General features: G+C 45.7%; 1 protein-coding gene across 2 annotated transcripts; it reads left to right on the forward strand.

Moving 5' to 3' along the window:
* Positions 1-5319: 5319 nt before the first annotated feature.
* LOC144769196 (snaclec bitiscetin subunit alpha-like) lies at positions 5320-243192 on the forward strand. 2 transcript variants are annotated; one of them, XM_078653217.1, is made up of 8 exons: positions 5320-5575; positions 98740-98787; positions 140745-140902; positions 175391-175531; positions 203962-204076; positions 209517-209592; positions 227842-227919; positions 242892-243192. In XM_078653217.1, the coding sequence occupies exons 2-7, from the start codon at positions 98745-98747 to the stop codon at positions 227888-227890; spliced, it is 582 nt and encodes a 193-aa protein (XP_078509343.1). In that variant the 5' UTR covers positions 5320-5575; positions 98740-98744; the 3' UTR covers positions 227891-227919; positions 242892-243192. The 2 variants fall into 2 exon arrangements, with proteins under 2 accessions (XP_078509343.1, XP_078509351.1); XM_078653225.1 differs by lacking the exon at positions 5320-5575 and adding an exon at positions 70601-70632.
* Positions 243193-288358: the final 45166 nt, after the last annotated feature.

Below are 288358 nucleotides of genomic sequence, written 5' to 3' on the forward strand. Positions count from 1 at the left end.
TGCCTGACTTCATGGAAGTTCAACATTCCTCTCAGCACACATAATAATCTACAATTGACAGTCACAAAGAAATGAAATGACTGCTTGAAGTAAGTAAACCACGCCAAGATAGTAGTAAATAGCAGGTTTATTATAACATGTAAATGACGCACCCTAAGCTGGTGGTGCCTGGGTTCTAAGTGAAGCTGCCAACGTTCCAAGGCAGCCTTCACTCCAACATTCCATGGGAAGTACCAACTGGGCGGGATGGCAGGGGGAAAGGAGGAACACAGAGAGGAAATACCAATAAAATTACAACACCTCTTCCTTTCTGAGGGAGAAAAGGATACATAGTACAGAAATATGAAAATGAGCACCACAGGCGAGGGAAAGAGTAATACCGGGATAGGGAAGGACAAAAGGTCACTCTGTGTGATAATCTCTCTGCCACCGGGGAGGTTGGCGTATCCTAGACCCTCTTTTCAAGGGTGACCCCTCTACTTGCCCCTCCTGGGACTCCTCTCTGTCAACTCTTCTAGTGACCTCTCTACTGTCCTCGGTGGCTCTAGAGGCACCTGAGGTCACTCTGTCCATACTCCACATTTTACCATCCTCCATGATGACAACATTTTTCCCCACCTCCTTGATCCTTCCGGGGGCAAAGAATTTGTCTCCTTTTCTACCTAGACCTACAGGTTTCCTTATGTGAACCATCTGGCCCGGTTTAAATACCTTCTCTTTGGTACCCCACTTTTGATCATACCACTTTTTGTATTTCTCTTGGCGTGTCCTAACCTTTCTCTTAAACACCTCCCCATCAACCACTACAGGCTCTTTTGGACACAACCAGTTGGGAGAGACTTTTGAGCCTGCTTTCCTTCCTCTTAACAGTTCAAAGGGTGAATATCCTGTGCTGAGACAGGGTGTAGTGTGATACGCCCATAACATGTCTCTGATGGCCCATTCCACTCTTCTACCAGATTTAACTGTCAATTGTATACACTCCTTCAACAATCTGTTAGCCCTTTCTACCTTCCCATTAGCCTTGGGGCAGTACAGAGGAGTGCGTATATGGTTTACAGCCATGTCTCTAAGGAATTCTCTCATTTCCTCAGAAACTAGCTGTACCCCATTGTCTGTAACAATGGTAGATGGAATGCCTTCTTTAGAGAAAATGTCACTAAGGAACTCTATTATGGCTTTTGTGTTGATATTATTTACAAATTTGCAGTAGATCCAGTTGGAATAGTAATCTACCATCACCAACAGATACCAATCTAGGGAACCGTTAACATGTATGGGTCCTGTAATGTCAAGTCCTACCTTGTCCCAAGGTGCCTCAGGGACTTGCACTGGACTAAGAGGAGACTTTCTTACAATTCTAGTTTTGTCACTCTGGCTGCATGCATAACAATCCTTAACTTTCTCTTCCATCAACTGATCCATTTTCGGAAACCAATACTCTGATCTCAACCTCGCCTTGCATAGGCTTCTGCCTAAATGTCCTTCGTGGGTGAGATCAATTATTTTTCCTTGTAAAACTTCTGGAGGAACAATTCTCCCAGCTTTGAACAGATTATCCCCCACTATAGATAAATCATCTCTAACATTCCAAAATGGTTGCAAATCACCTGAAAGATCTTTACATTTGCCAGGCCACCCTTCAATTATACATTTTTTAACTTCTTTGATCACACTGTCTTTTTCCAAACTTTCTTTCCACAGTTCTTTGTCAATTGCTGGAGATCTCAGTTCTAAGATTTGTTCCACTACTTTGACCTCATCTGCACCCACTTGGATAGGAGCCCTCGACAAAAAATCAGCTACTCTGTTCTGTTGTCCTGGAACATGTACCATCACAAAGTTGTACCCTTGGAGGCCAATGGACCACCTAGCAATCCTGGGTGTCATATTTTCAACCTCTTTTTTACTAAACATTGACAGGAGAGGTTTATGGTCCGTGTGAATTTCAAAAGGCAGACCCCAAACATAAAAACTGAAGTGTTTCACGGCCCAGAATACAGCTAGGGCCTCTTTCTCAACTGTTGAATAATTCAGTTCAGCCCCCGTGAGTGCTCTAGACGCGAATGCCACTATATTTATCTTCGACCCCTGCCTTTGTGCCAGGGTTGCCCCAATTCCTTTTGCACTCGCGTCTGTTGTTATTATGGTGTCCTTTTCCACATTGAACTTGCCAATATAAGGTGCTGAAATGATGGATTCCTTGATCTTACCAAGAGCCTTCTCTTGGTTCTCTCCCCATGTAAATTCCACGTCTCTCTTTATAAGATCTCTGAGTGGTTGAGAAATCATAGCAAAGTCCTTTATGTACTTTGACATGTATTCTGCCAGACCAAGGAACGCTAGGATTTCCTCTTTGTTATTAGGGACAGGGGCTCTTTTGACTGCTTCCACTAAGTCAATCTTTGGTTTTATTCCCTCTTCAGAGATCGTATGCCCGAGATAATCAACTGAGGATACCCCAAGCTTGCACTTACTTTTTTTGTCGTGAATCCAACCTTTCTTAGTTCCTTCAGGACATTCCTCGCATTTAGGTTGTGTTCATTTTCACTTGATCCGTAAACCAGTATGTCGTCCTGAAAACATAAAGTCTTCTTGCAATCCTTTAAGACATGCTGCATCACCCTCTGAAAAGCTGAGGCTGCTGAGGCGAGGCCAAACGGCATCCTCAAAAATTTGAAGTTTCCAAATGGGGTGGTGAAGGCTGTCAGATGTTGAGAATCTGGATGCAATTTGATCTGATAATAGGCCGAGGATAAATCCAGGACACTGAAAAATTTGGCTCCCTCAATTGTGCTCAACATTTCATTTATCCTCGGGAGAGAATGTCTGTCTACTTGAATGTTTGAGTTAAGAGACCTCAAATCCACACATAGTCTTATGCTCCGCCCACCATCCTTAGTCGTGATGACAATGGGCGCCAACCATGCTGGGCTCTCTATTTCTTGAATTACCCCTTGCTCTCTTAACCTCTCAATTTCCAGTCTTAGGGGCTCTCTCATCATCAAAGGAATAGAACGGGTTTTGTGAACCACAGGTACTGCCCCTTCCTTAAGAACAATTCTATGCATGTAATTCTTCAACAACCCCAGCTTATCATTAAATACATCTGAGAATTCGTCTAGTAAGCTTGCACCAATTACCGGTGGTTCAATCAACATCACTTGCTCCTTGTTGTTAGGATCTAAAATGATGCCTAATTCCCCCTGGTGTCTCCACCCAAGTAAACATGAACCTTGTTTTGTTATATATACTTTTCCTACCGTGTGTCTGTCTTTAAACGCTATTCTCCTTCTTGCCATGCCCACTAACGGTATGCGTTCTTTACTGTACCCTGCAGGATTAATGTCTGTTTTTTCCATTTCTGTGTATCCACTAGGAAACATTTTCTCAATAACCCCTTCATCAACTAACGTGTATGGTGAGCAAGAATCAGCATACATGACAATACTTTGACCATCTAAACTCACGTCACAAGTGGGGTATTGTATAGCTTCTTCAGCCTCTGACTCCTTAATCTGAAAGATGAAACTTTTATCTTCTTCCCTCACTTCCTCTGGACTTTCTACCCAATGTACTTTAGACTCAAAGACATTGCATACTTTAGAGAAATGTCCCCTTCTATTACACTTTCTACACATCATGTTTCTAGCTGGACATTTCCAACTGTTAGCTAAATGATTACCACTGCCGCACCTAAAGCATTGAAAAGATTCACTCTTCTTCTTAGCTTCAACCTTGTTTTTCAATCCCACCTTGCACACTGCTTCCTCATTACTAGACACTTTGGAATCTCCCTTATCCCTAACCGATTCAGATATTCTCATTTCTTTCACACACATGGCTGTGTGCTCCAGACCTTTTGCTATGTTAATAGCTTCCTCCAAGTCAGGATTTCTGGTAAGGAGCTCCTCCTGTACCTTCTGGTCATTAGTACACCTGACTAACTGGTCCCTTATCATAGAATCCGTCAGCGCTCCAAATTCACAAGTTGCTGACATTCCTCTAAGTATAGCTACATAAGATGACACCTTTTCCTCTTTCTTTTGAACTGTTTTGTAAAACCTATGTCTCTCCAATACTACATTAACCTTAATCCTGAAATGTGTTTCCAGCTTCCTTAATGTGTACTCATATACATCACCCCCACCTTCCTCTACAGGCACTTCATCCTCAACTGACCTCCCAGTGATATCCTCAAAAAATTTCCTTCCCTCTATTCCTAAATTGTGCAACAAAATGTGTTGTTTCCTGACACTAGAGAAATTCCCTCCTCCTATTGCTATCAGGTATGATTTAAAAATACCTTCCCACCTCTTCCACGGTATGTCAGGCTCCCCTTGCTCATTTAAAAATGGGGGTGGTTGGTTCATGCCTGCACCTGCCATGTCAGATGGTGTTAGTGCAAATGAGAAAAGAATAGCAACACCAAGGAACAATTACCGGAGGTTATCACAATAAAATTGCAAATACTAAAGAGAATATGAAATGGTTTATCAAGCTGGGAGCAGCTAGAGTGAAAAAAATATTAAACTTCAGCACATTCTTTGTGAAAAACAGATGAAAACTGCTTGGGGATATAAACAGCTGGCAGGCTTATTTTAATAAAAAAGCTGAGCCTGTCAGCGACTTGAGCATTAACAAAAGAACCTCTTGTGAACATTCGTTTTATCTTCCCTAGAACCAGTCTTCACAGCTGAAAGCCAGTTTCAATACAAATGACAGGCTATGAACAATGAAAAGCTGAGCCTGTCAGCGAGTGGGGCGAAAATTCCATGTGTTCCTTCCTCTAAACCAGCATCATTTTCTAATTGACACCTGAAACACCAGAGGATTAATTACCAGACGCTGCCAAGGTTGTGGGACATCAGCATATGAGTGGAATGTGACTGCCCTCTAGTGTTCAGAACGCGCTACCACGCCTGCCCCAGCTGAAGGAATGCAGCTGCCTGAGGTGAGAAAACTTCGAGTCTGTCAGCGCGCTGGTTTGGGATGTCACAGCGCACACGAAATCAAACCTCCCAACACTGCAATTCCGGCAAAAATGAGGAGATATCCTTCCAGCAATCACACTACAAGGCAATAAAACTCTTGTGGGCACATTTTGAAGGATGTACTTCCTCACACCTCTGCCGCTCTCTGTCAGCGCGACAGCTGCAGGACCATAAATACTACTAGTTCCAAACACAGCAGGACGCCTCCCCTCCTTTACTGCCCACTGTCGGAGCCTTTCTGCGCTTCAGGGCCGGCGTGGGTGTGATAACAAGGATACGCCACCGCCTCCGCGCCACGATAGCTTTCAAGCCTTAGATTACCTTGACGGCCTCAAAGCCACTTCACCGTTCACCGCTGCCTCAGGAGGATTGTGATGGCGCCAGGGGGCAGACAGCTCACGCCCTCTTGAACCGAACAGCTGGGAAGTCCACCAAGAGTGCGATGTCTCGGTCCGATGCCTCACCGGGGGCGAGCACCCAGATGACCGTACTGCGCCACAGGCCACCAACCAGCAGAAAAGCCACAGGGAGGAATGCGCCGCTGTCCCTGTCACAGCATCCCGTCCTCGTCGCCAAGTGAAGTAAGTAAACCACGCCAAGATAGTAGTAAATAGCAGGTTTATTATAACATGTAAATGACGCACCCTAAGCTGGTGGTGCCTGGGTTCTAAGTGAAGCTGCCAACGTTCCAAGGCAGCCTTCACTCCAACATTCCATGGGAAGTACCAACTGGGCGGGATGGCAGGGGGAAAGGAGGAACACAGAGAGGAAATACCAATAAGATTACAACACTGCTCCTCTTATTTGGCGCTGGGATGCCTCTGGGTAGCTAGAAATGCTAATTAATAATGATAATAATATTCTCTCTTCCTAGTTATTTTAATTTCTTTCTTCTCATATGTTTTCTTTGTCCACCTTTATCCCTACTCCAGACCTTTCTAAATGTTCTTCCTCGCTCTTTTTACATTTTCACCATCTTGTCACCCTGAATATATGGCTGCAATCTCCTTTCTTCTCTTTAGCCCCTCCTTTTTCCTTTGTTTCTCTTTCTGGAAGATTTCGTTTTTTCTCACATTTCTCTTCTTGTCTCTGCCTTCTACCTTTGTTTTTCTTTCAGTGCACATCCTTGTTAATTATTTTACTCCACGCTACCCCAAGTTAGTATCCTATCCTGTCACGTCAAGGAATATAGCATGTTACTGCCGTGTTTCCCAGACAGTTAAGGACAAGCCCTTGGGTGAGGTGATCACTGGGCAGCGAGGCTAGGAAAGCCGCACCCTACACAGCGCTGGCCTCTGATTGGACGCGATGCACTAAGAAGTCTCGCAGGAATCTGAGGAGAAGCATTAGATGGGAAGTGAGGATTGGCCTTTAGTAAATATATGGAAATTACACTTTTTAATCTAAGCTCTTCAAGTGTCTGAAATCTCTGCTGGCTTTTTCACTGCAAGCGGTGAGCAGAGGACTGACACGGAATTCAACACACTGCTTTGGATAAATAGTGAGCAGTACTGGCTTTTTGTTTTGTTGAGAATCCCACAAACATCAAAGCGGCAAAAAACCTCCCAAGCAAATTTGTCTGGTTCCCCCCGTGCTCACACAGTTCTTTCAGTTAATATGATCTTACAGCCCCCTCCGCTGGCAGAAAGCGGCATTGAAAAGTATTATTTTATTTTTTTAAATATGTGTTTATATGAAACTCCTTTTTATTTCAAAGAGTTTTGTTGAAGATTTTTTTTAATACAGTACAGTGGTAATGCGGGGCACATACAGATGAGATACAGGCATCTTGTGGGTACATTCGGCATTTTGGCATGGCGGCTGACATTGGTAGACGGCGTATCTGTAAGCCCCAAGAGACTGGAGAGAAAGTGAGAAGGGAGGATAGGGGGGGGACAGACCTTTAGCTAGGTGGTTCACCTCTAGCCTGCGGCGGGTTACCACCAACAGGGCTGGGCGGTTATCTGTCTACAGGGGTTTGTGTCTCTTAAATGTTGCCTTGCCGGTGTTCTTCCAGTTCGCTAAAATTGTTTTAACTGCCGCTGTGAGTAGAAGGTCAACCAGGCCCCTGTCTTCCTTAGATTCTAGGTCTGGGGCCATGAATGCGGTGGCTAGTCCATCGAGACCTTGCTGTATAGTTCCCCCCACTACTGTGTTGATGAACTCGCAAATCTTGTTCCAAAAGGACCTGACTTTCGGGCACTTGTATATGAGGTGGGCCAGATCCCCCTTTGCTTTATGGCAGTTCCAGCATGTGTCGCGCTCTGTGACACCGACTGCAGCTAGGCGGGCCGGCGTCCAGAACGGTCTGTGCAGTAGCCAGCACTTTGTTTGCGCTAGTTGGGGGGATATTTTGTTCTTGGAGGCTGAGACCCAGACCCGGGAGGAAAGAGAAGAAACCTAGGATTAGCTTACAAAAACTGAGACTGTGCAAGGAATTAGGAGGGCTAAACGTCACGAACTTCAAGGTATTTCAAACGGCCGGCCTGGCAAAGCAGGGAATATTCTGGCTCATCCCAAACCAGGAATACAAACCAGTATGGCTCGCATTAGAGAGGGACATCCTGGAAGGCGCAGACCCTGTAGCCATACTCACAGCCAACAAGCACCCTGAAGCAAATAACGCTGTCCTCAAGAACACTAGAATAGCACTCTTGAAGGTAGACAGGAATATAGAACAAAGTATCAAGAGATCGAGCTGGGAATCAATCTGGTTTAACTCGAGAATACAATACAGAGGGAGGACACTTGCCAACAAGGCTTGGTACGGGAGAGGGATCACCACACCTGCTCAGATGGGGAAGGATGGCACACCATTTACATTCGACACGCTCAAACTAGCCTACAACCTACCCAACATAGAATTCTATGAATTCCTAAAAATCAAAGCAGCTATCACTAAAGCAAACCTGACCAAGTAACCCCCTCCATCGTACAATACATACAAAACCTGAACAGGCTCGGACATCAAACCGCCCACCTGTATGTGACCCCCCGTCCAGAGTTGCTTATCGGAAGTTTTCCGTTGGCTGGCATTGGCCCAACTTAAGTGTAATGAGGAGAAGACAGAGATCCTCCTCTATGGGTCTTTCCCGGATAATTTCAGGGAGCAAATCTGGCCCTCCGATCTACCCTGTCCAAACTCAATAGGAGGCCCTGTAAAGAACTTGGGTGTCTGGTTCGGGCAGGATCTAAAGTTCGGGGAGCATATTAAGAAATTAACCTGTACTTGCTATGCCACTCTAAAGGCCCTCAGAAGGTTCTTTCCCTTCATCCCTAGTGAGGCTAGAGAGACTGTGCTAAGAGCGCTGATTTTGTCACGTTTGGATTATGCAAATGCACTCTTTAGCGGCCTTCCGGACTATATGGTCCATCGACTCCAGGTGATTCAAAACTCTGCAGTTAGACTGATGTTTCAATTACCTAGGAGATCCAGTGTTCGTGGACATCTGCGTAGTCTTCATTGGCTACCTGTTGCCAACCGAATTCTGTTTAAAATTCTGGTCCTGGCCTATCGTGCTATCCATCAGTTGGGTCCAGTGTATCTGCGGAACAGATTCGCCCTCTATGCTCCTAATCGGGCTCTCCGCTCCGCCAACCTGTGTCAGATGGTTCAGCCCAAGTTCAAGCTTTCAAGAACAGGAGGCAAGTCTATATCTGTCAAGGCAGCCAGAGCATGGAATGCTCTTCCCCTGGCTCTTCGAACTGCCCCCTCCCTCTCTCAGTTCAAGAAGGGACTTAAAACCCATCTGTTTAATATTACTCTGTAATTTCTTTGTATGTTATGTTGGCTCCCCTTTTTCTCTTTTGACTCACCGCGCCAGGATACTCTTGAGTAATAGAGCGCGTAACAAAAGGCTTTATAACATAACATAACATAACATAACAAACTCCTTTTAATGATTCGATTACACGCCTTTTTCGATGTGTTTGAGCTGTATTTAATGTTCTACCATTGGTGCATGATTAACTCGACACCTGATCCTAGATTGGTGTTGAAGCATGCATTTTCTTATAGGTTGAGTTGTTTTGCCTATATATGGGAGACCACGTGGGGATTCGGTGCAATAGATTACATTGCATGTAATGCAGTTAGAAAAATGTTTTCACAGAAAATCGTTAATCATTGATCTGACAGTTCTTTTTCGCTATCTTAGTTGTGCTGCACACTGCACAGCTGTAACTTATATTTACCTACAATTGGTGCCCTTTGGAGTATTTAATGAATACTAGGTGGAGTGGGTTCAACATATGCTCGAACCAACTATTCTCTCTGAGTAGGGCCTCTTTTAAAGGCAAATAAAGGTTTTTCAAGAAAAACGGTATCCCTAGACAAGTAAGTTCCAATCTTTACATACATTTTTTTAAATCTTATTTTTATCTTAATGTGCCAAATGTAGAGACACAGATCAAATATGATTGTTCTGGTCGTTCGCTGATATCCGTAAGCCCTTCTCTGTCGTTATACCATTCTCTTGAGAGACCTTCGTAGGAGTCTGGATGGATAGCCCGGTGTTGGAAAGTGGGTTATTGGTAGGGGCAAATGTAGGTCTGCCACTGGCAATAAGGCCACTAACACATGTCAGGACTCAATATAGGTCTTAGAAAATTATTCCCATGCTCAGCCCTTGGTAACGTGGCTGCGAGCAGACAGGCTTAACTTCAAAGACAGGCATGTAAAGCATTTAAAAACACCAATTCAGTAAATAATTAAGAGACAACACATAATAAAAATCCAACACGAATTTATGAAAATAGGAAATATTTTTATCTTTAAAATGACACCAAAACGACAAAAATACAATGTAGGAAACCGGAGATATGAATTTTCAAAGATGTAATAAAATATAGCACTTAGAAGAGTATAGCACCATATTGTGATACCTGCTCACGATAGACCGGGGCAAAGTCAAAGTTGCAGGCCAGGCGTAATGGAGCCCTGAGCGGCTACAGCTCGCGGCAGGTCCCGGTCTCAATTTCTACCTTCACATTTAGAAACTTTTCTGGAGCTTTTCTCCTCGAGGCCCCTGAAAGCTCCTAGCCAGTCCGGAATTGGTGAGGGTACACCAGATTGACTTGCGACGAGGTCCCGGTCAACTTCCCTGAAGCGGACGTAGAAAATTTTGCATCCCAGGAATCCAGGCCGGCACGCGATGGAAGGCAGGTGGCTTGGCGTTCGTGGTTGCTCCCGGTCACCTTTTCTACGAGCGGACTTAGAAACTTTTCTAGAGCTTTTTCTTGCGGGGTCTCCCGATGCTCCTCACGTAGCCGAATCCGGTGAGGGTTTGCCGGCTTCAGTTTTCTTCTGGTCCCGGTCAATTTCTGGAAGTTGGAGCGATGGAAATTTTAGCGGGATGAACCTGGTTGGCTTGGCCGGCTCGCGGGTGAAGGCAGGCGGCCCGGCTGGCCAGGTTGAGTTGGTCCCTCTATGGAGCTTTTTTTTAAACTTGCTGCAAAGTTCTCCAAACTTCTTGACCTTCTTCCTGAAGTTCCTCAAGGGTGTCCCAAAGTGTCTCAAACTCACTCCAAGAGTCTTGAAGCTCTAAGATGGTCCTTGAAAACTGAGGATGTCAGTTCCCACAATCCACTGGTACAAAACCCTGATGGTTCTCCAAGGTGTAGATTTTTTTTTGTGATTTCCAGGTGAGCTCTTGTAACCTGTAGCTTTCAGGGAGTCCACTCTTTAGTTCTTTTACAGCAAGTTAATCCACAGGGCTGTAGTAGGCCTTAGAAATCTTTGCACAGCAAAACTACTCAGCTTGTCAATGTCTTGCTTTAGTACGTTTCAAGCAGCAGACCTGGAGGTCTCTGCCCCTCTCAGATACTTATTCCAAGTTCTCTGGATCAAGCAGGAGGTCACTGCTGACCAATGGAAGCAGGGTAACTCCTCCAAGATATGACCACATCCTGTAGAGTGTGGCATTACTTTGTCCCAGAGTGCATCAAATCTTCCAAATACAAATCCATCATGGCTGATTTTCCAGCAAGGAGGTAAGAGCTGGCTAAACACACCCCTAAGATGGCTAATTTACTTAGACTTTCCCCCCTGCATCTGCTCATATCCTCCTTAATCCTGCCATCTGCCTAAGGTGGGAAGTTCAGAGTTGTAAATGACACTGTTCTCTGCTCTCCTCTTTGAAGAACATAGTTTACAACTCCTCCCCCTGGCCTGGCATTCCTATGGAACAGCAAACTGACCTCCCAGCAGAGCTGGTCAACCTCAGGGGTTCTTTATCACCACAACAAGGCAGCCTGGCTAATCCACTTAACTCTGACCCATCAGGGCAGACCACTGGAAGGCTGAATTTGGACTTACAAAGAAAGTCTTATAACTTCTTGTATGTACACTTTAGGAGAAATTCAACAATATGATACTCCTAAAAACACCTGAACCGTCAGGATCGGTCGACCCCTCAGACAACCAATGTGACAAATTGGCTACTTTTTTCGACCATAAAATTCAAAACATCCTAAAACTACTTCCACCCCTCATTAATATGGATCATCCCTCGGTAGCCGCGGTGCAGACCAACACCCTTAACACGGGTCTTGACTCATTCACCCCTATAGACCCTGACACTCTGTCGCCCATTTTACAATCACTCAAAAGTGGCTCTCCATCAGATCCCGCCCCAGTTAAAATCTTAAAGTTGGTTACTCCAACCATTCTCAAACCACTGGTAAATGTAATCAATGCCTCGCTGAGCAACGGAACGGTTCCCCCCAGCTGGAAGAAGGCGAAGGTCAGGGCTCTACTAAAAAAAACAAATCTAGACCCACTCAACCTCTCCAACTTTAGGCCTATCTCCCTCCTGCCGTGTACTAGCAAGGTAACAGAAACATTCATCAACTCCCAGTTGTCCATCTATCTGGAGACTAACGAACTACTCAAATCCTCACAGACAGGCTTCCGCCTGGGTCAGGGCCTGAAACCACGATGCTGATGGTGGTCAAGGAGGCCAGGAAGATCATGGATACAGGAGGATCAGTGGCAGTGATCCTCCGGGACCTCAGTGCGGCCTTCGATACGGTCAACCATCAGATCCTGGTCCAGCGACTAAGAGATCTTGGGATTTCAGGCCTTGCCCTATCCTGGCTGAAATCGTTTCTGCAAGACCGCTCATTCCAGGTCATAGAGGGCAACTATACATCAAAAGAGACCCCTGTACATTGCGGAGTGCCACAGGGCTCCTCCTTGAGCCCTACACTCTTCAACGTTTATATATGTCCCCCCTGGAAAAGATAGTTGCCCCTTATGGGATAAAACTCCTGACATACGCAGACGATACGCAGCTGGTGGTTTCCCTCACTCAGCAGAAGAATCCCAATATCAATCTCCATTCTTGCCTGACTGACATTGTCAGCTGGATGGACAGATCCCACTTAAAGCTTAACAGCGACAAGACGGAGATCATGGTGATTGGGAATCAAGCCCACCTCCTCACGGACTCTCTCTGGCCCCCTTGCATGGGTAAACTCCCTACCCCTAAACCCGAGATTAAAAGCCTCGGTTTATGGTTGGACAAAAACCTTACCATGCAAACCCAAGCTAGAAAAACGGCAGGAGTCTGTTTTGGGCTCCTGCGCTCCATCCGGAAAATCCTACCACTTATCCCTTTCCAATCAAGGAAACTTTTGATACAGGGTCTCATCCTGGGAAGGTTGGACTACGGTAATGCACTCTACCTGGGCGCCCCACGAAAAGTCACTACCAAACTACAGGTAGTTCAAAATGCCGCCGTCAGGATTCTGACCAACACCAAGAATCGCTGCTCAGCCAAACCAGCCATACAAGCGCTGCATTGGCTACCCGTCATGGAAAGAGTGCAGTTTAAGTCGCTCTGTCTCACGCACAAAATTCTCAATGGGAAAGCTCCCCCCATACTCAGAGATCTGGTTACCCCCTATACCACCACCAGACCTCTCCGGTCCACCAATGCCCACCTTACTAAAATACCCAAGATTTACAGAGCACGCTCAGGAGGTCGACGCTTTTCATACAATGCGTCCAAGTTATGGAACTCTCTCCCCTCTGACCTTCGTGCTCAACCCAACCTTCTGACATTTCGAAAATCTCTGAAGACATGGCTGTTCCCGTGAGCTTCTCTCCCTCTTCTTATATCGGTACCTGTTCAGTGCTGGGACGCTCACGGCCAGCTATGCGCTTTAGAAATCCAGTAACATTTAACATTTAACATTGAAGTGATTAATACCATTCTTTAAAGTCTGTGAATGGCATTTCTAGCCTTTCCCTATCAAGAGTTATTAATTAATAACTGTCTACCATGTTAACCTATGTATCAGGTGATTCACAATGGGAACAATGACTTGGGCCATTTTTCCAGCACCAGGACTTACAGAAACATATTTTATAAGTACTTGTTTTATTTCTACAGGACCCCCAACCCATGTGCAACTAGAGGAGACTTTAGGGTTCTAAATCTGTAGAAATATTGCAGATCCTCCCTCCATAGTGCTCCTAGCATCAAAGTTGAATTTGAGCAGCACTTTACCACAATGTGGGGAGTCAAATGTGAAATTTCACTTTACCCAGACATATAAAAACGAATTTTATAAGGGGTACCTTCTAAATACCTGACCCCCCCACCCCTGGGATACCTAGGGGAGACCCTTGGGCTGCCTAATATGCCACAACTTTGTAGGATATGCATTTTAAGTGCCCCAAACACCAAAGTCGAGTTTGGACACAATGTACCTTTTAAAAGCAGTCCTGGCACCCAGGGCTGCTTTTAAACTGACCTCAGGCTTCAGCAGTGCACACATGCTAGTGCAAAAAGAGCTGCTGGCCTCTAACGGTCATAACCTAGGGTACTAAGGACTTCTAGGTAGTTTCAATCCCCCTGCCCTATTATATACTAGGGACCTATAGGGTATGTCATGCCAATCACTCTATCAGATTCTCCCAGTGCCAGTCCACAATCACCCGCCCACCGTACCGTTGTGTAGCCTAGTGTATGTAGGTGTTTTAACTGTATTCTAATATGTCTCTTTCAGCATAGCACTGGCCCAGGGCCTGGTTACACAGAGTCAGTTACCACCAGTACCATTCAGCAAAAAGTTGAGGGGTGCCCAGGGCACAGGATGACTTTGCAACACCCGGGCTTTCAGTTTTTCTTGCAGCTTATTGGCCTCAATAAAATAGTTATCTTTTTTAAACAATTTCGTCTTAAACAGAGAAATTGCCCAAAGGGTACGTTGTCTTTAAATGCCTGTGGATGGTGGCTATTGAATTTTACTTATGTGTATCTTGCTGTTGGCTTGGTATATAGAGAAGTGTCCAACTTGATTTCTTCTGCATAATAGAGAAATCTAGGAAATTAATGCTCAGGGCATTGTAGTCAAAAGTAACTTTCAAGTTAGGATTAAGCTCCCTTTACAAATTAGAAAAATATCATCAATATATCTCATTAATTTTCCATGCATGCATGCAAGGAGTGAGAACCTTCAAGATATGATTACAATATGTCACAGGATGTCATAAAGGAACCATTATGACACCTGTACAAAAATGTCTATTACAGGTTGGACCATAACGGAATAAAAGTATACTCACTGAACTAGCATACACAAGGCAGCATGCATGATGTTTACATAGAAAAATAGCGTAATACGCTTAACGAACTGGAGAGGTATACCGTATCACCCTGATAAAACACCCAGACCTATCTAGGCCGTAGAGTAGGGCTGAAACATGTTGGTAAGACATAGGGTCATAGGACCATCAAATTGTAATAACCCTAATAAAATATATTGTTATTTTAACATCCACGACTACTCCACTAAGAAAGGGATACGTTGGAGCAGTTGAGGGAATTTTAATCTCTAGCTAAGCTCCCTTGTCTTTTTCTCAAAAGAGCTTTGAAAGACAGTTGAACCCACCCTGATTTTTAGGAGTCAGGGTGAACCCGATGATGAAGCATGACACTACTAGACAATCTGAGGGTTATTTCAAGAAAAGTAAGTCTTTCCTTCCTGCATTAATAAGTGCGGTGTCATTGTGACGACTAGACCCCCCATCCCCTAAACAGATCACACCTTACATTCAAGGTGGGATACCTATAGGTTGGATGTTTAATTAAATAGGGAGAACTATTACCCCCCAAGTTCCTTCAAAGTGTGAAAGGATCACTCTACCCTCCAGATCTGAGAGGGAATCCAAACCTCAGATCTAAATTTATAAAAAAAAAAAAACTGTTGGTGGTCCCCTGGCCAGATTATGACACCAATACAATGGGGAAAATATGTAAATGAGCTGGTAAAGGGCATTATGGGGTGCTCCGTGCCAGAAAAAGTGAATAATAAATGAGCAACTCCTATTGATTATTTACATTTTTAAAATTAAAAAATATATTTTTTGGGGGTTTCCCTGTCCCACCAGAGACTTCCACAGTTTATGTATAGTTGGGGTTGTGTGGTGGGTCTCTATGGCCCCGCAGCCCCTGCTAGCTCCACAGCCAGTACTCCTATGTGCCGGCGGTAGCCAGCCATTTATTATTTCTGCTTGGGTGCCTATTCCCCTCCGAGGCATCCACAACTTTCTTAAATGTTGGGGCTCACAGCAAGTGCCATCCTGGTTCACCATCTAGCATCTATCCTGGGTGCCAGTGGGAGTCAGCAACAACAAAAAGCGCACTCACCCCGCGGGAACAGTTTCAACTTCTGCTCTCACAGGGAAGTAAAGTAAATGTTTGTTCCTGGCTAAACTGAGCATTTTTGCTGCAGCCCGAGGAGAGAGCTATAATTACTCTGGGCCCTGGGAATATGGTCCCTGGGGCCAATAATTGGCTTGGGAAGGGTGGCACTCATAGACCCTAATAAATAAAATATTTTCCTGCTCCAATGATAGGGGTCTCAGGGGCCCTACTGACTCGGGGATGGAAGTCCCAGGCATGACCCCTCCCAATATATATTTGTTTTAAAGCACTGACCAAACAGCCCATGGTCTGTCATGGGAGTAATATTTAAAAGAATGTTGGAGGCCCACATTTAAAAAAAAAATTTGTTGGCTGGTCCTGTGGGACTCCGACCTCAGGACACATTTTTTTGAAAATTATTTTTTAAGCCATAAGGGGTCCGGTTATCTGTACTCTGCCTGACTAGCTCCTAAGTGTTATTTCCAGTTTTTAAAGGACTTTGGGGACTCATTACACTATCTTAAAAAGGCTGCCAAACATCAGTGTTGATGTTGTGGCAGCCAATCCAGTGTTAACTATCTATCTATTGCTCCCACGGGTGGGTCGCAGCAACAAATATATATATAAATGCGTTAACCTTAATTTTTTTTAAATGGCTGAACAGAGTTATGCCTAATCAGAAAAAACATGCTTTCTCAGTAAAGTTCTAGCTTTCTTCCAAATTTGGTTAATTCTGTTCAGCCATTTTAGCTGTAGCCTTGTCGAAAATTTCCCATGGAAATTTCATAGAGAAAAGCTTGCTGGGACCCCCCTTTTGTCTCGACGCCTGCTTGACAAATCATCCCAAAACATTCAAGGTAGGATCTGAGGTGAATAAAGTTTTATTTTGGAAAGTTTTGTGGATATTCGTCAAAGTTAAAAACACAAAAAAAACACTCTTCCTAGGGAAAGTCTGATCTAACTATAACTACACAGTGGGGAATTTGCAATATACAAGAATATGTACATATATGGATAGCCATATATAAGTATGGGATGTTGCATCAATTGACAGAACTGCCAATATTATTAAAGAAAAGCTCTCCTAACGGAAAGACATGCACTCAGGCTGCTCTTGCTGAGAGATGTATTGCGAAAACAGCTCACAATGCATTTTGACCATAAAACGGTCTTCTTTACATAAAGACAATGTGTTCAAAGTATGTTTATTTACAATACGAAACATAGAAGAAGCCCTTATACACGGAGAGACCCACATAGAAAAAGTGTTGCCATCTTGGAATGGCCCATCATGTGAAACTAATTATCCAGCCATAGACTTTGTAATTGTAATTGAGTTTTATAGAGCGCTAATCACCAACAGGTCTCTGAGCGCTGCGGGGAGGGTTAACCAGAGGTCGTGTGCAGATATAAAGCCCCACAGTATGGTGAATTTAGACAGTATTCAGTGCCCTCCTAAACAGGAGCATTTTAAGTTGTTTCCTGAAAAGGAGAAGGGCTGGTTCTTTTTGACCAGGTGGTCGGGCAGCTGGTTCCAGAGTTGTGGAAGTAGTACCGAAAATGCTCTACCCCCTTTAAATGCAGTCTTGCATCTAGGGATGGCCAGGAGGCAGGCCTCAGAAGATCGCATTGTGCGTCCCGGGACATAGTTCTTCAGGCGTTCCTTAATGTAGGCCGGCGCTTTGCCATAGATTTCTTTATGGGCAATGCACAAGCCTTTAAACTTAACTCTCTCCTTGATGGAGAGCCAGTGGAGTTTATGCAGCAGCGGGGAGGCCTGGGCCCATCTAGGTAACCTGAAGATAAGCCTAGCTGCATCATTAAGCAAGTATATTAATGAGTTTTAGGGGGAGGCCTAGAAACAATACATTTCCGTAGTCAAACCTGGAGACAATTGTGGCAGACACAATCATTTGCAGTGATGCGGTTGAGAGGAGCGGGACAAGTTTCCGTATCTGTCTTAGAAGCCCTATACATGTGCCTACCACAGTAGTGACTTGATTAGCCATGTAGAGCTCTTAGTCCAGTTTGACGCCTAAGCTTTTTAGGGTAGTGGCTGGGGTAAATGTAACACCCAGCTCCTGAGGCCAAAAATGCTCACTCCACGGATTGCCTTTTGTGGGGATGACAAGGACTTCGGTTTTATCAGGGTTAATTTTTATTGTATTTGTAGTCATCTAGTTTACAGTGAATCTGAGAATATTTTGTGCCTTTTCCTGGGCATTGATGGAGTTGTCAGTCCGGAAAATGAGCTGAGTGTCATCCGCATTATTGAAGACATGACAGCCCATGTGGGCAAGGGCTTCCACCAGGGGCTGTAGGTATATATTGAAGAGGAGCGGGGAAAGTGCAGAGCCCTGGGCAATGCCACAGGTGAGGGCGCCCTTGTCTGATACTCGTTCCCCCAACTGAATCCTCGGAGACCGCCCTGTTAGAAAGCATTCAAACCACTGGTATGCCGACCCCTAGTTACCTAAGGCTGTTAGATGATCCAATAGCTGGCTACAGTTGACCGTATTGAACGCCGCTGAAAGATCTAGTAAAATCAGGGAGCTTGGTTGTTTTTTGTCCGCCATGGTTCTGAGATCTTTTAACACAGAGAGCATCACCTATTCAGTGCTATGATGCGCTCTAAAGCCGGCTTGTTGTGTTTGGAGTAGTTGGTGCTCCTCCAAAAAAAGTGAGAGAGTTTTAAGAACATGTTGCTCTAACACTTTTGCTAAGAAGGGGATCTGGGAAATAGGCCTACAGTTCTTAAGGTTGGCCACATCAGCTCCCGGTTTCTCTAGGAGGGAGGTTACTCTGGCTTCCTTCAGGTTAGGGGGTAGGTGGCCGGTCAAAAGGGAATTGCTCAGAAGAGAGAGAAACTGATTATCAGGCTGGGGATGGCCATTCGAAAGATCCTCGACGGCAAGGGTCAGCCGGGGAACCTGGTTTAGTGCAGTTCATTACTTGAGTGATGTGGGATCCAATAGAGGGAAAACAGTGAGTTGGCTGTCAGAGAGTTGGTGTTGAGCTATACCGTTCAGGTTGGTAGGAGTGTTGTCGATCTCGAGGATGATATCTCTAACTTTTTGCAGGAAGTAGGTCTGAAAGGTATTGCAGTCTATTGAGGCATCTGTAGTTTTCACTTTGGATTTTTGACTAAGCTCTTTCAATATTTTGAAGATCTCTTAGTGTTTATTGGGAGCTGTGGAGATTCTTGCCTCATTGTGTTCGGCCTTCCTTTCAGTGATGAATTTTTTATATAGTTTAAGTTGGGATTTATATGTTGCCAGCTTTTCTGGTTCATAGACTTAGAATATCAAGGTTGTCCATTATCACATCATACTGGTTATTTGTTAGATAGTTCATAAGTGTCTGTACAATTAAATGAAAATTATGCAATTAAAAATTAAAATAAATGAGGTTCGTTTATTATTTGTCATAGTTCTATCTCTATCTTGGATTGGGTTGTAGCCAAATACTTCTAATTCTTCAAATGTGCAATTCCCACAGTCAAATATTAAATATAACAATTCTTATATTGTATCATACCCCACATGTTTGATGGAGAAAATACCACTCATATACTATTTTTCCTCTGATAGCATTAGCATTTTGTTTTGAATATTATGCTGGGAAATGCACAGCATTTTGTTGACTCTATATTTGACAACAACACATATAAGTTGTATAAAGCTCAAGTGGACATACCTAGTTTATATACCTATAAGAGTTTGTGAATAGCCATGTTCTTACTCTTTTGTGGGTGAGAGTTTGTATTATTTCGCCCCTCCCTAAACTCTATTTTACCCTCTCCCTATACCCCTCCTTTGCCGTCCATAAGCCCCTCCCATTTAGTAGTTGATATTCCCCATTTTCCCATCACGGGCCCAATCCCTCCCGCATTTACTACTAAGCAGTAAACTTATAGATGCCAAGATTTCCCCAATAAAAGATACCGGAGAGTTGTAGGTCGAGATTTCCACCCATTGGTTTGGGAATTACATTCGGTATTACGTAAGTAAAATGCAGTTTCTGAATTGGGCCCATGGACATTAATGCATGGACACGATGACTAGTGTTGGAATGGGTGAAAACAATGTCAATGAATACCATGGTATGTGCAGGCCCGACAAAAGCAATACCAATAAATGCAACGGCATTGCATGCCTTAACCTATGCCCGAATAACAATATCAATATCCATAAATGCAATGTGACTGTATGCCATAATCTATGCCCAAACAACAATGGCAATATCGGCAGTAACAAAATCAATGTATGCCATAATCCAAGCATAACAATGTTGTAACCAGTAGAAATGATGTTGATGTATGCCATGATCTAGGCATGCATACCTATGTCAATATCAGTAAAGAAAATGTCAATATACGCAGTGATAACTATATGTGCAATGTTGAAAATGTCGATACAAATTATATCAATGACTGCTATAATATTTTCAGAAATTCTAATGAACTCATATCATTCACCCAAGGTGACCTCTCCATCAACCATGAGTCACAGATATGTGGTCAGACAGGTCCTGCGACCCCACCCACGCTGTCGAGTGACAGGTCACAGGAGGGGTCCCACTTACCTCAAAGATAAACGCACACACAGGAAAAACCCTGATCGATACGACAGATATATGGTTGCACCACAAACAGGTCTGAGGAAATTGGCCCCAATAAAACACGTTTGGCCAAAGGCACAAAGATAGATGCCACATGTAGATAGGAACACTCAGCCAATTAGTACACAACATGCACACCACACTTAGTGATCATTCTCTTCCCACACCAGACATGTGGACACATACACGCTGGCCCACACTAGCTCTCCCCGAGGTTGAAAGCGATCTGTGTGCTTATCAAATGCCCAAATTTGGTAATTTATGACTGAGATACTTTTTCAAGAATGCCGAAATAGTTTTATTGTACCTCTCAAGATGGATTTAATGTCAGCTGAAACTTTATACAACAAGAGACTTTCCTCGGAATCATTCTGTCGAGACTCTCCCGACCACTACATTTAATTAAACCAACATGTTCGTGTTTTGTCAAACACCTCTTGTCTTTTCATGTCTTTAAGGTAAATTTGTATCTGAGCAACATATTGGTGACCCAGATAGGAGAGATTGGTTTATTGAGCCTGACTGTTGCAGAAGGAGAAGGACCCCTGCCCGAACAGATTCACATCTGCGCAAACAAGACCGGTGAGCGATGCCATAATTGATTAGAAGTTCTATTGAATCCATGGGGTGGAGATCTGTCTGAAGGCAGCCGTCACAAGGGTAAGTGACTACATCTGATCCTTAGCCCTAGCATGTGGCAGATGGCAAACTAGGACAAGCACGCAGATCATATTTTTCCTAGTCAGCACGCTAGAGAAAGGTGCGGGAAGCTACAGTTTTTTAGCTTGAACAGTTTGGCATAGCACAACAGTTCACCTCTAATCCTTGCTGTGTTATACAGGGTTTCTCTTTTTAAAATGGACTGTTGGTGTGAGACAACAGTACACCCTTAACCCTTGGTGTGTTATATAGGGTCAACACCTGATCTTATTTTTAAGTCCAATCGGTTTTCTTTAGGAACGTCAGGTTTCTTAACACTGGGATGATCTAAAAGAAGTGAGAAGGTTGATATTTTGAGCTTGGAGTGCTCAGCGTCAGGTAGTCGATACGCACTAGACTTGGGTATGATATAGAGTACAATTCGGAACGTTGGGGGAAACATTTGGACTTTGGTGAATAAAGTGTAGCTTGTGTTAGGCCACAGAGGGCCGATAGTTCTTAGATTATTCCTTTTTCTCCGCCCTAAGCATTGCTATCTTCATCCACCGAGCCGATAGTGACAGACTATCTGACTCATGTAGCTCTGCGTATTTCAGGGAGCATCCCCTCTCCACGGGCTGTAGCGGCAAGGAGGGGGGAAGGTTTTTTGGGCAAAGAATTACTTTTTTCTGTCAACCCTTTTTTCTCTAAGTTTCTTTTAGATTTTCCATTTTATGCATTTATTGATGTTATGGTGCTGTTAAATTTTATAATATACTGCATGTTTAAATTTTATGTCATGTTACTTAGGCTATGCTTTATGAAATAATCATTTATTCCAGATCAGAATTTTACATTTGCTAGTCCACTGCTACAAATCAACTCGTACTACCCTGAACTAACAGCAATTTCTCCACCTGCACCTTTTCTACCCAATCCAGCTTCTCCAGAAATAGATTGGGAAAAATGGAAAGAAGGATTTGAAGCGTATCTCGAAGCTCTTGATGGAGAGTCTTTTACTTGTAAAAAGAAATATCATGTTCTCAGACATTGCTTAGGTACAGAAGGCCACAACAAATTAACACATATTCCTAAAGATATTGTCATCATTGGCGATTGTGAAGGTGACAATGTAGTAGACGAATATGCTACTGCCATCAAGGTATTAAAAAATCATTTCAAAGCTTGTAACATTGGACAGACACAAATTTTATAAGAGAATTCAATTACAATGTGAATCAGCTTCAACTTACGTAGGCTCTTTGCCCATTCGTGCTTCTTCCTGCAAATACAAAGCCTCTGAAGAGGAAATGATTACAGACCAATTAGTTGAAAAGACCAACAACAAAAAGGTTCAAGAGGCACTTCTATCTAAGCCTGACCTGACTTTACAGAAAGCGTTAGATATTTTTACAATGATTGAAAGCACTTGTTCGTACATGGAGCAAATGTCTTTAACTGACACCAATAGTCAAAATGTGTGTGCAATCAAATCTAAATATAAGAGATCTAATGACTTAAAGGCAAAAATAGAAAGAAAAAAATACTAACACCGCATCAGGGAAAGTACTGGTGTGTTACAGATGCGGCAGTACCAATCATCTTGCCAATGCTTTGTCGTGCCCTGCCATTGACAAAATATGTGTCAAGTGCTCCAAGAAAGGTAATTTTGCTGCCATTTGCGAGTCTAAAAGATATGGACCATTCAAGAAAGTACACAATGTTGAGTCTTTAACGGAGGAAAACTTTTCATCCAGCAAAAAAGAGGAAATCCTCACTATTGTGGACATGGATTGTTTCAATGGTATTTGGGGTGTCAATCCTCAAGGACTGAATAGACCTCTGTGTACAAGTATTGTGAATGGTGCTAATGTACAAATGTTGCCTATTTCTAGGTCTCCTTTCACCTTGATAGGTGAATTGCTCTGGAGACAATCCTTTCAAAAGCAAACTTTGAATCAGTCTTGTGTACATCCCATTGGTTATGGTGGAAAAATCATTGATGTTGTTGGTGAATTTAATGCTGATTTCAAATTCAGGGAGCGTAAATCCAAGGGCATCAGATACGTAGCAAGGGGTGAGGCATGTCTTCTCGGGTGGGGAGACCAAGGTAATCTTGGCATCATCCTTGATCCCAATAGCATTCAACAAGTGATGTTGAAGAAAGATTTCTTCCAGGTACAAGCTGTCCAACCAAGCTCTTGGGAATTGTTATAACCAGAAGTGTTTAAAAAGAGTTGGGTTCTTTCAAGGGTTTCAAGCACATGATTAAATTAACAAATGGTGCTCAACCTGTGATCACAAGGTCAGGAGGGTGCCACTAGCTTTGCAATCTGATTTAAAGAAAGAATTAGATAGATTGTGTTCAAGTGATGTAATCAAACGTATTTAATCTTCTGATTGGGTGTCTCCTGTGGTTCTGGCCAAAAAGGCTAATGGCAATCTGCGCATGTGTGTAGATTTAAATGATTTGAACATGAACATATGGATTGATCAGTATCTTCATCGCAATATTACGCAGATGACAACCACTCTCAAAGGTGCCAGGTTCTTCAGTTTGTTAGATATGTCAGCTGGTGTAATCAAATTGAATTACACACTGAATCAAGGCATCTAACTGCTTTCATCATTCCTGAGGTCCTTTTACAATTTTAAGTGCATGCCCTTTGGTCTGGCCTCTGTGTGTGCCGTCTTTCAGAGAGTGGTTGAAAGTATGTGTTAGACTTGGCACCATTGGCTTGGGTCTCCCTTTCATTTTTGTTGCTGTTGCCTCATGTGTTTTGCTGGTGTTAGCTGCTCAGAGCACTGTGCCACTGCCAACCAGTGGCACAGTGCAAGTGCTCCCTAGGTAAAGTGTATATGTTGATTGGTTTCCATGATTGGCTTATTTGGTTTACTGTCAGACCCGAGTAAAGTGCACCAGGAGTGCCCAGGGCTTGTAAATCCAAATGCTGCTAGTGGGCCTGCAGCACTGGTTGTGCCACCCACAGAAGCAGCCCTGTAAAATGTGTCTAAGGTCTGCCATTGCAGAACCTGCATGCAGTCTGGTACTGTCCGGCTGACCGGGAAAGTGCCTCCACTTGTCAGTCCAGTCCCTAAACCTTCCCTTAACTTCATATAGTCACCCCTCTGATAGGTCCAAGGGCAGGGTGCACTGTAAGCATAAGGTAGGACACACCCTGATGTATGTGGCATGTCCTAATAGTGAATTACAGCCATTTTCCATTTTCCATTTTTCACTATTGTAAGGCTACCTGTTCTCATAGGCCAGAATGGGCTGTTAGAATTGCTACATTCTACATTCCGAACAGACTCAGGGAACATGGTAGAAATTCGAGTTTAGTATGCCTGAACTCAGAATAATAAAATACATCTTTTAGTGAAGTTTATTTTAATGTTCTGTGTTTGCAAATACCACTTTTAGAAAGTTGGTATTTGCTTGCCTAACCTTTTCAGCCCGCCTCTGCTAGGATGTGTATCTGCTGTCGGTTTCTGTGTGTGACAGGGCTGGGGAATTACAGGAGACAGGTTGGACAGCCAGGTGGTGAATAGAAAGATTACACCAGGATAGATGGGAGGAGTGCCCCTTGACTCTGAATAGGGCTGTGCTCTGCCACCACAATGCTGGCTCCACCTCCTGTGGAGTGTGTGATGTCTCTGCCCGGCACACTTTCAGAAGCCTGCATCATGTCAACGAAGTGCTCAAGAACTGGACCGAACAAGGCAAAGACCCCCTGGCCTGAAAGAACAAAAGAAATGCAGTATAATTATAGGAGCCCTGCTCCTAAGAAATCAGATCCTGCTTGAACCACGAAGAACCTCTGCCCGACGAGAAGGATATGGAAGAAGCTGTAAAGAGGAGTACTGTCCCTGACCTGGGGGGTTGGCCTGCAGTGGGTGCCTTGCTGTGAAAGGAGAGAAAAAGGACTGAAAGAGACTTGCAATTTGTGCTTCAAATAATCTCCAAGGGCTTGTGGGTGAGCTTGCCCCCTGAACGGAGTCCCAGGATTATTGGACTCCTCCTGCCTTCACTGACAGATCTGCTGAACTTTGCCCTTCCTTATCGCTGGAGCCGCGATCCCAGTGCGCCTAGTCCCCCTTCTTTGCCGTGACGCTTGTGCCTGGCCGCCCTGCCTCGTGTGAGCTGCTCCGCGATGAGCCGAACCTTGCACCGTCCCGCCAAGGCCGCCTGCACTCCGCCTCACTCTTCCCCTCTGTTCGAGCCGCACTGCTCGTCTCGCCGGCCCCCACCGCTGGAACCCTGACCAGAGTGCCTCACAAAGCCAAGTACGGCCTGTACGCACGTAGCGTACCAGCCGCCTCGCATCGCGCTCTTGGTCACCGAGGCGGTGCCGCACTGAGAGAGCCTGGCCCGTTCGCCTCGTACTGGCTGCCTCGTGCCACGCTGCCCGCATTTACTCAACAGCTCCGAACTGAAGGTTCGGCTCGAACGCCGTGAACGCCGTAACGAGCAACATCGCCCGCCCCACTCTTCGAGGCGCCCCTGTTCAACGCCTCTCACGGAGACGCCTACCACAGACAGGGCCCGCCTCGCAGAGGAGCCGCCAGCATCTTTTTGTTGTCTACAAGTTCCGGACGCCTCATTCAAGCCGGACTCATCATCCCAAAAAATACTGTCACTCCACTCGTACCCCTGTGTGTACGCCACGGACCAAGGAACGCAACGCAACACTTGCATAGTATCTTTTGACAGTTTTGTTACACTGTGAGAGTAGGACAATAGTGCGCAACTCGCACCGGAACCAAGAAGTATGTTTTTTTAACAGAATTCTTATGTTTGCTGAATAGTATTGTGGCCTCATTTTACAACCGTTAATTGGGTCTTGTGCTAAACCTTATATAAAGAAAACCTATTTTTGATATAAAACTAGACTGGTGTCCATTTGTGGTGTATCATTGAATTACTGTATGTGGTCATAGATGCTTAACCCATAAGGCTCTGAAGTTTAGCCTTGTCTGCTCGCACCACACTGCCTAGAAGGTGAGCAGGGGTTATTTTTAAGAGTGAGTCCCTTGCCCTGACTAGAGGAGAGGGTCCCTGCTTGTCACAAGTACTTACCTGTGCGAACCATAGACCCCCAAATCTAACATTGGAGGCAGCAGTGAGGATTTTGAATTTGCATTTGTGATTAATATACATTAATTGGTGGACGCCACGTAGTGAGTTCAGACCAATAACGCAGCCACATACTCGTTGATTTTTGTTTTTGCTGAGAGATCTCCATTTGTAAAGAAGTCATGCCTGGCCCAAACTCTGTAGAAAAGGCAGCATCTGTAGTCTCTGACATTGAAGGAATAGAATGGGAAGAGAAGAGACTAGAGAGCTACTCCTTAGCCCAGCTGAAGGGCTTCTGCAGAAAGTTTAGAGTTTCACAGTCTGGATGTAAAAACACGGCTCACTTCCAAAAGGCGCTGAGGGCCTGGATTGAGTCAAGGGCGTATGAGAATAGAGTGGAAATTGAACCAGCAGAAAGCATCCATGATTTTGGCAGAGTCCTGTCGCCAGAGGAGTTGGCAGACAGGATGGAAACCCGAGCACATGAAATGGAGATGGCAAAACTTAATGGACAGCTGGCAGGCTGGCTATGGAAGAGAGAAGAAGCCAAATGAAGCATGAGATGAAATTGTGGGAGTTGCAGCTGAAAGCTAAAAGTATGGAACATACTCCCTCTGGTGGCAGCGCATCGCCAATGCAGGTAGAATCAAGGGTGTACATACCTAAAGAAGTAGTAAAAAAATAGTTTTTTAAGAATGATGACATGGGCAGTGGGTTAAGGCTATGAGGTAGCCATGTCTTCCCACTGGGTCCCTGAGAGAGATTGGGGAGCGGGGTTGTGGGGGCGGTTCCTTAGCGAGAGGCGGACACACTGCTAGATTTACCTTCTGAAGTTCATAACTCTTACCCCCACATGAAGGATGCTTTGATGACCAGGTATGGGTTAACTCCTAAATTGTTCAGACAGAGGTTCAGGGGTTGTGCAAAGATTCCTAATAGTACATATGTGGAATATGTAACTTTTTTCTGCAGAGCACTGGATGGTTGGGTGAAGGGTAGCAAAGTGAATGATTTTCAAGTTTTTTTTGATTTAATTGCATGGGAGCACTTGTCTAGTAATTGTTTTCCTGAGCTACGCCAGCACCTGATTGATTGCAAGCTGACTAACCCTAGGAAGCTTGCTGAGGAGGCGGACCGCTGGGTCAGCACCAGGGTCCACAAAGGTCAAGTGGGAGACTCCGCTAAGGGTTGGCAGGGTCCCCAGCAGAAGAGTGTGGGGGTCAAGGGCAAACAGAGGGAGTTTCAGAAGAGGCTCCAAAGTAATCCCCAAGGGAACCCAGGGAAAGGTTTTCAGCCTCCCCCAACGCAGAAACCGTCCGGGGCCCTGACAGGTACCCCTGTTCAAAGAGGGCCCCCAAAGTGTTACAAGTGTGGTGAGCTGGGTCATTTTGCCGATGATCCAAAGTTTCACCAGTTTGGTAAACCAGCACACACTGGTGCTCTCCCCCGGCAAATGACTAGTGTAGCTTTTGGGGAAGAGGTAGAAGCCCAAAGTGGGTGGGGTACAGTAGAACTGTCCCTTGTCTCTTTAGGAGACTGTAAGGTGGTCCCTGAAAACCAACTGCCCAATAACACTAAGAATTATAGACATTGGATGACCATCAATGGTAAGAAGGTGGGGGCTCTTAGAGATACGGGAGCCAGTGCGACAGCTGTCAAGCATCACCTGGTATCTCAAGAGCAAGTGGTCCCACAAGCATTCTGCCTAGTTGTGAATGCCGACAACACTGAGAGTCAGTGTCCAATGGCTCAGGTTCCCTTTGAGTGGGGGGGATCTCTGGTACTCTTCAAGTAGCTGTGAGAACTGCCATGCCTGTAGACTGTTTGTTGGGGAATGACCTGGAAAGTTCACCTTGGGAGAAGGTGGAGAAGAGTACTCACCTGAGGATGGTTGGGCTGCCTGACTGGGCGTGCGTGACCACGCGGTCAATGGCAGCCAGTAGGGGTGCTCAAGAGGTCCTGGAGCCTGAGGGAGAGGCCCAGGAACCGGCCTTAGAGAGAAGGCACAGGAGGCGTGGGAAACCGGCCCCTGAAGTTCCCACGGCCCAGGAGGAAGCAGACCTTGAGGGGGATGCCCTGGAGCCTACAGGGGAACAGATAGCTGACCTGGGGGACCTGTCTGAGCTGACCCATTGGCAGCAAGAAGGAGGCCCCTCCAGAGAGGAATTCTACGGGGCGCAGAAAGAGTGCCCTTCTCTCAAAGGTCTGCAGCAGCAGGCTGCAGACCAGGCTGACGGGGATCAGTCCGGAATACATTTTATTTATTGGGAGAATGACCTCCCATATTCAGAGCCTAAGGTTGCTGAGCCTGGGTCAGCCCGTGTGCTGGTGGTACCTCAGAGATTCCCAGAGGCTTCCTACTGGGGCTGGCTCACGATGTGCCATTGGCAGGGCATTTGGGGCAGGACAAGATCTATGAAAGGCTTGTCACCCACTTTTATTGGCCTCAAATGCACAGGAACTCAGATGCTCACTGTAGGACCTGGCAGATTTGCCAGGCAAGTGGAAAGAGTGGGAGGAAGCAGAAGGTTCCCCTCCAGCCATTCCCTGTAGTCAGTACCCCATTCCAGCGAGGAGGAATTGATATTGTGGGGCCACTGGACCCCAGGACAGCCACGGGCAACAGGTTCATCCTGGTCCTGGTAGACCATGCCACCCGGTACCCGGAAGCCATCCCTCTGAGGACAGTGACGGCCCTCGTGGTGGGACGTGCACTGATGGGACTTTTCTCCAGAGTGGGATTCCCTCTAGAGGTGGTGTCTGACCGGGGTACCAAATTTCATATCCAAGTATATGAAATCCCTTTGGCAAGAGTGTGGTGTTACCTACAAGTTCACCACGCCTCACCACCCACAAGGAAATGGGTTGTTTGAGAGATTCAACCAAACTCTGAAGAGCATGATTATGGGTCTTGAGGAACCCATGAGGCGTAAGTGGGACGTCCTCTTACCGTGCCATCTCTTTGCTTACTGTGAGGTGCCACAGAAGTCTTTAGGGTTCAGCCCCTTTGAGCACCAGTATGGCCACCCAGTGAGAGGACCTCTAAGTCTGGTCAAGGAAGGCTGGGAGCAATCTCCCAGGAATCCTCCCCAGAATGTATACAGTTAGAGGCTGGCCTTCAGAAACCAGACTAGGCATTTCAGAGCACTTGCTGAGGCAAATCTGGAGGCCAGCCAGGAGGAAATGAAGCGGTGGTATGACCAGAATGCCACTCTGGTCGAGCTTCAACCTGGACAGAAGGTGTGGGTCTTGGACCCCGTGGAGCCTTGTGCGCTCCAGGATAAGTGGACAGGCCCCTTTGAGGTTATGGAGCGCAAGAGTCCTGTTACCTATTTGGTGGATTTGCAGTCTCCCAGGAACCCCTTGAGGGTCCTGCATGTCAACCGGCTTAAGCCCCACTTGGAGAGGTCCGAAGTCGGCATGCTCTTGGCAACAAATGATGGAATGGAGGAGGAGACTGAGCCTCTTCCTGACCTCCTGGTAGCCAGAGAGCAAGATGGGTCAGTGGATGGAGTTAACCTCTCTCCCGCCCTGGCCCCTGACCAACAGAATGACTGCCGCCAGTTGCTGGAGCAGTTCTCTGACCTGTTCTCCCTGGTTCCTAGTATCACTGATTGGTGCATCCATGATGTGGATACAGGAGACAGTTTACCTATGAAGCACAAGGCTTACGGGGTGACTGACAGGGTCAGGGCTTGCATCAAAGAGGAGGTCTCAAAGATGCTTGCTCTTGGGGTGATTGAGTCCTCCAGCAGTCCTTGGGCCAGCCCAGTGTCTTTGTCCCGAAGGCTGCGGTGCCGGGTGCCACACCCGAACTCCGGTTCTGTGTGGACTACAGAGGACTCAATTCAGTCACCAAGACTGACGTGCACCCCATCCCCAGAGCTGATGAGCTCATTGATCGGTTAGGGGCTGCACGGTACCTCAGCACGTTTGACTTGACGTCTGGGTACTGGCAGATCACCTTGACTGATGGGGCCAAAGAGATGTCAGCATTCTCCACACCAGATGGGCATTTCCAGTTCCGGGGTATGCCATTTGGGATGAAGAATGCCCCTGCTGAGGGGAGGAGCTTCGCGCGCAACCAAGATGGTCGCGTGAGCACAGGGCTCCCGGACCCTCGCCACCTCCACCGACTATCCTGACTTCTATCCTGATTTGGACGACGGGTTGTTACTGGCACAGCCCCGCTGATCAATTATCCATTTACAGACTTTGATTTGGACTTTGGGAGCCGAAGATTTGGATCTCTGACTCTTTCAGGCCTGCTCCATGGCACTGCCCCGGGCTCTGTTTCCCTGCCAGCCGGACGGAAATTGAACAACAACGGACCACCCGAGTCACCTCGGCTCGGTCGTCTACTTTCGGTTTCGTTTCTCACCCAGGGGCCTCATTGACTCTGCCCGAGTGGCCTGTTCCGACTGCCTCCCACTTTATTACTTCTCGGAACGGTGCCTCTGGTTCAATTGGCTCACTGCCTGGTGAGGGGCCCGTATTTCCTCCTTCTCATTGCTGCGGGCGACTTGGTTGTAGCCATTTTTACCCGGTATCAGGCTTCCCTCCGGGGCTCCAGATCTAAAATGGCCACCGAGCATGAGGGTGAAACACGCAAGACCAAGCCGGGTGTCCGGGGGAATTCCGTGCAATCGAATATCATGGATAGATACACCCTCACTAAGGGCTCTCCTGGAGGACCGACTAAATCCCCGACTATTGCTGCAGACGACTCCTCGATTGGTGAGGACCTGTCGCTACGAGACGTCACGGGCGCCATTTCTGCGATGAAGGCCACAGTGGGACAACAATATGAGGCCCTGTCCCACAAACTGGACAATGTCGCTATTGATGTTAACTTGATCAGGGCTGACCTTGCAAAGACCAATGAAAGGGTCAAGTCCCTTGATCTTAAGACATCTAGCCTCACGACCGACGTCTCCGATCTACAGGCTGAGGTCGGTAACCTACGGACTGCCCAGGCCTACTTTTCTCGACACCTGGAGGATTTCGAGAGCAGGGCCCGGCGGAACAACGTCCGCCTGATTGGTGTCCCGGAAACGTTGGGGGCCTCTCCGGTGGACTTACTGGTGGAAGACGTTGTATTGAACCATCTAGCACCCAAGGGCCTTAGTAAGTTCTTTGCTGTGGAACGTGCGCATAGGATCCCTGGAGGCGCGCCTAAGTCGGGTGCCGCTCCGCGTCCCATCATCGCTCGGATTTTTAATTTTCGGGACAGGGACGCGATCCTGCAAGCGTCAAGCCAGTTGGGTCCGACTGCTTTCGAGAATACTACAGTCAGTTTCTACCCGGACTTTACCCAGCAGGTCCAGAAACAGCGACTTGGTTTCCAAGGAGTGAAGAAGAGGCTGAGGGACAGAGATATGAAATATGCTATGCTTTTCCCGGCCCGTCTACGTGTGGTGTATAAAGAGCGGACATTTTTCTTCGACCATCCTGAGGCCGCAAGTGACTGGCTGGACTCCCTGCCTACGGGGCAGGAACATTCTGAGAACTTTGGACATTCCGGTGGTGCAGAAGGCGGCCCCGTGGAACAAGAATAGAGATCGAGATCGGCCCCCTTTCCATGGACTTGACTTTCAGCTGTGGTTTGATGCCACGGTATTATTGCTTGCAAACGTTTCTTCCTTTTGGGGTGGGGGGGGTGGGTGACCCTTCCTCCTCTGGGGTTCTTTTCGTAGATTAGTTGGGTACTTGGGCGACAGGCACACTGCAAGTTGGGGTGGCTTTTTAGTCTCACGCAGGGGTGCGGGGAGGGGGGTGAGATGTATGGGTTTTTTTTGGGGGAAGGGGGGTTGAAGTTTAGGTTTCATGTTTATTCACAAGGCACAGTAATGTCGAGCTTTTCTTGTACAGCGTTGCGCTGGGTGTGGGATGTGGGCGGGGCTGCACACTGGGATGGGGGGTAGGGGACTTCGATTGTTGTGTTGGAACGTCAACGGGTTGGGGGATAGGCTTAAACGGGGAGTGGTGTTGCAACTGTTGAGACGTCTATCCCCTGATGTTGTTCTGCTCCAGGAGACGCACTTGCTTGGTAATACGTGCCATGCGCTGAATAGGCGTGGCTATCTTCTCCTGGCGCACTCGGGTTTTACTTCTGGATCCAGGGGGGCGGGCATTCTGGTCCGGAACTCCCTCCCTCTTGCTGTTGATGAGACCATCGTTGACGATAGGGGACGATATGCCGCCATTGTTGGGCATTGGAAGGGGAAGGTGATAACCCCGCTCTCTGTCTACATACCACCTGGCCTCCAGACTACTACCTATGCTGACCTGGGAAGGGTTATCCTGGGAGTCCCAGGGGGTTTGTTGGTGGTGGGCGGGGACTTTAATTCTATAGTTTCTGGGATGTGTGATCGCTATCCTCCCCGGGAACTTACGAAGGCTCAATCATGGTTAAGCGACTTCCTCGAGACTCTGGGGCTCACCGATTGTTGGCGATTGCTTCACCCGGGGACTTCGCAGAACACCTTTCATTCTGGGGCACACGGTAGTCTCTCGAGACTCGACTATGTTCTGATGCCCTCTGCCCAGGCCTCTGCAATACGGGAGGTAAAGCATCTTGCTAGAGGTATATCAGATCACTCCCCGATCTGGTTGGTGGTAGACGCACAGCTGGGGACGGAGGGCCGTTTGGCCCCGATTAACCCCTGGTACCTCCGTGATCCCAAAGTTAGAGAAGAATTGATCAAGACGCTCTGCCATTATTTTGTGGAGAATGTCGGATCTGTATCCTCCTCGGTTTCATTATGGGAGGCGTATAAAGCTGTTATCCGGGGCCAGGCCCTCTCCCTGATTAGTAACGTTAAGAGGAGTAGTCGAGAGGATATTGTCCGTATTGAGGGTGAAATTACTGCTCTGAAGGGAGAACTGGAGTCCGAGGTCACCCCAGATGGATTACACCTATTGGGTCTTAAGCAATTTGAATATAGAGCGATGGTCACGGATGCTGCGAAAGTGATGAGCAGGGAACAGCGGGGACGCCTGTATGATGTTGGTGATAAAGCAGGGACGGTGCTTGCCTGGCTGGATAAAAGGGAGAGTGCGAGTCGAGTGGTTCCTGTTATTGTGGATGTGAATGGTGTGAGTCACACTGAGCCGGTTGCAATAGTTGAATGTTTTGCTGATTATTTCCGGGAAGTGTATTCCCCTGTGTCCGATAGACCTGAACAGGATTCCCGCTTGCTTTTGCGCGATATTGCGCTGCCCTGTCTGTCTGATCCCGAAAGGGAACTTCTTGATGCGCCGCCTACGGTGGAGGAGGTTGCGACTGCTATCCGCTCTGTTAGTTCCGGGAAAGCCGCAGGCCCCAACGGGTTTCCTATTGAGCTCTACAAACTCCGCCCAGATACGATAGCCCCACATTTACGCTCCATGTTTCTAGAATCACTAGAGACAGGTTCCCTCCCTCCTGACCAGAGACTGGCATCTATAGTGGTGATTCCTAAGGAGGGTAAGCCTCGTGATCGCTGCGCCTCCTTCCGACCTATATCTTTGATCAACGCTGAACCGAAGATCCTGGCTAAATTGCTTGCTAATAGATTGGTCACTGTTATAAGCGACCTGGGTCATCCGGACCAATCCGGCTTTATACCGCGTCGCAACACTGCGCTTAACCTCCGGCGATTGCATGGCGTTCTCGCGCGAGCGGGAACGTTGCGTGAACCGGCTATTTTGGCGTCTTTAGATGCCACTATGGCGTTTGATACGCTGGAATGGCCATACTTATGGGCGGTCCTTGCTAAATTTGGTTTCGGTTCGCCCTTCATTGACTGGGTGAAACTGCTTTACACCGACCCCTTGGCTCAAGTGGTTGTGAACGGTCGAGTCTCTGCTTCTTTTGCGCTTGGTAGGGGCACGCGCCAGGGCTGTCCTTTGTCTCCTCTTTTGTTTGCCCTTGCCTTGGAGCCACTGGCGGCCTGGTTGAGGTGGGAGCCGTCCTTGAAGGGCATTAGATGGACTCCAGAATTTGAAGATCGCATATCCCTATATGCGGATGATATTCTGCTATATCTTACTTCCCCGCGAAAATCACTGTTAGTCCTCTTTGACGTTTTGACATCGTTCCGCAAGAACTCTGGCCTTGTCATTAACTGGTCGAAGTCTTGTGTCTATGTCCTTTCGGGAGACGCTCCTACTTTGCCCCGCGGCTGTCCCATTACAATAGTGCGGGAGGGATTTCAATATCTGGGAATCTTCATTACCCTGGACCCAGGACTTCGATATGAACGCAATTTGCTACCTCCTCTCCAGCGCCTCCGTGCTGATGTCCTTGCTTGGGGTAGACTCCCTCTCTCTCCCCTCGGAAGGGCGGCGTTGTTCAAGATGATGTCGCTACCCCGTTTCCTCTACGCGTTGCAGAATACATTAGACGCCGTGCCTGCTAGTTATTTCCGAGAGATTGAAAGTTTACAGAGACAATTGGTATGGGGGGGCCGCTCTCGTATTGCTATTGTGAAATTGACGCTTCCGTGGTACGATGGCGGTGTCGCACTCCCTGATATTCGCCGATACTACTGGGCGTCTCAGTTAGGGGCTATTAATCACTGTACCTATGCTCCTTCGCCGAATCCGGCCTTTGAGATGGATAAGTGGCTACTGCCTGGCGGAGATTACAATAGGGCTCTCTATTCTAGATCTGCCGGTAGGACTCTCACGGGCCCGACTAGGACGGCAGTCCAGGTCTGGCATCGCGCTACGGTGGCTCTAGGTTGGGCTGATAGGTTGACCCGTGCGACTCCGTTGTACGCATCGGATAAACTTGGGTCCCTTTGGCGGTCGAAGGGTTTTGACAGGTGGGATGTGATCGGTATTAGCAAGGTGAATGACGTGTGGACCAAGGAGAGAGTTAAGACGTTTAATGAGTTGAGAACTGAATATGATTTGAATGATAGGGAATTTTTTCGGTACTTGCAAATTCGACACGCGGTAATCTCAGTGTTTCCCTCGGGTACGGAAGTACCGGAGGCGTCCCCGCTTGAAGATAGGATACTGGATGGGTTCGTTCCTGATAGCACGATCTCGCTTATATATAAAAAATGTATCAACTCCAGGGCTGATCTCTTATGCCACCTTCGAGAGGTGTGGACTAGCGATGGGCTGGAACTTGATGACGAAGACTGACAGGCTGCGATCTCCTCCCCTAAGGAAGTGGCGATCCCGGCGCGTCTCCGGTTCGTCCAGCTTAAGATTCTACACAGGGTGTATGTGACCGGTCCTCGTCTAGTACGCATGGGCTTTTCTGTTGATGGACTGTGCAGGCGTGGCTGTGGTCTCGTGGGAACGTTTCTCCATATCATTTGGGAGTGTCCTGTAGTGATGCAATATTGGTCTCGTGTGCATGAAGTTATGAGTGAGGTTACGGGTGTGCGGTCTATGCCTGAGGCGAGGCGATGTTTGCTGAATGTTTGGGAACCGAATGATTATAGTGTGGCGCAAATTCGTTGGGTGACCTTAGGAAATATGATTGCCAAGAGAGACATTGCCCAAATATGGGGTGCCCAGAGATCGCCGACAGTTCAGCTCTGGAAACAGAACTTGGACTGGTGTATGTTCAGGGAAAAAACTGTGTTTATCTCCCGGGGCACGCCCCGGAAATGGGGGAAGGTATGGACTCAATGGAAAGTGTATCGTGGTGAGATATGTACTCCCCCCCTTCCAGAGCTTGATATTGACCCGCCGTCTCCCCAACCCGATGTTTCCTCCACGCAGACTTAGACATATTTGATTGCTTCTGGTCCCTCTGCCCCCTGCACTTAAGAACTGTCTCTACCTCCTCTTTGACATGTGCTTTCCCACCCCCCCGCACGCTGTAACTCTGTGATGATAGTACTGCCTTGTGTTTGTTTTTTGTTTCTGTTTCTGTTTTTTGTAACTTTATATTTAATAAAAAGTTAAAAAAATAAAAAAAAATGCCCCTGCTACCTTTCAGAGGTTGGTCAACCAGGTGTTGGTTGGGCTGGATGAGTTCAGTACCGCCTACCTGGATGACATCGCAGTGTTAAGTGTCACATGGGAAGAACATCTGCACCACCTCTGGGAAGTGTTGATGGCACTGCAGAAGGCAGGCCTCACGATCAAGGCGAGCAAGTGCCAGATCGGGCAGGGTTCTGTGGTGGACTTGGGACAACAAGTTGGGAGCGGCCAGGTGGCGCCCCTTCAGCCCAAGATTGAAACCATCCTGGCTTGGGAACCCCTCAAAACCCAGACAGTGGTGAGAGCCTTCCTAGGTCTCACAGGGTATTACAGGAGGTATGTCAAGGGATATGGCAACATTGTTGCACCCTTGACAGAGCTGACTTCCAAGAAGCAGCCAAATAAAATGATCTGGACTGACATCTGTCAGAATGCTTTTGAGACCCTGAAAACTGCCATGTGCACGGCACCCGTACTCCTGGCCCCCGACTTCTCCAAAGAGTTCCTTGTGCAGATAGATGCTTCAGAGCATGGTGTAGGGGCTGTTCTCTCACAGATGACTGAGGAAGGCTGGGACCAACCTGTAGCCTTCATCAGTAGGAGGTTACTTCCACGGGAACAGAGGTGGAGTGCAATTGAGCGTGAGGCATTTGCTGTGGTCTGGGCATTGAAGAAGCTAAGACCCTACTTGTTTTGGTCTCACTTCCGGGTTCAGACAGACCACAGGCCCATCAGATGGTTGATGCAAATGAGGGGTGAGAATTCAAAGCTGTTGAGGTGGTCCATTTCCCTTCAGGGTATGGATTTCACAGTGGAGCACCGCCCTGGTACAGATCACGCCAATGCTGACGGTCTGTCCAGATTTTTCCGTCTTAGTGATGAGAACTCCCTGGGGTAGGGTAGTGGAGGGGACACGTGTTAGACCTGGCACCATTGGCCTGGGTCTCCCTTCCATTTTTGTTGCTGTTGCCTCATGTGTTTTGCTGGTGTTAGCTGCTCAGAGCACTGTGCCACTGCCAACCAGTGTCACAGTGCAAGTGCTCCCTAGGTAAAGTGTATATGTTGATTGGTTTCCATGATTGGCTTATTTGGTTTACTGTCAGACGCCAGTAAAGTGCACCAGGAGTGCTCAGGGCTTGTAAATCCAAATGCTGCTAGTGGGCCTGCAGCACTGGTTGTGCCACCCACAGAAGCAGCCCTGTAAAATGTGTCTAAGGCCTGCCATTGCAGAACCTGCGTGGAGTCTGGTATTGTCCGGCTGACTGGGCAAGTGCCCCCACTTGCCAGTCCCTAAACCTTCCCTTAACTTCATATTAATCACCCCTCTGGTAGGCCATGGGGCAGGGTGCATTGTAAGCATAAGGTAGGACAAGCCCTGATGTGTGTGGCATGTCCTAATAGTGAATTACAGCCATTTTTGTTTTTCACTATTGTAAGGCTACCTGTTCTCATAGGCCAGAATGGGCTGTTGGAAGTGTTACATTCTACATTCCTAACAGACTCAGGGAACATTGTAGAAATTTGAGTTTAGGATGCCTGAACTCAGAATAATAAAATACATCTTTTAGTACAGTTTATTTTAGTGTTCTGTGTTTGCAAATACCACTTTTAGAAAGTTGGTATTTGCTTGTCTAACGTTTTCAGCCCGCCTCTGCTAGGATGTGTATCTGCTGTCTGGTTTCTGTGTGTGACAGGGCTGGGGAATTCCAGGAGACAGGCTGGGCAGCCAGCTGGTGAATAGAAAGATTACACCAGGATGGGTGGGAGGAGTGCCCCTTGACTCTGAATAGAGCTGTGCTCTGCCACCTCAATGCTGGCTCCACCTCCTGTGGAGCGTCTGATGTCTCTGCCCTACACACTGAAAGCAGAAGCCTGCATCATGTCAACAAAGTGCTCAAGAACTGGACTGAACAAGGCAAAGGCCCCCTGGCCTGAAAGAACATAAGAAATGCTCCTTTCTTAGGAGCCGTGCTCCTAAGAAATCAGATCCTGCTTGAACCACAAAGAACCTCTGCCCGACGAGAAGGACCTGGAAGAAGCTGTAAGGAGGAGTATTGTCCCTGACCAGGGAGATTGGCCGGCAGTGGGTGCCTTGCTATGAAAGGAGAGAAAAAAACTGAATGAGACTTTTGCAACTTGTCCTTCAAACAATCTCCAAGGGCTTGTGGGTAAGCTTGCCCCCTGAACGGAGTCCCAGGATTATTGAACTCCTCCTGCCTTCGCTGACAGATCTGCTGAACTTTGCCCTTCCTTATCGCTGGAGCCGCGATTCCAGTGCGCCTCGTCCCCCTTCTTTGCCGTGACGCTTGTCCCTGGCCGCCCCCGCCCCGTGTGAGCCGCTCCGCGATGAGCCGACCCTCGCACCGTCCCGCCAGGGCCGGCCACACTCCGCCTCACTCTTCCCCCCTGTTCGAGCCGCACTGCTTGTCTCGCCGCCCCCCACCGCTGGAAGCTCGACCGGAGTCCCTCACAAAGCCAAGGACGGCCCATACGCACGAAGTGTACCAGCCGCCTCGCATCGCACTCTTGATCACCGGGGCCCCGCCGCACTGAGAGAGCCCGGCCCGTACGCCTCGTACTGGCTGCCTCGTGCCGCACTGCCCGCATTTACTCAGCAGCTCCAAACCGAAGGTTCGGCTCGTCGCCGTGAACGCCGAAGATGACCGACATCCCCGCCCCGCTCCTCAAGGCCCCCCTGCTCTATGCCTCTCACCGAGACGCCTACCACATCCGGCATCTACATGTCCCGGACGCCTCATTCAAGACGGACTCATCATCCCAAAAGGTACTGTCACTCAACTCGTACCCCTGTGTGTACGCCACGGACCAAGGAGTCCGCAACGCTTGCATAGTATCTTTTGACAGTTTTGTCACACTGTGAGAGTCGGACAATAGTGTGCAACGTGCACAGGAACCAAGCAGTACGTTTTCTTAACAGAACTCTTATGTTTGCTGAATAGTATTGTGGCCTCATTTTAGAACCATTAATTGGGTCTTCTTCTAAGCCTTATATAAAGAAAACCTATTTTTGATATAAAACTAGACTGGTGTCCATTTGTGGTGTATCATTAAATAACTGTATGTGGTCATAGATGCTTAACCCATAACGCTCTGAAGTTTAGCCTTGTCTGCTCGCGCCACACTGCCTAGAGGGTGAGCAGGGGTTATTTTTAAGAGTGAGTCCCTTGCCCTGACTAGAAGAGAGGGTCCCTGCTTGCCACAAGTACTTACCAGTGCCAATCTAACAGTATGTTTAAAGGTATACTTGGGGTTATGGCCTTTCAAGATGATATTTTGGTGTATGTGAGGATCAAAGTCAATAACAGATTGTGCCAGTTGTTGTCTTTGGTAAAACAAAAAGGTGTTACCCTTGTAAACTTAATAGCACTACTGTGGACTACTTGAGATATATGTTATCTTCTGATGGTGTGCAACCCAAACACAGTATGGTGAAAGTTATTGAAGACTTTGGCAATCCAAGCGACAAGGATAAATTAAGGTCTTTTATGGGCCTCATTTAATTATTTGTCCCCGTTTTATTCCCAAATGTGCATCTAAAACCTACAACATCTGTTTTTCTTGAAATGATGCACGCACTAAGGAATTTAATTTAATCAAACAAGTAGCTTGAGATGGACGGTTGGGAGAAGTTATTCTTCAAAGCGGATCGTTTCTGCTGTCTTGTTGACTCTGAAATAATATACTTATTTTCCCCTTACCTGCGTTTGCACTTTCTTACATCCTCCTATACAATCATGAAGAAACAAGTGAATAGGCACCCCAGAACACAACACTCACTGATCTCTCAGGAATCGCGGTAACAAGATACACCTTTTCACATTAAGAACTGACCGAGACATGAATATAGTAAAACATGTTTATTTTAACTATTGTGCTCTAACATGCTATATTGGAGCCAACACAAGCAGAAAAATGCATAATACTAAAATAGTTAGCATTGCAGGTAGGCCATAGATCAAAAAGAGAGATGTCATCATATAAAGACAGTGCAGGAAGGACTGCAGTGCCTAACCCCCCTTCCCATGGCAAGATAAAGTATTATTATATAAATGAAGATCTCTAGGCTTTGTAAGCAGAACCCATACCTTAGTCTATAGATGGCATTTCTACATCGTAGGTGCATGTTGCTCTTCTCCCTAGAAAAGTCCCTCTCCAAGTGTGTCCCACCTAAAAGTGTATTCCCATGATATCCAAGTATGAGTCCCCAACAGCAGCTGCACTAGTATGTTTAGTCTAGGTGCTATGGTCTGAACCGGAAACAGAATAACAAGGGGGCATTGTTTATCGATGAGGGCACTGCACGCTGCACCGCTTCCACTTAACATCGCATCCACGACGGTTGCCCAGATCGACTCATACCAACGAGATTGGCCGCAATAAGAAAGGTACTGTCTGTGACTATGTTGACTCTTTAGCTGGCCTGCACTGACTTGGTAGGCTGAAACCGTTAGACTCTGTCATTTTCACCATTGCAGTAGCCCCGGACTGGGCCACTGACTTGGAAGAACTGTACTTTTTAGCTATTCTTGAAAATTGAGGACCATCTTGCAAAGAAACTATTTTTACCATATTATGTGTTGGATTTTTGTCGTTTTTGGTCTTGTTAATTTAGATAAAGTTTGGCTTATTTTTCTAAACTGGTGTTGTGTCCATTTGCAGTGTTATCACTGTGTTACTGTTTGCATGCACAAATGCTTTACACACTGCCTCTGAGATAAGTCTGTCTGCTCGTGCCAAGCTACCAAGAAGGTGAAAACAGGTTATTTTAGAAGTGTATCCCCCTTACCCTGACTAAGGTAATGCCATTTTATTGTACAGCCAATTAAAACTCACAATTCTTAAAAAAAGAAGCCATTGAGACAATACAAGTTAAAATATGACAAGCATTGGAAATGCAATAGGTCTCGCATTAGAAAAATTTGAGCTATTGGTCTTGTAAATGACACATATTTTATTTATGTGTTGGTTTTTAAAATAGCTAAATTGATAGCTTTGTCATTTACAATGCCAATAGTTATAACTTTTGCAAATGTGACACCTATAGCATTTGTAATGCAATATGTTTTATTTACGTGACTTATATGTATTCATATTACAAATAACAATGGCCTTTATTTTTTTATAATTAATACTTAAATAAAAAGTTATTGTAATTTATAATGGCAATTGATACCGAGGGTTGTGAATAACCTGAAGCGAGTGCGAGTGCGAACCAGAACAAGCCCAGACCGCAACAAGCAGGACCAAGCAACCGGAGAACCTAATAACCAACCTCGCAACTAGACCACTAAGCACAGTCGAAGAATCAGTCCTGAATAAAGGCTTAGGATTTGTACCGACAGCAAATCTGGACAAATTCAGACTCCACTGTGAACTTTCATCTTTCTTTCGGAAACTCAGACTAAAAGCCTTTTTCGAAAAAAGGCCAATTACTGAGGAGAACCCTGATCCAAATGAAACAGGTCTGAGAACCAAAGCCACTTTCACCCCTCCGCCACACTCGATACCTGTGGAAGTTTCCACATTCGAGCAGGCTGTTTTCAATGAAATTGAGAATACAAAACCTAAGAAACAATTTATGAACCTGACTAATCAGGAAAGGGTCGCCCTCGAAACCCTGCGGAACTGTGAAACAATTGTGATAAAACCTGCAGATAAAGGTGGAGGAATTGTTGTGCAAGATCGCACAGCTTACCAAACCGAATGTCTTCGACTTCTAGCAGATGACAACAGTTACCGGAGACTACCAATGGATCCAACAGAAGACTTGAAAAGCGAGATAACATCGCTAGTGGAATATGGAGAAACAGAAGGTTTTATATCCAAACAGGAGGCAAATTTCCTTTGCGACAGCGAAGGGAAAATCCCCTACTTCTATACCCTCCCCAAAATACATAAAAACAGGACACCACCGCCAGGCAGACCAATTGTCTCTGGTTTGGGATCTGTCCTTGAACCACTATCACAATTTTGCGATTTTTTCTTCAAAGCCATGGTGCAAAGAACCAGCACGTACCTAAAGGATACAAAGAGCCTCCTACAGATTCTTGACCAACTCACTGTGGATAACGACACCATCCTGGTGAGTTTTGACATTGAGAGCCTGTACACCAGCATCCCTCAGGATGCAACGCTGGAAGTACTAGAAAGAGCTCTAGAGAAAGAAACATGGACATCAAGAACACCCAAAAACTTCATTCTCGAGTGTGCAAGGCTAGCACTGAAAAGGAATTATTTCGAGTTTGAGGGCCAAATATTCCTACAGACGGGTGGGACATCCATGGGCAGTTCTTTTGCTCCAAGCATAGCGGGTTTATATGTATTTGATTTTGAAGAGAAATACATTCTGAGCGATACAAACCCCTATAGCTCCAACCTCCTGATATGGCGTAGGTACATCGACGATGTGCTAACCATTTGGAAAGGCTCAGAGGAATCACTAACCTCTTTCTTCAACTGGATAAACACTCGAGACAATCATCTAAAGTTCACATATGAAAAAAGCAGTGACACCCTGGTCTTCCTAGACGTAAAAATCACAAAAAAAGATGGGAAATTGACTACTATTACCCACTACAAACCTACTGCCAAAAATAACCTCCTCCGTTTTGAAAGTTTTCACCCCAGACCCCTACGCGAAAACTTACCATACGGGCAATACCTTAGAATCCGTAGGAACTGTAGTGAACTGGATGACTACAAGAGCCAAGCCAAAGATCTTTCTCAGAAACTTCAAAACCGAGGTTACCCAAACAGAATACTGCAGAAAAGCCAGAAGCGCGCTCGTAATCAGCCTCGCGCAGCACTTTTGGAACCAAACGAAAGGGTCCCGGAAGAGATCCCTTTGACATGTGTTACAACATATAACACTATATCCAATGACGTGTCGAGAATAATAAAAAAGCACTGGAACATTCTGAATACAGGCAACCTAAGATGGAACAAACCGTTATTCTCTTTCAAAAGAGCAAGAAGCATAAAAGATGCAGTAGTGAATACCAGACCCCTAGCGATACACCCTAGAAAAGAAACACAAACTAATCTATGGGGTCTACCTAAGGTAACTGGTCACTACAAATGCGGAAGTTGCATTGTCTGCCCCTTTACCACAAATACCAAAACATTACAGTTTGAACCTAACAAAGTGTGGACAATCAGAGGACAGACCAACTGCAATAGCGAGAATGTCATCTACAGATTGACATGCCCATGCAACTTGCATTACGTAGGAATGACCAGTAGAAAAATAAAACTTCGCATAGGAGAGCACAGGAGCACCATCAGATGCAGGAAGACAAATACAAAGCTTACTGAACATTTTCTGTCAGCAGGTCACACTGCTGATGACATAAAGTGGACAATAATTGAACAAATACAACCCGGTACAAACCTAGACAAACGCCTATATGAGAAGGAACAGAGGTGGGTCTATAGACTTTCCACGCACAAAACCGGTTTAAATGATAATATTCCGTGGAACAATGTACTGAGATAAGGATAGAATCTAGAACCCACCAGACGGAGTCATCTTATGGCTGTTCCTTTTCTGTCATACCTTCCAAACGAAAATATTTTCCTATGTCCTGAAAGTAATCTCTGCATACTATACACCTTGTAAATATTGCCCATTCACTCCCATGTATGTGCTTAGAAAAACGATAAAAAATACCCCAGAACTACGGCTCAGCAACATGAGCGCTGTCCGCCCGAGATCACTGCACCTGTTACCATGGCAATGTACACATTGCTTTACTCGGGCTAGTCCTACAATAGTGTTCACCGATGATTGTGATTGGCCACAACCGGATCACGTGCTCACCACACGTGACCCGGCCACGCCCAACAAGGAAGTGTTCACATTACCGGCAAACAGGCACCGGAGACACTCCACGGGGCACGCCGAGCAAGAACCAAGTAGGTTAATCGGTCTGATGAACAGAAGCGACAAGTAAGTACTCTTGAAAGACCGCAAAGCGGGAACGATCGCCTGCGTTATTTACTATTTCTTCTAGGGGCAACACTCGATTGTCATTGCGCTTTGATCACAGCGCTGACACTGGAAACTTGTTTTTTCACCTACAGGAGACGGAATCCTGTCCACTTGGTAACGCTGGTGCCTATGAAGCGAGAGTTTCGCTTTCAAGCGTAAGCACCTAATAACCAGCCGCTTCAATATTCATTGAGACGGTCTTTTTTCACGACTGCTCACATTTATTTGGCAGCCGTTCACAGCGCAGCACGCTAACAGGTCACTCTCCCATTTATCGACCCCTGATTTTCACGTATCCCAGACGCCAAACCATATCGACACCCCCCATTTGGCGCCTGCCCTTTGATTGAAAGGCACCTCCCGGCATTTTTCACTATATTTCTGTTGCCACCCACGCAATAGATATGTTCAAACCACGATAGTGATATGCTGGTATGATTCCACACGTGGATATTATGATTGTCCTAATAATCATGAATATATATGTTATATGTGGTACAATCCATTTTGTCTACCCCTGTGTGTGACCCCTTCCTGTTTTTTGTTTCCCTGTCTTTTCACAGGTTTTTTCAAAAGTGAAAAACGCACCTTTTTGCACGAGATCCCTATTTACGATCTCTAAATTGAACTAGGGCAGGACGCTCCTTAGCGTGGGCGGACCACCCAGTTCAAATCACCCACGGTCCTGACGAAAACCCTTGAATCCATGTTTGGGTTGAAACATGTAGACCTTTTAAAACAATAGTTTTGTATATTCACATTCACATAGCACACTTTCGCTATTTTTATATATTTTAACACGACTTTTTTGACACCAAAGCCTTCCTAATTAGGCAAAGGTGCCACACTTTATTTTTACTAAGGGTTCAAGCGCTCAAGAATAAATACTTGAAGTGAGTAGTGTTGGCCCTTTTTAATACACAATTTTGATAGTCTTGTACACATAAAAAACGAAACCAGCTCCACTGTAATCAGGTGTCGCAGCACACCCTGTAGGCACTCGGCCTATGGGGTGGGACCCCGATGATGAAGCATGTCACCAACTAGGTTGGTGAGTGAGGGGTCTTCTATAAGGATATGCTTTATCCAGTAACAGGTTGGGGCAAAATGTGCTAACCAGAGCACTAGTGCTCATTGTCAGAGAGTTATTATTCTCCCTACCCACGAGGGGTTACTCCTCTATTGTTTTTTCAGATTTATTGGGGGACCAGGAGTTCCCACCTCACATAGTGCCTAGCATTATTATTTTCCCTCTCTCTCTCTATTGTTGTGAAAAAAAAAATAAATAACCTGACGCGATCACTGAATTTAGAGAAGATACCACAGAGGGTTAATTTGTTTATAGCAGGAGTTCTTGTTGTAATTGCAGGTAAGAAGTTCCAGTCCTTGCAAAATAACGCAGTGGGCTATGTCTTTGGAGCAAACATCTCCATGCAAATGGCGAGATTTACGTTTGAATATGTGCAAGGTATTTTCTAAAATGAGAGCGTTTGGTAGTAATTAATACCATTATTTAGTTACCAAAAAAACAAAAACAGTAAGACGAACAAGACGGAGGGCATTGCTGTGTGGAGGGGGAGGAGAAATGCGAAACGGCCGCAGCAGGGGGCGGAGCGGGGAGAGCGGCGATGGGGGAGAGACACGGGCCGTAGTGTGAAGCAGCAGGGGCCTTTGTGCCACAGACCTCAGACACAGCTTACAGTTAACTTGCCTGATTGATACCGAAGTTTGTGAATAAGGTAACAAGTTCCAGTCCTTGCAAAATAACGCAGTGGGCTATGTCTTTGGAGCAAACATTTCCATGCAAATGGCGAGAGTTACGTTTGAATATGTGCGAGGTATTTGCTAAAATGAGAGCGTTTGGTAGTAATTAATACCATTATTTAGTTACCAAAAAAACACAAGATCACAGCGAAATAAGAAAGTATAACTTGAGTCCTAAAACAAAGGTGAATGAACACAGGCGTGCTGGCCACAGAATATGCAAATCGGTTTAATGCAGCTGCACGCAAGACCACAGTATTGACATTTGACAGGAGTATACACTTATGAATTCTGTGAAACGTACATGTGCCCTTCGGTGTACTTCTCTCTGCTAGAAAAATAAATACGTAAAGTACACTCTGAGAGCACCAGATATAGAAAAAGCTTCAAGCAGCTATGGCATTTCTTCAACAGGAAAGTGGATTTGGCTGGGGGGGTGAGGGGGGAGGCGGTTTGTTTTAGAAACAGAGGAAAGCAGGAGGAGGGGGCAGTCAGTTTTAAAAGACATTGTGATGGTATGCGTTGTGAATGTATGCGTAATGTCATACATTCCATCACCACAGAACCTACGGAAGGTAAAGGTCGATCTGGAAGTCTTTTTAGCTGTTCTAAAGTTATCAATTGTTCCTCTATTATGACTGGATGATGTGAGTAAATACCGAGCTCTATGTTCAGACACCCATCACTTTTTTGTAGGTAATGTTTTATTGAATTATAAAATGAACTTTTCATGACAATCGGCAAATCAGTGAATTCAGGCAGTCACTGGATTCTCAAAAACAGAGTGTCCCACAGTTGCATGGCATTCACTTGGGAGGCGAGGGAGGGAGGAAAAATACGAGACGGCCTTGCGGCCGTGAGACGTGTGAAGCAGGGGGCGGGGGTAGCGGATGCCTTTGAAGTGAAGCTAAGCTTCCCTTCAAAGGTGTGGGAGGAGTGCGGCTGAGGGAACAGATGGCGATTTGATGATGTGCACGCGCATTTTAGGTCAATGCGCTTGCGCATTGACCTAAAAGCCAAGGGCACAGCACCAAATCGCCCAGTTAGGTAAAGTCTGTTTAAGACGCTATAGTCTCGCAAGCTCAATGCGCATGCGCATTGACAGGCGAGACCTAAAAAAGGAAGTTAAAACCATTATTACAGTATACACTATAACCATTAAAATCCAGTCTTTCAACTATTGTGCTTTAGGTAGAGGTCGAATTGAGTCTCAATATTTTTGTATGTTCAGCCCTTTTGTAATGTATGAAAATATGAACAAAATGCCAATGCTTCACACTTTCTGATCAAGCCTTATAACGTATATAAAAATTGTGAATAAAGTGCTTGTGCTTCAAAAGTGTAATTATTATTGACTATTAAAATGCTCAATCAGGGTTAGCCAGCAGTCTTCTGTTCTGCTGTCACTTGTAACAAGAGCCTGACTAGGAAGAGGAATCCTTACTTGAATAAAGGTGCAAACCATTGACCACTAGAGACCCCCATTTCTAACGTGCACTTTTTTAAGAACATTGGATCTGGTTTGGTAACTGGATTTAAAGCTCTGTTCATACTGATACCATAATTTATCTTTTCTTTATTCTCCAACCTTTTTTCCCACCATCCTTCTGCTTGTTTGCTGTGGTCTTACCATATTTCTCCTGATCCAACAAGGAAATCGACAACATGGAGTAGATGTATCCAGCTGAGCAAAGATATAGAGAAACGCTTGCATGCTATTTGGAACATGCTTGGCTTTCCAAACTCATTGAAAACTAGATGGTGCCGTATCATAAAACAGATGCTTTCAAAGTGAGAATCGTCTTCTGGTGCATGAACTTTCCAGCTGTAATCATCATGGATCTACATACTGAGCTGCCACCAGTGGCTTTCCTAAGCGTGGAAGCTTTCCAGCAACCATCACAATCCCAACAGAGACAATGTCGGGCAATGCTTTTGTCACTACATCAAGATGCTCGTTATGATGAATCAGTATCACCAGTGTCACTTTTTGTCAAGCTTCCTGAGACCTGGCTCACCTCACTGTTGTCATTTGAGCTTCTGAATGAAGAACTTTCACCATTATTAAGTGATTTGGAACTGCAACTGCTTCCTTGTCCATCTACTTCAAAGCCAAGAGCCACATGCATGCATTGACTACATTTCTTCATAATCATACATATAGGGGCCGATTTGATTCGGGAAACTAATCCGTATGACTATTCGTATTCGTAGCCGTTTCCGTACGATTCGTAGTAACCTGTCCGAATCGCGTAGTACGATCCGTAGTTCAAAAATCCGTCCTAATCCTTGCGAACCGTACAAAAAACAAGGGAAAATCCATACGACATGCACCCTTACAGTGAACCGTACGATTTGTAAACATATACGACCGGCCAAGTACGATCCGGACCGGGGACTGTGTATGCGATGCGTACGGTAAACGTCGCGTATAGGCAATTTGTACGGAGAGCTACACAGTAACATACTCATCATACCGCTAAATTCGAGAGGTGTACGCACGAGGTGTTCGCACCGTACACCTACGTCCTTGGGGGGTACGGACCTTACCCCCTAGGCACCGTACAACGAAATTCATGGGGTGTACTCACGGGAACATACGCACCGTACCCCTGAAAATTCAGGGATGTACGCACCGTACACCGATGCACCGTACCCCTGCAATCATGGGGTGTACGCAACGTACCCGGGGGGTCCGTTCCGTATGCATTACGAGGGGAAATCAGCTTTTCCGGACGTTTTCAGCTCCCATAAAAAAAGATTCGTACGGAGTGGTGTCCACATGAATCGTACTTGCTGGGTCATAAGAAGCTGCTGCCATCCGTACGAACATCGCGCACTGCGTGTTCCGAGTGCGATCCGTACAGATTATTGAATCGTACTGTCTTTTGTACGATTCGTAGGTAGAACTGCATTGTGTGCGCATCATACTACATCGTACGTACGGGGACGGTTCGGGATACGATTCGTATGGGAAAAACGCTCCGTACGGCGATTCGTACTGGATTTTACCGAATCGGATTCGGCCCCATAGTGTGTGAACCTTATGTCACAGAAATATCCTTGGCTGACGACTAAAAGAGTAACTCATGATTCAACACGAAATGTGAACATATGTGCAGGATAAAGGTTATGTAGTAAAGAAGCAAAGTTTCAAGTAACTCTTTTTTTTAATTTATCATATTTAGTATCGTTCCTGGCCTGTTTAATCGACAAAACACATCGCTCTTAATAGTAATGCTTGTTATACTCTTTTTACAGTCTCTAATACAATGTAAGGTTTAAAATTGTTCTTCTTAAATGCTTGAAATATAAAAGTTTGATAAAACGTATTTACTAGAAGCTCGCTGTGTTATTATGTATTGCTATTTTATGTTATCATATCTCCTATGTAGCCTTCCATATATTCATGTTTACTTTTATGAAGCTTTCCATATATTCCTCTTTTTTGACATTATCTTAGCTATAGAATATCATATATTTATTTTCTGAGAGCATAGGTTTCTCTGCAAAATAAAATACAATCCTTAGCCATTTATATGTCAGATTCATAAATAAAGTCAGGAATGATGTAAAGATCCTACGGTCAGGCTCCATTCGGAGCAGGCTGAGACTCCATTTTCCTGTTTTCTGCTTGGTCATCAGTCTATTTACCTTTGCTGCCTGTTCTTATATTTTGAAGAACCGGGCAAGGTGCTAAACGAGCAAGAAAGTGACATTGATAAGACACCTAAAACATCACCTAATACAACATCAGTCTGGGGCAAACGTCGTATTATCTGTGCTTCAAGGTGAATAATAGCAATAACATAAACAATGTAATCTGAAATGATGTGTATTTAGCATATTTCTTTATACAAATGCGTCTAAGACTACTATATTGATGAATATTGATTATGTCAGAAATTCATTAGGAGATCCTCACATCTGATATTAGAGATTCGTCACCCAAAATGATCACACAAGATACTGCCAGAGGATCCTGACAGAGACTGTAGCAGCATCCTTTCTCAAGTAGAGAGCTGATACCGATTCAAGTCTGAGAGAAGAGGAGATACGCTGTTTTTTGTTTTACTTTCTAGGGAACACCGACTCCCAGCTACATATAACTACGCTTACTTGCTGTACACAGGTATGCAGTGCACTGGTCCCTTCTATAACACTCTAGATGCAAGTCAAAGTACTCTACACTCTCATAGAATAGCCCATAGATGTAGGATCAGGATGTTAGGTTGTCGAAATATATTTTCAATATGGTAGAAGTGTTCATCTTATTTTCACTTGTACCAACATGTACTAGTTCTGTTTTAATAATATTCGTTGTGGTTGCTTCACATGTGCTAAACAACAGGATGAGGCTGTTGGATTAAAACCCTTTCATGTGTAAAGTTTATTTCTCTTAGTGCAGTGCTTGTGTGTGATATTGTAAAGTAATACATTTTGTTTGAATTACTACTGCATCCCTGAAACCTTTGTAAGGGGCTGTTAGTAACTCCGAAAGCACTGACACGACATCAACTATGTACTGAGTGCGTTTATGTGGGACTGCAATAACTTGCTTTTTTACATTTAAGTGCTGATGGACCGAACTTAGGGGTCGATTAGGATGGCGGACGGACTTGCGTCCGTCCGCCATCCCAGAGGTGGAGGGACCGCATGGGCTGCGGCGGTTCCTCCGTGCAAATTAGGATGTGACCGCCACCCTGGCGGTCACATCCTGGATATTTAACATTGCGGCGGGTGCTGCTTCAAGCAGCACCCGCCGCAATGTTAAAAGTGCATGTTTAACATTTACATGCACAAAGCGGCAGGCACCGCGCGGTGCCTGCCGCTTTGTGCATGTAAATACTGGGGGGTACCATAGGTACCCCCATGTGCACCCCCCAACCGCCTACACCCTGGGGGCCCGCAACAGGCCCCCAAATTCAAAAGTACACATGCTTTTCCACGGCGGAAAAACCGCCGCGGAAAAGCATGTTTACAAATGCATCCTAATTTGGCTGGCGGTGTCTGATAGACACTGCCAGCCAAATGAGAGCTTTTCCGCCGCGGTTGTAATCCGACCGCGGCGGAAAAGCAGCGGACAGAAACCAAGACCCACCAGCCATCGTAATGCGGCGGTGGGTCTTTGGTGACTCCGCAGAGGATTTTCCGCCTCCTCCGGGCCGGAGGTGGCTTCCGCCGGCCCGGAGGAGGCGGAAAATCCTCCATCCTAATCGGCCCCTAACTTCAGGCATCTGGGGGTGTAAAAACAAAGCTTTCAGAGCTAAGCCAGAGTTTTAGTTTACACAACATCACTTGCTGGTAAAGTTTTACTAGCCAGTAAAATGGGTTTAGAAATGGTTACCATTTCACAGTTTGCAAGTCGTGGGTTTTGGGTGTTTCTTCCACATTGCAAATCTGTACTGTATCTATCAATGGTTTATGACCGTAATTGCAATGGCAGAGGTAATGCCTGCTATGTTGGAGTGCTAACTGATTCACAAAGGGAAACGGGTAATCAGGGTTGAAACTTTGGGGCGAAGGTATGAACAATAGTACAGGGGACCACTGGCAACTTTCAAAGAAATCTTTTAAAATGTTAAACTTTTCATTTATTTAACACAAAAGCAGCTCTCCTTCCTGATGGCCACAATCCCTGTGATTGTAGTCAATAATAGAGGGCTGAAACTTGTGACCTGCCCAATTAACACTCTTACACAGGTCCTCAACTATCCCTTATTATTCCCTACTGTGCCAACCAACCTACCTATTAGCACATATTAGATATTGGTTACAAATAGTCTGTCCGGAATATATGACCACATTCTGTGAGCAGTATCTTAGTGCATTTGGGGCCATGTATTTTAAAATATCTCCTGTAAACTAGGTTAACTTGCCACATTATCCCGAAGAGTGAAGGTGACCTTGGAGGTGAATATTTACATTGTATTGCGACTTATATAGCGCACGTATCACCCGAAGGTATCAAGGCGCTTGCTTAGGGAACCCGTCCTGGTATTCCCCTGTGAGATACCCCGGCAGGGTATCCACAAGGTGAAAGCCAGGCATCCCGCCGCGAGGGGCCGTAGTGGAGATTAAGCAAGCTATTGCCCAGAGTCGCAGAGTGTGACCCTGTGAGTCGAGTAGGCACCGGAGCGAGAATTGTCAAGTCCGTGGAATTTTTGAGCCTGAGACCGGCCGAGGCAGGGAAATTACATTACAAGCTAACGATCCAGCATCCTGGTCTGAAGGAACCAAATTAAGTCGTGCTTTTGATACAGACTGATCATTCTTACTACTTTAAGAACAGAGGAAAAACCTGACAGTGAGAGGCATGTCTCAACCATTGCACATTGCATGAATTGATGTGGCCAGTGTTCATCCCATTCACAGGCTTTTCTGCCTCAGCTATTTAGAACTGGGCTCCCACTCAATAAACAACACATATTTTCTGGGGAACACTTTCGTTCAGGTTTCAGCATGAACAGGAAGCCTTGCTACACTACTTCAGTTACCTCATTTTCTGACCACATCATTGGTCAACCATGCTTGTTCCATTTCTTGAATTCATACAGCTAGTATCCAACAGGGAAATATGAATATATACTCGTATAAAGGTCAGATCTCAAACATCATGTCCTGTGGTCCACTAGAGGTGTGTGCATGTGTCCCAAGTCAAGAAAACTGATGTCATGTTACACCTGGATTTCTTATCTACTTGTACAAATGCTGTAAAAGATTAAAACTAGATAACATTTGTAATCTTACTTATGGAAGCCTTAAGGCCAAGGCGTCAAAAGCGTTGAGCATTTTACTAAGGTTCTGATGACAAAGTGCTCCACTCCCCAGAATGAAACTCTTTGCCTACAAAGGTAAACGTACCAGACAAAACCAAATACCAGAGAGAAAGGGTAAGGGGATTGAGAGAGAGAGTGGCATACAGAATGGTCTGGTCTTCTGTAGCATTGCTATCTCAAGTGTTACATTTTTCGGTACAGCACGGTTATGAACTGAGGCTCTCTTGTAGCTTTAAGCTGGAATCGCAGCAGAGGGAGAATAAACATGGTGTGGATGTGAAACAGTGAATGAACTATACAGCAAACGGAATACCAATGCAATACTGAACATTGCCTGGCAGCTTCCTTAAGCTAACAGGCTGTGTAAATAGTGCCGCTACCTGTCATGAGTCGGCCGACCCACGCTTGACCTTGCTTAGCCTGATACTCATAGCACCCCCGCCACCAAAAGTGAGTGCACCCAAGTCTTAAAGGAGCTCTTCAAAGGCCTTCCTGTAACAGTCCCCAAATCATTAATTCCTTTCTGATTCCCAATATTAGGCATGTATCATGAGTTTATGTGGGTGCATGTTGTGAATCTTGTCCTCAACCAATTATAGGATTGTAGGGAGTAATAGATGTATAGATGAAAACACTATTCTCTGTAACTAACACATTTTGGCTGGGTGATGCAATTATTTTTTTCCAAGGATAGTTTTCTCAGGTTTTATATGTTCAAACTATTTATGCCTCTTTAAACAGTTGTGTCAATGTTTGCTCTAAACATTTTGATAATGCCTCTTTGCACAGTTGTGTCAATGTTTGCTCTAAGCACTTTGATAATGTTGCACCGTAACTCTGGCAGGTTGATATGCCCTCAATACCTGCATGTTACACTGTCTGGATGATTCTCTGTGAGCTCAGGATTACATATTCTATTTATTTATTTTATAAGGTACTCTCTGCGTGATCTCCCCTTGCCCAGGAACATGATATAGCAACCCCCATGATTTTAAAATTGTCAAAACTCTCACATGGTTACCCCATTGTTCGAACAATGTATTCACCTAGTATGATTCACTGGGTTATAGCCAGTGGTGAGGCGGAGACTCATTGATTCTTAGCCTCTCCGTCCTTGTATGGCATGTTTTTAGATTTGGTACTGCGCACCTTTGTATGACACATTGGTGCTTAAAAATCCTGCAACACAGATTTACTGATTTTAAATGTATTTTATTGATGACTACGTTGGGGAGTTTTTTCATGTTTATGGTTTGTATTGACTAATAAACGAAATTTGAATTGAAAAAACAATTGGTAGCCCGTGAGATAGCTACAGAGGTATATGTTCAAGCATACGGGCTTGATGGCTACTCATGAAGGTCAGATAGGAAAACAACATTTTAATACTTTTAATAGAATAGCCATAAAACCTAATCACTTAAAATCTTCAATTTAGTCCATGGGGCCTTCATCGGGCTGTGGGTGCTGTTGGTCTAATAAAGTGGTGAAAACCATGGTTCATTGGTGGTAGGGGGGGCAAAAGCTGAGTTGAGTGTGTGTTTAGGCACTGCACTGTGCCCTTGTTCATCTTGGGATCAGAGGGAGCCCACAGTGGTGAAATTGCTATCTTTGTCCTGAGGAACCAAGGCAGAAAATAATGATGCTCCATGGCAATTGTATTAATATTGCCCCAATTATTACAAGAAGTACTTAAAAAACAACTTTTTGCAGCAATGTTTGTGGCGTTTTGTTTTTATTTATTTATTTATTGGTACTTGTAAAGCGCAGCATATACCCTCAGGTGTCTTGGCGCTGAATAATCTTGCCGGCTTGGTGAAACTGCCTTGCTCTAATGATAATTCTAAACCTGGAGTCTCTTAGCAGTTTATTTATTAAACAGCCAAGTCTTCAATTTCTTGCGAAATTGAAGTAGCGTGGGACAAGCCCTGATATCTTGGGGTAGGGTATTCCAAAGCTTGGAAGCCGCCACTACAAATCGTCGGTCTCCCCACATCACAGTTTTGGTTCTAGGTACCGTCAGTTGGTTGCTGTTAGTAGAGCGCAGTTGGCGTGTGGGTTGGTATGGTCGTAGATGGTCTTTAAGGAACTGTGGGCCCTGTTTGTTTAGGACTTTATATACAATACACTGGGATTTGAATCTGGCTCTGTTCTGAATCGTCAACCAGTGTAGGTTAGGAATGGCATTAGATAAAGGAGCAAATTTTGGAATTCCCAGAATGAGACGTGCTGCTGCATTTTGTATAGTCTGCAGTTTTTTTAGGACTCTTGCTTGGGCATTGATAAATAGCCCATTGCAATAGTCTAAAGATGTCAGGACTAGTGAGCTGACCAGAGTTTTGATGGCGGTAGTTGGAAGATAGGGACTTATCTTTCGGATCATGCGCAGTTTATGGTGTGCAATTGATGCCACTTTGCTGGCATGATCCATAAAATTAAGATGATTGTCAAAAATTATCCCTAAATTCCTTACTTTGGTCACTGGATTAGGGGGAACGCCAAAAGTTTGTGGCCACCACGAGTTAGGCCATTCTGGTGAGAGTTGCCCGAAAATCATAACTTCGGTTTTTTCCGAGTTTAGTTTTAGGCAATTTGCTGTCATCCAATCCCCCAGTTCTGTCAGTCCTCTCTGGAATGTTTTAGCTACCTCCTCACCGTCTCCCCTTATAGCCAACACCAATTGTGTGTCATCCGCGTAGGAGGTAAGGCTCATCCCGTGTGACTTGATGATATTGGCCAGGTCCGACACATATATATTAAAGAGTGTCGGACTCAGGGATGAGCCTTGGGCTGGTTGATGTGGTGCTCTGTTTTTAAAGTCAGATTTGCTTTGGGGCCTGATAGGATATATTCTAAGGATATTGTGTTTTTATCTAGGACCCTAATCTGATATTCCTAATTTATGCCCTTATATGGCTATAATACATAATATCCTTATAAAGGCATAAGAATCATATCCATATTTAGTCGTAGCCCGTGCAGTCACATTAAGCAAGGCTAGTTCCCCGAACTCCTAGAAAGCACAACGAGTTCTCTAAACAAACCAAACCTCCAGCTACCTGGGAAATCCCCATTGCTTTTGTTTTGATTTCGTCCTAGAACTCCTGTGAGCACTGTAAGAACGGCCAGTTCTTAGTGACATCTTTATTGACGTCTTATGTCCAACCTTACGTCAAACACGGCACCTTTCAGGTATAAATATACCAACGTTGCCTTAAGCAAACACACGGTGGTGGTTTTGGAGCAGAGCGGCTATCTACTTGCCCGAGAGCCCAGCTGATGCGAGAGCCCACGGACGCCGCCCCTCCTCTTTGACGCACTGAGAGAGACGCTGTCTTTTTTCCTGCCGAGAAATCCAGCTCCGGTGTTTCCAGATACCCTCGCGGGTTACTGGGATATCGAGTCCTGAAAGAGAGATACAAGACCTCATGCTTTCTATTACCCAGGTACGGAGCTGACTAAACCCTTAAAGAGAATTCTTGAATCAGATTCTTGGCAAAAACAAACTTAACTTAAACTGCTACTTACTTACTCCTTCCCACGTATTAGGCTTAGGTCAGGTACACCGGGGTAGGCGTATTTAGAAGCACCAGTTGAGTACGTTAGTCAATGTATATATGTATGTATATATTTTATCTATTTTAAAGTATCATATGGCTAAGAAACCATATCAATGCTTTTACAGTATTATTTTATAAACCTCCTTTTACTGTACGCACTTTACTTTACTATGAGTATTGCAATTGTGGCAATTCATTTCTCTTGCATGAGAAAGAAGACTGCTCAATAAATTACACCTTTTATTGAAAACGCCCATCTCTCTTTTCTCTGCACTCTGGTGAAACTAAATATGCACAATTGACTGAGTGAAATAACTGTCTATTGTTTTGACACGACTCTAGAGATACACTCTTATTCTGAGGGAGCAAAGTTGTCATGTTTTATGGTTGTTAGAAGCTAATCCCTTCTTGTCTATCCAGGGAGGTTAAACTCCTCCTCGTTTATTCGAGAAAGTTTCTAGTGACCTCTGAGCTAGCTGGCAAACCTTAAGTCTAATATAGTCAGTAGAGAACTAGTCGACCTCAGTCCTACGTCTACACTGCTGTTTATATTATTCCAATGAGCAGAGCCTATTGGGAATATAGGAACTACACTACATGCCTCCCAACGATTGGTAAGGCGATAAATCTAACGCAAGACGTTAGAGTAACTCAGTCGTGCTTTTTCACACAGACCCCTTTTCCCGTAAATACTCCAAATGACGTCTTGAGTGGGTAAAAGGTTCAAATCCGCCAGAACTTAGTAGGAAGAGATTCCTGTGTATAGTTTTTGGTTTAGTCAACGTTGAAGGATACAGTGTTCCAAAATATTGTGCACCTAATCTTTCTTTCCCTGAAACTTAATCTGCAACAAAAAACCTTTCTGTCAGTAAAATGGTGGAAAGTGACGATGAAACAGAGAGAGCTAGAATAGCGGCTCAGCTCTTAGCGGATGACACAAGTCTCCAAGAAAATGACCCGAATGCTATACTCATTCCGGTCAACATAAGAAGAACTATAGCTCTTAAACTTATAGAAAATGGACTGACATCACGAGGTGGTACAGTCATATTCGTGGTAGAGGCCCATGAATATCGGCAGACAGAGGTATTCTATTCATGGATAAACTTTCCAACAGCAAACGCTGTAACACACGACTTCCACTATTACAAAATAGAGGAACCTCCGGATGTATACACTCCTTTCGAGGAGGTTGAAATCCCATTAAATTACCAAGAGCACCTGCTCTGGTTTAAAGGCGCCCTAAAACATAATAATCACATCACCAGGCTTGGTCCACTAGGCAGACCAGGAGCTACGTGGCCGGTTTTAGCCAGCTACACACCACATCCAGACATTGAAAAAATGTCAATTGAAGAACTTCTAGTTAAAATAAAAGAAATAACAAAGGCACTTGCCAGAATCATAGAAAAATCCTATGAAGAACTAGGAAGAGATAGTTTGAGTGGGAAACCAGTAACACCCCAACTAACTGAAAATCCGGAAAAGATATTTATTAAAAATAATCTAAACACTCCAAAAAAGAGCTGGGATGGAAATAAACAATCCACTCCCAAAGAAAAAAGATTCCAGTCCAGAGGAAGGTCTCCTCGGCGGAGAGAAAGGTCTCCTGGCCAAGGACACAAGTCTCCCCAGAGGGAACCCTCTGAGAAAAGATACAACCTTAGAAATAGGGATAATCTGAAAAAACCTGATAGATATCAAGATATTGATACACGTCCCTCTCGATCTTTTCAGACTTCCTCGCAGAAATCAGAAAGAAGAGGACGGTCAGAACACAGGGAAGAACACGTCAAGTCCACAGACAAGGAACCTGCTCATCAAAGTAAAAAATTACAATTTCCAAGAAAGAAGGAAGCCAGTATTAAAATAATTAAACATGCCGAGGATACTGAGGACACAACTGAAAAACGGAGAGTGGGCCCAGACAATGCTAGACAGCGCAGCAGAAATGACCATAGCTCGCAAGATCCTGATGAATCTTCTGGAGACAGTGGATACGAATGAATACATTCAGGTGGAAACTGCAGATACCAGAATTAGCAAACCTCATAAAATATACGAAATAACATTACGTATAGAAGGAGATAAGACCAGGAAAGTAAGGGGTCTCTTTTGGGATAATCTTTCGAAAGGCTATGACATCCTTTTAGCTGAGAAATACTGGCCACCAGAGTTTGTCAGGGAGTGCCCTCATGGCGAAGAAATGATTATGCCTGCCTTCTCAGATCATATTTCAATTCATAAAAAATATACATATGCAAGAAAATTGGCAGTAGCCCAAGCTCCTGCATTATACAAAAATCATGTAGGATGGGATGAGGACTCTCCTCCTCACAAAATCCAGTTAAAATGTCATCCAACTGCACAAAGGCAGTACCCAATTAAGCAAGAAGCTAAAAAGCAAGTCAGGGAGATCTTAGATCAACTTGAATACCAGGGGGTGATTAAAACATGCACCTCACAAATGAACAATCCTTTGTTTCCTGTCTCCAAACCAGACGATTCATATCGTCTAGTATTGGACTACAGACACTTTAACTGATGTTGCAAAACATTTGCAGTACAAAACTCACACAGTGCAGCACTAATGAATAACATCATGCGCAAAAAATACAAAACGACATTAGACATCTCTAATGGATTCTTTTGTCAAAACATTGCACCTGAAAGCAGGTATTTGACCGCTTTCTCAATAATGGGGTCACAGGAATTTCTGTCGACTCCCACAGGGATTCAAGAATAGCCCAGGATTATTCTCAGCAAGGGTAACAGAGTTACTACAAATGTATGATGATGAGGCATTATCTTATGTCGATGACATCTATCTAACAGATGATGACTTGGATACTCACTTGAAAAGGGTAAACACCATAATACTTGGGTTTGCAGCTGAGGGTTACAAATTCAACTTTAAAAAGTCACGAATTGCCCATCTAACTGTCCTGTTTTTAGGATATGAATTATCAAGTGAAGGCAAAAGCCTAGCAGACAATTTCTTAGAGAAATGCGCTGTACTCCAAGCACCTAAAACACTGAAGAACTTACAATCAATACTAGGCTTCCTGAATTTCGGAAGAACATATATTCTAAATTATGCAGAGAGGGTTAAACCTCTCTATGAATTAATAAAACCTGATTTTAAACCAATCAATTGGACTCAAAAACACACATAAATTTTGAGATCATTGCAAACAGACATGTAAGCTAAAACAAAATTGCAAACACGCGAAAACACACGCAACCTTGTAATCCGAGTCATCCCAGGAAGATGCGGATTCACGTACCTGACCTCTAATGAGGGAGAAACTGTACCATTAGCTTACAAATCACATTAATACACAAAAGCTGAAAAAACATTCAGTCTTACGGAAAACATTGTAAATGCAGTTCAAACAGCTATAGCAAGAGAAAGATCCCAAGCCCAAGGCAGACAGATAACTGTTCTAACAGCAGAATCAGCCTTTGAGGCATTAACAAGCCCACGCAACTTGGCTACCGTGGCATTAGATCCAAAATGGATACAATGGGAAAATTCTCTTGCTACAGAAAAGGTAAAATACTATTTTGACCCGAACATGAAAAAACTGAAAGATCTAAAATATGAAGAAGAATATCCTCTGCCAATCGAAATTCTGCCTCTGAAATGTTACGCCTGTATAATATATACAGACGGATCAGCACAACCCGCAGTTGTGGGGTAAGCAAGCTTTCAGTGCTGCGTGCGCGGTTTTTAAAAGCCGATGGCACGAAGGAAAATTGAGACCACTTGCCACAATAACTCAATCTGTAAAAGATAGTTCGGCTCAACGAACTGAACTACTAGCTTTAAAGATGGCGCTCGATATTGCGGATCGTGAAATCCCGACACTAATTGTGTGCGATTCGCATTACTCGTCAAATCTTACAATAATGACTTGCAGAACTGGGTTCAAAACGATTACAAAGATGACACAGGTGCTACAATAAAGCATAAAAGGCTTTGGGAACAGGTAGTTCTTGTACAGAAAGAACTACAAAAGACTCATGTGATACGTACACTGAGTCATCTGCGTGATGGCGTTCACGTTGCAGGGAATTCATTGGCTGACACAGCCACAGCGGAAGCAACTAATCCGGCTTCCATAGCCACAAAAAAAGCGTTCAGAAAAATACATATACGGGGAAATCATGCTGGCGGTAAAAACGTCTTCAAAAGGCGACTGTGCAGCACAACCCGTGAACTATCCACTCAATTATACATACATAATTGATGCAAACTCCGTTCCTTTTGCTCGAATCCCTGGAGTGAGGGATAGAGTAATTCCAAACACGAACAGGAGAATCTTCTTGATTCAAGAAGCACATATGGGATTAGGTTTAAGGCACCAGGAGATCATGAAATCTCTGAAAGAATTACTATCAGAATACTGGTGGCCGGGGATGAGCCTGCATAATCACAAATTTGCCATAAACTGTCAAAACTGCAACAGAGATCGCAGTTGCGAACGGGTCAAAGTATTGCCATGGCTCTTCGTATAGATAGCATAAGGCTATCTATACGCAAAATACAACAGGAGAAATGCATCCCATTTATGTTTAAGACTAGATTCACTTAAAATGTAGACACCAGCGATCGGCTGACGCCAGAACTGTTATAAAAGATTTGCGAGTCTTTATCAGCACATACTCAATAGGCTTGCTACATTCTGACCAGGGTCCTGCTTTTAGCTCTCGAGCTTATAAGGAGGACATGACCAGCATGGGCATTGCATTGCGGTACTCTTGTCCCTTCCATCCTGAGGGAAATGGGATTGTGGAAAGAAAAAAACGGGACATAAAGCAATCTATAACAGCGAGGGTATTAGGTTCGGGTAATGGGTGGGTCCAACATTTAACACGTGTCCAATGTAGTCTTAATAATCTGCCAAGAAATTCTCTAAAAGGTTTCAGTCCATACGAACTATTGTTCGGGACTAGAATGCATATTCAGGACCTTGATAGTCAGACTTCAGTGGTAGAAGAAAAATGCTTTGATATCAAAGATCGTTTGGCTATTTTACAGGACTTAAATGAAACAAGAAAAGGCCTGAGCAACGTAAGGTTAAAACAGCAACCAACAGCCACTGAAGATAAACCACCTGTCCCTGCAAGGCCTGTGTGGATTCCAAAGATTGGGGATCTGGTCAGAGAGAAGATCGCGGTGAAGAAGGAATTTGGGCCTTCTTACAGAAAAGCAGTACCTGTCTTAGCTGTCAGCGGAACAAGATCAGTTGTACTACCGCCCCTTGCTGGTAAAAAGGAGAACCGAGTTGTATCCATCGACCTGGTAAAACCACAATCATGTGGCCAATAATAAGTAGTAGGCCAAGTGGACTCCCAAGAAATAGCAGAGTACCAAAATTTGCTACAATACAAGAGGTTCAAACTGAGAGACTAACCACATTCGATAAACCTGCAGTAAATTAAAAAGGACTATGCAACAATGCCATGGAACTTGTGCTTCTTGAAACCCAAATTGCAACAGTTCGTCAAGAAACACCAGTCTACAACGATGTAGCCTCAGCATATGCTAATGAAACAAAAAATACAAAAGCAAATGAAAATCCGGAAGCGATTCCAACAATTGACAGAACTGCATCTGGCTACTTCATCAATTTCGATAACTTTTCCGAAGATCCAAGCGAACCTGACGAAACGCCAGCAACAAAATCTTTTAAAGACAAAGTAACTGAACTCTTTCATCAACTCAATGAAACCTATCTGATTTCTCTATGGATTGAATTTTGGATTGTGTTAGGTGTACTTTTCCTCCTGCTTTGGCTCATCATGGTTCTTTGTTTGGGAAAATTCATTGAGGGAAAATACAGTACAATGGACACAGCAAGTCAGAACATCAACTTGGTCCTAAAGCCACACAAGTCATCTCACATCGAGAAAAGAGAACTATCATCAGTGAATGTCACAGCCAATCCAATACCCGGTGGGGTAGCATGGGACAAAACTGATTATGAAATCTATGGCCCGGTTGAGCCCTTGAGATATCCACATCAATTCAAGGTTTCATTAAGTGACTTTGTAAAACCAAGTACATTCTCTGATGATTTGGACTTTGAAAGTATTAATGATATGATGTCAGATTTAGTAATGTCAGCAAAATTTACAGAACATGATTATTTTCATGGTTCATCAAATTATGAGGAAATATACTGCTACAACCACTTTGCACATCACTATTTGCATAAATCTGCTCAACCTAGAAATGTTTTTAGTTATAATCAATGGGAACATTGTGCAACTCCACCTAAAAGCAGTTCGAAAACATTCTGTGAGAAATTCCCAGGGTTTAACACAAGTGATGCAGAAACGTTTTATTTCAAAATGTTAAATAAGACAGGCATGAAAACAATGCTGACAAATACTAAATTGATCTATTCAGAAACATTTTATGAAAAAATGATTACATCTGGTTTTGATTTATGGAAAAACAACATTGAGACAAAAACCATCTGGGGAACCAAAGATTGGCAGGTCCAAGGTCTAGAAGCATTATTTAGAGCCTGCATGATCCCAGAACAAATAATATTCTTGAATGACACCATTCAACAGACTAATTGTCTTGGCCTAGCTAAGATAAAATACTTAACCAAACCGTCTATTCCAAAACCCATACCTGATAGTAATAGCACTACAGACATGGAGATGGACGTATCCCATATTATAAACCAAAACAGAACACATCCTGATTGGAAAAAATGGTTGATCTGGCCCACAGACACAAATAACTGTCAAGATAGATTCCTGAACAAAAAACAGGGGTTCAAAATGACCAGGCCAGACCCAAGATACTCCCAGAGACAACATCCAGGGATAGTTACAACATACAGTGTAGGGAAACTCCGCCTCGAATGGCTACAGAAATCCACACAGGCAGAAATTAAGCAACACTTGACTTTACTTAAAGACGGTGCTGACTTGCGTGATTTCATAATGGGACCACGCAAACAGCGTCAAAAACGTTTCATAGCGGCCGGTATATACGCTGCGTACAACGAAGCTTGGAAAGTAATGCCAATTGAAACAGCAGAGAAAATACGAGAAATTGATCGTATTAATTTGGAAAAATCCCTTTCTGTTGTGGACAATGGGTTAACGACTCTGTCCTCCAGAATATATTCACTGGACAGTATTGTATCATCTGCTATTGATATAATAGAGCAGGACTTAATAATGTTACAACATGGTCAGTCCCAATTACGTTCTATTGTACAGCTTGGCTGGACGTTGCAAAATCTGCGTTCAGGCTAAGTGCCATGGCGTTTAATCAACGTAACGTCATTATTTTCTATCTTTAACCTTACTGATAAACAAATCAGTTTGGCACAAAAAGGAGCAGACTATACGATTCTGAGCATTGAAAAACGTGAGAGATTACCATTGACAATGTCAGAAAGACCTGTCATTGAATGGATAATACACGGAATAATCACAATTCCGATAACAACTTTCCAATTTAAATACTGCCAAGAGTATATACCAGCGGACCAGCATGAAGGGTTGGGTAAAGGGTACATCAAGTCAACGTGGAAACTACCTTATACACACACATGTTATAGCAAAAAGAAACAGAATGTATTTCTTAGTGGTAAAAAATGTAAAAAATCACTAAGTGGTATACTTCTGTGTCAAGGTATTAACTTGCATGGGGCCTGTGAAGGGACTTCAAATAACCTTTCCTGTCACCAGCACGGCACACCTGCAACACAGATAGAGCAATTTTTTAGACGGCTTTCTAACGAGAGCTATATTCTAATAGTGGATCACAGCTGTTGTGGCTTGGTGCCAGGGAAAGCCTATCTCGTAAGCGTTAGTTCCATGGTCACTTGCTGTATGCAAGTATTGTATCCAAACAGCACTCCAGATACGGAGGCAACAATTTGGCCTTCTTTGAATATCTCTTCTATTCGAATTGATACTTTTAGCAGAATGAAGTCTGTTCTTTTACAGACAACTGTGCCCTTAACGTCATCAAAAGAAACGTATGATCTGCAAGTTGCAATGACGACGGCAGAGATACATACCCTTTTATCAACAAATTGCCCCGTGCATTTCGCAGAAATGCTAAGCCAAATCCTAAATATGTCAGATACCAGTGATATCCCACATGTATTTAAAACAATTTTTTCGGGACTGTTAACACCCTTCAAAACAGTTCTGGGCATTTTTCCTAATTTTGTCCATTCTATCTTTGGCGGCCTACCACTTCTTTTGGGACTCGTAGCAGGAATTTTATTTTTGATCCTTCTGCTCCGATATGGCAAGCCAAGTCGCAGACAAGACTCCAGCAACGATGGAAGAAACGATCCTAGCTATACGCTATCGGGACCGCATAACTAAAGTCCTTGGATTAGCCCGGCTAAGAGATCTGAATATGACCTGGTTTCTTTCATTCAGACCAATCTGGCAGAATTGTATCTTACCTGTGCTTCGATGTATGCTATGCGGAGAAGAATGCGTGTTGGACGTCTGTCTTACACTACCATCAGCAGTACCATTGGATACAGATACTTTGCTAAGTCCTGTAACGGCTCATGCATCGTGTTGTCCCCAGCGGCTACGGATTCTGATGACGGCATTCGTTGAGACTTCATCACTACGATTATGTGGCAATGAAGTACGAGATGAAAGCAGCATCACCCAGGTACGACCTTCTGTGAGCATTGCTGATCCTGACATCGATGATAGCAATCATTCTCACGACTGTACTGTTGCAGCATTTTCAAACTTGGTCGAACTTTCATCTGAAGCCGTAGACCAATTTTTTGCGAGTCTGTCTGAAATGATGTTTTCCCCTGAACAGAAAGAATAACTTTTTAGGCAACAAGCACACAGCGTTCCCTGAACTCGGAATTCGGCCTTCAGCTTTGATAAACAAAAGCTACTGAAAACATTTGGAACTGTTTTTACCTTGAAAGCGAAATTATTTTTTTCCCCCTTCCAAAATATTTACCTTTTTCTGGCACAGAGTACTCTGCTTGAAGTAGAACTATTCTTAGAGAACAGAGCTTCTATTATTAGGAACTCTAGAGACAATATATTACCTCAGCCTCTAGCACATTTACAGCATCTGTATTATTATGTGATGGAATGGTCTCAACCTTCTTTTCTGTATCAAGAGCCATTTCATGTGTAAATTTCGCAAATCATTCATGCTGATATATATATATGCATCCTTTTTACTGAATGATAACACTGCTTGAATAGCGTACAGTACCATTAATCATATTCGTGTATTTCGCATATACCATTTCAAATGCAAATATGTATTTTGGGGTGGGTTGGATTACACATGCACCTTTATATGTTTTCTATTGCTTAGTTTTAGTAATGATGGACATTATATCCTGGAGTGGGTATTGTGTTTTTATCTAGGACCCTAATCTGATATTCCTAATGTATGCCCTTATATGGCTATAATACATAATATCCTTATAAAGGCATAAGAATCATATCCATATTTAGTCATAGCCCGTGCAGTCACATTAAGCAAGGCTACTTCCCCGGACTCCTAGAAAGCACAACGAGTTCTCTAAACAAACCAAACCTCCAGCAACCTGGGAAATCCCCATTGCTTTTGTTTTGATTTCATCCTAGAACTCCTGAGAGCACTGTAAGAACGGCCAGTTCTTAGTGACATCTTTATTGACGTCTTATGTCCAACCTTACGTCAAACCCGGCACCTTTCAGGTATAAATATACCAACGTTGCCTTAAGCAAACACACGGTGGTGATTTTGGAGCAGAGCGGCTATCTACTTGCCTGAGAACCCAGCTGATGCGAGAGCCCACGGACGCCGCCCCTCCTCTTTGACGCACTGAGAGAGACGCTGTATTTTCTCCTGCCGAGAAATTCAGCTCCGGTGTTTCCAGATACCCTCGCGGGTTACTGGGATATCGAGTCCTGAAAGAGAGATACAAGACCTCCTGCTTTCTATTACCCAGGTACGGAGCTGACTAAACCCTTAAAGAGAATTCTTGAGTCAGATTCTTGGCAAAACAAACTTAACTTAAACTGCTACTTACTTACTCCTTCCCACGTATTAGGCTTAGGTCAGGTACACCGGGGTAGGCGTATTTAGAAGCACCAGTTGAGTACCTTAGTCAATGTATATATGTATGTATATATTTTATCTATTCTAAAGTATCATATGGCTAAGAAACCATATCAATGCTTTTACAGTATTATTTTATAATCCTCCTTTTACTGTACGCACTTTACTTTACTATGAGTATTGCAATTGTGGCAATTGATTTCTCTTGCATGAGAAAGAAGACTGCTCAATAAATTACACCTTTTATTGAAAACACCCGTCTCTCTTTTCTCTGCACTCTGGTGAAACTAAGTATGCACAATTGACTGAGCGAAATAACTGTCTATTGTTTTCACACGACTCTAGAGATACACTCTTATTCTGAGGGAGCAAAGTTGTCATGTTTTATGGTTGTCAGAAGCTAATCCCTTCTTGTCTATCCAGGGAGGTTAAACTCCTCCTCGTTTATTCGAGAAAGTTTCTAGTGACCTCTGAGCTAGCTGGCAAACCTTAAGTCTAATATAGTCAGTAGAGACCTAGTCGACCTCAGTCCTACGTCTACACTGCTGTTTATTTTATTCCAATGCGCAGAGCCTATTGGGAATATAGGAACTACACTACAAGGAATTCTCTTGGATTTTTTCGGGCATGGGGCCTCATTAACCAGCCCATTGCGCTGCCGGGGCACCAGCAGCGCAATGGGCCCGCCCATAGTTACAATGCCATGTAAAGTCACCCTGCGTGACTTTACATGGCCTTGTAAATATGAGTCCCTTTCACGTATTACTCTGTGTGTAAGGGACTTTCCATGGGTATTGCTGTGCTTGTTCCCAAGTAACATCAATGGAACCTGACCAACTCCCAAATATAAAACGTTCTGTAAAGCTGGGAATGTGTCCAAATCCTGTGCCTCCACATTGGAGGCTTAGGAGAGGCACAACCACATAAACAGTATCTTTATTTCTCCTTATTTGTTCCTCTGTCTATGCGTGCTGCATTCTACAGCATGCATAAAAAGAGGAAAATGCCATCAATGATTGTTTTTGTGCAGGAAGTTGTCATCCCAACATTGCAGGCACCCATGCCACATGACTAAAAGGTTGTCTGCGTTAGCGCATGGCTGATGTTTGTGCACGGGTGCAGGAGTGAATGACAGGAATACGCCTTATATTGTAGATAAGTTGCATTCCAGCCCTTTTATTTTGATGCACAGCAGCACAACAGGAAGTCTTGCTGCACTTTCGAGCGTCAAACTATTGTAATGAGGCCCTTGGTTAGTAACTATTTGGGTCCAAGGGCCTAAGATATTTGTCTAATTCTGGTATCAGGCTTGTTTTGATATTTAGCACCTGCTGTTTTGTAATGAAGAAAGAGGTAGATATTTCTCTGCTTACTAATACTCATTTTTACCAAACTTGCAAAAATGTAAAGATTGTAGTAACTTGTTCCGATTCAAACTCGTGACCTTTCAATGATGCAAAAAGGTAGATCTTTGTTAGTGCACTCATAGCTTGTCTTCTTAGTCCCTTTGGTGAAGTCCTAAATACCACTCTCTTCTGTTGCTTTTTCAAGAAATTCTTCTTGGACCCACATGTTCAATGCTTAGCTGTGATGTTTCGTACTGGGGGTTCATCAGTAGTCTTAAACCTCATTCTTTCAAGGCAATTATTTATCAGTCTGATAGCTGGTCACATCACAGATCTAGTAGATTTTAGGGGAAGTTTCTGTGGCATCCTTGTGACAGGACTGAAATGTTGAGACTTATGACTGATGGATGGGAATATATATGCAAGGGTGCTGTGGAATTATTTGAGGAATAGGAGAGATGGTGGCCCCCCCAAAATGCTAAACCTCTTGGTGACTGTATGAAGGCAATGATCTCAGATTCAGCAGTACACCGATTAATACAATGATCCGTATACTGTGATCCATGTCCAAATGTAGGTGCAGTGGTCTAAGTAGGCAATGACTTGCAACCATGAACTTTGGTATCCATTGTTTTACCCGCTATAGGAAAACCAAGCGCCGAGGTTAAGCAGAGATAAACTGCAGCAGTGTTTGACATAAGGAAATGACACCAGTTAAATTGAAGCAGTTTAGCTGAAGGATGTGTCAGAGCTTGGGCAAGAGTGTGACCTTTTAAACTGTGCATAGTGGTACAGGGCACTAGTACTCGAATTCCAGGAAATTTGACATACAAAAAAAATAACAATTAATGACGATTGTCTGAGAAAACTTTTCTCTGTGTGTCTGTGCAGGAAACTGGCTCTGTATATACTATACCAAGTTAAGGTACAGTGTGGACAGAGTCAAGTGGATCCCCAAAGGTAGGCAGAGGTTAAAGTAGATATTACCTTACTCTCTATTTGTGGTAGTGTTGGCGAGCACTAAGGCCTTATCAGAGGGCAGAGCTAAACATCTATTGTACACACTCCAACCCAGGCCTGGTACAGGCGAGTATGAAAATACTTTGCACACATATACAATTTAAATACAGTTCAGAAGCAATGATTTTGTGTACAGTAGAATTACTTGGTATTTTCAGATAATCAGTCTTACTGTACAATTTACTTTTCATACACAGCCAGGTATCTCTAGATGTCAGGCTGGTGCATGCCCTGAGGGAAGGATAGAGGAGTCAATGCATTTGGCGAACTCAACACAGGCTTACAGTTTACTCATGAGCCACATTTTGTTCTGAGAAGGCAGAACCTTGTTTACGGGTTGTGGGTGAGATTGGGTCAAAGGAGCACTTAAGTCGCACCAGCAGCGGCACAGAGGTGGCCGGGTGCAGAGTGCAGGGACCACACGTTAGCCAACGGGCTAAGCATGGCCATGGGCATGTAGGACTGTGGCAGGCAGGCCACCAGATTAGGCAAACAAGAACTCCTTGGGTCGGGGTCAGCACTGAGGCCAAATGGCCAACACAAGAACTACACCGCCAGGGGCAACGAGGAGGCCAGATGAAGGGTGCAGTCTTGGCTGAAGCTACACACTCGGTCGGGGGTCCCTTGGAGTCAGTCATCGGCTGATGAGGTGAATGGGGTCTTTGGGAGTAGTCTTCTTGTGACTCTAATGATCAGAGATGGAGTCAGTCGGACAGTTGCGGTCAGTCTTTCTGGACCGCTTCGGTTACAAAGCCGGTCAAGGGGTCGTCTTCAGTCGCGGTTGAGGGAGATCTGCCAGTTCTTGGCTGCAGGATGGGTTTAGGAGCTTGCTGGGGTTCAGGGGTCACTGGGATCCAGGATAGGATCACTAGCTGGACCTCCTTAAGGTGTTGGTACACTCTGCCTCGGAGCGCTCAGCCAGGACACTAGATTTAGGTCGTTTTTCAGGGGGCATCAATAAGATGCCCTCTGAGTGCATTTTTTATTAAATCCCATACTGGCATCAGTGTGGGTTTAATGTGCTGAGAAGTTCAGTATACATCTTTCCAGTTTTTAGTAAGGCCATGGTGCTGTGGAGTTCGTAAAAAACTCCCTTAGCATATACTTGTTATGTCATTACTGCACTTACACTATGTAAGAATTGACTTAGACACTGTATGGGTACATGGACCTTGCACCTGCACCCTCACCACTGGTATAGTGCATTTAGCTAGGGGGGTGACTTACCTATGCTACGGCAGTGGATTTTATTCATGGCACACAGGGATGTGGGCCATGTTGACTCCTCACTTTTGTTCTACACTAAAAAACATGCAGCCTGCAATGTTAGTGTGTGTGAGTAAAGGTATAGAGTCTCTAAGGGTGGCACAACAAGGGCTGCAGCCCTGAGTGGCCTTCCCTTGTCATAAGTGCCCTTTGTACCTAGGGTACCTTTTACAAGTGACTTACATGTAGCCAGAGAGTTGACTATTCGGTTTTGCAACAGTACAGTTTTTAGGGAAGGAACATAGGCCCTGGGTACCTGGTTGGCAGGAACCCAGGGCACACTTAGTCAAAGCACATCAACATCAGGCAAAAAGTGGGGGCGGCCATGCAAAAAGGGGCACTTTTCTACAGTGTGGTTCTCACATTCATTCTCACCCTGCAAGACAATGCTTCTTTTTGTACATACACCAATGCCTATATAACAGATTTATTGTGAGACATCAAGGAAATGTCAGTTTGGGATTTAGGAAAATCCTCTTCATCACGGAGAAAGCTTACAGTCTTCTGAAGAGGAAGTAATGGCAAGAAGGGGTCATTGTACGGTTACGGCTTAAGTACTTAGGAATATAAGGCATTTTGTATTCCAGGAAGTGCAAATAAATGGTCACTTGAACTTCTATTCGCAGGTCATAAACTCTGGAACTGGCCTTACCTCACCTGACTGATTTATGTATCACAGCTGTCATTGCCTATACAAAATGAACAGTGATTGAATGTATGTTCTGGTTAAGGAGCAGGGGATTGAGCAAAGAAGGAGGAAGTAGTTACAGGTAGTGCTCAGGACTGTAAATACAAGAGGGCATAAATACCTGAAGATCAAATGAGCTCTGAGACTAAGGGTTGCTGAGCTCTTCTGAAGTCAACACTACTTAGGCAACTCGGTAAGTCTGTCGTCTTTGTGGGAGTGTGGCCATCAGGCTATCTGTATGCATGTCTGACTTTTAAACGGACCCAAAACCCATTGTCTTTTTTACTCAGAGTACCACAAGACTGCTTGGTATGCCTTGTTAAGCCTCATGGTGGGATGAATTTTGGTCCAGGTCTTGCTGGTCTGCTCCAGTAGGAAAATTCCATCCTTAAAAAGAACTTGGCTTAGAAATTGTCATGTATTTACGCAAACCTTAGCAAATGTTTACCAGTGTTTCAGGGATGGTCTCCATTCGTAAGACAAAAAAGATTGTAATGTTTTATTGCAAAAAGGATTTTTTGGGGGCTGTGAAATTGATGTGAACTGAAGGGATAAGGAGTGACACATGAGGAAATGGTCCTGAAGGATGACTAATGAGGAGTAAGTACTCAACAACGAAGAGTGATTGATGGGTAGTTATAAGTGAGGAATCGGTGCTGAGGGATGAGGTATGAGGCATAAGGACTCAGGGATGAGAAATGATGGATAAGCATTAAGGAATGTGGGGTGAGGAGTGACAACTGAGAAATGAGGGATAAGGAATGAGGGTTAAGGAAAGAGGAGTGAATGATGATGGATGAGGATGACTTAATACTGATGCTGTGCCAGACTCTACAACAGCAAATTGTATATGTATATCACTCGCTCCAAGCTTACCACTATTGGCTCTCCTCATCAGAGGTTTTATAAGCATCATTAACATGCATTTTAACTCTGACTAGATTTTATTCTGGAAAGGTATTTGGAAAAACACTGTTCCCAATGCGACAGAGAACCGTCCCCACCAAAACCATCAACCTCATTTACAGGTGGGCAGACCTCATGTATTCCATCAACAAACCCCCTGCTGGCTCCATCAATGAAATACTTTTTCCAATGGCCTGATGGAGTAGAGGCAATATGATAGGGCTGATGTGATTACATCAACCAGCTCCTGTGGCCAGACAGTCACCAGCGTTCACTGAGGCTTTTTATGGGTGCTAGGTGAGTTTTGGGTATGCTGGGCAAAATAGCTCTCTGGCAGTCAAATCTACCAAGGGCCAACAATTAAATGACATCATTTGATGCCTTGCTCAGGAAGGATGGGTTAGAGCTCATGGATAACGTGTCAGTGGTAGTTTGGATTTTTCACAGCACGGTTAATTTGGTCATTAACGTTCATCCTCCTACTCAGAGTGAAACGAAAGGATTTGACATTCTTATCGATTGAAGCCACCAATCAAGGAGATCTTTGGAATGGACTCCCTCTTGAGTAGGCATGACACTTGAATTTAGAGCTAGGTGTTCAGCTTAATGGTGGTATGACATGTCATAGTATTGTATGAGAGCACCAAAAGGTTCACTGTAGAAATATGAACAAGGTGGGGGCTTGCAATAAACTTTGAGGGACCCCTTGAGGGACAGCTACAAGTTTTGATTGAGCACAGTTCATCTGAATCCTTGGCAATATTTTGGTGTGAGAACGAGGATGTTCTGTATTGTAGGATATACATTGAAAGTCATAAACATTGAATAATTCCCACACAACCCACGTGGACCCCGAAAAACCTTCATTAATATATATATCTAACTTTAGGAAAAATGAATTTTAAGATGTGCATCGCTGAAAATTCTTTATCATAAAGTCTCAGTGTAGTTTGTTAGGGCCATATGTATCAATATACAGTTTTGCGATTCCTAAATAGCGATTTTTAAGGAATCGCTATTTAGAAATCGCAAAATGGTATCTATGTAGGAAATCGCTTCTTTTTAGCGATTCCTTAACATTCCTAAATTGCGATTAGCAAACTGCTAATCGCAATTTTCCCATTCATTTCTATGGGCCAGGAGGCCCATAGGAATGAAGGGGAAATTTGCGATTAGCAATTTGCTAATCGCAAATTGCGAATATTTTCAAGGGTGCAGGGGTGTCACAAGAACACCCTGCTGCACCCCTGAAAATGACATGTTTGGGTATATGGCGCACATAGATGCCCTAAGGGCATGTATGAGCGTCATATGGCACCTTTGGATTTTAAAAAAATTGCTTTTTGAAAAGAATTCGCAACTTACCACCAACTAGAAGTTGGTGGTAAGTTGTGAATCCTTATGGGCATTTTTGCATTGATTTTTCTTTGATACATTGCATTTAAGGAATCGCAAAATTTGCGATTCCTTAAGTGCAATCGCAAAATAAGGAATGGCAAATTTTGCGATTCCTTATTTTGATGCAAAAATGTTTCATACATACCATTTATCAAATTAGCATTCACAAAGGCCAAAATTCAGCGAATTTCGGCCTTTGCGAATGCTAATTTGCTTGACACATATGGCCCTTAGTGATGTATTTTGCTTCTGAATGCTGTAGAATAATTGTTGAATAAACTGTAACATAGTCTTTAAATGCTCAACCCGTTGTCATGGAAGAAAGGTAGTCTGTGTACAAAAAAATGCAGCCTGATAAGTGCATCATCACTTATTTCCAAAATGGGCAGAGATACCACCAAATAAGTCAGATAAAGGTTTTAAAGTTCAAATATACTTTAGTGAAGTAGTTTCCCCCATTGTACACTTGCAACATTTATAAAGTTAAATATTATTTTTTCAAAGTAGTAAATTGGAATTTGGAAAGATGATCAAGGAAATTGTTAATAGTCACAGCTTTATCCCTTACTCTTTTAACGGGGTTGCCAGACTCCTGCATACACGGTGGCAGCCCTGGAGAATCCCACACCGGGGCAAAGTTTGAGTAGTAGTGTAACCCGACTTTCTTTTTGATCTGCACCCAGTTTGTTATAACGGACTGTAAAGTCTTTAATCTGACTTTCTTGAAGTATTTCGTTTCTCCAAATTTAAATAGAAATCCATCCAATGGGATATCCACCCCTCCTAACCTAGCCCTAAACATAGCCCCCATAGATGATGTTGCTGGAGTTTTAAGAAGCATCCTGGAATAGGTCAACTGAAAGGCCCATGCGTAGTATAGCAAGTCTGGCAATGCTAGCCCTCCCTTTTCCCTCCTCCTTCTCAACTTCTTCCAAGTCAACCTAACTGTTTTATAGTTCCAAATAAATGAATTTATCTCTCGTTGGCATTTTTCCAATTTTTTTCGGTCAAACGTCAAAGGAATAGAATTAAATATAAAAGTAAACTTTGTAAGGATGGACATTTTAACTAGGTTTGTTCTGCCAAAGATGGAGAGTGGCAGAAACGACCAAGATTTTAAAAGTTTCCTACACTCCGAGGCAACCCGATCTAAATTTGTCTGTGCCAAATTACCTATTTCTTCAGTGATACGTATTCCCAGGTATCTCTTAGATGTTGCAACTGATAGTTGTACATTAGGGACGTTCCAACACATAATCTCTGTTTTACTGGCATTGATGTCATAGCCAGAGATTTGCCCAAACTCCTCTGCCTTTTTAATTACAATTGGGAAAGCTCTCTGCGGGTCTGATGTATAAACCAAAATATCATCCGCATAAAGAGCTATCCGTTTCTCCCACTCACCAAATGCGAAAGGGGAAATATCTACTTCCTCTCTCAAAACTTGGGCAAACGTCTCAATGTAAAGGTTAAATAAGAGGGGTGAGAGCGGGCACCCCTGTCTGGTGCCTCTAGTCATTTTTATCGGACCTGTTAAAGCGCCATTAACCAGCAATCTACCCGTAGGAGCCCTATACAATTTCTTGATGGTCCGACAAAAGGCCTCCCCCAACCCAAACCTTTTCATCACCTCCACCAGATAGGGCCAGTTGACCCTATCAAAGGCTTTGGTGGCGTCTAAAATCAGAGTGGCCAGTGGAAGAGAAAATGTAGTTGCGATATCGTTCGCCCCCACCAAATCTCGAGTGTGATTAGCCAGCTGGTGCCCCCTTATGAAGCCCCTTTGATCTGAGTGGATTATTGAACCAATTACCTCCCCCAATCTAGTTGCCAAGATAGATGTAAAAATCTTGTAATCATTGCTTATGAGGGAAATTGGCCTATAGGATCCACACTCCAAAAGATTTTTACCTGGCTTTGGGATGAGAACGATTGTGGCTTCATTCCAGGAATCAGGTGGATTTTCCCTCTCATAAGAATGCCATTAAAAAGTGTTGTCAATGCTGGAACTATGGCAGAGCCTAACCCCCAATATAGTTCCCCGGGTAGCCCAACAGGACCCGCCGCTTTCCCCTCCAGGTGACTGATCGCTTTTCCTACCTCTTCCTCTGAGATCTCTCTCTCTAAATAGACCCTTTGTGGTGTTTGCAGGGACGGCATGGCAATGTTGTCTAGCCACCTACCCCTGGCCTCCGGGTCGTCCCTGACCTCTTCCTTGTAAATATCTTGAAAACATTCTTGAAAAGCGGACCCTATCTCTCGATCCGAGCTTCTAATAGTGGTCTCTCCTTCGCGTTTTATCTCTTTATTGTACTTTCTTGCCTGTTCTGCTTTAACTTTCCATGCAAGGACCTTTCCCGCTGCTTCCCCAAATTCAAAATGCGAGATTTTGCTGGCCTCCCATCTCTTAGTTAAACGTACTTGTAATATGGTTTCTAGCTGACCTCTTAGGTTGGCCTGTTTTTCTGCCACACCCAGGGATGCCATAACGGAACCCAACTGCTGGTCTATTTTGGCCAGTTCCTGCTCAATGTTTTGGATTTTCTCCCGATACAATTTCCTACTATGAGTGGCTCTGTTGGTTATACAACCCCTCATATAAGCCTTCATGGCATCCCAGACTATGTTAATGTCTGCCGAGTACAAATTTAGTTCCAGAAAGAACTTTGCCTCCGATAACAAAACATTTGTTTCCTCCTCTTCTAGTAGGATCGTGCGGTCGAAAGACCAGGATGATTCTTTCTTATAATTAACCCTTTGGAGGTCGAATGTAATAGCCATATGATCTGACATGTGTGAGGGGAGGTAATCCAACCTCGTAAGGGAGTCTTTTAAGTTATAGCTAAAAAAAGCATAATCAATTCTTGATTTATGTTTATACTTCAAGCTTTGAAAGGAAACCCCCAATTTATTTCCTGCCCTTTCCCTCCATACGTCAGCTAGACCCAGGTTTTTCATTATATCCAACAGAGCCACCCTTGATTTAGATGAAACAACAGCTCTTGAATTAGAGGACTTATCTAATAGAGGGTTAAGCACAATATTGAAATCGCCGGCCCAGATAACTGGATCCTGAGAGAGTATAAGATGGTTCTGGATTAGTTTCAAATGGGAGGGGTCATCTTGATTCGGCCCATAGTATCCCACCAGCGTCAAAGGTGTACTCTCCACTATTATTCTCGAAATTAGCCATCTCCCGCTATGATCTTCCTTACAATCCAGAATTTGGACTTTTAATCAGTTTTTTGAAAATTATTAGTATCCCTCTAATATTAGCTGTTTGGTCCGTGCATAGAAATGTTTCTACCCATCTTTGTTGCCTTAAAATCTCACCAACCTCTACTTTAAGTAAATGTGTCTCCTGAATGACAATGACCTGCACAGGGTAGTCTCTCAAATATTGTAGGATTTTATGCCTTCGGCTCCTTACACGCAGGCCATTGACATTCCAGGATAAAAAATTAATGGAGATCATCTTTTTTCTTCCCTTCCTTCCTTCTCCCTTTTGGCCATCTCCCTACATTTTTTTCCCTGTCATAGGAACAGCATTGCCAAGAACTTGGATGTACCAATTATCTAATGATAGAGGACTTATAGGACAGACTAACTTTCTAGCCTTTATGAGGTCTGGCTCCTGAGGAATTTTATTGCTTTACCCCATCCCCCCTGTGCCCCCCTACTTCCCCCCCACCCCTGGAAAACCCCTCCTTCCTTACTCTTGCCGAATGTATGGCAAGGTTTACGTGTCACCCCCATCCCGCTCCCTCATACCCTACTGTACCCTCTTTTCCTCACGGTTTAAAGTGTTTAGTAGTAGTAAATTATGGTCAATAATATATGCCGGTTCAAAATCTTCTCCCTTGGACCCCCTTACTGCTACATGTACTACCTCGAGAAAAAAAAGAGAGAAGAAGCAGGAAACAGGGAGAGCTACTCCTGTGGAAAAAAGAAAAGAAAAGAAAAGCGTCGAGCTGATACCGTATAGATAGATACAGTTTATCTTACTGTCTCATCTCTCTCTATTATGTGTTATGTCTTATAAATATAAACTTTGTTTAGAGCTCAAACTAAAATTACCAATTATCTATAGAAAGGGAAAGATGCAAAAACATCCAACTAGCCCAGGCTGTTAGCTCCCCCCTTGAACTCTCCCCCATTTTCCCTAGAAATTTGTCCGCTTCAAGGGGGGATCGGATATTGTGCATCTTATTATTGTACATTACCCGCAGAAAAGCGGGAAACCGCATCTGGACCGTGGCCCCAGCTGCCCTGAGCTTTTCCATCCTCAGACCCAGCTCCCATTGCCGGTCTAATATGACTTTGGAGAGATTTGACCTGATTTCGCACAGAAAGTCGGGTCCCTTAAGTGTCTTTGCCTTTAGAGCAAGATTCAAGATTTTTTCTTTCAAAGTATAAGTTTGAAAATTTACCAAAATCTTTTGTGGTTTAGTTCTCCCAGGATTGAGGCGAAAAGGATCTCGGTGGATCCGTTGGATATCTCTTTCCAATAGTTCGACTGTCTAATCTAATTTTAAAGAGTCCTTCAGTAGCGAGATCACAAAAGCTTTTAAGTCACCCCCCTCTCTTTCTTCGGGGATTTTCAATATCCGCAAATTGTTCCTTCTAGAGAGGTTCTCAAGCGACTCGACCCTCTACTTCATAGCTTCTCCTTCCCTCCGCAGTGTTTGGATCTTACACTGAGCCGCCTCCAAATTCGCTTTTATGGACCCAACCTCTCCCTCCAAACTCTCTGTTCTCTCGAACAGTCCATCCACTTTTCTTTCCAATATTTCGCAGGCAGCTCCTATTTCGGTTTGGTTTGCCTTAGATATTGCAAAATCACTCCTAATCTCCTCCCTCATGGCAGACATAGCAATCAGGATAGTTTCAATAGAATTGTTTGACTCCCCCCCCCCCGCCCTGTCCCCCATTCGGTTATCTGGGATAGAGTTTATTCCCCCCTTATCCTGGACATGGTTTACTTCGATATTATCGTTAATGGTACTGGGAGGGGCAGAAGTAGAGGTATAATTGGAGGCTGGGATAGAATTAGGGGTAGAAATAAGAGAAGCAGAGTGAGAGGGGAGAGCAGGGGGGAGCTGGGGAACCGGTGCCCCTAGAGCAAGAGCCTGTGAAGGCGAGGGCAGTACTGGGGTAAGGGACTTTGATCCTGCAGAAAGATCAGGCTGACTGAGTTCAGCCATACCTGCCCGATTAATTGGGTTACCGGACTTCTCGGAGTTGATAGCCAAGACCTGGGGTAGCACTTTGAAAAAGGAGCGAAGTGATGGGGTAACTCGCTCTGCACTATTTAATGTACTCTTATCCTTGCCCTTTCTCCTTTTTCCAATCTCCTTATTCACATGACCTCCTTTACCCTTATCTCTGGAATTATCTAAATCACAACCACCATCAGCCTTATCTTTAGCTAAACTAGAAATCTTAGGGGGATTCAACACCTCGATATCACTTTGACCGTTTTTTGCGCCTGTTTTTGCGCCACGTGCACCCTTTCCTCTTCCCTGTCTTTTCCCTTTATTTTTTACGGGTATGTCCCCGAAAAGTTGCTTTTTTATGGATCTAGCGCCTACTCTCCCTTCCTCTGGCTCTCCCTCAACCTCCCTGTTCCCCTCTGTATTGCTCAGCCCTTTGTTAGTAGCAGGTACCGTGGGGCTTACTGTGGGGTCTATTTTACCTTGGAGGTTCACTGTTGCAGTCTTTGCCCCCCCTCCCGCATCCCCCGTCAAACCTTTCTGCAGGAGCCCGCGAGCCGCCACCCTGCGACCTCTCCTTAGCTCCACGGCTGCTTGTCTCCACTTCGGAGAAGTGTGGCTCAATGGTTAGAGCGGCAGACCCTGATGCAGAGGTCTAGCCCGGGACCAGGGTTCAATTCCCCGCCTCGGCGGGTCTTGGGCTCAAAATTCCACTGACCTGATAATTCTCGCCTCAGTGCCTATTCCAATCATGGAGTCCCACTCTGCAACTCTGGGCAATAGCTTGCTTAATCTCCACAACGGCCCCCACAATGCTAAGGATGCCTGGCCTCCACCTTGGGGGGTGCCCAGGAGTGGACACCTCACAGGGAAAGCCAGGATGGGTTCCACAGCGGTATTCGTACAAGCGCCTTGAGACCCTTGCGGGTGAGTAGTGCGCTATACAAGTATCAATTTACATTTCATTTACATTTCGGCAGGCAGGCGGGGGGTGGAGTCTCTCCGTCGAAGCCCAGCACATCGGTTCTCTCCCTGAGACCAGCTGGTGAAGGAACCGCCACACGGCCGGGGTCTGAGTCAGCCGAAATCCGAGTCCCAATGTCGGGCTGCTGAACGCTGTTGCACCGCTCTTACACGGTATCACCGTCCAGTAAAAGCGTAAAAGTTTAAAACGCGGATCTTACTAATTATTTAATTTTTTTTAATTCGTTGGGATTTTCAGAGCGCCGGGGGTCCGAAGTCTTAGCTCATACGGTCATGCTCAGCCGCGTTCAGAACGAGTTTTCACCGGCCCATCACACCTGCAGGAGCAGTAGAGCAGTGGAGCAGGAGCTCCGGGTGAGACGTGCGTACCGCGCTAGCCTGCAATGGGGCGAGCTACTAGTGGAAGGGAGGATACAAGACTGGGAGTCGTTGAGGGATAAGGTAGGCTTAGCCCTTTCTAGGTTTAAATATATACAGTTAGACAGTTGGGCTCGAGCAGTAAATAGGAGGGGCCCCCAACTGGGGAAACCCAGCCAGCTCGAACAACAACTGGTAGAAAAGCGAGAAGGGGGTAAAGAGGTGGCAATCTGGTATTGGAACATGGTGGAGCAGGCTGATGGGGACTTCACTTTGCCGGATAAGATATGGGGAAATGAGATGGACCTCCAGTGTGAGGATTTATGGATGAGATCGTTTTCTTTTCTCTATAAAATAGTGAAGCCAGCCTGGTTAAGACGTAATCATTTGTTCACTCTGCAACGTGCTTATTTCTCACCCTTAAGGTTATCAACATTTCTGCCAGGGAAGAAATGTAATAAATGTAATCTGGCGGCAGCCTCAGACATACATATGTTTATGGAGTGTCCCGACATTAAACTGTTTTGGGAAGAAGTAAAGGTCACAATGGATTCAATTTTATGTATATCTTTGAATATTACGCTTCCACTAAAAAATTTAGGTTTGGAGGAAAATGTCACCGGGCATGCAAAGTGCCTTCTTTTTTACTCTATTATCCTGGCCAGGCAACAAATATGTAAATTTTGGGCCGAGGCCAAAGCCCCATCGTACGCAGCCTGGTTAACATAGCTGTATGAAACCTCAAAGACTGACCTGGCTAGATCGTGTAGCAATAGAAATCTGTCCTTTTGGGATTCGTTAATCAACTGGAGATAGGATTACCGGGGTTTTTTTTTTTCGTTTTTTTTTCCTGGGTCCTATGATTATGTTGACAAGTCTCCAGAGGCCTTGGGAATTGGCTCCTTTCGAAATGCAAATCCCGGGTCTGTCAGGTGGGAACAACACTGTTGACTGGAGTCTCTCCGTTTTCCACTCTAGAGGCTAGTCTCCCGCCCACTAGTAAATCGTGCCTGGGAAAGGTAATGAAGGTGAAAAGATCTTTCAAAGTACCTTAAGGCAGACACGCGTGGTGGTTGGTGCGTCTTTGTGGATGGAGGTTATGGCAAATGAGGACAAAAAAAAAAAATAGTCACAGCTTTACATGAGCATTCTTGAATTTTTTTTTTCTGGATTCAAGCTAGCCTGACTGATGACGGGTGTTACCCTGAAACCGGTCCCAGGATGCTTGCTTCTAGTTGAGGGAGACCCCGGCTTGGCAGTTCGTGCTGGGCTGTTCCCGTGAGGCACGAGGTCCCGTGCTCTCCATGCCACTGGAGTCAAGCTATCCTGGCTGATGAGGGGTGAATCCCGAAACCGTTCCTAGGATGCTTGTTTCCAGTCCAGGGAGGACCTGGCCTGGCAGTTCGGGCTGGACTGTTCCAATTAAGTGCAAGGCCAAGACTGATTTGCATAAGGCTGGGTTCAACTGGAATGGCATGGGGAGCAAAAAACAATGGCTTTAGGCCCAGCTCTCTGTACAGGGGTGAATGTATGACATTGTTCTGCATTCTGTCCATCATTTGTTCTTTTTAATCTTCTTCAATTCAGAGCATCAATCACATGTGGTGTCAAAGGCATATCTCTGAGTGTGCATACACTGTAATAATCCTAGTCTTCTGGGACTAGTATTCATGCTCCTAACATTACAATCCAACCTACCCACCATCTCCATAGGTCCAACCAACTAAACCCTAACCAACACCAAGGGGCAAATGCATTATTGTTTAGTGCAAAGCAGCACAGTAACTAAAGTTGGAAGAGGGTGGAGCAGTGCAGTTTTATAAGGTCACGGCGGAGATGCTGTCTGACGCCCTTCAGCGTCATCCCTGTCCGCTCTTTGGCAACTTGGAGGAAAATCTAGATTCTGTCCAGAAGTGGCTGGCAGTTAGATTTGAGGAGCTCGCCCCGGGGAAACCAGTCAAATCTGCGGCCAGACATGTCTCGGCCCCCTGGTTTACCCCGGCGCTTGGGTCAATGTGCCAAGATTGCAAGAAAGCCGAGAGATTGTGGCGACGTAAGTATGACCCTGATGACAAAACTAAATATCGGGATTCGATCAGGAGTTACCACAAGCATGTATCTGAGGGAAAAAAAGTGTATTTGGAGCGCAGAATCGATGAGGCGGAAAATAGGAGTAAAGAACTCTTTCGGATTGTAAAGGAGTTCGTTTCCCCCTCCTCGAGCTCGCCCGTCCACTCGCACTCCGCAGTTTGGATTAGCCAGCTTGGGGACTTTTTTATAAATAAAATCAAGTCCATTCAGGACACTTTCCCCGGTACAGACGCTGGGTCACCCACAGGTCTGCAGGTCACTCTCCCTCTGCCATCGGACGAGAAGAGTCCAGTCCTCTCGGACTTTCCTTCGTTATCCGTCACCTCCTCTCTTGATCTTCTCTCCCGGCTTCAGTCAGGTTCACCGTTGGACCCGTGCCCAGCAAAATGCCTAGGAAAAATAGCGCCTGCAATTAACAGCTTGCTTAACCCGCTGCTTAATCTCTCCTTGACTTTGGGCGAAGTTCCATCGGCCTGGAAGCATGCTCTGATCCTGCCGCTACTCAAAAAGCCTACGCTGGATCCTCTTGTCCACGCTAACTACAGGCCGATCTCCCTCCTCCCTGCTTTGGCTAAGGTGATTGAGAAACATGTACAGCTCACTATCTCCAGCTTTATAGAGAGCAATCACATCTTACATGATTCTCAGTCGGGCTTCCGTGCGAATTATAGCACGGAGACAGCTTTGCTCGAGATCACCGACGCCATCAGGGAGACCTTAGATCTGGGAGGGAAGGCGATCCTGGTTATGCTGGACTTGTCGGCGGCGTTTGACACCGTTCCCCATATCGGTCTCCTTGCTAGACTCTGGGAGATCGGTTTCCGTGGGACGGTGTGGAACTGGTTTCAATCCTTTCTGACCGGCCGTCGACAAGTGGTCTGGGCACCACTGTTTTCCGCAGAAATGCCGCCGCTAGAGGTGGGGTTTCCTCAGGGTTCTATCCTGAGCCCCACCCTCTTCAATATCTATGTGGCCCCTTTGGCGGCGGTTGCGGAATCTTTTGGTGCCTGGATCATATCCTCTGCTGATGACACCCAGCTCCTTTTTACTTGTAAGAAGGGAGAGGCTTTTGATGGTGGTCGAATCAGGGACTGTTTGGGTGCGGTCTTTGACTGGTTTCGGCGGAACAGTCTGAAGTGCAATTCCGACAAGTCGGAGTTGCTCTTCTTCGGATGTCCGCCGGATCCTAGTTGGAAGACCTGGTGGCCGCAGGACATGTTTCCTCCTGATGTGCCCTCGGTGAAAGCGAAAAACCTTGGTGTGCAGTGTGATGACGGCCTTTCTTTCAGATCGCAAATCGTTGGTCTGACGGGGAAATGCTTTGGCATTTTAAAAATGCTTCGGAAGTTTCTCCCTTTGCTGTCCTTGCAACACAAAAAAATCAAAGGCTCGCGACTTGACTACGCGAATGCCCTGTATCTCGGGCTGCCTAAATATCTGCTAGCCCGCTTGCAGATTGTACAGAACTCGTCTGCAAGAGCCATTTTTGGTCTTCCACGCAGGGCAAGAGAGTCGGAACTTCTAAAGAGACTGCATTGGTTGCCCATTGCTCAAAGAATCACCTTCAAGGTTTTGACCCTGGCTTTCAAGGCCCTTCATTTGATCGGCCCTAAGTATCTGGGGAAGCGATTGGCTTTTTATATTCCGAGGAGGACTCTGCGTTCCGCCTTATTGGCTAAAGCCGAGGTTCCCCCTTTTAAACTTGCCCGGATCGGAGGGCGTTCCAGCCGCTACTTGGTCCCGCGCTGCTGGAATGAGCTACCGGTCTCTTTAAGAAAGTCAACCAGTCTCCTTTCTTTTAGAAAGGAGCTGAAAACCTGGCTCTTTTCAGTATGATTTCTTTTCCTGACCTTCGCGAGCAGCTGTGTTGTGTTCTCCGCCGCAGTTCTCTTTGCCAAAGCGCCGGGACACCCCGCCGGGTAGCCGTGCGCTATAGAAGAGATCTAAACATAACATAACATAACATAACATATTTATTAAACACGTGATCTGCTGCTCAAGTCATATCCTGTGATGGTTCACTATAAATGCTGTCATGTGCCATGAACACCCTTTGAATCAAGGTGCAGAGGTGTATGCTTGCTCTCCAGCATAGGATCTGTTCAAGAAGTTTACCCTTCCAGTACAAAATCCTCTGCATAAACACATTCGGAAACATTCCACACATTGTATGTGTGCTGTACAGTGCAACACAACTGCAATGTGTGGAATGTTTCACACAATGAAAACATTTCTCCTGGTTAGCTAGTGACTCGAGGAGGCATTCGTTTATGACAAGAAAACCCGATCCTCCTTCTTTCTGCTTTGTGTGTTTTCTCTGTCTTGTTCTCACTAAATGGCTGATGCAGTAGCATAAGTGCCTGTACTAAAAAATAAGTGCCCATGGCTCCCACTGGCTCAAATTAAGCACTGTTTGTGTCACTTTGCAAGACTTTGGGCCAGTGCAAATCTTTTTAAATGTTGGATCTAGAGTTCTAGGATTTAAAACTTTCTCCAAAGCATTCCCCTAGATACCCACATCTAGAATTAGCGAACTTCATGCTTCATGCACATCACGTGGGAAAAATGTAAAGTGACTCTGGGTGTAAAACTCCGCTCCGCTCATGGAGTTTGTGGAGTTTTGGCAACTCCACCTTCCACGTGGGACCGGCCATCTTGAACGAGACTGCACTTCGCTTCCAGCACAACTCCTGAGGTAAATTCGACCAAGTGCTTTGGGGACTGAGAAGCCCCAGCCCCGAGCAGCCCCTGCACCAAAGATCAGCCCTCCAGCATCCACGAGATCTGCGTGGGGCCCTTCTGCTTGTTTGCTGCTCGACGTGTTGTCTGGTCACTTGCCGGCTGGCTAGTGGCCTCCTAGACGACAAACCTTTGAATCTTTGCTGCTGGTCTGGTGGCTCCAGACTGGCCCTTGCTCCCTTCCAAAAGAGGGGCACCCCGTACTCTCCTAGTCCGCACCAGACGCTTTCTCTACTCACCACGTGGGTTGCCTTTGCCAAGGCCTGTTGACGCCGATCCCGGATCCAACACCGCCGACAGCGAGAGCCTGCGTGGGACAGCTCGTGCCTCCATCCTCGTTGTCGAAGACACCTCCTGGTCACCGTGGCTGCAGAGTCAAGTGTCCACTCTTCACCTGATCGCGACGACGACATCTGGTTCCTTCCTGGTTCCACTCCAGTCACTGACTAGTGACTGTGAACATTGTCCCCTCTGTCTTTCAGGTCTTCTACTTCTCCGATCCACCCGTGGATCGCCCGGACATCTTCCTCCTGGTCGCCTGCAGCATCTTTTCTTCCAGGCTCCATAGACTTCAACGCGAGAACCCAACGCACTTTGACACCTCTGCACCCGCAGCCCGTGGGTGAGGTAACGAGAGCATTTCGGTGCTCAAGGGTAGTTTAACTGTCCTAGTGTCCAGTTCCACAGTCGTTTTAGTCCTACCTAGTCAGGATTGTCCGTACTTACCTTTAACTTGAACTGTACTGTCCATAGACGTTGTTACGCATCTCGCGTGTGAGTTCACACTCTGCACACGCGTCCCGTGGGCCTCCTATTACTTACCTAAGGTGAAGATACCGTAGTCCTAGCGAACCTCCAGCCTCTGGACAGCTCCATTTTCTCTATTGACTTTCACATTCCACTTACTTAGTATATGGTTTGTCGTGCCCCTAGGGCACCATTGTAATTCGTGCAACTTAAACGTATTTTTCCTAAGAGCTTGTCATGTGCTTAGCCCTCTGACCTCATAAAGATTTCAGAGGTGTTTGTTATTGATAAATATACTGTTTATTTTCATAACAACCTGTGTGGTGTCCTTTCATCTGGTATTCAAGTGGTTATATTGTGGTAAAACAGCTGGCTTCACATGCCAAAAGAGTTTAGCCTAAGACTGCTTTGTCCATGCTACCACTAGTATAGCTGGTCTATAAGGTTGACTTACAACCAATCACCATAAGGGTTGTTTGGACTGATACAAGGTGATCACTAGAACTAGTGAGCATCATATATCAGGCCAACTTCTCACATTGTTGTGCAGCGGTTGGGATTTGAGCTTGCTGTTGTTTTTACCAAATATAATCTTGAAATATCATTTGAAAGATCACATAGGGTACTCTAGGTACTTATAACAAGCTTAGAAATACTCTGAGTTTTACTGAACCAGCTATTGTAGTAGAAAGGGCCTAGCACACCCTAAGTACAACTCTTAGCAAGGGATCAGTAGGAAAACCCATAGTGTAGGTAGGTGCATCACTTACACCTCACTTGAAAGCATGTCTACCCATGGAGGGACTTCAGAGACTCCCCTAGTGGTTAGTGACCCTCCACAGGTCCTTTCCAGATATGCAGCATTCAGTTTCCAGGAGATGAGACAATTGTGTACCTCCAGGAAATTGAAACAGGGTTCTAACCCTACCACCCCTTTTCTGTTAGGTCTCTTAGAGACATATGATGCAAGAAGGGCTGCTAACACAGACCCCTCTAATCCAGATAGGCGCATGCCCCCCTTAGAAGGTACTCGTGGTGACCCAGACTCCAACCTCCCTGAAACAGAAGATGTAGATGAGGAGGAGGAAGAAGAGGAAACCTCTGGGGATGAGGCAGACAAAGGTCCTGTGGTAGTCAGCAAACTAACCAGGGCTAACTTGGACCTGCAAAGGGAAGGGACTGGGGGACCCCCAGTGCTAACCCTAATCAGGCCTAACTTTGGGGTTAGGAGAGATAGATCTCATTCTAGGGACTCCAATAGATCTATGCACTCTCATGCATCTGCTCAGAGGAGAATGACTTCCCCTCAGAGGAGAGAGCATGAAGCAAAGATGAAGGAAGTTAATCTGAGGATCCAAAGGGAAGAACTTGCCCTTGCCAAAGAGAAGCTTGCCTTTGCTAGAGAGCAACAGTTGAGTGGGGTAGTCCCCACTGGTGGCAGCACTATCCCTAGGGATAGAGACAGGAGTTTTGATAATAGACACCTGAGTAAAATAGTGCCCTTCTTTAAGATAGGAGATGACATCCACAAATGGATGACTGCTTTGGAGTGGGCCTGCAAAGTACAGCAGGTACCCCAGAGTCAGTGGGCAGCTATATTGTGGCTCTCCTTTGAAGGTAAAGGTAGAGACAAGCTCCTCACTGTTAGAGATGAGGATGCTAATGATTACCAAGTCTTGAAAACTGCACTGATTGATGGGTTTGGCTTAACAACTGAACAGTACAGGTTGATGTTCAGAGACACCCAGAAAACTCAGGCTCAAGATTGGACTGACTTTGTTGACTGTGCCACTAAGGCTTTGGAAGGCTGGTTACTGGGTAGTAAAGTTACTGATTACACAGGATTGTATAATCTAATTATGAGAGAGCAAATCCTAAATAATTGTCAGAACCAGTTGTTGCATCAGCACTTGATTGACTTAGATCTGACCTCTCCCCAAGAATTGGGAAAGAAGGCAGACAAATGGGTCAGGACAAGGGTCAAGCAGCAGAACCAGAACCAGGGTGGTGTCCAGAAGAAATCAGACCAGAAGGGTAATGAGAATAAGCAAAATGACCAGAAGTCTTCAACAGGGCCCCAACAACCTAAGGAAGGTGGGTCCCAAAATTCCCAAAAGAAGAAGAATGATGGTCCTAAGAAACCATGGTGCCAATACTGTAAAAGTAAAACTCACTGGTTTAGTGAGTGCACCAAGAAAGGCCAAACTCCTACCACTACTGTCCCTAAGACACCTGCACCCCCTAGTACAGTTAGTAGTGGTTGTGTACATCCCAATGCTATAGTTGGGTTAACCCTGGGAACTGAGGTGGGTTCTGACCTAGTTAGAATACCTACTCAGGTAGTTCTTGTTTGTACTGGGGACATGGATATGACCCCTACTGTAAACCCTAGTACTCTGGGCAAATACAGGCAAACGCCTTTAATCAATGGAAAGATGGCTCAGGCCTACAGGGACACATGTGCCAATGTCACTATGGTGACACCAACATTTGTGGACCCTGACCAGATCATGCTAGGTTCAGATTACCTAGTGACCAATGCTAGCAATGTCACTACCAATCACAGTATAGCAGTTGATAATTTCTCCTGGGGAGGGGTAACTGGCCTCAAAAGGGTTGTAGTTAGTTCAGACCTCCCAGTAGATTGTCTTTTGGGCAATGATTTGGAATCCTCACTGTGGTCAGATGTGGAGTACAGGACTCATGTAGAAATGCTAGGTCTCTCCTCACATGTCCTTGCTGTGACTAGGTCACAGGCCAAGAAATGCCCAGCTGAACAAGTGCTGGATCCTGGAAGAATGGAGCAGACACTAACCAAGAGAAAGAGCAGCAAGGGTAAGGCTGAGCCTTCCCCCCTGCCTCAGGTTGAGGATCAGCCCTCTCAGGAGGCTGACCCCAAGACCCCAGAAGGAACTGTCCTAGAATAGCTTGAACCTGAACAGGTTGAGTTTCTTGGGACAGGGGGACCTTCCAGGGCAGACTTGAGACAGGCCCATTTAGACTGTTCATCTCTTGAACCCCTCAGACAGCAGGCTGCTGCTGAGGCTGCAGGGAATGCTGCAGGTGCCCATAAGGTGTATTTGGATGATGGACTCCTATACTCTGAGGCAAGAGACCCCAAGCCTGGTGCTACCAGGAGGCTGGTCATCCCCTTGTCTCTTAGAGGTTTCCTTCTCACCTTAGCCCATGAGATTCCCCTTGCAGGTCACTTAGGCCAGAACAAGACTTGGGACAGGCTTGCCCCACACTTTCACTGGCCTCATATGTCTGAAGACACTAAAGAGTTTTGTCGCTCATGTGTCACCTGTCAAGCCAGTGGCAAATCAGGTGGCACAACAAAGGCCCCCCTTATACCACTACCTGTGGTGGGGGTTCCCTTTGAAAGAGTGGGGATTGACATTGTTGGACCAATGGACCCCCCAATAGCATCTGGGCACAGATTTATACTGGTGGTAGTGGATCATGCCACCAGGTATCCAGAAGCTATTCCCCTTAGGACCACTACAGCTCCTGTTGTGGCCAGGGCCCTGCTTGGAGTTTTCTCCAGAGTGGGGTTTCCTAAGGAGGTTGTCTCTGACAGAGGTGCAAACTTCATGTCAGGATACTTGACTGCAATGTGGAAGGAGTGTGGTGTAAATTATACATTTACCACACCCTTTCACCCACAGTGCAATGGGCTTGTTGAGAGATTCAACAAGACCCTCAAAGGGATGATAAAAGGGTTACCTGAAAAGCTTAGGTGAAGATGGGACATCCTTTTACCCTGCCTCCTGTTTGCTTACAGAGAGGTCCCAGAGAAGGGGGTTGGATACAGCCCTTTTGAGCTTCTGTTTGGGCATCCTGTAAGAGGACCCCTATGTCTTGTGAAGGAAGGATGGGAGTTACCTCTCAAAAAGCCTAAAGTTGACATAGTGGACTATGTACTTGGTCCCCGCTCCAGGATGGCAGAGTACATGGAGAAGGCAAGAAAAAACCTTGAGGCCAGCCAAGAACTTCAAAAAGCTTGGCATGAACAAAAGGCTGTCCTAACTGTGTATCATGCAGGACAGAAGGTGTGGGTGTTGGAGCCAGTGGTCCCAGCAGCTCTCCAAGACAAATGGTCTGGACCCCATACCATCATTGAGCAAAAGGGAGAGGTTACCTACTTGGTGAACATGGGAACTCCCAGGAGCCCCCACAGGGTGCTTCATGTAAACAGGCTCAAGGCATTTGTCAACAGGGAGGACATGGGCTTGCTCATGGCCACAGATGAGGGGCAGGAGGAAGAGAGTGACCCTCTCCCAGACCTGCTCACTCAGAACCCTGATGATGGGTCAGTAGATGGTGTAGTCTTTTCTGACAGCCTCTCTGAGCATCAACAAAAGGATTGTAAACAGGTTCTTCAATCCTTTAGACAAATGTTCTCACTGACCCCCAGTCAGACAAACTGGTGCACCCATGAGGTAGACACTGGTGACAGTCTGCCTGTCAAGAGTAAAATCTACAGGCAACCTGACCACGTCAGGGACTGCATTAAGAAAGAAGTTCAAAAGATGTTGGCGTTGGGAGTCATTGAACCCTCAGAGAGCCCTTGGGCTAGTCCTATAGTTCTAGTGCCAAAACCTCACACCCAGGATGGTAAGAGAGAGATGAGGTTCTGTGTAGACTACAGGGGTCTCAATGCTGTCACTAAGACAGATGCCCACCCAATACCTAGGGCAGATGAACTTATAGACAAGTTGGCTTCTGCCACTTTCTTGAGTACATTTGACCTAACAGCTGGTTATTGGCAGATCAGGTTAGCTGAGGATAAAATGGCAAACCCTATGCACACACTTGACGAGTAGAAGGCGGATACAATGTCCTAATGTAAGAATTTCAAAATGCAGAGAAACAACAGTGATATGCAACTTAAAAATATAAGTAATTCAATGTCAATAAAGAAGTCTTGGTCTCCTTGTTTATTCCAACACAGCATGTGAACAACCAGCCGACACGTGTTTCATCGCATCTTGCGAATCTTCAGGGCTCCATTGGTTGTGTATTAGACCATAAGGCCGCTCTTCCGGTGATACTTCCGACCCGGAAGGGCCCAAGACCATCCAAACGTGATTGAAAATTGTGGTATAGTTGCTTATAAGCGAAGTGCGCTTGTTCTGGGTTGCCCGGGGGAAGGTGTATTACTCGATCGCTTTGGGTCTGAAAAGACGGGGTGCCTTGATTATTGCGAGTGATTTTGAAGCCTGTTCCGGACTTAGTGTCTGTAGCTGAGGATGCCAAGGCCAAAACAGCATTTTCTACCCCAGGAGGTCATTACCAATTTGTGGTGATGCCCTTTGGTTTGAAAAATGCCCCTGCCACTTTTCAAAGGTTGGTGAACCAAGTTCTCACTGGGTTGGATGCCTTTTGTGCAGCATATCTAGATGATATTGCTGTCTTTAGCTCCACCTGGGAGGATCACCTGATCCACCTGAGGAAAGTTTTGGAGGCCCTGCAAAAGGCAGGCCTCACTATCCAGGCTACTAAGTGCCAGATAGGGCAGAGTCAGGTTGTGTACCTGGGCTACCTTGTAGGTGGAGGCCAGGTTCAACCCTTGGAGAGCAAGATACAGGCCATAAAGGACTGGGCTCCTCCAACCACCCAGACACAGGTCAGAGCTTTCTTGGGCCTGTCTGGTTACTATAGGAAATTTGTCAAAAATGATGGGTCCATTGTGACACCACTTAATGACTTGACAAGCAAGAAAATGCCAAAGAAAGTTCAGTGGACAGTTAGCTGTCAGAAGGCATTCGATGACCTAAAGCAGGCCATGTGTACTGCACCTATTCTAAAGAGTCCTGACTACTCCAAAACCTTCATTGTCCAAACAGATGCATCTGAGTTGGGTGTGGGAGCTGTTCTAGCTCAAATGAATATTGATGGTCATGACCAGCCCATTGCTTTTATAAGCAGAAGGCTGACCCCTAGAGAGAAACGCTGGTCAGCTATTGAGAGGGAGGCCTTTGCTGTGGTTTGGGCCCTGAAGAAGTTGAGGCCATACTTGTTTGGAACTCACTTCAAAATTCAGACCGACCATAAGCCCCTCTTATGGCTAAATCAGATGAAGGGTGAAAACCCCAAACTTCTTAGGTGGTCCATTTCCCTACAGGGGATGGTCTTTACATTGGAGCACAGACCAGGGACTGACCATGGCAATGCAGATGGTCTCTCCAGGTATTTCCACTTAGAACAGGAAGACTCACCTGGTCAAGGTTAGTTTAATGTCCCTAAGTTTGGGGGGGGTTATGTAGGAGAGTGGGGTCTGCAATCCTATGGTCACCCCAGATTTTTGCTTTTTGCTTCACTGGTTTGTGACTTTCCCTGGCTGTGGGCCTGCTAATTAGACCCACAGCCTAGCTGTTCTCTCTCTAAATTGACAACCATGTACTTTAGGTGCATTTACCAATTGGTACTGGGCCACCTTATCAGTCCCTGTACAGTGTACCTTAGGTGCCAAGGGCATAGGTGTACCCAGGGCCTACCAGGGGCTGAAGCATGTATTATGCCACCCCTGGCTGGCCATCTAAAACTGACACAACTGGCTGCACGACAGCTGGGGCAAGGTGGTGTAATAACCCTTTGCTGTAGATATAGTATACCTATATCTAACCCTAAAATGGACACATATATTCCTATCAGTCACTCCTATAGCAGAAGGCAGAGTGCTTGGAATTATGTGAGATGGGGCTCTAGCATGAGCTGAGTCCGTCTGCAGCTTGCGGAACCAAGTCCTAATAGCTGTTCCATGATAACGCTATACCATATACTCTTAAGTGCATTATCAACCTCGCGGTTAAATGCTAACTCTGGTATAACATTATCAAAACATGTCGAGTAAGGTGTCATACGAATTGGAATACTACCCCCAATTCTGGCGACGGGGGTAGCATTCCACCCTTCTAGAGGGACACGACATGTATGTAACTTAGAACCCCGGTTAAAGTTAACTCGAGCCTTGGCATCACAAAATGGGTGCTGCCCCAGACAGGATTTTGTGTATTGGGTAGGATAGGCTTGAAAGGAATGAGACATGCCTGGGGCACACAAGGTGCCCTGTGCATACACCGGTTCAAACCAGTTGCTGGGCCACTCCAGCCCTAGCTCTGGCGGGAAACCGGACAAAGGATAGGGGGTGTAACCACCCCCCTTCCTGGTCACACCCAGGGGAGGGACCTAGTCAGTAGTGCAGCCCCCTTTAGCAGGATAAAGGTAGGAGCTGGTCCCATTCCAAATCAGATTAATACTGAACTACTCTACAAGATGAAACTCTGGACTTCGACGTTCTGCTCCACAGAAGACTGAAGAAATCTCCCTTGTGGGCAAGGAGTGTCCACCCTGCACAAGCAGGCACCACCAAGCGTCCAGCGGCTTCACTTTGTCGTCTTCCCTCGAGGATCTAGACTTCAGAGCCCGACGAGACCCGGATTCCCAGACTTCTCCGACCTCAACTCACATCTGCAACAAAGCTGAGACCCGTGGGTGCGACGAGACACGTGGGACCGGCCATCTTGAACGAGACTGCACTTCGCTTCCAGCACGACTCCCGAGGTAAACTCGACAAGTGCTTTGGGGACTGAGAAGCCCCAGCCACGAACAGCCCCTGCACCGAAGATCAGCCCTCCAGCATCCACGAGATCTGCGTGGGGCCCTTCTGCTTGTTTGCTGCTCGACGCGTTGTCTGGTCAGTTGCCGGCTGGCTAGTGGCCTCCTGGACGACGAACCTTCGAATCTTTGCTGCTGGTCTGGTGGCTCCAGATAGGCCCTTGTTTCCTTCCAAAAGAGGGGCACCCCGGACACTCCTAGTCCGCACCAGACGCTTTCTCCACTCACCGCGTGGGTTGCCTTTGCCAAGGCCTGTTGACGCCGATCCCGGATCCAACACCGCCGACAGCGAGAGCCTGCGTGGGACAGCTCGTGCCTCCATCCTGGTCATCGAAGACACCTCCTGGTCCACGTGGCTGCAGAGTCAAGCGTCCACTCTTCACCTGATCGTGACGACGACATCTGGTTCCTTCCTGGTTCCACTCCAGTCACTGGCTAGTGACTGTGAACATTGTCCCCTCTGCTTTCAGGTCTTCTACTTCTCCGATCCACCCGTGGATCGCACCAGACATCTTCCTCCTGGTCGCCTGCAGCATCTTTTCTTCCAGGCTCCATAGACTTCAACGCGAGAACCCGACGCACTTTGACACCTCTGCACCCGCAGCCCGTGGGTGAGGTAACGAGAGCATTTTGGTGCTCAAGGGTAGTTTAACTGTCCTAGTGTCCAGTTCCACAGTCGTTTTAGTCCTACCTAGTCAGGATTGTCCGTACTTACCTTTAACTTGAACTGTACTGTCCATAGACGTTGTTACGCATCTCGCGTGTGAGTTCACACTCTGCACACACGTCCCGTGGGCCTCCTATTACTTACCTAAGGTGAAGATAGCGTAGTCCTAGCGAACCTCCAGCCTCTGGACAGCTCCATTTTCTCTATTGACTTTCACATTCCACTTACTTAGTAAATGGTTTGTCGTGCCCCTAGGGCACCATTGTAATTCGTGCAACTTAAACGTATTTTTCCTAAGAGCTTGTCATGTGCTTAGCCCTCTGACCTCATAAAGAGTTCAGAGGTGTTTGTTACTGATAAATATACTGTTTATTTTCATAACAACCTGTGTGGTGTCCTTTCATCTGGTATTCAAGGGGTTATATTGTGGTAAAACAGCTGGCTTCACATGCCAAAAGAGTTTAGCCTAAGACTGCTTTGTCCATGCTACCACTAGGATAGCTGGTCTATAAGGTTGCCTTACAACGAATCACCATAAGGGTTGTTTGGACTGATACAAGGTGATCACTAGAACTATTGAGTATCATATATCAGGCCAACTTCTCACACCCTTGCACCATGGCACAAAGATACCCAAAAGGGCACCAATGCAGGGGAAAAGGCAGGAATGCGCTGTACCGCCTTAAATTTGGAGCATTTCTGCCCTTTCCCTATAACACCGGGCAGCACAGCAAGATTACTCTGTGCGCTGCCTGGCTTGGCCACAAATATGGACCTATGTTTTTTGTGTAAAAGATGAAAAAAAGTTTTGAAACAATTTAAGTCCTAAGAATCATGCTAGAAATAAGATATTTTCAGACCCTCCGCTTGTATGTGCAGTAATTGTAGCAGAAAGATAGAACGACTTCTTAACTACATGAAGTGTTAAGGTGCACCCCGAAGCATAAGATTAAAATATGTTGCTCAGGTTCTTTATATATCAATGGACAAAGATCAGATCTATCAGTTACTAACCACCCTGGACTTCAATATCTTTATCTGGTGTGTGCCTTTACTGGATGCTTAAAGGGATTGCCACCTCCTGTTATTCTAGGTTTGTAATGGCACCCTCCCATATTTGGAACCAGAGGGTGGATGTGTGATATTACACCTTGTAGAGATCTACACAACAGATGATGGCACTTGTTGCATCACAGCTGCTGGAAGCTCAATGGTTCGAAGACAGAAATCACTCTATGGGACCCAGTTAATTCATACATCTTTTTTTTTAATGGTCAATTGTAATCTGACCTACTGCTAAATCTACAAAACAGATGTGCACTGATTGTGTCTCTTTTATACCCTAAATAAAGTAAAATATATCTATGTTATTTTGCCTAGTCTCAGAACATTGCTGGGATCCTTGAAGCAGTAACATGAATAGCTTATTACTGCAAAACCATATACAATTAGCTTCTAAGATACTCCATATTCTAGAATGTCCCAAATGAGCTATTCTGGCTCATATCCCCTTTTCCCTGATGACCTAATCATGTCTGGATGACAGATCCTCTACTGGACAACAATGAATGAGGGAACACTGTTGACACCGCTACGCCTAGTTCATATTTCCTTGCATAGCCCCTCTAAGTGATAATTTACTTGTCCCCTACAGACGGTCTCATTCTGAATCTTTTTTTATAGCTGTAACCACTTTATCTGAAAGTCAGTGCCTTCCAAATGTTTGGAACCATCTCTTACAAAAGCGAGGATCCGAAGGCCTGTAGCAGACCACCTTACTGCAGCCGCTACAGGATGGAACAACTAGCACTACTGGCCCTCTGTGCTTTCTCACTAGCCAGACACATCTGCAGACTGGATGTACCTCCATATTTCTGGACTGCCAATGGGACCCCTTATACACAAGCAACACTCCCGGATGTCTGAGCAGTAAGACTTCCAAGACGCCACAATGGCCCCCTGCAGTGGCTGTATCATGGCGGTCAGCTGCTCGTCAACCCACACTCTTTTTAACTACACAGAATGCTTTCATGTGGAAATAAAAGGGATGTGAGGCAAAACAAGACTAGCCATATCAAGAGGGTTGTAGGGGATATGTGTGCTGTACTGCAGTACATTGACATGTTCACTTTTCAACCTCTAACCAATATATGAGAAATGACATTTCAGTCAGATGGGCATGATGCATATAGCACTATATTCTAATAAGCAATAATGCCTTTAGCCAATACAATATGAACCCATTCCCTTTAAAAATGATCCTGATGGGTGAAATAAAGTGTCCAAACGGTTGCAACAGATATAATTTGTTTAGTTTTACTGACGACTTCTCTGTTGCTTTATCAGCAGGGGAACCAAACAAAACGCCTTTCCCTCTGGACTGGAGCTAAATCCAACAGCTTCACTTCCTGAAAGGTGTGCCCTTTCTTCAAACACTCAAAGTGTGTTGAAATACTGTACTGTTCAAGTGGTGTGATTGGCAAATCGTCCGTGTTTACCATGATGACTCAAACAAGGCGTTCTGTGCCCTAAAAACTTTTCTATTTGAAACAACTTTTAAAGTAGTATTATAAAGTGCATAATATGAGAAGTTCTTGCATTCCAAGAGGTGGTGGACACTGTGAGAGCCTGATGGCTGGTGCGCATTCCATGTGGAAGGGTCGCAGGGATTGCCACCGTGGTGGGTTGATTTGCAGCTATTTCAAGGGCTGTCTCGGTTGTGTATATGCACAGATTGTAAATGCTTCTGGGAGCCCTTTACGAAGATGCCACATTAGTATTCGCACTCACTGAGTGCCCCATCACCCATAGGTACAGTTTCAAATGCACTGCCGTTATATGGTCATTCAATTCCCACACCGTACCCCCCTAACTCCCACCCCTCAAGCCTTGTTTCATTGTTGGGTCTGGCCTTTTGTTATGCTGTGGATTTAAGGAAAAACTATCATATATTATACATACACATGTGGGCTTTTTGTCAGCTCTCTCCAGCCATTGGCCTCTTCAATGGTCATTCTCTTTTAGCTCCCACAGCACACAACATGATGTACAGGCTGAGCACAGTTGGGGCCCTCGAGCTGCTCTCTGGTATTGCCTGTGCATATTACTCATTCGCCTAGAAAGAAGTGCATTTCAGTGTGACTTTGCCAATGTTTACTTTTTTGCTGGAGGCTAATCTAATGCAGGCGCAAGCTGCTCGCCTCTGGCTGCTCCACTGGCTAGCTTGTTCATTAGGGATGCAAATGCACCCAAGCTGGTTTCTGCTGTTTTGCAAAGTGCACTCTTGCCCCCAGGAAATAAGAGCGTTTTACAAGGCAATCCGACTAGGTACAGAGGGCCCGATTCACAGAATGAATTTAAGACTCAATCCTAAACTTACTACTATTTTGGTATTCACAGAATGCATTTACTACTTTTGGCATTCACAGAATGAACTTACTACTTTTGGTATTCACAGAAGTTAGGATTTTGTCTTAAGTCTGTCTTAAGTCTGTCTTAAGTCTGTCTTAAGTGTGTCTTAAGACAAACTTAAGACAAAATCCTAACTTCTGTGAATACCAAAAGTAGTAAGTTCATTCTGTGAACGCCAAAAGTAGTAAGTGCATTCTGTCAATACTAAAATAGTGGTAAGTTTAGGATTGAGTCTTAAGTTCATTCTGTGAATCGGGCCAAGACTTTTTAGGGAATGGGGCAACTGGGAGATTTTCCAAAAACCAGAGGATGTTGTTCCGACGGCTGGATTCAGCCCTGGCTCTCCAGGTCCAAAGTCAGCTCCTCTATCTGATAGACCACGTCTTTCAGGGCGCCTCTATATTCTTACTCATGTCGCGTTAATGTTGGTCGTCATAGTACAAGAACCCAATGGTGTTTATCATATCTTCATTCTGGTGCATGACCATTATAGATTAGTATTGATTACTCGCTCTTTTCTTATTTTGAAGGCTCAGCAACCTTTCCTCAGACAGTCTGAGTCTGAGAGTCTGGGTCTACATGGTAAGAAGACCGCGAGATTATCCTCACTTAATATATATTGAGCATGATCCATATTCCTAATATGTCACTTCAAAGTGGCACCAGCACAGCCTGCCCTGTAATGTCTTTATATTGGGTTAGCCCTCTTCAGCCACTGTCTCCCCTCACAGTGAACGATGACAGTTTGTCAGTGCACTTCCTTCTAACAACCGTCCCCTTCAGCGCCAGAGCTGGTGGGCAAATGCTTTAAAAAAAAATATATATATGTCTCCCCCCCCCCAAATTACACAGTAATGCGCAAGGAGGACCAAGGATATTAAAGGGGTTGAGGTGTTTCTAATCCCTCAACTGACAGACAGCACCCACAAACCAAGGACTCAGATGCCCTTCGGCAGATACAATCTCATCAGAAATCAAATCACTCTTTCAAATACCACTTGCCAGACTGGCACCTAAGATACCATTCTCATACTCTCCAGCCATGCCTGCCATGTACAAACATCATTGTCTTGTAACTATTCTATCCCTACAAATCCCGAACTTCAAGCCAGCACTCCTCCTCTTCTACCACCACTTCAAGAACCAGATCTCCTCTCCTGCCATCACTGTCAGCTAACTTACTTCTTCTACCACCACTTCGAGCTACCACACTTCCTCTCCTACCACCACTTCAAGTTATCTTATCTCACCTTCAACCACTTCTTCAAGCTACCACATCTCCTCTCCTACCATCATGCCAAGCTACCTTACCTCTTCTACCACTACTTTAACCTGCCACATTCCTCATCTATCAACACTTCATGCTACCTTACCTCCACTTCGACCACCACTTCAAGTTACAACACCTGTGCCCCTAACACCACTTCGTGCTACAATACTTACTCTTCTCCCCCCTCTGACAATTGCTCTTTCGAACCATATGTTCGTTCAGCGCATAGCTGCAGTCACTCTCCTAACCTCTCATGTCTTGATTTTTTTGTCTGCCATCTTTCTTATAGTTTTCTTCAGACAGATCCAAGCCTAAAATGGGCTGTTTCTTTTATCAACCATTTGCTGCAAGCTGGTTAAAAGGAGCCTTTCCTATAGAATCACATATTTGTCTTCAGCCCTAAAAGTCATCTGAACCTTTCCTCCTCCAAATATCACAGGTTAAAGCCTTTTCCTCCCTAAGGGCTGATTCTGCTGATCAGGTAAACAATGACCATGCACAAACGTTTGCTGAGGCAGGGCAGACATTTAAAATATGTTTTTTATTTTCTAAACGCCCAGAGAAACATGGTCGTCATTTTGAGCCCAGGGTGGCACATGGTAGCCCTACCTTGACCTTAGCTATCCATGACACTGCATTAGCTACTCCTGCTCTCGGGGTCATGAAAGAAAAGGCACAAAGAGACAGTGAACAGGGCTCTAAAAGGCCTCACTCTAGTTTCCTGTCCTTGTCTTTGCCCTTCCCAAAACTACTTTATAATGCAAACCAATTTAAAACGGGGCGCCTTTCTGAATGGTTCAGAATATGACATTGCCTTGGAAGCGTAAAGTTTTTATTGTGCTGCACAGAAAAATCATAACAAATAACTAATTTCTTTCCTATATTTTTCCTTTTCAGAAACCATGATGGCATTTTTCCTACTACTTCTTTTGTTGGCTGTGGGAGGTTTGTTACACCTTTTAAAATGCAGTTTATTTTCTGTCAAGTGATTTGTTAAAATAAATATTCGGGTCTTTCAGGTACAAGAGTATTTATGCAGTTAATATCTGTAATAAGGGTATCAGACTGTGAGGCGCTAATGGAAGGGAGTGCATCCCATTTCGTCACCCTTGGGTTGAGTATCTCTTCTATTGATCTATGGAGTCTGATGTTGCTAGTGTCTCCACTGTGTCATTGTGGGTGGGGGTGTGGGGATTGAATGATGTAGCATATTGTAGGGCCCTGCGGTGCATGGGGACCCCTGTAATTCAGAGGGGGCCCTTGCAGCCTAAAACCTATGGATATCTGTGAGGTATGGAAACCAGAGGGGCCGCAGATCACATTCTGTAGAGGGCTCTATATTTTCTCTTTATGCAACTGATCAGTGGGACCTGAGGGGTAAGTGTGACGGGTGTAAGCTCATGGTGGGGCTTGTGTAGACATCTGCTTGTCTTATCTGTAACAGGAGTATATTGCACTTGGACCTGAAGTATTCAATGATACAAAGTGCAATGGCATTTAGGTATTAAGTACTATGGGCCCTTTTTATGAAGAAGTCATGCAGTGCAGAGCTGCAAGTCACCTTTCTGCTCTGCGCTCCTTTGCGTGACTGGGAAAGGACAGGAATGAGACGTATTTAAGGGAATGCAGTGCCTTCCTGTTCTTTCACTTGTGTTGGTGCCCTTTTGGCAGCCTAGTCCCAAGACAGGCACCCTTGCACCATGGCGCATGGGTGCCTGTGTTGCATGCAGGATAGTCTTTGTGCAGGAAACAGTACCTCCTTGCACAAAAACAATCCTGGGAGACATATTCCTTGGAAGAAAGAAGGAGAAATAGAGATATTACGCATCTCCTGCGAAGGTGTACAATTTGTGCGCATCCCCATGTTTGCAAGTTCTTTTCAATCAATCAATCAATAAATTGAGTCTATATAGCGTGGCTACTCACCCGTAAGGGTCTCAAGGTGCCGGGGCTGCTGATCCTTCTGGGCGCAGGCATTCAGTCGAAGAGCCAAGTCTTCAGATCCTTCCTAAATTGAGTCAGCGACGGGCATTGCCTGAGGTGAAAGGCAGGATGTTGCAAGTCTTGGTGGTGAGGTGGGAGAAGGATCTTTCTCTGGTTCTTGTCTGGTTGACCTGGAGGATGGTTGCCAGGGCCAGCTGGGCAGAGTGAAGGTGTCTGGCAGGAACATGGAAAGAGAGGCGGTGGTTCAGATATGCTGGTCATGCGATGCAGAGAGCTTTGTAGGCATGTGTGAGGATCAGGGGATGCACCGAAATCCATGGGAGTAGCATTGGAACAGAAATTAAACAACAAGTAGGGGAAAAAAAATGGATCAAGTTATGATCCAGTAGGGCTAAGATTACCATTCAAGGAAAGGAGAATGGAAGGTCCTGCCACAGTCAGAGCCCCAAAGTACGTGAACAACAAATTGACTGAGCTGTTCCTAAAGAAAAGAAGAAGGAAAAGGAAACGGTCACTAAGGTAGGAGGGATAGTGCTCAATGGAGAACCACCCTTGGGTATCAAATTAGTTGGATATAAAGGCCTCACACACCCTTGCGAGTGTCATGCTTAATCATTGGCAATGCTCCTCGTTGGGCAGGTGATGCAATGCCCAACGGGCTCACCTCAAAGAGGGGCTCTTTATCGGAGATCTTTAATCCAACTGCCTATGGGTGAAGTGTGGGTGAGGGGCCAGGACAGGGTAGATAGTGTGGGTGAGGATAAAATGTGGCACAAGGGACCGGAAAACAATTTTATTCTGGTGGTCCTCTGCCGCAAGTAAAATCAAGAATAGTCTGTGGTCGCTGGAACTAAGGTTTCCAGGGAACGGAACAGAACTAACGTGCAAATGGTGTGGTCAACATGTTTCTCGCTTTTAGTGCATTGACTGCGATTCTTCAGGACCTAATAAAAAACTACTATCAACAAAACATGACCTGTAATAGTATCAGTTTAAATACAGTACATAAGTTGTACTACCTGTTTGACACTGCTCTTGCCTAAAGGGAGACAAAGGAGATCATTACCACAGGTAAGTAACAACAAGTGATCCTGTAGTGACCGTGAGCACACCGTGTTGATGTGATAGTGTGACATACTAGTGAAATTGGTGACTAGTACGTGGTTAAAAGAAGAGGTTAAAAACAACTGTTTACAGCAGCATTCAAATGGAATAAAATACAAACCCATGGCTTTGAGTGTACTGTTACTCACCTAGGGGTTAGGGTATAAGGGTGTCAACAGTACCCGGTAGGTCTGACATCAAGGGGGAAACCATAGTGGTAGGGGCTATGGAAGGAGGGATAAGAATATTTGATGTAACAATTGCCTCGATATAGAGTGGATTAATGATTCGCCAGCAGTGTGGAATGGCGAATGCCCCAGTCTCAATGCTAGATAAGATAAAAGTAAGTTATCATTGGAGCGTGTATTAGGTCTCAATTATTGTTAGGATGTCTAAATGCAGTGAAAATGAAGATGGTCGGTACATGTTAGCCCACAGGTAAGGTGCTGCACAGTCAAGGGTGTGGACATCCTGTGCCCTCAAGTTATTCTACTCACAAAGTGCTCGTGGTCATGTAGTGTGCACATAAGACCGTTCAGTTGGAATAGCACTGCCTGCTACATAAGGCCCAACTCCAGTAATTCTGTTCGTAAAGTACTCGTGCTCATGCTATGGGTAACAAAAACAGTTCAGCTGGAAGTACGTTGACTGCTAAATAAATAAAGAAATACAGCCCACCTCGCGGTTAACTACAGCCTCTTTGCGAGTTGGGGGGTAGGTAGTAAGCCGTCACAGAAAATATTAAGCACTTGCCGCTTGGTCAGAACCTGAAATGGAATGAAACGGGCTGCGTCTCATAATGTCAAATCGACGTGTAGCCCCGATTGTACATGCACCGCGGCGCGGTGTATTGTAAAGACCTTTGCCGCATGGTTGGGAGGCCAGTATGAGGTACTACGGGTTGAGCCTCACGGTCTAAAAGAGATTACAAAAGGGAGCGTGTAACCCTGATTCTTGAAGGACCGCTATGTAGAAACCAGACCTTCAAGTACGGGAACCATGGCGCTGGGGTAGTATTAAAAGGTTCAATTACTTTCTGCTGCCTTACTCAGTGCCCGTTGTGCCTACCCATCACTACCGGGTCCGGATAGTGGTGTGCTCGTGGCGTGTCTCCTAGTTCAGTAACACGGAGGGCGTGGCCTGAACCTCCAGGACAGGAAGCAGCAAGTCCCTGTGGGTCATGTGGTATCGGCGGTAAATGGAGCGGCCATGGTGGAGTGGAGCGGGGGTTACGCTGAGATAATGGGTGAGTACACAATATATGTTCTCTCCATGTTCTAGGTGTGGTTCATTGGCAGAACAATGGAGGTAAACGAGAGGCGGGCCTTATTAAAATGGGTGAATACACAACTTAAGTAATCTCCATATTCTAGGTATTACTCAATAGCAGACCAATGGTGGATAAAAGGGGGGTGGGTCTTATTATAGTGACGGGCCTCTTATCAAATGTACGTTTGTGCGGTCGGTCAGGCCCAGTAGAGCTACCTGGGCAACAGTCTGCCTGTGGGTGTAACTAATATTGCAGGATAGTTTGCCTATGACAGGTAGAGGAAGGGATGAAAGTAACCCGGCTAGTGTTATGATAAAATGGCAGACAGTAAATGGCCAGCTCAAAGCATCAACATCACGGTTACAATCACTGTGGGGTTTGGGCAATAGAATGCTCGCTGGTTATTGGCAAGCTTGGTCTTCCAAGGTCACCGCAGAGAGTGGACGCCCTGAAGTTTGCAGTGACAATGTGGGTTACAGGATGGCATCTGGTCCTAGTAGAGAATACCCAAGTATAGAATGGAAAGGGGCCCAAGGCATAATGGAGGTGATGTGTTCATAAAGCACTCCATGGGATATTCTCATTGAGTCCCCGGCTATCAGTAGATAAACGGTATATCCACCTCTGTTCTTTCAGGAATAGATTGTGTTTTGATTCATCTGGGGGTCTCAAAAATTAGTTAATCAAAAAGGGCCACCTCACATTGGGTGGGTGTATATCCGAATGTCATTGGAATACACCTTCTTTGTTAAAATACCCCTCACACACCAAAAGGGCCCTTGGTGTCATGCTTCATCATCGGGGTCTTCCCGTCCCGCTGCGGGGCGGGGCAGTGCTGCGACAAGCGACTACGCTGGAGCACCTTTAGGTGGAGGTGCTATGTGTTGGGAGTGAGTGTCAGTGGGGTCAGGAGTGATATAAAGTGTGAGTCGTTAAAAAATACCTGGCCTAGTGGAAAAAGGAATTTTTATTAAACACTGGCTGGTATTATTAAAAAGAAAAGTGAAGCGGAGAGATGGAGCAGATTAATGGGCTCTCTCTCCTATGTGGGTCAACATGTTTCGAGGCATGAGGCCTCTTCGTCAGGATCTAGGGGAAGATCCCCCTGTCACTCACTAGTGTTTCTCCACAGAGGTAGAAAAAAGTGTATATACAAGAAAAGTGAAATACGATTAACTATGTGTGTAACTACAATTAATAATTACGACACATTTTTGCTTTCACACTAATAATGTAGTATGCCTGCAAGATAAGAAAAACTTATTATAATTGCGCCGATCCCAAAGTGCGCTTAACTCTAAGTCACCTGTAAGGGAGGAAGAGACACACAAACATATATACCAGTTGGAATGTTGGGATCATGCATAAACAGTGAAGGAGATTTAAGCACATTCTGAGAAAACATACACTCACACACAGAAATGTGGCACATAGGGGATGTTAATAGCCAGGAGTAGAGGTATTCAAATGCATACTTATCATAGGAGGAGTCAATGCCTCATGAGCCAGCTTAAGACAGAAGGGTAAAATGGGGTCCCAACTACAGAGGGAAGAGAGAGGGAATGCATTGAGTTTCTGTCCTATCAGATGTTTGCCAAGTATCAGATGGCAAGGGTCTAACTGAGACATAAGGTTCGTCCTGTTCAAACGGCTATGCCGTACTTACTGAGCCCCTCGCACACTCGTGCTTCCTCCTTCGTCTGCGGCTTCCATGGATGTGAGGGAGGCAAAGAGCGGCGCGTTTATATAGAGTAGAGTAATTGATTGATTGTCCAATTAAGTCAGGAAAGCGCGCCGAAGTAGCAGGAGCCCAAAGACTAGTAATGCAGGCGGCCATGTTAGAGTGGTAGGTGGCCACACACCGCTCCTTTTGATACAGTCTCGGTCCTCGATCGTGGGTTATTAGATCGAGTGCCTGGATCCTGAAAGGCTTAGAACGATATCTACTATCAGCATAAATCCGTAGTAACTCACTACTCGTGAAACTATCAGTAGATTTAAATTCACCCGCTTGCGCGCTAAGGAACAGTGCATTCTACTCGTACACGGCGCATGCGCCGGATTGCTCGTTCTACACGCAAGTGCGTAGGACTAACACTGTAACCCGCGCGCATGCGCAAATCTTCCCTGGTTACAGTATTAAGGAAGGCAAGCGTATGTAGGGCTAGGGGACCATAAATGTCTCTAAATACAGTCTTATTATGGCTAGAAAAATGGTATTAGTGCAGTTGAGATATTAAGATGGTAAATGTAGATTGCTGAGCCCAATCTATAATGCTGTTTTTTTATATATATTTAAGGCTCAAATTAGTTAAGGGCTCGGAGAAGAAGAACCATGAAAGAATTTATACTGTAAAAAGGAACCAGTTGCTTTAAGTGTATATTCACCAAATGCCCCTAGGTATTCAGTTGGGCCCACGGAATGTCGTCATTAAGGCCTGTGCGGTGTGTTCCCAGACGGTACACCCAGCGTTGTTCTTTAGATAGAAGGTCTTTGTCATTGGAAAAAGCCTCGATGACTGTCCATTTCAGGTCATGGACATTGTGTCCTATGGTGGCAAAGTGTGCAGACATTTTTGTTGTTGTCCTATTGCAGCGTACATTGCTGCGGTGTTCACTCATTCGAATCTTCACGGGTCTGCTGGTCATGCCCACATATTCCTTGTTGCAGGGACATGTGATCAGGTACACCACATTACGGCTATTACAATTAGTAAAGGCTTGTTGTTCCCATGTGGATTGGTTGGAAAATGTGATACTTTTGCTCTTCTGTGTGTATTGGCAAGATACACATGCACCACATGGGTAGTGTCCACTGACCCCTTTGACTCTGGAGGGTTCAATTATTCCAGTTCCTTTTGGTCTGGTATGGACCAGAAGATCCTTCAAGTTCTTTCCTCTTCTATGTGAAAACATAGGTTTAGGAAAATTCAGTTTGCCACAGGATAACAATCTCCAATGTTTGTTCACGATCTTTGTGATCTGGTTGGAGTTTGTATTGTAAGTTGTTACGCAGATGGGGCGTAGATCAGGTTCTTTTGCCTCTGTGTCTTCCAACAGGGCTTCCCTGTTGTTGTTACGGGCACGTTTGAGGCCTTTACGAACAATTCAGCTGCTTGTGTCTTAAAGTCATTAATGTTGCTACAATTACGCCGTAGGCGGAGGAACTGTCCATACGGAAGATTCTCACGTAGATGGTGTGGGTGGAAACTACTGTAAAGGAGCAAACTGTTCTTGGCTGTTGGTTTAAAGTGAGTGCATGTTGCAAGTTTACCATCTTTGGGGTAGATGTTTAGATCTCTCCGCTTCACTTTTCTTTTTAATAATACCAGCCAGTGTTTAATAAAAATTCCTTTTTCCACTAGGCCAGGTATTTTTTAACGACTCACACTTTATATCACTCCTGACCCCACTGACACTCACTCCCAAAACATAGCACCTCCACCTAAAGGTGCTCCAGCGTAGTCGCTTGTCGCAGCACTGCCCCGCCCCGCAGCGGGACGGGAAGACCCCGATGATGAAGCATGACACCAAGGGCCCTTTTGGTGGGTGAGGGGTATTTTAACAAAGAAGGTGTATTCCAATGACATTCGGATATACACCCACCCAATGTGAGGTGGCCCTTTTTGATTAACTAAAATCCCTGATAAGAGGAGGACGTGCCCACCTCGGTGCCCATCGGCACCACCTCTTCACTCCCCCCTTTTTGATTTCCTAGGTCTCAAAAATTAGCCATGTCAGTGAGTCAGCAGTGTGATTCTGCACATCTTCGTGTTAGTTTTTTGCAACGGAAGTTGCTTCTGTGTTCCGAGATACGGATTTTGATGGGGCGGGAGGTCATGCCCACATATTGCAGACCGCATGGGCATCTCAGCAAGTAGATGCAGTTGAAGGTATTGCAATTTGAGTGGCTCCGTAGTTCCCACAGGAAGGTGTCTGTCAGGAGGATAGTTTTGTGTATGTGGGTAAAGGGGCACGCACTGCAAGAGCCACATGGATAGTGTCCCCGTACAGGTGGTAATTGCCAAAGAGTAGTTTGTCTGTGCGATTCAACCTTTTTGGGCCTTGTCTGAACCAGAATATCCTTAAAATTCCTTGACCTCTTGAAAGCAAATCTGGGTGTTGCAAGATTGAGATCACCAGTGTTCAGAATCAGCCAGTGCCGTCTGATAATCTTTTTGATTTCGTTCGAAGCTGGCGAAAAAGTGGTGACACAGGTTATGAGATCTGTCTCCTGTGAAGTAGGAGTATTGTATTCAAGGAGGGCCCCCCTATCGTTGTTTTGTGCCCGTTTACGTGCCCTATAGATCTCCCTGGTGGGGTATCCTCTATCGCTTAAATTACGGGACAGTAAGGAAGACTCGGTCTTGTAGTCTGTCAGGTTGGTACAATTGCGCCTGACCCGTAGGAATAGTCCAAAAGGGAGATTCAGTCTCAGGGCCTTAGGGTGGTGGCTGGTGAAGTGGAGCAAACTGTTGCGATCTGTTGGTTTGCGATACATAGTGGTATCGATTCTCCCGCCCTCTAGCCTGATGGTAAGGTCCAGAAAGGCAATTTTGGATGTAGAAGCCGTGATGGTAAAGGTAAGATAGTTATTCAGCGTGTTGAGCCAACTGAAGAACTCCTTATATAGATCTTCAGTTCCTGACCAGAGTATTAGAATATCATCAATGAACCTCCTCCAAAGTTTGATGTTAAGATGGTAGGGGTTCATTGGTCCATTGATTTGTCTATCCTCGAAGTCGGCCATGTACAGGCAGGCCACCGAGGGGGCAAAAGTGCTGCCCATTGAAGTGCCCTGGGTCTGATGGTAATACTGCCCTTTGAATTCGAAGTAATTCTCCGTAAGGGCAAGGGTAGCACACTCCATAATGAAGGAAGGTGGCGTAGGAGAGGTCCATTCCTCGGTACTGAGCATCCTCTCAATCACTCCTAGTGTGGCCCTCTGAGGGATGTTGGTGTAGAGGGCCTCCACGTCTCGAGTGATGAGAAAATCGACCTGGATATCGTCCTGCAGGTGATCCAGGAGGCGAAGGACATCAGTGGTGTCCTGGACATAGGAGGGGATTCGTTTTACCAGTGGCTGTAGAAAGTGATCACAAAACTGGGATAAAGGCTCTAGTACAGAATCAATGCCTGATACGATATGGCGCCCTGGTACAGGGATGGCCCCCTTGTGGATTTTTGGTAGGGTGTAAAAATAGGGGACCCTAGGTTCTTTTTTCAAAAGGAAATCCGCCTCCTTTTTAGAAATCCACTCCTGACATTCGGCAGACTCAATATTCTGGTGATGGAAATTATCAGGCGCTCAGTGGGGTTGGATGGAATGGGGGTATAGTAACGACTATCCTCAGGGCCCATCTTTTTGGCAATACCCCCAATTTCCGCATCCAATGCCACCATTTTCACCCCAATATCCACCTCAATTTGCCCCCATGGCACCAACCAGCAGCCTTTTTTAGACAGAGGTTGGGGCAGAGGGCGCGGGCGCAAGCGAGGAAACGGACCAGACAAGAGGGTACAGTGGGAGGACACACAATCTCAAGGGATGGATACCAGGAGCAAGACAGCACGAAAATAAGTCTAGTAGTTAATCTTTCTTCACACCAGCTTACAGAAGGTGAAGAAAAGGTGCTACAGAAGGGCCTTGGGTTCATCCCCACACCGAGGATCGACCACTTTCAACAGAAGTGCGAAATCCAAAAATTCTTCCGTAAGATCAGGTTGAGAGCTTTCTTTGACGGGAGACCACAAGAGACTCCTACTGACTCAGGTCTCCACAACCCCTCTAACTTTACCCCACACAGTGGGATGGTTCCCAATGAAATTTTAACACACGAGCAGGCAGTGCTCAAAGACATTGGAGCAATGAGACCGAGTAAGAAACATCACAATCTCTCTAACTCTGAAATGCAGATGCTAGATTCCTTAGCCAACGACCAGACCATCACAATCAAACAGGCTGATAAGGGCGGGGTTACAGTCATAATGGATATCATTGACTATGACACTGAATGTCTTAGACAACTAGAGGATAGGCGTTACTATACCCCCCTTCCATCCAACCCCACTGAGCGCTTGATAATTTCCATCACCGGATTGGTTGAGTCTGCCGAATGTCAGGAGTGGATTTCTAAAAAGGAGGCGGATTTCCTATTGAAAAAAGAACCTAGGGTCCCCTATTTTTACACCCTACCGAAAATCCACAAGGGGACCATCCCTGTACAAGGACGCCCTATCGTATCAGGCATTGATTCTGTACTAGAGCCTTTATCACAGTTTTGTGATCACTTTCTACAGCCACTGGTAAAACAAATCCCCTCCTATGTCCAGGACACCACTGATGTCCTTCGCCTCCTGGATAACCTGCAGGACGATATCCAGGTCGATTTTCTCATCAACCTAGATGTGGAGGCCCTCTACACCAACATCCCTCAGAGGGCCACACTAGGAGTGATTGAGAGGATCCTCAGCACCGAGGAATGGACCTCTCCTACGCCACCTTCCTTCATTATGGAGTGTGCTACCCTTGCCCTTACGGAGAATTACTTCGAATTCAAAGGGCAGTATTACCATCAGACCCAGGGCACTTCAATGGGCAGCACTTTTGCCCCCTCCGTGGCCTGCCTGTACATTGCCGACTTCGAGGAAAGACACATCAATGGACCAATGAACCCCTACCATCTTAACATCAAACTTTGGAGGAGGTTCATTGATGATATTCTAATACTCTGGTCAGGAACTGAAGATCTATATAAGGAGTTCTTCAGCTGGCTCAACACGCTGAATAACTATCTTACCTTTACCATCACGGCTTCTACATCCAAAATTGCCTTTCTGAAACTTACAATCAGGCTAGAGGGCGGGAGAATCGATACCACTATGTATCGCAAACCAACAGATTGCGACAGTTTGCTCCACTTCACCAGCCACCACCCTAAGGCCCTGAGACTGAATCTCCCTTTTGGACAATTCCTACGGGTCAGGCGCAATTGTACCAACCTGACAGACTACAAGACCGAGTCTTCCTTACTGTCCCGTAATTTAAGAGATAGAGGATACCCCACCAGGGAGATCTATTGGGCACGTAAATGGGCACAAAACAACCATAGGGGGGGCCTCCTTGAAAACAATACTCCTACTTCACAGGAGACAGATCTCATAACCTGTGTCACCACTTTTTCGCCAGCTTCGAACGAATTCAAAAAGATTATCAGACGGCACTGGCAGATTCTGAACACTGGTGATCTCAATCTTGCAACACCCAGATTCGCCTTCAAGAGGTCAAGGAATATTAAGGATATTCTGGTTCAGACAAGGCCCAAAACGGTTGAATCGCACAGACAAACTACTCTTTGGCAATTACCACCTGTACGGGGACACAATCCATGTGGCTCCTGCAGTACGTGCCCCTTTACCCACATACACAAAACTATCCTCCTGACAGACACCTTCCTGTGGGAACTACGGAGCCACACAAATTGCAATACCTCCAACTGCATCTACTTGCTGAGATGCCCATGCGGTCTGCAATATGTGGGCATGACCTCCCGCCCCATCAAAATCCATATCTCGGAACACAGAAGCAACTTCCGTTGCAAAAAAACTAACACGAAGATGTGCAGGCATTACTTAGAGCAGAATCACACTGCTGACTCACTGACATGGCTAATTCTTGAGACCCCCCCAGATAAATCAAAACACAATCTATTCCTGAAAGAACAGAGGTGGATACACCATTTATCTACTGATAGCCGGGTACTCAATGAGGATATCCCATGGAGTGCTTTATGAACACATCACCTCCATTATGCCTTGGGCCCCTTTCCATTCCATACTTGGGTATTCTCTACTAGGACCAGATGCCATCCTGTAACCCACATTGTCACTGCCAACTTCAGGGCATCCACTCTCTGCGGTGACCTTGGAAGACCAAGCTTGCCAAAAACCAGCGAGCATTCTATTGGCCAAACCCCACAGTGATTGTAACCGTGATGTTGATGATTTGAACTGGCCATTGACTGTCTGGCATTTTATCATAACACTAGCCGGGTTACTTTCATCCCTTCCTCTACCTGTCATAGGCAGACTATCCTGCAATATTAGTTACACCCACAGGCAGACTGTTGCCCAGGTAGCTCTACTGGGCCTGACCGACCGCACAAACGTACGTTTGATAAGAGGTCCGTCACTATAATAAGACCCACCCCCTTTTTATCCACCATTGGTCTGCTATTGAGTAATACCTAGAATATGGAGATTACATGAGTTGTGTATTCACCCATTTTATTAAGGCCCACCTCTCGTTTACCTCCATTGTTCTGCCAATGATCCACACCTAGAACATGGAGAGAACATAGATTGTGTACTCACCCATTATCTCAGTGTAACCCCCCGCTCCACTCCACCAGGGCCGCTCCATTGACCACCGATACCACATGACCCACAGGGACTTGCTGCTTCCTGTCCTGGAGGTTCAGGCCACGCCCTCCGTGTTACTAAACTAGGAGACCCGCCACGAGCACACCACTATCCGGACCCGGTAGTGATGGGTAGGCACAACGGCACTGACTAAGGCAACAGAAAGTAAGTGAACCTTTTAATACTATCCCAGGGCCATGGTTTCCGTACTTGAAGGTCCGGTTTCTACATAGCGGTCCTTCAAGAATCAGGGTTACACACTCCCTTTTGTAATCTCTTTTAGACCGTGAGGCTCAACCCGTAGTACCTCATACTGGCCTCCCAACCATGCGGCAAAGGTCTTTACAATACACCGCGCCGCGGTGCGTGTATAATCGGGGCTACACGACGATTTGACATTATGAGACGCAGCCCATTTCATTCCATTTCAGGTTCTGACCAAGCGGCAAGTGCTTAATATTTTCTGTGACGGCTTACTACCTACCCCCCAACTCGCAATGAGGCTGTAGTTAACCGCCAGGTGGGCTGTATTTCTTTATTTATTTAGCAGTCAACGCACTTCCAGCTGAACTGTTTTTGTTACCCATAGCATGACCACGAGTACTTTACGAACAGAATTACTGGAGTTGGGCCTTATCTAGCAGGCAACGCTATTCCAACTGAACGGTCTTATGTGTACACTACATGACCACGAGCACTTTGTAAGTAGAATAACTTGAGGGCAGAGGATGTCCGCGCCCTTGACTGTGCAGCACCTTACCTGTGGGCTAACATGTACCGACCATCTTCCTTTTCACTGCATTTAGGCATCCTAACAATACTTGAGACCTAATACACGCTCCAATGATAACTTACTTTTATCTTATCTAGCATTGAGACTGGGGCATTCGCCATTCCACACTGCTGGCGAATCATTAGTCCACTCTATATCGAGGCAATTGTTACAACAAATATTCTTATCCCTCCTTCCATAGCCTCTACCACTATGGTTTCCCCCTTGATGTCCCAACCATGCGGCACAGGTCTTTACAATACACCGCGCCGCGGTGCGTGTACAATCGGGGCTACACGTCGATTTGACATTATGAGACGCAGCCCGTTTCATTCCATTTCAGGTTCTGACCAAGCGGCAAGTGCTTAATATTTTCTGTGACGGCTTACTACCTACCCCTTGTCAGACCTACCGGGTACTGTTGACACCCTTATACTCTAACCCAGTGGTTCCCAAACTGTGCGCCGCGGCTCCCTGGTGCGCCGTTAGGAGTAGCCAGGGGCGCCACCGGCGCACGATGTGGGAAAGAGCTTGTGCCGAGGAAGATTGTAATCAAGTGAGAATGTAAGCAATTAATAAAAAATTATGCATCTTTTGACACCCTAGGCTATCGCCAGCCTGAAGGCAGCAACCAAAGCTTATTTAAATTACACACAGGGGTGTTACAAATGCCACCTGTATGAACATGAATCATGAACTCAAGAGGCACAGCCGCCATACGGGCGGCTAGGCGCTTTCACGTTGCCTCTGCCCATTTTCACAGAAATTAATGTTGAGCGTTACTGCTGCCGGTGTTTAGTCGTTCCTCTGGGGACCCTCTTCTTAAGAGACAAGTTGGTTGGTTTCAAAACGAATACTCCTTGCTTTAAGTTACTTGTTACTTAAATCATTAATGTCAAGAAGGGGAACATGTCAAACTCGTGGCCCTTAAGCAGCCTGTGTATTTCCATGCTGGCTGCTTTTTCAGCACTTCGTTCGTGTGAGGATAAACTCTGCCGAATTTTACAAGTCAGAAATTTAAGTGGGCAAACTCGCTGTGGAAATAGGCAGACAGGATTAGTTTCCCAGCCCCAGTCTGACCCTCAGCAAGTCCTGGCAGGAAGCATGCAATAACCCAGTCACATGTAATAACCCAGTCACTGTCATAACCTTTCCTTCTCAGCCTCACTGAAAGTTTCTCATTCTTCCCTCCGAATGTTTCTCCATGTTAGTGACAAGAAGAGTAAGGCCTCTCAAATTAAATGAGTAAGTAAATCTTTAGCATTAAGACAGTGCATTCTGGGGTTTGTAGTTTGTCTCTTTTTACACTATGATGAGTATAATCTCACAACTCATTGTAAGCAAGAGCTTTGTATTATTTCTCACTTAACCAATTATAGTACTGGAAGTACTCCCAAGGTCGGGCCTACATCCCCCCTTACTGGTAAAAAAAAAAGTGTCATGATGGGGAGCCACGGCCAACTGCCAATTAGGTCAAGGGAGCCACAGACCGAAAAAGTTTGGGAACCACTGCTCTAACCCCTAGGTGAGTAACAGTACACCCAAAGCCATGGGTTTGTATTTTATTCCAATTGAATGCTGCTGTAAACAGTTGTTTTTGACCTGTTCTTTTAACCACGTACTAGTTACCAATTTCACTAGTATGTCACACTATCACATCAACACGGTGTGCTCACGGTCACTACAGGATCACTTGTTGTTACTTACCTGTGGTAATGATCTCCTTTGTCTCCCTTTAGGCAAGAGCAGTGTCAAACAGGTAGTACAACTTATGTACTGTATTTAAACTGATACTATTACAGGTCATGTTTTGTTGATAGTAGTTTTTTATTAGATCCTGAAGAATCGCAGTCAATGCACTAAAAGCGAGATACATGTTGACCACACCATTTGCACGTTAGTTCTGTTCCGTTAAAACCTTAGTTCCAGCGACCACAGACTATTCTTGATTTTACTTGCGGCAGAGGACCACCAGAATAAAATTGTTTTCCGGTCCCTTGTGCCACATTTTATCCTCACCCACACTATCTACCCTGTCCTGGCCCCTCACCCACACTTCACCCGTAGGCAGTTGGATAAAAGATCTCCGATAAAGAGCCCCTCTTTGAGGTGAGCCCGTTGGGCATTGCCACGCCTGCCCAACGAGGAGCATTGCCGAAGATGAAGCATGACACTCGCAAGGGAGTGTGAGGCCTTTATATACAACTAATTGGATACCCAAGGGTGGTTCTCCAATGAGCACTATCCCTCCTACCTTAGTGACCGTTTCCTTTTCCTTCTCCTTTTCTTTAGGAACAGCTCAGTCAATTTGTTGTTCAAGTAGCATTGGAACACCCATGCAGTGCCCATGGAATGCCTCCCTAGGCCAGAGTAAAGCAACACAATGATTTGCTCTCTGATGCTTTACTCTCTGATGCTTTACTGACTTAGAGATTTGCATCGCACGTCTACTACACTACATGGCACAAACATGACACAAGTCTCTCATAAATGAGGCCCCATATGTTCAAAGTAGTTTTGCGCTTCCGAACCAGTAATTTCAAGTTCCGGATCACCATAGAAAAAAATTCGAAGTGGGGTTGTGAGTGGTCAAACATATTTCTCTCACAAAAAGGTTGTGGAAAGTCATCTAGGTTGGACATCTTTAATCTCTCTTTTTAAAGGTCCCAGGATTTAACTGTCCTTAACACCTCCTTATTCCTGTCCATAACACTTGCTTGGAAAGTAAATGAGGCATTATGGGTAATGTAAAACGAAATTAACAAAGAAGGGAGGTAGAGTAAATGAAGTAGGATTCTTACTCCACCAGCTAACATGTATAAACAAAAGGAATCCTACCAGAGGGGATGTGTTTCCCAAGAGATATGGGAGCACTCAGTGTTTGTTAAAATACCCCTCACACACCAAAAGGCCCCTTGGTGTCATGCTTCATCATCGGGGTCTTCTGTTTTAAGTAAGTCCAACGTGTCTTCTTTGTCCATGTAATGATTTGCCAGTTTACCTGTGAAGTCTTGAGTAACATGATGAGTTCCTTCTAGGCAATTTGGTTTGCGAAATTCATTGAGTATTATATAGAATTCTTTATTTGCACATTTAGCGTTTTGAATTCTGTCTGAATAGTACCTTTTCTTAGCTTTTTTGAGAGCCGACTTGTATAATCTGTTAATTTTCTGAAGGTGAAGTTTGCCTTGTTTGGCGTTTGTTTTGAGCCAGGTACGTTGAAGCTTTCTAATTTGTTGTTTTATGTCTTTTATTTCTATGTTTCTCCAAGGCGCTTTTTTTCTTGTGTTCTGTTGTGTGGTTTTGAGTGGTATCAGGATGTCGAAAGCTTCCTGTAGCCATTCATATAGATTTTGAACAGAATTTATTGTTTCCAGATTTGTACTTGATGTTAGTTGTGTCTCTAAGTGTTCCAAGTTGAGTTTGTTCTACTGCCGATGGGTGGATGGATGTAAGGTAGTTTTAGGTGAGTCGCTTAGTGTTGTTTTATGTTGGAAAGCAAGCAAGTGCTAGGTGCTTTCACGTTGCCTCTGCCCATTTTCACAGAAATTAATGTTGAGCGTTACTGCTGCCGGTGTTTAGTCGTTCCTCTGGGGACCCTCTTCTTAAGAGACAAGTTGGTTGGTTTCAAAACGAATACTCCTTGCTTTAAGTTACTTGTTACTTAAATCATTAATGTCAAGAAGGGGAACATGTCAAACTCGTGGCCCTTAAGCAGCCCGTGTATTTCCATGCTGGCTGCTTTTTCAGCACTTCGTTCGTGTGAGGATAAACTGTGCCGAATTTTACAAGTCAGAAATTTAAGTGGGCAAACTCGCTGTGGAAATAGGCAGACAGGATTAGTTTCCCAGCCCCAGTCTGACCCTCAGCAAGTCCTGGCAGGAAGCATGCAATAACCCAGTCACATGTAATAACCCAGTCACTGTCATAACCTTTCCTTCTCAGCCTCACTGAAAGTTTCTCATTCTTCCCTCCGAATGTTTCTCCATGTTAGTGACAAGAAGAGTAAGGCCTCTCAAATTAAATGAGTAAGTAAATCTTTAGCATTAAGACAGTGCATTCTGGGGTTTGTAGTTTGTCTCTTTTTACACTATGATGAGTATAATCTCACAACTCATTGTAAGCAAGAGCTTTGTATTATTTCTCACTTAACCAATTATAGTACTGGAAGTACTCCCAAGGTCGGGCCTACATCCCCCCTTACTGGTAAAAAAAAAGTGTCATGATGGGGAGCCACGGCCAACTGCCAATTAGGTCAAGGGAGCCACAGACCGAAAAAGTTTGGGAACCACTGCTCTAACCCCTAGGTGAGTAACAGTACACCCAAAGCCATGGGTTTGTATTTTATTCCAATTGAATGCTGCTGTAAACAGTTGTTTTTGACCTGTTCTTTTAACCACGTACTAGTTACCAATTTCACTAGTATGTCACACTATCACATCAACACGGTGTGCTCACGGTCACTACAGGATCACTTGTTGTTACTTACCTGTGGTAATGATCTCCTTTGTCTCCCTTTAGGCAAGAGCAGTGTCAAACAGGTAGTACAACTTATGTACTGTATTTAAACTGATACTATTACAGGTCATGTTTTGTTGATAGTAGTTTTTTATTAGGTCCTGAAGAATCGCAGTCAATGCACTAAAAGCGAGATACATGTTGACCACACCATTTGCACGTTAGTTCTGTTCCGTTAAAACCTTAGTTCCAGCGACCACAGACTATTCTTGATTTTACTTGCGGCAGAGGACCACCAGAATAAAATTGTTTTCCGGTCCCTTGTGCCACATTTTATCCTCACCCACACTATCTACCCTGTCCTGGCCCCTCACCCACACTTCACCCGTAGGCAGTTGGATAAAAGATCTCCGATAAAGAGCCCCTCTTTGAGGTGAGCCCGTTGGGCATTGCCACGCCTGCCCAACGAGGAGCATTGCCGATGATGAAGCATGACACTCGCAAGGGAGTGTGAGGCCTTTATATACAACTAATTGGATACCCAAGGGTGGTTCTCCAATGAGCACTATCCCTCCTACCTTAGTGACCGTTTCCTTTTCCTTCTCCTTTTCTTTAGGAACAGCTCAGTCAATTTGTTGTTCAAGTAGCATTGGAACACCCATGCAGTGCCCATGGAATGCCTCCCTAGGCCAGAGTAAAGCAACACAATGATTTGCTCTCTGATGCTTTACTCTCTGATGCTTTACTGACTTAGAGATTTGCATCGCACGTCTACTACACTACATGGCACAAACATGACACAAGTCTCTCATAAATGAGGCCCCATATGTTCAAAGTAGTTTTGCGCTTCCGAACCAGTAATTTCAAGTTCCGGATCACCATAGAAAAAAATCCGAAGTGGGGTTGTGAGTGGTCAAACATATTTCTCTCACAAAAAGGTTGTGGAAAGTCATCTAGGTTGGACATCTTTAATCTCTCTTTTTAAAGGTCCCAGGATTTAACTGTCCTTAACACCTCCTTATTCCTGTCCATAACACTTGCTTGGAAAGTAAATGAGGCATTATGGGTAATGTAAAACGAAATTAACAAAGAAGGGAGGTAGAGTAAATGAAGTAGGATTCTTACTCCACCAGCTAACATGTATAAACAAAAGGAATCCTACCAGAGGGGATGTGTTTCCCAAGAGATATGGGAGCACTCAGTGTTTGTTAAAATACCCCTCACACACCAAAAGGCCCCTTGGTGTCATGCTTCATCATCTGGGTCTTCGCACCCCTCTAACGAGATGCGGCGTGCTACGACCTACGACTACGCGGGAGCACTGATAAATGGCTATGTGTGGTGTGTGTGGTGCACGTGATAAGGAAATAATGTGAGTGGTGGTAGATAGTGACTGGTTAAAAAGTACCTGGCTCGTAGGTAAAAATATTTTTTTTTTATTCAAGACCTCGGGCTGGCACTATTAAAAGAAGTGAAGTGCGAGGTAACCTCTGTCGTGATAATGGACAGTACCTCATGTGTGCGTCGACATGTTTTGGAGCAAACGCTCCTTCTTCAGGACGGGAGCACAACTTCCCCACCTTACTCACGTTTTACTAATTAACAACTCAAGAATTAATGTTAGTTAACAAAAAGTGATCATTTTTAAGTGTCAAAAAGGCTATAATGTGCCTACAGCGGTATTGGCTCAGGATACATGCAATTGCATGACCTGAAAAAATGGTCACCCATGTTGGGGTAGTTCACAGGTGCAATCACCTGGAACAAACCATATAGCACAGTTTGCCCTGTAAAAGAAAAGACTTACAAAACATACACTACATGGAACACATAAGATTGTCTGAATAATGATATCAGGGAAATGTAGGTCATACTTAATAGATATGGTTTGCTTGCTTCATGAGCTCACACGGGCGTCTGGGGGTTAATTGCTATTTTGTGCAATCTAAGTGGAGAGATACAAGGAGTGAATGAGAGATGAACAAAGGAGTTGATAATCAGTTTGTACTCACTTGTATTTGGAAGAGAAGTACCCAAATGCCCTGTCAAATATACTCACAGACCGGGGACGAATATTCACCGTGTTTCCCCACACGCAGCTCCGCTCGAATGGTAGTGCGAGCTTGCTGTGGGTGGTATTTATACCATGTTTACCCAATTAGATTAACCCAAATAACTAATTAAGCGGGTACGATATTTTGACCAAATATGGGTTTTCCGCTGGCTTAATTACCAGTTATATGGTCCCACACACCTGATCCAGATCCTTTCAATCGGGAAGAGAGGTCCCGTTCCTCACCGGGCGCTGCCGCTTAGCATGTCGGCTTCGCGCATGCTCCGTTGGTCATGACGAAGGTGCGCATGCTTAGCTGGGAGATGCTACTTAGCCGCGCATGCGCGGTCGTATGGTTTAGGCGCCTGAGTCTCATATGTTCGATACGGATGGTGGACTTTGCCAAATTGGTACTCCAAGATCTCATTTTATGGTCACTGCGGGTTGGAATTGGAAAAGGGGTTATTTTGAATTAAATAATGAGGGTTTCTACATGAAACTACAGACCGAGAGCCTGTATAATACTTAATTAAAATTACAATCGTTTTGTTGCAGTGACAATGGTTCCCAAAGGGCATCATTATAGGGGAAGGTAGTTTTAATATCCCAAATGATAGATATGGATATAAGGCTCTCACTCTGACTAGGACAGATTCCTTTGAGCTTTTCAGTTTTTTTGTTGTTGTCTTTAGTTAGATAGTTGTGACCACGGAACATTATCATTTAGCCCATGAATATGCGTGCCCAAGCGAAACACCCATCTTTGTTCCTTTTGGAACAAGCCCTTTTCAGATGGTAGTGATTCAATGATTGTCCACCTCAGGTCATTAACACAGTGCTGTTCTTCTAGGTAATGTGTTGCCATCTTGGTAGTGCTTTTCTTGCACCGGACATTGCTTTTGTGCTCACTCAATCTCGTCTTCACTGCTCTGGTGGTCATCCCCACGTATTCCAAACCGCAAGGACAAGTTATTAAATAGACCACGTTTTTGGTGTTGCAATTAGTGAAACGTCGTTGCTCCCAAGTGGTACCGTTACTGAATGTGAGAGTCTTACTCTTTTCTGTCAAGTGACAACTACTACAATTGCCACAAGGAAAATGGCCTTGGATCCCGACTGGGTTTGTCCTTGTATCAGTATTCATTTTGGGTCTGGTATGCACCAGGATATCCTTCAGGTTCCGTCCACGCCGATGGGCGTGCATGGGTTTCTCCAGGTGCAGGGTGCCACAGTTTAGAATAGACCATTGTTTATTTATAATTTTAGACACCTCATTGGACACAGTACTGTATGTAGTGACACAAATCGGTCTTTTATTGTCACTAGTCTCCCGTTCTCTTTCTTCTAAGAGAGCTTCTCTGTGATTGCTTCTTGCCCTCTTCATGGCTTTGTTGATCGTCTTTTCTGGATACTGTCTTTGCAGCAGTTTTTTCTTGAGGTCAACGGCCTGTGCCCTATACTCGGTCAATTCGGTGCAATTACGCCTCAATCGTAGAAATTGGCCATATGGCAAGTTCTGCCCATGTAAATACCGCAATAACAGCTTTTGACATAGCTGAGGTAGAGTCTACTCCCTTAGCAATGATAATGCTTGATGCTGAAAAAGCATTCGATCGGGTGGGATGGGACTATCTATGGCACATAATGGGACATATGGGGTTCAGCGGAAACTTTCTAAATGGAATCCGCTCCCTCTATGACAATCCAACCGCATACATTAGTTATTGCGGTCTTACGTCAAACTATTTTGCAATCAGGAGAGGCACACGTCAAGGGTGCCCCTTATCCCCTTTATTATTCGCCTTATCATTAGAACCGTTTTTAAAGGCATTGGATAATCAATCAGAAATAACTCCCTTTAAAACCAGTGGGCAGAGCCTAAAAATAACTGCATACGCGGATGACATTGCCATTTATGCGACTGAGGCTACCGACTCCCTGAAAGTAATTATCTTAGAGGCATCCAAATTTGGCAATGTATCTGGTTATAAATTAAACACTCACAAAACCCAAATAATAGCTAACTTTGTCCCTCCCCAACCAATGTCTGAAATTTGTAAGACTGCGACTTATTTAGGAGTACAAATCACCTCAAATATTAAAGAGCTCAACAAGATCAACTACAATAAACTTATGAAAACCACCATTGCGAATCTAAAAAAATGGCACCGACTTCCATTAAACTTAATTGGCAGAATAAATTTAATAAAAATGAAAATCATACCCAAATATTTATATTTATTTAGATCAATCCCGTTGGCACAAAATAAGCTTTTTTTCAAACAACTAGATAGCGCTTTCTGTAACTTTGTTTGGGGATATAAGAAAGCCAGGAGATCATTAAAGATGTTAAAAAACCAAATCGGATCAGGCGGTCTCAATTTCCCTGATTTGAAACTCTACTTCTGGGCCTCATTTATAAGGCGTATCAGATCTGTATTAGACTCAGAGAATCTGCTGTTTTACCACCATTTACTCTTAAAAGGAGATTCCAAACAATTCTTACTTCGTATCACCGACCCCAACTTCTATAAAAGAGTTAAATTTAAGACTGCACGGGATTTAGTAAAGATCTGGAAAGAGATACTTATTTACTGTAAAAGTAACATATATCATACCCAATTAACTTTATGGGATAATCCTGGACTACCTAACATATTTAGCGATGGGGAATCCCGAAGGTGGCAATCGAAAGGTATCAAGGTACTAGGCGACTTATATACTTCTCAAGGTATAATGGACTTCCGTACTTTAAAACAAATATATGGACTGTCCGACACACACGAGTTTAAATATAGGCAAATATACGACTTTTTAGTACGGAAGAACGGCATTAAAGTCTTATCGAGCGGGGGCATCTGGGATATCTTAAATTCAAAAAAGGAGAAATCATTAATTAGCTTGACATACAAGATCTTTACAGACTTAAGAACGGACGATAATGAAACAATAGCTAATAAATGGAATGTAAAACTGGGAATCAACGTAACAGGAAAACAAATAAGCAACTCGTACACTAACATTCATTATCATGTAAGATCTTCTAGTTTACGTTTACAGCAATATAGAACCGTATATATGCAATACTACACACCAGAAAGGATCTCTAAATGGGCCCCCAATAACAATCTGGGAGAGAAAACCAAATGCTCAAAATGCGATGCGTATGCAGCAGATCTTATACATATGCTGTTCACATGCCCAAAACTTGGGAAGTTCTGGGAAGAAGTGGGGAAAATATTAGTTATAAAAAAGGTTTCCAGCACTCCAATAACAGCCCCTATGGTAATATTAGGCCTATATACTACTAATCAACCACACTCTGTATTGCTATCTATTTTACTTTCCTGTGCCAAATTGACTCTAGCTAGAGCTTGGGTCAGCCCAAACCCACCCAACGCCTTGGAATGGTGGTATCTGGTTAACGAAATTAAAACTATGGAATGCGCGTTAGCAGAACTCAGAGGGGTCAAATCATTGCAGAAATATGAGAAAATCTGGGGGAAATTAGAATTGAATTGTACTGGCACTTAGTTTCGATTTATGTTGGGTACTGTTATTTTATGAGATGAGAACAAACTATGTATGTATATCATGAATCTGCTTACTTTGAAATAATATCGAATGTTCTTGTAACTTTATACCAGGTGAAAATAAATAAAAATAATAAAAAAAAAAAAAAAAAAAAAAAAAGGAATACGTGGGGATGACCACCAGAGCAGTGAAGACGAGATTGAGTGAGCACAAAAGCAATGTCCGGTGCAAGAAAAGCACTACCAAGATGGCAACACATTACCTAGAAGAACAGCACTGTGTTAATGACCTGAGGTGGACAATCATTGAATCACTACCATCTGAAAAGGGCTTGTTCCAAAAGGAACAAAGATGGGTGTTTCGCTTGGGCACGCATATTCATGGGCTAAATGATGATGTTCCGTGGTCACAACTATCTAACTAAAGACAACAACAAAAAAACTGAAAAGCTCAAAGGAATCTGTCCTAGTCAGAGTGAGAGCCTTATATCCATATCTATCATTTGGGATATTAAAACTACCTTCCCCTATAATGATGCCCTTTGGGAACCATTGTCACTGCAACAAAACGATTGTAATTTTAATTAAGTATTATACAGGCTCTCAGTCTGTAGTTTCATGTAGAAACCCTCATTATTTAATTCAAAATAACTCCTTTTCCAATTCCAACCCGCAGTGACCATAAAATGAGATCTTGGAGTACCAATTTGGCAAAGTCCACCATCCGTATCGAACATATGAGACTCAGGCGCCTAAACCATACGACCGCGCATGCGCGGCTAAGTAGCATCTCCCAGCTAAGCATGCGCACCTTCGTCATGACCAACGGAGCATGCGCGAAGCCGACATGCTAAGCGGCAGCGCCCGGTGAGGAACGGGACCTCTCTTCCCGATTGAAAGGATCTGGATCAGGTGTGTGGGACCATATAACCGGTAATTAAGCCAGCGGAAAACCCATATTTGGTCAAAATATCGTACCCGCTTAACTAGTTATTTGGGTTAATCTAATTGGGTAAACATGGTATAAATACCACCCACAGCAAGCTCGCACTACCATTCGAGCGGAGCTGCGTGTGGGGAAACATGGTGAATAATCGTCCCCGGTTTGTGAGTATATTTGACAGGGCATTTGGGTACTTCTCTTCCAAATACAAGTGAGTACAAACTGATTATCAACTCCTTTGTTCATCTCTCATTCACTCCTTGTATCTCTCCACTTAGATTGCACAAAATAGCAATTAACCCCCAGACGCCCGTGTGAGCTCATGAAGCAAGCAAACCATATCTATTAAGTATGACCTACATTTCCCTGATATCATTATTCAGACAATCTTATGTGTTCCATGTAGTGTATGTTTTGTAAGTCTTTTCTTTTACAGGGCAAACTGTGCTATATGGTTTGTTCCAGGTGATTGCACCTGTGAACTACCCCAACATGGGTGACCATTTTTTGTTTTTCTTTTTCAGGTCATGCAATTGCATGTATCCTGAGCCAATACCGCTGTAGGCACATTATAGCCTTTTTGTCACTTAAAAATTATCACTTTTTGTTAACTAACATTAATTTTTGAGTTGTTAATTAGTAAAACGTGAGTAAGGTGGGGAAGTTGTGCTCCCATCCTGAAGAAGGAGCGTTTGCTCCTAAACATGTCGACGCACACATGAGGTACTGTCCATTATCACGACAGAGGTTACCTCGCACTTCACTTCTTTTAATAGTGCCAGCCCGAGGTCTTGAATTAAAAAAAAATCTTTTTACCTACGAGCCAGGTACTTTTTAACCAGTCACTATCTACCACCACTCACATTATTTCCTTATCACGTGCACCACACACACCACACATAGCCATTTATCAGTGCTCCCGCGTAGTCGTAGGTAGTAGCACGCCGCATCCCGTTAGAGGGGTGCGAAGACCCCGATGATGAAGCATGACACCAAGGGGCCTTTTGGTGTGTGAGGGGTATTTTAACAAACACTGAGTGCTCCCATATCTCTTGGGAAACACATCCCCTCTGGTAGGATTCCTTTTGTTTATACATTATGGGTAATGTGCCCTAACCCTCTATACTGAGTTAGTTCCGGGAAAGGATGCATTCTTATAACCTCACCTCCTCCTCCCTTTTAAATTTAGATTTTTTGGGAGAGCTACTGGTGTGTGCGAGCTCTGCAAGCCTGCCTTTCTTTCAAAGAGAAGCCTGTCAGTCAGGCAAATGCTTGCTCCTGCAGTCAGGTCCGGAATTCAGGCTCTCACATTGGCTAATGACAGACATGCACACATCATGTCGTTGGAGAGAGGCTGAGCAATCACTGTCCTTCCACATGCAGTGTAAATGTTATAGAGAAAGATGGCATCATGACCAGTGAAAGGTGCGCAGTTTTGCTCTCACGCATGCACAGTCAAGTATTCCCCTAGAGGACTCCCTCAACTTCTTAATGCCTGAAACCGGTGGTTAATTTGTAAAAGATTGAGTGCCGGTGCCACAAGCTCTGCCCAGAAGCCCACAATCAGTGCAATTGAGGTAAGATAAAGATAAAATAGGTTTATAAAGTGCTCAATTGCCGCAGCATGTTGGCGCTGGGAAGTGTGAAATGGGGCTGCTCTATTAGATCCTGCAACTTAATTGGGAGGGAACAACCAGGATTTAAGTGATTTCCTAAAAAAACTGCCTATTTGGCTGCAGCCTCATAGCAATTGGCATCTTGTCCACAGTGTAGCTGCACCGTGGGATAGACTCCCAATGGTTTACTGAATATCAAGGCTCAGTGGTCTTCAATCCACCTCTTCCCTTTTTAATGCACTACCAGACACTCCCTGCCCCTTCATTCCACCATTGCAGGTTCCTGCATTCTCCCTTCGTGATATTTTTTTCCATCTTGCTCTACCTCTACTTTCTCGTTTTGTGGGGTTTTCCCTCTCTAGTAATAGTGTGATGTGGGAAAATAAGGGCTGGTCCCCAAAAATAAGTGCAGGTATCATGCACCAGCAACCACCCACTCAAGCTAAGTACTGTCTGAGTCTACATACCAGTCTCAGACATGAACTGAGAAGGTAGGCATCAAGGTCAGATAATCACATTTTGTCAATCATGACACATTTTGATAGTCCATACTGCTGTCTTGTTCCTTTCCAGGGTCTGACCTGGAAGTGATGAGATTTTAGAGCCCCTCTAAGCACTGGGAAAAATTTCCTGTTGAAGCAGAGTGGATTTGACGCTGGCCGTCACTCAGTGGCAGCTAGTGTGCACAGAGGGTGGGGGGGGGTATGAAATAAACAAATAAATGAATGAGCTTATCTTGTTCTATTCTTCCCAGCTCGATGTCCTCCTCCTTCGTTCAGGGCTCCTGAGAGCACTAGAGGTATGTGATTTCTTTAACCCAACTATCTAAGAAAGCTGGGTTACAGAACTTTAAAATGAGCATGTCTGGCAGGCATTTTAAAGCGCACACTTCTCTGCTGCTGCCACTCTGCAGCGTTGGTCACACCCCTTCCTGACAGTTCAAGAAGCGTTGCCTAAAAATACAACTTTATTACCGTTTTATTTTCCAGCTGGAGGGTGACACTCCTCCAATCAAGTCGAGGAGTCACCCTATCCCTCAATTTCTAACACTACAGGGATGTCCTTACCCTCCAAATCTCCAATAGTTAAAAAATACATTTGCCAAAAGTTTCCAACTTCGCCCACCCCTAAATCAAACCAGTCCTGATACCAGCCAGGTACTGTCTTGAACACCTTGCTCCCCCGGATCCCTCTTTTGCTCCTGCAGACTCACCTGTAGATTTTTTTTTGTCTACAGTATAAATCAGCTCCATGACGATCATTCTGAAAGGAATTGTTAGAAAATAAAAACTGCTCGCCCCCACTTGGAACATTTGCCAATTAGTTTATTATGCTTGCTACTTACTTTTCCTCCATTTCTTTTGACTGTTGCATGCGGTTTCCTGCACGTACCACTGCTTGTTCCTCTTGTGTTTCTCTTATCAGTTTCCTGTCGTCGAAGTACTGTTTCCATCCTTGTTTTCTGGAACTATTTTCTTTGCCATCAAGCCACCATTGCCCGTCCTCTATACTGATTCTCCTTTCTACCGTTTGTGTAATTATTCTCTCCCTGGCTACAGCATTTCAAGACTGCATGCCAGCTGTTTTTTTTTTTATTTTTTATTTTAATTTACTATTACACGAGGCTTGGAACGCATCCTCCTCCAAGCCTCGCTTGTAGCCCTCTCAGCAGTCATTTGCCATGTTTGTTTGTTTTGAGTTTTAAATAGCGCAATCTCAACTCCGAACTGAGAAATCAGAGCGCTTTACATGAGCATCAGTTGTTACAGACAGACATATGACACATGACTCTGGGTGATTTTGCCAGGCAAGCTTTGTTTCCCTTCCCCTTCTTTATATCTGCTACACAGAGTATTCACATGATCAGTGTGAACATGTTTCCCTTGTAGTTTATTTGGTGCTATTTTTTTATGTTTTTACAGCACCTGCGTTTTTTTATTTTGGTGACCTGATGACTAGACCAAGATCACACAGTAGGTCTATTGAATTGGAACTTGCCCCTCCTGGTTAGCAACTAACCCCTAATATTTCCTCAAACCTCATTTAAGTTACCATCCATGTCTTCATTTTTTTCTGTATTGTGGGATTCCTAAATTAATTTGCACATATATGTACCATTTAACCCGTTCGCCACGGGGTTAATTCACCCGCGGTGCGGGGGGGAGTGGGGCCGCGGTGCTCGTGACGAGCTCGGCTCGTCACGCAGCACGGTGGCGCTGTGCTCATGAGCTGAGCTCGTCATGACCAAACCCGTTTCTTTAGAACGCTCAGCACAGCAGGGGAATTATCCCCGCATGGGAGCGCCGTGGTGGATATGAAGAGCTCAGCTCTTCATGAGCACAGCGCCACTGTGCATCATGTCGAGCTCAGCTCTTCATGAGCACCAAAGGTGTTAAGTGCCACAAACAGTACTCCACAGGCAGACTGGTTCTTGATAACCCCCGCTGAAGCCACATGATACAACATCTAAGCCAACTCCACTGGCTCCCAGTCTACAGGAGAATCCCCTTCATTCTCCTCACACATGCATACAAGGCCCTCCATGATGCAGGACCAAAATACCTGAACTCCCTCTTGCGTCCCACACACCCGCCAGGCAACTCCGCTCCGCTCAACTTACCCTGGCCTCCTTCCCACAGACCCACAAGACCAGAACCGGAGGAAGATCCTTCTCCTGCCTTGCCGCCAAGACCTGGAACACCCTGCCCCGCCACCTCAGGCAATCCAAGTTGTTGACCCAGTTCAAGAAGGACCTCAAGACCTGGCTCTGTGACTGAACCTCCACACCCAAATGGATCAGCAGCCCCCACCTCAGCACCTTGAGACCCTCATGAGCGAGTATTCCCGCTTTACAAACCCCTGATTGATTGATTGATCTTATGCGTAACAATAAATCTGCGGCTCTCAGAATTGCTGCAAGAGCTAACCACATGCCTGGGGCCCCGCAATTCCATGTAGAGCAGAAATTGCGAGTAGTAAGTCCTGCCTGCCTCTAGCGCTGAGTGAATGACAAGAGGCCAGGACAGGCTTAATTAAGAGGGACACACTCACAGGGCATTGCTTGAAATGGAAGCCAGTCAGACGTCACTTATTCTATCTAAAAACTCTGAGGTGATAATACCATGCCACAGGTGCGTGGATGCTGATGGCTTAGGGCTTCAGCTGAGTTTCTAGTGTACGCAATGAGTAGCTCATAAACTGATGGATCAGATGGCTTGATTGCCCAGTGGCAATGCCCCAGAGACATGGAGAGTAAAGGTTTTCGTATGCTCTCTTTGCACCGTGCATCTGAATAACTGACAGGTGGGAGAAGAAAATTCGGACTGCTTTTCTATAGCTTTCTACTACTGAGAAAAGAAATTGCCACTTGCAAATGAATGTTAAAGGGAGAAAGCATTCGTACGACAAATACAAAAATGTAGTTAAAAAACACAGAATGCAAACAAGGTACAATATTACCTATTTCTCCCTGCCTGCTCCACTTAGATTTGTATTCTACCCTGTTTGCAGTTCTCACTGTATATGTTCGGCAGGAAACAGAGATCCACTTGGAGCGTATTGTGTGCATTATACCCCAGCAGACTTTCACATCAGAAAAATATCATTTTAAAATGAGTGTTGATCATCAGTGTTTCCTGACAAGATCTGTGAGTCCTGGGCGCTTTGAACCATGCTGAGCTGTACGTTTTCTCGCATTTACGAGAGGGTGGATAATTACTTCACATCAAAGGCTTCATCTCATGTAATGTGAATAAAAACAAGGTGTTATATCGTAGAGCTTTTGTCCTAGTTTCATGTTCTACACACATCACCATTCCATCTGTCTCCTTAGTAGGGCATTCTTGTCTTACTTTTGTCTTCAGGTTGGTGTACTTCAGGTTAACACAACGCTCTTGCCTTAACCATTGATTCTTATGGCTATCAGACATTAATTTCCTTTTCTTCTTTCTTCCCCGACCCACAAATTCTCTTCAATGATCTACTGCCAGAGCATGTTTGTCCTCTGACTTGTTCATCTACATCCTAAAGATGGAAATGACAGGCCTGGTGTATCGAAGATAGGCAAGGGGCCTGCTCCTTTGTAGGTTGAGGGCTACCAGACAGTGCAGTTTTGCGGTTTGCTAACGACATCTTGGGACATTCAGAAAAGCTGTGTGTCTTTGTGGTTTGTAACTCAAATTCGCTTACCTTCAATTTTCTGGCTTTATCATATTTGTGCTGTACCGCTTTGGTTCGCCCCTCCCCTTTCCTAAACACTACTGTATTCTTCCACCAGTAATGAATTTGTGAAAACAGGACTTTACATCTGTTTCTTGGCACATTTGCTGTGCATTCAGAGACAGAGGTCACATATCAGGCACTGTCTTATAAGGAGCTTGGGGCCAGATGTAGGAGCCTAAATACCGGTCGGTAATGACCGATTTCGGCCGTTACCGACCGGTATTTAAGAATCGGCATGTAGGGGCCCTATTTTACCGAATCGGTAAATTTACCGATTCGGTAAATTTACCGAATCGGTAAATTTACCGATTCGGTAAATTTACCGAATCGGTAAAATACCGAATCAGTATTTTTACCGAGTCGGTAACTTCCTGATGTAGGTGGGACTCTTCAGAGTCCCAAAGGCCTTACAGATTCGGTATTTTACCGCCCAATCCAATTGGGTGGTAAAATACCGAATCCAGGTGTGCATGCACATGTGTGCATGCACACCTATGCCATGTGACAGACAGACATGCCCTTAGGGCATGTCTGTGTGCCACATGTCACACATGCCTGTATTTGGGGTGCTAGAGGGTGTCAAAGTGACACCCCCTGCACCCTTGCAGGAATCGGTATTTACCGATTCGGTAAATACCGAATCGGTATTTACCATTGATTCCTATGGGCTTCACAGCCCATAGGAATCAATAGGAAATACTGATTTGGTATTTACAGAATCGGTAAATACCGAATTTTAAAGAATCGGTAATTCAATTACCGATTCTTCCTAAATCTCCCTCCTTCATATTTACCGATTCATAAATACCGAATCGGTAACATTCGGTATTTATGAATCGGTAAATACGATTTTCCTACATCTGGCCCTTGGTGTTTACGTTTCTATCTCTTACTTCAAAGTGAAAGAATTTATGTTACAATCATGCTGGCTACTCGAGGTGTGTAGCCATTGGCACATCGGTGCAAATGTATTGGTCATTTCAATTGAAGATGTGTTGTATGTAATAGCAGTGCTCTAGTATGCCAGGTATACTCCACTCTACTCTGCCGCACTTCATGTCACTGTGCTCTACTCTGCACTACTCCACACAACACCACTCCATACTGCGTCACCAGACTGTACTCTCAACCACTCCACTCTACCCCCTTTACTTGATGCCTCTCTACAACAATTCACTCTACCCCACTCTACTCTACTATGCATCACTGCACTCTTTGCAGCTGCACTCTACGCCGCTCCACTCTACTCTGAAACTATCTACACTACGCCACTGCACTCTACACCACTCTATTTCACTCTGTACCATTCCACTCTATGCCACTCCACTCTACACCACTCCACACCACCCGACTGCACTCTACATCACTAATTATGCGCTGCTGCACTCTATGTCAATGCACTCTACTTCAATGCACTTTATGCCAATCTACTCTCCACCACTGTAGTCTACGAAACTCTACGCTGCAAAACTTAAACTCACTGCCACTGAACTCTACCCACTCTACTCTGCACCACTGCATTCTACTCTGCACCACTCTACTCTCCACAACTCCATTGCCATTCTAAGCCAATGGACTCTACTCCACTACACTCTATGCCACTTTATTCTACTGTGCACGACTGCACTCTGACACTGCATGCTACACCACTTCACTCTGTGCCTCTCTACTCTACACCATTCTACTCTGTGCCAGTGGACTCTACCCCACTGTACTATGCACCACTGCAGTTTTGACCACAGCACCACGGTACTCTGCACCACTCTATGTCAATGCACTCTATGCCAGTGCACTCTATGCCACTGCATTCTAGGCACTCACACTCTACGCCACTCTTGTCTACTCTGCATCACTGCACTCTGTCACTGCACACTACACCACTTCTCTCTATACCTCTCTATTTTACTTTGCACCACTCTACTCTAAACCAGTGCACTCTACATCAATCTACTATGCACCACTCTATTTTACACCAGAGTACTCTGTGCCGGTACACTCTGACACTCTACTCGGCAAGACTGCACTCTCTGCGACTGACCTTAATCCCTTGTTTCTCTCTCTTCCCTTTTTCCACCCCTTCTCTTTCTTCCTGCACCCTCCTTCTGCCTTCCGCACTGCCTTTTACACCCCTGCCATTCACCCCAAACTTCCCGTCCTACTTTTCTCCCTTTATTACCCCTTCTTTCTTTGCTGTATTTGTGAAAACAGGCCCCTTCATTAGGCATGAGTCTGGAGACAGATGGTGATGGTGACTGTCCCGTTCACTCTTGCGTTTTATTGGAGACCGACAAGGTGGACCGCGACAACAAAACTATCAGTTAAAAACATGCGGAGATACCTGTTTTGTAAGGGAAGTGAAGCTCCGAGCTTATGAGCGTAGAGGAAACTGCTGGTTCTCCTTGCTAGCAGACGAGAAAGAGTGAGGCTGGGAAGTTTGTACAATGATGTGTGTTTTACATTCTGTGGCGTGCGTGTGTTTCTGTAAAAGTGCTGTACGCACTGCCAGTGTGTGTATTTGTTTTATAGGTGCATGCACTGGGTGTTTGTATTCCGTTGCAGAGTGTACTGGTTTTGTTCTTCTTCATCTGAAAGTCTGGAACTTAGTGATCCTGTACTTTCTAGGCATGTGGCAAACATCCAGAGAATGTGTGCTATCCATAGTGGGTGAGAACTCTGCTTTAGGTAGTTTTCAAAAAATAAAATGAAATGCCATGAAGAATACATTAGGGGAGACACCTCTCACTCACAGATACCATCCCAATCAAGGAGCATTTCTGCAAAAACACTTCCTTTTCTTTAAAAAAAGTTTGGATTTGTTATATGTATTAGGTCGAGCCTAGACGGCACTTGCGCTGTCAGTTGATCTGTTGTGTGTACTTTGTGGAGTCTGACCAATCCCACTGGATTGGCTTATGTCTTGGTCATTCCAAAATCCTAGCCTGCAAATGGCCAATGGTTGGTGCATGCCCAATTTTTCTTACAAGTCAACTCCCATAGAGTATTTCCTTGGGAACGAGCAGCCACGCGCACACTGCTCTCATGCCTTTATCTTTCTAAACTATTCCCGGAGATCGCATTCGTTTGTTGGGGGCATGGCATGCTTGTTATCTCCTTCCTCCTTCCACATTCTAGTCAAATGCAGTAAGACCTGAGTCCTGAAGGCGCCTCGAATCTCTCCTGCAGTCTGTTTTAAACCGGCCATCAACCGGTCCCTGCAGGCAGCTCGGACCTCTGCTTTGAGGCCTGATTCTCGCCCACATGTCTTCTCCAGTTTTCAGAAACTTACAGGCACATGCATCAACGCCTTTTGCGATCGCAAACGGTGGATTTGCAAAAATCAGCAGTTTGCGATCGCAAAATTAGCGTTTGCGATGCATCAAGGTTTAAGGCCCTCGCATTTTGAGAATTCGCAATTAATTGCAAGTTCTCAAATTGCGATTGCATTCAAGGAATCGCATTTTACAATTCCTTAAATGCAATACAAGACACACTTTGAAGTAGCGATTTCGCTACTAGGGGGCGCAAATTACCATGAAGTTGACCTACATGGTAATTTGCAAAAACTTTGAAAAATGCACTAAAGTGCATTTTTCAAAGTTCCATTTTACACACACACATGCCCTTGGGGCTTGTGTGTGTGCACGATGTACTCATATGCAGATTTCAGGGGTGCAACAGGGTGTCCTTTTGACACCCTGGCACCCTTGAAATTGCATTCTCAATTTGCGATTCTCTAATTGAGTATCACAAATTGAGAATATCTTCCCATTCATTCCTATGGGCAGGTATTCCTTAATTGCGACTCGCAATTTGCGACTTGCAATTAAGGAATGTTTAGAAATCGCTATTTTTTAAGCGATTTCTACATGCATAGGCTTTTGAGATTCCTAAATTGCGATTATTTAAAAATTTCTATTAAGAAATCACAAAAGCCAACATTGATGCATGTGCCTGAAAACCTCCAGGCTGATGTTAGAGCCCAACTATTCACATTTTGTGTTGTGTAACCTACACCAGTCTAAAAAGAGAAAGCAGCTTCTTTTCGATCAGCCCCTCCTGCTCGCATCTAGATGATATTGAAAAGTAAATATTCTGTGAACATTTGTTTAGTAAGTATTCTGTACATAGACTTTATACAAAAGATGAGAACTCTGAGTAGGAGCAGGAATTGCCATATTGATGTTTTCACACCAAGCTGTGTTCTCTTTAAAATAAATGCCTGGGTAAAAACATCTTTTTCAGCTGAGAATCAGAGTTCAATTTTAAATTACAAGAATATGTCCTCCCTTGTTCTCAATGTGATGACCATACGATATTCTTTTTTTACGACACAAGGAAGTGATCAGCAAGGCTGGCCTATGTTGCAAAACTGCACTTGAAAACGTGGTTGTGCAACAGTGACAATTTGTACATAAAAGTGACTTTTCGCACTCACCACACTTTCCATAAACTGCTGTATGAGTAAGAGACTAATGAATAAACAAAGAAAAAGGACTACTTGCGAGCTACAATGGTTCAAGTGTTATCATACATATGAGGTGCTATTTCCACCAGACTCTGCGAAAGTTAACTGGTCATACTCAGCTGAGTGCTGTAATTAGACATAACATGGTAATGTTGCCCCGATAGTTTGAAAATCTACACTTTGTGAACTGTCTGTCGTTGGGCTCTGGTCTGAAACAGCAAACAAAACCCTTTTCTACTGAAATATAAATCAAACATAGAGGACCGATTGATTCCTCTCCCATTATTTTTTCCATTGACTGCTAACTCAAATGTATGCTCACATCATGGCATCTGAATTTCTGCGAGGGTAGTCATTTTCCAGCACGTTATTTACAGATGCCAACGCTGATTTTCATTTTTATAGCTCGGTTTGTCAAAGAGAAGCCCCTGCTGTGCAACATGTCCATGCCAAGGCGACAAAACTGTACAGCTACAGCAACATGGGGGTGTTTTTCTTGGAACACGATTCCTGAGGTTGTTCGTCCCTGCCCATACTTGCCAACATTCTGTGACAAAAAACAAGTAGGATTTTTCAGGTTTAAAACCATTAAATAACACATATCCTCCACCTTTGGCTCAAGAATAGCATCACAGAATATCACATAACAAGAAGTGGGATGCAGATTAGAGGGGAATTTTACATGACTTTTGTCTTAGAACACATCATGAGAAACAAGCATTGGCAAAACCAAATAGTTGTAAGATTCGTATGTCATTTGGATTCGGCCGCAGTCATAACAAACGTAATCACTTTGGCAATGCTTGTTTGACTAGCAGCACTAGGGAGTGAGCAAAGACAAAGGCACCTAAAAAAATAGATGCTACAGAAAATACAGCAGAATTGATGCTTCCCCAGTGCTACCAGGCACTTTACCAATCGATTTTACATGTAAAATACTCCATCAAGTATTCTAATGGCAGCGGAAGGACACACCCAAATAGCCAATGAAGAAATTGTGCGAATAAACTATTCCTATGGGCTGATTCAAGAAGAGACTGCCACAGCCTCAAGCCAATTGCTCAAGGTTCCAGAGGAAAAGAAGGAGACTGACCCAATGCCCCTTAATGATGTATGTATGTATGAATGTGATATTTGTATAACTTGGCATGTCAGGTGCAGTGTGCTGGCTGGTCTGCCGCTGCAGCGTGATGCAATATATTTGACGTAAATGGTGCAATCATCAAGCACAAATTCACTTTTAAAGTCTTGAAAGGAAAATTTCCTGTCATCACTGTAACTCTCTGGTTGAGACAAAGTTTACTCAGGATGTAATAACTGATTGTATTAATCTTGATCATCGATCAAATATCCCCTGGCTGAACCATATACACTATTGGTATAAAACATTGTATGGTCTGGATATTTTTAATGATTTTAATGTGGATCCTATATTATCAAAACGGGAGTTGAAGGTCTCCTTTTTGAAATACACAGCAGAGACTAGATTGGAAAAATATAACAAACAAAGTACATTTAATCTCTATCAACAATATAACATCAATGTAGGTTTCCAATTTTATCTTGTAACAGTCAATATTCCCTCCCATCGATTTGTGTTAACCCGTCTCCGCTTAGGAATTGTGCATCACCTTGTGGCTTTCCCTGTGCTTAAACAACCTGGAAAATGTCTGTGTCCATGTGATGGCAAATCAAAACAGAGCATGTGTCACTTTATGCTATTTTGCACTTTTTATACTTCTTTTAGGAAATATTATTTGAAACCCATCTTTTTAAAATATAAAACGCACCATTTACAAACAGCAATGAAATTAGTGTTTAACCTAGAGTCCCCAGATGTATGCTTCTACGTGGCTACTTATATTTTAAAATGTATATTTGCAAGAAAATCAATTATTACATGAACTTTACAAGCTGCTAAATGTATTATGCACTTTATAATTGGATGTTGTGGACATCATGTATTATAATGCTAATTTGCACAGATATGTTTGTTGGAGTAACTGCTGCTATGGTATAATATCCATTGTTGGAATGACCCAGCATTTGCACTTTTCGTTATAGTTATTCTTTGTGAATAGCCAGACCAGGTGCTGCTATATGCATATTGCACTTTAGGAAGGATGTTGCTGAATTCCTTTTAGAAATTGTTAATTTGTACATATATTAATATAGAGATGATACTTAGCACTTTAACAGTATATTTGCACACTATCAAAGGTCGCATAATTACTAATATTACAGTCAAAAGTATTTTTGCAAATGACCTAATGATTTTGTACTATAATGTCGCTAAATGTCTATATTTTAAACGTCATCCTTTACAATGTTCCTTCCTTTTTCTACAGCTTGTTTATGTATTGTGTAAATTTTTATGTCTGTTGCTATATGGTTGTATTATTTTACAAACCGAATAAAGCACCTTTGAATTTGAATTTGAGTCATTGTGCAAATTCTTAGCAGTTTTATGTCTTATTTGTGAAGATCTGTTTCTACCTGGGAGGAGCGCATCCGAGACAGGAACACTGTCAGAGATCTATATTGTGTCATATGGAAATTTTGAAAAATGAAGGTAATAAGGAAAGGAGAGTATGTTCTTCATTCATTTGTAGCTAAGTGTATTTTTTCAATTCCACTTCAGATCAAATTGGCCTACCTACCATTTGCATTCACACCACTGTCAAGATTGGAAGAGTCTATTGTGGTGCAGAGGCTAAAACCGGCGGAAGAGAACATCTAGCAGCACATTTAAGTGTAGAGCGAAAGAAAGAAATAAGGGGCATATTATCAAGCCCCACATCGCCGCGTCATCGGCACTTTTCTGCCGATAATGCGGCGATCTTTGCATCGCCCTATTTTCAAGGCAGCGTTACATCAATTAACGATGCTTAAAGCCACGTTGATTGACTTAACCGCATGCGTGCGGGCGGAATTCCGCTCGCACGCTGAGATATTTAAAAGCGCATGTTACGTGACGAGCTGGGCTCGTCATCAGCGTAGCAGGAGGCTACCTCATGACGAGCCCAGCTCGTCATCAGCGTCGAAGGGGTTAAGGCAGTGTTAAGTCAATTAACGTGGCTTAAAGCCACGTTAATTGACTTAACGCTGCCTTGGTAATAGGGCCCCTTTCACGATAAACTCATCGTGAAAGGGGGCGTGCAGTGGGTGTTGTGGGGTGGGCGTTCCACCGCAACACCCATTCACTTAGACGCTGCCACCTATTATCAAGAGAGGCGATAATAGGTGGCAGCACCGAATTTAAGAACAGGAAAAACCTGTTCTTAAAGTGGCGAAATGAGGAGAAATGTTTGCTTTTTCCATGTGTGCTGCCTTGTGCACCACACATGGAAAAAGCAAAATGCCAAGGTTTGTTTATGTACAGGAAGGTGTTCCTTCCTGTACATAAACAAACCTTTTTTTTAAAATGCCAAATTGTAACTTACATGTGCGCTGCATGAAGCAGCACACATGTAAGTTACACAATGGCATTTAAGCTTTGTTTATGTGCAGGAAGGAACACCTTCCTGTGCATAAACAAACCTTCCCTGTCTGCGCTGGCGTTAAGTTGTAAAACATCGCAGGGGAAATGCTAGGCTGCACCATATCCTTGGTAATATGGTGCAGCCTAGCGTTTCCTAAGTGGCAAAGAGAGGCGTTAATCCAAGGCGGCTAACACCTCTCTTCGCCACTTTGTTGGTAATATGCCCCTTTGTGCGTTGTAGTGCCCATGATAATTTGTGTAATTTCCCCCAACTGAAATGTACACAATTTTGAGAAAATTGTGAGAAATTAGGTTAGATGTGTAAGAGGTTTTGGCTCAGCATCATGCATGAATTTTCTATGAGAGGGCATTTCTTGAATATAAAGGTTACACAAGGCAGTGCGGGAGACTGGTTTGAGCTGAAAATATCTCTCAGCGAGACTTTTTGGGCCCGATTCACAGACCTAACTTAAGACAAATTCCTAAACTTACTACCATTTTGGTATTCACAGAAGGAACTTACTCATTTTGGTATTCACAGATGGCACTTACTCATTTCGGTATTCACAGAAGTTAGGAGTCCTAAATGCCTTCTGTGAATACCGAAAGGCTGGAGATAACTTCACCCTGATGTATCCTTCATCCTGAAAGAAAGCCAAGGTGTTGAAACTTCGACCATTTTGTTCATCAACATCTGCTTAGCACCTCATACCCTTCTCCTATGACAGAGCCGGGCTGTGAGATGGTGTTGATGAAGCCTGGCCAATATACCCCTCTGTGTACAACCCTTTAGTGCTTTAATCAGTTTCCTCATTTGTCCATGAGACCTGCCATAGGATGCTGACTAGCATGTCATTTGGTACCGAATACAGCATGTTATAACACGTGCTTTGACAAAGCGGTAGTTTACAAGGCGGTCGTTACAACAACCGTGTTGTTACTACGTGTGTCATTACATCGCAAGTTGTTTCAAAGACTTGCTCTAGGGGTCGCACTGGACTTAGGAATAGTATTAATTACTATTCCTACTCCAGTTTGCACAACAGCAGGGAAAGTGAAGGATTTAAAATTCAACACATTCCCTGGTGTTGCACGCCCCCTCGAGCAGGTTGTTTTAACGACTTGACACGCGTGGTAACAACACGGTTGTAAACTACAGCGTTGTGTGTGTTGCGTGGTAAATGTTGTCTCCCTTGGTGCCCAACTACCATGATCCAATGACCTTCGCGGTACACTATGAGACCCTTGGGGTCCTGGGCTGTTTAGCCTGTGTATCAGTAACACTAGCTAGGTCAACATACCTCTGGAGTACCTCTACGTTCTTGGCATGAACTTCAAATCATTGCCCTCTTTATGCTTCTGTTGTTTTTTCTCTTATTGGAGAGAGAAAAAAACTGGAGAATATAATAATAATATAATAAGCTATACAAAACATCTATTTTTGGTATGAAAGGTTACAGTCCTCATTTTCAATCACAGTGTCCATGTTTGCAAAGTTTCAAAACCCGACAGAAGGGTATTCATAATGCTTGCTTTGGGTCTGTGCCTTATTAGGTCTTGCGTAGGCAACGCTTGCACTGTCTCTTCGAGACATGCTGTATTCAGGCATGGCCTTGAAGCTTTTTCCCATTTTCCAGCCCATCTTTTCAATTGACTCCTGTTACTGTCTTTTCTAAATGGTTGCTTTTGATTCGTGAATATGCTTAGCAGTCCCTCCTTAGTACCACCTTTTCTACTTTTGTAACCTCCCATGAGGACTGGCCCTTTTACTTGTGCTGTTACTCTGCAGGTTTTATTAACAGTCTGTGGGCACTATTTTCTTTGCCTGCCTGTCATTGCAGGCAGGGCATTCTCTCCAGCAACCTCTTTTTTTTAAACTGTGAGGCACACCTTGTGGCCGCGCGCCTTTCTATATTTAAGCCTGGCTTTATTTACTGTAACAAAGTCTTCTTTTGTGTTTTTGTAAAGCACATAACTTTAATGGCAGCCACACCCCTTTCTTTAGACCCATCACGCCGTATTCACTTTAACAAACAAATGTTTTTTTTTGCAAAACCGATCGTTTGGGGGCCTCTCCTTGCTTCAAACGCCCCCTCCACAAAAACATCTTGTGACCCATACCGCACTTTCACTTTCAGAATGGTCGCAGCCTTTCCCTTAATACGGCAGCAATGTGTCTTCAACCTTTACTGCTCCTCCCTCCCACATTATTCGCTGCTCTGCCCGACCTCCTCCCCCCACTCCCGGGAATCTCCCAGCTCCTCTTTACCATGGTACTAATGTACCCTACTTTTCTGCCAGGAGTTGGGACACATTTCTCTCAGGACTTCAGCGGTTATTTGTTGTGAATAGTACCAGCCTGGTAACAAAGTCACTGAAAAGTATTTTCTATAGTAAACCTATTACAATGATGAACCACTTTCGTTAATGAAGCGGCGGGGTTGGTGATGCTGCCCTCTTGCTGTTATTGTTTCACCACACAATAATGACGGGAGTGAACACAAACACTTCCATGTCTGGATTTGCATTTCATTGTTACTTCACCACAGCCTATCCAAGCATACAACACCTGTTCACTTTCTAGAGCTGGCCCGTCCACTCTGCTGTTGCAGGATGTGACTCCTCAGGGCTTCCCACAAGCCCATGTGTGAGAGACTAGACTGTCTTCAAACTCTACATGTGTCAGTGATGTAAACTGAAATACTTATATATTATACCACTGTTAATTATCTGTATTTTAAGAGGTTCAACAAGTTGCAACGCTATTTGTAATTGAGTTTAGCTGAGTTAGATTCGAAGCTACAGCTAATTCAGGGCACGCAGAGCTCGGTCGATGCATCTCAACCCCTGACAGCAGTGCATTCATTTACTCCAAAAACACCACATACACGCAGCTCTGCTAGTTCATCTATATTATTAGTCAACTGTCAAAGAGCTCTACTGGTGCATCTCAATCATTAACTGGAGTTCCGACAGCTCTTTCGTTACTAGATCGCCCAAACATCTGTGACAGTGCACCTCATCCCGTGCCTGAGCATACCCCGTTGAACCTCTTTAACTGCCAGCCTTGCTTCTTGTAAGCAGGGACTATAAGTACAAAGTGCGTGTTTATGGATCGCTTGCAGGTTTTCAAAATGCATAAATAAAAGGCATTGTCATTTACAATGCCATTAGCTCAAACTCTTGAAAATGTGAGACCTATTGCATTGCAAATGCTTGTTACAAGTGCTGCTAATTTTCAATTTACATATATAAATGGGTACTGCACAGCTCTTCCCCCTCACTTCCTATCCGCCCTCCTGTATGCAACAGCGCATAGTTCAGTAAAGCTATAAATACCATCCCTGGCTGTCCTCCAGCCTACAGTGAAACACAGTCTTTTTTTAACATTTCTCTTCTAAGGGCGACCATACAAATTTGCAGCTCTCATGCCTGACTTTAAAACACACCCCATTTAACAAAAGATACCTCCATCCCAGGCCTTTCAGCTAAAACTATTCAAAGTTTTGGTATTTTCAAAATGATTCTGGCGCTAGCGCTTCTTGTTTTGATTGAGCAAACTTGTATTTTCTTTGCCTTAGACATTAAACTATATACAGTTTGGAGTGCCAAGTGTTTGTCGATTATTACACCGCCACAATCGTGTTTGGGTGGAATCGAGACAGTATGTTTTTTTGCAGTTCTAACACAGTGCGAACTTGAACCAAAGGTATTAGAGCACTTTACATGAGCACCAGTTATGTTACACAAGCACACAAGTACACATTTATTGTTGTTAGTTACATGGGGATTAATTGATTTGCCCAGGGTTGCAAGATGTTGAACTGGTGCTGGGACTTGACCCCAGTTCCCAGCCAACCCTCCCTCCATGAATTCCTTCACTACCACTCTTCAACAGCGCACCTCATCTCTCCATAGACCCTCTCTAACTTACATTTCATTTTTTATAGCGCTATTCATAGTTCAATCACACTCAGCTCTGTCATCTGCATGGTACACGTTCTTTGTAGCAGGCTCATTAACCCTTAGCACTACTTTAGGAAGAGTCAAAACTGCCACTAGACAGAATTCTGATCTCTCACCTGCAGAAACAATAGTTATCTTGATCGTTTTATTATTGCCTGAAAACTGCTGGATGCACAAGGAAGTTCTATGCTTTTTAACCAATAGTGATTTTAAAACAAGGCACCCTGCACCAAAGTAAGCTCCAGGTGCAGCTGCACTGGTCATACCACAATAATGGAATTTCAGTAACTTGTATTGCACAACTGCTCACCAAGCTACAACAAAAACAGATTATTATTAATCACATAGGTTGAAACCTAATTCATTTACCAATGCTTGTTTTTAATGTTCGTAGGAAGACTTTGGAATTAGAAACATGTTGCTTTGGTTTTTAAAAAACTTAAGTAAATGTGAATTGTTTATATTAGGAAGCGTGGATGAGTGCTGATTGTGTGTTTTTAAATGGATATGCTAAAACGTTTATTTGGATGTAAGGAAGATGTTTGGGTGGGTATTTTATATATTCCTATTATTGGATGAAAATATTCATTGTTGAAGAGCGTTGTTCTATAACATAATACCCTCCATCTCTGCCTTGTCTTTTGGATATTATTAGGTTACTGTCAGAACTCGTCTACGTGGACATCAATTTCAGAAATAAATACCATGGAAACCTGCCTTTGTGCTCGAGGCTCGTGTGATCCCGGATGGGTGGAGTATAAGAACGCTTGTTACAAGCGAATCAATGACATATTGTCTTGGCCGGAGGCAGAGGTAAGAGTTCCATGCATGCTCTAATAAATACAAAGCATCTTACTTACTAAGGTTTTAAAAGGGTTCTTGGACAGCACAATATTCACCATGAATTTACTAACCATTTTAAAGGCTCGCAAACACAGTGCTATATTACCTACAGGTGCAACCTTTAGTAAGAAGCATTGACATAGCCAATAGGTCTCGCCTTTGGAATCTTATAAGTGATTAGCCATGCTAGTTGTTGTTGCACCAAGGATATTGTGTTGCATTACTAAATACTGATAAGGTCCCAAAAGCGAGACCTATTGGCTAGGTCAATGCTTGTTTTTATTGCAAACATATTCAACACAAAAAGAGGAATACAAATCAACTTGCTGTTATATTAACCAAATATTAAATGACTGATTTTTTTGTTTAAATCTTTTTATTAAGGTTTTACAGGTCAAAGCCCCCAAGGGGGGTAATACATCAGTCATGTATCCGTTATGTCACACACATTGAAGGGTTACATAAAATTCACAATTAAAAGTCATCTGCACTGTGTAGATGCCACCCCGTCCAGCAAAATTGTAAACAAATATTAAATGACTGATGTGGCCCTTTTACTAAATAAAGTATTTAAATAAAAAGGCTTTGCTATGATAAGCATGTTATTATTTGTGAAGGAGACAGGAATAAGTCACCAAACCCAGCACTCAGTCCGCTGGAATGTTACAAAGCCACTTTATAAAAGCAGCTTTTAAAATACGTGAGAAAACAAATCAACTTGTATTCACAGAATGCACTTACTACTTTTCGCATTCACAGAATGCACTTACTACTTTTGGTATTCACAGAATGAACTTACTACTTTTGGTATTCACAGAAGTTAGGATTGTGTCTTAAGTTTGTCTTGAGACAAACTTAAGACAGACTTAAGACAGACTTAAGTTAGGATTTTGTCTTAAGTCTGTCTTAAGTCTGTTTTAAGTCTGTCTTAAGTTTGTCTTAAGACAAACTTAAGACAAAATCCTAACTTCTGTGAGTACCAAAAGTATTAAGTTCATTCTGTGAATGCCAAAAGTAGTAAGTGCATTCTGTGAATACCAAAATAGTAGTAAGTTTAGGATTGAGTCTTAAATTCATTCTGTGAATCGGGCCCTATGTGTGGAGGCAAAATAAATAGGTGGTATTTAAGTTATTATAAGCACTAAATGATATCAAAAGGACACTTTGAACCATTTTTGTCAGCGAAGAAAAATAAACTCTTTTAAGTGGATATGAGCAATGATCACAAAGTTTATGCAGTTACTTGAAATAAAGACAGCCAATTGGTAAAGTAAGATGACCTTCCCTCACCCAAATTATTGCCGATTAAAACAGACCACTTCAAGGCCATATCTAGTCATTTATTATGTTGACGTGTTTGATTGATTGATTGATTGATTTAAAACTTATATAGCGCTTACTGTCACCTCACGGGTATCCTGGCGCTTCCGACTAAAAACTGAGTCACAATTAAACAGATCACATCAGCCCTAATCTTAGAACGGAATTTCTACTAGGCTTTAGGACAGAGACAAGTTTTCAGGTTCCTACGAAATTCTAGCAAGGCGCTGATCTGTCTAAGGCTTTGGGGGAGTTTGCCCTACCAGCTGATGCAAACTCTGCTTACAGTCACATTGTTGCATCGCGCTTCCGCGACCATTTTAAGGGTATATTCTCTAATTATCATGCTAAAAAAGACTTCTCTTTCTTGCCGCAATGTACAGACGATTTATTTCAACAACAAAAAAAAGTAAAGAACATTTTGGATGGGCTGGGTGGGCATCGCTGCCAGCTCTGTTCCGCGTGCAAGAGCTGTCGCAACAAAGGGCTCTTCTAGAATGGAAAAATACACAGAACAGTACAGAAGCTCATTTGTATCAACTCTCTGACAAGGCCTTGATGTTAGAATGCACTTTTTTGTCGTGCATTGCTACTGCTTGCATAGATGATGAAAGCTGGTGGTGAGTTACACTAGCAAAATATTAAGACTCGCCTTTGCATCGCTTGAAGTATGTATGCCGTCCACTGGCATGAACGCAAGGCCTTCAAAAGGCCGCTAAACAGATTGGTATACAGCAAAGAATATGTGTTCTATTCATCTCCTAAAAGCAACCACTATCTTGTTCTTTTTTTTATAACACAGTTCTCGATATTTAAAATGTAGGTCTTATTTTTGTTCAAAATCACAAATTTTGGTGTGACTTATTCGTCAACCAGATGTTAGGTATTATTTAGGTACCAGATTTAGTCAAAACTACATATTGATGAACCAAAAAGAAAATGTCATAGCTCAACAATTTGCAGCTTGTCAATAGGGTTATACAGCCAGATTCATCAAGCGAAATGCGCTCGCAAAAGGGCCAGATTCTGAGAATCTGGCCCTTTGCGAGTGCAATTTTTGCATTTGGGATTCATCATCCCAAATGCAAAAATCGCTAATAAAGAATTCGCAAATTTGCGAGGATTAGCTTTTAAGGAATCTCTATTAGAGATTCCTTAAATGCTATTCATGAAACATTTAAAAATTGCGAATTCGCAATTTAGGACCACTATTTACCACGAAGTCAAACCTCGTGGTAAATAGCGAAAACTGAGAAAAATGCATTTAAATGCATTTTTCTAAGTTGCATGTTACACACACACATGTCCTTTGGACATGTGTGTGCACAACATCAGTGTGAATTCACATTTCAGGGGTGCTACAGGGTGTCCTTTGGACACCCCTGCACCCTTGAAATCGCATCCTTATTTGCGATTAGCAAATTGCTAATCGCAAATAAGGAATAACTCCCCATTACAGGCCCATAGGAATGCATGGGGAGTTATTCCTTATTTGCGATTAGCAATTTGCTAATCGCAAATAAGGAACATGTAGAAATCGCAATATTTTTTGCAATTCCTACATGAATCCCGTTTTGCAAGTCCTTAATAGCGATTCCTTATGAATCGCTATTAAAGACTCGCAAAACGGGTCTTTGATGAATCTAGCAGGTAGTCTCTCGTTTGACAAATCTAAACCAAATTAAAACAAGACAAGACAGGCCGCGATAATAACAAGAGACAAAGAGGCAGCATAAATAAGGGCCTCTGCGGACAAGGGGAGGCAGAGACAGCACGGACTGAGGAGTTGAAGGATTCTGGACATGACAGGCCACAGAAGAGAGGCAGGGAGAGGGACGCATGCACAGAGAGCAAGAAATGCATGCAAACACAGCAGAAACGAGCACTACAGGATCAGAGGAGTAAGTCTAAGTCAGGATTGTGGTGAGATGAACTGACTGCTGAGAACGAGTTGCAGAGACACACAGAGCAAAGTAAAGGCAAGATGAGAGAGATGGGCAAAGCGTGATATAAACAGGCTGAGGGTTAGAATGCGTGGGGTGTGGAGTGAAAGACTACGGAAGATAATAAATCCTAAAGGGAAAGGCCAGTGTAGAGGGACACGCGAACATTACGTCACCCTAATTTGATAACAGGGTGTAGCACAACTGGCAACAAAGACTGGTTCACAATTACCACTGGGAGGAGGACATAGTCACATTTCTTCGAGCCAGCACAGGCAGTAACAAGTGCACGCGTCTCGGAACTGCCCCGGGTTTACAAAGTGGGAGGCACACAAAGCGCTTCCCTTGCAGGAGAGAGCCAGGGGCACCATGTGTTTGTAAGCTAATTACAAACATATGGTGCCAAGCTCGCTCCCGCAAGGGAATTGCCAAACGTGCACGCATTGTCATTGAAGGCAATGGAACACATGCACGTTTTTGGCTGAAAATCCGAAGCGATAGCTTAAGATATTTTGCCTATGTAGCGCATGCACGCTGCTAGGCAAGACCTAAAAATGGTCCATAAACTGTTGAGGATGATGATCGGTGCTGATCACATCTCCATGTTCTTCACATAATGCCATGTAAGCTATTACATTGCTATACTTATATTTCATTAATCAATATGACAGTGTATCTATGTTCTATCTGTATCCCACGTATGCATATTTGTAATAACCACCACTGCAATTAACATGGTAGGATTTATGACCCCAATTCAACATGTCCAGTGTATAGGTTTCGTTTTTTTACATGTTCTCATGCTACTGTATTACAGAAAGTGCATCCTGAGTCAAGATTAAAATGGGAACGTCCCATCCTTAAGGGCTGAGGGATCACACCCCAAACTGTTAGTGTCTGTCAGGATGGGCAAAGGTTAGCTTGACAAATGTTCTGTTCATGCAGACAAGTGCTAGAAATTCTCTAAATGTGCAAGCACTTGGCTGCCTGAGCTGAATTATACTGGGCTGAAGATGTCATAGCTCTGTGGGTGTGGCCTCTTAAGCCTGGTAAAGTGCTTGGAGGGCCTTCCCGCATGACCAGGGAGAGGTTACTAATAGGCTCGTACTTGGGCATTTAGGTTTTAAACCCTGAAGTGCCCAAGCCGAACATCTATAATTGACACATTGTCACAAAGTAGTGTGGGGTCAGCAAGTCTCACTGAGCCTATCCCACTCTGTGACGAGGTAGGGACTGCGGACTACTCCCATCAGCTGCCTAAGGTAAGTCAATGAGAGGCGGCAGCAGTAGCAATCCTGCAGGAATGCCGAGGTCAAGATTTCTGCTGCAACTAGTAAGTTATTTAAATTTTAATGTTTGATGTGTGCATGCATGGGCATATGTATGAATGTATGTGCATTTGTGAATGTGTGCTGAGTGCATGTGTGCTTGTGAATGGTGGGTGTATGTGTGCATGCTTGTGAATTCATGAGGGTGTGAGCGTGCATGTAGATGGGTGCATGTATGTCCCCCCTCCAGCTTGAAATGCTGGGCACCACTGTATAAGATTACATGCACCCTGTCACTCTTCCGTGCACATGTATATTCATTTACCCACTTACTGACTCATGCTAGCATTCACCAATTTACTAATGTGCAATAAAACATACATACAAACTTCCAAAACCAATGGGAAGGCAAATTAATTTGATAAAAGTCAAAAAAAGAAGATAAAGAAGTCAGAGGCAGTCTTTAAATGGCCAAGGACTTAGAGAAAAACAACAATTGATGTCTCACTAAATACCTCAACAACCAGCAACTCCTCAACATCACTCAATCTGGTTTCAGACCCACCCACAGCATGGAACTCACCATTATCACCACCACAGATGGCACTTCCCCTGAGGAAAATGAAATTTTGCCTGACCAATGTGTCCCCTGCGTATACCCTATGTTACATGTATATGCATGTCATCCATGCATTTCCTTGTAGTGGCCTGAATCACTAGGCCTCTGCAATCACGTCCTGCATTAAGGTGCCTGTCATCAAGTTTCCCAAAAGTTAAGCTAACATGAAGGCCCATGTATTTGCATTGCATTGTGCACTTTTAAATAAGTATCGTAATGAACCCATTTTGTGGTTCACCCCGAGCCACATTCTGGAATAAGGGTTTTTCATGACTCCTGACACACTGAAGGCTGCAGTGACGTCTCCCTGACCTCGCATACTTCTGGCTCAGCTGTAAGAGGCCCGGCAAGAGGCCTGCCAAGACAGTATTATGAATAACAGTTATCTGTCTGCTTTACAGAATCACATTTCAGTCTGGTGAAGAAGGTACACAGAACCCATCTGCATAGATAGGGCCCAGCCATTCTGTCTCTGTTTAAGTGGATTACAGTGCTTGCATCCATAGCCCCCACGTAATGAACAGAGAAATATATGCTTTTTCTTGATTCATAGTGATGAGCAACTTTTGCTTCAGATAATACATTCCCTGACTCTAGATATCAGTTGTACTAGACGTGCTGGTCGCCTTGACACAAGAGATCTCTCTACTAGACTGAAAGTCAGCTCTCCTCCCAGTTACACGTCAATTGCACGTCATGTCCAAGTTGCACACAAGTAGGACAAAGTTCGAGCTGGTCATGCAAACTCCTCCTCTAAGTACCCACCCACCTATGACACCTACCTATCACCTACCTATGACTCATCAAAGTACACACCCTCATGTACGCCCACATGCTCTTATCTCTTTCTTTCTATGCTCTGCCTCGAGCGTTCCTTCTTACGCCCTATGTACAAGATTAAATGTATAAATATGATGTTCAGTAAATAAATGTTAGAAGACCCTTCCTGAACCTCAGTGGTGATGGAACATATTCTCCCATGACTCGAGTTATTGGAATAAAGCCCATTTTAACTCAGATACCACGGACTCTGCCTCTCACTTGATGCATGATAATTGTTAATGCCTAGAAATTATGCCAGGGTAATATTTTATTTACCACATTAATTTGGTGCCCGAACAGGGCCAATCCCTTTCCCCACACGCCGGAGTTGTAGGTCCAGCTTTGCCCCCTTCTACAGCCGTGACGGACTTTAAAGTGTACACGCCATCGGGATTTCCCACTACTCCCTCAGGCCCAGGAGGAGGACGGACTGCGACCAGGCATCCATGCGAGGCGGTGAGGAACGCGGATCGTCTCAACCAGAGCCCAACCCGTGAGAGAGCAAGGTCCGAGGTCTCCAGAGGTCCACCTGTTCCAAGGCGCATGCATAGTAGTCCGAGGCCTTCAAGTTTCAAGTTCTGCTTCCCGGTGAGTACCACTATGGGGAATGCATCAAGTTTCAAGACGGGTCCACTGTAAAAGGTGGAAACGGTCAAGACGGGTCCACTGTAAAAGGTGGGAACGGTCAAGACGTGTCTAATTTCTGAGACCGGTATGGTTGTACTGTATTCCAGTGCACAAAGTTTTTCAAGTACATGTTTAGTTCTCTGTATCAGTTCAGATTTTGTGTCTGTTTTAGTGTTACAATGTTTCTAGTGTGAATGATTGTTACTTGTTTCAGTTTATTTCTGTGTATTGTGTTTCCATTGTGTTGTTTTCAACATGCCACTTTTTTCAAAATTGCGTCAGATAGGGACCAGGAAAGGTATACTAGAAGAGTCAGTTAACATCCCGCCTAGAGACACACCTGGTCATTATATGTATAATAAGCATGGATTAGACGCTGTCTTGTTTTTAGATTTATGGGTAAACTGCACGAAGGATCTAGAGGAGAAATATAGATGGCCTGTCTCAGGAACATGGGATTCAGAATGCATTATGGGAGTTGAGGAAGCGCTATGGAAGAGGAAGTCAGGACCCTCTCAGAAAGATGCCATTGAGTTATGGCGCAAAGAGTCACATAGGAAAACAGAACAGATTGATAGAGAAAGAAATGCTGTCATTACTGGTATTTATCCCGTCCTGTCAGAAGAACTAGCTAAAGTGACCACCTGAGAAAGACCCAGTAGGTCGCGAACGCCACCACCTGTACCCTTTAGAGTATGTAGAATAAAGCCGACAGCATCTGAAGCGTTCATTTCCTTGTATCTAGACAAGTCCCTTCTGGACTGCGCAAGTGCCTTGTGAGTAACTGGTTGAATTAGTTGTGAATTGCGCCTTGTGATTGAGACTTGTGAGTAGTTTGTTGAATTTTCTTAAGTATAGCTCCTTGTAAATATGGTTTATGAAGAGCATGTCATTATTATGACTTGTTGAGTTTCTTGTAAATATGGCTTGTGAATAGCGCCATGTGGTTATGTTTTGTGCAGAGTATGTTATCATTACGTTAGGCAGGAGAGAGCTGGATCTCTTTCAAGTGCTTGGAGAAAACGTTTTGAAGATGTGCGTACGCGTTATGTGATAACATGGAGAGATGAGTTCATGACTTTCCCATGTACTGCAGTCATTGGGGAATGATTGTGCTTCAGCTGCCAAAGGGTTAATATCTCGTATTGAGAAGGCAGTATTTGTTTTAACATGCTGTTTAACAAGGTGTCGAGGGATTTTGGCGTTTTTTGGTGTTTGCGGGGGGCGTGTTTTTGAGCGGAAATTCGTACCCGTTCCAGTGGAGGGATTTGGTTGCTTTTTGGTGAGGATTTAGGGAATCGCTTGGACTACTGTGACGCCAAATTTGAAAGGGATCTGAGCTGTGGAAGTGGTGAAAAAAGCATGTTTTGTGCGGAGGTGCGATTTGCCATGTTATCCAATGGGCGTATTTCTGAAAATTGAGGAATTATTTTGGGGGTGTTCCAGGTGCGCTAGAGGCCCGGGGGTTGGATCAGCGGTAGAGGAGGTAGATGGCCAGATGTGCTGAATTTTGGGGATTTTTGGCTTGGGCGGAAGGGTGTGTTTGGCTAAGTGTATTTGTAAGGGTTTGCCTTGGAGCGCTTGTTTAATGTGTTTGACTCAGAGGTCGGTAGTTGTAAATAATCCAGTCGGATTGAGATAAGGGTTTGCAGTTGAGAAGAAAATATAAATCAGACCCTTCATAGAATGCGTTTTTAATTAGTGTAATAAAACCGTGTGTTTTTTAAATAGGAATGTTTCTGCAAAATATAAATTATTATTTTTCCCAATGCAAGCTGCCCTTTAGAATAGCGTGTGACAGTTATCCCACTCGCTTAGGAAAGTGGCTATTTGTAAATTAATGAACGTGGCCCTTTTTTGATAGCTATAATACACTACCATCTTAATGCATTGCTAAGTGTCCCCTACATTAGTTTAATTTGCATTCATTTAGTTTCAAGGCTCACCTATGTACTTTGACAGGCTGCTGATAGAAAGGTATAATCTTGCACGGTAAAAGCAGTGTTCATTAAACATGCTGCCTGATATATGTCCACCAGCCTTTGAAAATAGGATTTATTATGTCTGATTCAGACGTCAGTTAGGCTGCAATGCTTACACAGATGGTTTCAGATAAACATTTAGTGGGGAAGCTTCAATTGATGTATGCAGAGAACAGTCCCAACCCAACAGTCCATGATAATTCGTTTTTTTCTCTCAACTGCAAAATGCATAGCCTTGTGTGCAGAAGCAAATTGTCCCTTTTTTGTGTGTTAATTTGCATGCTAAACAAATGCCCATGTTTCAAATGTCTTGCCTTCTAGCTGAATTAGTTAGACAAAAGTGTTTTTTAGAAAGTGGAGCTTTTAAGTAGCAGTACAGAATTATTTTATAATGCTAGCATGTCACTTAGTTACAAAAAATATGTCCTTATTAATTACTGATTTTAGAATGCTTTTTACCACATTTTAAATTCGCTTCAGTTAAGTTAGAGAATGTTGGTTAGCTCTCTGTCCTGGGAACAGATATGTTTTGAATTACTCTGAAATGTGTTTTTCGACCTTGAGACAGTCCGTCCGAGATGGCCTGGCTTCCGCGATATTTTGTAAAGGGAGGGCTTTTTCCCTCTTGCCGTGCCTGTCTTGTTGTTATTGGCCATACTCCAATTCTTTTCCGCGGACATTTATTGGCTGTTCTCCAGCTAAGTCAGGCTTCCTTCGCAAGCAGAAAAGAAAAAAAAACTTGATGAGCCACGGAGAAAATGTTTATGTAACTGACTGACACTAGCTTCCTTGGCAGACGCTTGACTCTTTCAATGAGCTCAGCGTTGGCAGCGACCCAATTTTAGAGAAGCAGGGACGAGTGAGAGGCTTGTCTCCTATTTGTTATGTTTGACACTGAGCCAGCTCCTGGCTCTGAGGGGAGGGGTAGGTGAGAAAGGAGTGAGGAGTAGCGAGGCTCCAGCCCATCTGTCTATGCTAGAATAATTTGGATTTTATTCAAATACATTTAGAGAACATATTGTAGGTAGTATGGTCATACTATTCCCAAGATTTAGAGTAGGATTTTTTTTAAACTGCAGAGCTTTTGGAAAGAGGTTTCCCCAAAATAAAAATTGTGCTTTTGAATTGAAAATTCATTTTTATTTATTTATTTATTTTTATATAATTTCATTTTTGCTAGATTGATGACAGTGAGCCCTAGCATTTACAGTGACGCATTAAAGAGACAGCTAGACAGTATTCACATGCCTGCCAACACAGCACTGATTCAGTACGTAGACGACATCCTGATTACAGCACGCTCAGTGAAAGAATGCGAAAATGCATCACTGACAGTTCTACATTTTCTGGCTGACAAGGGGCACAAGGCCCAAATGCAATTCTGTGAAAAGCAAGTGGTGTGCAAGGACACTTGCTTTCCAAGGAGGGTAGACAGATAACACAAGATCACATACAGATCATTACTAACCTTTCACAGCCCAAGACACAAAAGGAAGTACGTGCCTTTATTGGCCTCACTTCATACTGTAGGCAATGGATTCCCCAGTATGCCTTTCTAGCCAAACCACTCATACAGTTAACTACACAGGAGGCAGCCATTTTGACTGTCCTCCCTTGGACACAAGAACACACCTTGGCATTTGAGGAATTAAAAAGAGCATTATGTCATGCGCCAGTTTTAGCGACTCCATGTTACAGTAGACTAAATTTCATGCTTTTTGTAACTGAACAAGATGGAACAGCGTTATCTGTCCTCACACACGTTCAAGCAGGGAAACACAAGCCGTGTGCTTATTTTTCCAGTACACTGGATCCAGTGGCCCAGGCTCTGCCTGCGTGCCTGAAATCAGTTGCAGCAACAGCCCTAGCCATAAGACAAAGTGACTCAATAGTGCTAGGACACCCTCTGACAGTACAGGTTCCACATGCAGTGGAGGTTCTCTTAAACAGGACTCAGACACAACACTTGACTGTAGCGAGACTGACAGGATATGAACTGACATTATTTCAGCCACACATAGAGATCAGACGTTGTAATATTCTGCATCCTGCAACACTTTTGCCCTCAACTACAGTAAATGCACCACCACATGACTGTGTGGAAGTTATGAATATAGTGACGAAACCAAGACAAGACCTGACGGATATTGCACTTCCAGACCCAGACTTAACGCTCTATGTGGATGGATCATGCATGAGAACGAGTGCAGGAGAATTAGTAGCAGCCTATGCTGTGACCACTGCTACAGAGGTCATAGAGACACAGAAAATAGACACATTGTCAGCACAAGCAGCAGAGCTCATCGCTCTGACACAAGCCTGCATAAGAGCTAAGCACTTGAAAGTAAACATTTATACTGACTCACAATACGCTTTTGGCGTTGTTCATGATTTCGGGGTACTGTGGAGGGAGAGAGACTTCTTGACCTCCCATGGGACCAAGATCCAGCACGGCCAGCTTATTCAGGCCCTGTTGGAAGCAATACATTTACCTACAGCCATTTCTATCCTGAAGTGCAAAGCTCACACCAAAGTTACAGACACCATTTCCCGGGGTAATGACCTGGCAGACCGAACAGCTAAACTTACAGCCCTGACAGCCCAGACAGCCCAGACACCAACAGACACGACAAGGACAGAGGTACCATTACTGACAACATGTATGACAGTCAGGGATCCCACACATGATGTACTTGACATACAGACACATGCCACTACAGATGAGATAAAGAAGTGGACTGAACAAGGAGGGGTCCAGACTGACCAAGGTTGGCTGACTAAGGGAAAAAGCACATGGTTTCTTCCTGATTCTATGGTACAAGTAATCATAAACACAGCTCATAGTGAAATGACAGATGTACAGGTTACAAGTATGTCTTAGTAGTAGTGTGTGCACTATCTAGATGGACAGAAGCTTATCCAGTTCCAGATTACACTGCTGTGACAACAGCCAGGCAATTGGTGCGCGAGTTCTTCCCCAGATATTGCCCTGTGTCATCTATTCAGATAACGGGCAGCCATTTTCTTCTGAATTAATGAAACAAGTGTCTCTTCTGTTAGGTTATACCTGGAAGTTCCATTGTGTCCGACACCCAGAAGCAGCAGGCCTTGTAGAAAGACATAATCAGACAATTAAGACAAAAATTGCCAAGATCTGTGCAGAAAAAGGCGTGGATTGGATGGTAGCCTTGCCGGTTGCCCTCTTTTACATGCGTATGGTAGCTCATTCTAGAACAGGCCTATCTCCTTATGAAGTAGTTTTTGGTAGACCGCCAAATATGTGGGGTACGCCTATGCCAAAGAAAATTACTGATGTTGACAGTAACATGCTGACAGATTACCTGGCTTCCTTGATGTCTGCACTACTCTCTTGTTGTTCACAGGTTGCTGCCGCCTTCCCTGACAACACCCAGGTCAAGGAACATGCCATAGCACCAGAAGACTATATTCTTGTGAGGAACTTTGAACGATCAAGCCCCCTTGAGCCACGTTGGAAGACGCTGAAACCACGAGGACCGGAGTGAAAGTGGAAGGACGCAAGGGGACGCGCAGCATTGAAGAAAACATATCTTGGACAATTTGGAACTTTTGCAAAAAAAAACTATAGACAATACAGACTTTGCGCCGCCTTTGCTAGAAAAGACTCCACAGCAGGAGTATAGATCTAAATTAAGATCTAGTAAGTCAGACGTAGTTTAATTGTTAAAGTCCACTAGGTGGTGAATCGGTTAGACTAGATTTCTGACATGTATAAGATCACAGACAAGGATAGCAAGAAAACCCAAATGAAAACAAAATACTGCAAGATATTACGCAGTAGATGTATAGTTACCTTGATCATTCTTTTTATTCTGTGCATTGTTATAATCTGTGTCAGTATATTGCTACATGTTTTCTTTCCTATTTCCCCACATATACACTCTTCCAGTAACAGCACCGCAGAGCATACATTTAGTGAACTGCCACCTCATGAATTGTCATATCGACTTGCACTACGTAACAATACTTTTATTAGAATGTTACACCATTCTCACCAGACCAGCAATGCAACTGATTGCTGGGTATGTGGCCAACTGCCTCCTTATCAAGAAACAAAGGGAGTTCTGCCATTCTATTCTTTACCGTTCTCACACAATGGTTCATGTGGAGCATGGTTTGCTTTAATGACCTCAATTGATAGAAAGTACATAGCTTATCCAGGTGGCTGGATATATGGAAACCTGAATAAAGTAATGAATGAAGCATGTTTTCCAGACAAAGACGGATTCCCCCAAAGGAAGGGAACTGATCTAGAAAATGAAGAGTATGAGCAGGGAAATGCATCCGTTAACTTTATAATGTTAAATGTTCAGCCCAAGCAAAATACAGGTCCACCGTTTATTTCAGTTCTACCAGCAAAAGGTGATTTATGTGTTAGTAAGAAAGGCTCAGTACTTATGGGACACAGCGAGTGTAAAACTGTGATAGAATTTAATGATAAAGGACTTTCTTCTTTCAAAACATCACGCCATACCTATTTCATTTGCGGTCAGACAGCCTATGTACATCTGCCCTTAGACTGGAGTGGGACATGTTATATAGCATTCTTATTGCCACCTGTTTTTCTGGCTCCATCCCACTATCATAGAGATTCACGACTAGAACATGTTAGAGTAAAGAGAGAGACAGATGCTGCAGGTATCGATCAGACTGAAACAGCATGGGAGCAATATACAGATTTCAACAAAGGTTTCTTTTTCTTCATAGGTCCCGTCCAAAACAGTAAACTGATACGCAAATTAACAAGAACCCTGGAAGCAGTAGTGAACGTGACTGCATCTGCCCTGGCGAACTTGACGCAGGAGCAGTCTGCCATTAGACTTGTGGTTCTTCAAAATCGCCTCGTTCTAGACGTCATCTTGGCGGATAGGGGCGGAGCTTGTAGAGTCATCCGATCTAGTTGTTGCATTTTCATCCCAAATAACGCACCATCTGTGTATGCAGCGATAACAAGGCTCCACAAGATTGCTCATGACATACATCAAGACCCAGGCACATGGACTTGGTCCAGTTGGCTCTGGGGTGTGATATCTGCTTGGGGATGGAAAGTGTTGTCCTTCCTAGGAATGATCCTACTTATGATATTTGGTTGCTGTCTCTGTCTGCAGTGTGGCCCGGCCATTTGCGGCCTGTGTGCAACTGCCTGTGTTCCCCATCCAATTATACAAAGGGTTAAGGACGAACAAATGATGCTGTATGATCAACTATACGGTCTCATGAATATAGATGTATCCTAAAGGGTTACGTAGGGGACAAGGAGGGAATGAGGAAAATGAAATTTTGCCTGACCAATGTGTCCCCTGCGTATACCCTATGTTACATGTATGTGCATGTCATCCATGCATTTCCTTGTAGTGGCCTGAATCACTAGGCCTCTGCAATCACGTCCTGCATTAAGGTGCCTGTCATCAAGTTTCCCAAAAGTTAAGCTAACATGAAGGCCCATGTATTTGCATTGCATTGTGCACTTTTAAATAAGTATCGTAATGAACCCATTTTGTGGTTCACCCCGAGCCACATTCTGGAATAAGGGTTTTTCATGACTCCTGACACACTGAAGGCTGCAGTGACGTCTCCCTGACCTCGCATACTTCTGGCTCAGCTGTAAGAGGCCCGGCAAGAGGCCTGCCAAGACAGTATTATGAATAACAGTTATCTGTCTGCTTTACAGAATCACATTTCAGTCTGGTGAAGAAGGTACACAGAACCCATCTGCATAGATAGGGCCCAGCCATTCTGTCTCTGTTTAAGTGGATTACAGTGCTTGCATCCATAGCCCCCACGTAATGAACAGAGAAATATATGCTTTTTCTTGATTCATAGTGATGAGCAACTTTTGCTTCAGATAATACATTCCCTGACTCTAGATATCAGTTGTACTAGACGTGCTGGTCGCCTTGACACAAGAGATCTCTCTACTAGACTGAAAGTCAGCTCTCCTCCCAGTTACACGTCAATTGCACGTCATGTCCAAGTTGCACACAAGTAGGACAAAGTTCGAGCTGGTCATGCAAACTCCTCCTCTAAGTACCCACCCACCTATGACACCTACCTATCACCTACCTATGACTCATCAAAGTACACACCCTCATGTACGCCCACATGCTCTTATCTCTTTCTTTCTCTGCTCTGCCTCGAGCGTTCCTTCTTACGCCCTATGTACAAGATTAAATGTATAAATATGATGTTCAGTAAATAAATGTTAGAAGACCCTTCCTGAACCTCAGTGGTGATGGAACATATTCTCCCATGACTCGAGTTATTGGAATAAAGCCCATTTTAACTCAGATACCACGGACTCTGCCTCTCACTTGATGCATGATAATTGTTAATGCCTAGAAATTATGCCAGGGTAATATTTTATTTACCACACCCCTCTGCCCAATGCCTCCTCACCTCCTTCCCCTTCTCGCCACTAAATTGTGTCTCTAACACCACCTACCCGCGTAGTTGTGTGTCTCTAGTGCCCACTTCCCATGACTCCAGTGCCCCACCACCCACCATTGCCCTGTATTTCCTGTGCCCATGTCTCTAGTGCTCCCACTGCCTCATCCAGCTCTGGCCCCGGGAAGCTCAGAGCCACAGCTGGAAAGCGAGATGCCTGGTGCCAGAGAGATTGTAACCTTTAAACTGAATTCTACCCTTTCCCTGGCAACTAACTGCCCTCCTATTGCAAGGTGTGGTGGTCCTGGAGACTATGTCAGGACATAAACAGACCAAGCTGTATTTTTGTGACAGATACGTTGTTTAGCCTGTTGCAAAAATATTGCAAATGTTGGGGTTTGTGGCCGCTACAAATTTGCAAAGTCAGACTTCAACATCCTGTGAGGTCTGTGTGGTACACATCAGGGAATGGAGCCCATCTCACACTTCAACGACTGTGCCACAATGACAGGACTTTATTCTGCAGGAGACCGATTGAGCCAGATATCTCATATCAGTGCGCATGTAAATTTGGTGGGCCAAATGGCCATTGATTTTTATCCACCAAGAAAGTTTGAAGATAGTACTTCAGGAAATTTCACACCAGAGAAGGGCTTCCTTTTGGCAAAACACATCAGGCAGAGTACTTTGGCGATTACACATCAGAGAGATGTGAACTGAGTGTGCACATCCTAGAGTGCAGTCCATCCTGACACAAAGAAGGGGCTTCAGCCTGGACTGGGTGGTGGCCACCTGCTCTGAAGGCTCGTTGCGGCCGTGGCCGCCTCAATAATTTATTTGGGACACTGTGTTTGTTGAATCGTTCCCCCAAATAAATTATTAAGGCCACTGCGGCCGCAACGGACATCCAGTGCCGTGCGGCCTCGGCCGCCTCAAAAATGGTGCCGCCTGGGGTGGACCGCCACCCTCGCCCCCCCCTAGCTACGCGGCTGCACTCAGTTTGACAAACGCAAAAAGAACAATTGATGGACAGAATGCAGGACAATGTCATACATTCACCCCAGTAAAGAGATCTGGGCATAAATCATAGTTTTTTTGCTCCCCATGCCATTCCAGTTTGAACCTAGCCCTATGCAACTCAGTCTTGACCATGCGCCCAACGGTAACAGTTCATCCTGAACTGCCAGGCCATGTCCTCCCTGGACTGGAAATAAGCATCCGAGGACTGGTTTTGGGGTTTCACCCTCATCAACCAGGATAGCGTGAATCCAGTGGCATGGACAGCAAGAGACCCATGGCTGGGCATAAAAATCCCACATGGGGCGACAAACGCAAAAAGAACAATTAATGGACAGAATGCAGAACAATGTCATACATTCAGCCTAGTGCAGGGATCTGAGCATATACTAGTCTGTTTGTGGAACTCTCTCAAAATGTGTTTTTAACACTTGTCAATTTAATTTGTTGTGTGTTGTATTATTGCTTTTTTATTTCAGACAACTAAGAAGACTGTTAGGCCTACGTACGTGTATGACATTTGTATTATGTGTTAAAAATAAAAATGTGTGCAATTTTTACTTTTTATGAGAACCTTTATAATATATATGGCACAATCTACTGATGTATAGGGTGAGTAAGTTGGTTGAGTGGAATGAAAGTGGAAGTATATGTATGTATAGCTTCTAGCACTGTTTAAGAAGTTTACCCTCTGGGACTCTCTTTACTTTACTGTTTCAGTGCCCTAATCCCACGGGTTTAAGAAGGGGCCCCTCTTATCTTCTTGCGATCTGAGCATAAATCCATAGTTTTTTTGCACACCATGCCATTCCAGTTTGAACCCAGCCATATACAAATCAGTCTTGACCCTGCCCCCAGTGGGAACAGTCCAGCCCGAACTGGCAAGTCAGGTCTTCCCTGGACCAGAAATAAGTATCCCGGAACCTGCTTCGGGGTATTACCCCTCATCAGCCAGGTTAGCTTGAATCCCTTGGCAAAGTGAGCAAGGGACCCACGTCTGGGCATACCCTGCCAACATAGAGCAAGCAGAGCAAACACAAGGAGATGATGGATGGAGTGCTGAAACTTTTCAGACACTCACCCCCAGTCAGCTCACTTTGCCAACTTAGGGCGAGCAAAGCAAAAGCAAGATGATTGATGGAGTGCTGAAACTTTTCAGACACTCAGCCCCAGTCACAGATCTGGGTTGACTCCCTCATCATTCTTTAGCTCACTTCGCTACCCCAGTTCAGACCCAGCCATATTCAAATCAGTTTTAACCCGGTGCCTAATGGGAACAGTCCAGACCAAACTGCCAAGCCAGGTCTTCCCTGGACCGGAAACAAGCATCCTGGAACCGGTTTCTGGGTAACATCCCTCATCAGCCAGGCTAGGTTTGTTTTCCCTAAGTTGGCAGTGTATACCCAGATGTGGGTCTCTTGTTCACTTTGCCGCTGTATTCAAGCTAGCCTGGCTGAAGAGGGGTGTTTTGCCTTTTTGCCTGTTTTTCCTTCCTCCTGTAGTTTTTCTGACCTGTTTTTGATCGCTTAAGGACTCTGGGCAATTTACCACTGTTAATTAGTGCCAAAGTGCATGTGATCTCTCCTTTAAACATGGCCTGTATGGAATATTTAATGTCCCTTGTACAGTGGTGTTCCATATACCCTGGGCCTGTAAACTAAATGCTACAAATGGGCCTGCAGCACTGCGTGTACCTCCCACGGAAGCAACCTTTCAAACATGACTCATGCCTTCCACTGCAGGGCCTGCATGTGCAGTTTACTGCCATATTGACTTGCCATTTAAAGCACCTTGCCAAGCCTTAAACTCCCCTTTTGCAACATATAGCTGACCCCTTAGGTAGACCCTAGGTAGCCATGTGGGCAGGGTGCTGTGTAGGTAAAAGGATGGACATGTGCCTTAAATGTGTGGCATGTCCTGGTAGTGACATACACCCTATTTCGTTTTTCACTACTGTGATTGCTGCTCCTCATGTAGGTTTACATTGGGAGTTCCATGATATGTTTGTCAGTGGTAATTTCTGATCTGAAAGGAGTATCATTGTATGTTTGGTATGTTTGGTATACTGGTGATAAATCCAGCTTATTGGTGTCAGTGGATTTGTCATTACTATTGTAGGAACGCCACTTTTAGAAAGTGAGGATTCCTATGTGCTTATGACTCTTTGAGCTTTGCAGTCTGGCTCCAATCCACATCTAGCATAGAATGACATCTGGGATTTGTGCATACTTTCCTGACAGCCATATCACAAGAAGGGTTGGGTGTAACAGAATTACATCTGAATTCATCTGCATACTAAATGGTCTTCCTTGGCTAGGAGGAAGGGAGGTGGCTTACACGTACATTTGTATAGGCTTGGCTGTACCCTCACACAAAGGGCTTGTTTACCCCCTGCTGATATCTGGAGCCAGAGCTGGGATTGAATGAGGGTGTTGTGCACTTCTAATTTACATAGGAAGTTCCCTCCAGATCAAAGACATTTTGAGTATATGAACAGGGGCTCTGACCCCATGTTGTAGACACTGCGTGGAAATTGAAACCAGTTGCTTCTGGCTCTACATACTGCACTATAGAGAACTACTGTGCTGGAGGAAATAGCCATCTTGGACCGCTTGCTGTGTGCTAGCATGCTAGGTTGCTGAAGTTACTGTCACTCTGCCAAGTGACTGTGTGCAGGCCTGCCTGCCTGTTGCTCCCCGTGTGCCCCCAGTTTCCTCTAGGGGCTGTTGGCTTGCCCCCCCATTTGCTTACAGTCTCAGGGCCCTAAATGACTCTGTCCCATCATCACCTACCTAGAACCAGGGTGTGGGGCACTTGTATTGTCTTAGTGCATTTTGAGCACTTTCAGAAGAGAGGTGCTTCTGGCACTTTGATCTGCAACTGCACTGTGCCCGAGTAGAGAAGTCCCACGCACCCAGGCTCTACACATCCTGCTGACTGTTGGTTGAGGCTGAGCAGGCAGTCAGCCTCGGAAAGGATCCCCTGATGAGTGTTTCCCTGCTTTGGTGCCCGTTGTGGGGAAGAGCATCGTGGGGGGCCAAACAGCGCGTTGCTCCGCAACAGCAGAAGGATCTGTTGGCTGGACGTTGCCATGCTAGAAACGAAGTTGCTGAGGCTACGGCTAGCCCTATCCCCATTGTTGCCATGAGAGAGAGATCCCTGCAAGTACTCAGCTGCACAGCTGTCACCACTTCTCCCTCGTTCTCAGGACACGGGTCCTGCCACCAAGGCACTGTGCTTTCCTGAACGGGCCCAGAGGGGTCCGTGTGGCAATTTTTTACAGCTGCATCGCACATTCGCTGGCAGATGCTACTTGGCCATTTGACAAGCAGGAGTTCGCTCTGAAGAATTGGTCTTCGCACCACCCACCTCTCTGTGTGCCATACCTTTGGGGGCATTTGAACGTTGGCCGGGAAGTAATCCTCGATGCGGGCCCATTCCTGCTGAAGCTGCCGGTCTCTGCATTACCATGAATAGAACCACAGGAGCTTCTGTACCCTTCATAAGTGTTGCTCAAAAGCAACTTACCATAATACACATAGTAGGTGCACAGGTGTTCCTGTGGACTACAGTTTATAACTGCATTATGGCCAAAGTGTTTATGATTCTGTGGTGACATGTGATGATTCATGTGATTTCTACATTGTGCTGCATTGCATGCCCTGATTTGTGACTTGTGTCGTTTTTGCCTTGCGGTGCCAAGATAACCAGTAGTATTTCAGGATTTGCATTTGTATGCGCAGTGATAGTGTTTGCATGGCACTTGCGGTATATAAGTCTTTATCTTATTGCACATTGCCTAGTTGGCAAAGTAAATATTGGTTCATGCTGTTTTGTTCTCTGTTCATTTGCAATACAGAAATGTATTTCCTTTATTGTGTATTTATTGTGTCACTGGTGTGTGTGTATTGTGCAAATGCTTACACATTGACTCAGGGATAAGCCTGACTGCTCAAGCCAAGCTACCAAGGGGGTGAGCAGTGGTTATCTTAGGTGTGTAACTTACTTACCCTGACTAGAGTGGTGGGTTCTGCCTTGCTTAGGTGCACACCCTAGCCGAGCAGAAATCCCATTTCTTTCTTTTGTGTCGGAATTCTTTATTGAGAAATTAAAGGTAGATAAATCCATTAAAGTGTAGTACATCAGAATGGACCCTTAAGGGTTTATTATCAATACATATATTAATGTGCTATAGAGAAGAAAAAACTACACATAAGAGAGAAGGGATGAGGTAAAAAGGAGGGATGAAATAAAAGAGACAAGGAGGCAATAGTGGAAAAGAAGAATATTGTACAAAGTATGCTAAAACCATGACCCCGGATGTTCATAACCACGGAATGAGTTAGACAAGATGGGTCATGTAAAGGGCTGATACTTTTTAGACCTACAAATAAATAAATAAATAAATATACGCATAAATAAATAAGTAGATACATGAGAAAATAGATGGGATGAGCAAATAGGTGGATGAATAATTAGAATGAATAAATAAATATAGGAATGAAGAGAGATGTTACCTCCTTAGCCGGGAAAAGAAAGAACAGGAACATGAGCAGATGGAAGAGGAAAGACGGAAAAGGTAAGAGAAAAAAGGAAAGAGATGGAAAAAGAAACAGGTAGGTGGGGAGAGGGAGACATGAGGGGAAGGCGAAGGAGGAAAGGTGAAATAGAGGGGAGAGGGAGTAGAAAACACAATAAAAGAAAACATTCAGGAGTCTTGGAGAAAAAAAGCCCATACTTGTTGAAATATCTCTTCCTGATCATGTAGTTTATATATAATATGTTCATTAGATGCCTTCTGAATCATTGCTACCATCCAATCCTCCGTTGAGGGAGGGTTAGGTGATTGCCACAGTCTTATGATACAGATTTTGGCTGTAGAAAGTGTAGTATGTAAAAAACGACATTGAGGACGTGCAAAGTCAGGTGAACTACTACCATGATCATGCAATAAAATAATGGGTGAGGTAAGGGGAAGTGAAAGGGGAATTGTTTCTTTTAGTGTATCTCCTACTTGAGTCCAGAAGCACTGTATGGATGGACATTCGCACAGTATATGAAGAAGATAGCAATTAACACCAGCACACCTCCAACACTTAGAGTGTGGTAACAATCCTGCTCGTTGTAATTTCAAAGGTGTCCAATACCAGTCATGTAAAGTTTTATAAAGACAAAATTTCAAACGCGCTTCACTAGTTTACTTAACTAAAGCTTCCAGTATATCCAGCCAGGCATCTTCTTCTATGGTAATGTGTAAGCATTCCTGCCATTTCTCGCAAAGAGCTTTAAGAAGTGGTTGTGAAGTATTGAGCTTTGAACTTCATCCACACAGACTTTGCAGCACTCTCCTGTTGTTGCAGCCCAGTAGATACAAATAATGCTCCCAGTGTCTACAAATGAGCCTCTCGCTCCCAGACTATGCTGCCTCTCGAAAATATATATTTAAAGCTGATATTTTAGTGATAAATGGTTTTGGAGAGACTGCTACTTATATTAGTAACTTGTTACAAAGGGCGTTGCTGCCATGGCTACGCTAATGATGGTAATCATGCCTGGGGCTCTGAGGTGATCACTGCTGGTAATCTATCATAGGGTTGCCACTAATGTAATCTTTCTGATGTTGTTACTATTACATCATGCATAATATTGGTAGCTCAGGAGGATTTGCATTGAACATAAGTAGCTCTTATTACATAAAACATTGGGGACCCCTGAAAAAAGTTATCTGACCAGCCTCAGCATGTTGTGTACCTCAGTCTGTTATTAGATATACGGCCTCCTTTACAACAAAATGATGCAATGCAGCGCCGCAAACTTTTTTTCGGCACCAAACTGCATAGTTTTAAAAGTACAGGGATGCGTTGTATTTACAACAAGATGCATCCCTGTGCTTTCCCCTGCACTTGCACACAATTGTCTGCCATGCACCAGCACAGGCACCCTTGCGTCGTGTTGCAAAGGTGCCAGCGTCACGGGGAAGATTGTTTTTGCGCAGGAAGGGACATGATGGCATTTTCCTCTTTCAATGCGTGCTGAAGAATGCACACGCATAGAAAGAGAAAAAAATGGGTAGACATAAATGTATTTCTCCTTGTTGTGCCACTCATATGCCTCTCCTGGGGAGGTATGGGATTGTGACACATTCTAATCTTACAAAAACATGTAAATCTGGGAATGGGTCGGTTTCCATGGATGTTGCGTGAGAACACCAGCAGCAACACTCATGGAACACTCCTTCACACAGAGTAATGCATGAAAGGGGCCCTTTTTCACAAGGCTAGGACGCAGGGTGACTTCACGTAGCCTGGTAAATATGGGCAGATACACTGTGCTGTCGGTGATGCACCAGAGGCGAAATGGCCTAGGTAATGAGCCCCATAGACCAGTGGTTTATATCTTCTCCACAGTTTATTGAAACGCTTATGGGCTCCACTGGTCTGAATCTGCTGAGGCCTGCACAGAGGTCAAATGGTTGCTAAGTAGCTGCAAACGTTTTTTCTCTCATTTTGTGTTGTGTTTAGAAGAGTTGCAAAATGTATTTGTAAACATCATGCAAACAAAAGTGTGTATAAAACATACGTCAAAAACATTTTGGGACAAGGCTGTAATAAAAATGCCTTCATCCCAAATAAATATATTGCAACAACCTACAGAAAAAGGTTTGTGAAGTTTACAAAACTTTACAACCTTTGCAAACTGCACAGTTTTTGAATATTGTGGTCAAAATAGTTATTTGTCCCATTCATGATCCAAATTTCTTTGCTTGTGAAGGTAAATGCACTCATTCAATACAAAAGAATGTAGAAGAGTAGCCTTCTAACATCTTGCTTAATCTGTACTTTTTGTTATTTAGTTTCAATTTTGTTTACCTTTTGTTTTATTTAAAAAAAATTGTTTAGATTCTTGATGTTGTGATATACAAAACTTTGTTTTTATTTTGTTTTTCTACTTGTGATGAATGAACGACTAATGGCTCATACTTGTTTTGTTGCATTGTCTTTTGAGTAACTGCTGTTTGTAGAGAGCAAGTTTGATTTCTGCAGATTGGATAAGAAGGTACTTTTCCACAAGCTAGGCAACCTGTCTCTCATAAAGTTAATAAGCAACAGGTAGAGTCACATGGCCAAGTCACGAGGGTCACTTCCCCAAACAATATTTTACTTCTTGATATTAGGCTATATTCTCTGACATACAACCTAGTATGACCAGTATCTAACATAAATGCACCCCTAGGGATAAATACTTATGCAGATCTAACATGACTCAAGGGTGTGAGATCATTCAGATCACCAGGACTTATCAGGGATGTATTTCTTCAAGGTGGAGATCTACCTCTGGTCAGTGGAAGGGAGGGGCTGAACATGTGTTAATCAGAGGCATTCACACTTGAAAGAATCTGAGACTGTTCCAGGTCTCTTTTCAAAAAAGATATTGCATTTTCAACAAAACAGTGGCATGTGTTTGAATGCAGGTGGTTTCACACACATTCAGGCCAAGACCTCAAAGTGAAGAAATACCACAGGAGGTATAGACTAAAATCTGCCCCTCCTACTCCAAAACAAACATATTCCTTCATTAACTCAAAAAAGTGTTTTACACCTCACTTTCTATACTTGACCCCAGACTTTTGAAACTTACTTTAATAGATCAAGACAACTGCTGGTCATGAAAATCAAATACAGTGACTTGAAACATGTTTTTCTCATGTGCCTCTTTGTCCCTGTAAGACAGGACCTTTTTGCAGATGTCCCCCCACTTTTGCCTGTAATTGGACTACTATATGCTGGTTTTCTACTCTGACAGTGCACTGAAGCCTGCTAACCAGGCCCCAATGCCAGTGCTCTCTCTCTTAAACTGATATGTATAAATTGGCAATCCCAATTGACAAATACTTTACCCCCCTTATAATTCCCTAGTATAGGGTACCAGTGGTACCCAGGGCATGGGTGGCAAAGGGATCTCCAGGGCTTGCACTACTGTTTGTGCCACCCTGAGTGACCAAAGTAAACTACTGAAAGCTGTACAGATTGCAGGATATGGAATAAACGGCTCCATTTTGAATTTTCGCTCACCATGTGTGACAAAGTCAGTGCACTATTATTATTATATGTCAGTCACCCTTAAGTATGACCTCTTGAGCTCAATTGGTAGGATGCCTTATATTAAAGGAGAAGACATGTCAGTACAAGCTTATATGACCCAATAGTGGTGTTTACCATTAAAGGCTATTATATGTAAGAGGTTGTCCATAGGATAACATGAATCGGCACCCAGGCAAACCCGAGGTTGCTAGCTCCATTATGGTACCGCAGAAATAGGCACTTTTTGGTATCAAACAATGTGCTTTGTCACCCCTGACATGAATTTTGTGTTGAGGGGAATGTGGCATGCATCCAGATGGCTACCTCAGAGGTTGCCCCAGCTTCTCTGTGCTCTGGCTGCTAGTGCATGGCTGCCACCCTGAAGACAGGATTCCGACCCGCTGCAAGAAGTGTGATCATTCCCAGGAGTAAGGAACAAAGGCCTGAGCAGGAATAAAGTTTTATGTCCTCCCGTTCAGGAAGACTGGTGAGTGGCACATCAAGGCTGTGAGCTTCAAAGGCTACACCACTTCTGATATGCATCTGGGCTGCCTTTCAAAGTTGGAAACATTTCTCAACCTGCCCCTGGCACATTTGCACCCGAACAGGCAGGACATTTGGTAAGCAGGAGGTTAACAACCCCAGAAGCTTAGCCATACTTCTAGGGTTGGCAGCCTTGTCTGTACAGCTAAGGAACACTTCTGCCATTTTTGAAAGTGACAGAAATAGTGTGTTCTGGGAGGAAAAGGTGACATACACCCCAGGATGTTGTCACCTTAGGGGTAGTTTGGCCGCTGGGAAAGAAGCCCATTGCCCAGTCCTATATGCCAATCACAACGCTGCTCTCACACTGGTAATCCATGAGAGCAGCTCCATGATTGGCCTGAGCAAGCTGATTTACCACACGGTTAGGGCCTGGAGCCTCAGCTTGTTCTCCACCAGGCTGTGCAGCACAACTCGGGTTGGAGAGATCTAAGTACATATGATGGTTAGGGCGTCCCAAGACGGGCTAACCATAAGATAAAGCAACATACTGGATTTGAAGAATCACTGACCATCGGGCCCTCCAAGGGAATGCCCAAATCCAGATAGTCTAGTGCATTGTGGAGACTGTGGTTCTGCTCTCTACAAAGTTTCAGGCAGCTACCATGTTTCCTGGAACCTTCAGCCGTCGACGTAACCATTTGCTGTGCTTACCGCTGCTAAACCTTGTTGGTCACCCATCCGGCAGCTGACGCCTACATTCAATGATGCATCTAGAGGGAACACCATACAATGTTCGTCTGAAGCACAGCACTGTGTGATCAGTGAAAGCAGCTCTGCTGCAGCTCCAATTTAGCACCAGCGACAGTATGGATAACTCTGCACCCAACTCTACGGGTCAGGTAAAATTGAATGGACCATTGTGGCTTGGTCCTGGGACTCACATCACCTTTACCATCCATGGGTTCCACGCAACTCCACCTGCAGTGACTGATTGTCACTGCCACTTTTTCACATTGACCATAATACAAATGTTCTGCAGTAGTGATTTGCTGTGATTAATGGTTTCCTCTAAAATCCATAACTCAAGTTATATGTTTGCTATTTTGTTAATTTTGTTATCTAAATTGAGATAAAAATGCAATGTTTATAAATTGGTGTTGTATTTCTGTCGAGTTGTGTCAATTACTTATTGTCTATGTCGGTACTCTGAGATGCTTAACACATGTTCCTCTAGTAAAGCCTGACTGCTCTTTACCACTCTCCCAGGACTGAGCAATGCCAGAACGGGGCATTATGAGAGTATTGCATGGTGAAGGTTAGCCGGAATCACCATATCATTCTCCACCTTCCTACAGTCTTCTTACTTGGGCAACATCACCTCTCAACTATGTAAAATATTAAAAACTCCCATCCCACTGAACTTTCCAATGATTATTCTAGGACTGTTTGCATCACTTACCCCAATTAATCTCCAAAAAATGTGACCCATCCCGCCTCCTTTTACTAATCACCTGTGCATCTAAAATAATTCTTCTAGACTGGAAGTCCACTAACAATGTATCCTATCACACATGTTGGGCATGGGTCACCTACCTAAGTGGAACGCACTCAGCCCTATCAAAGTACTCTGGCAACCCCATCACATCACAGAGTGTATGGGAAACATTACACACCTTTATACACACTAGGTAGTAAGCTTGTTGGCCCCTCTGGATGTGTTGTCTGCCCTATACCTCGATATTGAAGTGTTTATGTCAGGTCCCCCTTAATTTAGCATGTCTTCCTTCCATTTTCATTTTTTTGCACTTGCTCTCTCCTTTGCCTCTATTTCTTACCTTCCTCTCCTCATTTTACTTCCTTCTCTCCTCTCACTTCAACTACCCCGTTTATCTCTGGTTATTCCCCAGTATTGCAAATGACGTTATGGGGTGGATGCAATTAGCTCTGACCATCTCTGTATACCCAGGAGTACTACCTCGGACTCAGGTCCCCAGCTTTGGAACAAGCTACCGGAGAATATGAATGGGGAAGACACCTTACTCATGTTTAGGAGGAAATTCAAGACCATCTTGTTTGCTGAGGCGTTTGAATAAGCTCACCTAAACTTGTTGAGCAGCAGGAATACTGGATTCCTGGGTTCATCGCCATTGTCTGTCCTGTAAGCGCGTTGGGTGATTTGGCGCTCTATAAATATAAATTAACATAACATAACAGGTACTTACATCATGCTGGTACATTTGATTTTGCAACCCTGAGTAAGCCCTGCTGGCATCTTTAAAACAGCACTGATTTTATAATTGTTGTTATAATAGCTTCTAAACTTTGTTTCATTTAATACTTTGCTGATACTGATTACTTTAACTATTGCAGGCTGCACACTCGGGGGGCATTTTTTCTAACTTTGTGTTCGCACATGCCTTGCTTTTTTGCACTTGATCATGCCCCGGTCCACAGCAGCTGTGTGCTGATTGCACGGAGGGCAGGGTGATCACTAGGCAGGTTCCGGTGGTCTGAGCCAGAAGGAATACCCATTTCCGGTAGTGAGCGGGCTTGCTATTCCGCCACCACGCAACTTAACCCACATGGAACGGACACGCAGCGGACTGAGTAAGCCCTGCTGGCGTCTTTAAAAAGTCGCTGTTTTTATATTTGTTTCTATAATAGCTTTTAAACTTTGTTTCATTTAATACTTTGCTGCTACTGATTCCTTTAACTATTGTAGGCTGCACATTCGGGGGCATTTTTTCTAACGTTGTGTTTAGGGTGACCAACTGGCATTGGTGCAAATTCAGGACGGTGAGTGTAAAAATTCAGGACAAAGGGTCAAAATTCAGGACACAAATTCAGGACAGGAGGTCAAAATTCTGGACAAAACTTCAGGACAATTGGATAAGTTTTACAGACACATCGGAGGTCGCGCAATTGTATATAAGTAAGCCCAGCCATATCTAGACATATTCAGCCATTTGCAAACCTATCCATCATGTATCCTTCCATCAATCATTTCCCTCATCCATCCCTTCATCCATCCTTGCACTCATCCATCCATTATCCATCCGCCCTTTCACCCTATCCATCTGTACACTCATCCATCCACTCTTCTAACCATCCATCCATTCACTCATCCATCCAGCCATTTACCCTTTCACCCATCCTTTCACTTACTCATCCATCCACCCAGTCACTCATCCTTCCAACCATCCCCCCTTTCATTCATCCATCATCCTCCCTTTCTCTCTCCATCGACTCGTTCACTTAGCAATCCTTCCTTCCATCCACACATCCATCCATCTACTCATCCGCTCATGAATCCATCCATTGACCCTATCACTCATCCATCCGTTCTCTCATCCATTTATCCTTTCACTCCTTCACTCATCTATTCATCATTTTGTCCATCTACCTTCCCTTTCACTCACTCATCCATCCATACATCCACCCTTTCACTCATCCGTCCATCCATTCTCCCTTGCACTTATCAATTCATCAATCCATCCATCATTTCACTCATCCATCCACCCACTCACTCATCATCCACCTTTTCACTCATCCATCCACCCTTTTACCCATCCAGCTACCCTTACACCCATACATCCAGCTATTTCCCTTTCTCTCTTCCATCCTTTCACTCACTCATCAATCCATCCATCATCTCCCATTATCCATCTATTCAATCTTTCATTCATCCAATCACCCTTTCACTAATTCATCCAGCCATCCCTTCACTTACTCACTCGCCCACCTTTTCATATTAATTTTGAGCTGAGCCTTTTTGAGAAGAGGCCCATCAAGAACGTCACCCTCGCTGCAGGAGCCATCCCAGGACTGAGACAGGAGCCACCCGGGGCGGAGACAGGATCCAACACAGGGGGGGACAGGAGCCATCACTGGGAAGGGGAAGGAGCCATCACAGGAGGGGGAACAGGATCCACCAGGGTGGGCACAGGGGTGGGCATGTAGTATTCTAGTATCATCTTGGTCTCTTCCCAGGGTGGGGTAGGGCTCCTCGCCCCCTCCTGGACAAGACAAGGAGAAGACAAGCTCTGTTTCCACATTTTTAGTTTTGCCCCCCTCCCCCCCCACACTGATGTACAGTACTGAAAGGAGATATTCCAAGAGAACTGATTTAACTGATTGTCCTCCATACTTTGTTAATCAGTGTGGGTGTGATTGTGCCATTTCTTAATTTTATTACAATATAGACTGAATGTTTGAAGAATCGAGGTTTGTTTACAATTTAGTGACAGTAATTGAGCTCTGTGAAAAGAACCACGTGCTGCCTCGGTGTAATCAGGGCCGGTTCTAGGATGTTTGGGGCCCTGGGCAGAAAGGGAATGTCTCACACCAATTGCAGATACAAGACGCATTCAGGGCTGTTTGCATCTGAATGGATGCCCCTGCTCCCTGAAGCTGCAGCCCCTCCCTCTGTCACCTTCGAGCACCTCTTAACAGCTCATCAAGGGCTGAAGGTGTGAGGGTTGCTGCCATCACGCTGTGCCTCTCCAATGCTGCTGATCGGCGTCTGTTAGGTAGCTGGATGGGTGCCAGCTGTGCGACCAGTTAAAATTACGGACAAAAGACGTCCGTCAAAGAATCCTTCACGGACAACGGACAGACGGCCGTAATTACGGACTGTCCGTGAAATTTACGGACGGTTGGTCACCCTAGTTGTGTTCGCAAATACCTTGCTTTTTGCACTTGATCATGCCCCGGTCCACGGCAGCTGTGTGCTGATTGTGCGGCGGGCAGGGTGATCACTAGGCAGTTTCCGGTGGGCTGAGCCAGAAGGAAAACCCATTTCCAGTGGTGAGCGGTCTAGCTATTCCGCCAGTACGCTACTTAACCCACATGGAACATAGGCACAGCGGATGCGCGCAGTGGGCGCACCGACGGCGCAACAAAGGCAAGCCCGTCTGCACCCGTCCGCGCCTGGACCGGCCCTAGGGCCACAAACCCTGGCTCAGCTGAACCTGATGTTGTTCGATATATTAGCAAAGAGATTTACAATTTAAACAAGACAAATTCGAACCAAGGCTGTACTATATGTATCCTGGACAAAGGATCTTGGCCCTCTCAGTTTACTTGCGCCTGTCGTTTCGTGCTCCCGAAACAACATCTGATGAAAATAGACTCTGCAGCTAACACTTGGCCCCCCAGCTGTTTTGAAAAACATAGCAGGGGAGGTTAGTCCAATATTAACAAACATATTTAATAATATGTTTCTATCAGGCACCTTCCCAGCGGTTTGAAAGGATGCTGCCATTCTTCCTTCAATAAAAAAAGCTAATCTAGACACATCTATAACAAGCAACTATAGTCCGACTGCTAGGCTGCCCTTCCCCACAAAAATAGTGGAGAAAATAATGAACACCCAACTCACACAGTTCATTCAAGAGAATGAATTACTTGACCCGTCTCAGTTTGGTTTCCGTCTAGGTTATAGCACAGAGACAGCTCTTATCAAGGCCACAGAGGAGATCACAGCAGTGATGGACAACGGTGGTGCCGCTGTACTGATTCTCCTCGATTTGTCAGCGTCCTTTGATACCGAGCACCATAAGACACTGCTTCAACGTCTTGAACACATAGGGGTCAAGGACCCTGCTCGCTCCTTGTCATCATCGTTCTTGAAAAATAGAAAACAGACAGTTTCCCTCAATCATTTTCAGGCAACTCCATACGTATTGCCATGCGGGGTCCCGCAGGGCTCTTCGCTAAGTCCATCTTTGTTTAACGTTTACGTATTAGAATTAGCACCCTTAATACAACAGTTCGGATTCAAACAGACATCTTATGCCGACGACACCCAGATTGTGGTCGCAGCATACAAAAACACACTATCCTGGCAATGCAGTTCCAGAAATGCATGAGGGAAATCAGCTACTGGATGGGAAGACATTCTCTACAGCTGAACTCGGACAAAATCGAAATGGTGATCTTTGGTAATCTTCAACCAAAATGAGATTGACTATGGTGGCCAGCCAAAACTTAACAGCCCCCAAATCCAGGAGAGAAGGCCAAAAATCTCAGAGTGTTGATAGATAGCAAACTCACCTATTCCCATCAAACTAACACTATAGTCTCAGCCTCTCTTTACTCTCTTAGGAAAACTTAAGAAGATACTGCCTTACATTCCCAAGGATCTCAGGAAAACAGTTGTTACAACCTTGGTTCTGTATAAATTGGATTATTGTAATCGCCTATACCTTGGATTACAGACACAACATCTGAAAAAATTTCAGATGGTGCAGAACGCTGCTGCCAGGCTTTTACTGAATATATCTAAGTACCAATCAATTAAAGAGGAGATCCTGAAGCTCCATTGATTGCCTGTGGTGCAACGTATTAAGTTTAAGGTACTCTGCCTTGCCTATAAAGCAGTGAATAGGACAGGACAGGTACCTTTGAAAAACCTCTTCTCATGTTACCACTAAGGCAGACACTTAAGATCTACTAATGCCAGACTAATGTCCGTACTTAGATCCGGACTGTGAGCTGGGGTGGCCGCAGTATTACCTACTGCGTGGCCAAATTATGGAATACACTCCCTGCACATATGAGAGAGGCTAACTCACTCCTCTCCTTCAGAAAAGAATGGAAACATTGGTTATTTATAAATTAACCCCCACACCTTCCACTCTGCCACTTCGCGTCTCAGTTCAGCGCCAAGACACCCCATGGTATTTGCGAGCTTTAGAAATCCCAATAACATTAACATTAACATGTGTTGTTTTTCCACAGAACATGGTGGCTCTCTCAGATTATCTCTATCTCAATGAATATAATAATTCTTTCCACTATACAGTACCATGCAATGCTAATTTGTGTTTGCATGTTTTATTGGGGAAAGAGCCACTACAATGCGTCTGTCTCCATAAATAACCTTAAATAACCACGCAAGCATGGTTACCACACATAGGGGCAGATTTATGATAACTGGCGCATCCCTGGGGATGCGCCAGTTATTTTGCGCCGTTGCTCCGCCACCCATGGTGCGCCGCATTTACAATGCGGAGCACCATGGGGCAAAAACGGCACAGATGCGTGACGCATCTGTGCCGTAAAGGTGGCGCATTGCTGGAGTTGCGTCGCAAGCGCGACGCAGCTCCAGCAAGGCTCGGGGGTGCCCCATCTTTACAATGCTGCGTCAAGACCTACGCCTGCTTCTAGCAGGTGCAGGATTTTGACGCAGCATTGGCCTGAAAGTGACTGAGTGAAATCTTATAGATTTCACTCAGCTACTTTTGCGAGGCGCACCTGCCCCGGAACGCCCACCCTGCGCCGGAACGCCCACAAGTGGCGCAGGGCTTTACAACGTGACGCATCTGCCTAGATGCGTCACGATGTAAATGGGTCATAGGGATGCGCCACGTTTACGCCGCAGTTGCGTGACGCAAACGTGGCGCATTCCCAACATAAATCTGCCCCATAGCCTTTACCACACATATCTTTACAACAGAGTTGTTAAGGTATCTACGGTAAAGGTATGTGTGTGACGGGTAAACACCGTTACCACGCACCGCTTTTCTCACGCATGCCGTTACAACAAGTTACATAGTAAAGGCATGTGTGATAAAGGTGTGTGTGTGGTAAGGGTGTGGTAAGGGTGGTGGAGGCTATCGGCATCCTCTTCCTCTTTTGCTTCCTCTTTACGACGTGCACTGTGCCTCAGAACAACGTGGAGAGGAGACATCATGGAGAGAAAGGGGTATTTTACTGTATTGATAAAAAAATATTTGACAAAATAAAGGGCTGGGGGTGGTTGGGTCGCACAGGGGGCTGTTTTTAGGGTTCAGAGCAGGGGAGGGATGTTTCGGGGCTGGGGGAATCATGCAGGGGTACATTTTTAGAGTTCAAGGGAGGAATGATTGTTAGAAGGGTTGCAGGCCAGATGTGGAGGGCTCCACGGGGGAACGGGGGAAATAAACGATCTGAGGGTTGGAGGTGGGAGGGCTCAAGTGACCAGGTATGAGATTTGGGGCAGGGGTGTGAGATAACCTTTAGCATAAATATGCCCTTCCCATGCCATGCATGGGTTTACAACAAAATCCATCGACGAGATGCCTATCAACAAAGTCCAGCAGCTATATGTATTGATAAACAATGGTAGAGTATGTTGGACTGTGCGGGTTCCGTTGTGTGTCATTCGTAAAGATATTGAAAACCACAGAAGCCAAATAAAATCAGTGGTATTCACTATATGTCTCCTACCTGACTGTCTACTAATTCACATACCAACTCTATGTTTAAGAAGGACCTCCAGGCCTCTTGGATAATTGTGTTATGTTTGTACTTGGTTATATGATTCCATATTCTTTATTGTATTGACTTTGTCCTGAAAGGTGTTTTTGTGTGGACAATTAATATTAACACTTTGTACTCGTGCAAAGTAACCAAACGTGAAGCACAACAGGGCAAATTGTTGATGTGGGATTTTTTTTCCAGTACAAATCTTATTTTGTGCTGGAAATGCCTAAACGTAACATCAAATAGCGTTTTTAATACTTTGCATTACTTTACATAAAGGAGCCACCCTATGGGTGCTATATCAGCGTTCGCACGGAGCCGCTCCTGGTTCTTGATACAAAGTAGTAGAAATGTTTTTTACCCTAAACTTTTCACATTTCTGTGTATGCTGTACTGTATAGCACACATATTCTCCAATACTTTATTCGAAACGAAATTTCATAAAAGTACAAATGTTCAGCAAATGAAATACATTACAATATTACAAACCACAGACATAAAACAGAATAAACTATTCTTGAAAAGATGTCAAACATCGGGTAAAAATTTTGACCTGATATACCATGCATTCGCCACATATTTGGCCACCCCACAAACAATATACATTGAAGTAGCATTAGTTAGAATGACACGCATAGCTGTTCTATGGTCCCTCACCCTAAGTTCCCTACAAACAGGTTTCAACTATTTTGCTCTTGGTTGTTTGTAAGCAGCACATGCGAAAAGGAAGTGGCCCAACGATTCTTTCGGGCAGGAACAGCCGGGACATTTTAGGTCAATTCCTCTACGTCCCTTCCACCCTTCCTTAAATTAATTAAGAGGTAGAATACCATATCTAAATTTCAAAAACAGCGTTCTTTCGCGAGGAACCTGAATAAAATCTAGAAATGGCTCTAGCTTTCTGAGAGGCTTGTGGTCAAGGAAGATGTTAGTTCAGCGACCCAAATTTGGGTTCCTGAATTCTTTTGCCACAATCCAATCCCAATAAAGTTTTTTGACAATTAGTTTTGGTGGTGGCGTTTGTGAAATCCAACTATTCTCCAGACCTATAGATATCACCAGCTTCTTTAAATTGTTGAGCCATTTGATTGTATTAGCTACATTCAAACTAATCAGCTCGTCCAGAACCATGGCATAGTTAAAAGGGTCCTTCTAAGCCGAACCAAAATAACAAGGGGCGAATTTGGACCAAATCAGAAATCGATCACATATAGCATATGTCTAAGCACAGTATTTGTGCTGGAAGGTTACCCTTCCAGCACAAATTCTATGCTAGACATCTAACACACAACTTTGCACTATGATGCAAAGGTGTATATGTGGTGCTTGACTGAGAGCACTATGGGGCAGATTTACAAGCCCCTTGCGCCACATTTGCTTCATTTTTAACATGGAAAAAATGAAGGAAAAGTAGAGCAAGGGGCTTGTAAATCTGCCCCTATATCTTTATCTATATGATGCTGAATCGTCTCTTGCTCTCCCACTCAGCACAGGTCACGTCTTTCAGGCCGAATATTGAAGCCATGGACTAAATTATTATTATAATATAATAAAGACCATGTCGTAGAATCAGGTGTTATTCCTAGTGTCTAATATGATATACATTTTGTTTGTCTTTTCAAGTCCACCTGTGTCTCCCAACATTCTCACTTGGCCTCCATTCACAGTGAAGAAGAGAATGATTTTGTATATGTTCTCATGGGAAAACCGGTGGATGCTTTTCATAGAGGTGCCTACTGGATAGGAGGACATGACACCTTCAAGGTGAGTGACTTTCATTCTTACCTATCATAAATATTAGTCTGGAGCAGGATTCTCCGACGAGTGGCCCTCGAGCTACTGGTAGCTTCCCAGCTACCTGTAAGTAGCTCTTTTGTGTGCAGTCCAGGCTACTAAATTAGAAGCTTCTGCTTTGTTGAATATGTATACCAAAATTGAAAAGTATGTGTTAAAGATAAAAATATGTGCATTTTCAGAACTAATAGTATCCAAAATATATTGAAAGCTGATATTTAAATTATAAATCATGCAGTACTGAACACGTATTACTAACGTAATTATGCTAGTACTTGGGGGCATTGTAGCTGTGGGTGTTATGTACTACCCTTGTAGAGGCCTTCCAAATTAACAACACCTTTTTTACATTACTTTTGGCAATGCTGCACTGAAGTGATTACAGCTAGGAATCATTCATACAGTAGTCATTTATGTAACGTTGTTTGATGTGTAGATCACTAATACTATTAGTAGAGCAGGATGATTTTTATTGACCATAAGTAGCTCTTGTTTATTAAATTGGTTGGAGACCAATGGTCTGGTGTGTGCCCATGTTGCTGCCAATTTCACATGTATTGCATATGTGTTTTCTATTGTATGCTAGATAATTCATCCCTATAGCTAATTTAGTCTCTTGGTCTACACGTTCACTCTCTCTTTAGACTGCTTGTACTGTGTCTATCTCTTAGATTATAAATACTGCCGCAATGTCTAATGGCATCTTTGATCAGTGTTCTCAAGCAAAAAGAGGTGCCCAGTCTTACAGTGAAAGTCATAGCACAGAAGGCCAAATATACTAATCTATTTTGCAGTCACCAGCACTTGAACACCAAAGGGTATTTCATATATACCTTACCCAGTTTAGGACCAGGTTTTACCAATTCCTGTAATGGGTTTGTGACTGGAGAGCAATTCACCATTTGAAAGGGACATGTTAGGCATGTTCTTTCCAATTGTGAATCTGTACCATATTTATCCAATGGTTTGAAACTGCAGTACCATTCACAAACTATTGAAAAATTACTTCCTTCCATATTAAATCAATCAATCAATCAATCAATCAATCAGTGTACTCGTAGAGCGCGCTACTTACCTGTGAGGGTCCCAAAGCGCTGAGGGGAGGTGGGGTGCTGCTACTGCTCGAAGCACCAGGTCTTGAGGAGTCTTCTGAAGGCGAGTAGGTCTTGGGTCTGTGTATGTTGGTAGGGAATGTTTTCCAGGTCTTGGTGGCGAGGTAGGAGAAGGATCTGCCGCCGAAGGTTGTTCGTTGGATGTGGGGGACAGCGACGAGTGCGAGGCTTGCGGAGCGGAGCTGGCGAGTTGGGGCGTAGAAGCTGAGTCTGCTGTTCAGGTAGGCTGGTCCGGCATTGTGGAGTGCTTTGTGTGCGTAGGTGAGGAGCTTGAAGGGGATCCTCTCGTCGATGGGGAGCCAGTGCAGGTCTCTCAGGTGGGGGGTGATGTGGATGCGGCGGGGATGTTGATGATCAGTCGGGCGGAGGCGTTTTGGATGCGCTGTAGTCGTCATAGGTGTTTGGCTGGGATTCCTGCATAGAGTGCATTGCCGTAGTCCAGTCTGCTGCTGACGAGGGCCTGTGTAACCGTTTTTCTTGTTTCGTTCGGGATCCTCTTGCAGATCCTGCGGAGCATGCGGAGGGTGTTGTAGCAGGATGAGGAGACAGCGTTGACCTGCTTAGAGATGGAGAGGGAGGAGTCGAGGATGACTCCTAGGTTGCGTGCATGGTCGGTGGGTGTTGGTGCTGTTCCCATTGTGGTCGGCCACCAGGAGTCGTCTCAGGCTGAGGGGGTGGGTCCGAGGATGAGGACCTCTGTCGTGTCCGAGTTCAGCTTCAGATGACTGCTCCTCATCCAGATGGAGACAGCCTTCATTCCCTCGTGAAGGTTGGTTTTGGCGGTCTGTGGATCCTTGGTGAGGGAGAGGATGCGCTGTGTGTCGTCGGTTTAGGAGATGATGTTGAGGTCGTGATGGCGGGCCACTTGTGCGAGGGGGGCCATGTAGATGTTGAACAGAGTCGGACTGAGGGATAAGCCCAGGGAATGCCGCAGATGATGTCGGTGGTTTCGGATTGGAAGGGTGGGAGGCGGACCCTCGGGGTTCTGCCGGAGAGGAAGGACGTGGTCCAGTCAAGGGCCTTCTCTTGGATTCCGGCTTCTAGGAGGCATGTCTTTAGAGTGCGATGGCAGACTGTGGCGAATGTGGCAGACAGGTCCAGGAGGATGAGGGCTGATGTTTCACCATTGTCTAGTTGGCGCCTGATGTCGTCTGTGGCGGCAATGAGTGCTGTCTCGGTGCTGTGGTTTTGTCTGAATCCGGATTGGAACGGGTCCAGAATGTTGTTGTTTTCCAGGTGGTGGGCCAGTTGCTTGTTGATGATTTTTTCGATGACCTTTGCCGGGAACGGGAGCAGGGAGATGGGCCGGAAGTTCTTGAGGTCCTTGGGGTCCACCTTGGGCTTCTTTAGGAGGGCATTGATTTCGGCGTGCTTCCAGCTTTCCGGGAATGTCGCTGTTTCGAAGGAGATGTTGATGACCTTCCATAGTTGGGGTGCGATGGCTGCATCTGCTTTGTTGAATATGTGGTGTGGGCATGGGTCTGACAGAGACCCTGAGTGTATGGAGTTCATGACCTTGCGTGTCTCGTCGTCCTTGACATTGGACCAGGAGGTCAGGCGGATGGCGCTGGTGGTATTCACAGGTGAGGTGGAGTCTGGCGTAGTCGGGTCGGTCATGGTGTTGAAGCTGTCGTGGATGTCAGCGATCTTGCGATGGAAGAAGATGGCTAGTGAGTCACACAGTTCTTGCAAGGGCGGGATGTCGTTGGTGTTGGCGCTGGGGTTGGAGAGTTCCTTTACGATGCTGAAGAGCTCTTTGCTGTCGTGTGTGTTGTTATCCAGGCGGTCTTTGAAGGAGAATCTCTTGACTAGTCTGATGAGGTGGTGATGTCTGCGGGTGGGGACCTTGTGGGCTGCGTGGTTGTCCGGTGTGCGTTTTTATATTTATATATATATATATATATATTTTCTCCAGTTTACGGCATGCGCGTTTGGAGGTCTGGAGTTCGTCGGTGAACCAGATGGCTCTCTTGCTGGCGTGGCTGTTGTAGGGTTTCTTGAGCCCGGCGAGGGTGTTCGCGCAGTCATTGATCCACTGTCTGAGGTTGCGGGCTGCCGTGTCTGGGTTGGTGGGGTGGGTGGATGGGTTCTTGGCGAGGGTGGTAATCAGCTGGTCTTCTGTGACTTTGCTACAGCAGCGGCAAGGCAGGTTTTGGGTGTGGTGGTGCGTGGTTCCCGTGCTTCCCTTAAATGAATATTGCTGCTTGGGGATCTGTTGACCCTTGCAGGCCACCAATCGGAGTGAGTTGAAATTTGCAATCTACCATATAAATATAATCAGGTAGTTCGGACTGCAGCCAATTCCAATTGTTTATTTTGTAAACATACTTATTAGTACATGGATCTGTTTGCAAAATACATTTTGGGTCAATGGTTGCAAATTGTGACTTCTTTTCTCAACCATAATGTTGTACATCTGGTCCAAACTCATTTTGTTTAAGACAGATGTTCCCCTGAAATAACTGTGTGCCAACCATCTTCTTGCCTACCGTGCCTTTATTGTATGTCATGAATATATGTTTAAAGCATGAGGTGACTCTTTTCTAAGGCGGTTATATAATGTTCTGAAAGGATGGGCTGACACATTAGTATTTCCATACATTTTACTAGATTAACTCACAGACTATGTTTGACACTATGGGACATTCCAGTTCTCCCAGTTACTGTGACTGTCTCTCTTTCTTGACCCGTGTGGTTCGGTTCCCCATTCCCATATCATTGTTTCACTCTCATAATCTTTCTCTCATACAAACATGCACACACATTGTTTCTCTTTCTCAAATGCTGTGCTGCTTTATTGTCATACAGAAAACAAAGCTGTGCACGTCTGTATCCCCTGCCCATTAAACACACAAGTAACAGGCACTAGCAAAGCAAATGGGTATAGCTTTGATGTGCTAACAAAGTCATGTACATGCGCATACATACTATTTGGGCTGTGCTTATTTACGACCTGCCTCTTCCTATGCTATCTATGTCTTCTTATTCATTTATTCGTGAATGCAGCACAGCCAATATGTAGAACAGATGCATAGAGAAATCTTTCTTTCATTTTATATTGTTGCCCTAAAATGTAATCTCATTCATATGTAGTTCTCTAACTTTACTTTGACATGGAATCAAGTGCTTCTGGAATGTGGGCCATCACGAGATTAAGTGCTCTGCCTATGCATGCAGCAATCCGCTTATGACACTTCTGGTGACTAGCCCAGAAATTAAAACATTTACGTATCTCCCTATGGCTCCCAATAACAGTGACTTTTAACTATCAATTTGGCAGAAAACAGGGAATTGTCTGCCCCATTCGCTATAAAAAAAATTATATACCATGCTGACTTACTGTGGGAATGCCATAGACCCACCCACCAGGTCAAACAAAATCCCTCAAAAAGGCCTTAATTACAGAAAAATCATGCAGAAAAATGTTTGTGATAACGCCATCATCGATATGTTATTCTCTAGAAGGGGCCTATATGCAAAACAGTGTTCCATAATCATAAGGACTTTTTATCCCTCGTTCTCTCCTAGGCCTAGATTCGCAGAATTTCGGCCTTTGCGAATCGCAAACGGTCTATTTGCATGTTTTGGCATGCATCAAAAATTCGCAAATTAAGGAATTGCTAAAAATTTGCGATTCCTTATTTTGCCGTAGCGTTTAAGGAATCGCAATTTTGCGATTCCTTGAATGCTATGTATGTAGCATTTTTGAATTGCGAATTTTGGTTAAGAAATCGCAAATTACCACCAACTTGTAGTTGATGGTAATTTGCAAATTCTTTAAAAAATGCACAATTTGGCATTTTTGAAGGTGGCATGTGACGCACACACATGTACATTTCAGGGGTGAAGCAGGGTGTCCGAGACACCCCTGCACCCTTGAAATTATTCTCAATTTGCGATTAGCAAATTGCGAATCGCAAATTGAGATTAATTTCACAATTATTCCAATTGGCCTCCTGGCCCATAGGAATGAATGGGAAATTATTCCTTAATTGCGAATTCGCAAATTGCAAATTCACAAATAAGGAAGATTAAGAAATCGCAAAAAATAGCGATTTCTTACATACATCCCATTTTGCGATTTCTAAATAGCGATTCCTTAAAAATCGCTATTTAGAAATCTCAAAGGGGTATGTTGATACATCTACCCCTTAGTCTGAAAAACCTTTAAATACATCTTTCAGCTTTGAAATAAATACAGTTTGCAGAAATGAAAGTCATCCAAATAAAACTATAATTCACACGTGCAATCATTAAGATTAAACTGGACATATTTTTCATTGTTGTATTCAAATTTTTCAAATTTCAAAGCTTTATTCGACAACAGTCATAAAAGCGATTCTACATCCTTACTTACACAACACAACACATTAAATACTATAACAATGTTAAAAAACATCTTTTAAGAAACTGATTAAACATATTACTGTTGTTACGAAATTAGCTACATTAAAATATAATAATCAACCATATCTATGGTATCTTTAAACTGTGCCTAACTGCTGTAGGGTGCGGGTACGTATAATCCATGACCAGCCTAGGAATTTTGCGATAGCAATCGCCAAATGGGGTGCACAGTCTGATTCCAGTATTCTTAATGCCTCTGTACATCTGCGTGTTCCTAGGTTCAGACACACTGGTTTAATCCATTTGCGTCGTGGGATAGCATACAAGGGGCAAACAAACAGTAAATGGGCTGCATCCTCTATCAAATCTTTACAGTTGGGACATTTATCGTCTGTATTTGTCGACCATTTAGAGGTAAACGCCTTTGTTGGTAACGACCCAATCCTAAATTGGAAATACAGTTTTCTATCAAGTGGTTTTTCGAAAATGTCCCAATAAAGTTCACATGAAGGTACAGATTTGATGTTCAAATAACGCGCTGTTAAATTTGTGCTGGAGCCTGTACATTGGGTAGACAGCCATACCATTTCCCAGTACATATTCTTTAACATGGCCTTTGATGGAAAGTTTTCAATGTCGGGAGAGTTCCATAAGTGATCAAGTTCCAGCTTGCTAAGCAATGCTCTTATTTCTTTTAACCACAGGATCGAGTGAAAACGGTCTGCCCTTATGATATCTTTTAGGGCATTTGCAAAATGCACAAGTTCTGGTGTGGTCATTAGGCGTCTCCAGTATAGCAACGGACGCAGCCTTGCTAGATCCTTGATCCTTTTCCTGCCCAGGTCATAAGACAACGCTACGGTAGGAGTACTTTGGGGGACCCCAATCAAACGACGGAGAAAACTATTTTCCGCCAATGTTAATTGCTTCAGGTTGGAGAAACCCCATAGTTCCGAACCGTATAGGGAGGCACTGACTACCTTCATATTATACATTTCTAGTGCAGGAGTAATAGGCTTGGTCAATGAAGTTTTATGTTTAAGAGCCACTATGCCAGCCAATTGGTGAAACTTTAACACAGCCATGTCAGTATGTTTTTTCCAGCTCAAGTTATTTTGGAGGCATATACCCAAATATGGGAAAGCTTCAACCTGTTCCAATGGGGTACCATTGAAGTTTATAGAACCCCTAAAGGTGTTCCGCTGGTTTAAGCACATGAACTTAGTCTTGGATGTATTTATCTCGAGTCCATGAGCTTTACAAAACTCGCCGAAGGCATTAACTGCCTTCTGGAGCCCACTTGGTGTAGGGAAACTATGAGCGTGTCGTCCGCAAACATGAGAACGGGTACTCAAGCTCCAGCCAGTGTTGGTGCATCAGTGGGGGAACGGCTTAGATGGTCTACAATCCCATTGATGTAAATTGAGAACAATGTCGGTGCCAAAACACACCCCTGCCGTACCCCTCGCTCGACAGGGAATGTGTCTGTCACCTCGCCCTGAGCACCCCACCTGATTCTCGCATACTTGCTCTCATGTAAGCGGACGAGTAGCGTCAATAGTTCCGGAGACAAACCAGCTTCCGCAAGTACCCCCCAAAGTTTGAAACGGGGTATTAAATCAAAAGCTGTTTTTAAGTCTACAAACACAGCGTAGAGGGTACCATTGGTGAGCAACACGTTCCTCTAATACAGGGCTATAAAGAAAAAGACCTGGTCAACTGAGCTTGTGCAGGGACGAAACCCAGCTTGGTATGGAGATCGAATATCGTTTTCATCGATCCAGGTTTGTAATTTATTTTGTATTAACCGACCTATAATTTTTTGGGCAGAGTCTTTAAGACTGATAGGTCTGTAGTTACTGGGTAATGATTTATCTCCTTTTTTGAAAACCGGAATAATTTCAGCGCCCTTCCAAGAGGCAGGTATGGGTGCACCTCTAGCCACAGAGTTTGCTAGCCACACAAAATACTGGCACCAGGAGGGGCGGTCGCTTAAAAACACATCCGCTGGTATGGCATCCATTCCTGGGGCACGGCCCCTGGTCACACAATCCAATGCTATGCTGACCTCTTTTTTAGTAAATAGCTGATGTATATAAAAGATTGTAGGGGGTAAAATGTGTTCCCCATTAATTGACGCAGAAGCGTATTGGGGTCTAAAAAAATCTACCCATTGATTTTGGGCTACGTTGTTTTGTGGGGGTTCGGCCACCCCTCCTCTCTCCCATTTAACCAGAGCCCAGAAATGACTCTGGTTCCTTGTATCACAGGCTGATTTCAGGTCACGCCAATGGGCCTCATCCCACTTTTTCTTGGCCTCTTTTTGTACCTTCCTGTAACTATCCCTTGCTTTTTTCACCCCTAGAATATTCTTTTTCCTGAGTTCTAAGCTGAGGTTCTCACGGGCTTCTCTACAGGTCTTATCATACCATCCTTGTGTGGGCTTTTTATTCTGGGCATGTCCTGTTTTATACTTTCTCTTGAAAAACCCCTGGAGCTTTGTAAAGAAGGACGAATGAGCGTCAAGCATGATTTCAGGGAAATTTTTCTTGTTGACATGTGTATTTATCTCAGCGACCTGTTCCAACACAGCTTTTTTAGGTCCTCTAATCTCTCAGAGCTCTCAATGAGTCTACCCCATTTAATATGGCGTTGGTTGTTCGAAGATACTATGTCTAGGGTGGTTTTACCTTCTCCTGTGTTTAATTTCCTTAACCCTACGTTTGCTTTAAAGGCCATCCAGAGAGGATTATGGTCACTCTCTATTCGAGTTTTGACCGCCATGTCAATCAGGCTATTCCATAGCCTGACATCCACTAAAATATAATCTATTCGACTAGCGGACCTACCATTATTGAATGTTTTGGTCCCCTGTCGATCTGATGGAGTTCTTCCATTTGCCGCTCTAATACCTCTTGCCAGGCATAGGGCCTTCAATTGGATAGCCGCCTCTGTCCATCTATTAACTACAGGAAGTTCTAACTGTGGAATACCCTATTTGCTATCTTCTTCATCTGTTAAAATTTGGTCTTCTTGGCCAAGCGGTTCAAAAGTGGTATTAACATCGCCCCCTTCAATGGAAGGTAAGTATGTTGGAAGAATTTCAAGCTCGTGATCCAGAGCGGTAATTACTTCCGATGTTTTACCACCCACTATTCCCCTGGCGTAGATATTAAATAAGACCATCCCATGACTATTGGTCCAGGTAAGATTAATTGACAGTATATCTACTGATGGGGAACTCCTTTGATGGATACTACAGCATAAATTTTGGCGGACCCAAATTATTAGTCCCCCTAGTGGACGTCCCTTAGGATTTTTTGTCGCTGGGATGTAAAAATTAGGTACCCTTGACGGAGTATTGGGGTCACAGACCATGTTTCTTGGAAGAGTAGAATATCAAATTGTTCTATAAATAAGCACCATTCCGGAGATGTCAGCTTGTTGGTTATTCCAGCAATGTTCCAGGAAAGAAAGGTCAACCCTGTCTGTTCTATACCAGCTATCACTGCCTCAGATGAAATCTGTGGAAGGGGAGATCCTTCAGGATCATTCCCCCGCCCCGTTTCCAAAACTAGATGAATGTTGATGAGTGACCACTGCGCCTTTCACTAGGCCGGGTCACCCCCCTGCCTCCCACGCCTGCCGCTGCCACTGCCTGCCTACTTGCTTCTGCTGACGACCCAGCCGCCGCTGGGCCGCCCGGATCTCCCCCTGCCTCCCACGCTCGCCGCTTGACCCAGAGACAGACCCGCCGCCGCCGGACGGCCAGAGGTTCCCGCCGCTGCCCCCCTGCGGCCCCGCCCACCACCAGCCCATTGGCCGCCCCGCTCCCGCCACCCAGCTGACCCGCCCACCCGGCTCCTTACTTATGACGCCCCCAGAGCGACCGCGCAGCGGACGCGCGCAGCGGGAGCACCGAATGAGCGCCGAAGGTGCGCCAAAGGTAAGCCCGTCTGCGCCCGTCCGCGCCTGGCCCGCGCCCAGCGCCAGGACCCCTGGCCCCCACCGCCGGAAGCCGACCCGACGGACCTACGACGCCACCGAATTCAACGCACTCAACACCGGCCGAACCCCGGGCTGCTACCGAGCCACACCGAGACGCACCCACGGACCCTTCAGCTGCCATTCCTGCAAGTTCACCTGCAACCGGACCCACACCACACCAGCACCCACCAAGCCGACCACCAGCAACACCCACCTGAAGTGCATCCTGCTCAACACCCGCTCCGTTCACAGACACGCCGTCGAGCTCTGGAACCTGCTCGACACCACAGACCCAGACGTCGCCTTCCTCACGGAAACCTGGATGAACGTCTCCTCAGCGCCCGACATCGCCATCGCCATCCCAGAGGGCTACAAGATCATCCGGAGGGACCGCGTCAACCAGACAGGAGGAGGCATCGCCATCATCCACAGGAACACCATCCGCATCACGACCAACACCGACGACACCCTCGCACCCGCCGAACACCTGCACTTCCAGATCCACGTCAACCCCAAGACCACCCTCAGAGGCACCCTCATCTACAGACCCCTGGGACCACGCACACAATTCAGCGAAGACATCGCCGACTTCATCAGCCCGCACGCCCTCCTCTCCGCTGACTACATCCTCCTCGGGGACCTCAACTTCCACCTGGAGAACAACAACGACCGCAACACCACCACCCTGCTGGACAACCTCGCCAACCTCGGACTCAAGCAGCTGGTCAACACCCCCACCCACTACGCCGGACACACACTCGACCCGGTCTTCTCTTCCAGCAAGGACATCACCTTCAGCCACGCCACGGGACTCCACTGGACGGACCACAGCTGCGTACACTTCAGCTTCAGAAGGACCACGCGCCACCATCACCAGCAACAGGCTCCCCGCAGAAGCTGGAACAAGATCTCTGCAGACCAGCTCGCTACTTCCCTGAGCAAGAACCCTCCCACCAGCACAACGAACCCCAGCCAAGCGGCCACCAACCTCACGAAATGGATCAGCGACTGCGCAGACGACCTCGCCCCGCTGAAGACCCCGCCGAACAGACCCGGCAGCAAGAAAGCCCCATGGTTTAACGACGAACTCAAGAGCTCCAAGAAGAACTGCAGAGCACTCGAGAAAACCTGGCGCAGAGACCCAACACCGGACAACATGACTGCCCTCAAGCTCTCCACCCGAAAACACCACCAGCTGATCCACGCCACCAAGAAAACCGCATTCAAGGAACGACTGGACAACAACGCACACAACAGCAAGGAACTCTTCAACATCGTGAAAGAGCTCTCCAACCCCAACGCCGGAAACAACGACATCACCCCTTCGCAGGACCTCTGCAACTCCCTCGCCTCCTACTTCCACAACAAGATCGCGGACATACACAACAGCTTCAGCACTCAACCGACGCACGCCACGTCCGAACCACCGCCCCCCACCACCACCCTACGCGCCTGGACCCCGATCAGCACCGAAGACACCATCCGCACGATGAACTCCATCCACTCCGGATCTCCGACAGACCCCTGCCCTCACCACGTCTTCAACAAGGCCAACGCTGTCATCGCACCCCACCTGCGGGACATCATCAACACCTCCTTTGACACCGCTACCTTCCCGGAGAGCTGGAAGCACGCCGAACTCAGCGCTCTACTAAAGAAGCCATCAGCCGACCCCACCGACCTCAAGAACTACCGCCCCATCTCGCTGCTCCTGTTTCCTGCAAAAGTCATCGAGAAGACCGTCAACAAGCAACTGGCCGCCTTCCTTGAGACGAACGGTTCCCTCGACCTCTCGCAGTCTGGCTTCCGGGTCAACCACAGCACCGAGACCGCCCTGATCGCAGCCACCGATGACATCCGAGCCCTGCTCGACAACGGAGAAACAGCGGCCCTCATCCTCCTGGACCTCTCCGCGGCCTTCGACACTGTCTGCCACCGTACCCTAGTACAGCGCCTCAGCAACGTCGGAATCCAGGAGAAGGCACTGGAGTGGATCACCTCCTTCCTCGCCGGAAGGACACAGAGAGTCCGCCTCCCCCCGTTCAGATCGGAAGCCACCGAAGTCATCTGCGGCGTTCCTCAAGGCTCCTCGCTCAGCCCAACACTGTTCAACGTCTACATGAGCCCCCTCGCAACCATCGCACGCCAGCACAACCTGAACATCATCTCCTACGCCGACGACACCCAGCTGATCCTCTCCCTCACCAAGGACCCCGCCACCGCCAGAGCCAACCTGCACGAAGGGATGACAGACGTAGCCAAATGGATGTCGAACAGCCGCCTGAAACTCAACTCAGACAAGACGGAAGTCCTCATCCTGGGATCCTCACCCTCTGCCTGGGACGACTCCTGGTGGCCCCCGCCCTGGGCAGCGCACCCAAACCAACAGACCACGCACGCAACCTGGGCTTCATCCTGGACTCCTCCCTCTCCATGACCAGACAAGTCAACGCCGTCTCCTCGTCATGCTTCAACATCCTGCGCATGCTACGTAAGATCTTCCGATGGATCCCCACCGAGACCAGGAAGACGGTCACCCAGGCCCTCGTCACCAGCCGTCTGGACTACGGCAACTCCCTCTACGCTGGAACCACCGCCAAACTCCAGAAGAGACTCCAGCGGATCCAGAACACCTCAGCACGACTCATCCTGGACATCCCCCGCCGCAGCCACATCTCCGGACACCTTAGAGACCTGCACTGGCTCCCGGTCAACAAGAGAATCACCTTCCGGCTCCTCACCCACGCACACAAAGCCCTACATAACCAAGGACCAGGTTACCTCAACAGCCGCCTCAACTTCTACGCTCCCAAACGCCAGCTTCGATCGACCAGCCACGCCCTCGCCGCCGTCCCCCGCATCCGAAGAGCCACCACAGGAGGAAGGTCCTTCTCCTACCTGGCTGCCAAGACTTGGAACTCCCTTCCGACCCACCTCCGCCTGACCCAGGACCACCTCGCCTTCAGGAAGCAGCTCAAGACCTGGCTGTTCGAGCAGTAGCGGACCCCTCCCCCCCCCAGCGCCTTGAGACCCTCCGGGTGAGTAGTGCGCTATATAAATGCCCTGATTGATTGATTGATTGATTATTATGGCATAGGGGTTCAAGCATAGGTACAGTTAGGTTGGAAGCCAATTTCACTATCAAAGGATCTGACTGTGATTTCAGAGGTCTATTCAAATTTCCACTGCTTAGAGTATATGCTCCCTCTACCCTTATCCCTGTAACCGAGGAAATGGCATATGTCAAACTACGCTCTTCCTCTACTGGGGTATCCTTGTTGATTAACTCCACTGGCTTATTTTGCTCTATTCTATCAGCCGATTTGAGTCAATCACATTCATTCAAATTGGATAACGCCCCAAATCGGTTTTCTAAATTAATTTCCCATTCACTAGATTGGGGGATCCTGCCCCACTTGTGCGATATCAGGTTCCATTTTGTTTTTAGGATACTCGGGTTCCCTATTTTACTACTGTGGTAAAAAAAGTCCAAAGTTTATGGAACGATGTCTGTACTCCTACGTTGTGGTGGAAGAAGGTTTCTCAAGACCTCGGGAAGTACTTCTGGGTTTAAGAGATGTAACACTACACAGTCACCTTTGAATTTTTTAGCACCATTCCCTATCCAAACCACCCTTCTTGCCATGGTGATTTCTTCTGCTAGTTGTTGTTTACCCCAAGGGGATATCACCATGTTGTTGGATAGCCAATGAAAAGCCTTGCTAATCAGAGAGGCTGTGGGTTCTACTTGGCCAGGTTTTAAGGGAGGTACATTGGCCAGGACCAAAACCAGAGGGGAAGCCTCTACTACAAGTTGGACCGGGCCTTTCTCAGTTTCTGTGCTCATGAGTTCCGAAGGTTGGGTTCTAATGTTAGTTCCCTGGTCATTATTGGGTGCATAATGGGGGGGAATTTGGGGGATTTGAGCAGTTTTTCCCCATTTACTGTCACTGTACCTGGTACATTTATTATTGGATCGACTCTACTAAAGGCTGGGGTTGTTGTATTACCCACCAATTCCACTGACTCTTTTATGATACCCCAAGCCTAGAAACCTCTTCTGTTAAATGATCAATTTTGTCTATCAGGGGTTTAACAATATTTTTAATCTTGGCATCAATCATATTCACAAGTATTTTGATTTGCTCTTCCTCCAAAGACACCTTCTAACCAAACTCCCCAATTGTATCTTTTTCGGGTATAATTTTGGAGGGGGGAATAGTCCTTTTCCAGCTAGACCGCAGCCCACCATGTTTATTCGCACCCTTTCTACAGGTTCTAACTGGTCTAGTTACTGGAACGGACACAGGGGAGGGTGGGGGTAATTTTTCTTGGGTCGTATAGGATTGTTCTAGGGAATCATTTACCAGGTTAATAGCAGTGGAAATGTTTTGGTCAGAGTTGCCTTCCTGAGTAAACACATTGTCAAGGGAGTCACTACAATGTACCTGTATCGGTACTTCAACCTGGTTCGATGCCAATGGGGAGGTCTCGTTGGGGATTATAGGAGTGGAACTCAAACTGAGGGATAATCTTCTAGACTTGTTGATTGTACTAACTACCTGCACCAGATAGTTATCTATGGTGTTGGTGGCGGAGGAAGACTTCTGTTTAGACATTTTGCGTTCAATAAGATGATGTCACAGTTACACAAATAACTCCAATAGTGCCAAGAGCAAATAATAGCAATGTAACACAGCACCACAATGTGCGAAAAACAACAGCAAGGAGTCTTACGGTCAAAGTTCCACGAGGAAGCAGCTAGAGCAACGGGCAGAAGTCCTGGCCCAGTCCAGTCACGGTCAGTCTCGGACTGTCTCAGACTGTCCGCCCTTTGTCCGGGCTTCGTCCCGTGCTCTGTCCCGCGCGCGTCCCGCTAGGGCGTTTGGATTGTTCCTATTAAAAAGGGAAAAGCTGAAGGGGGCGGGAAGAGGACCACCTGCAGCCGATCCGCGTCGCTAGGCAGGCTGGTCCTCGCAGTCCCGCCTCTTTTCCGTGCGTGGGTAGAAGGTGCAGGCAGTAACAAGCAAAGCCTTTGAGACCCCCGCAAACCGTAGACAACAAAGATCCTGTGGCAGCGAGCGGCTCCCGCGAAGCGGGGGCCGCGAGAAGTGGCGAAGTAGCCGGATCCAAGTCAGGCAAATGGAGTTCGTATCTCCAGCAGCAACCTCCAAAACAGCAAGCAGCAAAGGCACCCACCGGATACACTCTCAGCTGGGTCTTTAAGCTGGAGGGGGCGGGAGGAGGACCAGCTGCGGCCGATCCGCGCTGCTAGGCAGGCTGGTCCTCGCAGTCCCGCCTCTTTTCCGTGCGTGGGTAGAAGGTGCAGGCAGTAACAAGCAAAGCCTTTGAGACCCCCGCAAACCGTAGACAACAAAGATCCTGTGGCAGCGAGCGGCTCCCGCGAAGCGGGGGCCGCGAGAAGTGGCGCAGCGGCCGGATCCAAGTCAGGCAAATGGAGTTCGTATCTCCAGCAGCAACCCTCCAAAACAGCAAACAGCAAAGGCACCCCTTTGTTGTATTCATAAGCGAGGGTCTAGAACTCCATAGGTTAAAAAGGTATATTTATATGAAGGTATGCGTAGTTGTCCTATTCTGCTCTAACATATTCTGGCAGTGGCTAGTCTGGCATGTAAATAATAAATCTCAATATTCTGGCAGTAAAGTGTAGGAGACGGCTCTTTGGGGCCCCTTTTCTTGTCAAGCACCATCTCCCTGGCACTTAGTGCTTCCTTTCTCCTTGGTCAGCTGAGAAACGTCTATAATTAGACATGGATTACTTGGTGTTTTATCTTGTAAACCAGCCTGCAACCACCCACCTGTCAATGTTAAAAGCTGTGTCATTGCCCAGAGGCTAAGTTAAATATGTGTTAGACCTGACAGCCTTAGGGTGGTCTGCCCCAAACGTTTCTCCTGCTTGTCTCCTATTTCTGCTGATTTCTTTTGTTGTCCTTAGGACTATGAACACGTTACCACTGCCAACCAGGGCTAAAGTGTATGTGCTTCTGCCCTAAAACATGGTTTGATTGACTTATACACATTTGTTACATATAATTCACCTTCACGTCCCTAGTGCAGTGTACTACATGTACCCAGGCCATGTACATTAAATGCTGCTAATTCAATATTTTATCTCCCCTTTCCTTCCTGTCTCCCCTTTCCTTGCTGTTTGATTGGGTAATTACAGCCTACTTGCCTTTAATTTATTCCACAATTTTATTAATTCTTCTCTGTGGTTCCCTTCATTTAATTGGGCAATTCCATTAGTTTGGAGTTTTATTTATTCCAAGCTGTAAAAGATTAAGTATTGCCAATTAATCCCTGCTCCTACTCTCTATAGCTACCTGCCTAGGTTGGGTATTTCTTCTGCAACTTACTTGGTGGAAGAAGAATCCTGAACCGTGTCCTCCCTTCTGCCTTCTCGCTCTGCAAGTAAATTTGGAGGGAATCAGGGTTCCTATATATTGTGCTCCTAATTGTCAATTATCAATTAATTAACTCTCATTAGGGCGGTCCATGGTTGTTTGCCTCCTTTTTGCCTTTTTTACGGGGGCCATCTTGTAAGGTGTTATCATTATGCCTCTCCCTATTGATTTATACCATTATATGGGGCATATGTGTTTTTTTTCTTGAATTCTCTGATATTAAATAACTATTTGTTAATCAACTGTTTTTACTACCTCCGTTTCATTAGGTATCTGATTGGCATTTATATTATAATTATTTTTGGCTCTGCCCCTTCTGTTTTCATTGAGTTCATTTTTGAAGTGTTTTCACAAATACTTTATACATTGCCTCTTAAGAGAAAGCATACCTGCTCTGTGGCAGGCTACCAGGGGGTGAGCACAGGTTAATTTATGGTGTGTATCTGACTTTCCCTGACTATAATTGTGGTTTATGCTTGGACAGGGTGCATACCTCTGCTAACCAGAAACCCAATTTCTAACATTGGTAATCAGCATTGAGGATAGGACTTGTGTTTGAGCAGTACCATACAGTGACTTGGTGTACACTGCTACTTCATAGCTAGACAAATTCTCCCTAAGTTTACATTTTAGATTTTTCTAAAAGTTCCCCCATTTCTACCTGTCTGTGGAATCTGTGGCCCCCTACAAAAATGGAGTATAAACTGACCAACCAGAGGAGCTACACTGTGGCCCTGATCAAGGACGTTTCTCAGGAGAGGAGGTTACCTACCAATTGGAGCATCAAGTAGGCAGAGCCCCAGAAGACTTTCAGGGCATCGGGAGAGGCCCACAGATGCCCACGGATGATGAGGAGGAAGGATCAGGTGCTGGGGAGGAAATAGAATAGGAAATGCCTGAGAGGATCGACATGCAACCTGCTGAGGAAGGGGCAACCATCCTCACAGGACCGGAAGTCTACTCACCTGCAGGAAGCAGTGTGTCACCCAGAAAACTATCTCCAGACGGGATGGGGAAAAAGAAGGTGGAGAGGAAATTGAGGCAGGAGCTTGCCAAATTGGAGCAAGTACACAAGCTTGAAAAATTGGAGCAAGTGTAACAGCTTGCACATTTAGAGAGAGAGCAAGCTCTAGAGAAGAAGAGAGTAGCCATGGAGGAAAGCAGGATGGCCCATGAGCTAAGTCGATTCAGAGAACGGAACATTAGAGACGTACGGGGGGAGTCCAGCAGTAATAGTGGCAGCATAGCTACAGTGTCCACTGGTGAAGTAATGGTCTGCATACCAAAATACTTGGTGCCCAGATATGTGGTGAGGAATGATATAGATACATGGTTCTCAGCCTATGAAGAGGCTGTAAGGGTGCACAAGGTTCCTGAGGAGTCTTGGGGGTAGCATGTGGAGGTAAATGCCAACAATGGGGAGGGGCACAGTGTTAAAACTCGAGGTAGAGGAGCAAACACACTAAGCTGTGGGCTGACCACTGAGAGGTATATGCTGAGGTTCAGGGGCAGCCACAAACCTTCATCACAATCCTAGCTAGATGTCCGTGACTATGCCATCAAGGCACTGAATGGCTAGGTGAGAGGCAGCAAGGTTGATGAGTCAGGGCTGTACAACTTAATTTGGAAGGAGCACATTCTTGATAATTGTTTTCCAAATCTGAACCAACACTTGGTTTATAGAAAGTTGACTGACTCCAGGAAGCTGGCATAGGAGGCAGACAAGAGTGTCCAGTAAGGTATCTTGTGGGGGCTCTGAAAAGGGTGGTAAGTGTTCCCTATGGAAGAAAGTGGATGGAGATAAGAAGAGGAAGTTATCTCAAGCCCACAAAATAATTTACAGGGCAAAGGGTCAAATTCACAATCTGGCTTCCATAAAAATAGTTCTCCTGACAAGATTCAAACAGAAACTCCCAAATGCTATTCATGTTTTGAGTATGCACACTACAAGGGGGTCACACGTGCCCAAAAAAGAGCACCCCTTCCTCCAGGAGTGGCAAGTATAATGCTTTGGGAGGAGTTTGTCCCAGTAAGTGTCCCTGGATGACATGGAGATGGTTGCAAAAATGTATGTGCCATCTAACAATGCAAAGAGTAGGCAATGGGATAACATCAAAGGGCAAGGTGTTGAGGCTCGGAGGGACACAGGCACCAGTATGACTATCATAAGGGGTTAGCTGGTGGCCCCAGAGCAAGTTAAACCCAATTCATTCAACCATGGTTTGGAGGTGACAACAGGGAGTGTTACCACCTAGTGGCCCTTGTTCCATTCGAATGAGTGGGGGGTCCTCTGGTCGTCTAAAAGTTGCTATCAGCTCTGCCGTGCCTTTGGACAGTTTGTTAGGGAATGACATTGAACATATTACCTGGAAGGATGTAGAGCTTAAGGCACACCTAGAAATGTTAGGGTTGATTAAGTGGATATTTGTTACAACCAAGTCCATGGCTGCCTAGAAGAGGAGTCAACGAGATTTTGAGCATGGATGAATGGCCAGATAGCAGCCAAAAGAAAGAAGGGCAAGGGGTGTTGGAAACCAGCCTCTGATGTCTCTTAGCTGAGGTGGATGGGGTGCTAGAGAAGGCCACTCTGGAGATCACTGAAAAAGGACGTTGCCTCCCTTGGTGACCTGACTTAACTTGCTGAAAAGCACTTAGAAGGGGGTCCCACCAGAGAGGAGTTATGTTATGTTAAATATTGCTTGTAAAGTGGACGTACACCGAATTGGTTTCATAACGCTACTTTAAGTGGTGCTGAGTCCTGGGGTTTTATTCATTTGCCTGTCTAAAAAACCAAGTCTTAAGGAGCCTCCAAAAGTTCATAAGATCTATAGAGGATCTGATTTTGAGAGGCAGGGTGTTCCAGTATCTGGGGCCTAGTATGGCGAACCTCTTTCTATAGAAGCTCTTCAGGAGGAAGTGGATAAAAGATGTTTGTGACCAGATCTCATATTGCGCGTAGGATTGTGCCTTTGAATGAGACTGTCAACAAATGTAGGTCTTCTGCCATGCAGGGATTTAAAGATGATACATCCCACTTTGAAGGCGCATCTCTGAGGTATGGGGAGCTAGTGCAACTTTCTCATGCGAGGCGTGACATGTAGATGCCTGTTTTGCAGAAAAATAAGTCTTGCTGCCTGGTACTGTACCAATAATAGTCCACAGATTAGGTAGGCTGGAATACCAAAGTATAGAGAATTGGCATATCCTATGTGGGATATTACCATAGCTAAAACTACCTGTATTTTACCTTCCTGTGTGAGGAACCTAATGATTTTTCTTATTTTTCTCAAATGGAAGAAGCACGTTTAGATCACAGAGTCAATTTGGGTCTTCATTGTGAGATCACTGTTAATTGTTACCCCCAAAGTTTTGGCAGAGAAGGAAGGGGTGGGAGGCTGTCCTAATTCCTTTGGCCTAAAGAAAGGACTCCAAGGGTTCAATGACCCACCTGTTAGGATCACTCCCATCTTGTCTGGATAAGGTTTTAAGTGATTGCTATTCATCCAGTCGCGGATGAGTAGCATCGTAGTCTGAAATTCGTGGATGGATTCAGGGGAGTTGCTGATGGAAAACATGAGTTGCAAGTCGTCCGCATAGTAAAGGTGCACACTTTCCTTTCTTTCAGGGCACGGATCAGAGGCAGGAGGTATAGGTTGAACAGGTGAGGGGAGAGTGAGGAACCCTGCGGGACACCGCAAGTGGTACTCATCTTGGGGGATGTGAACATGCCTATGCAGAACGCATAAGATTGGTTTCCTAGAAAGGAGCAGATCCATTCAAGAGCTGAGCCTTCGAATCCTGTGCTTCGGACACGATCGACCAGTATGTCATGGTCGACCACGTCGAATGCTTGGCAGTTCGGACTGGAATGTTCCCATGAGGCACAGGGTCAAGGCTGATTTGCATATGGCCATGTCTGAACTGGGGTGGTGTGGTGAGCAAACAAACAATGGATTTAGGCCCAGATCTCTGTACTGGGGTGAATGTATGACATTGTTCTGCATTCTGTCCATCAACTGTTATTTTTACAGAAAGATCCAGCAGCACCAGAGCCTGCGAGAGCCCCTATCGACCTCCTTCCAAAGAGTGTCCAGTACTGTCAGTATGACCGACTCTGTGGAATGTGCTAGACAAAACCCTGCTTGATGGGGGTCCAGAATATTTAGACTATTCCAGAAAGGCAGATAGATATCTGGCCACATGGGCTTCAAGTACCTTGGACAGATAAGGCAACAGGGAGATAGGGCTGTAATTTGTCAGAGTTTTAGGGTCTACCTTTGCTTCTTCAGGAGGGGAATGACAATGACAATGGCCCCCTTGAAGGTGTCGGGGACATAGCCTTGGGACTATGACTCAATCAAGAGGGACATAGCTGGGCCAGGGAGAGCAGAGAAGGCTTCCCTTAGGATCCAGGGGGCAGCAATCCCTGGGTGAGTCCAATTTTACTTTGGTCAACAGGTCCAGAAATACTTCATCATCATGACTTATAACTGGGATCTTTTCAATAGTGCAAGAGTTCATTAGCGTGGTCGGGCATACAGGGGTAGAACATATGGGGATATTAGCCTTAATAGCCTTAATTTTGTTTATGAAAAAGTTGTTTAGAGTGTCACATAAGGTTTGCGAAGGCGTGGGATTTAATGTCATTCTGTCGGGATTGGATAGTTCATTAACTATCGAAAAGATTTCTTTGGACCTATTTGTGGAGGTCACAATTTTGGAGGAGAAATATGCGGCTTTTGTGGTCAGGATAGCTTTTTTGTAGTCTTTTAGTGCAGCTAAGTAGATGCATTTTTCCTCAGGTAGGTATTTACTTCTCCACCTCCTTTTGGATTGTCGAAGGGCTAGTATTAAGGTTTTTATGTTGGAGGAGAACCATCCTTGTGCTTCGTGGCGTCGGGCTGGATGTATTTTCTTAAGGGGTGCATGTTTGTTACTGGCTTCTAGTAACCAAGCTGATAAGTTTTCCTCACTATGATTAATAGAAGATTGGGCAGGTGGGACTGTGTTGGTCAATGTCTCAAGGAATTGACTGTTATTGATACTATTCCAGCTCCAAGCTGCCCCAACATCAGAAGTGGGTTTTTTGGCCCCAGTGAGATTTTTGATAGTAAATTTGATCAGATGATGGTCAGACCATAGGCAAGGAACAACCACCAGGTTAGACATAACAAGGTTGGCTGTCCATATCTGGTCGAGTGTGTGTCCTTTAATATGTGTAGTGTGATGTTCTCTCATTTTACATTAATGTATTACTCTCTCTTTAAGAGTTGTCATTCCACTCAGTGTTCTTGATTCTAAGAATGTACACGCTTCTGGGGTTCTGAGGGAGTCAGTTAATTGTGGATGTTCGTGGATGAGGATTTATTAAACCCACTCAGCTTGGCTTATCTGCATTCTTCATTATTTAATTATTTAAATACAAAATATTATACTGGCGACGATCGGAAACGACCTCAACAGGACAACACGACGAACATTTCAAGCAGATTACTTCCTCCTGACCTGCTTTCTCCTCCGGCGGCTGTCAACGCGGATATCAAAGGAAGCGAAGACTTCCCAGCGGCAGATTAAAGAATGTCATTCTGGTGAGGAGAGCGGGAGGTACTTTGACAGGATTGGGGAGTTATTAAAGATTTTAAATAAGAAAGACAGGCTTGTCTTGGCTCGCGCTCCGTCTCTGCCTCTACTCACGCTCTACGTCAGCGTGCGTTTCAAACGCATGCGTTTCAAAAAAAAAAGAGGACGCACTACGCGCTGACGGTGTTCTGCGCTTCAGGAGAGCTGCGCTGCATTCCAGTGGAACGTACATTGTTCCTGGAGTGTTCTGGCAAAGATAATACAATGACTCAAGAAGACAGCGCTGAAATAGAATAGAACACTATCTATCTACACTGCCGTCACAGCGCTGAGTCATAATAAAGCACAATCTATCTACACTGCCATCTTGTGGAGATCAAGAGAAATTTTAAAACAATTGTGATTCAAGCTACGTTTTAATACAGAATAACACAAAGAAAGAGAGAATACAAACTCTTATTCAACAAGGCATAAATAGGAGAAGGAAAACATTAAGAAGTGATTGATTACAGATTACATATTTAATTAAACTAATAAGGTGTACTTATATATAATATAAGAAATGCAAAATGTTACACAGCCTGCTTTTTTCCTTACAAGTCCTGGAGAGCCAAATATAAAATGGAAAAAATGAAAAAAAATTTTTGCGAACTACGCTAGAGTCTGCGGAACCAATCTGAGTGCTGAAAGGAAACACTCACTTTTATTACATTGTCTTGGGGGCGAAGGACAAGATGTTCTCGAACATTTACCAGACTTAACAGCGGCTGAACAAAGGAATCTTAATGAGTATGAGGTAGCCATAGTTCAACTTGATAGGCATTATTTGCCGAGACTTAGCACCATCATGGAAAGGTACCATTTTGGTCTGTGTGAGCAAAAGAAAGATCAAACAGTAGAAGAATATGTATCTTCCTTGAGAAAACTTGCTTCGTCATGCAATTTTGGACAGACACTGGATGAAAGAATACGTGATCAGTTTGTTTTAAGATGCGCACATGATGATATAAGAAAAGAACTATGGCTAAAAGATGAACCTCCATTAGAAGAAGTTTTAACTATAGCGAAACAAGTGGAACACATGACGAAATGTGTTGGTGAACTTAGAAAAGAGAAAGAAAAGCCAGCTACCCCTGAGTCGAAGGATGAAGTAAAAGTGGATGAGACTGTTTATCAGTTAAAAAAAAAAAAGTAGAACATTTTGAAAGTGATGAAAAGCAGGCTAGGTCTTTTAATTCTTCTTTGCCTTTCTCTACTAGCAAGTTTTCTTGTTTTAGGTGTGGTCAATATAATCATTTGGCTAATTCACCTATATGTCCTGCATTGAAAGTAACATGTAATTTATGTAATAAGAGGGGTCATTTTGCGAAGTTATGCAGAAGTAAAACATATAATAGCGATAACTCAAGAAGAAGATGGCCTCAGCCTCATGTGAGATCGATTTGCTTTGAGGTTAATGATGACAAATCAGACCATCCATCTCATTTAGTTAGTGTAGAAGGTTCTATGATTAATTTAAAATTTGACTCTTGCTCAAAAATAACCATAATTGATGAAAAGTTATATAATGAGTTGTTTAAAGACAAAGTGAAACTATTCAAGTGTGATATTTTTCCTCTAGGTTATAGTGAAAAACCCATTATGATGCTGGGTTATTTCATGGCTGAAATAGAACTTGGTTCGAGGATTACTGTTGGTAAAGTTTATGTGTCAAAGAAAGGTGATGCACTATTAGGTTGGTTACATCAACGCTATTTAGGAGTAACTCTTGATCCAAATGCCACTCCCCAAGTTCAAATTCAAGAAGTGTCTGACTCTGTAAGTAAAAATGTGAGTGATGAAAGTTTGTCTTTATCTTTAGCAAAGCAATTTCCAGATGTTTTTAAAGAGCAACTAGGGTGTTTGCGGGGTTATAAACTTCACATAAAATTAAAAGCCAATGCTCTTCCTATTGCGGCCAAAGTGAGGAGGATTCCCCTTGTAGAACAGGCGAAAGTTCAGGAAGAACTTGACAAACTTGTGAAGAATGATATTATTGTACCTGTGGAGGCGACGGAGTGGCTTGCGCCTGTGGTTATAGCAAAGAAATCTACAGGTGAAATTCGTCTTTGCATTGACCTGAGAGCCCTAAATAAGGAAGTAGTGGTTGATAGGTTTCCCCTTCCCAATATTGATGAAATAGTCAGCACTCTAGAAGGTGCAAAATATTTTAGCACCCTTGATTTAGCTTCCGCGTACCATCAGATAGAGCTAGATACTTATTCTCAAGACCTGACTGCCTTTATTACACCTATGGGTACGTTTAAATTTAAGAGAATGCCCTTTGGCCTCGTTTCGGCTGCCTCGGTCTTCCAACGTATCATGTCAAAGATCTTAAGAGGTTTGTCAGGTGTTAAGTGCTATCAAGATGACCTGTTAATCTATGGAAATGATATTCTTGAACATGATTGTCGTGTGTCTGATGTTTTAAAGCGGTTAGCTAGTGCTGGCATGACCTTAAAGAGATCCAAATGCAAATTTAGAGTTTTGGAAGTTAATTATTTGGGTCATCGTATCACTAGTGATGGTGTCTTTCCGAAGAAGGAACTTGTTGAAACTATAGACAAAGTTAAGGATCCAACCTGTAAAGATGAACTTCTCTCATTCTTGGGCATGGTGGAATTTTATGGTAAATTTATTCCAAATTTCGCAGACAAAACCCATAATTTGAGAAAGTTGACTGCAAAAAGTGTCGTATTTGACTGGTCTTGTGAATGTAAAGTGGAATTTGAGTGTATCAAGAAAGAATTGAAAAAAGCTCCTTCCCTTCATGCGTTTGTTCCTGGACTACCCACTGTCATGTTCACAGATGCAAGTGATAAAGGCCTGGGTGCGGTTTTAGTTCAGAAGAGAAATGGTAAAGACTATCTTATTTGCTGTGCTTCTCGTTGCCTCAGAGGATCGGAGTTTAATTACTCAGTAATAGAGAAGGAATCCCTTGCCATTTTTTGGGCGTTGAGAAAGTTCAAGAATCTCATTTGGGGAACGAAGGTGTGTGTGTTATCTGACCATAAACCTTTGAGAGAGGTCTTTTCAAAGAAAGGTCTAGATGCCATTTCATCAAGAATTAGGAAATGGATTGTTTCTCTACAGGAATTCGAGTTTGAGGTAGAATATATCCCTGGGATAGCTAACAGATCAGCTGATTGTTTATCTAGATTAGTCAACAGTGAGAATACTGATCATGAAGAATTGTGTGAACCTGATGAATGTACTAATGTGTGTGAAATTACAGATGGTGCAATTAATGAAAATGAATGGAGGTTGGAGTTGGGTAAAGATGAAGAAATTTCCAATGTGATTCTTTCTTTAAATGGTGATTTACGCCTGTCTAAACCTTGGTCTTTAGTTTCAGATGAGCTCTCTGTAAGTAATGGTCTATTGACTCGTGGTACTAAACTTGTTCCTCCCTCTTCGCTACGAGGAAAGTTGTTGTCCCTAGCTCATTGTGGTCATCTGGGGATTGTTAAGACCAAAGAGTTCTTACGTATGCAATTTTGGTGGCCGGGTATGGATCTTGAGACTGAAAGAATGGTCAGAGAGTGTCCTGAGTGTTGTTCTAGCGACAAGATTCTTAAAACTAGACAAATGCCCATGGTTAAGAGGAATTTACCTGGTCACCCTTGGGATGAGGTTGCCATTGATATCTTGGGTCCTTTATCTGGTGTTTCTGACACTCCCTACCTCATTGTTTTAATTGATCTTTATTCAAGATGGATTGAAGTTTCTGCTGTCAGGGAGATTACTTCTGATTCCATCATTAACTTTTTAGAGCCTCTATTTTCCAAGGAAGGATTTCCAAATAGTATATTATCTGACAATGGTCCCCAGTTTTGTTCCTCACTTTTTGTTGATTTTTTAAAAAAATGTGGTATTGCTCAAAAAAAATGTTCACTTTATCACCCTGAGACTAATGGTGCTGTTGAGAGGGTCAATAAAACTCTAAAAGAGTCAATTCAACTTGCTCGGGCTTCTGGTTTGAATTGGAAAACCACTCTCCAAGACAGGATAAATACCTATCGCTTTGTCCCTCATTCTTCCACTGGGAGATCACCATTCGAGCTTTTCAAAGGGAGGATTCCTAATACTTTGTTGTGTCCTGGGTGGATGTGCTTAAACAAAGGTTTGGTGAACAATGATATAGGTGAATGGAGGACAAAAGAATTGCTTAAGCAAAGTGCACGTAAGTCATATTTTGACATAAAGAAATGTGTTAAGTTTCATGAGATAAAAGTTGGTGATCTAGTTAAGATAAAGACCCCTGTTGGACGAAAACCGTGGTCAAAATATACTGATGTTAGAGCTGTTGTCAAAATTTTCAAAAATGCTGTTAAGACTGAAGATGGAAGAATTTGGAATAAGAGTCGTGTTGTTATTGTTAACCCTAATGTGAATTGTGGCTCGTCTCATAATGACAATAGTTTGTGCAATAATTCTTTTCTTCCCTCTAACGCTTCTTTTGACAGGGTGTCTTCGTCTTCTACAAGAAGTCAAAGAATTCGTAGTGCGCCGTATTATTTGAAAGATTATGTTTAGTCTGTTTTTTCTTCATTTAGCCTGTTGTTTTTCTTCTAGCTTGTTTATAAGGAAAGGGAGATGTGTGATGTTCTTTTTCATTTTATAAAAGAAGGGAGATGTGTGATGTTCTCTCATTTTACATTAATGTATTACTCTCTCTTTAAGAGTTGTCATTCCACTCAGTGTTCTTGATTCTAAGAATGTACACGCTTCTGGGGTTCTGAGGGAGTCAGTTAATTGTGGATGTTCGTGGATGAGGATTTATTAAACCCACTCAGCTTGGCTTATCTGCATTCTTCATTATTTAATTATTTAAATACAAAATATTATATGTAGCAACAGTCAACTGTGATTAAGATTTAGCCCTGTGAGTAGGTCAGTAAATTTGGCAGAGTGAAGACCACCTGATGTGTCATTGGCCCAATAATTAAAATCACTGATCAATAAACTTTTTGCCTTATATGTTGTGAGGTGGGCAACCTGTTCAACCAGAGATTGCGGGAACAGTGGCATTTTCTGGAGGTGGGGGGTCTGTAGAGTAAAACACAAACCAAGGTGGCAGAGTCAGATTCGAATTTTATAACAAGATTGTCTAATGACGATAGATCAGGAGGAGTTAGTGCAGTGAATTTCAAGTTGTGGCGTATTATGGCCGCTACTCCTCCCCCCACCTTCCCCTGAGGGCGGTTGTCATGACGTATACAGAAGTCACTAGGTAGTGCAGTTCTGCAAGGTACAGTGTTGTAGCGATTCTGCACAAGCACAGAGCTATGCCTAAGATTAGCTAGAGTGTCTCACTTGCTCTCCTACTCACTCACAGAGAGACAAATGATTAGACACCCCAGAACACAACAGTCTCAACTCTCTCAGATATCAAGGTTGCAAGACACATCCTTTTGCTCGCACTCTTGTACTTGTCCACAATAAGATCAGACAGAGACACAAACCAGTTTAAAATATTTATTTTACCTAACGTGCTCTAATATGCACTATATGTGCCACATTAAGCAGGAAAATGTATAACATAAATTTGGTAAGCGTAGCAATGAGTCTGTAAATCATGAAAGGAGCTATCATTATAAAACAACAATATAGCCTAATCTCCCTTCCCTTGTATAGAAGCAGAAGGGTTATCTATCAGAAAATCTCTGGGCATTATCTGTAGACCCCGTACCTGAGTCTATAGATGGTAGATCACATCGCAGGTGCTGTCTGGCTCTTCTCCCTGGAAAAATCCCTCTCCAAGTGTGTGCTACCTATTTGTGTATTCCAAAAGGACTAAAGTGCATATTCCCCAAACAACAGCTGCATCGGTATGTTTTGTCTAGGCTTGACCGGAACAAAATAGTGTTAGGTTCTCATGTGAAAATGGTTAAAGAGTTATTTGCAAAATAAACTTGTGCAGTAATGTTTGCAAAGCAGCAAACTATCTGCTGTGTGCTTCTGCTAACTTAAAGAAGACAACAACCTTTGTCCAGGTTCTGCACATCCAATTAACTCTTTAGGCGCGTACTGCTTCTAAACCCTATTTTTGCATTTAATCTATAAAAATTCTTATCTTGACCCCTACTTATTGGATGTTTGTCTAGTTTTATTATATAATCATCATCTATTTTTCAAAAACTGGTATGGAGTTGTTTGTGTTAGTTTTCACTGTGTTATTGTTTGAAGTGTTGCACAAATATTTCACATTGCCTTTTAAGTTAAGCCTGCCCGCTATGTGCCAGGCTACAGAGGGTGAGTACAGGTTATTATATGGTGTGTATCTGACATACTCTGACTAGGATTGTGGTTGGACAGGGTGCATACATCTTGCAACCTGAACCCCCATTTCTATCGATATGGTTAGCGAATTTAAGAAATAAGCCTAACATAAAATGTAATGCAACTAAAGATAATAAAATATGTATGTCATGAATAAACTCGTATGTATAATTAGAACAGTGGAATGTTGAGAGCTCCATTGAAGACAATGGAGTGGCTGTGAGCATATAATAGCTACTGTAAGCCTGTAGCTCCAACATTCAAATGGTTTTCTTTCTAGTTCTCCCATTATAATTTAGAACATTCCACCCCTAGTGGGTGGACTGTTCTAATAACCTTATAGCCCATCTGCCTTTGGCTTACCTGTTCTTAAAGGCCTTCACCCTAATTATAGGCTATTGCCTGTGATTCAGGCTATAACTCGGGTTCAGGGCCTATAACAACCTGTGTAGCCCTCAGCATCGGGCTATAAGGCTATATTAAAACTTCCCTGTCTGATATAATTATTCAACTCTCTGGGTTTACTGGAATTTAATACCACTAAGCTTGTTCCGACTTTGGGTCAGTATTGTACGTCTTTAGCTACAAAGTTTTTGTTTGATCACTCTGAGTTTTTTGTTACATGAAGGAGGGCGAGTACATGAATACCGACGGATCTAAAATGACAATTCAGCGATTTGGTAAAGGCCAACCTGACAATCTTGGCAATGAAGACTACATCGGTTCCTGGTTTGTTGAGGATGGTAAGCAGGTTCTTATTCTTTTTTTAATTCATAGATAGGCATAGATAGGCATGGACAAGGCTTAACATGTGAAGGCCACAAGATAATTCAATAAACTCTCTAGTTATATAGTGTTATAAGTTCAAATAAAATATGGTTTTGATTTGGGGACATCAGACTGATTTTGCTAAAGAAATGTAGAGCAGTGAATTGTGTTCGCCTGTTGCCTAAGCCTCCTCAAAAATCTGAGAATTTTTTTTAAGTGGAATGTTAATAAGATCAACAAATTATACATGAGAAAATGCTGATCTGATTTGATTTGCAATATTGTTTGCATAATATCAATGCAGCTAATTAGTGTAATGTTCAACTTCAAAACCAGAAAGTTTAAACCGACAGACAATTGCGAAATTCTATTTATGTAACTATTTTGGACCAGGGCCTCTCTGCAGAGTCCCCCCAAACTGTGTGCCTTCACTCCTTTCCTTTGCTGAACGCATTTTCTGTTTGACATTCAGTACTCTGTGCACTTTAACACTGCTAACCAGTGTGAAAGTGCTTGTGGTCTCACATAAAATGGGGTACAAGTAGCAGATATTTAATTGATACATTTAATTTGCTTTAAAGTTCCTTGTATATTGTACTATATGTACCTGAGGCTTATAAATCAAATGCTACTGGTGGTTCTGCCGTACTTATTGTGCCATTAAAGTAGCACTTTAAAAGATGTCTCAGAACTCTCACTGCAGCCTATAGTAAAGTTTGGAAACTGCTATTTCGACCTATCAAAACACACTTTTACCAGGCTTAAACCTTCCCATTCTAATATGTTATGTAATCCCCAAGGTAGGTCCCAAAGGCTCTTACGACAAGGGTCATTGTATTTATAAAGTAGGGCTTGTATACTTATGTTTTACATTTCCTGGCAGTGAAAAACTCCTAACGTTTTTGTATCACTTCTGTAAGCCCTATCTCTCACTTGACTAACACCTGGTTACCTTATATTTAAAAAGTGCTAACTTTAGAATTGGGGTACATATAGATAAATAGTAAACTCTCAAATGGATTTGTCGTTTGTCCAGGCATGTAGTTTGGCTGCTCTGTTAACAATTTTTGTAATGCTTGCTGAGCACTGTAGCCCAGTCATTTTATGTGTGTGCTGGGTCTTCGTTTCTAACCAGCAAAAGGAGTCAGTGATGCAGATCTCATTTTCCAACACAGTTTAATAAGTGCGACCACCCTTACCTGGGCTAGGTTGAATAACCGGGATACCAATCGGACTTGTGTTTAGGAAGTATATTGCAGAAGTCAAAAGATGTGTTTAAACAGGATGAACTGCAGTTGGTTCAGGGTGGATGCATCCCTCCTCTTTAGGCGTCCTGAGCCATATGTACATGAAGGGAGGAACTTAGCTACTATAACTTTTAGCAGGTAGGAGTGAGACAAACAACCAAGCTTTTTATGAAGTATATTGAACGCGAAAAGCATTTTCTTTGCCAAAGCCCGTCATTAAACTATGTATTCCTTGTATATTAATCTGGAATTCAATTACCACTGCTAGGTATTTATAACATCTGACCTTATCTAGTTTGTTCCCTGCTGCTTTGCACTTGAATCTGTTGGTAGAAGGCTGGTATTTGCTGAAAAACAGATTACCCTTATTTTATTATAATTTAATTCCAAGCCCAGCGATTGTGTGTATGAAAGTAATTTCAAATGGATTACAATTTAAAACTCTTCCTAATGATGAAGCCGGATTTTAAGTTACAATTTTGAAAAAGTCACTTGACAATGAAAAAAGTTGGCATTTTCTAGTCCCATCTGTCCTTGAATTCTTCCTCTGTCCTGGGTCATATAGCTCTGAATAGCCCTACTGTGTGGCGTTGTGTATTTCTTCCAGACAAAAAAGAGCATTTCCTACGACACACAAAAAAGAATCTGACACCTGCATGTTGTCACCCCAGATAGTTCGGAGTCTTACAGAGGAGTGAGAACTTTCCATTACCAGATATTGTTATAGGACAGGGAGTCCCCTAAACAAAATCTGGCCCTAGGTATAAATATTGGACCCCCTAAGCCCCTCTTCAGAATGCTCCTGGACTTGTAGAATTAACAGAAGAAGGCTTACCATGTTGGCAGAAGATAACCCTGGTGCTTGAAGTACTGCCTTGCTGCTGAAGAAGGAAGATTGGACCTGCCTGCCTGCCTTAATCCCAGGCTACCCAAAGTGACTCCAAGGGTCAGTTGGATTACCTCTTCTAAAAATTAAATGGACACAGCAAGCTTCAAAGGCCTCCATGCAACTGCCCAGCTGACCTGATGCAACGGGCCTGCCTGGACCTGCAAATGGACCTGCCTGAACCCTATTGCTAACCTCTGCTGGAGTGAGTTTCTGATCCCCAAAATGTGTCCCTCAGGTCACCCTGGCTGGCATGGAAGAGAACTACTCCTTGCCTAGCTGAAGGTTTCAGCTGCAAGCTTCAAAGGAACTGATGTTGCCTTTGTGATGGTGGGAACACTGATATATATTTATATGTCAGGTGGTTAGGTCAGTAATATATACCAAAAGGGCTTATATTTTAATAAAACCCTCAAAGTGGGGTTGTTTATGTGTAGCTTATTAATTGAATTATACTTTTTTTGTACTAATAATTACAATCTTTACAATATAAAAAACTTTGCAGTATTTGACATATCAAGCACTAATACATACAATCAGTAAGGCAACAATTCATTAAAACATAGGTGAACATGTGCCAAAGGGCTCATTAAGACAAATAAAGTACTTCCATGCAAAGTTAAAATCTCTAACCAGAAGAAAAAGAAAACATATAGCAGTATAAAGTTAAGTGCATACAGAACCATAGTCACTGGCAGGGTAGTACAATACTTTTGAGACTGTGCTGGTGTCTTTGGCAGGTATGGTGCATGCACACTGGAGTAGAACACTATGGTTAACGGCATAGAGCCTTCTGCATTGCAGGGAAATCAAGTGCTTGAAGTGCTTGTTCTTAGGCGGGGAACTGGTCCTGGAGAAGGAATGTTCACCTCTAGTGACAGTACTAAAAAAGGTAAATAATAGGCTGGGTACTATGGTACATGCAGTACAATCAATTGCAAAAGGATAATGTGTTTGTCAAATTTCATAGGCTCTGTAAGACGGAACACCTTAGGGGAAATTTACTAAGATTTTATGCTGTGTTTGCGACATAAAAGTGATGCAAATCAGTGCAAATTCTTTTTTTCCAATTTACTTTCCCAGCGCTAAGCATGTTTAGCGCTGGAAATTCCCTAAAAGTAACACGAATCAGCGCATAGTGCTGCCTTGCATTACCTAGCGCCAAGGGAGCTTACCATGCATGGTGCATGGGCATTTACATGCATCACCCAAGGATTCTGTTGCTAAACCCTATTTACTCAATAAAGTAGACAGGGTTAAGCATCAGAAAACTGCGCCCTTTTGACGTTGATGCAATGAAGGACAACTGCTTACATTTTTCCTTCTTTTTTCGACTTTGTACTTGTTCTTCACATTACAACTCATGTGCAAGGTGGAAAAAGAGTTAACGTTAGTCTAGGCATGGTATTATTTACAGGAGGGATATTCTTCCAGTAAAAAACCTATGCCAGACTCAGGAGAGCGCCCTTGCACTATAGCGCAAAGGTGTCTCCGTGGCGCACGGCAGCTGATCTCAGAGTCGAAGCTAGGGAGAGTGGAGGAGAGTGCCATATTTCAGTAAATTTGGTGCTCTCGTGCTCTCTTCTTCTCATGCAGTGCTGCCTTGGTGGCTGCTGCACTGAGTTGTGTGAGAAAGCAATACATTCGGCCCCAAGTTTGTGTCTTGTTGCTCGTCTGTATGCCATAGGTGAGAAAGAGTGGTTTTAGCAGTGTGCGGCGTGGGAAGCGCTGGGCAACAGCATAACAAATTATTAAAAGACTCATACTTTTAAGATCAGAGTCTACAGTTGACTGTTTTAATTAATCACTGACACTTGGGGTTAACTTCTTTGAATTGCAGCCCTATTAGCCATGCAAGCATTATTTATTTAATGCAGGCTTTGTGAATTGCACAACAGAGACAAGGTTAAGGTCTAAAGCAGTCCGGCTGGCTGTTGGCATACGATGGCCCCACAGCTTGTAGTTGTTTTGATTTCATGAGATTATCCATTTACTTTGCTTTTTTGTAGTGTTTTTGCTGCTAGTACTTGTCTCAGTAGGATGGTAGGACAGGCTTTCCCGGGTGCTGTTTTGTTTTCACAGTCTAATTAATATTGATTACGCCTTTGCCACAATGTGCAGCAAGTACTTTTTTTATTCCCCTTTTGCCTTTATCCAAGCATCCAGGTAATTATAAGTATCAGCAGAGTGGATTTATCAAGGAGCCAGTCTTCAGATAAAGTTGATGTTTTTGATTGGATTCCTGAAGACTAGCACTTTAGTCTTCCTTAGTCTTAAGTCATTTGCCACCCTTCTGTTGGCCAAGTTGTAATTATGCAAGGTGTTGAGGGCTCTCTGTAGCCCAGTTCTGCAATGGTCCAGGAGGATGGTGATATCAGCATGTTGTAATATTGTGACCTTAGTGCTTCCAATTTTAGGTGGGATAAGCTTTGCTTGTTTCAGTGCTGTTTCCATATATGCAGTGTAGCAATTGAATATTAGGTACGCACACAGGCAAAATTACTCAAGGTCATATACAATAAAAGCACCAAGATGTACATATTTATGTCATGGCGGTATAAATCAATATGGATTGTATACCATGTTATCTTGAAAAACTGCACTAATAAATGTGCAGTCACTTGTCTTTATTGCAGTGCAAAAACACATTTGAGGTTTATTGCCACAGTAAAGCAAACTAACAGAAAAATATCACTTATTACTTCTTCACAGATTGTAGGTAACAATAACTTTACCTTCGGAAACAGTTCCACTACTATTTACAGGGTCTCTTCAATGTCATTTTACCAGTATAATATGTTATTTTTTTACCATTAATGAGAAAGGGGGTGGGGCAACGTGACTCCCTTGTGTGTCTTTGCCTGTCCAAAAATCAATCAATCATTCTATCTGCCAATCTATCTGTCAATCTATCTATTAATCATCTATGTATCTATCTATCTATCTATCTATCTATCTATCTATCTATCTATCTATCTATCTATCTATCTATCTATCTATCTATCTATCTATCCATCCATCTATCTATCTATATATCTATCTATCTGCATGTCTATCTCAAGTTAGCAAGGTTTTTTTAAACATTGGAGCTATGGTGATAGAAACAAACAAATTAATTTAAAATGACACATGGAAATGTGAAAATATTTCAAACAAACAAGCTTGTATAAACAAAAATATATAGCGTGAGCATAATAATTCAGGAAATTAATGCAAGTGTCAATACAGGACTTTTCATGCTTTTGGTTGAAATTTCAATAATATATTTTTCCCTTTCAATAGGGCATGTTACCTGGAATGATTACCCTCTGACTCCATACGCATTCCCTTTTGCCTGCAAATATTATCTGGAAAATCGGTAAGGCTCTCCTACTATCTAACATTTTCTCACACTCAAATCAAATCATCACTCAAATCACCTGTTGTGGGGTCTGTTTCACTTAAGGTTTATTATTTGATATCAAGTGAGGATTTAATAGGTAATCTGTAATCAAACCAATCATTAGTAGGAAAAAAAATATCCATGAACTAATCGCACAGATAAAATTACAAATGGATCTTAAAATTCTATATAAAATCCATAAAAGTGATCGCAAATCATGGACAGTTAGTTATACTAAAGCAATATGCCGGATACCAATCTGGCATTAACTCAATGGTAATCAGGTTATAAGGCATTATCAAAGCATCAGATGAGGGATAATTAAAGGGCATATCTTAAAATGTTCAGATATAGCAGCTGTTTCCTTTTTTGAATGGCATATGATACTCACTGACATAAATTCACATTATTCAGATTACTAATAAAATTAAAAGCATCTTTGTAATACATCATTTTCTATTTGAAAAACAATGGCCATAACAGTTGTTTCCTAAAATCCCTACATAAACATTACAAAAAAGTAAAACATACAGTGTAGTCTGATTGGACTAAAATGGACATTTGGGTAGCTTTTGGGAACAAAAGATCATCTCGGGAAAAGCCACCAAAAAGTGCAATGTGACCGTTCGCAGTCTTGTTAAATAAAATCTTTGTTGAATATTTGTTACTAAATTGAAGTAGCTCTGAGCATTTGATTGTATATGGCCTGAGTGTTACATTGACACAGTTGGTTTAGCACACTCTATCTTTTCTCAGTCAGTTATCCTTTTCTCCCTTAAAACTGAGTTTAAATCTTTCTTACTGAATTGTAACACTGCCTCCAGCTTATGGATTCTTTAATCATTAGGATCACCACTGATGAGCTTGTTGTGTCACTTAGTGATGATGAAAATAGTGCAGATCTATCAATTGATGATAGAGGCATGTTCGAAAGGTATCCTTTTACCCTGTCACACACATTTTCTGCTTAACCCCTTCGGCGCTAATGACAAGGTCAGCTCGTCATGGGCGTAACCTGCGCTACGCGGATGAAGAGCTGACCTTGTCACGTAACGCGGGATTTTCAAAATCGCAGCGCGCAGCGGGAAAACCGCTAGCGCGCATGCGGTTAATGGTACTGATGCTAACTGCCGACTAGAGGGGTGACAGGCCTATTAGTCTCGCTTCTATCTAACAATGCCCTTTTAGACCGGGTAACCACCTCCCCGCATTCCCTGATGACTGATTCACACCTCTTCGGTGTCGTGACCGTAGCGGGGCCTCCCTGTGCCTGCCCTGACCCGCATGATTGTTCTAGATGTGGGACGCCGCCCTTCTCCTTCTCTTCTACACCTGATTTTATCATACACAGCACCTCCTGTGATAACTCGGATATATGCGTTGGTGATCACGCTACTTGTGAGGCTACAACAGTGGCATTCGAGCTAATTACAATATGGTCACCATGGATCTATGATGTTACAACGCGTTATTTTACAACGCAGACCGTTACATCGCAATTTTTACAACGCAGGATCCATTACAACGCATGGCATTACAACGCATGGCATTACATCGCAGATGCTATTACAACGCATGGCATTACATCGTAAGTATAGGTAAGTATACCTTTTTAAAAAAAATGTAATTATTTTAATTTAATTAAATTATTTTAATTAAAATAATAGTAATTATTTATTTAAATTAATTTTAATAAAAAATGTAATTAATTTTATTTAATTAATATAATTAAATTAATTTAATTTAAATATTTTTTTGATTGTAATTAAAATAAATTATTTAAAATAATGTATTTAATTTAATTATTTTAATTAAGAAATGTAATTAATATAATATAATTAATTTTATTTAACTTAAAAACACCCCTGTACCCCAAAACCCAAACCCTGCCCTGAAACCTAAAAACACCCCTGTACCCCAAAACCCAAACCCTGCCCTGAAACCTAAAAACACCCCTGTACCCCAAAACCCAAACCCTGCCCTGAAACCTAAAAACACCCCTGTACCCCAAAACCCAAACCCTACCCTGAAACCTAAAAACACCCCTGTACCCCAAAACCCAAACCCTGCCCTGAAACCTAAAAACACCCCTGTACCCCAAAACCCAAACCCTGCCCTGAAACCTAAAAACACCCCTGTACCCCAAAACCCAAACCCTGCCCTGAAACCTAAAAACACCCCTGTACCCCAAAACCCAAACCCTACCCTGAAACCTAAAAACACCCCTGTACCCCAAAACCCAAACCCTACCCTGAAACCTAAAAACACCCCTGTACCCCAAAACCCAAACCCTGCCCTGAAACCTAAAAACACCCCTGTACCCCAAAACCCAAACCCTGCCCTGAAACCTAAAAACACCCCTGTACCCCAAAACCCAAACCCTACCCTGAAACCTAAAAACACCCCTGTACCCCAAAACCCAAACCCTACCCTGAAACCTAAAAACACCCCTGTACCCCAAAACCCAAACCTGAAACCTAAAAACACCCCTGTACCCCAAAACCCAAACCCTGCCCTAAAACCTCAGTACACCTATACATATACTCCTATACTCATATTTATTTAAAAAATTACTTAAATTAATAAATTTAATTTATAATATTTAAAAACATAAATAAATATTTTTATTTATTTTTATTTATAATTAATATTAATTAAATCATTTATATAATATTAAATAAAATTAAAATAAATTATATACTTACCAATACTTACGATGTAATGGTATGCGTTGTAATAGCATCTGCGATGTAATGCCATGCGTTGTAATGCCATGCGTTGTAATGGATCCTGCGTTGTAATAGCTGCGTTGTAACAGCATTACGACGTAAAAGTTGCGTTGTAAGTGATACACACCGGTCACCATTTACAGTGTCTTGGGCTACTGGATTGCCAACTTTAGGTGACCTGACCATAGCATTGACGACCTCTTCTGCGATATAATTGAGTCCAATGAGAGTCTTTTCTCAGCCAGCTGGATCTCATGCACTAATAAAGACACTGCCCTCAATAAAAATGCATCTAATGTCCCCTTTGCGCCCCCCCCCACCAGGGAATCCTTCGCCTTCCTCCTGCTCATCCTGCTAAGTGAACAGATGACCAGATGAGCAGACCCAGTACCAACAGTGGAGTCCGTACAGTCCAAAGCCTTAAGAAAAACTGGGAATGTTCTGCCCAAGTCCCCTATGTTTTTCCAAGGAATAAATGTCCAAGCTACACTGCGGTCACCACCCCACAGTAGTAATACTAAATACTGCCAAAAAGCGCTGTAGGTTTGTCCTCACCTCACCTCCTCGTGTTGGTAAAATACAGCTTTTTAGTTCTCCCATCTGATTGGTCAGCCTTAACAGGCACAGCCAAGCTGCTTTGATTAGGTGATAAGTGGCCAGTTCTGAGAAGAAGAAGATGCGAGGGACTGCGGCGAGAGCGAGGCTGGCGGAGCGGAGCTGGCGGGTGGGGGGTGTGAAAGCTGAATCTGCTGTTCAGGTAGGCTGGTCCAGCGTTGTGGAGTACTTTGTGTGTGTCGGTGAGGAGCTTGAAGGTGATCCTCTTGTCGACAGGGAGCCAGTGTGGTCTCTCAGGTGGGGGTGATGTGGCTGCGGCGGGGGACGTTGACGATCAGTCGGGCGGAGGCGTTCTGGATGCCTTGTAGTCGTTGTAGGTGTTTGGCTGGGATTCCTGCATCGAGTGCATTGCTATAGTCCAGTCTGCTGCTGACGAGGGCCTGTGTCTCCGTTCTTCTTGTTTCGGTCAGTATCCACTTGTAGATCCTAAGGAGCATGCAGAGGGTGTTGTAGCAGGAGGATGAGACGGCGTTGACCTGCTTGGACATGGAGAGGGAGGAATCGAGGACAAATCCTAGGTTGCGTGCATGGTCGGTGGGTGTTGGTGCTGTTCCCAGTGTGGTCAGCCACAAGCAGTCGTCTCAGGCTGAGGGGGAGGGTCTGAGGATGAGTACCTCCGTCTTGTCCGAGTTCAGCTTCAGACGGCGGCTCCTCATCCAGTCGGCAACGGCCTTCATTCCCTCGTGGAGGTTGGTTTTGGTGGTGTGTGGGTCCTTGGTGAGGGAGAGGATGAGCTGGGTGTCGTCAACGTAGGAGATTATGTTGAGGTTGTGATGGCGGGCCACTTGTGCGAGGGGGGCCATGTAGATGTTGAACAGTGTCTGGCTGTGGGATGAGCCCTGGGGGACGCCGCAGATGATGTCGGTGGCTTCGGATTGGAAGGGTGGGAGGCGGACGCTCTGGGTTCTGCCGGAGAGGAAGGATGTGGTCCACTCAAGGGCCTTCTCTTGGATTCCGGCTTCTACGAGGCATGTCTTTAGAGTGCGATGGCAGACCGTGTCGAAGGCAGCCGACAGGTCCAGGAGGATGAGGGCTGATGTTTCGCCGTTGTCTAGTTGGCGCCTGATGTCATCTGTGGCGGCAATGAGGGCTGTCTTTTGTGCTGTGGTTTCGTCTGAATCCGGACTGGGATGGGTCCAAGACATTGTTGTCATCCAGGTGGCAGGCCAAATGCTTGTTGATTATTTTTTCTAAAACTTTTCCCGGGAACGGGAGCAGGGAGATGGGCCGGAAGTTTTTGAGGTCCTTGGGTTCAGCCTTAGACTTCTTGAGGAGGGCGTTGATTTCGGCGTGCATCCAGCTTTCGAGGAATGTCACTGTTTCGATGGAGATGTTGGTGACCTTCCTTAATTGGGGTGCGATGGCTGCGTCTGCTTTGTTAAATACGTGGTGTGGGCACGAGTCTGACGGAGACCCTGAGTGGATGGAGTTCATGACCTTCTGTGTCTCGTCGTCGTTGGCGTTGGACCAGGAGGTGAGGCGGATGGCGCTGGTGGTGTTCACAGGGGAGGTGGAGTGTGGCGTAGTCGGGGCGGTCGTGGTGTTGAAGCTGTCGTGGATGTCAGCGATCTTGCGGTGGAAGAAGATGGCTAGTGAGTGGCACAGTTCTTGTGAGGGCAGGATTTCGTTGGTGTTGGCGCTGGGGTTGGAGAGTTCCTTTACGATGTTGAAGAGCTCTTTGCTGTCATGTGCGTTATTATCCAAGCGGTCTTTGAAGGAGGATCTCTTGGCTAATCTGATGAGGTGGTGATGTCTGCGGGTGGCGTCCTTGTGGGCTGCCTGGTTGTCCGGTGTGCGTTTGTGGAGCCATATTTTCTCCAGTTTCCGGCATGCGCGTTTGGAGGTCTGTAGTTTGTCCGTGAACCAGGTGGCTCTCTTGCTGGCATGGCTGTTGGAGGGTTTCTTGAGCGGGCGAGGGTGTTGGTGCAGTCGTCGATCTACTGTCTGAGGTTGTGGGCTGCGGTGTCTGGGTTGGTGGGGTCGGTGGGTGGGTTCTGGGCGAGGGTGGTGATCAGCTGGTCTTCGGTGACTTTGCTCCAGCAGCGGCGAGGCAGCTGTTGGGTGCGGTGGTGCGTGGTAGGTTTCTTGAAGGTGAAATGGATGCAGCAGTGGTTGGTCCAGTGGAGTTCTGTGGTGTGGTCGAAGGCGACGTGGTTGCTTGTGGAGAAGACGGGGTCCAGCGTGTGGCCGGCGGCGTGGGTGGGTGCGGTGACGAGTTGTCTGAGGCCAAGGTTGCCGAGGTTGGTGATCAGGGTGGCAGAGTTGGCGTCGTTGTTGTTCTTGAGGTAGAAGTTCAGGTCCCCGATGAGGATGTAGTCCGTGGAGGTGAGTGCATGGGTGCTGGCGAGGTCGGCGATGGAGTCGCTGAACTGAGCCCGGGGTCCGGGAGGCCTATAGATGAGTGTACTTCTGAGGGTGGTGTTGGGGTCGGTGTGGATCCGGAAGTGCAGGTGTTCGGCGGTGTTGAGGGTGTCGTCTGCGTGGGTGGGGACCTTGAGGGTGGACTTGTGGACGATGGCTATTCCTTCTCCGGGGTCCGTTTGCGCGATCCCTTCAGGTGATCTTGTAGCTGTCCGAGATGGCTGTGGCTATGTTGGGCGCCGAGGAGTCGTTCCACCAGTTCTCGGTCAGGAAGGCCACGTCTGGGGCAGAGGTGTCGAGCAGATTCCAGAGCTCGACGGCGTGTTTGTGTGCAGAGCGGGTGTTGAGGAGTATGCAGCGGAGGTGGTTCTGTCCAGTCCTTGGAGGTTTGGTTGTTCTGTTGCAGATGCGGCAGGAAAAGAGTCCGTGGGTCCGTTTCAGGGTGGCCTGGAAGCAGGTGTGGTTTTAGCCGGAGTGCGTGGAGGCTGCTGGCATCGTAGTGGAGTCTGGTGTCGTGGCGTTCACTGGGTCCAGGTGTTCTGGTGCTGGGTGCGGTCCAGGCACAGACGGGCTTGTCTTAGGCCACGCAGCTGCTGCCATTTTTATGGGAGCTGGGAGGGAGGAGCAGCTGGGAGGTGGGAGGCAGGGTTTAGCGAATGGGCGCGGGGGCGGGGCTGCAGGGGCAGCAGCAGCGTTAACGGCGAGCAGGGGCACTGGGGGAGCAAGACAGCGCCCATGAATGGGCAGCCGAGACCGAGAATGCAAGGGCACAGGCTCTGGTGGAGCTGCAGCGGGAGGGAGCGATCAACCTGGCAACGTCAGGGGTCGCTCTCCTCACCGCGCACTGCTGCCAATTTTAAGGGGAGCTGGGAGGGAGGACCAGCTGGGAGGCGGGAGGCAGGGTTTAGCGATTGGGCGTGGGGGGGCTGGGCCACAGGGGCAGCAGCGGCGGGAACAGCAAGCAGGGGCATGGGGGGGGCGGGGAAGACAGCACCCCGGAATGGGCAGCCAAGACCGAGGGTGCAAGGGCACAGGCTCTGGTGGAGCTGCAGCGGGGGGGAGTGACCTACCTGGCAAGGTCTGAGGTCGCTCCCAGAGACTATCTAGGAGATTCCAGACCTTTGGATTGGTGATTTGGACACTATGAACCTACAAGGAGACCTACAGCAAGCATCTACTGAAGTTTGAAGAACTTTTGTGAAAAAGCTCCATGAGGTGACCTTCAACAGTGACCTGGATTTCAGGTTAATTCCACTGAAAGCTCCAGAGCTCCAGACTTCAAGGATTTGACCGGGGCCTCGCTGAAAGTCAAGCTGGCGAACACTCTTCGGATCTGGCCTGCTGTGGCGGGTCAAGCGACGTCAGAAGGAAAAGCTCCAGAAACGTTTCTACATTTTGACCGGGGCCTCCTACGTAGTGTATTAGACCTAGAATCCATTGCGGTCAACCTCAAACTTTGACTTTGTCGTTGTCAAGTGCAACCAGATGTCCCAGAATGGTGCTCTCTATTTTCGAGCACTATAATATGGTTAATATTTAGAAATGTATATCTCCGGTTTCCTACATTAGATGTTTGCCTTCTTGGTGTTTCGTTCATAAAAATATTTTCTAGTTTCATAAATTAGTATAGTTTTTTTATTATGCACTGTGCCTTACTTATTTGATGTGTTGGTGTTTTTAAATGCTTTACATCTCCTAAGTTAGGCCTGGCTGCTTGTTGTCAGCTCACAAAGGCTGAGCAAGGGGCTAATTTACCTAAAGCTTAAGGATCAACTAGCTTTAAAAGTTTTAGAGCAGAGGAAACAGGAATTGGCTATTGAGCAGATGGAGGAGAAGAAAACAAGAAGAAATGGTGCCAGTGATAAGAGGTGTTTGAGATGTTCAGTGATGGGCTTGACCTCAGGCTCCAATAGACAATAGTGCCCAGGTACACAGAGACGAAGGATATTGACAAATGACTGACTGCATTTGAAAGGCCCCTTGAGATGAGGGAGGTTAACCCCAAGCACTGGGGTTTATTTTTGTGGGAACTTATCCCAGTAGCTGGGATGGTTAGACTCCTGACCCTGCAGGGGGATGAGGAGAAATCTTACTCCAACATGAGGCACTGCTTAGTTAGACATTTGGTCTGACCCCAGAACAATACAGAGTAAGGTCCAGGGAAACCCAGAAGGTAAACACCCAGTTCTGGGTGGACTTTGATGACATCTCAGGGAAGGCACAAAAATGCTGGATTGGTGGTTACCATGTAAACACATATGAGGGAATGTGTATTTTGTTTTTGAAAGAACAAATTTTGATTCTTTGAGTACAAGAAAAGTTGCGCCAGTATCCAATAGACTCTTAAGCTGACTTGTTCTAAAGGGCTGGGGGAGTTAACTGATGAGTGGGTGAGAACCCGGATTTCCAAACAGCACCAGGGAGTAATCAGGAGAAGGAAGGACAGATCTCTACCAGGTCAAAAACAGATGGAGACATCCAGAGACCTACAAAATTCTTAACAAAGGGGGAGGGGGCAAGCCAATCCAAGTTCAATGGGAAGGGGTATCAAGGAAAGAATGGTAGGTTCTTTGATCCCTCGAACGTGGAAAAGTGCTTTGACTGGAATAAGCTTGGGCACAAGAAGCCCCTGACGGGTGGGCAATCCCCAAGGATTGCTAGTGTAAGTGTGGAGATGTAGAGTGCCCTAGAGAAGGGTAGGGAAGTGAAAGAGTCAACCTTAGGGTCTCTGGGTGGGATGGATATTGCAACCCTGACTGCCTTACCTCCAAGTACAGGCAGATGAATACCATCAATAGAACTGAGGTTGAGGCTCCGAGAGACACATGAGCTAGGCTGACTATGGTTATGGACACACTGTTGTCTAAAGAGCAGATTTTACCTGCTGAGTTTCACCAGGTGACATATGCAAACAGTAGGACCAAACTCCATCCAATGGCTATGGCATATTTAGAATGGAGAGGCTTGACAGGCCGTATGAAAGTAGTTGTGTTTCCTGTACTCCCAGTACACTGTTTACTGGGAAATTATCTCAAAGCATCTGAATGTTCAGAGGTTGACAGAGGGCTCCGTATGAAAATATTGGAACTCCCTGAGTTGGTATGTGCTGTAACCCAGTGAAAGTCTAGCCAGAAGTGAAATGATGGACACTTTGATCCAGTGGCGGCTGCAGCTGACATGAAAAGTGTGAGGGCGGAGGTAGGGAAGAGGGGCAGACAGGAAAACGATAAGAAAAAAAAAGTACACCTACCTACCTGCTGCTGTCCATCACCTCTAGAATCCTCTTCTCCCACACCGCGTCTCATGCCCTTTCTGCTCCAGGAACTGCAAACTGCAGTTCCCATGATTAGTGTCCCAGACTCGTCTATGGCCAATCCTAGCACTTCTCGAGAAGTGCTGTGATTGGCATGAGCAGGCTTGCTTTCTGCTCCAAAGGGGACCTGAAGACTGAGCCTGCTGTTCTCACCATCCAGCAATGCAGCTTGGGTTGGAGGGGGGAGGGGGTCAGTGCAGTAGTGCCCACTGCACACCACTTCAGCTGCTGATGGCCCTGCCCCCAGGACTTGGATGATGTCTGTGGTTTTCTAACCAGGTCCTACAGATGAAACAAAATGATAATAAAGCAATTTTAATATTTGCTTTTTTATCATTTTATTTTACGTTTTCACCTGCTGATTCCAGCAGTGGGGCAATGCTCCTGCGCCATAATAGAGGAGCCGCCCCTGCTTGGACCATGGATCCATGGACAAGGGCACAGGGTCTGGTAAGCCAGCCTGTGGAACTCCAGAGGTACAGCAGAAATCTGACCCTGAGGGAAGGGAAATCCTTTAAATAGTCATTTTCCTTCTGGATTTCCCTTCTCTTTCTGAAACTCAGGAGCAGCAACATTGTGGTAGGGTCACCAGGGCTTTAACTGGAAGCTTTTTTCAATATTATATGTAACAAGGCAAGCCATAGTTGCAGCTTATTTATCTTATGCAACTAATAGCCATTGACAAAGCCAATAGTCCTGCCTTATTGTAGGTATGATGTTACTTGTTGTATCAGATATCTGGATGCAATGACAGAAAGAGCAAAATGCAAGTCGGGCTGCACACTATGCTAAACACAGATTTTTTGCGTAAGATTTGTAAAGCCACGCCCCTAATTATACTGACCACGCCACTTTGAGAGACCCCCCAGATTTTTCATCCCACTTATAGCCCTGATCTGGCCTCTGACTATGGGACTCCATTTTTACCTGAGCTGGCAGACTTGGCAGAACCGACGGGAATAGGTGGGCCCTCCCAAGAGGAGTTTTGGCAGGGGCAGAAAGACTGTCCCATGCTTGAGAGCTTGAGGTAGATCACCTTAGAGCACAAATAAGGAGATGACAGTGAGTTCCACAGAATCCACTGGGAAGATGGACCGCTCTACGTTGAGGCAAGAAACCTCAAGAAAGAAGCCACGAGGAGGTTGGTGGTGTCCCAGAAGTACAGAGAGTTCATCCTGACTTTAAGTCATCATATCCCCTTTGCATGACATTTGGGGCAAAACAAAACTTGGAGCCTGTTGGTAAACCAGTTCTGCTGGCCCCATATGTCTGAGCAGGTAAAGGAGTTTTGTAGTTCCTATGTCACCTGTCAGGCCAGTGGCAAAACAGAGGGTATGTCAAAGGCTCCCTTGATACCACTGCCAGTGGTTTGGACTCCCTTTGAGAGGGAGGGGTTAACATTGCTGGTCCCCAGAACCCTCAATGAGTATATTCGGGTGGTAGTGGACCATGCCAACATATACTCTGAGGCAATACCCCCCAGAACAGTCACTGCTCCTACATCAGCTAGGACCCTACTTAGTGTGTTCACCAAAGTGGGCTTACCAAAGAAGGTTGTTGCAGATAGGGGCACAAAATTACTCTCTAGCGATCTGAAAGTGATTTGGAATGAATGTGGTGTTATCTAGAAGTTCACCACCCCATGTCACCCCAGATTAATTGTCTGTGGAAAGGTTCAACAAGGCCCTGAGGGGCATGATCAATGGGGTGTCTGATAAACTCAGGAGGAGATGGGATGTTCTTCTCCCATGCCTACCATTTGCCTAAAGGGAGGTCACACAAACAGGGGTTGTTTAAGTTCCTTTGAGCTGTTGTTTGGGTACGCTTTCAGGGAGCAATTGTGCCTGCTAAGAGAGTCTTTGGAAAAGCCTCTCAAGAAAGTAAAGGACAGTGTGCTTGACTATGTTCTAGGCATAAGATCTCACATGTCAGAATACTGAAACATGGCAGGCAGGAAACTAGAGTCCAACCAGGAGCTCATGAAGCACTGGTATGATCAAAAGGCTGCACTGACTGAGTAAACGTCAGGACAGTTTTTGTGAGTGTTGCAACCTGTAGCTCCTGGGGCCCTCCGTGACAAGTGGACCAGTCCCTACACAATCTTTGAAAAGATGTGTGACGTTACCTACCTGGTAGACCTCAGCAACGCCAGGGACCCTGTTAGGGTCCAACATGTCAATAAATTGAACCCTTTCATGACAGGGCAGACATGACCATGTTATTGGTTACAGATGAGAGAGAAGAGGAAGAGATTGAACGAGTGCCAAACCTTCTTTCCAAAAATGTGTAAGATCGGTCAGTGGAGGGAGATGTACTCTCCCCCAAATTAACAGGCCTGCAGCCAGAGACTAAATTCAGGGTTCTGGGGCAGTTTGCTGGTTTGTTCTCCTTGAACCCAGGCATCAATGATTGGTCTGTGCACCACATTGCCACTGGTGACAGTCTACCTGTCAAGAATAAATTGTAGATGTTGTGTAACCTGGTTAGAACCAGCATTAAGGCTAAGGTGGCTAAGATGCTGGAGTTGGTGGTTATTGAGCCTTCTGACAGTCCATAGGCCAGCCCAGTGGTGCTGGTGCCCAAATCTAACCCCTATTGTTTAAGAAGGGTTACGGTTCTGTGTGGACTACAAAAGACTAAATGCAGCCACTAAGACTGATGCTATGTTTTCCGCCTAAGCATAATCTTTCAGACTCCTTTTTGCCTCTATAAGCTTAGTCTTCCTGCTGGCTATTAAAACGTTATGCTTTGCTTGTCCCTCCAGAACAATCTTTTTCTCCCTTCTTTTTGTGACCTTCTCTCCAACAAATTGTGACTCTTTCTCCCCTGTCTTGTAACATTACATCTTTTTCCTCATCGTTTTCTGATTTCCGCCTAAACGTAACTATCTCCCCCACACACTTTCCACCTTCTCCTAACTCTGCTGGGTGCCACACCCCTCCCAGGAACTGGCCTAATTGAGGCGACAACACGCCCCAATGAGCGGGTCACTGGGCCAGTTCCTTCTGCTGCAAGCTGAGCTCCCACTAACGCCTGTAACCGATGTTAGCTAGTTACCCCGCTACTGCTTGCAGCCTCTCCTTATAACAAAGTTTTCCTTCAACCTAACTTTAAAGTTTTTACTTCTATAAACAGTCTTTTTTCCTGCTCAGACATGAACCTTTTGCCTCCTTTTTGCCCCATAAACATTCTTTTTCAGCCTAAACTTAACCTTTTGCCGCTCTAAACAGTCTTTTTTCTAGTCTAAACGTAAGCGTTTACCTCCTTTTTGTCTCCAGAAATAGTCTTTTTTACAGCTTTAATTCAACCTATTGCCTCCTTTTTGCCTCTATAAATAGTCTTTTTTCCAGCCTAAACATGAACTTTTTGCCTCCTTCAACCTTGTTTTCCTTCCTCCTAATAAAACTGTTGCCTCCTTTTTGCCTCAATACCCTTCTTTTTCACCCACCAATTCATGACCTTCTCTCCCACCAATTGTGTCCTTTTTTCCCCTGTTTTGTAACATTGCTTCTTTTTCCAAATTGTGTTTTCCCTGATTTCAGCCTAAAGTAACCTCATTCCCCTACCGCTTCCGGCCTTCTCCTAACTCCTACCAGCACCCTGCCCCTCCTGGAAACCCACTTAATGGAAGCCGCAGTGCAACCCAATTGAGCAGGTCCTGGGCCAGCTCCCCCTGCTGCTGCTGGAGGCTGAGCTCCCTCTCAAGCCTATAACCGCTGTCAGCCAGACACCTCGCCACTGCTCTTAGCCTCTCCTCATAACCTTATCAGCCTTTTCCCCATATAAACCTTTTAACTCCTTTTTGTTTCCATAAACACTCTTTTTTCTGCCTAAACGTAGACTTTTGCCTTCTTTCTGCCTCAATAAACAATTTTTTCCCTCCTAAAATTAACATTTTGCCTCCATACACAGTTTATTTTCCCACCTAAACATAATCTTTTGCTGCCTGCTTGCCTCCATAAACAGTCATTTTTCCTGCCTGAACGGAATCTTTTTGGCTCCAAATACAATCTTTTTTCCTACCTAAACCTAAACTTTTGCCTTCTTTTGACTCCAAAATCAGGCTTGTTTCCCATCTAAACTTAACCTTGTGCCTCCTTTTTGCCTCCATAAACATTCTATTTTCCCACCTAAACTTAACCTTTTGCCTCCATGAGCCTCCTTTTTTGCCTCAAAACCCTTCTTGTCTCCTGCCTATTCCTGACCTTCTCTCATGCCAATTGTGACTTTTTTTAAGCCTAATCATGTTTTCTGAGTTCAGCATAAACGTAACCTCTTCCCCTCCAGCTTCCTGTCTTCTCCTGACTCCTCCCGGTTTTTCACCCCTCCAAAGAACCCACTTAATGGAGGCCTCAGCACGACCCCATTTAGCAGGTCCCTGGGACAGCTTCCCCACTGCTGCTGCAGGCTGAGCTCCCGCTAAAGCCAGTAATTGGAGTCAGCCAGACACCTTGCCGTTGCCCTCAGCTTCTCCCTGTGTGTTGAAGGTGCACCAAAGGCAAGCCAGGACTGCGCCTAGTGCCAGTGCCCCGAGATCTCTAACCACCCACAGCTAATCCAGAGCTGAGTTACCTGCCTTGATCCCAGGACCTCACAGCTACCTCTGCAGCCTCACCTTCCCTCGTTCAACGGTAGGACCCTTCTCCTGCTGACATTTCTAATTCTCCTGCAGAGTTGATCCAACGCCCCTCAAAATACAGCCTATCCAACTGATTCAAGAGAGTTCCAACCCCCCTCAAAATACAGCCCATCCCACTGATTCAAGAGAGTTTCAGTGCCTCTTGATCAACGCCCAATCACTCGACAAACATGCCACAGAAATCTGGGCCATCATCACCTCCTTCACCCCACGTCATCTTCTTCAACTAGACATGGCTCAACTCTGCTTCTGCACTGGACATCGCCACCCCCACTCCCATCGGCTATAAGATCATACACTGAGACCGAGTTAACAAACACTGAGTTGGTATAATCATCATCCACAAAGGGTCACTCAAATGCACAGCAACCACCAATGACACCTCCCCCATTATGGAACACCTACATTTCAAACTCAACACAGTCCACTATCAGGGGCACCCAGTCATACAGACCACTAGCACAATGCCCTGCCTTCTGCAAGGACATCTTTGACTTCCTAGCTCCACTGGACATCTGCTCCAAGAACTTCATCTTTCTTGGAGAACTCAACTTCCACATTAACAACCCAACTGACTCCAACATGACCAACTTATTAGAGAGCATAAACAACCTCGGCCTCACCCAAAATGTCACTGACCCCATGCACGTAGCTGTACACACTCTGGACCCGATCTTCATAGTCAGGAGTACAGCACATAGTTGGACTTTGTCTTGCACCTCTACGCCACTGCCTGGTTTGGCGTAGAGGTGCAATGCCTGCCTGGATAGACAGCCTCTTGATGTAGATCCTAATGGTGATCCAGGCGTGGGGTGAAGTGACTTGGTTTCTTCATAGCCCTGATGAGTAAGCAATGTGAAGGATGCCTTTCCGGTGAGCGAGGGGGGTCTCTGGGAAGCAGTTGCATGTCATCAATTAGGTGAGAGAGGAATAAGGCACAAACAGTCATTCTGAAGTGTGAGGTCCTGAAGAGAAAAGGTTTCACACTTTTCAAGAGGGAGAGAGAGTTGGGACCAGGCTGTTTTGGAATTCTTGTAAATGAGTTCTTTGAGTGTGAGGTCTGAGTCAAAGGTGACTCCAAGGGACCTGTTCTGTCAGTTAGGGTGTGAAGCCCATTAGGTTTAAGTTACAGAGTTTATCAGAGAATGTTTGAAGCTGTGGGCAAATAGGAGGAATGTCGTCTTTGCAGAGCTTACCATCTGATAGTCTGTTGACATACAGGTTTGGATGAGATGGAGATACGGTATGAATCTTTGTATGTTATTAGGTGATGAGATTTTGAGATAGAGTAAGTACTGGTGGATCTTGTTGTTGTTGTCTGGAGGATGGCTCTCAAGGGTTCCCAATATAGGTTGAACATGTGAAAGGATAGAGTGTTGAGGGACTGGGGGTAGTCTGACATATGGCAACTTCTATCTAAATGACTGGCTATCTATTGGTCAGTGAGGTACGATGTGAATGATTGCATGATCATGCTGTATGAGTCATGCATTGTAAAAATATGTGGAAAGGTTGAGCAGGACAGTGAGACAAGGGTCATTTTTTGTCTCAGAGTAAGAGGACATTGTTGACTACTTGGAGCATGGCTTTTTTAATGCTGCAACATGGTCTGAGACCCCACTGGGGGCCATGAACTAGGTTATTCTTTCTTAAATGCTTCTGAAGGTGGGTGGCAACTGCCTTCTCAAAGATTTGTTTAACACACAGGAGATGGGTTGTACGACTTAAGTTGGCAAGGTTGGCTGAATCAATAGTGGGCTTTTTTCTGCAAGAAGAGGATTTGTCCGGTCTTGAGGCTGTCTGGGAAGGTGTGCTGGGATATTAAGATGTTAACAATATAAGTAAGAGTGATAGCTTCTCCATCTAGTGAATTGATGATGGAGGATGGAAGTCCATCATATTTATAGGATGTGGCTATAAGTGACTCAGATAAGGGGACAGCCAGATGATCAGTTCAGTCCAGGAGTAGAGGAGACTGGCAGTGGATGGATACAGAGAGGATTAGGTCCATTGTGCTGTGTTTGGAGTCAGTCAACTTGCTGATGTAATGTGATGTAATTGCAATTTACAAAGCGCAAACTCATGCCCTGTGGACATCTTGGTTTCATAGAAATATGATTAGGGCAGCAGCAATGACAGCAACGGGTCAAGCAGGTGTGCAAATGATTTCTAAGCCTGTGTGAAGAGCCAGGTCTTTAAGACTTTTCTGAAGGTGAGTAAGGAGGGGCAGTTTTTATGGTCAATGGCAGAGCCAGAGCGAAGTGTCCTTGCAGGGAAATACCATTTGGGTTTCTTCTTAAAGTGATCTGTCTCAAGTCCGTGCAAAGATTTAAGTGCCAGATAGAGGGCCTTGAATTTGCAGGGTTGGCAACTAGAGTAGGTTCCTAATGGCTCCTCTGGACGATTCATATTTGGGAATTTTTTAAAAAGGAAATGAGCAGCAGCATTTTGCAGTGTCTGAAGTCTCTTCAAGAGACCTGATGCCAGAGTAAGGTAGAGTCTACAGCAATAGTCAATCCTTGTGAGAACTTGTGCCGTGGTCCCTGTTTAGAGAAGTTCGGGAGGCAAAAATGTGGAGTTTTGCTTCCAATATGTTGAATACAGAATTAAGGGCATCTTCTATGGTTTTGGTGCTGTAGGTGTTGGGCACATTGAACTTTCCAAAGAAGGTGCAGTGCGATGTGCTAAGGTCTGAAATTTCTACTATGAAGCCCATGAGGGCAGTACCTCCAGGAGTTTATTATTAGAAGGCACTTATCGTGAAATGTTATAATAAGGACACTTTTTTAGCATAGTTAGGTTATCAGCATAAGTATTTTCATGTCACTGGGTGAAGGAAATCGCTTTATGTAGCCTAAAAATATATTTAGTTTAGTTTTCACTCAATATCTAAGATGGTTACTTAACTGGCACCTTTAGTACAGTCTGACACCCATTTGATGAACGCTCTGGTTCTTGATTTTTTGTTCTGCATGCCATAAATCTTGTTGTACAGTAGCCTATCAATAAAGTCCAGTGGTATTGGGCATGACAGCATATTTTTTCAGACAGTTTTAGATATGTTCAACGTGAATTATGACAACTTTTACTGTGGCTTGCAGACTAGGGGGCATATTTATCAATGTATCATGCAGCACAGCAATTCACCTTGCTGCGCTGAGCTGCGTGATTAGGAAAGGGCAGGAATTCACTCTACTTAACATTCTACTGTAGATTCCTACCTTTTCCCAATGCTGGCAAACAATGTGTTTCCTAGAGCCAAGGCTTGCACTCTCTTGCATCATGGTGCAAGGGTGCCTAAGTTCTTAGAAGGATTGTTTATGAGCAGGAAAAGGCCACTTCCTGTACAAAAAACAACCCTCTGAGGCATTATCCTCTGTCTAGGTGTGTGGCTGAATGCAGCACACTTAGAAAGAGGAAAAACAAGGAGAAATAAACATATTTATTCTTGGTACAATTCCAGGTCTTCTGCTTATGGTAAATCTGGACTTGAGCCAAAGTCCATGGGTTTTGCGTGAGACGTCCCACACACCACTCATGGAATAGCTCCCTGGGGCAGAGAAATACAACACAGCGATTTGTGCTGTGTTGCATTACTCTGGATTTCTCGAGCCACTATGGGCCAAGCAAGGTGGCCTTGCATGGCATGACCAATCGCATCTTAAGGGTTGAATCACATTTGCACCCCATTCCATGGTGCAAAAATTGTACTAAAGTGATGCAACCCCATGATAAATACAGCCCTCGGAGTGTGTTAACAGCAGTAAAATATATATATATGGGCAAATCTATCAAAGACTTGATAGTTCATAGTCACTTAGAAAAGAAGAAGGTATGGCTTGCAGCGAAGGGAGGATTTTTTAAGTGTGGAAAGTGCAGGGCCTTTAGTCACAGCTTCAACGTGAGGGAGGTAGAACTCAACAGGGTCAAGAAAAGGTGGAAAATCAATAAGAACATCCATTGCACCACAGATCATGTAAACTATGTAGTGACATGCCCTTGTGGCAAATGGTACATTGGCTCAACCACCTTTCCCGTCAAAAAGCGAATTCTTGAGCACTGGTGTGCTATTACTAACAAGGACTTTTCCTATAGCACAGCTAAACACTTTCACAAACATCATGATGGGGATTGGACCAAGGCAAAGTTCTTTGCCCTTGATTCAATTCCTAAACATGTGAGAGGAGGAGATCGATTAACAGCATTGCGCAGGGCAGAATCAAGGTTCATTCTACAGGCAGGATGTATCGCACCTTTTGGGATGAACATCGATGAGGAAATGTATGTGCATTTATGAATAATCTGACCGAGACCTTCTATACCACTTCTGGATACTCAGATTCCATGAGAATCTGGTTTTTAATTGTTAATTGTTCATTATTATTTGTTGCTGAAATTTTGGTGTGCTGTGGGTGTACTATGAGCTTAAGTAACTATGAAAACAAGGTAATCTTGGAAATCTTAAAATGCTAGCATAGAATGAGGCACGATGAAGTTGTCAACCAGTATTATATATTTTTTTTGTATGTATGAATCTAATCACCACACTCTCCCTTTCATCTTTCTAGAAACTGTGCTGTTGCGGAAGGAATAAAACAAACCACAGATAGAAGATAGTGTTACGAGCACGACCATTCCACGAAAACGTACAACTTACTTATAAGAGCATGGGGTAGTATTTTAAAGAATTGGATACAGGATCAGAGGGTGGAATTATAAGACCTTTAGATTATCTATTTGCTTTTGCTTATATTGACTGTGAGACTACTTAGCAATAGTGGGAACAGATATATGGATGCGGGGTGAGAATTTATAAGTATGAATGGACCAGGAATGATTCAATCCATCAAGAGATATAACTTACTAAATTGGGGGTACTATACCCGAATTAACACCGTTATTTTCTCTCTTACTCTTTCTCCTCCCCTCCTATGTCTCACTCTTATTTTCACTGCCTTAAGTCTCTCTCCCTTATTTCTCCTTACATATCCCTTCTTTACCTTGCAAAATTGGGTACTATACCATTATGCGAACTTTTGTTTGATTATGTTCCATTTTTGTTACACTAAACAATGAACTACACCAAACACCAGGAAGATGTGCACTTTTTATTAATTTAAGTTGAAATTATATTTTGCACCTTTATAAGCTCTGTGTGAATAATGTTAAACATTGAGGGGTCGATCAGGATGGCGGACGGAAGAGCCACCGCGGCCCTGGAGTAGGCGGAAAAAGCCTTTTCCGTGTCCGCCTGCCGCGGATACTCCGTCCGCCATATCAGGATAGGAAAACGTGTCAAATTTCCGTCCGCGACGGAAAAACACGCTCCGCCGGCCAACTACACACGACCACGCGGCGGACGGAACACATCCGGACGCTCCGCCGTACGCACTGACGTCGAAGACCGTCCCCCAAATCAAGATGGCGGAAAACACACATAAAACCGCTGCGGAAAAACAACCTGTCTTAACACGGCGGAATCCCCACAGCGAACATAGGTGACACAGCCGAGATACCCACCGCAAGCTGACCACCACCATGGACCCGGCGCTACACGCTTTCCCGATGCTCTTCGCGATCCACCACGTCCTAGTCATGGCCTACTATGGACGACGACGCAGGTAAGGTACAAACCATTGGCTGTCTGGAGGGGAATACCAGCAAGGGACGTGACGTAGGGAGGGGGAGTGTCATGTTACCGAAACCACTGATGAGAAGCATATACGAATACACATTTGCAGTACGCAAGCAGGAATGACAACGACAGACCACGAGACTTGATAGACTACCTTTATTGTCAAATAATAGGGGTCAAATCACAGTGTATGCGTGAACATGGGCAAAGTGGGCACCAGAGCAGGTACAACATAGCAGGTAACGAGAGGGCAGCATGCAGTATCAGAGCATCAACAGGGCATTGTGCATTACTGAGCAGGTACATCAGAGGCAGGTAACGAGAGGGCAGGTTGCAGTATCAGAGCATCAACAGGGCATTGTAGAGTACAGAGCAGGTACATCATAGGCAGCACGTGAGAGGGGCTAAGTGCATCAACAGTCCATTGCACAGAACAGGCCCATCAGAGGCAGCACGTGAGAGGGGCAGTATGCAGTATCAGAGCATCAACAGGGCATTGTGCATTACAGAGCAGGTACATCAGAGGCAGGTAACGAGAGGGCAGCATGCAGTATCAGAGCATCAACAGGGCATTGTGCATTACAGAGCAGGTACATCAGAGGCAGGTAACGAGAGGGCAGCATGCAGTATCAGAGCATCAACAGGGCATTGTGCATTACAGAGCAGGTACATCAGAGGCAGGTAACGAGAGGGCAGGTTGCAGTATCAGAGCATCAACAGGGCATTGTAGAGTACAGAGCAGGTACATCATAGGCAGCACGTGAGAGGGGCTAAGTGCATCAACAGTCCATTGCACAGAACAGGCCCATCAGAGGCAGCACGTGAGAGGGGCAAAGTGCATCAACAGTCCATTGCACAGAACAGGCCCATCAGAGGCAGCACGTGAGAGGGGCAAAGTGCATCAACAGTCCATTGCACAGAACAGGCCCATCAGAGGCAGCACGTGAGAGGGGCAAAGTGCATCAACAGTCCATTGCACAGAACAGGCCCATCAGAGGCAGCACGTGAGAGGGGCAGTATGCAGTATCAGAGCATCAACAGGGCATTGTGCATTACAGAGCAGGTACATCAGAGGCAGGTAACGAGAGGGCAGCATGCAGTATCAGAGCATCAACAGGGCATTGTGCATTACAGAGCAGGTACATCAGAGGCAGGTAACGAGAGGGCAGCATGCAGTATCAGAGCATCAACAGGGCATTGTAGAGTACAGAGCAGGTACATCAGAGGCAGGTAACGAGAGGGCAGGTTGCAGTATCAGAGCATCAACAGGGCATTGTAGAGTACAGAGCAGGTACATCAGAGGCAGCACAACTACGTGTCCCTACCAACCCGTCACAGGGACCACAAGAGTGCCACGCAGTTCTCAATGGACACACCATGTGAATTAACATTTGAGTGAAGTGTACAGCACCTCACATCACAGATTCAGGGGGGACTGCGTGAACTACCTGCCTCGGACACACTGGCAGCACCAGCAACAGGAGTGTGAGACACAGCCACAGCCCGAGTGACACACACATGGGCCACGGACCCAGACACACTGGCAGCACCAGCAACAGGAGTGTGAGACACAGCCACAGCCCGAGTGACACACACATGGGCCACGGACCCAGACACACTGGCAGCACCAGCAACAGGAGTGTGAGACACAGCCACAGCCCGAGTGACACACACATGGGCCACGGACCCAGACACACTGGCAGCACCAGCAACAGGAGTGTGAGACACAGCCACAGATGTAGTCACTGACACGTGAGCCACTGACCCAGACAGACTGCCAGCACCAGAAACAGGAGTGTGCAACACAGCCACAGATCTTCTAACTGACACGTGAGCCATAGACCCAGATACACTGCCAGGACCTGCAACAGGAGAGGGCACAACTGACACTGTGCCACCATCTGATACATGAGAGTCAACTGCACCGGCGCCACTGGGACAACTGAAATGATGAGCCACAGGGCTGTATGGGCCAGGAGGCAGGGTGGGCCTGGGAGCTGGGGATAGCTCACCTAGAGCCAAATCGGGGTTTGCAGGTGTCAATGGTGTGTGTCTGCGTTTCTTAGGGAGGTGTGAGTGCACCCTGGACAGGACAGGACTGCCAAGTGGTGGGGACTCCAAAGAATCACCACCCAGCATAGGTGGAGCAACTGCTGCCGGGGATCTGGTTTCGGGGGACGTGCTGGAGCCTGCTTGTCGTTTGCTCTGTGCCTGCCGCCTGGACTCGGAATGATGTGTAATGGGGGATGCAACAACAGGGGACACCCTCCTCTGCTTCTGACTGGCCTGGATGGGAGTGGAGGTATGGGGGGACTCCGCCGCGGAGACATCAGTTTGGCGTTTAGTAGAAAACATCAGCCTCAGTGCAGCCAGGGGTGAAGTATGCCTGTCCTTGATTGCGCCATTGTCCATGCTAGATGCCTTGTCCGTAGGATGTGCCTTATCCTTAGGTGGAGTGTTGTCTCTGGATGTAGCCTGTGCCCTGCTCGCCGCCCTGTTCCTGCCAGCAGACTTGTCGTCTGTGGTGCACCTGCCTCCAGCAGACACCTGCTCCCTGTGTGTGTCCCTGCCCTTGGGAGTGTTCCTATCCACTGCTGTGGGCCTGCTCTTGGGAGTCTCCCTGCTCTTAGTAGGTGCCTTAGTCTTCTCACTGTCCTTGGGAGTGTTCCTATCCACTGATGTGGGCCTGCTCTTGGGAGTCTCCCTGCTCTTAGTAGGTGCCTTAGTCTTCTCACTGTCCTTGGGAGTGTTCCTATCCACTGCTGTGGGCCTGCTCTTGGGGGTCTCCCTGCTCTCAGTAGGTGCCTTAGTCTTCTCACTGTCCTTGGGAGTGTCCCTTACCTCTGCTGTGGGCCTGCTCTTGGGAGTCTCCCTGCTCTTAGTAGGTGCCTTAGTCTTCTCACTGTCCTTGGGAGTGTTCCTATCCACTGATGTGGGCCTGCTCTTGGGAGTCTCCCTGCTCTTAGTAGGTGCCTTAGTCTTCTTACTGTCCTTGGGAGTGTTCCTATCCACTGCTGTGGGCCTGCTCTTGGGGGTCTCCCTGCTCTCAGTAGGTGCCTTAGTCTTCTCACTGTCCTTGGGAGTGTCCCTTACCTCTGCTGTGGGCCTGCTCTTGGGAGTCTCCCTGCTCTCAGTAGGTGCCTTTGTCTTCTGACTGGCCTTGTCCAAGGAACAGTCCATGGACATGTGAGTATCCCTTGCCTTCGGAGTACCTTTCGTGTTGAATGCCTGTGTAGCTCCGGAAGGCATGTCCCCCAACAACACTTGTGGATCCTGTGTGTGTACTCCAGTGCATCTGACGTCGTCTACGTGAACAGATTTAGCTGATCTAGGGGATGGGGTCTGTGCCCTGCGTGCCCTGACGTGCTGTCTGACGCTGCTTCTAGTGCAATAACCTGTATTTGAGTCCTGCTCTGAATAATCACTACCCCCTGAGACATCCAGCGGTGTAGATGGGGAAACAGAAGTAGCACCCTGTTCATTCGACTGTACTATTGCAGACGACACACTGCTTGCCAATGACTGCACTGTCCTGTGTAGACCTGCAAGATCGCCATGCATCCCTTCCATGAATGCCACCACCTGCCCCAACTTCCTATCATGATCCTGGAAAGCATTTGTCATATTGGTCTGACCCACACACAGCTGTCGCAGCAGATCAACGGCCTCAGCACACAGTGCATTTTGGCTCACCGTGGCAGGGGCAGCGGTGCCTGCACCGAACGCCACTCTGCTCCCCCTACTCCTTCGGCCACGAACAATACATGGTGCAGTTGGCAGAAGTGTGGGCCCTGTGTGCTGTCTTCCGACAGAAGGTGATGAGTGCCCACTCCCAGTCTGTGACAACAGTGCAGGCTCACCAAGAGTGTCCGACGAGGAGGACGATGGTGTCTCCACATGCGAGTCCTCAGGGACGGTCCTGTCCCCCTCTCCGGCGCTGGCCTCCTCCGTGTCAGTCTGCGTGTGTGCGAAGTCAGAGCCGGACTCATTTCCTCGGCTACTCTCCACCGTCTGTGGCTGAGTGTCCTCTGTCAAAGCTGAAATGCACAGAAAAGATGTGTGAGTCATGGGCACACTCACGTACAGAAGGAACAGGATAGCCAAATCACATAGCAGACAAAGGTTCATGAGCCCTCATCCTGCACATGGCCCACCCCTACCAGTCATCCTCACATTTTCTGCCATGGGGACATGGACCACTAGGGGATGTGCTTTAACACTCAACTACTAAGCAAGTGGCGTGTCAACATGGCGGACCTGGATGTCAAATGAGTACCACCCAATGGGACCAAAATGCCATCACAGGCATACATACGCAACACGGAACTCAATAGTGTGTCTGTGCACCAATACATGCATAGCACTCACAAGTTTCCTACACAGACAGTATGCTCACCGCTAGTTTGCTGTTGATCGGCACTCAGACGTTCGGCCAGTTCAGGATGCGTCACTGCAATGATACGGTGCATGAGAGGGGTCATGGAGCGTCGGGCCAGACGGGGCGTCCTTGGAATCAGGCCCAGTGTTACTTCCGCTACATTCTTGCTCAGCCTGGAAATGTCGTCCCAGCGTTTGTGGCAGTGTGTATGTCGTCTGTTGCACACCCCCAATGCCCGTACTTCCCGTGCTATGGTCCTCCACAGGTCCTTGCGAAGGTGCAGCTTGACCTACCATGATGGGAGACAAAAGGGTTTAAGTCAGTGGACAGGTGGCCTGTCACACACATAGGGGCAAGACGTTACTGTCAGCAGCCATGCACAATCAGGAACATATGTCTAGCCCACACTACACAGCTAAGATATAAATAGGCCTGATCATTTGGCCCCCTCATGCACACCAACATGTCCCACACTGCACTTACCACCCGTCCCGGTGCGCCGTAGAGGCGTCCATAGTTGCGGAGTACACCGTCCACGAGGACATCAAGCTCCGCGGCGGTGAAGGGTCGAGACCGGATCTCTTTGCCACTCGACATGGCAAGATCACGGAGTATGGCACTAGAGCAGCAGTCGGTGGTCAGCTCAGCAGCAGCAGCAGCAGGTCGAGGTGATGGTCACAGGCAGCAGTCGGTGGTCAGCTCAGCAGCAGCAGCAGCAGGTCGAGGTGATGGTCACAGGCAGCAGTCGGTGGTCAGCTCAGCAGCAGCAGCAGCAGGTCGAGGTGATGGTCACAGGCAGCAGTCGGTGGTCAGCTCAGCAGCAGCAGCAGCAGGTCGAGGTGATGGTCACAGGCAGCACTGGTCCCCAGGGTAGGAAGTTTCATGTTGGCCAAGACACATATATAGGGCCCTCAGCACGTGTCAGTGGCATACGTCGCCAGCAATTGGTCAGCCCTGGAAGCGTGATCGTGAAATGGGCCAATGACTGGCCCTGTTGTTGCGGTGCACAGCTTCCGCTACTTGCGATTGGCCGTATGCGGCCAGCGTCCCTCTTCCCATTGGCTGCATGTGCAGGGACCGTGACGGGCACACATCGGCAACCGCACGTGCAAGCTTCAGGCACGGATGCTTCAGTTGCAACAATGTACTATCACTGGCGCCTCCATGGCGGTGCACGTACACAGCGGGGGAGGTGCAGGCCTATACACCCTGCAGATGTACTCAATGGACATGCCAGTTCATGACCCCCCTTACAGTCACCTTGCATCATCCACCGTACACAGGCCGGAGCGGCCGGCCCATGAACATCCGCCGTGCCCGGCCATGAACACAACCGCCATGGCCGGGACCGGCGGTTGTTCATGGCCGGGCACGGCCATGGCGGTTGTGTTCATGGCCGGGCACGGCGGTTGTTCATGGCCGGGACCGGCGGTTGTTCATGGCCGGGCACGGCCATGGCGGTTGTGTTCATGGCCGGGCACGGCGGTTGTTCATGGCCGGGCACGGCCATGGCGGTTGTGTTCATGGCCGGGCACGGCGGTTGTTCATGGGCCGGCCGCTCCGGCCGGTGTACGGTGGATGATGCAAGGTGACTGTAAGGGGGGTCATGAACTGGCATGTCCATTGAGTACATCTGCAGGGTGTATAGGCCTGCACCTCCCCCGCTGTGTACGTGCCCCGCCATGGAGGCGCCAGTGATAGTACATTGTTGCAACTGAAGCATCCGTGCCTGAAGCTTGCACGTGCGGTTGCCGATGTGTGCCCGTCACGGTCCCTGCACATGCAGCCAATGGGAAGAGGGACGCAGGCCGCATTCGGCCTTTGGGAAGTAGCGGAAGTTGAGCACCGCCATGGCGGCGCCAAATATGTGATCTTGTCAGACGCTGCACCGTGATGTGTTGTGTGCAGTTGCGTCATGAGGGATGTGAGCGTGATTGTGAAAGGTCATATGTCATACAATATAGCATGTGTGTCCATACAATGGACATCGGTCGGCACACAATGGCCAACAGATGTGCATTCGTACGTGTTGACGTCGGGTTTGACCCTACAGACGTTGTTACATCTTCACAACTACACAGTACATCACGGCTGTGTGGCCAATTCATGCATCTGTTGTCAGTTTATTGTTGTGTCGAGGTGACTACAGTGGTGGTGGTACACATGCATTCCGTGTATGTGATTTATACGTTCTGTCACCATGCATGTCATTACCGTATGCACATCATCATTGGTGGTGGCATTTGTGCTTGATGACATGGCGTGTGTAAACTTATCGTTTGTGTGCATGCAGTTGCATGAGTGTCTGTGATGTGTCTACGATACATTAGGGTGACGACTGGAGTTATGTCAGTAAGGTACACATGTGATGGAGTTGTACACGTATGCGTCGTTTGTACGTTGACCTAAGTTACATCTCTCTCCCACACAGGAGGGCTCCAAATGTGCATCGCCCATACACTCAGCTGGAGGATATGGTAGACGAGGAGGTGATTCGGAAATTCAGGCTGGATCGACGTCGGTTGCTGGAGCTTGTGGCTCAATTGTCTCCTCATCTGCAGCCACGTAGAACGTATCCTGGCTCGTTTACACCCACTGCAAAGGTCATGGCGGTACTACATTTCTTCGCTACTGGCACATTTCAGTATACAGTTGGAGGTGCCGGGGGTATGTCACAGGCAATGTTCAGCACGGTTCTTCGGGATGTGTTAACAGCTAGGATGCTGTACAAGGATGAGTACATACATTTCCCACGTCCGGAAGAGTTGCCAGCTGTCAAAGCTGGTTTCTATGCACTGGGCCACATACCTCACGTTGTGGGCTCAATTGATGGCACGCACATCGCGCTCATTCCACCACGGGCACGCGAACAAGTGTTCAGGAATCGCAAACACTTTCATTCGCTGAACGTGCAGGTGGTGTGCCTGGCGAGCAACATCATCTCCCATGTGTGTGCAAGATTTCCTGGATCCGCACATGACGCCCACATCATGCGAACCAGCAATGTCCCACGACTCATGGCAAATCTGCCACCCGGTCAAGCGTGGCTTGTTGGTGAGTGTGCAGTGGGGACTCTTGTGATCTCTGTGTTGCATGGGGTACCCACCATATCTTGTTCTGATGTTTGTCTCTGTCATCCCCCTACATAGGCGACTCGGCTTACCCAAACCGGCCCTGGCTCCTCAGTCCCCTACGTAATCCGAGGACGGCGGGTGAAATGCGGTACAATGAGGCACATGGAAGGACACGGAGAGTCATCGAACGTACCTTTGGACTGCTGAAGTCTAGGTTTCGGTGCCTCGATAAGACCGGAGGGGCACTGCCTTACTCACCAGGAAAAGTATGCAAGATCGTGATTGCCTGCTGCATGCTCCACAACCTGGCAGTACGCAATGACATTGAACTGCTGTTGGACCCTGAAGACGAAGGAGTTCCTCGGCCTCCCATCCCACCCATGTCGACTGATGAGGATAGTGGTGAGGAGGAAGGTGTGGACCAGAGGCGCCAGCTCATTGATCGCTACTTCCCTTGAATGTGAGTATCTACCTCTAGTGGCGGTTGACAATGCCTCATGTATGTTTTCTGGTGTTGTGTGGATATGGGGTTATTCAGCTGGGTGTGGTTTGTGATGGTTGCACATGTGTGTCTTCATGTCTTTGGACATAGGAGTGTCCATGATGTGTGTGCTCCCATCCCATGCTTGTGTGATGGTTGTCGTTTGTGTAATGTTGCTGTGCATTGTGTTGTGATGTGTGTGAATCTCTTTACTGACGTGTGTTTGCTGTCTCTGGTTTTCTCTAGGTCACTCCCGCAGCGCCATGATCATGTGCGACTATGATCCCTGTACCTGTTTACGTCTGTATCTGATGGCAATCATGTGAATAAACATGGAGGCAAAACATCATTGTGTGAGTAAATGCAATTTATTGACAGGTTGTGCTTTTGTGCTGGTGAATATTTACAAGTAAGTGGGAGGGAGGGAGTTGGAGTTGTAGGTAATGGCAGATGAAATGTCCGTGCTGACACCACATTGGGGGGTGTCAGGCTAGTCCAGCAGACCAGTGGCAATGATTGTCTATGTGGGACAGGATGGTTTGCAGGGTGAATGTCTGGCACAGGCAGTGGCATTGTCAAGGTCGTCCCCTCTTGGAGCGTGTGCCTGGCGCTCCAACACTGCTCTCAGCAACTTCCTGCCTCGGCCGCCCCCTCCGTCTCGGAGGTGGTACAGAGGCAGCTGGGAGGGCAGGTTGGTGATGGGCCACATCCGTCGCCAGGGGCTCAGGTGGTGGTGGCGGCGGTGGAGGCGGAGGCGGAGGTGACGGGGGAGGCGGAGGTGACGGTGGCGGTGGCGCTGACACACATGGTGGAGGGGGGGGGGGTTGTTCCGGGCAACCCATTCCCTCCACATCGTTGCCTGCTGGCCCATGATCACCAACATCTGGCCAAGGATGCCAGAGATCTCGCGCAGGCTGTTGGTGTTGTCCACTGAGTCCTCGTGAACACGATCAGCGTTTGCCTGGGACCGGTCGTATGAGGCCTGGCACCTGGCAAGAGCTTGTAGGGACTGTGCCACTGGCTCGGGTAGCTGTCCCTCCTCTGACCGGCGGTGTGTGGGTCGCCTGATTGGCAGTTGTCCCGTTGCCTGTGTTTGTGGCCCACTCACCCTGCTTGTGTGTGGGGCCGTTGGACCAGCGTTGCGCGCTGGGTCATGCTGGGTGGCACCGGCAGGAGTCGTGGTGCTGGTGGTAGTGGTGGTAGTGGTGGTACTGGTGGTACTGGTGGTACTGGTGGTGGTGGGGACTGTGCAGATCACAGAGACGGGTGCCGCGGGAGTCACACATGCGACGTTGGTCGGTCCCGGGAGTCCCTGTGAGCCAGATGGCCCTGGCTGCGTGCTTGGTCCCGCTCCATCCTCCGCCCCGGAGCTGCCTGTGTCGTCGTCGGCAGAGAGTCCTGTAGGTGTGGGAGGCGAGGCTGGCGGCCGGGTACTGCTTTCCCCAGTCAGTTGACGATCACCTGAGGGACAAGATCGAGCAGGTCAGTAATGTGGACAGTACATGGTTACATTGATTTGTAGACATTTCTGTTTCCTGTCGCACACACCCCACCCTCCACCACCACCACCACCCTCCCCGTGCACATGGGGGCCTGTTGGGAGTTGTAGTTTGGGCCTCTCACACACCCCACCCTCCACCACCGCCACCCTCCCCGTGCACATGGGGGCCTGTTGGGAGTTGTAGTTTGGGCCTCTCACACACCCCACCCTCCACCACCGCCACCCTCCCCGTGCACATGGGGGCCTGTTGGGAGTTGTAGTTTGGGCCTCTCACACACCCCACCCTCCACCACCGCCACCCTCCCCGTGCACATGGGGGCCTGTTGGGAGTTGTAGTTTGGGCCTCTCACACACCCCACCCTCCACCACCGCCACCACCACCACCACCCTCCCCGTGAACATGGGGGCCTGTTGGGAGCCATGGACATGTTAGTGTGTTGGTGTCCGACGTGCATGGGTTGGGGCGTGGGGGATGTTTCTTCTCAGTTGTGTGAGCCTGACCATGTCGTGCTGATCGTGGTGCTTGGTTTGTACTCACCAGTCTCTTCTCCTTCGTCAAGGCCGTCTAGGCTCTCTGGGTGTAGTATCACCAGCACCTTCTCCTCCCAATCGGTGTAGGGTATGGGCTCCGGGGGTGTGCCACCGCCAGTAAGATTGGCTCTGGCGTGGTTTTTCGCTCGGATGCCCTTGACCCTGGTCTTAAGGTCATGCCACCGCCTCTGAATGTCGTGCTTGGTCCTCGGCACAGTCCCCGACGCATTCACACGAGTGACGATCCTGTCCCACATGTGGTTCTTTTGCGCCACGGTCGTCTGCTGGACTTGGGCCCCGAAGATGTTGGGCTCCACACGGATAATTTCATCTACCATTACCCGCAACTCTGTCTCCGTGAATTTTGGTTTTTTTTTGGGTGCCATGGTGTGTGGTGCTCAGTGTGTGAGTTGAGTGAGTTGGGAGGTGCAGGTGTGTGGTGTGTGATGTGTAGGATTTGTGTGGTGGGTGTTTGTGTGGTAGGGTGGTGGGTGGGTGTCTTCTATGTGATTTTATGTGAGTTAGCAGTGTCTCGAATGGCCCTCTTGCTGGCAGCAATGCTGTGGTGCAAGGGATTGTGGTTGTGTGGAGGTGTCTTTTTATAGTCGTGTCTCAATGGTTGTTGGCAGTCAGGTGGTAGGTGGGCGTGTTGACTTGTGTGCATTATTGGATAATTGGGACGTGTCATGGTGGCTTGTGCTGGGGGGGGGGGCCTTGTCAATGTTCGTATGTTTGCTTAGGACTTGCGGTGCACTTTCATACATTTGTTAGGCGCTAGGGATGTTGTGCGTGTTGGCCTTCCGCCCTGATGCTGTGGTTCTCGTTGCATTGTTTCCGCCGCGGACGTGGATGGCTGTGAGTTCCGTTGTACGGGCGGATTTATCCTAATTGCGGCCACGGAGTATTCTCAGGGATGGCGGTACATGTTTTATTTTCCGCGGTCATTTCCGTCCGCGGCAGTGGTTGTTCATTGGACTCCGTCCGCCGCGGACGGACTTGGTTGTGTTCCGTCCACCGCGGACGGTGTTGGTTGTGTTCCGTCCGCCGCGGTCGGAGTTTCGTGACATGAATATCCTAATCCCAACCGCGGTTTCTCCGCGGCGCAGCCGGGAGTAAAATTTCCCCCACCATGGCGGACAGTACCCATTTCCGTCCGCCATCCTAATCGGCCCCTGAGTCTTTCTTCCTTTGCCATTATGTCTCTTGCTATATCAGCTGATGAACTAATGCGGTGATCATGTGACCAAGAGCCTGTGAGCTCGAAACGCGTCTGTTTTGCCCGATTAAAATATTCTAAACGTACCTGGCTGGTGTGGCTTGCGTCCTTTGAAGAGTGGAGAGGATTCTGTGGATATATATATTCTCTGAAAAAACCATAGGTTTCACACCAGTTATAGTTAGCTGGAAATTTTACTCGCATAAAACCATTGAAATTCCCACGTTATAGTTAGTTGGACTCACTATAACTTGCATGTCTGCAATGCACTGCTGATGACGTCACATATTACATCACTCATGACAGTGTTTTTTTTTTAAAAATTGATTGGTTAACTGGCTTATTAAGTGTATCTTAGTGAATACATATATTAGCGAGTAATGTTTAAATATTTAAATATATGCATGAGTGATGTAATATGTGACGTCATCAGCAGTTCATTGCAGACGTGCAAGTTATAGTGAGTCCAACTAACTATAACGTGGGAATTTCAATGGTTTTATGCAAGTAAAATTTCCAGGTAACTATAACTGGTGTGAAACCTATGGTTTTTTCAGTGAATTTCAAAGGTTTTTTAAATGCTAATTCCTAACTATAACTGGTGTGTAACCTATGGTTTTTTCAGTGAATATATATATATATATAATTTCTATGGCAAAATGAAACCCCTCATTTTGTTCCTTTTCAAATTAAATGTATTAGGTGTTACCACTTTATTCCAATCAAGATGACTTCAGGTGTGCCATACTTTTGTCATAAGTAAGACTGTTAGCGTTCTAGTTGTTCTTTAGAACACTCTGGGACATTCTGTCATTGGGCTATAGTTGGGCTACATCTGGCTGATATTTGGGCTACATTTGGGCTCTTTTGTCTCTGGTGGCCATCTTGGGAGACTGCATATCAGAAGTTTTTTAATGAAATATAAGAGGATTTGAGAAGTCACTCAAAATGTGCCCTCATTTTTCTTTCTTCAGCACTAATCATAATTTCTATGGCAAAATGAACCCCCTCATTTTGTTCCTTTGCAAATTAAATGTTTTAAGTGTTAACACTTTATTCCAATCAAGATGACTTCAGGTGTGCCATACTTTTGTCATAAGTAAGACTGTTAGCGCTCTAGTTGTTCTTTAGAACACTCTGGGACATTCTGTCATTGGGCTATAGTTGGGCTACATCTGGCTGATATTTGGGCTACATTTGTTTTTTTTTGTCTCTGGTGGCCATCTTTGGGCTACATTGGGCTACATTTGGGCTCTAACATATATATATATATAGCCCAATGTAGCCCAATATATATTTTTTCAAAGTTAATTTTCGTAAAAACCACTGGAGCATATATCTTGAGACATAGCAAAGACACATCGGGGTACCAGTGCCTACAATTTTGCCAAGTTTGGTGGAAATCCATTCAGCCGTTCGGGCTAAAAGTGAGTCCAACCGCCCTCTGGAAATTAACATGGGGAAAACACGTTTTGGGACCCCCCTTTTATCTCGGCCCCCGCTTGACAGATCCCCCCGAAACTTTCAGGGAAGGAGCGGGGCACAGCGAGGCAAAGTTAAGGAAAATTACAGGCAGATCCCTCATTCGGCGCCAAAGTTATTCCCAATAGAACGTTGCGGATTTCCTATGGAAAACGATCCTAACTATAACTACCTACTGCCGATATATATATATATATATATATTTTATTTTTATTTTTTATTTATAAAGTTTCTCTGTAACATCCTATCTGTAGATTACACCTCCCGTAGCAACTAGGCTCTTTTTTTTACATAACTGAAGAAATAAATATTAAAATAAAAAAGCTAAACTAAATTGAAACAATTAGGAAAAACAATAAAAAATCAGTTTCAATAAGAATATTCACCACAAACTATGAGAGTAACCTCAACATATTTAGCAATCCCCATGGACTTATTATTAATTTTGTCTACGGTGAAGATCTCAACATCTGCCGGTAAATAGGCCACCCAGAGCTAAGGTTGATTAGAATGCTTGCAAAACATGTCTGTATGTTTCATTATTTTCTCTAATTCTGTGTCTGTTGGGTTAAGAGGTTTGTTACATCTTATAATATGCCATGTGGATGGTTCAAATGGCAACATTTACACTTTTAAATTACATTTAGAAAATGCCTCTATCACTTGAGTGGAGTATCATACCTTCTTTCCAGCATTATTTCAGATCTGACAAAGCAATTTGGGAGGGACGATTCCCTATTCTATCCATTGATAAAAGCTGAAGATATGAGTAATTTGCCCACATTTCATATGAAACATGGGAGAGTTTTATACAATCATGAAACCAATTTCTCAAAGTGTAATAATTCTCACCATTTCATAATCACAGTTGAAATATGCAAATACATTAAAAGAGTCCCCTATAGGGAGGATCTGTTAACAGTTATCCCCTTATCTCATACCCATGAGCAATATTTTATAATTAGCTGTTTTGGCTTTTTATTAGAAGCAAGAGAGTAGAGGTTGAGAAATACTTTTCCTTTTGGCCTCAGTTCCCTAGCTTCTGAAATGCTGCTTTTGAAGTTGTCTACATAAGGATCTCACAGGGTTCAGATAATTTACTGAAAGTAGTCCACTATTCATACTGACCTTTAGGGCGCAATGCATTTAAATCATTTTGCAAATCAGTAAAAATAAATAATAATACCAATAACAGTTATTAAAAAGAGTTGTTTTAAGTGAGGGTAACAGGTCTTATTTTTACCATACCATGCAAATGACGGTCCCTTGTTTGATGTTCTAAAATAATAATCCATATTTCTATGTTCTTTTTTAATATAGACCCTGCGGAAGTGATAAGCATTGATATTTCCATGGCCACATCAAAAAAAGAAGTAACAATCACTCAAGATTCACTTCGAAATACATCTGTTATTGAAATTTGAATGCAACTGTAAATGAAATGTCTGCTGTGTTGAGAAATTTCATGTTACCTTTTCGGTACACCTTTATCACTAAGAAAAGCCTGGCTAAGTACTTGTTGTTTCTTTAGTCTGTAATTATATCTTTTACCTTATTTAATTCGTTTTCTAAATGCCGTGAGCATCTTCTTAGAATAACCATAGCCAATATATTTATATATTCTCTCTGAAATTTGAATATATTAAAAAAATCACAACATCTCATGCATGCTGCCTTCTTTATCTACCATTAGCCTCCTCACTTGCACTAGTTGTACCGATTTCTCCATCACATTCCCTGCTTGCTCCATCTACCCTGATACTCAACTCTACTTACTCTATTCCACCTACCATCTCACTGCATTACTCTCACAGTCTGGGTCATTGGCTATTCACTAGTCTGGCTAAGTGTTGGCCACCTGTGGATCTTACCTCTAGGTAGTAATTAACTGAGTATTAGGCTGAGCGATTCTTAGCCCCATCTTCAACCTACACCAGGGTGGACCTGACTGAGATATTCACCATTCCGAGAACTTGCCTGGGGTAAGGTTAGAATAACTCTTAGCAATTTCTGCACCTTCATTTGGATGAGCCTAACTGGGGTATCAGTAATGCTTAGAGATATCTATGTTTTGCCTGGGGGAGCGGCAGATTGCATGTTTAGACTCATATATTTCTCATCCCTATATACTTCCTACATCCTTAGTAGCCAAGGGATTTGGGGCCATATGTATCAAGATACCCATTTGCGATTCTCAAATAGCGATTTTTAAGAAATCGCTATTTGAGAATCGCAAATGGGTATGTATGTACAAAATCACATTTTTTTTGCGATTCCTTTGAATTCCTTAATTGCGATTAGCAAATTGCGAATTGCAATTAAGGAATACTTTCTCATTCATTTCTATGGGCCAGAAGGCCCATAGGAATGAATGGGAAGTTATTCTCAATTTGCGATTCGCAATTTGCTAATCGCAAATTGAAAATAATTTCAAGGGTTCAGGGGTGTCCTAAGGACACCCTGTTGCACCCCTGAAATATGCATGGGTGCACAAATGGGCCACATACATGCCTGAGGGCATGTATGTGCGTCACGTGGCACCTTGAAAAATGCAAAAATGTGCATTTTTCAAGGAATTCGCAACTTACCACCAACTAGAAGTTGGTGATAATTTGCGATTCCTTAAGGGCATTTTGCTAATTTTTTTTGCTGCATACATTGCATTTAAGGAATCGCGAATTTGAGATTTCTTAAATGCAATTGCAAAATAAGGAATCACAAATTTTGCAATTCCTTATTTTGCACCAGTTTTGCTTCATACATTCCATTTAGCAAATACGCATTCGCAAAGGCCGAAATTCTGTGAATTTTGGCCTTTGCGATTGCGAATTTGCATGATACATATGGCCCCTCACATTTTGTTTTCATAAAGGGTTGTCATGCAGAAAAGGAACGTGCCTTTTAGGGTCATGTTCGGCAGCTTCTCCAGTGTAGCCTTCTCATGGTCCTAAAAGATGCAAGTCTCTCTTTTGATTGTTTTTTACCATTATATATTTTTTGCACTTCGGGGTCTGACAATTTCATTGCTGCTCGCTTACTGCTTGCCGGTCGTCTTCCTGAAATAAGTTTTGTTTTGGCGCGTTACAGTTGCTGGTTATGCACATGTCTCATTTGATTTGTTTCATTTTGCGCCGAAATTGTTTTAAAAAAACTTTGGTAACCTACTTGCTGCTATCGCTAGGGATAGCACGTTTTCCCCTTGGTTGCAGTCTTAGAACCGCCTACTTTGCTTGTAAGGCCTGCCAGGACCGCCCCCTTGCAGCCGAGTCAGCGCTGTTTAGGGTCCCGCCATCTTGGGTGAGGAGCAAGGTGAGGGATAGCAGACTAGTGCTAAGCCCCTCCCGCCCTCACGCACTCACCAGTATAAAATGGAGCATCTATCCCGGAGGTGCAGCGGACGGGCGCAGCGGGCGCGCCAAAGGCAAGCCCGTCTGCGCCCGTCCGCGACCGCCCGGGACCAGGGGCCATAACCCCTGCCCCTCCACCAAGAAATCCTGGGCGATATAGCTCTGCTGAACTGCATGAACTAACTAAGACCATCCACTAAGACAGTATGCTATCATCGTCTTCACCCCTTGAAGTTGCCCACTCAATGTCCACACTGTCACTTTTACCTCAAAGCTACTCCTTCTACAAGAACCCTGTACACTTTTAAGATGTATCTCCTAAATTGTAGATCCCTACCTAAACATCACACGGAACTGTCTTTGCTATTGGATGAGCTCACCCCAGACATAGTATTTCTTACAGAGACTTGGCTAACTACGTCTTCGGAGCCTGATATAATACAAGCTCTTCCTCAAGGGTATCAAATAGCAAGATCAGATCGCTCCTCTGGGAAAGGAGGTGGACTAGCAATAATATTTAAAGACAGCTACTCCTGTCGCTGTCTTCCTAGCCCCTTTTTAGACTGTGAAAGCATGGCCTTCAGTCTGGTACTTTCTCCTAATATTAATTTTGCTGGAGCACTGATTTATCGCCCCCCGGGTCCGCTCAGACAGTTTGTACACTCTTTACCCTCGGCTGTTGCAGAGCTAGCCTCCATTTCTGCCAACTATACACTACTGGGCGACCTAAACATGCATTTTGAGGACCTAGGTGATCATATGGCCCAAGAGTTTATTGCTGATCTGGCCGCTCTACAGCTGTCGCAGCTCGTCAGGTCCTCTACACATATGAAAGGGCATTTGCTGGACCCTATATTTAGTAACTGCCCCGACTGAGAAGCCAAACATCCTATTGTGCTTCCCTGGACAGACCACTACCTAGTCCCTTTAATTTGGCACACGTACAAACCTCCTGCTTTGCAGCCAGGGGCACGAATTGCTCGTAACTGGTCCAAACTTCCACTCGATAAATGGACCGACGAGCTACAAGCTACCATTCCATCAATTAGCTCTGATCCCTTGTTAGCCAATGAAGAATTCAATAAATGGATAAGGACATCATTGAATACCGTACTTCCAGATAAGATAATTCGCGCAAAGAGATCTAGGATCTCGGCCCCTTGGTACTCGGAGGAACTCAGAGCTATTAAACGCAAATGCAAAAGGCTTGAAAGGAAATGGCGTCTGGGCTACACTAACCCAGACAAAATTTTGTACAGGAAATCTATTAGGGATTATAAAACAGAAATAAAGATAGCACAGAGCCACTATTATTCACAAAAGATCTCTGAAGCCAGTTCCAGTTCTAAGGAGATCTACCAGATAGTAAAATGCCTCACTCAACTTCCCCAGTCTTCTACAAATAGCGAGGACTTACAAGTTCGATGTAACGGGTTAGCTGACTTTTTTTTATAACAAAGTGGATCTCATCTACTCATCTTTCCCAATCACTCTTCCAAATGCCTCATGTGAAATCCTGGAGCACTCTAAGCAGGGGACAATAGATAATTTGTCACCTGTGTTGGAAGAGTTTTCTATGTTACATCTGGACCTCCTGGCCACATTTATGGTGCAGGTCAAATCGGGTTCTCCCGAGGACCCTGCTTCTCTGAGTGCCTTAAAGGCAGTCAATCACATTATCTGTCCGGTCATGTTGAAGGTCCTAAATGCTTCTATCTCTACCAACATGGTTCCGCCAGCATGGAAACAGGCAAGGGTGAGGGCACTCGCGAAGAAACCCAACATGGACGTGAATAATTTTAACAACTACCGTCCTATCTCATTGCTCCCCTGGATTAGTAAGATATTGGAAAAGCACATTAACAATCTTTTAACCAATTTCCTAGAAAATCACCAATTGCTTGATCCCTCACAAACCGGCTTTCGCCCCAAACATGGGACAGAATCGGCTTTGTTATCAGTTTTGGAAGAAACAAGAGGCATCTTAGATCAGGGAGGGTCGGTGGCAGTCATCCTCCTCGACCTGAGTGCCACTTTTGACACTGTAAACCATGAGATCTTACTACAGCGTCTTCATGATACTGGGATCCAAGGAGGTGCGTTGAAATGGATTAGGTCATTTCTGTCCAATAGAACATTCCAGGTCTTTGAGGGTAATACCATCTCTACCAGCAGACCGCTGGGCTGTGGAGTCCCGCAGGGCTCCTCGCTCAGCCCGACGTTGTTTAACGTCTACATGAGACCACTGGCAGGTATCGTCCGCCCTTATGGTATTAAGATCGTTACCTACGCGGACGATACTCAGTTGGTGGTCTCATTGACGCAGGCTGAGGACCCTACGGCCACAGTCGATCTGGCTGGATGTCTGTGCGAAGTGAACAGCTGGATGACACTGTCTTGCCTCAAACTTAATGGGGACAAGACTGAGGTCATGATGTTGGGACGTTCGCCACCATCCTCGCTGAGTTCCATCTGGCCGGCCTGTCTGGGTCCCCCTCCAGTACCAAAGGATGTCATTAAGAGCTTGGGCATTTGGCTGGACAGGGCCTTAACATTAGATCATCAGGCTGTTAAGCTGTCTGCTACCTGTTTTGGCATTATCAGAATGCTGAGGAAGATTCTCCCCCTGTTACCTTTCCAAGCCAGGCAAATTGTTGTACAGGGATTGATCCATTCCAGGTTAGACTTCGGAAACGCACTTTATTTGGGAGCTCCTGACTTCACACTGCGGAAGTTACAGGTGATCCAAAACTGTGCAGCCCGGACCTTACTTCATATCCCTCGCAGGTCCTCCGCTAAACCTGGATTAGTAAGATTACATTGGCTCCCCGTTAGAGATAGGATTGCCTTCAAATCCCTATGTATTGCCCACCAGTCATTCTGGGCAACTGGTCCTTTGATCAATCGCCCCTTAATCACCCCATACCTCCCCACTAGACAGTTACGTTTGGCTAGTGCGTACCTTGCCACGGTGCCCAAAGTCAACCGGGCTAGGTCGGGTGGCCGTTCCTTCACTCTGAACGCAGCTAAGCTGTGGAACGGCCTACCCCTCCAATTAAGATCTAACTCAGACCTGACTTCATTCAGAAAACATCTGAAAACGTTTCTGTTCAATAAATAATTTCTTTTCGCTCTCTGCATTAATTTGTCTTACTGCTTACAATTTATGCAATGTCAGCGCTTGGACGCCCCCGGGCAACTATTTCGCGCTTTATAAAACGCATTTTCATTTCATTTCATTTCATTTCATTCATTTCATAATTACTCCTCAGTGGTTCCTCCATAAGAGCAGAGGAGCATTGCCCCTCCTGTACCGCTGCGGAAAGCATGAAAAATAAAAAGGGAATAAAAAGATGTTATTACCATTTTATTTTTTACCTCGCTGCCGAACAAAGCATCATATTTAAGCCCCTATTGCAACAGGAAGCTCACTTTTTGGACGTTCACATGGCGATAGGCGCTTCACCTCATTTATAAGGCAGCGTTAAGCCCCTTAAAATGGCTTAACGCTGCCTTGTAGTTATGCACCCTTTCACGCTAAGCTTAGCGTGAAAGGGGTGGGCAGTGGGTGTTGTGATGGGCGTTCCACCGCAACACCCATTGATTTTAACGCTGCCCCCTATTTACAAGGGCAGCGTAATCAGGAGGCAGCGCCAAAATTAAGACCAGGAAAAACCTGGTCTTAACTTGCCGAAATGAGGAGAAATGCTTTATTTCTCCTTGTTTTCACTTTTTTCCATATTTGCTGCCCTGTGCAGCACACATGGAAAAAGCAAAAAGCCTAGGATTGTTTATGTTCAGGAAGGTGATACTTCCTGCACATAAACAATCTATTGAAAAAAATGGCGTTTTGTAACTTCCATGTGTGCTGCATTAGGCAGCACACTTAGAAGTGACAAAATGGCATTTCAAGATTGTTTATGTGCAGGAAGGGGGACCTTCCTGTACATAAATAATCTTTCCCTGCATGCAGACATCCTTACACTATGGTGCAAGGGTGCCTGCGTTGGTGCTACACCGCTAAGTGTACCACCAGTGCAGGGGGGAACGCTGGGCAGCAGCATATCCTTGTAAATATGGTGCAGCCCTGCATTTTTGAAGTTGCAGAGTGTGTCCTAAAGTCAAGGAGGCTAATGACACACCAAGTCACTTCTCCTGTACAAATCCACCAATGGGTCAGGGCGGAGCAAGTGTTTCATTGCTGCTGTTTGGCAGCAATGAGGAGTGGCAGCTTCATCTTGAAGTGTGCATATCAGTTTGGCTGGCTGTCTTGCTACGGCCAGCCCGACATATGCAATTCAAACCTCTCCAACCCAGCTGTCCCAAACAGAGCAGGCACAGGCCTCCAGTGCCTTTCAGAGTGGTGAGCCAGCCTTCTCCAGTTAATTCAGACGCTTCACTCAGGCTGCTTAACATTGTTAACAGCATGAGAGCAGCGTCTGGAATGGATAAGGTAGTTGGCTGAGGTCGAGCTCGAAGAAGTCTGAACCTAGGGACTGGAGAACATTGAGGACAAACATTGAGGACATGCTGCAGGCTAAGGAAAGTGAAACTTTTATTTTTTTCTGTGTAAATTGTTTATTTTAATGTATGTTCGTATAACACTCACCATTTTTGTATGTCACCAACCGCCACTGTAATTACTTCCCTCTGATCCACGCTACGGTAGTGAAAATGATATTTTCATGGAACCTAGGGATACAGAATTGATCTATTTAGCTTAACAGCTGCACCAATGAGAAGGTCTGCAATCTTTGGCGGAAAAATGCATTGCACTTGTATATACAGCACCTTAACCTGCTAAAAAAAATAACAGAATAGGTGAACATGCACTGTCAAAATGTGAACACTTTTCTAGACCTCATAACGTCTAGGGAACAGTTTAAAAAAGTGATATTGTGCTCTCTGAAGTAAAATATACTCAACATACAGCGAATGTGGCGGAGGGATCTGTGGTCCAATCTGCTACGAGTCAAGCAATAACAAAAATACAAAGGAAAATACAGTGTAAGGCCTGCAACAAAAAGACCATGGGAATAGAAACAAGCATTTGCAATGCAGTTGGTCTTGCATTCGTGAAAGTTAGTGCTATTGGTATATCAAAAGATAATGTTTTTTTACATATGTTTATTTGTTGGAAGTGAAGTAGATGTATGTTGTTTGTAATGGTAATATGTTGTTTGTACTGTAATGATTAGTTGTTAAATTGTGTGAGGTGGAATTGTGTGGTGTTTAGTGTTTTTGTGTTTTGGTATGCTGAATTCATATTGGTGACAGTTGTATAGAATATATTGAAAGTAACATTGGATAGTGCGTGTTAGAAGTGGTGAGTGAACACTGGAGAGAGTAGTAGAAAAACTGTATGGTAAAGAATGAAAGAAGGGTAGAGACTTATAAAGAGGCCATCTGTGTGTAGGTAAAAGACACAAAAAGCAGAGGATTCTAGTGTGTGTTAATGTGCATAAAATGTGTGTTTATGAGACTGTGCCGAATGACATGAAGTGGAGAAATTTGAGAAAGGATGGATTAGTGTATGAGAGCGCTAGATAGTGTTGTGATGGAGAGCAGAAGTAGTGTAAGTGTAACTGGAGGGTGGTGGAGGTGAGAGATGGATTTGAACTTCGTTTTACTATTTGTAGGACGGTAGCATGATGTGAGGGGGTAGTGGAGTTGTGAGAGGTTGGGGTAGTGGGCATGTGAGTTATAGATGATAAAGGTATTATTTTGGTTTTACAGTAATTGCTAGTTGTGTGATTGAATTTTGCGGTGTTGAAGGTATTTGTGTTTAGGAATTTTGTGGTATACTGATTAGATAGTGCTGAGACCTGTACTGACTATGTTAGGCACTTGTCTCAGTAACTCTGGAGAGAGCAACAAGGCCAGTTTCACAGAGGAAAAATGAGCAAAACTCGAAACAGAAAAATTCAAAGGAACTCCAGAAAACAGGCTCAGGGATAACTTGCGTCTAAACAATATTACTGGACTTTTAACAGCATGCTAACTTGTAAACTTAGCTTTAAGGCTCTGCCATAGTGGACGCAGACTGTAACCCAATTTATTTATAGAACAAATAATAGCAAACCAAGACAGGCTATAAAAACCCATGAAACATGTTTTATGTGCCCTGAATCAATGTGCAAACTAAAACCATGTTATTAGGAGTGTTTTAATCTCTTAACCCGCGGGGCAATTATTGCACCAGATTCTGCTTCGCAGTGAACTGGCAAAGGAGTTGTTGTCGTAGTACTTGGCGCTCTCACGAAGAGTTTCTTCTCATCCTACCAGAAATCCTCATATGGGCTTCCTTGTCAACTCACAATGTTCACATCTGTCTGCAGACTGTCCATTTTGCTCACGCTATCCACATTTCCACCATCACTATGAATGTGCACGTAAAAAAGATGAGACATTTTTTGCAATTCGAGTAACCACTCAGAACCTGGGTTTGCCAACTGAGCAGAGAATGCTTTGATTACGTACGGTAATCCCCATTACTCTTAGTCCTACTCGTCCTCGACCCAGTCATCACTCATGAGGCATACCAAAGCAACGCCCAAACAGGCCTTCGGCAAACCCAAATACAGCAAACAACACAGACCAGACACAAAGGAGTACAGCAAGCAAAAAAGCCCAAGAAACAAAACAGAACCCAGAGCGAAGGGGGAACCCCCACAGCTTGCAACACCCCACGACCAAAAGAGGTCCGGTCAGACAGGGCACAATCCAACCTGTAGAGCCACACAAACGCGGACTCGGAGGCACAGGACCCAGTACGACAAATCTCAACAAGAGACACACCCTGAAAAGCAGCCCAGGAGGCAGACACGCCCCGAGAGGAACGCGCCTGAACCCCGCTGGACAAGGCAAACCAGCACCACGATAGGCAAGAGCGACGACAGACAAAATCCAACGACCCAAGGTGAGCCAGGAAGCAGCCGTACCCTCACCAGCCACACCAAAGGACACAAAGAGAGAGACAGAAGAACGAAACTCCCCAGAACGAGCCACAGAAAGGGACAGGGCACGCCCCAGGCCCAAATAATGAAGCAACAGACCAGAAGGAGAAGAAGGAGAAGGACACAAAGAAGGAAGAACCAGCTCCCGAGAGGAATGGAAACGGGAGCGAACTCTGGGGCCAAAACCAGGACCCAAAGAGAGCACCACAGCGCCATCCAGAAAACACAAAAACGGCGGGGAACAACGCAAAGCTGCAAGCTCCCCCAACCCCCTTCGAGAAGTGAAGGCCACCAGAATAGCCACATTGGAGGACAGAAACCAAAGGGCCACAGGCTCCAAAGGCTCAATAGGCCAACCGAAGAAAGAAAAGAATCCGGGACCCGGAAGGCCCGGACAGCAGCCCACAGGCCCCTCAAGGCAGAAACAGCAAAGCGCACCTGAAAGCCATCCAGAAAAAACCGAAGGACAGCAGACACAGGGCAAGAGGCAGGAGACAAACCAGAAGAGGAACACCACCCTGAGAAGGAAGCCCAGAGCTCCGAGCAGGAAGACAAAGGAGACGGCCCATGAGAGGCCTGCATCACAGAAAGGATGTGGCGGGCAGACCACGGACCCCAAGAGACAACCGTTCAACCACCAGACCGCCAAGGAGAGGGGAACCAGAAGAGGGGACGGGGACCCCAGAGGAGAGGGGTAGCGGGGCAGAAGCCAAGGAGGGCCCACCGCGAGGCCCAGCAGCAGAGGAAACCAGGACCTCCTCGGCCAGAGCGGAAGAACAGCCACCACCTGAGCCCCCTCCCGCTGAACCCTCAGCAAGAAGGCAGGAATCGGAGGAAAAGGGAGGAAAGGCATACATAAGCCAAGGAGGCCACCGGAGAGGCAAGGCATCCACACCCCAGGCGCCCACCTCTGGAGACCTGGAGCAGAACAGGCGAACCAGGGCATTGGACCTGGAGGAGAACAAGTCCAGAACCGGAGTCCCGAAGCACAGGCAAAGCAAGCGAAAAGACCGGGGACCCAGGCACAGGGACAGAGACGAAGGAAACCTCCGGCCCAACAAAACCGCCACCACGTAGACCACACCACGAATGAGCCGAGCAGAAAGGGCCAGAAGAATCTACACCGCCCAGTCCGCAAAGGAGCAGGCCACTAGAAACAGGGAAGAACTGTGGGTCCCCCCCTCGGGAACGAGGTAGGCCACAGACACGGTGTTTCGCCCGATCTCACAAGGACACGGCAACCCCTCAGACGAAGACGGAAAAAGCGGAGCGCCCTCTCCACTGCAGACAACTCCCACCAGAAGGAGGACCTGCGAGACGCCACCGGGAGCCAACGAGCCTGCACAGCCCAATGGACCAGAGACGCCCCCCCCCCCAGCCGGAAGCGCCGGCATCCGTGGTCACAACCAGAGGAGGAGGCAGACGGAACAACATCCCCACGGAAAGGTGGAAAGGATCCAGCCACCACTGAAGAGCAGACACAATGTCCAGAGACACGGGCACAGGAACCGCAGAATCCAGGACAGGAAAGGGGACCCACCGCTGCACATGCCACAGCAGAGGGCGCATATGAACCCTGGCCCAGGGCACGGAGAAGACAGAAATGGCCATGTGGCCCTGAACCTCCAGCCACTGAAGTAGGGGAGCCGAGGCTTGCGTCAACAACTCCCTCAGCAAAGACTGAAGCGACGAATCCGGGCCTCCGGCAGGAACACTTTGCCCAACACAGAATCGAGCACAGCTCCGATGAAGGTCCTCCAGGTGGCAGGCTCCAGGTGGCACTCCGGCAAGTTGATCAAGAACCCGTGTTCCCTGAGCGTAGTCATGGTCAAGAGAAGGTGGTGAGACATGACCTCCAGGGACGGAGCCTGAACCATCCAGTCGTCGAGATACGGGAACACCGACACCCCCAGGAGATGGAGATGGGCCACCAAGGGAGCCACCACCTTGGTGAACACCCGGGGGGCAGACCGAAGACCAAAGGGAAGGACGCAGAACTGCCAGTGCCGGCCCTCCAGGCAGAAGCGCAGGAAATGCTGATCCCTCATAGCCACCGGGACGTGCAGGTACGCATCCAGGAGGTCCAGAGTGGAGAACACCCAACCGGACTGGAGCAGCGGGATAACCTTCTGGAGAGTCTCCATCTGGTGCAGACCCCAAAGGTCGATGACCACCCGGAAGCCCCCCGTGAACTTCGGCACCACAAAGATGATGGAGTATACACCCAACCCCCACTTCGCCAGAGGAACAGGAACAACCGCAAGCTTGCTGACCAAAGAACGAACCCCGTCCAACAAGGCCAGATGGCGGGAGGCATCCCGAAGAGAAGGGGTCACCACCACCCCGGAGGGGGGAGGTAGGGACAGGAACTCGATCCGGCAGCCCCTGGACAAGACATCCAGCACCCATCTGCCAGAGGTCGTCAGGCGCCAAGCAGGAAGGAACTGGCGAAGCCTCCCATCAACCAGAGGCGGACCACCAGCGAGAACGTCCGCAAGGCTGGCATAGACAGGAACGCAGCGGACCAGACCCGGCACCCTTCTGGGACTTCTCCTGAAACTACCGGGGAAAAGACCGGCCAGTGCCACGCCGACTCAGAAACGAGGACCGCTGAAAATCCGGAAGGCCGGTGGAAAGACCTGGCACCAGAGAACGAGGAACCCCTACAGGGCGGAAGAACACGAAAGGACAAAGAATGACAGCGCACCTTGAAGACCCTGCGTAGAGTCTTCCCCAGCGAGACACCAAACAGACGGGCACAAGTGAAAGGCAGCCTCAAAGCCATGGAACACTGGGCCGCGCCCGCCTCCCAATCCCGCAGCAACAGGTGACGACGGGCAGCAACAGAGGAACCACAGGACATCGCAGAAGCCCGCACAGAAACAAAGCAACGTCCGACAGGAACCCTCCAGGTCCTCCAAAGAATCCAGCAAATCCGGACAACAGCCACCCACCTGCATAGCAGAAAACAGGGACACGAAACCGGTCAGCAAATACTGGGTAACAGGGGCTCCAAAAATCCCAGAACAAAGAGCCAGGAGAGAGGCGGCGGAAGACACCACCAGAGCCTAAGCCAACCAGTAGCAACACCGTCCAACAGAATGACATCAACCGACATGGAAAGACGACCCATAAGACTGGCCACAATGGATTCCAAAGGAACGGAACCAGGCAAAGAGTCCGTCATATCCCAGAACGGAGAAAGCATGGAGAAAAGATCCGGGTCCTTCCACTCCTGCAACAGAGCCATGGACACAAAAGGAGGCACCGGCAGAGAAGAGGCAACAGGCCCCCAGAAGTGCGGCAAGAGAACATCCAGAGAAGCGCTGGACGCAGAATCACCAGGAAACCCCATGTCAACCCATACATGGGAAAAAAAAACGACAGGCAAGAGCTCCCTGGAGATGGACAAGCCCTGCAGCGCAACCGCAGCAAGCGAAGACCCATTGCACAGGAGGGGGGGATTGCTACCCAAAGCAAAGGCACTCATGTTATCGAACTCAGATGGATGAAAGGCTGAGCGGACCCACCCGGATATGAACTCGTGACCACGAGGTCCAACACAGGCCACTCCAGAGGATGCATAAGGCCAAGAATCCACCAGACCCAGCTGGCAGGGGAAGAGGCACAGGAGAGGAAAAACCACACATGAGGGAGATTGCACAGGACCAACGCACCCAAGCTGAACCACAAAGAAAAACAGCGGCCAAACAGCCGGCGTGCAACAACCCCAATAATAACATCAGAGGGCAGGAGAGGGGAAGCAGCACAGACTATGAAACACACTCACCCCCAAAAAAGCAAGTGCAAGAGTCAAAGCGTTTTTGCGGGCCAGGCGAGGCTCGAACCCGGTATCCCAGCACCAAAGGCGGCAGCGCTAACAGCATGGCCACATCCTCACTGTCGGAAGAGCGCAGGCTTTGCATGGAAGAGGCCCCGGGTGCAATCCCCCGCAGCTCCAGGAGTCTCCGCACAGGCACAATGCTGAGGCTCAGTCACCAAAATCCATGGAAAGTCAAATTTGTACAGCCACGCAACCGTGTACGAACACGGAACAGGCATGTCACTGCCCAGCGAGGAAATGGCCCCAAGAACCGGAGCGCCCGCACCAGCACCCGGCACCGAACACGGCCGACGGGTGGAACAGAGGACAATGCGCATGCGCGCAAACCCCGGAAGACGCCACCAAGACAGCCGGCAAAGCACCGCCACCGGCCGCCCCAGTGCTGCAGGGTGAATCTACGTTCCTCGTCCATGTAACTTGTCCCCGGAGGCATACTCAGGAGCCAACACCAGGGCCTCCACAAGACAAAGAGGCACTGGCGAGATCGGGGAATCCAAAGGGGAGGAGCGCGCTCCACAACAGCCCAGCGCTCACAGCCCCAAACCCCTACCTGCACATCAGGACCCAGCAGGAAAGAACATCGAGCAGCAGGATATTCGGAAGATCCACAGCACACCAGCAGCAGGAACAGAGACCAGGGCAGGAAATGAAACAGGAAGACCCACGAAGCCAAGCAGCACAGGTCACCTGAGCCCAGGAGGAGAAAGGGAAGCCCAGCAGCCCCACTCCAAGGAATCCCACGACGGTCCATGGGAGCCCCCCAGAGCCCAGCAGAGGAGTATCCACAGGACAAACGAAGCAGGTAAGCGCCCGGCACTCACCCCAGCGTCTCCCATCAAGTAACCCAGCGACAGGAAACAAAACAGGATGTGCTTCTGGTGGTTAGGTCTGATATAGCACCTGGCAGGAGGGGGGGTGGAGCCTAAAAGCGTTTCCTGTTTTGTTTCCTGTCTGTGTGGAATACCTCATGAGTGATGACTGGGTCGAGGACGAGGGACGTAGAGGTAATGAAAGGCTAACTGCACCTAGTATTTTACACTGAAAGTATCATCTGGGATATGCACATAAGTAAGCCAAAAACGGCCTCATGACGGTTATGACTGGGGACTGCGTCATAGACATACAGGGGCTTATTTACAAGCCCCGAATGCCACTTTTCCCATGTTAAAAATTACGCAAAAGTGGAGCAAGGTGCTTGTAAATAAGCCCCACAGTAGGGCGGGTAAGAAACACCACAGAACTCTTCCTGAACCTTCATTCAGCATGAGATACCTTTATTGCTTTATGTGAACACAAACTAGTTAGCAGTACTTACGGAGTGAGCCAAAAGGTATCTGCAGCAGAATACCAAGGGAATAGTTTCCAAGGAGTAAACACAACTAAAGGCATACAGTAACCCAATTATATATGGATTTAATGTAGGAATGCAGGCTTTATCACAAATCGCTGGACAAATTATTTGCTGTTAAATGTGGTTTTCTTCCAGTTGTTAACTTTGAACTTAAAAATAGCACTCGTTCAACCCATATCTTAACCTAAAAGCTATTAAATCATCATAAAGCTTAGGTCCAATACATGCATGTGCCATAATTCAACTAATATTGTGAAAGAAAATGTGGTCATTATAATTTCACAAACAAATGCACTTGTGCCATTGAGGATCAGAAATAGCTCTGTGCTTGGGAAACAGGACCAGCGATCAACCACTCTTTAATCACCCCCTATCATCCAAGCACAAAGTTGCGTTCATCAAATGCGTTTATGGTCACAGTCCCAAGAACAGGAGATCTAGAGCCGGAGGTCGCTCTTTCTTATTTAATGCAACTAAGATGTGGAATACCCTTCCCTTTCACTTGAGGTCCAACTCTAATCTCATTTCTTTTCGTAAACAGCTGAAAACTTTTCTGTTTAATAAATAAAGCCTCTCCCCCCTGCTTTTCTTGCGTCTCTTGTATTTAGCACCTTTTCTTTTTAACGCTTGGACGTCTCAGGGCAACTATTGCGCTTTACAAAACCCATTTTCATTTCATTTCATTTCATTTCATTTCACAGTCAACCACACAGCTAGATTGTAATCCTAGACACACAGACCCACTCCATGACTTATCGCTCCCCTATAAAGGATACTGATGAAGTTGTCCACGATCACAGTGTGCTAATGAAGATATGTTCCTTTCCTGTAAAATTAAACTCAAGGTTTGTTTTGGAGTCCTGAAAATAAATCGGACACAGCCAGCATAAAACCTGCTGTTATACCCTGAGCAGCACCAGTTACGTGGGGAGGATAATTTTAAGCTCATCTGTAACTAGGAATGCAAACTGGTGATGGTAAAACATTAGACAAAGCTTTTTGTTTAAGACAGTTGCGTTCCTCAGCGGTAAAGGCCCGATTGTCTGACTAATTGGCTATGATAGCTGCGTTCAACCATTCATCATCACAAAGAGGCCTTCCCTAGATTTATTACCAATGAGGGGGCATATTACCAACCAATAGAGATAATTTTTGTCTCTAACTTGTTTAGAGACAAAAATTATCGCCGCAAATCGGCGATTTTTATCGCAGATAAACCTTGCTATTAGGAAGGTTTATCGCAAATGCGATAAAAAACGGCCGCAATGCATGAATATCGCTGAAAAGTCAGCGATATTCATGCATTATCGAGCAAATGCTCTTAGCCATGTTATCCACCTCCCATTGGATAACATGGCTAAGAACTGCTCAGGACAGGTGTTAGCTTTTGGAGATATTCGCGCTTAGCGCGAATATCTCCAAAAGTTGGTAATAGGAGATAGCGATGTTAGCGACTGTTTCCAGTCGCTAACATCTTGGCACGCCCACTTTGCATGTCATTAGTGATAAATATCACTGACATGCAAAGCGGGGCCCAAGATGGTCGCTATCTCCTATTAGCTGTCGCTAACTGGTGTTAGCGACAGCTTGGTAATAGGGAGATCATTTTATCTCCGCTTTCTTGGCTTTTAAAGCCAAAAAAGCGGAGATAAACCCCCTTGATAATATGCCCCGTTATTTTTAATTTTAAGTCGCTGATTTATGCACGCATGCCTGTGGCAACCTGCACGTGCAATTGTAATAGGCACATGAATTCCCGACATTGAAAAGTCTGCTGCCCTAGGATAAAAACAGAAAAGGGATTGCTTTCTGCATACAATGCATGTCATGGCGAGACAAAAGCCCAATCTGTGTTTGTTTTCAGTAATTGTTAACAAACAGTATGCCCTGCACCCAGCTATGCCATCAAACCAAGCCCAAGAAAGTGGGACTTGCGTCAAACTGATGTTTAAGACATATATCATATACCGTGTAGGGACATACACCATTTTGAGGTGTGTGTTATGGTTTGCACCATCAAAGGCGTTACCGGAGGAACAGGAGACGGAGGCTGGAGTGCCGCGGGCAGAGTCCATCCTACCTGGAGCTGTCGCCGCTAGTGGTCCTGGATGACAGGCTGGCAGGGCAGTCGGTGGCCAAGGAAGAGGAGCCGCAGGCCAACACCAGGATGAAGCTATGCTAATAAATTTAAAAAACAAGCATTTGCAATGCAATAGATCTCGCATTAGGAAAGTTTGATCTATTGGTATTGTAAATGACAAATATTTTATTTATGTGTTGGTTTTCAAAATAGCGAAATTAATAGCTTTGTCATTTACAAAGCCAATAGTTTTAACTTTCGCAAACATGACACCTATAGCATTTGTAATGCAATATGTGTTGTATTTACATGACTTAGATGTATTAATATTACAAATAACAATGGCTTTTATTTTTTTTAATATTTAATACTTACATAAAAGTTATTGTAATTTACAATGGCAATAGCTTAAACTTTTGTAAATAACTTTTGGGAAGAATATGTTCATTGTATTTTATTGTGATGAAAATCCAAGAACAGCAGTGAAATATTAACATCTTTTTGTGACATTTGTAATAAAGCTTGAAACATTGAGAGAACATATTAGAACCAGTTGTTGAATGGTTGCACAGAGTGATGCTGTCGCGTTCAGTGGCGCTGAGTGATGCTGTGGCTTTCAGTGGTGCTGAGTGATGCTGTGGCCTTCAGTGGTCCTGAGTGATGCTGTGGCATTCAGTGGTGCTGTGCGCTGAGTGGTGCTGTGGCATTGAGTGGTGCTGTAGCATTGAGTGGTGCTGTGGCGTTGAGTGGTGCTGTGGCGTTGAGGGGAGCTGTGTCATTCAGTGGTGCTGAGTGAAACTGTGGCGCTGAGTGATGCTGTGGTGTTGAGTGGTGCTGTGGCGTTGAGTGGTGCTGTGGTGTTGAGTGGTGCTGTGGCGTTGAGTGGTGCTGTGGCGTTGAGTGGTGCTGTGGTGTTGAGTGGTGCTATGGTGTTGAGAGGTGCTGTGGTGTTGAGTGGTGCTGTGGCGTTGAGTGGTGCTGTTTCATTGAATGGTGCTTTTGCGTTGAGTGGTACTGAGGTGTTGCGTGATGCTGTGGCATTGAGTGATGCTGTGGCGTTGAGTAATGATGTGGCGTTGAGTGGTGCTCTGGCGTTGAGGGGTGCTGTGGCGTTGAGGGATGATATGGCATTGAGGGGTGTTGTGGCATTCAGTGGTGCTGAGTGATTCTGTGGTGCTGAGTGCTGCTGTGGCGTAGAGTGGTGCTGTGGCGTTGAGTGGTGCTGTGGTGTTAAGTGGTTCTGTGGCGTTGAGTGGTGCTGTGGCATTGAGTGGTGCTGAGTGATGCAGTGGCATTGAGTGAGGCTGTGGTGTTGAGTGATGCTGTGGCATTGAGTAATGCTGTGGCATTGAGGGATGCTGTGGCGTTGAGGGATGCTGTGGCGTTGAGGGATGCTGTGGCATTGAGTGTTCTATTGTATGCAGAAAATGTAAGAAGAGGGGGCATTATGCCAGGATGTGTAAATATTTAAAGCCAAAGAAGAAACATTTACATATGTTTGAAGAAGTGGGGGAGGAGTCAAACAAATAAGTGTTCCAGGTTGTGCATGAGGCAACGGGTAAGGAGAACATGCCCGACATGTGTGATAGTGCGCAATAAGATTTTGAGGCTAGTTATGCACTCATTTTTTGGTGGGGGAATTAGTGCATGGTTGGTTAATGAATGGTATTTGTTTGCAGAGATGAGCTGTTTGCCACATAGCGAAAGCAGCAGGCTTGCAATGGGATGTTGTGGGGTAAGGTGCTGCTCAGCTGCCCTAACAGAACCAAAGTGATTGGCTTTTTAAAGAAAAGCCCCCGCAATAAAAATGTCAGTTTATGGGAATTACGACGTAAAAATAGTAAAATACGCCCTTGCCATCAGTGCATTCCACCAATGCACATAACCTTGATAAACCTATTGTGGCCTGGAGCAGGCTTGCAGGGTAGTTGCTATTAAGTACTATGGAGCGCTGGGGCAAACCGTGCTTGTCGGGGTTGGCTGCAGGGGCTGGAGATGCGGAGTGCGGGCACTGCAGGGGTTGGCACGGGTTGGCAGGGGCTGCAGTGTGCATCTGTGCGGCCAGCTCTCTTAGTGCCTTACATGTAACATGCCAAAGACAGCCGGGCTGCAGAGGAGACAGGCAGGGGGGCAAGAGAGGCAGGGAGACGGAGCATAGCCGAGAGACCGAGGGGTTGGTACAGCAGCAAGAGAGAAGGGAGAGAAAAAGCAAGGGGAGACAGAGGGAGAGGAAGGGAGAAGGTACAGAGAGATAGAGAGAGGATAGAGACAGAGCGCCGAAGAGAGGGAGAGTGCACGAGAGCGGGAAAGAGAGACAGGGACGAAGGAGACAGTGGCAGGGAGGGAGGGGGAAGAAGGCAGAGAGAACAGTCAGGTTAAAGAGGCAGCAAGAGGATAGAAAGAGGGGGTGATAAGTGGAGAGAGAATAAAAAGTAGAGAAAGAGGGAGGAGAGGTCGGGAGAGGAGAAAGAGGGGCATGGCAATACAGAGTCAAAGGAGAATGTTTACGTAGGAACATAGAGAGATAGCAACAGTATAGATAAAAGAGAAGAGACGGGCGAGGGGAGAAGGACGAATAATGAAGAGAAAAGGGAAGGATAAGAGAAACAAGTGTACGTAAAAGAATGTTACATGTGAAAGAGAAGAGAAGCGGGGTGGGGCGCACTTAGATGAGGGGTGCAGCGGTGAGGTAAACAGTAGAATTCAACAGAAGCAACAAGCTCTTGGCATTGCTGTGTGGGGGCGGGGGAGGTGGAGCAGGGGAGCGAGCGAGTGGGAGGGAACGAGCTGCGCAGAGGGGGGCTGGGCAGAGCATTCCTATGCGACAAATGGTGGTTTGTGAGGTGGGGGGTAGCAGAAGGGATTCCTTGGGAGCAAATGGGTGCGAGGCTACGCGCGTCTCACACGACGGGATAACATGAAGTGCCCGTGAAGTCTGGTGCTGCTATGCGCGCTCCCATACTGGGGAAAGGCAAATGAGAGGGGCTGGAGCAGGGGTGGGCTGACGCAAGGAGAGGCACGCACCGCAAGCAGCCATTAGGAGTGTACAACCAACTTAAACAAGTAATGTATTTCAGACTGCAAAACACTGTTAATCAAGCCTCAATGCTAATTTTCTTGTAAATATGCCAAATCAAAGTTTGCAGCCACCAAATTCGAATGAGTAGAAATTAAGTAAACAAGCACTTACTGAGCAGCAGGCCTACTCCAACTTTGTGGGAAGTTTGACAACGTATAGCAAATGCTATTGGTATTGTAAATGGCAATGTCTTTTATCCTTGTGTGATCACTCCACTGCAAACGAAAACACATAAGTAACACTAGCCACCAATGTCCACTGAAACAAGAGTGGGAAATGTGCCGACAGAAAAGCAAATGCTGGTGTCCTTGTACCCCGGCTGTTTTTTAACTGAACGCATTTTATACTGAAATGGATGGCTGCTTGTGCGCCGTGTGCACTAGCGAGTGCATGCTTCGAAATCAGGTCGGTGTGAGGCAGACAAATCGCTCACCTCGCGCTACCTTCGAAGTTCTACTTCTTGAAGGGTGGGGTGGGGGGTGAAAGGGTGTTTTCCATACGCTGCATGCATCTGTCGAAGTGGGGGAAGCATTTGACGTTTGTGCCACAAGTGAAGAACCCAAACATTGTAAAAAAAACGACTGCAAACGAAAACACATAAGTAACACCAGCCACCAATGTCCACTGAAACAAGAGTGGGAAACGTTATGTTAATGTTAATGTTAAGAGACATTTATTAAGCGCACTGTCACCATGAGTTTCCTGGCGCTACATAGGATCCTGAAGTTAAACAGAAGGAGTTTAGTGACAATGGGAGAAGAGCAGTGTTTTTAAAGATTTCCTGAAAGAAAGAAAGGAACTAGAGGTCTTGAGTGAGAGTGGGGGAGAGTTCCACAGCTTAGGGGCCAGATGAGAGAAGCTGCGACCACCAGATCTGGTGAGTTTGACGCGGGGGACGACTAGGAGCTGGAGGTGGGTGGACTTCAGAGCACGAGAGGGACAGTAAGGAGTGATCAGGGACTTCAGGAAAGCAGGAGAAGGACCGGTAAGAGCCTTGAAGACCAGGCAGTGGACCTTAAAAGCTGTTCTTTCACTGACTGGTAGCCAGTGAAGTTGATATAATAGAGGTCGGGCCGACTGCCATCTGGGGATTTTGAGTGCGAGTCTAGCAGCCTGGTTCTGAATGATCTGTAGCCTGGACAGCAAGGATTTAGGAAGGCCGTAATATATCGAGTTCGAGAAGTCCAGACGGGACATCACCAAGGCTATAATGACTTGTAGCAAGGCTTCGGGAGTCAGGAAGTGGGCGACCTTCCGTATCCTGTATAGCTGGAACATACAGGAGGATGTTACTGCACTCACCTGGGCCTTGAGAGTGAGGCCAGAGTCAATAATGACCCCAAGGCTCTTTACACAGCCAGCAGGAGAAGGAGGTGTACCGAGCTCAGTGGGCCAGTACTGGGGGCCCCAATAGGGGGCGCTTCTCCCAGGAAGGAGAAGCTCAGTCTTGCCCGGGTTGAGCTTTAGTTGATTTTGGTACATCCAGTGCTGGATGTGTGTCATGACCGTCTGAAAGTTGGTGACAGCGTCAGGGGAGGTGAGGGGGAAAATAATTTGCAAGTCGTCCGCGTAATTAAACACGGTGACATCCCATCTGCCTAAGGAGTGAAGGAGGGGTAAAAGGTACAAATTAAAAAGAAGGGGGGATAAGGAAGAACCCTGAGGGACCCCGCAAGATGACGAGACACTAGTGGCGCTGAAAGGACCCAGCCTGACTGCCTGAGATCTCCCCTCTAAGAAAGATTTAACCCAGGACAAGGCAGGCCCACGGACTCCGGCGGACTCGACACGGTGGAGTAAGATGTTATGATCCACCGTGTCGAATGCCGCCGATAAGTCAAGTAGGACTAATGCCTGGGGTAATCCTCTGTCGGCGTTACTTCTAAGGTTGTCCAGCACGGCAAGAATCCCAGCCTCTGTGGAATGGGCTGGTCTAAAGCCGGCCTGGTTATTAGCCAGGAAGTTGGACTCCTCGATGAATTGCGAGAGGCAAGTAGTGACATGTGCCTCCAAGATTTTAGACAGGAAGGGCAAGAGGGAGATGGGCCGATAGTTAGCGAGAACCGCTGGGTCCGCGCCAGGTTTCTTTAACAGGGGCACCAGTACGGCCTCCTTAAATGACCTGGGGACTATGCCAGAGTTGAGGGAAGAATTGAGTAAGGGAAGGATGCATTGTGGAAGGGTATGACAAATATCACAGAGCACAGAAGGAGGACAGCAGTCCTTCGGGGAGCCGGATTTCACACGGGTCGACAGCTTGGCGAGGGACACCGGGTCAAGTGTAGGGAACCGGGAAAGGGTGGAGGAATTGATAGGGGGGGATGATACTGTGACTAAAGGGAGTGAATGGGGAATAGAATTTTTAATTGTGGTGATCTTATCGATAAAAAAGGAGTTTAAAGCGTTGCATGACTCTGCAGAGGGAGGCAAATTAGGGAGTGTCCTGGCGTCTGATGTTAATTCGCCGAGGACTTTAAAAATCTCTTTGGGTTTCTTGGGGGCTGGTAAAATTCTCTCAGAGATGAAAGCAGACTTGGTTGTGATGATGGCTTTTTTATAGGCTTTCCGTGCGAACACGTACGCCTCCCTGTCGGCGCTAAGATAATTGCGCCTCCATCTGCGTTCCAGTTGGCGTAGCTCAAGATGTTGTTGTTTCAGGGCAGAGTTGTACCATTTATGAGAGTTATTGAGGCGTGTTCGAGGGAAGCAGGACAAGGGTGCAAATAGGTCGCTAGCCGTCGTAAGCCAATGGGAGATGTTGGCATCAAGGATGTTAACATCTGAGATGTCAGTAGTTGGAGGCTGGGTCTCAGCAAGGGAGGAAAGGAAGGCAGAGGAATCAAGGGGCTTCCATTTCCGGGCAGTTCCTCCTTCCAGGGAAGGAGACCTAACCAGACCTTTTACGAGGATGGAAGACTCGAGCAATGAATGATCGGACCAGACACAAGGGGAGATAGTCGGACGAGAGAGCGACACCCCCTGTGTCCAGATGTGGTCTAGGATATGACCCCCGATGTGAGTAGGGGAGGTGAAGTGCTGAGTCAAATTAAGGCTGAGAAGCGCCTCAAACAATTGGATGGCGTGGGGGCCCGCGTCAACATCATTGAACCAATAGTTAAAATCTCCGAACATAACAATGCGAGCTGAAGAAGTCATCAGGACAGAGAGCTGCTCGCAGAGAGCGGCGGGAAACAGGGGCATAGGGGTGGGGGGGCGGTATAGGACAATAAGGGTCAGGGCACCAGCTTCAGTTGCCAGGCTGATGACGAGATTCTCGGCGTCAGGAAGACATAGTGAGGAGGACGTGATAAAAGGCAGATCTTTGCGTATGATTGCCGCCACCCCACCGCCACGACGACCATTAGGCCGATTGGCGTTCAGCATGTAGTAGTTAGGGGGTATGATTTACAAAAAAAGGGGTGACCCGGTGTCCCTCAGAACCTGGGTATATAATAGTTCATAAAATGTTTGGTTCTGTTGGGTGAGACAGGTTATTTGGACAATGCTCATAGATGCATAAAAAATGAATCAACTCTCTGATACAAGGAAAAGTGTTTCGATGAGAAATCAATTACTCAAAACATGAAAAAACCAAGGTTATATATTCCAAAGTATTGTATTGTACATATTAACACATGTTTGCTCCTTCATAAAACTGAATTACTTCATTCATAGAACAATTTATACAAACATAACAAGACCATGAAACACAAATTTGTGACTTGTTGTGAAATAAGTGCTTAGTGAACAGGGAAATATATACAGTGCTGGGAATGAATCTATACAAGTATATATACAGGTACACTGAAAAGTTCCCCTGCTTTGATCTGAAAACCACCCCTTTCCCTTCTGTCTTGAGAAAGACCCGACGTGACCACCCACTGGGGCACACCAGGGTCGAAACGTCGACGAATTTAAAGGTTCAGAATCACCAGGATTCCCACAGTAATCGAAGGAATCCTTGGTTGAAATCAAACCACCATCTGACCAAAAACCCAAGTGTACCTGTATATATACTTGTATAGATTCATTCCCAGCAGTGTATATATTTCCCTGTTCACTAAGCACTTATTTCACAACAAGTCACAAATTTGTGTTTCATGGTCTTGTTATGTTTGTATAAATTGTTCTATGAATGAAGTAATTCAGTTTTATAAAGGAGCAAACATGTGTTAATATGTACAATACAATACTTTGGAATATATAACCTTGGTTTTTTCATGTTTTGAGTAATTGATTTCTCATCGAAACACTTTTCCTTGTATCAGAGAGTTGATTCATTTTTTATGCATCTATGAGCATTGTCCAAATAACCTGTCTCACCCAACAGAACCAAACATTTTATGAACTAGTAGTTAGGGGGTAAAGCAGCCAGAATGTCGGGAAGAGAAAGATCAGACAACCAGGTCTCAGTGAGCAGCAGGATATCGGGATTCTCAGCTGTCAGCAAAAGGAAGATATCGGCGTGATGTTGTGGAAGAGATCGTGTATTAAGGTAAAGAATACGAATACAGGTCTCGGGCGGGATAGGAACAGACATGGATGCCCGGAGGAGTCTAGGAGAGGACAGGTCGGCCGAAATGCCAAGGGACACCAGACGATCCCAAGTTGTGGATAAAAGAGCACAGGGGGGACACTGGAGGCTTCTGAGCGAAGCAGGGGAGTAGGTGATGGGAGGGGCAGCATCTCTGGGCCCTGGTCCCGGCCGGTCGCGGACGGGTGCAGACGGGCTTGCCTTAGGCGCGCCTTCGGCACGCAAACGGCGCGCCCGCCCGCTGCGCGTACAAGGGAAGCACATGATATATAGGGCCGTTCAGGGCGTGGCCAGATGAGAGTGGGCGTGGCTCAGGGGAGCGGCTCGCTGATGAGAAGTCCCTGCGAGGGTGAGTAGGCTTGTGATTAAAAAATGGTAGAACACAAAGTTAAACACACAAAAGCTTTAAAAACGTGATGGCTTAGATTAGAACTCCCGCGGAAGGCAGGGGAGGATCCAGTGGGCGAGCTCGTAGTCAGCTCCTACCTTTAACCCCAAAGTGGGCGTGGCCAATGAGAGTGGGCGTGGCTCAGGGGAGCGGCTCGCTGATGGCGGCGAGCGAGAGAGGCTGACCCTGCTGCAGCGTCTACCTCGGCTGCGCGGGGGAAACGAAGCAAGGAGAAGTCCCTGCGAGGGTGAGTAGGCTTGTGATTAAAAAATGGTAGAACACAAAGTTCAACACACAAAAGCTTTAAAAACGTGAGGGCTTAGATTAGAACTCCCGCGGAAGGCAGGGGAGGATCCAGTGGGCGAGCTCGTAGTCTGCTCCTACCTTTAACCCCAAAGTGGGCGTGGCCAATGAGAGTGGGCGTGGCTCAGGGGAGCGGCTCGCTGATGGCGGCGAGCGAGAGAGGCTGACCCTGCTGCAGCGTCTACCTCGGCTGCGCGGGGGAAACGAAGCAATTAGAAGTCCCTGCGAGGGTGAGTAGGCTTGTGATTAAAAAATGGTAGAACACAAAGTTAAACACACAAAAGCTTTAAAAACGTGAGGGCTTAGATTAGAACTCCCGCGGAAGGCAGGGGAGGATCCAGTGGGCGAGCTCGTAGTCAGCTCCTACCTTTAACCCCAAAGTGGGCGTGGCCAATGAGAGTGGGCGTGGCTCAGGGGAGCGGCTCGCTGATGGCGGCGAGCGAGAGAGGCTGACCCTGCTGCAGCGTCTACCTCGGCTGCGCGGGGGAAACGAAGCAAGGAGAAGTCCCTGCGAGGGTGAGTAGGCTTGTGATTAAAAAATGGTAGAACACAAAGTTAAACACACAAAATCTTTAAAAACGTGAGGGCTTAGATTAGAACGTGCCGACAGAAAAGCAAATGCTGGTGTCCGTGTACCCCGGCTGTTTTTTAACTGAACGCATTTTATACTGAAATGGATGCCTGCTTGTGCCCCGTGTGCACTAGCGAGTGCACGCTTCGAAATCAGGTCGGTGTGAGGCAGACAAATCGCTGACCTCGCGCTACCTTTGGAATTCTACTTCTTGAAGGGGGAGTGGGGGGTCAAGGTGTGTTTTCCATACGCTGCATGCATCTGTCGAAGTGGGGGAAGCACTCGACGTTTGTGCCACAATTGAAGAACCCAAACATTGTAAACAAATCGAGAAATGCAAGAAATAAAAGAGAAGTGTAATTAAGAGCGAGCCGTGGGGGGGGAAGAGAAGAATGTGTGAGGCAAACAGCAAGTACGAAAGAGAGGTGGAAGAGGAGAGTGAGAGTAGAAAGGAGAGAAGAGATAGTGAGAGCAGAAAGGAGAGAAGGGATAGTGAGAAGAAAATAAACGTAGCAAGAGAGAGAAGTGAAACCAGAGGATGGAGGTGGGAGGGAAGCGCTGGCGAAGCGTCGCGGTTCAAGAGCCTGGAGGGGGGACAGGGGAGCGAGCGAGTGGGAGGGAGGTAAGGAGCATATGGGGATGGGGTGTGAGTGAGGCCAAGCGCGCGCCTGGCGAAGCGTCACGGTTCATTAGACAACATGCATTGGGAGGAATCCGGCTTGGAATACTCTTGGTCAAACAGTTGTTTTCAACCCAATAGTTCAGAGCAATAAATTGCTCTACCTAAAAAGCACAAACATGGAGCTGTGCTAAAGCATGTAGCGAGGCACCCGTGCATAGTAAAGTTATGCGTCAACATGGCACTGCAGAATCCAATCTTGCTCAATGAAAGGCAATAAGTCATCACTGGAGGAGCCGGGCACGGAGGCGTCGATGCCATTGTTGCAGCTGGAGGAGGACATGGGAGAGCAGGATTGAGCCATAAAATAGGGTGCTGTCCAAAAACATACCCGTGCATATCGCGCAACAGCTTTGGTGCTTAGAGTGCAAGACTGGAGGCTGCAGCCAGGCACAGACGATGGAGCCAATAAACATGAAAACAGGTGCCCATGTCAAACAAAGCACAGCAGCTGTTTACATAAAATGTATATGCATGGCAGCCTGTGAAGCAGGCGTGGGCTGCAAAGTAATAAAAAAACATAAAATTGGGACCGTGCTTTATATAAACCGCGTCCCCCAGTGTATTACATGAAGGTCTCTTTTCTTTGGGCAGCCTCGCTATGTCGGAAAGAACTTAATTGGCTTGATAAAGCAAATGTGTAGGTACAATTAGTCTATGTAATCAGGAATGAGTTAACTAAATTAAGAAATATTAATGTTTATACTTTGATGGGTAAACCTAGCGCCATGACTTCCGAAGCACTTTACTGGATCGGCACACATTCCAGGTGAGTGACTGATAGTCAGAGTCAAACAGTATGCATTTCTGACATATTTTCCATCTCTACTTTCTGACACAATTTACGCGTGTGCCCTTATTACAGGCTGAGATAAAATTCCGGTGTATATAATAATTTCTCAGAATTACAAATAACTAAATTAGGAAATATTAATGTGGTCCATCCCTGGACCAGAAACAAGCATCCTTGGACCGGTTTCAGGGCATCACCCTTCAGCAGCTAGCTTGAGTCCAGTGGTGTTGTGAGCACGTGACCACCCTAATAGCAGACTGTGCAATACATCTACATTTAATTATGGTATCAGGAATTTCTCTGATGTCACGGGAACAATGAAACTCCAATCATGAGTACTGTTATGGATCAAAATTAACTAGAGCAGCAAAGAAACGGGTGTAACATTGTAGTGCAGGGAGCAACTATTTCATTATCCCTCCCGCGCCCTGAATATGCACCTGACCCCTTTCTCGCGCACGTGCACAAACTTTGCTCAACACGCCGCCCTGAGGTTAACTTACCTCTGTAGCTGGCTCCGGCTTGTAAAACTCGGTGTCTCCCTTCACCCTTAGGCTGAAATCGCTGTCCCTTCGGTTTGCGTTCCCTGGACGCGCAGGATTCGGCTACAGTACCCCTTGTACTTGGAGGCTTTTTCCACAGTATTATCCTTAAACCCAAAAGCCGCCTGAGAGACGGTGAGAGCCAGGAACTGGCAGAGTAGAGTCTGCCATGCAACTCCCCTCGCCATGGTATCGGTGAACTTCTTGTCACAGCATGGACCTCGCTGAAGCCGTGGCCCAAACCTAGAGTCCTTCAGAACTAGCAGAGAGCTGGGTGGGTGCAGCCGGGGCTCAGGCAGGCAGCTGGCAGGAGGGATTGCCGCCAGAGGGTCTGAACAGCAGCAGTACTGAGAGCAGCAGCTGGGACTCTGCTGAGCTCTGATTTATGCCAGATCCCCGTCTGAAGTGCTGTTTTGCTTCAGAGGATGCGAGTAGCAGATCCCAATGTTTACTTTGCTGAGCAGAATTCACAGGGTTCCGTTAAATAACAGAGAGAGAATACAGGACTGTCTCCAAGACAACCAGAAGGAAGCTGGCTGCACGGAATAACGAGGAGAGGTCGCCATCGCTGCACTCCGGCTCCTTCTTGAAGGCGGCCGGGCCTGCAGTGCCGCGCCGCAGCTTGTCAGAAGAGTGGCAAGTGTACCTGCGCCGCAGCTCATCAGCAGGGTGGAGAACATGCTCATGTAGGAGTCCGATGGGAGGGGCCTGAAGGAGACAGTGAGGGAACACAAAAAGCATTACTTTCAAAAGAAAGCGACAGAAAAACGACTACAATAGATCTCGCAGAGCGAGCAGCACATGCGCTGCGACACAGGCGAGACCTAAAAAGGCCAGAGGCCTCGCAATCATATTCAGAGATCATTTTAAATCAGTTTTTTATATTCTTCTTAACTTGCTTTCATGTGATTCCATACAGTTTAAAATTGAACTCAACAGTCACTATTCTTTCAACAGACTTCTAATTTACCAACCACCCGGGTCTAGAGCAGCTTTAATGCAATCTATTGGTAGTCTTATAGAACTAAAAGTTGACTAAGTCAATTTCACTATTCTATGTGACTTTAACTATCATTTGGAAAACTTGTTTGATCCAGATTCTCTGAATAACTGATTCTCATGTCAAGTGCCGGTTTAACACAGATCGTTCAGGGCCCCACATATAAAGCTGGTCATCTTTTCGATGGCATTTTTACAGACAATCTACAGCTTGATTGGACATCCTCTTTCTCCTTGACATGGTCTGACCACATGCCTATCATGTTTGAGATAAATAGGTTATCCGGGGTAGTTGAATCCTGCCCACACATTGGAAGTACCACGAGACGCATGTGGAGCACTATTTACTCAGGTCAGTTCAGTTCACCCCTTATTCAATCAACTCCGTCGGTTTGTCCAGATTTGGACACAGCTGCTCGTAATTATTTCAGTGGCTGGAAGCATCGCTAGCCCCAGTTAAAATCTTTCATAGTCATAGGATTAACCCTCTTAACCTTGGTTCAATGACAATCTCAGATAGAAAAAAGGAATGTAGGAGATTACAACACAAATGGAGACTCAATCAATCTGCAGACCTACAAAAAAGGTATTCAAAAGAAGTATAATGCGGCAAAAATAGAAGGAGCTATGAATTCCTCCAAGGAATTATTCGCAACAGTCAACAAAATATTAAAACATCCCAAATCAAAGAACCCTAATATTAACCAACAATTCTGTAACAAGCTAGCACTCCATTTCCAAGACAAAGTCAAACCAGTCTATGAGTCCTTCCCAGATGCAAGTCAAACTGTTGATTTAAAAAGTAGATGTCCTAATGGCACTCACAATGTAATCACTCTATCTTACTTTGGCCCTCTGACAGTGGATCGGATGCAAAAGATATTATTCCAGAACAAATCGGGTTCACCACCGGACTCATGTTCAGCCAGAATAATTCATTTGGCTCCAGAGGTGATAGCCATTCACCTCACATCCATCTTTAGGAATCTATTTGATTCAATATTCCAATAGATTGAAAGATAGGATCAATACTTACACTATTAAAAAAAGACCAACATTAGACACTGGTGACACTAATAACTATCGATCAATCACTCGATCATAATTTCCCGAAAATCTGATTGAAAATGCCGTCAACGAAGAAATGACAACCTTGTTAAACAAAACTGTGAGTCTTGATTATACTCAGTTCAGATTTTGCAGTCATCATAGTACCAAGCTGGTGCTGATCATAGGTATGGAAGCAATCAGATGATAGTGGGGGAAACGCGGCCTTGATCATTTTGAACCTATTGGGCGCATTTGATACGAAATTATGCTCTTCTAACTGACTGACTTAAAAAAATTGGGACCAAAGACAACGCACTTAAGTTTATTACCTCTTTTCTTGCTGACTGAATTCAGACGGTCTCCCTTGGCGTTTTCACCTCACCTGCCTTCTCACTGACTTGTGGAGTACCACAAGGCTCATCTTTGAGAGCACTCTATTCAATCTTTATGTTACCCCACTTGCAGCTTTAATTAGATCATTTGTTTTTTTGCTGGTTTCGTAGGCTGACGACATGCCGATTGTTGTGTCTGTTACTGACAATCCTGGAGCCACAGCAGCCCAGTTTCACAAGTGTATGCTTCATATTGTGAAGTGGATGAGCAGTAACTGCTTGAAGCAAAACTCCTCAAAGAAGGAGGTCCTGCTGTTCAGCAACACTCCTTCTTTTTGGTCCTCTAACTGGTGGCCCAAGGAACTGGAGACTCTCCCTGCCCTTAGTAGCAGAGCTAAAAACCTGGGAATAATTATTCACACCAAGTTATCCTTTGAAGGACAAATAAATTATATAACATCCTCGTGTTTTTACAATTTTCAAATCCTTAGGAAAGTGCTGCCTTTTGTTCCACTGAGCCTGCAGAAGATGGTAGTTACAACCCTTATCTTCCAAAGTGAGCTATTGTAACGCGCTCTTCATTAATATTCAAAAGCATTTTTTACATAAGTTACAGACGCTGCCGAATGCCGCAGCGTGACTACTCTTAGGCATCCCGAAATACAAATCCACATTTCAAGTGTTGGTCCAACTACACTGTCTCCCCATAGGCATACCCATTATATTTAAGGCACTTTGTATTGCCTTCAGAGCAAAACAAGATTTTGGCCCTGACTATCTGATACAGCGTTTTCAAATGTATACCCCAGCACGTTCTTTGCGCTCCTCCACAAGTGGAAATCTTGTAATCCCCAGATTTAAGAAACTTAACTGGGGTGGGACGGGATTTATTTCATGTACACTGAAGCTGTGGAACTCTCTGCCAACAGAACTAAAACTTAAGGCAAATCTACTAGAACTTTTTAGCAAATGGTACTAGCATCTACTGGATCTTTTCCAGCTCGTTCTTTTTTGGCTTAGCCCCTAAATACCTCTGGGTACTTGTCACGCTTTAGAAATGTTATTTTCATTTCATTTCAAGTGGGTGTGAAATATACTCTGGTTGTTGTGGCAACAGGAGGGCCACTCTGGCATATTTCCTTTGGCGTTTCAGCAGCCGTTGGGAAACTCGGGATACTTGGTCCTGGTGTAAGCGCTCCTCCTTGCACACCGATGATCAGGTCTCAAAAACCACCTTGGTTTCAGCAATCCTTAGAACACGCTGGGTTCTGAGGGAAATTATGGATAAGCCATGCGCTGATTTGGCGAGGTGCCTCGCTGCCGGACATACCAGTGGCAGAGTCTCACAGCTGGGGCAGGCAGGGGAATGTTTAATGGCCTTGAGTTCCCAAAGAATAGAGGGCAAGCCAACAAGCCTTGGAGAACACTCGTGGTGGGGCAAAGAACAAAGTATAAGGCAGCAGGCCAGCACATGAAGGCAGGTTGCAAAGTGGCAGTCCCTCCTGCAGTCCAGCAATTAGCGGGCAGCAGGCCAACACAGAAAAACATTTAGCAAGATGGCGATCCATCCTTGCAACAAAGCAGTCCTTCTGAAAATGTGTGATGTAGAGCAAGAAGCGTCGTTTTACAATTCCCACGCAGTGTTTGATTAGATGGGGTCAGAGCCTCCATACGTATATCCAAAAGTGCCTCAGATGTAGGGGGAACTTCAATGGAACTCTCTGAAGTGCCCAAGGATCCCTTTCAAGGTGGCCTTGTTTCCAGACTATCACTAGGGGATAAATCAGCTCATTGTGTTAGGGCAGGACGCAACATATTCAAATGTAAGTGTGAGCCACCTCCCCAGAAAGGTTATCAGTATGCAGATGAATGCAGATGTATCCCCTGTCACACCCAGCCCTTCCTGGGTAGTGGCAAATTGTGGCCGTCAACCAGACTGGGCTTTTATTGGAGACAGGCTGTCAAGCACATTTCTAAAATAGGAATGTGAAATCCAACTTCTCCAGTAAGGTGGATTTATTACTACCATTCTAAACATACCGAACATCGCAAAGCTTCTCCTTTATGAATTGCCACTTAAAAGTAAATAAGGGAATTCCCAATGCTAGCCTACGAGAGGAGGAGGCCTCACAGAAGAGAACAACAAAATAGGCTGTTTTTCACTTCCAGGACATGCAAAATACAAGAGTACATGTCCTATGTTTTATTTACACAGCATCCTGCCCTTAGGGCTACCTATGGCATAGCTTTGTGTACTAAAAGGACAGTTTAGGGCTTAAAGGCTTGGCAATAGTTTTACATGCCAAGTTTTAGTGGCAGTAAACTGCACACACAGGCCCCACAGTGGCAGGCCTGAGACAGGTGGGTTAAAAGGCTATTTTAGTGGGAAGCACAATTAGTGCTGCAGGCACACTAGTAGTATTTAATTTACAGTTCCATAGCATATGGTTTACCACTTTGCAAGGGACTTATAAGTAAATCAAATTAAATAGACCAAACATGTGTAAACCAATTATACAGTTTTTATAGGAGAGAGCTCATGCACTTTACCACTGATGAGCAGTGGTAAAGTGTCCAGAGTCATAAAGCCAACAAAAAGAAGGTCAGAGAAATAGAAATAGGAAGGCAAAACGTTTGGGTAACTCTGCAAGAAGAAACATTTTAAGACATTATCTTAGGGATTAGCGGTGACGCAATAAGCAGATGATTATGAAACTTGGTTTTCTTTTTCTATCTGCTTGTCATGATTCAGTTACATGTGACTACTGGCAGTGCAGTGGTCATTAGAAGTCATCCAAACATGGCCAGAAGAAAGCCAATGTTGAACTATATAATGTCCTTTTCAGACAACCCAACTACCAGTGAAAACAACATTGTACACTCACAGGAGCTGTGGAATAATCTGGCCTACGTCTTCCACAACAAGATCACAATCATATACAGAAACTTCAAACCCCAACCCATACCTAACAGACTTCCTCAACAGATACCACCACCACCATACCCGACATAAACTACAAACTGACCAACTGGAACAGCCTCTCAAACCAAGGCCACCACCTCCAGCAAGAAATTCATCCACTTCGGAGCTCCTACAGACCCATGCCTGCACCACATCTTCAACCTCGGATACCAAAGGATCGGCCAGGAACTCACCACCCTAGTAAACAACGCTATCACTGCTGTAACATTTCCAACTCCTAGGAACCCTGCTAAAGTCAGGCCACTACTCAAAAAAACCTCAGCTGACCCCAGCAAACTCAAAAACGGCCAGCCAATCTCCCAGCTCCCATTCTCAACAAAGGTGCTGGAAAAGATCATCAACAATCAACTCATGGCACACCTGAAGCCGAACTAGCTGCTCAACTCATCCCAATCCCGCTTCTGGAGAAATCATAGCAATGATTGCAGCCATCGACGACATCCGAACTCTCCTCCACCAAAGAGACACAGCAGCTTTGATTCTTATTGACCTTTCAGCAGCCACTCATCCTGCAGCCCCATACTCTTCAAAACATGTATGACCCCGCTGCCCAATAGCGTCAGATCCCAGAGTCTCAACATAATTTCCTATGCATATGACACCAAACTTAATCTCTCACTCACCGACGACCCTACCTCCACCAGAACAGACTACCACAGATGTGTGACAAACGTCGCTGACAGGATGGAAATGGAAATGGATGTAGATTTATAAAGCGCGAATTGCTGCCCGGAGGCGTCCAAGCGCTAAAATAACCAGGAACCTACAAGGGGAGGCTAGCTGAGATTAATGATGCAGGTTAAAAAGAGAGATCGGAGTTAGCTCTAAGATGCAGGGGAAGGGTGTTCCAGATCATCGATGCATTGTAGGCGAACGTCCTGCCACCAGATCTGGTCCTTCTTATTCTTGGGGCCATAGCCAGGAAGGTCTGGCTGGAGCGGAGGTTTCTCCTGGGAAGGTAGTGGGTGACTAGGTCACGGGTAATCCTGGGACCTGTGTCCCAGAAGGCCTGATGGGCAATACACATGGCCTTGAAAAGAATTCTCTGGCGCACTGGCAGCCAGTGAAGGCTGACCAACCCGGCCCTCACTGATTGTCTGCGAGGGAGCTCAAGCAGTAAGCGGGCTGCGCAGTTCTGCACTGTCTGGAGTCTGCGCAGGGTGTACTCTGGGGCGCCGAGGTAGAGCGCGTTGTTGAAGTCTAGGCGTGACTGTATTAGCCCCTGTATAGCCACCTGTTTGGCCTCCATGGGAAGGAGAGGGAAGATTTTCTTTAGCATCCTCATGAGGCCAAAACAGGTGGCTGAGAGTTTTGTGGCCTGGACGTTGAATGAAAGGGATCTGTCCAGCCATACCCCAAGGCTCTTGATGTTGTTTTTAGGGGTTGGAGGGGGGCCTAGACAAGGGGGCCACAGAGAGTTAGAGAAGCAGAGATCAGGGGGGCCTAGGAGCATCAGCTCCGTTTTGTCCCCATTCAGTTTGAGGGATGATGAGGACATCCAACTCTTCACTTCTTCTAGGCATTCTCTAAGTCCACCTGACGCAGGCATGTTGGCCTCCTGCGCCAGTGAGACCACCAGCTGCGTGTCGTCCGCGTAAGAGATAATCTTGACCCCAAATGGGCGGACGACCTCAGCCAGTGGCCTCATATACATGTTGAAAAGTGCGGGGCTTAAAGAGGAGCCCTGGGGGACTCCGCACTTTAAAGATCTACTGGTGGACACAGATTCACCCTCGAAGACTCGAAAGGATCTGTCCTCTAGAAAGGACTTGAACCACAGCCAGGCTTTGTCCTTGATCCCGGCGCAAGACATACGGTACAGCAAGGTGTCGTGGCTGACCGTGTCAAATGCCGCGCTGAGGTCAAGGAGGATCACTGCCACTGATCCTCCTAGATCCAGGATTTTTCTGGATTCCTCAGTGACCATAAGGAGGGCGGTCTCGGTCCCGTGTTTAGGTCTGAAGCCCGTATGGGTGGGGTCTAGTAAATTGTGATCTTCTAAGAAGTTTACCAGTTGGAGATTTATATATTTTTCCAGAATCTTGCTCACCCATGGGAGCAGGGAGATGGGCCGGTAGTTACCAAGGTCAGTCGGATCTAAATTGGGTTTCTTCAATAATGATCTGACCATGGCCTGCTTCCAGACAGTCGGGACAGTGCCGGAGGTGATGGATGCGTTTAATACATCCCTAATAGTGGGCAGACTGATCTGGGAGGCTGCCATTATGATGTCTGGCGGGGCTGGGTCGTCAGGGGAACCGGATTTTACTTTCCGAGCTACGGATTCAAGGGTTGCAAGGTCTAGGAGGGGAAAGTGAGTCAGAGTGGATTGAGGCTGAGGGGGGGGGAGCTGTGACTTTATTGAATTGGGCTGAGGAAGTGATGTCCCTAGGGGGGAAAGCTGAGTAGATAGTGTTCACTTTTTGGTGGAAGAACTCAGCAACATTATTACAGTAGGTAGTGGATTTTGCAACCTGCAGGCTGGGGGGAGGTTTTGTTAATTTTTTCACGATTTGAAAAATTTCTTTAGGTTTTGACTTGGCAAGAAGAATTCTGTTCGAAAAGTATGTAGCCTGGGCAGCTTTAACTTGTGCTTTATATTCACTGATTGACTCTCGGTAAAGGGTTTTATTATCTACCGAGTAGTCTGAACGCCATCGTCTTTCCGTTTTCCTGCATTGGCGTTTCTTGTCCCTGAGAACCTCCGTGTACCAGGGGGCAGTTTTGTGGGGGCGCTTCAGCATGATTTTACATTTTGGGAGTGTGGCGTCGAGGGATTGTGTAATCCAGTCAACGTAGGCCTGGTTGGCTAGACCAGGATCCTCGTTATCGAGGGGTTGATTGCTGGCAAGTTTGATAGACCAGTCATCAACTGAGAGGCGGGACCAAGCTCGCATGAACCTAGTAGTGGGTCTCGTCGGCGGGGGCTTAAGCGATGTCCAGCTAATGGGGACCAGTGAATGATCTGTCCAGGGCAGTGGGATTGGCGGTCCGGCTACAAGATCAGCACAATTGCTGAATACAGGGTCCAGCAAGTGGCCCTTGACATGTGTGGAAGTCTTAACGTGTTGGGTGAGTTGCAGGGCTGCTAGATCGTCTGCCAAGGTAGTGGCTGTGTGATCTAGTAAGGAGTCGAAGTGAAGATTAAAATCACCTATCAAGGTAAAATTGGACGTGGTGCTGATGCGTTCAGCCACACTCGAAGGAACTGCTTCGAGGGGCCAGGGGGGCGATAAATAAGAGTCCTTGAGAAGCAGCTATTAGGTGAGAGATCGATGTTGAAAGCAAGGCTCTCACAGTCGGGGATGGTTTCAGAGGTAACTCGGCAGTAGAACTGTTCCTTATGAATAATTGCTAGGCCTCCTCCTCTCCCTTTAGGTCGGTCTTGCCGAATAATTTGGAAACCTGGAGGGAGGGCGTCAACTAGGGCAGGGTCGGACTCAGAGGTGAGCCAAGTTTCCGTCAGAAACAGTATGTCTGTCGTATGTTCCTCTATTAAAAGTGCAATTTCGGCCCTTACGATTCAGCGCGTTTTTATGCTCGTTGCAGGGGGCGTGGCCTCAAGGTGGGCGTGTCCCTAGTCTCAGCGTGGGTAATGGCGGCTGGAATTGGCCCACGAAATCTCCCTCTCAGCGCTGAAATCCGCTGAGTAAGAGTGCTTGCAGACAGTGATTCGTGTGCAAGGAGAGCTAGGTGAGTGATATTTTAAAAAAGCAACAACAAGTTAAAAAGTGCAGTGAGCCATCGTAGCTACTCCCGGCTGAGCCTCAGGATGATCCAAAGTTATCTGACGCGCTTGCGATTCAGCGCGTTTTTATGCTCGTTGCAGGGGGCGTGGCCTCAAGGTGGGCGTGTCCCTAGTCTCAGCGTGGGTAATGGCGGCTGGAATTGGCCCACGAAATCTCCCTCTCAGTGCTGAAATCCGCTGAGTAAGAGTGCTTGCAGACAGTGATTCGTGTGCAAGGAGAGCTAGGTGAGTGATATTTTAAAAAAGCAACAACAGGGGGGCGTGGCCAAGATGGCGTCGGAGTAGGACGCTTTCTCGAGCCTCTCCGACGCCGATCCTGCATAGCGGCTAATTGCGGGGTCCCGAGGCGCCCTATCTACGCTGTACGATCGGCGGGGGCTGCCGATTGCTGGCGGTGTGTTCCGGTTTCCCCCCTTCGATGGAGGGTGACCGGTGAGAGGCGAGAACTGAGTGCTGGGCGGCGGCCTGCGAGGCGGCGGCCTCGCGTGATCTGGTGACCGGAGGAGGCGGAGCAGTTCCGGGCCTTGTCGCAGCACCGGCGCAGGGTACGCCGCGCTGAGCGGGAGCAGCGAAGATCCGGACCCGCCGGTGGAGGGAGCGTCCATTGCAGGACACTGGGAGGAGCGGTCGGCAGCCCGGGCCCGGACCGGTGACTGGACGACACCTGGGGCCGGCGGAGGGAGCCGGGTGGAGGCCCCCCCCCCCCCTGGAAGTCGGAGCCGATCCGAGCGCTGCACACCGGAGGTAGACCAGAGGGGTTCCTCACCCCGGGGAGTGACGGACCGGCGTGCCTACCAGCGGGAAAAGACAGGAGAGGCTGCGGAGTGGCGAGGCCCAGTGTCGGCGCCAGGTCGCGCGCCTCGTGGGTGACTGCTGATTTTGGGCCTGGTCAGTGCGGGTGGCTGGAGGGCCGATACGAGGGCTTACACACGCCTACGAACAGCGAGGCAGGAGGCATTGAGCCTGGCAGCCGGACCACGGTAGCGGCTGGGCTCTAGACACCATCGGGGGCCCTGGTCACTGCTAATGGAGACTGTGGAGGGGTTTGCCATTTCGTTGGAGGTGGGCTTTTACGGCGACGCCTGGAGAAAACGGGGCTTTCGCGTCTTGCCAACGCGGTTTTGGGGAGCAGAGCGCTGTACCTGCCGCCACTCGGATAGTGGGCCCTGGTAGCGGCCGAACGCTTGGAGCTGCTTTGGAGGAACCTTATAGCTGGCCGACCGATCTGGACTGTCCCTGGTGTTGGCCGTTGGAGGGGATGCGTGCCACATTGGGGTGCCGTCGGCCTTGAGCCTAGCAGTCTGCCTTGCGGTGCAGGCCTCCCCGGCCGCCTTCTGCCCCTGGATTGCATCTTGGACACTGGTACGCCGTCGGATCGAGGTGACCTAGAGGAAGAGTGGCCGCACTGCCGTAGGGGGGTACCTGACTGACCACTGGAGTGGACGACCAGCGCCATCGGCGGGTCGCCCTGACGCAGTGAATCGCCGTCCCGGCTCCCGCCCTCCGAGTGGCGGTGATCTGGAGCCTGTGTGTAGGAGTGTGGAGGAGCCTGACCACCATGTCCAACTCGCAGCGCAAAGGGGGGAAGGAGGTAGTCCTCAAACCATTGCAGCAGCCAGCCTCGCCGGGGGCCAGTGGCTCCTCCAGACAGTCAGATGATGAGGCGCCGGCGACTAAAGCCTTCATGAAAGAACTCTTCGCCACTATCAAGGACGATATTTCCGAACTCCGTACGCAGTTGGCCTCGGACCTCAGAGAGGTGCGGAGAGACGTGGATGGGATCGGCGAAAGGGTGGCGACGCTGGAAGACCATGATCTTAGCATGGCGCATGATGTGCATCAACTCCAACAGGACATCATACGCCTTACGGAGCAGAATCTGGATTTACAAACCCACGCAGAAGATTTGGAAAACCGCTCCAGAAGGAATAACATTCGTATCAAAGCGGTGCCGTGGGACGGCGAGGCAGGGGACCTGCGTGGGTACGTCCTGGCCCTGTTTCTCCAGATCTTGGAGGATGAGGAGGTACGTGACATCCAGATGGACAGAGTGCATAGAGTGGGGCTGCCCAGGAGGGGCGGAGGGCCGCCTCCTGACATTCTTGTTTGCGTACACGATTTTCAGTTGAAGGAGAAGATATTGCGAAAAGCGAGAACCACTACCTCGTTGCAATTTAGGGGCCATCGCCCCCAGCTTTACCAGGACCTGGCAGCAACGACCTTGCAGAAGCGGAGGGACTTCCGCCCTGTGACCGCCTTCCTCCGGGAACGCGGAGTATCTTACTCCTGGGGCCACCCCTTCAGGATCATCTTTCGTTGGGAGAATCGGTTGCGACAGATCAACTCCCTGCAGGAGGCAAGGGATCTCCTAGGTATTGAAGAAGCGGGACCGACGCAGGAGGCCCGTAGCTCCCCGTTTCGGAGGCGACGACGCTCTTCATCATGGCACAATGTAGGCCCGGCAACAGAACGACGACGGCCGGATTCGGCGACTAGTGAGCAAGAGAGAGGGGCCGCAGTGGCCTCGGTGGCCTCCGCCACCGTGACTGATCCCCAGATGGGCTCTGGTGCAGCGTGACCCCGAACTCATGGAGTGGCGTCGGAGGGGCTCTTGGCCTGAGGTCCCCGGGGCACAATGGTACTTTTGGAGAAGACGCCCCGGACTGTGGACCTGGGGGTCCCCAGGTGGACCCCCCCGCCCCGACCCCAGTCCAGTGGGAGACTTCTGAACCACGACCTACTGGAACTGAAGACTGCGAGGTTCAGGTTCAGTGCCTTGCGTTGTATTTTGTTGTTCTTTGTTCTTGGGGGGGGAGAGGGTGGGCCTCTTGAAGCTCTGCATATGGGTGTCATGGCGGGGTGGTTTGGTTTGGGGTTGGGGATACGGGGGGTGGCGGCGGCGATATGTGATGGGTGTCTGCTGGGGATATTTTTGATGGCGTTCTCCTGTACGTTTGTATGTTGTTTCGGGATGTACCTTTTCATGACCCCCCTGTACCTTGCGGAACGTGAATGCCGGGCGCGGCCTGCGGTATGACCTTGTGGGTCGTTTGGAGTGGGTGTGGCTGGGATCCTTCCCCCGGATCTTTCCGTGGGCTTGGGCCCTGATGCATGTGCGGGGCCGGTGCGGGCACCGAGGTTGTCTGGTTGTGAACATAGCGTGGATTCTGTGTTGCCCCTTATGCCTGTCTGCATAGGAACGTGGAATGTGAAGGGCCTTAACTCTCCGCAGAAGCGGCAGAAACTCTGGAAGTACATCATGGATCATCATTTAGATGTGGTGGCCCTCCAGGAAACACATCTGGCTAGGAGAGATGAGTTGAGGCTTCGTCATAGGCAGTTCCCCCTTATCTACAGGGCATCTGCGACCACGAAGCATAGAGGGGTGGCCCTACTCTTCCGAGCTTCCCTGCATTTTCAGCCCGTGGGGGTTAGTGTGGATAAGGAAGGCCGTTGGCTGCTGGTGAAGGGATTGTTGCATGGACGCCTATGTACTTTTGCTGTGTTGTATGCCCCTAATGCGGGACAGAATGGCTTTCTGCAGGAGCTGCTGGACAGGATGGGGGACTTTGTGGAGGGTCACTTACTCTTATTAGGAGATTTCAATATGGTGTGGGACAGGGGTCTGGATACTTCTGGGGGCCGCAGGGCAGACACTGGGGTCTTTTCAGATGAAACTAAACGTCAGATAGGAGACATGGGACTGATTGATAGTTGGCGCTCTCTCCACTCACAGACCAGGGATTACACCTTTTTCTCCAACGTACATCACTCATACTCCCGCATTGATTATGTTTTGGTTAGTCAGGCCCTCCGGGGGGACATCCAATTAGCTGATATTCTTCCGCTTTCACTATCGGACCATAGCCTCGTGGTTCTGGGACTGCACTGGGCCACCGGGGGGGATGGTTGGCGCAAGTGGTATTTCCCGGCGGCTCTAGTGCGTGATGGGGAATCGTGTAAGGCTCTGCGCAAGGCAATTGGTGACTTCTTCCTCCTCAATCCACCTGCGGACACGTCGGTGTATACCACGTGGGACGCGTGCAAGGCCTCTCTACGGGGCACATGCCTCGCCCTCAATGCAAACTTGAACAAACTGAGGCGCAAGGAACGGGAGGCTCTGGAACTGGAACTGGCTTCCTTAGAGCAGGCACACAAGGCGAACCCCTCCAGGGTGACTCTACGCCCCCTAACGGCGGTGCGAGGGAAACTGAGGGCCCATTACAATAACAGGGCGGAGTATACTCTTCTGCGTCTTAGGCGCACCTCTTACTCCCAGGGCAACAAGATCGGGCGCCATCTTGCCCGGCAACTCCGGGACAAGCGTGAGAAGGATTATATAGGGGGAATTCGCGACCACGTGGGCTCTGTCCAGCACAGTGATGCTGCCAAAGCGACTGTATTCGGGCGCTTTTATGCGGCACTCTACTCGAGTGACACCCTTGATTCGGACGCACAGTCCAAATTCCTGGAGGGTCTGCCTCTCCCGAAAGTCTCTACAGAATGGAATGATTCACTGTCCTCCCCCTTCACCCGAGAAGAGGTCTTAGACGCCATTAAAGGCCTGAAGCTGCACAAGGCCCCAGGGCCTGACGGCTACACGGCCCTCTTTTACAAAACGTTCGCCTCTGAAGTGTGTGATTACCTGGTCTCACTTTTCAACGCGATGGCGGTTGATGGCAGAACCACGGACTCTATGGCCGACGCTCTGATCACTGTCATTCCCAAGCCGGGGAAGGACCCTACTCTCTGTACATCCTACCGGCCGATCGCGCTTCTCAACTTAGACGCCAAGCTGTATTCCTCTATTCTGGCGGGTAGACTGCAGGATCTGATGCCTACTTTGATTCATCCTGATCAATCGGGGTTTATTAAAGGCAGGCAGACCCATGATAACCTGCGCCGCGTCATACACCTCATCGAAAAGGCGGAACGATTTCGCGTGCCTGCGGTGCTAGTGGGGCTCGACGCGGAGAAGGCTTTCGACCGCGTCGACTGGGGGTTTTTGCACAAGACGCTGGTGGCCTTCGGTTTCTCGCCTTCCTTTGTGAAGATGATTGAGGCCAACTACAGCAGCCCTACATCCCGAGTGTTGGTCAACGGCCATAGATCCTCAAGTTTCCGTCACTCCCGGGGGACGCGTCAGGGATGTCCCCTCTCGCCCCTTCTCTTTGCTCTTAGTATTGAGCCGTTGGCTATGGCAGTGCGGGACAATGAGAGGATTTTGGGCCTTCCCTTTACAGGCGAGCAGCACAAGATCTCGCTCTTTGCAGACGACGTTCTGTTGTCTATCAGGGAGCCTGCGCTGTCGCTCCCGCATGTCCACTCGGTGCTCTCCATCTACGAGGAGGTGGCGGGCTTCAAGGTCAATTTCGATAAATCCTACATCCTGAATCTGACCCTGTCGGCGGGGGAGGTACGACTGACCCGGCCGCTCACCCCACTCGCCTGGGCGTCGGAGTCCTTGCTTTACCTGGGCGTGCGATTGACCCCCTCCGTGAATGCCCTGTTCCAAGCTAACTTCCCTTCGATGTTCTCTACTGTTAAGGCGGAGCTGGAAAGGTGGAAGCCTAAATACATCTCGTGGCTGGGCAGGATACACGCTCTTAAAATGGTGCTTCTTCCCAAGCTGTTGTACCTCTTTCAGGCTTTGCCTATTCCGATAGGGTTAGATTACTTCCACAGATTGAAGACTGTGATGCTGAAATATGTCTGGCAGGGTGGCCGTGCAAGGCTCCCGTTTTCGGTCCTGCGGCGCCCACGCTTGGAAGGTGGGGTTGGCTTTCCGGACATGCATTTATACTACAAGGCCGCCCAACTGACGGTCATCGTAGAGTGGTCCCAACGGCTATCGGAAAAGCACTGGCTCCACATGGACCGGAGTGTTGCGGGTCGCTCCATCTGGGATTTGGCCTGGAAGCCTAAAGCAGACCGGCCAAAAAATGCCTACATTAGCACTCCCACGAGCACGGTATTGAAGGTTTGGGACACGGTGAGCGGTGATGACCGATGGACCACATTCCCGTCCCCATTCACCCCGATTCATTTCAACCCGGCTTTTACCCCGGCCCTGGAGGAAGGTCCCTTTGACGCTTGGAGGGAGGGTGGCTGTCGATCCCTCACCCATTTATTCCATGGCGTCGAACCCCTCACTTTCCACAACTGCATGAGGGACTACGGCGTCCTTCCGACAGAACGCTACAGACATCTCCAACTCCTACATTGGGCGACGTCACCTGCCGTAGTGGACGCGGCTACCAGACCCTTATCGAAATTTGAATCCTTCATTCTTCACACCTCCACCATGAAGGGAACGATTTCTTTCCTGTACAAACTGCTGTTAGACTCTACCGTGGCACCGCGACCGCGCTATCAGGACCACTGGGAAGCCACACTGGAGAGGGACATCTCTACTACTGAATGGCAGGCCTTGTGGAGAGATGTGACATCACATAATCACTCTACTGACCTCAGAGAAGCACATATGAAACTCGTCTTTGATTGGTACCTGTATCCCTCTAAAGTACACCGTATATTTCCTACTGCTTCAGATAGGTGTTGGCGGGGTTGTGGGATGTTAGGAAACTTTAGCCATATATGGTGGGATTGTCCCGCCGTCAAGCCATTCTGGGCTGAGATTCTCTCCCACGTAAAGGATATCCTGGGTTACCCGATCCCGGCCACCATGGCCTTTGTTCTACTAGGGCTTAGGGACCCGCTGCTTGAACATCAGACTAGAGCGGATAAGCGTGTTATGTGGCTATGTTTGGGTGCGGCCAAGATGACTCTGGCGGCTGCGTGGAAGTCCCCGTCTGCCCCTGCTCTTTCCTTGTGGCATGCCCGATTGTGGCGTCTGTTGAGCATGGAACGCCTCTCTGATATCTTCCTGGGGAATTTTAAAAATTTTACGTATAATTGGGGCTCGCTTGTAAGATTTCTGTCCCGAGGCTTACCTTCGGCCGTATGTCCGTCGACACTGCGGTCTCTTCATCTTTTCCAACTCTGAGTACGAGAATGTTTGCATAGCACTGTGTGATTGTTGGTCGCCGCCGCCGGGGGGAGGGTGATGTTGGGGAGGGTTGAGGGTGGAGGGATAGTTGGGGTAATCATCCTGTGTTCTTCCTTTCTTTCTTCTCTCTTTCGCTACGACTGGCTATGACTAGGGAGGGTTGCTGGACACTGGGCGAACTTGGGATGTTCCTTTGATCTACGGATACCTGTTCTGGACTAGATGCTGCACTGGGTGGATACTCCCCCGCTGCTTATCGGACTATTGTTGGCTACCTGTGAACTGCAGAGCCCTGTCGCCCCTCTTTTTTTTGCATGCACCCTCCCTATTTCTGCGCCCCCTGTGTGGGGTTGTGTGGCGGCATGTCGCCTATCTTTCTCCTTTTTTCTGATTCCCCTCTTACTGTTCCCACCCCCTTTCCGTTTCAACTGATATTCTGCAAAATAAAAATTTTACAAAAAAAAAAAGCAACAACAAGTTAAAAAGTGCAGTGAGCGATCGTAGCTACTCCCGGCTGAGCCTCAGGAGGATCCAAGAATAACTGCCTGCAGCTGAGCCCATACAAGATGTAAGTACTGATCTTTGGCACCAGCAGCAATACATGGAAGGACTGCGGTTGGCCACCAGACCTAGGAACCACACCTACTCCTTCCCACCACAACAGAAACCTCAGAACCATCATTGACAACAAGCTCACCATGAAATCATGGATCAATTCTGTCTCCTCCACCTGCTTCTTCACTCTGCGCATGCTACCTTAAATATTTAAGCAGCTACCCCTATACACAACACGCATCATGACACAGGCCCTTATCACTAGCCGAATATACTACGACAATGACCTTCACATGGGAATCGCTAAACACCTCCTGCAGAGGCTTCAGATCATACAGAATGCAACAGCCAGACTCATCTTCAACCTTCCCCAATGACCCCACGTCAAAACCCACCTCAGGCAACTCCACTGGTTTCCCTACAGAAGGGATGCCAATTCAAGCTCATGACCCAGACACATAAGGCTCTACACAACCAAGGGCCTGCATACATTAACCAACTTCTGAGCTTCCACAAACCATCGACAAGACTACACTCCACCTACCTTTCACTTGCCCATAGTCCCTGCATATACTGAAGCAGAAGTGGAGGACGCTCCTTCTCCCACATCGCAGCAAAGATCTGAACCATCACCTAACTTCCAAAACTCCGAATGGCCCTCAAGACCTGGCCTTTCAAATAAGCCTCAGAGACCGGCAAGCACCTGGATACCCAATCGGTTGATTAGCTGTGCTTTATAAATCCTGATCGATTGATTCAGCATTATCAAGGACCGGCTCCTCCTTCTATCCTTCCACTCAACATTGTGCCTGTGCAGCAAAGTGCCCTTGGTCCCTGTAAGGCCTTAAAGCAGGTGGCTCGCATGTAGTCTTCACTTCTTTATGGAAGTATCCTGAAGAACACTGCAGATGCACAAATAAGAGACTTGATGCATGGTTAATGATAGGGAAATATGAAGGTCGAGGCTCTCCAGTACATAGTGTCGCAATGCCCAATGTTCTATAGCTGCAAGGTGTGACATGTTGTGCAACAGTAGGCATCGTGGGGAATGCATGTAATGAACATGCATTCAGAGTACATTCCTAGGATATAGCTGTGGAACGTATGATGCTGAAAATATAAAGGGCAGTCTATATTTAAACAAAGTATAAAAAACACAATGGCGGCACTGTATTACAATAAAAGTATGTTAACCTGTACAAACTAGTGCACGTCTGCTTTTGAAAAACAAGGTAAACACAGTAAGTGACAAGTGAAACAGCGAAAAATGGTGCGGAGGAAATGGTAATGGCAATATATCAACAAAACACACTTTTTAGTGGGTCAAATTTATTTACAAGGATTAAGAGGAGATAGGTAATTTGATGAAACCCAGAGGTTGCGACAAACATTGCGCTGGGTGATCGACTGCGTTTTGCCCTGTAGTCAGTTCAGGTCCTCTGCAGGACCAGGTTACTGATTTTTAAGTGCTGTCAGAGAAGGAAAGAAAGGGAAATAATAGATTAGGCAGGCTTGTAGAGTTTACATACCACTATTCAGCCATTTGTTTTTTTTAAATCTTTGGGTAAATGTAATTTGTTAATGATAGTGGCAGATCACGGGTATAGATGTTCTCAACATCATGTTGAAAAATATTATATAAAG

The sequence above is a fragment of the Lissotriton helveticus genome, chromosome 1_1, assembly GCF_964261635.1.
Source record: "Lissotriton helveticus chromosome 1_1, aLisHel1.1, whole genome shotgun sequence".
Taxonomy (NCBI): domain Eukaryota; kingdom Metazoa; phylum Chordata; class Amphibia; order Caudata; family Salamandridae; genus Lissotriton; species Lissotriton helveticus.

Coding starts and splice junctions, on each gene's coding strand:
- LOC144769196 (XM_078653217.1), top strand. CDS start 98,745: ATGATGGCATTTTTCCTACTACTTCTTTTGTTGGCTGTGGGAG. Junction 140,903..175,390: donor TGTCTTGGCCGGAGGCAGAG/GTAAGAGTTCCA, acceptor TGTCTTTTCAAG/TCCACCTGTGTCTCCCAACA. Junction 209,593..227,841: donor AAATATTATCTGGAAAATCG/GTAAGGCTCTCC, acceptor TCATCTTTCTAG/AAACTGTGCTGTTGCGGAAG.